This window comes from Hyla sarda, chromosome 7, assembly GCF_029499605.1.
Source record: "Hyla sarda isolate aHylSar1 chromosome 7, aHylSar1.hap1, whole genome shotgun sequence".
NCBI classification, from domain to species: Eukaryota; Metazoa; Chordata; class Amphibia; order Anura; family Hylidae; genus Hyla; species Hyla sarda.
The window spans coordinates 67020668-67241554 of NC_079195.1; the positions used below are offsets into that span (position 1 = coordinate 67020668).

Consider the following 220887-nt stretch of genomic DNA (forward strand, 5'->3'; position numbering starts at 1 on the left):
CTACATTTACCCTGCTTTACTGCCTCTTATGACTTTTACCTAATATATCGTTGTAGAAGAGTAGTCATAATACAGTCAAATCTCCCTTAGGGGACACCTCCCAATAGCGGACAGTTTTTAATTCCCAGGCAGAGTCCCAGACTTAATGTATTTGAACTCTGAATAGGGGACATTTCCAATAGCGGAGGCGGACACACCAAATTGGGGGCAGTAGGGGACAAAACACTCCCAATAGGGGACAATCAGGCTTATGTGCCGGCCCTACCTTGTACACAGGGTCGCCGTCAGGGGGTACAGCCAATACCCCAGTAAGGGACCCAGGAGAAGGGCCCCCTACAGAAGCCCCAGCACAGAAGCAGAAGACACCTGTTTAAACAGTGATCTCCTGCTTCTACACATCCTCCGGCCACATCATTCACCCCCCTCCTTATCTGATCCCCTTGTGCTACTTTATTTCCCAAATCATCTCCCCCTTTTTTACCCCCTGTGCCACATCATTTCCTCTTAATCCCCCGCGCTATTTCATTCCCCCTTTATTGCCCTCTGTGCAAATTCCTCACCCGCTCTTTACCACCCCCTTTGCCATTTCTTACCCCTTTATTCCCCTGTGCCACATCATAAAGAGGGGGTGATGGCACATTTCAAGGGAAAATGATGTAGCACAGGGGGTAAAGGGGGATACTTTGGCACAATGCAAGGAGGGAATAAGATGGCACAGGGTATAACGGGGGATGAAATGATACGGGGGGAGGGATAAGGGAACATTAAACTACACTGGGAGATTCTACTGTAATATTGCTTATTATCATGTTTTATAGGTAATTACACTCTGGAGAGAGTACAGGACAGTATTCCGTCATTCAGGAAGATTTTTGAGCCTTTTTTCCCCAATAAGGGACATTTCTCAATAGTGGACACTTTTTTTATTCCCCGTGTGTGTCCCCTATTGGGATTCTACTGTAATAATAATAATAATAATAATATATATTTTTAGTTGTTTTAAAATATGTCAGAAAAATTGGTGATACAGCTGTAATAAGAAGCGCACACATTTACCCTATCGAATTGCCTTTTATGACTTTTACCTAATATAGTGGTAGAACAGTAGTAATAATAATAGTATAATAATAATAATAATTGTATTATAATAATAATCATAGTTAAAAAAACATATTAGTATGAAAATAATAATATTAACATTATTCAATATAATAATAATTTTCTTGCTGTTTTTAAATATATTCCAAAAGTTGGTAATACAGCTGTAATAAGAAGCGCGTACATACCCGGGTTTTGTCAAAATTCTGCATTACCCTGAAGTTACTGACGCGGCAATCTCTGTGGTGGAATCTGAAGGCTACACAGCTCCCAAAGTAGCACAGGGCTATGAGCCCCAAAATCTTTAGGTCCATCCTTCCGACTCCTTAAGATCAGCTATAGAAACTGTATATAAAAAAAGAAAAAGTTATCAAAAGTAACATTTAAAGGAATACAAGGCAACATGCTGGACTATGCACTGCTTAGATGTAGAGACTGTGATATGTCTGCATTATAGTGGAGCTTGTGATGCTAATAAGAAATGTTCTCATAGGTTTGTATGGATGGATGTGTAAGTGCAGTCAGTGCTGTGCAGTATAGGAGAAGCTTACAGAGAGAGTCCAGCCGCTTCCAGATGTTAGAAATCTTGGAATGCAGGGTCTGGGAGGTTTATATACACCTCCGCAGTCACACGGTTTCGTAACATCAGCACAAGGTAAAAGACCTATGTTTTAAGCTGCCACTACATCCAGTCCTAGCTGGATAGAGGCCCACTTCAACAAGCTTGCATAACATCAAACTGTGCACTTCAACCCCAACCCATCACTTGCAAAAAAAAAAAGAGAGGTAGAAAAAAAACAACAAAAACCCTACAGCAGTGATATAAGAGAAAATATGTCACCCTGTGAGAGAACATAGACAGGGGGGAGAAGGGTTTGCCAAAACACATTGGGGAGCATAGTCTGCGGCCCGGAGGGGTTTGGCAGGGACCCAGCTCTCCGGGAGGGCACACAAACTCCATTCATGTGCAGTCCTGTTACAGAACGGCTCTGGTTTGTTCTGCACTTCACATACAAACACAACTTTCCATCATACTTCATTCGGGCTGCTCTCAGGACAAGTTCAAGCTCTTCACTGCTGGATTTGTTTTGGCATTGAAGTTGACGCATATTAAATCCCAGGTCTCTTTACTGTCTGCAGTGTCAGCCTGAATATTAATGGGACCCCGTCATGGCCCACTGGCGGCTTGAGATGTTTTTGTGGGTTATTTGTTCAGTTATTATATAACGGGACTTGAAAGGTGTCCGACACTTCAAGATGTCTGCTCTACAAATGGGGGCAGGGGTTCAGGCTGGACCACCAGGGAACTAGAGGAGCCTCTGATGGCCCAGGCTCCAACAGTTAGGCCTTGTTCACATGACAAATCCAGTGGAAAAAAATTCCGCTAAGAAATTCCATTGCAGCCCCACTGTTTTCAATGGGATTCTGCTGCATCGTGCACACAGCGGAATTTCCACAGCGTAAAAATCTGCTGCAGAAATCCCAATTCCAACCTCTGCACAAAGAATGTTAATTTTTTCCTTGGAATTTGCTCAGAAATGCTTTTCCGTCTATGAAGACAGCACATGTCCAAGCGGTCCTAGTTGTGTGCACAATTCCACCAGACAAATTTGCTGCAGAAAAATCTGCCACAATCCGTACGGATTTTGTTGTGGATATGAAATTTCCCATTGATTTCTACAGGGAAATCTGTAAGAATCCGCATAATAAATTCACATTCTGCAGATATTAAAACGTGCCCTGCAGGTCAATGTCGGTGGGTAGAGGAGATTTCAGAAATGACATTTACTTTGCTGGTACTGTAAACTACTGAAGATCTGCCATGTGAAACGTCATGTGAAAGACCCACAGAAAATCCATCCGGTGTGTATGGTTTGTATTTGTTTGAACCAACATCACAGATCATTGTGCCAATTGACAATAGTGTACATTACCGTGGTCCATTGGGTGGACATATACAAAGAAGGGACATAAAGGATTAGTGTGTATTTACTCTAATGATCCCCATGGGTCCAGCAGAAGACAACACTATTGGAGCTGATCTTGGAGTTTCTCACTTGCTTCTATAGTTTTATTCTTTTATGTTTATTCACAACATATTGAATATTCTTAATGATATACAGTATAATGCAACTGCTATGGGGTCACTGGAGAGAGAAGACCCAGCCAACGATGGTCCCATCTACTTTTGGTGACTACTGTAGAACCTCCTTTCTTCCCTAAGAGTCCACACCCTTGTTCATACATCTTTACATTCATGACTGTAAGTATACGGCCATAGGGGGTGCAGAGGTAGCAATTGCACTAGCGCTCTGGTGCCTAGGGAGGCCCTACACCATATCTGCCCCATGTATTATAACTGGCTCATGGGGCCCATTTGCAGATTTTGTATCGGGCCCCAGAAGCTACAAGTTACGCCTCCAGCCAGATGCATATTTTATTGCATTTGGAAGAGGGAAATCTGTGGCCAAAAACCACAGCATTTCTGCAAATGAATGGGTATGTGTATGTGAATGAGACCTAAGGAGTCTGAATGAATTTTGGACATTGACACTATGGGGGAGATTTATCAAAACCTGTGCAGAGGAAGAGTGGTGCAGTTGCCCATAGTAACCAATCAGATTGCTTCTTTCATTTTCCACAGGCCTCTAAAGAGGCCTGTGGAAAATGAAAGAAGCAATCTGATTGGTTGCTATGGGCAACTGCACCATTCTTCCTCTGCACAGGTTTTGATAAATCTCCCCCTATGTACAGTATGTGCACCACCAGTATGGCCCACCTTCTTTAGACTATGGAACTTTCTGCCACGTGATGTTGCGGCATCTGACTCAATAAAAAGGTTCAAGGGGGGGTCTGGATTCTTTTTTGGGAAAATATTATATTACAGGTTATGGATACTAGATTTATAGGGAGAGATCGTTGATCCAGGGATTTATTCTGATTGCCATATTGGGGCCGGGAAGGAATTTTTCCTATGTCATGAGGAAATTGACATCAGCCTCATGGAGGGTTTTTTGCCTTCCTCTGGATCAACACGGTATGGTTCTAGGTTGGACTTCATGGACTCTTGTCTTTTTTCTACCTTACAAACAATGGGGGAGATTTATCAAAACCTGTGCAGATGAAAAGTTACCCACTTGCCCATAGCAACCAATCAGATCGCTTCTTTCATTTTGCAGAGGCCTTGTTAAAAATGAAAGAAGCGAGCTGATTGGTTGCTCTGGGCAACTCAGCAACTTTTCCACTGGACAGGTTTTGATAAATCTCCCCCTATGTAACTATGAAACTGTCAATGAGGTCTAGTAAAGCTTGAAACGCATTTGTGCTGGGTACAATTTTTTATAGATTATATTATGCCTTAAAGAGGTTATCCTAAGATTAAAAGTTATGGTGATTGATGGGGCATGGATCACTGAGAACATCACTGATCATGGGCACAGTGGTCAATTATCTCCAAAGTGAATGGTGCAGAAGGGCACATGCTTGACCAACATTTCATTGACTCTCTATGGGACTTTTAAACATAGCTGAGTTCAGTGTTTGGCTATGTTTGGAAGCACCATAGAGAATGAATTGAGTGTCAGTGCAATGCAACATGTGTGTTCACTCTCGAAAATTTATGGGAACATTTACTACCACTTTTGTCTCCTGTTGGGATCCGAGTGGTCAAAACCCCACCTATTGGGGGATCTTGGCATAACCCCTTTAATGAAAATGAATAAAACAGATAATGGATGTTTGACTTTTACTAGAATTCCATCCGAGTGCCCCAGACACATCCTATATATCCCTGGATTTTGTAGATGTTTAAGATCTTTCTTACGAGTTTCCTCTCTCCTTGTCTTCCAGCTTGTGTGCAGTTTTATTTTACTGTGACATATCAATATTGGAGAGGATCTTACAAAGATCTAATGCTTCAGCACTTCTTAAACCAGGTTTAGGAACCTGTGTAAATGATGTTTATCCTGCAGCCCGGGCTCCTCTCCGAGCCTCACAGTCAATATTTGCTTTGTTATTTCATCATGTCATAAACTGTTCTTGTCCTGTTAAACATTTTCCAAAAAAAGTTAAAATGTTCACAATGGATGAAAAAGTCACCAGTTATTTAACCTGCAAGAAATCAACCTCAAAAGTTACTGTATCGAAACCATCTCAGTCAAATATTCTGAAAAATCCCCAGAAGGACAATGTTTGGTTGTCCTATTGGTTTGGAATTGTTGCATGCTGCTGGTGGGCAGGCGAGATGGTGATGATGCTTCTGGTTGGCACTATCAACTATCAATGACCTGACCTGGTACATTGTGCACACTTTGGTCTAGTTGCAATGGACTGACTTTAATTTTACTTTTGCTTATAAAGCATCAACATATTCTATGGAGCTGTTCGGGGTCAGATTCAAGCCCAGGACCCCAGTGCTGAATGGCAACAATGGTAACCACTGAACCACCATGCGGCCCTCCCCGTGTAATAGTAGAGCCTTTTAACTCCTTAAGGACCCTTGGTTATGATACCCTGGTACTTAAGGACCCATGACATACGCAGCCCCCGTCGCAAGCCGGCGGGGATCGGACCGGGATGCCTGCTGAAATCATTCAGCAGGCATCCCGTGCAAACGCCCAGGGGGGTCATCAGACCCCCCCATGTCAGCGATCGCGGCAAATCGCAAGTGAATTCACACTTGCGATTTGCGCTGTTCCGGGTCATTACTGGTCTATGGGGACCCGGTGACCCAGAAAATAAGGGGGATCGTTGTTGTCTAAGACACCCACGATCCCCCTGAAGGGATAGGAGTGAGGTGGTGGGGGGCCACCCCTCCTATCCCTGCTATTGGTCGTCAGAAGCGACGACCAATATCAGACCGGGGGCGGTGGGGGGGGGGTTAACTTTCGTTTTTCCCGTTCTGCCCACCCACAATAGGCGGGGCAGGACGGGGAAATGGCGGGGACCGGGCGCCGAAGATCCACTTACCGATCCGGGCGGGGTCGGAGGTAGCGGGCGACGGAGATTTGCGGGCGGCGATGTCGTGCGGCTGGATCGTATGGAATTCGGTGAGTTGCCTAGCAACATCTGGAGGGTACAGTTTGAGACCAAAGGATAGGGGATAAGATGCCTGATCGTGGGAGTCCTGCCGCTGGGGACCCCCGTGATCTTGCACGCGGCAGGGCAGACGGCGTGTGACGTCACGCCTCCGCCCCCCCGTGTGATGTCACGCTCCACCCCTCAATGCAAGTCTATGGGAGGGGGCGTGACAGCTATCACGCTCCCTACCGTAGGCTTGCATTGAGGGGCGGAGCGTGACGTCACACGGGGGCGGAGGCATGACATCACGCGCCGCCCGCCCTGTAGTCGCCGGTAATCAGAACCGGAGCGAATACGCTCCGGGGACTGATTACAAACGAGGTCCCGCGTGCAAGATCACGGGGTCCCCAGCGGCGGGACTCCCACGATCAGGCATCTTATCCCCTATCCTTTGGATAGGGGATAAGATGTCTAAGCACCGGAGTACCCCTTTAACACATTCAGGTTATTAATAGAAATTATTAGAGATGAGCGAATCGAAGCTGACAAACTCTAATTCGTTACAAATTTCAGGAAATATTTGATTTTATAGCGCAAATTGCTTCATTAAACTTCATTTTACAGCGTTCCAGGCTCCAGGGCATCTAAAATGGCAGATCAACATGTCTGCCATGGGGCAGGGGATGCTGGGAAGGCAAGGCGGGAAGGGAAGTAGGCGGGATGACTCGGAAATCACCTGCAGGATGCAGCCTATCAGCAGCCAGTCACCCCTGTGATGTCACAGCCCTATATAATTGGCAGACATATTGCCGCCAGCCACTTCATTCATTACCCTGCAGAGAGATAGGATGTGTTACAGCAGAGAAAAGCGCATTCCAGCAGCGTTTAACATCCTCCTAGTCACATCAGCGTTCTCGTGGACGGAGAGTATTGTTTTTTTTTCACTGAAAAGGATTTTTACTGCAGCTGCAACCATTAACCTCCCAGTCACTTTCTCCAGCATTGTATTACAGAGAGAGGCAGATAGCTGTGTGTTGCCTTTCAACAAGCTGCATCAACTTCATAAACCTTAGCAGAGGAGGCAGGAATAATTTTTCAGTGCAATTCAGTGTCTTTGTTCCACAAAAAATAATCTACTGGTTATACTATTCTGTAGATGGTATAATACCCAGCAGTCCATTCCCAATAGTCTGTGACAGAGTGCAATTTTGCGTTTAGTTCACAGCTTTTTTTTGGCTGCAGCACTGTTGTGTACTACTGGTGTTTTACAAAAATATATTTTTTTAAGGGTACTGTGGCACATTTTTCTGCCCTCATCAGTGCATACCGCATATGTACATCTAAGTAGTGTACTATTTTGTACCTGTTAATCTGTCAAGGGCCTACATACTGTGAAAGGACAGACAAAAGTAATCTCCTGCTGGTGTTTTACAAAAATACAGAGTTTTTAGGCGTATTGTAGCACATTTGTCTGCTCATCAGTGCATACTGCATACATACATCTAAGTAGTGTATTCTTTTTTACCTGTTAATCTGTCAAGGGCCTAAATACTGTGTCCAGGCAAAAGTACTCACCGGAAAAAGTACTCACTTTTTTAAGTGTACTGTAGAGCATTTTTCTGCCCTCATCAGTGCATACCACATACCTACATCTAAGTAGTGTACTATTTTCTTCCTGTTAATCTGTCAAGGGCCTAGATACAGTGAAAGGCCATCCAAAAGTGCACACCATTTCTTTGCGAAGAAGGCAGTACCAGCCCTGCACAATTTTGTGGAAGAGAAGGTGGTCCAGTCCTTGAGCCTGTCGGTGTGTACCAAAGTGCACGGCAGCGCCAACGTGTGGAGCTGTAACTACGGTCAGGGACAATACATGTCCTTTACGGCTCACATGGTTTGCCTTGGCTAAAAGAGTCACACAGGGGAGGAACTGCTAAAAGTCATTCATAAAGAAATCGGAGCATGGCTTACTCCACGAAAACTGAAAATGGGAACCATGGGAAGAACATCTTGCATGCGCTGCGACTGGGAGAGCTAGGCCATGCGCCCTGCATGGGACACGTGTTCAATCTGGTTGTGAAGCAGTTCCTAAGTGTTCCCCCCATTTGCAAGACATCCTAACAATGGGAAGGAAACTTTGCATGCACTTCAGCCACTTGTACACAGCAAAGCACACCCTCCTTGAGCTGCAGCATCAGAACGGTATCCCACAACATAGTCTAATTTGTGACGTTGCCACACGTTGGAATTCCACCCTCCATATGTTGGACCGACTGTACGAACAGAGAAAAGCCATCACCAATTTCTTGATGATCCAAGCGTATAGGGGTACTCCCCTGTGTAACTTCAATGTGAACCAGTAGCAGCTCATACGTGACACTTGCCGTTTGCTCAGGCCCTTTGAGGAAGCCACATTATTAGTAAGTCGCCAGGATTACGGGATGAACGACGTAATTCCACTGCTTCATTTCTTACAACACGTGTTGGAAACGATGGCTGGTCAGGGCACTGGAGACATGGCGCCTACATCTCATGGTCACATGAGCCCTGTGGGGGCTGAACTGGAGGAGGAGGAGGGGGAGGGGCACAGTGGAGCACAGTTTAGGTTTTGCCAAATGGGCGTTTTTTCTAGTAATCTGACAGGAGAGGAAGAGCAGCCAGAGGAGCTAGAGGGTTATGAGGAAGGCGGGACAGAGGACCAAGACACACCGTGGCAGTATGCAGTGGAGATGGAAGCAGGGAGTCCCTCCGAGTCACTTGAACAAATGGCACGATGCATGCTCAGCTACTTGCGTAGTGACATCCGAATTGTCACCATTCGGCTGCGGAATGATTTCTATGTAGTCAGTTGGCCGATGCCTATCGGCGCCATCATCCATCCTCTCACTGGTCTGAATCGGGGGGCCCCCTGTACTCACCTTCCACTGCCATGGCTGCTGGGGAGGGGTGGGGTGGCAGGAGCAGTTCCAGCTCCATCAGCAGCAGCCCTACAGTTGCTGATGAGTAGCTTTCTTCACCCACATAGTGAAGCAACTCATCAGCATTGTCACCATCCATCTGCGGAATGACTTCTGGATCTCCACCTTATTGGACCCTCGCTACCGCCTCAAAATTAGGGCCTTTTTTACACCCACTGAGGGGAGGACAAAATGACCTACTACAGAGGCATCCTATGTAGTCAGTTGGCCGATGCCTATCGGCGCCATCTTCCATCCTCTCACTGGTCTGAATCGGGGGGCCCCCTGTACTCACCTTCCACTTCCATGGCTGCTGGGGAGGGGTGGGGTGGCAGGAGCAGTACCAGCTCCATCAGCAGCAGTCCTACAGTCACTGATGAGTAGCTTTCTTCACCCACATAGTTAAGCAACTCATCAGCAGCAGGTAGACCTGGAGCAGGACCTGAACCAGCAGGTGGTGGCATACCTTGACATGCCCATTGCAACATACCTTGAAGATTCGCTGGACTTCTGGGCAGCCAAAGTTGATTTGTGGCCTAAACTAGCAGAGTTTACCATTGAAAAGCTGTCCTGCCCGGCCAGTAGTATGCCATCAGAGCAGGTATTTAGTGCGGCAGGGGCCATAGTCACCTCCAAGGAGAACTGGTCTGTCCACAAAAAATGTGGAGAGACTGACCTTTGTGAAGATGAATCAGGCATGGATCAGCCAGGATTTCCAACCACCAATGCCTGATGCATGAGAGTAGATTGACCATGGTGCCACACCAACACTTCACAAATATGGATAGTGCCAAACAGATTTAAGGCGCTGCTCCCCAGTTACAAACATTGCTCCACATCAAACCTTTTTTCACCCACCTTCATCACCGGGTACTGGTATTGCCACCCACCGCACCACTCTAACCACTACCGGGTCACTTTCAGGATACTGATGCTGCTGCTGCCACCTCCAGGCTGTTTCATTCCGCCATTATTTTGTCTCCTTATGCTTCTGCAAACTCCAGGCTGTGTCATTCAGCCACTATATAGTCTCCTCATGCTTTGTATGGCAGTGGTTCTTAACCTGGGTTCGATCGAACCCTAGGGGTTCAGTGAGTCAGTCCCGGGGGTTCGGTGGGGGAGGTCACAACAGGACGGGCAAACCAAGCAATTGCTTGGGGCCCCGAGCTGGCCCCGGGCCCCGAGCAGAGCAGGTGTTTGCCCGTCCTGTAGCGATGGGGCAATTCCCCCATCACTATTAACTCCCTGCGGCGCCGCGTTAAGTTTAAAAACGCAGGGCCGCCTGGACATAGCGCCCGCCGGGACGTCCCGTGCGTGCGCCCATGGAAATGAAGGCGCCGAGGACATGCTGAAGACATGCTGGGAGTTGTAGTTTTGCAACATCTGGAGGTCCGCAGGTTGAAGACCACTTGCCTACATAATGTGGGGGAACACTGCCAACATAATGTGGGATGTAAATGTAGAAAGAAAACCCGGTTCCACGGCGCGATCCACAGAGTCAGTCATATGATGGTGATAAGTAAATTATACATATTTTTATTTAGCCAGGGTGCAACGCGTTTCGGGGCATGGGATCCCCTTCATCAGGCAAATGGGCATAATAACATGTACAACAAACTGGTGCCTTTTAAATAGACCTATTTGGCGCCAAACAGATGTGGCTCCGCCCAGTGGGCGTGACCTCAGTGAGCGGAACTGCAACACAAATCTCAAGTAATAATAAATTCATATATATTAAAACCATTCCGCATAAAACATAAACAATTAATGCACACAGTTGGTATAAACTTAGGAAAGCGCACGCCGCCGAACCTTCGGCGCATGCGCTAACTCACGGGGATAATAATGATGATGGCCGGAGTGAAAGGCAGAGTGCCAGAGCACACGCGCACCCAGACAAGAAAGGGCACGGTCTGCGGACCCAGTTCGCGCGCGCCCCGGACGCCATGTAAACAAACCCACGTGTGGGCGCGGCACGCACGTGCCGGCTCCCCGGCAGAACAACAAACAGTACAAGATGCAGACAGGAGCCGCGCGCATGCGCAGACCTCCCATCATATCTAAAACAATGTGCCGGCTTCATATGGTAAGTATTAAACAACGGAACAGACACTATAGACAAAAAAATACAATGTAATGTGTCTAATCAGACCATATCGTGTTAGATGTCAATAAATATAAATAGGTATTGAATACTGTGAGTCTGCGCAGACAGTGTCAACCTGATGGATGGACCGGACTATCGAACAGCACAGGTGGCTACATGTCAAGGCACAATCACAATACCCCAATACAGAATACAACGATTTGAATTATATAAGATAACGATCATATATCACAATTTGCAATGTGAAAACCAACTAATATGTATAATCTCACTATAGAACCCCCATATAATTCAATATAAAATTACCAACAATAAATAACTATAAATGCATAAAAATTTTTAGCCACAAGTAACTAATCCTAAAAATCTAAAATTATGGCATACATATAATACGCCCTAAATATACATGATAATAAGCTATAAATGCATGTAAAATATATACATAAAAAGTGTATAATTGAATGTATAAATTACCATTAATAATATATATAGGCCTGAAACTACACTTCTGTGGATATGGCATTCGTGGGATACACCCTAGATATGCCATTCGTGTATCATTTTACCGAATTATGTCAATGGCTTCGTTCAAACCTAATGGGTACAGGCTATTGAGCTTGTAAATCCAATAGGATTCCCTTTTTTGCAATCTGTCAAATCTATCATGTATGTTGATAGGGATCTGCTCGATGGCCCTTAAAGAAAAAGCTGAAAAGTCTTTATTATGGTGTGTAATGGCATGTTTGGAAACACTATGATTAAGGAATCCTCGCTGAACATTTAAACGGTGCTTATTCATCCGGCAACGTAGCTGCTGCATAGTTCTTGCTACATATTGTAATTGACAGGAACATTCCAGTAAGTAGATAACGTAAGATAAAGAGCAGTCTACTCTACTCTTTAAACTGAAAGATTCCTTAGTCACATTACTAGTGAACTTGGTAGAGCCTTCAATGATGTTGCTGCAACATTTGCAAGTCTTACTTCTACACTTGTATATCCCTGGAGTGCTCTTACTTACTGCAGGAGGTGGATCACTATTTTTTAGATGGCTAGGTGCCAGGACATTCTTCAAAGTACCTGCACGTCTAAATGTGATAGCCGGTCTTTAAGGTATATGCTTACTCAATATAGGATCCTGTCTAAGGATATTCCAATGATTTTCCAGTATGTGTCTTATATTGCCATGGGACGCAGAGTATGTGGTAATAAAATTATATTTAAATTTCTCCAAGTCTTGGGAGGTTTTCTTAACTTCCGGGTGATTCACAATAGCGGTCAGCTCACGTTTCGGTGGAGCGATAAGGGCACGCTTATATGCTGCTTTTATAATTTTACTTGGATATCCTTTGACTTTCAATCGTTTTGATACTATCTTACTCTGTGAGATGTAGTCACTAGTTCTTGTGCAGTTGCGTCGTGGGCGGTGAAATTGACCATAGGGTAAATTTAATTTCCATTTTTTAAAATGGCAACTGTTGAATGACAATAAACTATTACCATCAACCTTCTTAAAATATGTTTTGGTAACAACCCCATCTCCTTCACTGGACAACACGAGATCGAGGTATTCCATAGTAAGGGGATTACATTTCCCACTCAAGGAGATATTATAAGTGTTGTCATTGAGGTACTCTGCGAACTTGTGGAATTCTTCTTCTGAGTTGTCCCAGACAAATAGAAGATCATCTATGTACCGTTTAAATAGCTTGATCTTATTGCGCCATTTGTTGTTATCTCCATATATGTATAGATCTTCATATTCACCCATATACAGGTTGGCGAAGGCAGGGGCAAAACGGGTCCCCATGGCAGTTCCTTGGGTCTGCAGGAACACTTGTTCCTCAAAAACGAAATAGTTGTGTTCCAATATATATTTGATGGAATCGCAGACGAAAGTTTTTTGAGGCTCCGGCATAGTATGATCATTGCTGAGGACCCATTCGATAAACTGTAATCCTTTTTTATGGGGGATGTTGGAGTAAAGGGACGTAACGTCTAGGGTGGCCCAACTATATCCGGGTCTTCACTTGAAGCCGTCCAAAGCATGAATAAGCGTGGGTGTATCCTTTAGATATGATTCCAGAGTCACCACATATTTCTGAAGGATAATGTCAACGTACTGTGACATATTGCTAGAAATGGAATTTATCCCAGCAATATTTGGTCTCCCAGGAGGGTTAAGAGTGCATTTATGCACCTTAGGGAGGTGATAGAAGGTAGCTGTTTTAGGATTCCTAATCATCATATAATCCTTTTCGTTTTTTGTTGATGATCCCATCACATAAGGCTTGGTTGACCAAAGCATGGCAAGTTTTTTGGTATTCAATTGTTGGATTGTAGGATAGAGTTGTACAGTAGCTCTTATCATCCAAGATCCTGCGTGCCTCTTTAATATATATGTCGCGGTCCTGTAAAAAAATACCCCCCCCCCCCCTTTATCCGCACTTCGCACGATAATGGAAGTATTAGCGGACAGGGACTTTAAGGCACTTTTTTCAGCCTTGGACATGTTAGATTTATTCGGACAGGCCTTTCCGAGTTTTCGGAATTCCGTGGCCACCATATCAGAAAAAGTTTCCACCCAATGTCCCCTACGGTGAAGGGGGTAAAATTTGGACGGAGGTTTTAGTTGGGTAGAAATGGGTGGGGGGGTCAAGCACTTTGACTCCAAGGTCACCGCTTTTGGAAGTTTGAGGGGTTTCTTTATCTTGTGAAGAAAAGTATCTGGTAAGTGTTAGTTTGCGTACAAATCTGTTCAGGTCAACATACAATTCAAATTCGTTGATCCCAGTGGTTGGGCAGAAAGATAACCCCTTATTTAAAAGGCTGCGTTCTGCCTCTTTTAACACGTGTGAAGAAAGATTGAATATTTTCACACTGCCACTGTTGTTGTCTCTCTCTATTCCAGAGTTTTGTTCTTCTTTAACCTTGGTAGTGTCGCGTCTTTTTTTCTTGTGGCTCCCCCCTCTGCACCCCCTCTTGGTCTTTCTCCTTCCAGCTCTTTTCGTTTCTGAGCTTTCGGGCTGTAGTAGTTGGTAATGAACTTGCACATTGGATCTGTTCTGGTGGCATACGTCGGTGTTGCTGTGAGTGCCACAGGAAGATCTAAAAAAAAACATTTGTGTGGTTGGATTGTCTCTCCAAACTCGGTGACAGAGGATCGGGTGGAGTATCCAAAAACGATTAGTGGGTTTCACAAATGGTGATGATGGAATTGTTACTCATATCTTCCAATGTTTTATCCTCTCGTATGTTGTCGCCAGAAAGAGCTCGCAGTTCATCTGGTAAGGTATCCTTAAAAAAGGTAGGTGGTAATGCAAGAGAAGACCGTACAGTTGCAAGTTCAAATAATTTATCCAGCTCCTCTGTGTCCAAGATGTTGCTAGAGGCCGTTTGGACCGATGCTACAGGAGGGGCCAAGGGAGGGGCCTCTTTGATGTGTGGGTCACCCACGGTGGATTGGTCCATCATAAAAGGTGGATTGTTGGAGGTAAGATTATTCTGGACAGTCAGATTCTCCTGTGTCATATTCCGCAATTCTCAAAGGATACAAGCCTGAGAGTCATTTTGAAAGTAAGGGGTAATCAGGAAGACCGGTAATAGGTTCCTTGGGCGGTGTTTTGGATATGTGTATATCCTGTTTATTTGTATTAGTGAGTCCCAATTGTGTTTTTGGGGTATCGAGCTTGGTCGCATTATTGTGTCCCATATGCTTTTTGGGTTGGCTTGTACTAGCAGGGCCCTTTATGTCTCTAACAAACAAAACAACGTAGTCTCAAGGTGATAACAGGTGCTCAACCCCAATTGTGCACACACACAATGGGGTAGGGGACCAGCACCTATGGACAAGAGTGGGGTTTCAATCCTGTGGTAAATATATACAATGATATTAGCTAATCCTCAAAACTGATGTAAAAATGAGACATTAGCCAGTATATCCTTATATGAAGGACATACCTGAGCCCGCACACCACGCCAAGGTTTCTCATGTGATGCGGGACCTAACCACTAACCTTTTTTACCTGGCCAGATACATAGAACCAGGAACCAGATATACAGCAGCCTAAGTTCCAACTTGCAGACTGCTCCCCAGTCGCCTCCAGTGTGAACTAAGCACAAATACAATCGGAGGGGGGGAGACAGGTTACAAGCCCCACCCTTGCTGGTCTATATATAGCAGGCCTCACAGGTGAAACCCCCAACGCTACCCAATAAGATAAAAGGGCGCATTGGTATAAGCCTTAAAAGACGCTTGCCGGCTTATATTTGCATGGACATGGCTATATCAGGAAACTCAACCCCAAGTGCAGTTGTGCACCTTCGCTGGGGTGGAGGTCCTGCACTTGTCAACCGTTGCTAAGGGCGATATCCCCAGCAAAAATTGCATACAATGGAGGATGCCTGCAGACGGTCACAAGTACCACAATCACATTCTAACACCTGATAAACGTGTATGTGGATGCGTACAACATGACTAACTTTAAACAAACAAACAAAACAACGCAGTCTCAAGGTGATAACAGGTGCTCAACCCCAAGTGCAATTGTGCACACATACAATGGGGTAGGGGACCCGCACCTATGGACAAGAGTGGGGTTTCAATCCTGTGGTAAATATATACAATGATATTAGCTAATCCTCAAAACTGATGTAAAAATGAGACATTAGCCAGTATATCCTTATATGAAGGACATACCTGAGCCCGGACACCACGCCAAGGTTTCTCATATGATGCGGGACCTAACCACTAACCTTATTTACCTGGCCAGATACATAGAACCAGGAACCAGATATACAGCAGCCTAAGGTCCAACTTGCAGACTGCTCCCCAGTCGTCTCCAGTGTGAACTAAGCACACATACAATGGGAGGGGGGAGACAGGTTACAAGCCCCACCTTTGCTGGTCTATATATAGCAGGCCTCACAGGCCTGCTATATAAGATAAAAGGGCGCATTGGTATAAGATAAAAGGGCGCATTGGTATAAGCCTTAAAAGACGCTTGCCGGCTTATATTTGCATGGACATGGCTATATCAGGAAACTCAACCCCAAGTGCAATTGTGCACCTTCGCTGGGGTGGAGGTCCTGCACTTGTCAACCGTTGCTAAGAGCGATATCCTTTTTGTCTCTACCAGACCGTGTTTTTTTTTTGGCTGGAGACGTGTCGGGACTTACTGTTAGTAAAATACCTGATATGTTGCTGACCATGTCGAGGTGGTGGTTTGGAGGATGAAGGCTTCCGGGAGATATGAGTATCTATGGGTTGATTGGGACCTATATCAGCGTCCAGGTGTGTTGGGACTTGGTTATTTTGGTTGTTCTGGTCCTTCAACCAATATTTGATATTACCATGCTTGTAATCCAATCGACCTCTCCTAAGTTTGAGGGTCTTTTTTCCTAGAGCTTCTTTTTCAATGTTAAGTATACGTAATGCGAGTATTCTATCTAGGCTGGAAATTTTTTTATAATTTCTATGTAAATTGATAATGTTGGTGATATTAGTAATCTCAGTGTTTAGAGTATCACAGAGTAACTCACGTTTATTACACAATGTCTGCATAATAGTGATAGAAAACCCCTGTAACATATCGGACCAGTTATTCACAAAGTCAACATCATTAGTAAACGCTGGTTCAGGTCTTAACCTGAGCCCTCTTGGCACAATCTTTTCATCAATATATATGCAAAGGAATTTCAGGTTAATATGATGCTGAATTTCTGATTTAAGAACCTTTTCAAGGTCATAAAACATTTTGGGAAGGTCCACCTCATCTCTGCCTATTCCTGGGTTTTGTAGTGAGGGGATGTCACAGTTGTTGTTATAGTTATTATTACTAGTCAGTTGGTCAATCAGGCGGTTCCTCTCAACCAGTCGTGTGGAGCAATAATCCCTATTGGAAACAAATAAACTATAAGGGTATATAGAAAGCATGAGGAGCTTCAATGCCAGACGGACTCCCTGTCCTTCAAGGGGTAACCAGTCACAAGGGGTTAACAGGTGTCAATCAGTCGGAAACCTACTAGAGGTCCGAAATGCGAAACTTCATATATCTATAAAACAAAAAGCAGAGCTCCTCATCGGACAGTATGTTCTAGACAACGTAGATGTAGGTGGATGCAGGATGCACAATTGTTTCAGTGGTCCTCTCACCTGGCACGGTTGTGTAAATGACACAACTACACAAGCGCATAGAGATAGTGGTGCAGCCTCCCGGTATCGGATCCAGCGGTCAGCAGGCCGATTATTAGCAGGATGTAAATGTAGAAAGAAAACCCGGTTCCACGGCGCGATCCACAGAGTCAGTCATATGATGGTGATAATGTGGGGGAACACTGCCAACATAATGTGGGGGAACACTGCCTGCCTAATGTGGGGGAACACTGCCTGCCTAATGTGGGGGAACACTGCCTGCCTAATGTGGAGGAACACTGCCTGCCTAATGTGGGGGAACACTGCCTGCTTAATGTGGGGGGAACTCTGCCTGCCTAATTTGGGGGAATACTGCCTGCCTAATGTGGGGGAACACTGCCTGCCTAATGTGGAGGAACTCTGTCTGCCCAATGTGGGGGAACTCTGTCTGCCTAATGTGGGGGAACACTGCCTGCCTAATGTGGGGGAACTCTGTCTGCCTAAAGTGGGGGAACACTGCCATTGTTGCGAAAGTGACATGAGAGTGGCACTTGCCAGAGTAAAGCCACGCATTTCTGAACTGGTCTCTGAAAGACAACAGCAGAAGTCCCACTGATTTGCAGTAAATATTCATTATGTTTTTGTGTGAAAATCATGTTTTCATGGTTTTGTTCTTTGTTCTTAATGGTTTTGTTCATTTTGTGCACCTATGTATAAATATATACTTAAATATATACCTCCTATATTTTGAAATTGAAAAAAATCATATTTTATTTTTCCAATTAAAAGGGGTTCGGTGAATGCGCATATGAAACTGGTGGGGTTCAGTACGTCCAACAAGGTTAAGAACCACTGCTGTATGGGCTCCTTATGCTTTCCCCACCTCCAGGCTGTGTCATTCAGCCAATATATTGTTTTCTGATGCTGCAGTGACTGTCTTGGATATTACCTACAATTTTTTTATGGTAGCACTAGCAAACATACATGCTCAATAGAAATGTCAACTCTTTTAATGTTAGGGGTTGTGAAGCCCTCTTATGTATGCATCATGCTGCCTGGTCCAGGCTGTGTGTTTCAGGAACTGATGCTGCTGGGCCTGTGCCTAATTTTTTTTTTATGTTAGCACTAGCTAACATACATCTTCTATACAGATTTCAATATTTACCTTTTAATGTTAGGGGTTAGTAAGCCCTCTTGTGTACTTCTGCTACTGCCTGATCCAGGCTGTGTTTTTCAGCAACTATATGGTTTAGTGATGCTGCTGGGCCTGTGCCTAACTATATGGTCTCCTCATGCTTCAGCCAACTACAGGCTGTGTCATTCAGGCAATATATGGTTTACTGATGCTGCTGGGCCTTGGTCTAGGAATAAAAATGTTGTTATGGTAGCCCTTGCTACCCAAAATCTTCAGTTTAAATTTCAGAATTCATCTTTTACTCTTAGGCATTGTGAAGTCCTAGTGTCTACTCATGCTGCTGTCAACTCCTGGCTGTGCCATTCAGACGCTGTATGGTCTACTCATGCCTCAGTCAACTACAGGCTGTGTCACTCAGGCAAAATATGGTTTACTTATGCTGCTGGGCCTTGGTCTGGGCCTAAAAAAATGTTATGGTCACACTAGCTACTATAAATCTTCAGCCACTATATGGTCTCCTTATTCTTCAGCCTCATCCAAGCTGTGTTAATCAGCCACTATATGGTCTCCTCATACTGATGCCTCCTCCAGGCTCTGTCATTGTGCCACTATGCGGCAGTAATTCTAAAAACGATGCCGGTAATCTGCATGTTATTCTTAATAACAGTATTATTTCACTACCCCAGCACACTCCATATGCATGTTAGAACACAGAAAATTGCTCTAAACCCCTATTGAGGCTCTCTGTAGGCCAGAAATATCAGTTTTTAATATAGATTTGACACAAATAAATTCGTATCGAACCAAATTTTTCTGAAAAATTCTGCGAATCAGCTGGATCGAATTTTTCAAAAGTTCGCTCATCTCTAGAAATTATTAAATGCAAAGCCAGGAATGGATCTGAAAACAAAAGTCTCCGTCTTTCTTTTATACGTTTACTCCATTTACGATTCGTTCCTAGGTTTGTATTTAATAATTGCAACTTAAAAGCTGAACATGTGAACACAGTCTATACGAGCATGGATCTACAGGACCAGTGCTGTAAACACGTTTACAGCACGGCTTGGGCCATCTAATGGGACCTATAGATTAATGGTTGGGCAGGACCACAGCCTTACACTGAAGGGCTGATTTACTAACCCTGTCTAAGACTAGGTTAAAATTTTGGCCAGAGATTCCTAGTGTGCCTGGCAATGTCCGCGCGGTCCTAACAAGTATAAAAAAATATGACCGGTGAATATGGGTTACATGGTGTAATGGTGATCCGAGTTCAAGTCTGTGTCCCTGGTCATATTTTTATTATAACAACGTATAGAGAGTGAAGAGAATGCACTCACCTGTGATGCACTTACTAGTCGAACATTATTCAATAAATGCGGACATAGTACAGCGGGAAGAATGAGTGGAGTAACCTTGCAACAATAGACTGTTTCTTGTGCTCACTGTTTCGCGGCAACAGACTGTTTCTTGCGCCCAAGAAACAGTCAGTTGCTGCGAGGTTGCTCCACTTATTCTACCCGGTGTACTATGTCTGCTTTTATTAAATAAAGTTCCACTAGCGAGTGCATTCTCTTAAATTTTTTATACATTGTTGGATTTATGGACTGAGCCTTTTTTGAATAGCACCCTCGTATAAGATCATTATTAGATATAGCCCCAACAATCTACATAGTTGAACGCGTGTTAACAATAGTGGTGCCAGACTTGTTCTACATTGCCTGGACATTTTTTTATTGTTTGATTTTTAAAGAATTTATTTGCAAATTATGGTGGAAAATAAGTATTTGGTCAATAACAAAAGTTCATCTCAATATTTTGTTATATACCCTTTGTTGGCAATGGCAGAGGTCAAACATTTTCTGTAAGTCTGCACAAGATTTTCATACACTATTGCTGGTATTGTGGCCCATTCCTCCATGCAGATCTCCTCTAGAGCAGTGATGTTTTGGGTCTTTCGCTGGACAACATGGACTTTCAACTCCCTCCAAACGTTTTCTATGGAGTTGAGATCTGGAGACTGGCTAGGGCACTCAAGGACCTTGAAATGCTTCTTACGAAGCCACTCCTTCGTTGCCTAGGCGGTGTGTTTGGGATCATTGTCATGCTGAAAGACCCAGCCACGTTTCCTCTTCAATGCCCTTGCTGATGTTTCCACCCCCATGCTCCACAGTAGGTATGGTGTTCTTTGGATGCAACTCAGCATTCTTTCTCCTCTAAACATGAGTTGAGTTTTTACCAAAAAGTTCTACTTTGGTTTAATCTGACCATATGACATTCTCCCAATATTCTTCTGGATCATCCAAATGCTCTCTAGCAAACTTCAGACGGGCCCGGACATGTACTGGCTTAAGCAGGGGGACACATCTGGCACTACATGATTTGTGTCCCTGGCTCGCAGTGTGTTACTGATGTTAGCCTATGTTTCTTTGGTCCCAGCTCTCTGCAGGTCATTCACTAGGTCCCCCCCATGTGGTTCTGGGATTTGTGCTCACCGTTCTTGTGATCATTTTGACACCACAGGGTGAGATCTTGTGTGGAGCCCCAGATCGAGGAAGATTATCAGTGGCCTTGTATGTCTTCCATTTTCTAATCATTGCTCCCACAGTTGGCTTCTTCACACCAAGCTGCTTGCCTGTTGCAGATTCAGTCTTCCCAGCCTTCTGCATGTCTCCAATTTTGTTTTTGGTGTCCTTTGACAGCTCTTTGGTGTTGGCCATAGTGGAGTTTGGAGTGTGACTGTTTGAGGTTGCCAAGTTCAAACAGGTAGACAGAGGAGACTCTTAAAGAAGAAGTTACAGGTCTGTTGGTTGATTCAAGTTACTACTGTATAAGGGAACTATTACTTATTTAAGGATTTATGAACTACTACTGGATAAAATTCAAGATGGTAGAAATAAGTTACACTAAAATCCATTTTCAATCCAAGCCTTAATAACTAATATTTTACAATTTTGCGTTATTTTAGCATATCTACATCTTAGTTTTTCTGAGGGTGTGGCGATGGATCTGTAAGAACAGATATATCTACCAGCACTGAATATACATGATCACTGTTAATTATATCTACAATTACATAGATGGGAAGGAGGCCAGCTGATGAAATACGGAAATGTGTACAGAGCTCATTTATATAACCCCCAATGGGCAAACATGTATCACTGTAAAAAGGATTGAGGCAACAGTCCGTAGGTGACAATTTAAATAATACTTTTGTCATTTTATATTATAAATGCCTTTAGTTAGTAAATACAGTTTAGCATAATTTCCCACAACTGTCTAAGGCTTCTTTCACATTGCCGTTGTGACACAGCAGTGTGACGGCCATCGGGGGAGCTGTGGAGAATAGCAGGAGAAAAAAATTATGCTTGTGCCGTCTATTTCTCCTGCTATTCCCGTCAAAAAAGCAACGGTGCCCAATGGCCCCCATAATAGTAAATGGGAGCCGTCAGGACCCGTTGTTGCCCAGTCACGAGAATGGCTGTTAAAGGCCAAAAAAAAGAGACTTTAAATGCCATTCCTGATGGTGTGAAAGGGGCCTAATAATCTCCCACAATCCTTTAAAATAAGCATATCAATATTTAAATTAAAACTCCTCGATAGATTGAAATAGACCTTAAAGGAATACTGTAGTGAACTAACCTTCAGATAGGGGATAAATTATAGATCGCAGGGGGTCAAACCGCTGGGACCCCCCATGATCTCCTGTACGGGGCTGCAGCAGTCCGCAAGAAGCATTCTGTCCCCGCACGATGCGGCGGCCGACATGCCCCTCCATCTATCCCATAGAGATACATGGAGGGGGCGTGTCTGCCACGGCTTCCTGTTGGGAATGGCATAGCACTTCCTGCGGACTGCTGCAGCCACGTAAAGGAGATCCTTTAAAGGAGTACTGCAGCCACAGACATTTATCCCCTATCCACAGGATAGGATATAAGTGTCTGATCACAGGGGTCCGAACACTGAGACCACCCCGCGATATCCTCCAAGTGTTCCCGGACGACACCCCCCCTCCATGCATCTCTATGAGAGAGGCGGAGATGCAGCTTTTGTGCATCCCCGCCTCTTCCATAGAACTGTATGGAGGGATGTGTCGTCAACCTCAATGAGGTCGATGACACCCGCATTAACCGCACAGAGCTGTGGTAATGTCAGGTCCCCGTACGGCAGATCGTGGGGGGTCCCATTGGTCGGACCCCCCGGGATCAGACACTTATGCCCTATCCTGTGAATAGGCGATAAGAGTCTATATGGGATTTTGCTGCACTGTGCACATGGTAAAATTCCACACTATGCACAGTACAGCAGAATCCCGTTGAAATATTTCTATGCAGAATGTTCATGCAGAATTCCCCTCATAAATTCCGCCATGTAAACCTAGCCTTGCTTCCGAGTAACAGTACATTACCAGAACAGCCAAAGTCAGTGGAAATGACATAAACTGCATAAAACAACTTACATAGCTGTCTTTGACCTCCTGACCACCTCTGGGCCAGGAGGCCCTCGATCTCGAGATGCAGTTCCCACTGGTGAGACCTGGATCTATTAGATGTTTGGGATGTCCCAGTACAGGACATGGTCCTGTACTACCCTTAGGCCCTGTCAGGTTGAGACCCCCTGTTGTTCCATAATGTTGTGTAAATCACTTAGTAACATAGTAACATAGTTCATAAGGTTGAAAAAGGACCAGAGTCCATCAAGTTCAACCTATAACCCAAATAAGTCCCTATTGAGTTTAATGCTCAATGCCTAGACAGGATCCTTATGTATAGGTAGTACAGAGGACCTGTGGGAGGTCTCAAGGACCTGTGTAAGTCTTTCCAGTAAGTCTCAAGTCTATGTCTGCTGTCACTGAAACAAGTCAAGTCCTGTATATAGTCAAGTCAAGTCCAATCTCAAGTCAAGTTAATTACAAGTATATTGGTCCAGCAAGCTGCGAGGTCCTTCTGGGTCCTAGCCAGCTCTCTGGGAAATCTGTCCTTAGCTGTGAAGATAATTCCATCTGTCTTCTACTCAGTAAAGCCTCAGTTTGAACATAACTGGTTGTGTACTCTCATTTCACTACTAGCAATTGGAATAGTGGAGAAACCGGGCATGTCTTGGTCCGGATCCACTCACACCGCTACACCCGTGGGTCACCACATATTTATGGCATATTCATAAATGTCTACCTAGGAATATCTGTTTAAAACCCTCCTGCATCATATACTTTGGTTATTCTCTGTTAACACCATGTTTGCCTATTACATTAAGCATATACCAAAAAGTTTCTTTAGACTTCCATAGAACTGACATGTGAAGAAATGGAGACTAAAATTGGCTGAACCCCCCACCACCAGTAGGTTTGGCTGACTGTCTAAGACAGTGTTTCCCAACCAGTGTGTCTTCAGCATTTGCACAACTACAGCACACAGTATGTACGGACAGCCTTTGGCTTGGAGGCACACTGGTTGGGAAACGCTGGTCTAAGCTTAAGGACCTAAAACCGTAGTATACTACGGTTTTAGGTCCGGTCCAAAACCACATACGAGTCAAAACTGAGCTGACCGAAGTCACCATTTGACTCCGGTCGGCTCATTAAAGTAAATGGAGTCACGGGCTGATCCGGCTGGGGTACGGGAGCACCCGGTTTGCCCCTCCCCCAGCCGGATCCGGCACCCGTATGTACAAAACGAGATGTGAATGCAGCCTTACCTAAATCTCCTTCAAGGAATCTATATCAGTATAGGTATGCTGCTTCATATGTATGCACAATACATTTTTTTTAACTGTGTTTTATCATTAATATAATATATTAACCCCTTAAGGACTCAGCCCATTTTTACCTTAAAGGGGTATTTCAGGAATTTTTCTATTTGACTATGCTACAGGGGCTGTAAAGTTAGTGTAGTTCACAATATAGTGTCTTTCTTTGCCTGTGTGTTTTCTCACAACTCTACTGTGATTTTCACCCCGATATTTAGCTGTCACTCCCCCTCCATAGGCTTGCATTGAGGGGGCGGAGCGTGACGTGACACGGGGGCAGAGCCATGACATCAGTATGCTCCGTCCCCGTGATCGCTAGTAATCAGACCCGGAGCGAGCACGCTCCGGGGGGCTGATTCTAACGGGGTGCGGCATGGAAGATCACGGGGGTCCCCAGCGGCGGGACTCCCGCAATCAGTCAGTATCCCTTTAAGGGCTTGTTTTTCGCATCACCAATTGTACTTCGCAATAACAAAATTATTTGTGGCATGAAATGTCAATCTCCGGCTCTCCCATAGCGCTGTATTGAGGGGGTGTGTAAGCCGCCGCTTCATGCGGTGGTCTACACCCGCTATCTGGCCAGAGAGCCGGGGCCCCATACAGGAGACCGCGGGGGGGCCCAGCGGTCGGACCCCCTGTGATCTGAAACTTATCACCTATCCTTAGAATAGAAGATAAGTTTTTCAGCACTGGACTACCCCTTTAAGGACTTGGGAACAGGGCCGTACCCGTACACCCTGTGTCCTTAAGGAGTTAATAATATAATATATCATATCATTTCATGTCATTACAACATACCATATAGTTACATATAGGCTACAATCCAGGAAACATCAATAAAATATAGTCAACACTGCTCAGTCTCAGTTCACACTATGTACATTGGGCTTAGATCTCTAAAGTGGTCATTAGGTCTTTAAGCATACCTGTCATATGACAAAAATGCTTCTATATGTTACTTACTAGGTCATGCAGATTCTTTACATTTTTTATGTGTCTAGCCCCTGTATTTGGCTCACAAATCCCTCTGTTCTGCTGCTCACTCATTCTGACATCCACTGAGCCCGCCCTTATTCACAGTGCATTCACTTTCTCTCTGAGTCTGCTGTTCTGGGTCTCTTCATCAAGTCACTGCAGACTGCTCTGTAACCCCCTCCTCTCTGTTTTCATGCCACAGTCTGATAGAACAGGAGTAAGCACAAAGGAGTGCTAGTCTCGCCCTTTGCTTCAGCTTGGACAAAGATGATGCTGCAGCCGGACAGAATTATGTTCTGGATGGCATTAGAACCCCTTGTGGTCTTTTTTTATAAGCCACAATTTCTATAAAAAGCATATTCATTTTTTATGAAATATATTAGAAAGGTTAATGTTTTGCCAAGATGTTCAACATATAAAAAGTTTCTGTATCTGACTGTGCCCATTTAACAGATTTTCTCCATATGACTATCATGAATATCACAAGTTTTTTTTTATTTACATTTCCTAATTGCACAAAAAAAAAATAATGAAACATATAGAATATCAAATAGTTTACAAGATATTTTTTAATAAATTGCAGGATAATAATTACTATATCTTTTGAAGACAAACTCTTCTATCTATACATATAGCACCATGACGGAAGGTAGGTTAGTCTTTAAAACTATCAACTTCCATTCCTCGGTGTAAAATGTGATTACATCTTCCATTCACAAATACGTAAGTCGGTCACGGGACTGATTGTTAATCTAAATGTTGATTGTAGACGTACGTTCTACTTCGGTACCTTACGGGAGCAGAGCTGACTTCTTAAAATGGATTGCTCTGTCTAAAATGGCTCCTGTAGGATTTACAAGCTAAAAGCATGCCAGGGGTTTAGTGTCCTGACATCTGTTCAATTAGCCATCTTCACAATCCAAGGCTAAGAAGACACTAAGCTAGTGCCTTCTGTCAAACCTCAAGAAGGTTGGCCAGGATTTTTTAAGCTCTCAAGGATGCATCAGTGTTCATAGAGAGTCCACAGAATGAACCATTGGTCATGTCTTTTATGACTAAAAATCTTTAAATATGCATTGTTAGGAAGAAAAAAACATAAAAAATGGGAGAGCTGAAGAAAGAAGATGTTGAGAAATATCTGGAAAACAACCCTCAATTCGCCAAGGATTATTTTGACAGAAAATTGAGAGGCGAGGCTGTTGTAGCCCTGTTCAACAACAAGCAGCTGAACTTAAAAGATGGGGTGTCATTTCATGACCTAACAAAACTGGAAGAAGCTGACATCTTGTTGGAATTGGTGCGGGAGATTCAAGATGCCAATGACATGGAGAAGACTATTCATAAAGTCCTTCAAAGACTGGCATACTTTCTTCAAGCCAGTTATTGTAGCTTGTTTCTCTATAGATCCCGGAACGGAGTCCCAGAGCTGGCCACCAGGCTCTTCAATGTCACCAAGGACTCAAAATTCGAAGACAACCTTGTTCAGCCTGAAAGTGAAATAGTTTTCCCTTTAGATATTGGTATTGTGGGGTGGGTGGCTCATACAAAGAAGACTTTCAATGTCCCTGACGTAAAAAAGGTAAGTGGCTTACAGCATGGTGTCCATGGATAAGAATAATGATTAAAAAGCTTAGAATTTTGGTAAAGTTACATATAAGAACCATTAATAACAACCATATCAGTAGAAAATGACCATTGTCCTGTAAAAAATGTCTACAATAAAAAGACAACTGTGTACAGAAGATTTTATATTGATAGCACATTGGGTGCCAGTCGGAAAGTCAACAAGACACTTAGCCTTGGCTAGGGTATTTAAAGAGCTAGGGCTGCAAACTAAATCCTTGGCCTTTGACTGGACGATCTGGGCTTTGGCAAGATGATGACTGTTGGTCGATGACTTCAGTTTTATTTGGGGAAAAAGTTTATAATGTATCCAGTGCCTTATTTGCCATTGGGCACCCGTAGACCTATGTCTAAGGTGGCAGTGTTTAAAGGGGAGGTCAAGCACAGTGAGTAAAATGAAATGCTGAAATGTTAATGTAGCTGGTGCCGCCATGCTTTAACCCAGTGTTTCTCAATTCCAGTCCTCAGGGCCCCCTGACAGGTCATGTTTTCAGGATTTCCTTAGTCTTTCACAGGTGATATAATTGTGGTGATTCACTGACCATAATTATGTCACCTGTGAAAGACTTAGGAAATCCTGAAAACACGACCTGTTAGGGGGACCTGAGGACTGGAATTGAGAAACACTGCTTTAACCTGAATCCACATGGGTCAAAACTGATGCAACATTTATCACACAGCATTTTGCTGTTCAGGCATGGTGTATGTTGTACTTTTGTAATGGCTGGAGGCACCCTGGTTGGAAACACTGCTATATAGAATGCTTTTATAGAGCCCCAGTGCAGATCTTTTCTATGCCAGGATACCATTGGGAGATAAATAAAAATGTGGACATATTAGAAGAGGTTAAGAAGTACTAAGGACAAGCATGGGAAACGTAGAAGGGAATTGGTAATGGAAAATCATATATATATATATATATATATATATATATATATATATATATATATATATATCATCTGTAGTTGCAGATTTTGCATTTTGCATCACTGGACTAATATGGCTACTCCTAACTACTCTCTCTCTCTCTCTCTCTCTCTCTCTCTTTATATATATATATATATATATATATATATATATATATATATATATATATATATATATCAGCAAATAATAAGACCAAATGTGTAAACTTTAATCTGTGTTCTGTATACACTGACCCCCCGACCTACGATGGCCCCGACATACGATCATTTCAACATACGATGGCCTCTCAGAGGCCATCGCATGTTGAAGGCAGCATCAACATACAATGCTTTTGTATGTCGGGGCCATCGCATAAACGGCTATCCGGCAGCGCTGACTGCTTCAGCTGCCACCGGATAGCCATTTACGGTGCCCGGTGTGGTCCGCTGACGATCACTTACCTGTCCTCGGGGCTCCGGCGCGCCCTCTTCGGGATCCCCTGCATCGTCCGCGCTCTCCATCATCGTCATCACGTCACTGCTCATGCCTTCCCGTCATCCAATAGGAGCGATGTGCGTAACGACGTGATGGCGGTGACGGAGAGCGAGGATGCCGGGGAAGCAGAGGCCTTGCCGGAGCATCGGGAACACCCCGGGGACGAGGCGACAGCAATGGAGGGGGACATCCAGGGCAGCAGTGACAAGTGGTGACGGTCCGGAGCGGCGGGGACATGTGAGTACAACCTCCAATACCAGTGGTCTATAACCTGCGGACCTCCAGATGTTGCAAAACTACAACTCCCAGCATGCCGTTGGCTGTCCGGGCATGCTAGGTGTTGTAGTTTTGCAATATCTGGAGGTCCGCAGGTTGTAGACCACTGTCCTATACTTTACATTGCACGGATCCCTCAACATACGATGGTTTCAACAAACGATGGTCCACTTGGAACGGATTACCGTCGTATGTTGAGGGATCACTGTTTATTGTATTCATAAGAGACAAATGAAAGTTTCTGCCCAAGCTCAAGAAGGTTGTCCATATCCCATCCCCCACCCTTGGTGTACGTCTGTTCTGATGTAGGAGTTGACACCATTTACGCATTCAGGTATCTGATCCATTTAACCTACTTCCACCACATCGGCTTTGCTGCAGACAGATTACGTAAACCTGGACAGACCAAATATGCTACCTACATATCGGACTCCTTAGAATTGCCAATGTCCGAACAGGGGGAGGGGTTTGCAAAGCTGCCTTGTGAATAAATTAGAATACCAGACTCGTGCTGGTAAATAATTTAGGATACTTATATTATAAAGAGCATATTCTGTGTATTTTAGAAAATGTGTGAATAATTCTACAATAATGTTACTACATTTCACATGCCAGCTTTGCATGGATCATGATAAAGTAGACGGTGACATTGATGCATTGTTGTCACTGCAGTAGATATTGTATTCTTCCAACAGTGGTCAAAGGTAATACTGCACGTTGCAAGCATAATGGAGCCAATTATGATATCAATGATAGATAATAAATATCATACGACCTTATCTCCTAACAGAACGTTGGCTCTTGTGAGTTCTCTCTTCTACTGCACCTGGTTAAACATTGTTGTATGTATGTCTGTTATACACGTATTATGTGCCATGTGTTTACACTGTACATTAGAAAGGATGATGAGCGAATTTACAGTAAATTCGATTCGTCACGAACTTCTCGGCTCGGCAGTTGATTACTTTTCCTGCATAAATTAGTTCAGCTTTCCGGTGCTCCGGTGGGCTGGAAAAGGTGGATACAGTCCTAGGAGACTCTTTCCTAGGAATGTATCCAGCCCACGGGAGCACCTGAAGGCTGAACTAATTTACGCAGGAAAAGTTATCAACTGCCGAGCCGAGAAGTTCGTGACGAATTGAATTTACTGTAAATTCGCTCATCTCTATTGGTGACGAATCGAATTTACTGTATATTCGCTCATCTCTAATGAGTTCACTATATAAATAATAGTAATGATAATATTTATAATAGTGTCATTAATAGTAATGATGATACTACCTTAGTCTGTTTTATCAATTTAACAATGTGCATCAGTTTGTCCGATGATTCTGCGCACAAGTCATATTGCAGTTTATTGAAGTCCTTGTTGTATTCCAACCTTCCAGCACATGTCAAGCTGCGGATAATCCTGCTAAGTGCACAAGGCTGATTATAGGAGTAAAGATCAAGTAGAATCTGTGCGGTGTGTAACGTCACATTGTGAGGCTGGCTTCAGTATCGTTCACTGGGTATCAGTCACTATGGAGGAGATTTATCACTGTGTGCTAAGCTGCACACTTTTTTTAAACTAACTAAAAGGGTGCATGCACACCACGTTTTTGCAATACAGTTCCTGTATCAGGTTTTTGATGAAAAACTGATTCCTCAAAACCTGACTTATCAAAAAGTGTGTACAAATTTTAACCCATATACAGTTGAAAACCATATACTGTTTGAAAAATTATGTCCGCTTGCATCCGTTTTTTTAAGAAAAAAACGTATGCGTTTTAAACTTTTCACTCCATTTTGAATAAAGTTTCACTTGTTTGATTGAAATTCCAAGAGAAAAAACTGTGCAAAGTCAAAAACCTGATGGTGAAAACCTGATGGAACCGTACGCACATACAGTTCTGTACGGTTCCCATTGACTCCCATGTTAAAAAAAAACCTGTATACAGTTTAATACAGTTTTTCAGCCAGACCAAGAAACGTGGTAGACTACAGTTTTGGATACAGGTAAAAAACTGGACAAAACTGTATGAGATGCAAAATGGACTAAACTGGATGATGCGTTTGACATACAGTTTACAATGTTAAGTCAATGCATACGGTTTTCTATACAGTTCCATATGGGTTTTTAACTTGAAACCGTAGACGGGAACTGTATAACAAAAATGTGGTGTGCATGCACCCTTACCAGGCTCATGTGTACATGCGCCAAATTTTTTAAAAAGTTGCACGCGGTGTGATAAATTTGGTGCACGTGCCCTCGTCGTGTGGGAGTTTTGCTTCTGTGAAGTTGGTGTAAGCAAGTTTTGTAAGTATAATGTTTGCTGGTATTGGTTTTTGCGACATCTGGAGCCCTTTTCCACAATATTTGCAACATTTGTAAAAACGTAGTGCACATTATAAATTGTTCAAGTAAGCAAGTGTAACAAAAATCCCCCCGGGACAAAAAAATCTCACAAAAAGTTGCATAACCAATAGATGCGCCACATTTGTGCCTTTATTAAACACCAGAAGACATGTAAAACTGCTTTGTATAATCCCCCCGATATCTGAAATATTTAGTGTTATAGGGTGACACTTACAAAAGATTATTGATATGATTTTTAATACTGCATTTTCTTTTATCTCAAACACCTATCTCAGACCTCCGGGCTGGCAGAGCAACTTCTGTGTTGGTGACGTCATTCCCCGCCCCCTCCATTCATGTCTATGGGAGGGGGCGTGATGGCTATATACATGAATAGACATGAATGGAGGGGGTCTGTAGTCACCAGTCATCCAGCACAGGACGGATTCGGCTTGTGCATGGATGACTAGGGTGCCAGAGATCGTGGGGATCCCTAGTGGTGAGACCCCCCGTGATCAGACATCTTTTCACCTATCCTTTGGATAGGGGATAAAGATGTTTTTCAAGGGAGTACACCTTTAATGGGAATTCCTAGATTACCCCAAGGACAGCACACTGCAGTCTGGGATGAGTGATAGAGTAGGTGACAGCCTAGGGCTGGGTTTGCGAACCTGGGTGCCTCTAGCTGTAGAAAATAATTCAACTTCTGGCACCTTTCTCAGTTGAGGAAGGGGCCAGAAATGCGTTGTACGTATTTAATAACCTTTCTTGACTATATTGATTTAGATAAGCCTTGGCTGCCTGGACATGCTAGGAGTTGTAGTTTTGCAACAGATAGAAGCACCCTGGTTGGAAAACACTAGCTTAAGGTATCATGGAAGAGGGGGCACAATTTATGGTAAAAAAAAAATGTGTAAAAACTTACAACGCGTTTCCAGGCCATTCTGACCCCTTTCTCAGGTGAAAAAATAAGCCAAAACAGGCCAGATATGCGTTGTATGTTTTTAATAAATGTACTTGTCTATATTCATTTTGGATCATGGCAGCACCAATTATTCTAGGAAGAAATAAGTGTGGCTGATTGTTTCTAACAGCCTGAAGACTAGATGTACGTCTATAGACCTCAGGACATGCCATATAATATATTATTGTCTGCCTCCACAGAATAGTAATCAGTAAATGGACCTGATATGATCTGACCCAGAATGTAGATTATTTATGGTCCTGACCGCACTTAATTAATGAAAAAAAGAATTAAAATGATATAATCTAAGATCAGACTCCTCCATCCCGCACGCAATGAGGAATTGTGTAGATTACTGAATATCGGATATAAAATCTGATAACAAGATAATGGTATTGTGATGGACTGACCAGTGGACTGTGGGTAATCCCAGTAATATTCAGATTATCTCCCATTCTGCTCAAGCTCATCAGTTATGTATGGCTGGCTCTTTAGTGTTCAGCTTGTTCTTGCTATAGGAGTATTTTTAGGAAAAAGAAACTTTTTTTCATATATCAACTGGCTCCAGAAACACATTTGTAAATTTCTTCTATTAAAGAAAAACTGTCTGCTTTCTCCCCCCACACTAATCAGCGGTACTGGCTGGTAGTGCGGGGGACACTGATCAGTTTGGTTCTTACCGCGCCCGGATCCGTCGTGCTGTCTGGCCGTAATCTTCTATTTTCGGAATATGCAAATGCAGTGCTAACTGGCATCGGCCGGGCTAACTGGCACTCTGTCGTCAGTGCCGCCTGCCGCAGCGCCGCCCAACTAATCAATATTCCTCCCCTCTCTACGCCTCTCCCTCTTCTCCCCGCACTGTAATGAAGAGAGAGGAGAGGAATATTGATGAGCTGGGCGGTGCTGTGGCCAGCGCCACTGACGTCAGAGTGCCAGTTAGCCCGGCCAGTGGCAGTTAGTACCTCATTTGCATATTCTGAAAATAGAAGATTACGGTTGAACGGCGTGGCGGATCCGGGCACGGTAAGGAACAAACTGATCAGTGTTCCCTGCACTACCAGCCGGTAGTGCGGGGGGGGAGAGAAAGCTGACAGTTTTCCTTTAAGAAAATTCTTAATCCTTCCTGTAGTTATCAGCTGCTGAAGTTGAGTTGTTCTTTTCTTTCTGAAAACAGTGCTCTCTACTGACACCTCTACTTGTCTCAGGAACAGTCCGAAGCATTAGAGGTTTGCTATGGGGATTTGCTCCTACTATGGACAGTTCTTGAGACAAGCAGAGGTGTCAGCGGAGAGCACTGTTGTCAGATAGAAAAGAACAATTCAACTTCAGCATCTGATACTTACTGGAAGGATTAAGATTTTTAAATGGAAGTAATTTACAAATCTGTTTAACTTTCTGGAGCCAGTTTATATATAAAAATGTTATCCATGGAATACCCCTTTGATCTGCGGCCCTGCTGCTACAAGTTATTTAAAGGGGTATTCCATGAAAAAAAACTTTTTTTTTTATATCAACTGGCTCCAGAAAGAAAAATAGATTTGTAAATTACTTCTATTAAAAAATATAAATCCTACCAGTACTTATCAGCTGCTGAAGTTGAGTTGTTCTTTTCTCTCTGACAACAGTGCTCTCTGCTGACACCTCTGTCTGTCTCAAGAACTGTCCAGAGCAGGAGAGGTTTGCTTTGGGGATATGCTGCTACTCTGGACAGCTCCTGAGACAGACAGAGGTGTCAGCAGAGAGCACTGTGGTAAGATAGAAAAAAACAACTCAAAGTCAGCAGCTGATAAGTACTGGTAGGATTAAGATTTTTAATCAAAGACATTTACAAATCTTTTTAACTTTCTGGAGCCAGTTGATATGAAAAAATAAATAATTTTTTTTTCCACGGAATACCCATTTAACTTTTTAAAAACAGTATTAAGCAAATACATGTTATTTTGTAAGAAAATAAACAATTTCCTCAATTTCTCAATATGAGATTTCTCAACATGCTTATTGCTATTAAGCCAAGGATTTTTATTGATTGATATGCTGTAAGTGTCTCAGATGGGAATACCCCACCAACCCCTTCCCTCAATGCACTGCCCACTGCCGACTCATGTGGAGAGGGGGGGGGGGGGGGGTTGGGGCACTTACTGAAACCTTTAAAAAAACAGGAATATAAGTAAAGAAAGTCTTAAAATGTAGCTAGATGAAGGCAAATCTTTTCAAAAATGTTTTTATTTTTTTATGTATGTAACTGAGGCTTTGGCATAATGTTTCTCCTAAAGGAAACTGTCATGAAGATATGTGGAGACTTATTGGCCATTGATGCTCCACAGGGAATTTTAGGAAGAAAGGATATGTAGAGCAGCTCTCACACCACCTTATCAGGTAGCTTTCCCTAAAGTCAGTGTTTCACTTCAACTCAGAGTCATATAAACTGACTGGGAAGTATGATAAGCCAGAAATCTCTCCAAAAAAATAAAATAAAAGAATGTCTGCAGACAGCTGTTTTGGGGTTGTTGTCCCTCGCCAGTACAGGGCTGGATGCTAGCTGGCTAGTAAGAGGCCTGTCATTGTGGGACTAAAGGCTTTGGCGGCACTGCTAAACTGCCCCCTGGGTAGGCCAAGACCGAGAGACTAGAAGTAGCCACTCCTGCAGGAGATTTTCCCCTCAGCACATAAACAAGAACCAGGCATAAACTCTTTTCTATAACATGGCATGTCCCAAAATGGTTATTGTTCTTCCATTGAGTGTGAATCAGTCTTAAGCAATTTTCCAATTTATACAAGGCTGGCACCTTGGCTGTCTATGGTAATCCACACAAGAGGTTCACACTGTGTTTAATGTAACTTTTGCATCTGTGACTTGTTCACCACGTTCATCACTTCAAAGTATCAATTCTTGCGCCACTGTTCCTTTGGCAAGATCATTCACACCATTAGGCCCCTCTCAGACAAAGGCTTCGATGGCGTCCAGTGCTCCAGACAATCCCAGCAGTCCAGATCTGTATCTAGGGCTCCATTACTTGGCGCGGCACATCTCCACACATATATGTGGTAAGGGCCACAACACATGACACACGCCTACATGCAGCACTTCACTCACTGCAAATCCTGATAACAGAGATGGCAGGAAAGTATGGCAACTCTCTCGGCTACTGGGTCCTTTGGCAGCACTCAAAGAGGAGTGGGTGACCCGGTGGTCAAGGCAGGAATCCAACCTTTCCAGAAGTGCCATGTCCAGCTAACAACCTGTTTACATAGTGCACAATAAAACCAGCAAAAGCCATAATCACAGTCCAAAACATTACACACGGCAAACAGAGGGTGCACCAAACCCACCATACAACTGGACCAAAACATAAAAACCATAACACAGTGATACCTTATCCAGTTCTACTCACTGGGGCATAGGAATGCATCCATCAAGTGCTGGTGACCAGTCTGCCTCACACCCACCTGTAGAAACCTGTAGAATTAACAAATTATTTATATTGCACAGAAAGCTTCGTAAAAAAAATCACAAAAATGTTATGTACATCAAAATGCTACAATTGAAAAATATAACACATTCTGTGAAAACAAGCAGCCATGTCACTATGTTGTTTGAGAAATAATAATAAAGTTATGGCTCTTGGAAGATAGGGAAGAAAGAACAAACCAAAAAACAAATCTCCATCCCAAACTAGGCCACATCCTTAAAGGGGTACTCCATGCCGGATGACTGGCGCTGCAGGGCGCGGCCGTGACATCACAAGTTAACGGCGCTGCACCCAATGCTCTGAACGAATGCCGGGTGCAGCCGGGAGATCCCCAGCAGCGTGACTTCTGCAATCATACATCTTATCCCCGAAGGATAGGGGATAAGATGTCTAGGGGTCTGAGTACCACTTTAAGGGGTGAAAGGAGCAGTTACGGTAAGTTAAGTGATGCAACATGTTACGCCTAGTGCAGAGGGCTAGAAGGCGATGAATGATACACAGAGAACCAAAAACCAAATGGTCTGCCCAATACATAACAAAGTAACAATTTTGCCTGGGTTGTTCCTTTAAGTTGTAATAGAAGAGTGCAGCCCCCAGGTGATCCAAAAACTCATGTAACAGTATCATACACACATTATTAAGGAAGATTCATCAAAACATGTGCAGACTAAAAGTCGACCAGTTGCCCATAGCAACCATACAGATCGCTTCTTTCATTTTTGATAAGGCCAGTGAAAAATAAAAGAAGCGATCTGATTGGTTGCTAAGGGCAACTGGTCGACTTTTCCTCAGCACAGGCCTTTATGAATCTCCCTCGTATGGTCCAGATTTATCAATCCTGAAACCTAAACTGTCGCATTTTGCCCATAACAACCAATCACATATTTTATTGAGCTCTGGTAAAATGAAACCTGAGCTATGATTGGTTGTTACCGGCAAAACCAGACAGTTTATGTTTCGGGCAGATTGATAAATCTGGACCAGTGTCTTACATTATAATGCTACATACACAGAAACAGACACAAAGAGAACCTCTGATACTGACCTATCTGGATGAAAACAACAAGCTGTTCCGCCTCATTTCATTCTAATACGTGAGCACTTATGTGTATATCACAAATCCTACATTTATATCTAAGATATGTGCAGAAAAGAAAGCATGGAGCTGATATGTAATGACTAGGGATGTCCTGATACCATCTTTTGCAGACCGAGTACGAGTACTGATACTTTAAGTTTAGTACTCGCCGATACCAAGTACGAGTACTTATATTTTAAAGGGAATGTGAGATCAGGGTGACGCGGTTTCTGGCGCTGTTTACCGTATGATATGTGGGTTCCTTGTTGTGTATAATGGAGGCGGCTGCTGTAGGATGAGCAAAGATTTCTCTTCTCCATTGGACAAAACAGGGAATTTGCATTGGTGGTGAGACTGATGACCACATGGTGAGCAGCGGTAGAAACCGGGTCACCTGACCTATCTACCTATAAATTCAAGTTTGTGCAGGTGACTCTGCTGTAAGATTGTCTTTAATAGTAGGTAGTATCCCCTTGCAGTCATTAGTAGCAGCCCCCTTGAAGACAGCAGCCCACCTGTAGACATAAGTAGCAGCCCCCCCCTGTAGACCAAAGCCCCCTTTTAGACAGTGGGCCCCCATTTAAACAGCAGCAGCCCCCCCTTTAGACAGCAGCAGGGCCCCCCTTTAGACAGCAGGGCCCCCTTTAGAAAGCAGCAGGCACCCCCCCCCTTTAGACAGCAGCAGGGCCCCCCTTTAGAAAGCAGCAGGCCCCCCCTTTTAGACAGCAGCAGGCCCCCCCCCCCCCCCGTTTAGACAGCAGCAGGGCCCCTGACTGTTTAGACAGCAGCAGGGTCCCCCCCCTGTTTAGACAGCAGCAGCCCCCCCCCCCCTTTAGAAATCAGCAGGGCCCCCCCCCATTTAGACAACAGCAGGGCCCCCCCATTTAGACAGCAGCAGGCCCCCCCCCATTTAGACAGCAGCAGGGCCCCCCCTTTAGACAGCAGCAGGGCCCCCCCTTTAGACAGCAGCAGGGCTCCCCCCCCCTTTAGACAGCAGCAGGGCCCCACCCCTTTAGACAGCAGCAGGCCCCCCCCTTTAGACAGCAGCAGGCCCCCTCCCCTTTAGACAGCAGCAGGCCCCCCCCCCCCGTTTAAACAGCAGCATGGCCCCCCCTTTAGACAGCAGCAGGGCCCCCCTGTTTAGACAGCAGCAGTCCCCCCCCCCATTTAGACAGCAGCAGGGCCCCCCCATTTAGACAGCAGCAGGGCCCCCCCTTTAGACAGCAGCAGGCCCCCCCCCTTTAGACAGCAGCAGGGCTCCCCCCCTTTAGACAGCAGCAGCCCCCCCCTTTAGACAGCAGCATCCCCCCCTTTAGACAGCAGCAGCCCCCCCCCCCTTTAGACAGCAGCAGCCCCCCCCCTTTAGACAGCAGCAGGCCCCCCCCCCCGTTTAGACAGCAGCAGGGCCCCCCGTTTAGACAGCATGTGACATATACATCACTCTGCTTCCTGCGTAGCGTTACGCTGGGCGCAGGGGAGGAGGCGGAGTGATGTGTGTATCACATGCTTCTCCATAGGACGACACGATGCGGACTTGAGGACGGGAGAACGGGGCAGCAGAGCTGCACAAGGTATCGAACATGGTATCAGGGACATTAAACGAGTCCCCGATACCATGCAAATGGCTAGTATCGGGACATCCCTAGTAATGACATAGGACATCTTTCTGAACCTGTCTGTGTCCTATTGGTTTGGGTTACACATAGTATGGCCCGGTGCCAATGTATTGTAAGTTTATTTATATTTATATATATATATATATATATATATATTGTGGCAGTGTGGCAAGGAAAGGGTGTATTTCCCTTGCTATCTCTGCAGAATGCTCCACCTGTGGCCTGATTAATGAGGTATCAGGAAGGGAAAGTGTGTGTTTAAAAGGAAAAGGAACAGAATAGTTGGGGCTCTTCCTAGGAGACAGCATGTGGGCTGTAGGGAAGAGACAGCTGAGGAGTACACAGCCCGAGCTGAGTGGCTCAAAGAGAGTGACATTGTGAGTAGAAGGTTGCAGGGGGACATATGTTTAACCGACTGAGGGAAGCTCAGCGGTTGTTAGTCAGGACAAGCTGGTCTGTTTAGTCAGTGACCAGACGGTCTAGGATTTTGTATTGTTCCTGCTTTTTGTTCATTTCTTACCCTGCAACCTGTCTAATAAAACTGGCAAGGTGCCAGATTTGCATTATAAGCGTTTGTTTGCTGGTTTATTGAGGAGAAACACATCCTGTGGCGTGGTCAAGGACGATCCCAGAGCTAATCCCCAAGACGGATCGTCACAATATATATATATATATATATACATATATAAAACTCAACGTGTGTGTGTGCGTATGTATGTGTGTGTGTGTGTGTGTGTATGTATGTATATGTGCATGTTCCAGCATCACGTCCAAACGGCTAAAGATATTAACATGAAACTTGACACACGTTACTTATATGTCAACAACAAACATAGGATGGGTGATTTAACCCTTACTCACCCCCATTTGCCAGGGGCGGGGTTTATGTATAAAGTCCCATACAAGTCAATGGGAAATATATGTTACTGCATAACTTCCAAACGGCTGGAGATATTTCGATAATACTTGGTCACATGTTTCTTATATGTCCACTTAAAATATTGAATAGTTAACTTAACCCTTAACTACCCCCATTTGTGAGTGTCAGGGTTTTTGTTTAAAGTCCCTTGCAAATTAATCGGAAAAGTTATGTTCCCACATAACTTCCGTACGGCTGGAGATATTTCAATAACTGGTACACATATTACGGGTCGGGAAAGGAGTTCGGGATAGGAGGTAGGGATAGGAGGTAGGGATAGGAGGTCGGGATAGGAGGACGGGATAGGAGGTCGGGATAGGAGGACGGGATAGCAGGACGGGATAGGAGGTCGAGAAAGGAGGACATGATAGGAGGACGGGATAGGAGGACGGGATAGGAGGTCGGGATAGGAGGTTGGGATAGGAGAATGGGATAGGAGGACGGGACAGATGGAATGGATGGGAAAGGAGGACGGGAAAGGAGGACGGGAAAGGAGGACGGGATAGGAGGACGGGATAGGAGGACAGGATAGGAGGACAGGATAGGAGGACGGGATAGGAGGACGGGATAGGACGACGGGAAAGGACGACGGGAAAGGAGGACGGGAAAGGAAGTCGAGATAGGAGGACAGGAAAGGAGGTCGAGATATGAGGACGGGAAAGGAGTACGAGATAGGAAGACGGGAAATGAGGACAAGAAGGTCGGGATAGGAGGTCGGGATATGATGACGAGATAGGAGGTCGGGATATGACAACAATATATGAGAATGGGATATGAAGTCAAAAGCTTCCTCCTTTGTTTATTTTACTCCCCAAAAAGGATTGGGAAGGAAAACCCGGGCAACGCCAGGTGCTCAGCTAATATATATATATATATATATATATATATATATATATATATATATATCTCAACGTGTGTGTGTATGTATGTATGTGTGTATGTTCCAGCATCAGGTCCAAACGGCTAAAGATATTAACATGAAACTTGGCACACATGTTACTTATATGTCAACAACAAACATAGGATAGGATAGGTGATTTAACCCTTACTCACCCCCATTTGCCAGGGGCGGGGTTTATGTTTAAAGTCCCATACAAGTCAATGGGAAATATATGTTACTTCATAACTTCCAAACGACTGGAGATATTTTGATAATACTTGGTCACATGTTACTTATATGTCCACTTAAAATATAGAATAGTTAATTTAACCCTTAACTACCCCCATTTGTGAGGGACGGGGTTTTTGTTTAAAGTCATATGCAAATCAATGGGAAATGTATGTTCCCACATAACTTCCGTACGGCTGGAGATATTTCAATAACTGGTACACATATTACGGGTCGGGATAGTAGGAGGATGGGATAGGAGGTCGGGATAGGAGGTCGGGATAGGAGGTCGGGATAGGAGGTCGGGATAGGAGGACCGGGATAGGAGGACCGGGATAGGAGGACCGGGATAGGAGGACCGGGATAGGAGGACCGGGATAGGAGGACTGGGATAGGAGGTCGGGATAGGAGGTCGAGATAGGAGGACGACATAAGAGGTCGAGATAGGAGGACGGGATAGGAGGACGGGATAGGAGGTCGGGATAGGAGGTCGGGATAGGAGGTCGGGATGGGAGGTCGGGATGGGAGGTCGGGATGGGAGGTCGGGATGGGAGGACGGGATGGGAGGAAGGGATGGGAGGACGGGATGGGAGGACGGGATAGGAGGACGGGATAGGAGGACAGGATAGATGGACTGGATAGGAGGACAGGATAGGAGGACAGGAAAGGAGGTCGAGATATGAGGATGGGAAAGGAGGACAGGAGAGGAGGACGGGATAGGAGGACGGGATAGGAGGACGAGAAAGGAGGTCGAGACAGGAGGACGGGAAAGGAGGAAGGGAAAGGAGGTTGAGATATGAGGACGGGATAGGAGGACGGGATAGGAGGACGGGATAGGAGGATGGGATAGGAGGTGTGTGTGTGTGTGTATGTATGTTCCAAAAAATTTCCAAACGGCTAAAGATATTAACATGAAACTTGGCACACATGTTACTTATATGTCAACAACAAACATAGGCTAGGAGATTTAACCCTTACTTACCCCCATTTGCCAGGGGCGGGGTTTATGTTTAAAGTCCTATACAAGTCTATGGGAAATGTATGTTACTGCATAACTTCCAAACGGCTGGAGATATCTCGATAATACTTGGTCACATGTTACTTATATGTCCACTTAAAATATAGGATAGTTAATTTAATCCTTAACTACCCCCATTTGTGAGGGTTGGGGGTTTTGTTTAATGCAAATTCCCATGCAAATCAATGGGAAATGTATGTTCCCACATAACTTCTGTACGGCTGGAGATATTTCAATACCTGGTACACATATTACAGGTCGGAATATGAGGACAGGATGGGAGGTCAAGATAGGAGGTCAAGATAGGAGGACGGGATGGTCGGGATAGGAGGTCGAGTTAGGACGTCGGGATATGAGGACCGGATATGAGGTGGAGATAGGAGGGGGGAAAAGGAGGACGGGATAAGAGGTCGAGATAGGAGGTCGGGCTAGGAGGTCAGGATAGGAGGATGGGAGAGGAGGTTGAGATAGGAGGTCGGGATAAGAGGTGGAGATAGGAGGACGGGATAGGGGGTTGAGATAGGAGGACGGGATAGGAGGTCGGGATAGGATGATGGGATAGGAGGTCGAGATAGGAGGTCAGGATAGGAGGTTGGGATAGGAGGTCGAGATAGGAGGATGGGATAGGAGGTCGAGATAGGAGGTCAAGATAGGAGGACGGGATAGGAGGACATGATAGGAGGTCGAGATAGGAGGATGGGATAGGAGGACAGGATAGAAGGTCAGGATAGGAGGTTGAGATAGGAGATTAAGATAGGAGGTTGAGATAGGAGGTCGGGATAGGAGGATGGGATAGGAGGTCAGGATAGGAGGACAGGATAGGAGGTTGGGATAAGAGTTTGGGATAGGAGGCCTGGATATGAGGACGAGATGTGAGGATGGGATATGAGGTTGGGATATGATGACGGGATAGGAGGTCAGGATATGAGGACAGGATATGGGGTTGGGATATGACAACAATATATGAGGACGGGATATGAAGTCAAACGCTTCCTCCTTTATTTTCCTCCCCAACAAGGATTAGGAAGGAATAACCGGGCAACGCTGGGTATTCAGCAAGTATATATATATATATATATATATATATATATATATTTATATATAAATAACATAAGGACCGGACCCTGTGAGGACCTTAAAAATTAAAGTACTTTAGTTTATTTTATTCACCACCCAATCCCCATCTCATGCAATCTGTACTATACTTGCTTTCTGGAATTTTTTTTTTTATTATTTAACATGTCTGATATTATTTTACATCTGGAATTAGGGCACTTTGTGGCACAATTATGTAGATATTATGTGGCCATACTATTTAGGCACTATGTTTGTGTCACTTTTGGCATAGTATAAACCATACAAGGCACAATTTTTTTTTCAGATATTCTCTTTATTTAACTTTTAGTGTTTTTTTTTTACAAGAACATATAAACTAAACAAAAAGTACAAACATTGTCCAGCCACCAAAAGGAAGAACATTTATATACAGTGTCTCATTGGACGGCTGGATGATTATTGGTTGTTAGACATTTACTGTCTTGTTGTTGCATTTGATGCTATTGCACTGTTCTATGTTATTTGTGCCTGATATACTATTATATACCATTGTTACTGTAAGTGGCAAGGAGGTAGTAGATCTGCTGAGCCTGTGTGGATGATGGCTTTGGCCGTGTCAGGGAGTGGAGTCTAAGTCTAAGTCGCTACCCCTGACATGACTTGTTCACACAGGCGACTGAGGAGGAAACATGGTACAAGAGGGATATGGCAACTCGTAGTCAGGATAGCAGAAGGTCAGGGCAGGCAGCATGGTAGCGAGAACAGGGATGAAGCAAGAGGTCAGTAAGCAGGCGGCACAGGAGCAAGGTCAGGTCATGGAGCAGGTAGGTCAGGAACACAGTAAGGCAAGACACAATAAACGCTTTCACTGGGGCACTGGGCACACAAAGATCCGGCAAGAGGTAGAGGGAAGTGCACATACTTATAGAGAAGGGACAGGTGCAAACACTAATTAAGGGCGCTCTTGCCCTTTAAATCTCAGAGCTCTGGTGTGCATGTGCCCTCGGAGGCGGGGACGTGCACACTGGAGGTGTGAGAACATGGAGGAGACAGAAGAAGGAGGAGGTGAGCGACGGCCCGAGATTCGCATGCGGGCGCGTCCCCCGATGCGAATCCTGGGCCCGCCGGAGGATAGAGGGAGAAAGCATTCACGGCCAGTGTGACCGGCTGGAGTACTCGCTCTAACAGTTACTGGCTGTGAGTGAGGGAGCCCATTCACTTACATAAGTACATTGCATTGCATTTAGGAATATTCAATACAGGATGGGTGGTGCCTACTCTAGCCCCGCCTCTATCCTCTTAGAGAGAGGAAATTCTGTTTAGTCTAGCTTAGAGTGAACAATGCCTGGAGGATAATAAACTACTGCAAAGAAGGAGAGCAGATACAAATACAAAAACCAAGGGGAAACCTTGTACAGGAGCTACATAGTACCTTTAGGTCCCTTCAGAGCTTCAAACTGAACCATGTCAGTGAAGGACCTGTACACCACAATGGGCATTGCAGCTCGGATCAGTAAAAACTGTTATATTGCACGGAGCCAACCAGTGTGAAACCCTCAGTGAAGATGCAAAGGACTAGAATACTATTTTCAAAGGGCTGTAGTGGGATATAGTCTGTTTTGGGGGACCCCAATACATTACTTTGTTTATCTCCAAGGCACTCCCATATTCCAACTGTTGTTACCTCTGTGATATTGCAAGAGATTGTGCTATGAATTCTATAAATTACCTATTATTTATTTTGTAAAGACTTGTGCCTTGTTTCATTTACTGGCATTTCTGGATTGTTTCACCGCATCTTACATCAAGGGAACCCCACTATTCATCCAGCAAACACTGTTTAGGTTGTGCCTTATTTATTCCATCACTACCAACTGTGCAGCCCTCTTATCAATAGAGAAAACCCTCCATCCACTATGACCATTATCATTTCCTCCATTGCCTCTATTAACACATCCGAACTCTTCAGGCTGCTGCATTTATTTTGCCTATGATCTTCCATCAATAATGACCCAGCCCGGACCAGAGAACCAACAAAAGCATAAAATATTATATAATAACTGGGCCAAGCTGCAAAATGCGCATTAAGACTGTGTAAAACCTCTGATGGACAAAATAACCAGATTATTGCCTTCATGTCTGATCTAACCCATTGTTCCAGTACACAGTTATTGTGGCTGAACTATATTCAAACATGTGTCTCTGTCTACAGAACACCCACTTCTCGGACTTTTCAGACAAGCAGACTGGCTACACTACGAACAATCTATTGGCTACACCCATCATGTATGGAAAGGAGGTCCTAGCCGTCATAATGGCCATTAACAAACAGAATGCCCCAGCTTTTACTAAGGAAGATGAAGCGGTAAACAAGAAACAAAATGTTTTTGTATTGAAAAAAAGCATTATATAAAAATGGAATCCACTCACATATAATAATGTATACTATATATATCATATATATTTTTCTCATTATTGCAGGTCTTCACCAAATATCTAGACTTTATATCCATGGCTCTTAAACAGAATCATATAAACTACCTTCATAATGTTGAATCCAGAAAAAGTCAGGTAAGAAGATCAATGCATGCTTTCAATATTCATACACCAGGAGTGGTGCCGTCTCCATAAGGAGAATACTCATACCCTCTTCCTATATATATATCAGGCAACTTTCCATAGGTCCAGCACTGTGCCATGTTTCAGATGATGGAACAACAGGTGGGACACCATTTTCATACTGCCACACTGTTACATCCGTTGTTCTCATCCACACAGGGTGGATTGCCTGACCTATATAAACCTGGAATCTATATATATATGTATATATTACACAAAAGTTACCAAAGTAAACCATGGTGAGAAAACTTAGATAAAATCTAGAAAAACACAGTGCAACAGATTTTGATCAGACATGTGTTTCTTTGTCTTTCACGACACCACTGACCACGTTTCCTCTCCATAGATCCTCCTTTGGTGCGCCAACAAAGTGTTTGAGGAACTTACAGACATTGAACGCCAGTTTCACAAGGCTCTCTACACTGTCAGGATATATCTGAACTGTGAACGGTACTCTGTGGCATTGCTGGACATGACAAAAGAAAAGGTGACTTCTACAGATATAATATGAAGGTGTAAGGCTGAGTTCACACGGCCGTCTAGACCCATCCTGTTCTTTTCCCTTCAAAAATAAAAACTTTTTTTTAAAAACAACAATAACGGATGCAAGCGGATGTTATCCATTTGTATCCGTTATTGTTGAGTTAATAAACCCCAAAATAAAACATTTTTGTTGGGTTCTGAGCATGCTCAGAAGTAAAAATGGATAAAAAAAACTGATTGAAAAAACAGATTGAAAAAACGGATGACATTAAAGGCTCATCCATTTTCCATAGACTTCAATGTTAAATTTACTGTATCCATTTTTTCTTCCGTTTTTTTGATGGGAGAAAAAATACTGCATGCTCCGTCTTTTCTTTTGTACAAAAAAAAAAATGGAAATGAGCGCAGACGGGTGCAAACAAATGTGAAAGGATTGTAAAAAAAATCCCATTGACATCAGTGGGATTATTTTACAACCGTTTGAAATCCGTTTACAAGCAGCAACAATGGAACCTAAACGTGAAAAAAAAATGGGGACAGACGGCCGTGTGAACGCACCCTAAGTATGAGCTTGTGGGGGTCTAACTGCTGTGCCCCCCCCCCCCCAATCTTAAAGATGGCACCTAAGTTCCTTTTTTCTGAATGGAGCAACAGGTCGGCATCTATCTCATATCTATCTTCATTCAAAAATTATTGTGATTAAAGTTCTGTACCTACTTTATAAACTATTTACTTTCTTTTATACATTTTTATTGGTTTTGTACCTGAAACCTTGTCATTTGTATTGGAATGTCCTAAAGTAAGGTCTATTGTCTTAAATCTATATATTCAGAGTAATAGCACAGTGCATATATGATATGTATGCTCATTCACATTTTACTTTTACTTGTGATTCCTATTTTTATTAGGAGTTCTACGAACAATGGCCAATCCTACTGGGAGAAGTACCACCTTATAAAGGACCAAAGACCCCCGATGGAAGGGTTTGTAAGGCCTTTGTTCTATGCTACATTTAAATGGTGTGTGATATAAACCCTCTTCTCCTTATTGCCTTCATGCACGTAGCCACTCATATACATTACAAATATGCCACTCATAGACTTCTCTGGGCCCGTACTATATCTCAGCATGGCTACAGTCTAACACGTGACAAATGCTCTGACAATTTTTACTCTCTCCTCCAAAAGATTCACTTAGAAGATCACAAAGATTTAAAATGGGGGGGGCATGTTCTGTTTGAATTTATTAGAATAATTTCTGTTTGTATGGCGCCTACATATTCCGCAGTGTTTTGTAATTGGCAAGGTAACAAACAAGTAAGATGACAAGTAATCAAGACAAAAGCTCAGGGCCTGGTACATGGGGAGATTATCACCAGACAGATTACTGCCCCTTGTAAAGAACCCAGCGATCTGTAGACGAATGACCAAAGGCCTGTTCATTGGCTGATCGCTGGGATTGTGGGCATCAAAAATCTTTATTGGCTGACCAGATTTGTACAAAAATGTTTTTATTTTTTGTTAGATTTTTTTCAGTTTATGCCATTCAGCTTACTTCAGATCACCGGTACAATACTTTGTCAGTGTAAGGGTATGTTCACACCAATTTCCAGGATGAATTCCACTCAGGAATTGCACTCAAAATATTTCCAGTGCAGCAGCTTCCTGTTGGTTTCAATGGGATTCTTCTGCACTATTCACACTGGAAATAAAAAAAAATTCTGACATGTTTATTCTTTCAGCAGAATACTGCATGGAATACATTGACGTCTAGGGAGGTCCTAATGCCGGCCATCCTCATAATCGTAAATTACAAACATACCTCCTCAATAGTGTTGAGCGGCATAGGCCATATTCCAATTCGCGAATGTATGGACGAATATTCGTCATATATTCGCGAATATTCGCATATTCGTAATATTCAAATTTTTTCGCGTATGCGAAAATTAGCATATACAAAAATTAGCATAAGCGATTATTCGCATATGCGCAAATTAGCGAGGGATGATCACTGTGATGTGTACTGTGAAAAAAAAATCGAATATTCATCATTACGAATATATAGCGCTATATTCGCGAATATTCGCGAATTCACGGATATTCGCGAATAAAATTCGCATTGCGAATATTGGCGAGCAACACTACTCCTCAATAATAATTTGAATTTTAAGATAGATTCACCTCAGCTGCCATGGTTGCATCTGTTGTTATGGCTGTGTTTGGAGATGTGGTCACATCTTGGCTGCTGAAGACACTAGCACTTAGGTTCATTCTGCTGCAAAAAATGTCTATAGGTTTTTTTTTTAAAGGGTTGATATGGCTTCTGTTGTCATTCTGGAGTCTTCACGCCTAGTGATTTGAGCTTCTATATTTCCCCTATATGGGTTTAAGTTGTGAGGTAAGGATGTGATGTATATGAGAGATTTGGGTACAATGCACCAGAATTTAGGATATACCCAAGCTCTAGCTAATGTTAATAAATGTGAAGGGTCTTACACAGAGGGGAACAAAACAACCTAAGAAATGCAAATGCAAAAGGCGGGATAGAAGAAAACATACTAACCTAACTCTGGTCCCCCACAACTTCCAGTTGCCTCCATCTGGTCCCTCCATTTTCTCTCTTCTTCCTGCTTTTAAGATACTCCCTTGGTGCAGGACCTGCCCGCTCAGCCAATCACTGGTAGAGACAGGACGCTGCCACAGCTAGTGATTGGCTAAGTCGGCAGATTTGCTTCAAGCAGCCATCTTGGAAGCAGGAAGAAGAGAGAAGACCGGGGTACTGTCAAGAGGAGAACAGGAGCTATAAGGGATAAGGGCTAGGTAAGCATGTTGTAACATCTGCGCTCTGGCCAGACACGCTGGTCGTGAGCGCTCTCTTGTCATGTCCCTGGTCCTGGCAGGGCTGGGATTCGCATCGCGGGATGCGCCCGCATGCAAATCCCAGCCCGTCACTCACCTCCCTGGTCTTTCTGTTCCCGCAGCCCCGGCGGGTGTGCCTCCACCTCCTAGGGCACGCGTGTGACGGAGCTCTTACATTTAATGGGCCAGTACTCAAGTATTTAATTAAGTGTCTACACCTGCACCTTGTCTTTAAGTATCAGCTTCTCCCTTTGTTCCCTGATGGATCTTTGTTGCCTTGTGCCCTAGTGAAAGCATACTGTGTTCCTGATATCCGTGTTCCTGATCCTTGTTCCGTTACCTGACCCTGCACCTGTGCCACCTGCTCTTACCTACTGCTACCTTGACCTCATCTTGCCAGTTTCCTTTTGTGCCACGCCACAACCCAGCAACCTGTGTGGACGAGTCGTGCCACGGGTAGCGACCTGGGTGCCACCTGCCGCAGCAAGACCATCCCGCCTTGCGGTGGGATATGGTGAAAACCAGCAGTACCTTAGACTCCGTTCCCTGGCACACATCATCACCCACACAGGCCCAGAGGATCCACTATCTGCTGTGACCCATGTTTTTTTTTTTCTATTTTCTTCCCACGTCAGCAGCACATTATTTTTCTTTAGAAAAAGGATGCATAATTGCTTTAAGGACAGGCAGTAGTGGTGTTACCTTTTTTTACTGGCTGTGTCTGGTACTGCAGCTCAATCCCAATTACCAAAGCTGCAATACCAAGTATAACCCCAACAAAATGTATAGAGCTATAACTGTCCCCATTTTTGTCCCTTTAAACAGCTGATCAGTGGGGGTACTGGAAGCTGGACCCCCCTTGGATCTTATAATGTTAGCCTATTCTAAGTTCTGGAAAACTCCTTTAAGATAATTGAGTAGGTTCACCAGCACTATTGTAAATAGCTGATATAGCCTAATAATGCCATACTTGGACACTACTTGGTGATCTAATGACCTCTACATCCATAATATTCATTATGTGATGGGGCAACCAGACATTAAAATAATGTTATTTCTTTGTGTTTATTTTCTTCGGAAAATTCCAAAAGCAAAACTGAACTGCTGTTTCTCTTTCTTGCTCAGGAAGTTAATTTTTACAAGATTATTGATTATCTTTTACATGGAAAAGAAGAAATCAAAGTCATCCCGTAAGACATTAATCCCTTGTACCACAATGACTGTTATTGTTAATCCCCCCCAGCACTCTCGATTTCCTATTATTTTTTTGTTATTAAAGTACTCCCCCCGAGGATCATTGGTCTCTTGTGAGTGGACTGCCCAGCTATGTAGCTGAAAATGGATTTGTAAGTTGCATTTTACATTATATTCTTTATAATTATTTTAATTGTAGGTTCAGTATATATATATATATATATATATATATATATATATATATAAAAATTATTTTATACAAGTCATGATGGTGATCACCTACTTAATTTTTTCCATAATTCAGATTTGCAACATGATGAATGCAGCGGCAGATGATTACTTTAAATTTCAGGTGAGTAAATGATCATGTAGATGTGTTATTTCTTATATTTTGCTTATTGACTACAATTATATTGTACCATGGATCAGATAATAGGTTTGCAATGGTGAGTATCAGTAATCGTGCACTGTGTCTACAAATACATCATTATATTCAGTTCTTTCTGTGGAGTTCTACAGAACATGTTGGTGTCAGAACAATGATCATTTTGCTTTATCTTTTTAGAAAGAGCCGGTGGATGAGACGGGGTGGTGTATTAAAAATGTCTTATCCCTGCCCATCGTGAACAAAAAGGAGGAGATTGTGGGTGTAGCGACATTTTACAACAGGAAGGATGGGAAACCATTCGATGAGTATGACGAGCAAATCACTGAAGTAAGGAAGTAACCCTGCCATTAATCTACAGGGATACACTCTCTATAAATACATGAGATAGATTGTCAGTGTTGGGCTGCCAGGAAAATCAATGCTCTTGGCTGAGTCTGGACTTGACTGTCTAAGAGGAATTTGGTGTGCCCATGTTCTCTACAGTTAAGATCCGTTCCTTTGTCTTGCTATTGTTCCACTATATTGCTGTCACGCACCTGAATGCGGGCTGTCACGGAGCTGGTAGTGGATCCTCTACCTGTGTGGCTGATGACTCGCACCGTATCGGGGAGCGGAGTCTATGGTGCCGCTGGTCTTCACCAGAGCCCGCCACAAAGCAGGATGGATTTGCTGCGGCAGGCGACACCCAGGTCCTTACCCCTGACACGGCTTGACCACACAGGTAACTGGGCTAGAGGGGGTACCAGAGAATGAGGCAGAGACGTAGTGAACGTAGCAGGAAGGTCTGGAAACACGGGTAGGCAAAACAGGCTATGGGAACGCTTTCTCTTAGGCAATGAGCACTGAAGATCCGGCAGGGAAGTGTGGGAGGTGCAGGGACATATAGAGTAGTGTCAGGTGTTAAACATAATTATGGGAGTACTGGCCCTTTAAATTTCAGGGCTCCAGCGTGCGCGCACACCCTAGTAGACAGGGGCACGCTCGCTGGAGCCTAGACACAGTGGAGGAGGTGGCAGAGGAGCGAGGTAAGTGACGGGCCGGGGTTCGCATGCAGGCATGTCCCGCGTTGCGAATCCTGGCCCCGCCGGGAGCAGGGACAATGCAATCGCAGCCGCGATGTGCGACCGGAGCGCAGGCTGTAACATTTGCTTTTCTGTTCTTGACTCCTGATTCTGACTTGACATTGGCATTGTTTCTGGATTACTCTGCTGCCCCACCCTTTGGATTGTTCACCTGGTACCTGTTGTTTTACTCCTTGTTTCGACCCTTGCCTAAGTTTCTGACTACGCTCATCCTTTGGTCTGTTGCATTCTGACCTCTCTCCTGGTGAGGATCCTTGGCTTTGTTCCTGATTTTGCTACTGCTTCATCGCTGCTGCTGCTGCTGCTGCTTTGGAAATTAAGGCTGAAGAACAGACTTTGCACCCCAGTCTAGCTAGTGTTAAATGTGGCTTAGGTGGTCCACATATCCAGTGAGTAACATAACTATAGATGGATAGAAGAAAGTAGGTAGGATAGTAGATAGATAGATATGAGATAGATAGATAGATGGATAGGTAGATAGATAAATGATAGATAGATAGATGGATAGATGGATAGGTAGATAATAAGGGGCAGGTTGGAATTTCTTTTGACCTTGTGAGCGATATCTTTGGGTGAGCTCTACAAGCTAGCTTATAAAGCTTGCTATATACAATAGTCAGCTAACAGATTTCCCAACATGTCTATGGCCATTCAAAGTATCAGAATTAAAAGTTTATATGTTTGGTTAAAAGAGTTGTAATACAAAAGACTTTTGCCCATATAGACCTAGATATTTTTGATGACAGAAACCTACCGGTTTAAGTTTTTATAACCTGATTGTCCAAATTTAGGCCTTTAATATGAGTCAGTCCTTTTGAAGACAAAGTCAAACCACAGAACAACATCTTATGCAATGTGGTTATGGCGTGAAGTGGCCAAGCAGGGGAACTCCATAGCAGATGCACAACCATCTGGAGATGTTGTTATCCTTGTTATTCAATCATGATATGACTCCTTGTTTGACTTCATATTAGACTCTACAAGTCCATCAGAAAGAAGATTTGTAAATTCTTGACGGACCAATATTAAGGTTATAAAAGATGCATAGTCATATCTACAGTCAGGTGTCTGTCTGGAATTATATGATATGTAGTAATCAATATATGTTACATTGTGTTGTTTCATAGCATTGATATAACTGTATTTATTCCAGACCCTGACCCAGTTTCTGGGATGGTCAGTTCTGAATACTGATACCTATGACAGAATTAATAAACTAGAAAACAGAAAAGACATTGCCCAGGAGATGCTAATGTACCAAATGAAGTGCACGCCTCTAGAACTTCAGAGTATTCTGGTAAATGTCTTAATGTTATTTTATTTTAGTTTGGAAGAAGCAGAAATGTGGCATCTAACCAAGACATTATTTTCATTTTAGAAAACTAAAGAAAAGTTACAGAAGGACGTGGATGACTGTGAGCCGAAAGAGCTTGTGAAGATATTGGTAAGATGCTTGCATGAACAGAATAGTAGGTGTTTTGTGCCTGCTTATGTTTGCACTGAAATTTGTGGTTTTGTGGCTTTCTAATAAATCAATCTAAAAGGTTAGAAGCACAAACACTTTCCTCTGTACTTTCTGGCAATTGTCATATGTTTACTCAAATATGGCATTTCCAACTTTATAAAAGTACAGTATGCACCAAAACTCAGCATAAACTAATTAATAAATGTAGGCTAAGATGTTGTTTCAGTGACATAGGTGAAAAACACTATGAAAAACTGTTTATGAAATATCAGCACAATATCAAGATCAAAAACTGAAGGTCTCTAAAAAAAAAAAGAAGACACTGTTCTCTGTTAGAGCCAAAAAACATGACACAGTTCTAGATTGGATGACATGGTCTGTCATTTTGAAGAAAAAAAAGTACTGCTCAGTGCTATTTTCCCCCCAAAAAAAGCATGGATTCAGTTATAGAGACTCCTAACAGGACCTTCAGCAAGATAAAAACTGCTAATGATAATTTTCTTAAAGAAAAACGGTCATCCCGTTCACCCACACTAAACCCAATACACTGGGTTATAGTGCGGGTGAACAGGAGGCCAATGAGGGGTCTCTGACTAAAATGCACTCCTGCAGCCCGGAGCAATGTCCCACCGGATGAATTTGAATAATCATGGGTGCTGGTCACGTGAGTGATTGCACCTACTGAGCGCTCACGTAACCAGCGCCAATGAATATTCAAATTCGCCCATTGAACCCGCCTCCTGTGCACAATTCACCGAAGAAAGAAGCGAACCTTCAGAGGGACACCGCTCCGGGCTGCAGGTACGTATTTTAGTCAGAGACCCCTCATCGGTCTCCTGTTCCCCCGCACTATATCCCAGTGTATTGGGTTTAGTGTGGGTGAACAGGATGACAGTTTTCCTTGAACACACCCATTCATCCCCATGTGGTGCTCTTTCCTACTGTTCCACCACTTGACCACAAACTATGTCCACTTTCACATGGTTGTAATATAACAGCATTTTTGTGTCCATAAGGCTAGATTTTCATACTGGCAATGCAGTTTTTATGCCAAATCCAGAAGTGTATTCAAAAGGAATGGGAAATATAAGGGAAAGGCTTATACTTCTTCTCCTACTCAATCCATTTCTGACTTTGGCTAAAAACTGTAGTGGCAGTAACAAAAAAAAAAATGCTACAAAAAAACCTGCGTGGAAACCTAATCGAACACTGCTGCAAGTCCCAACCCAACAACGTTTCTTGTGACAACAACTTCCAGCTGTCAGTTTGGGTCATCACACCCCAGTCCAGGAATTGCAGATGCAATACCACCATATTACGCATGTGTGAAACTGGACTAAAGCCCAAACTATGCTAAACACTAATATGATTTAGGAAACCTATGCTAAATACTTATTATAAAACCTGTATTATGTTTTAACCTGATTTAAAACAGATTTGTAAATTCCTTCTATTTAATAATCTTTATCCTTGCAGTACTTAGCAGCTGCTGTATACTACAGAGAAAGTTGTATTGTTCTTTAATGTCTGACCACAGTGCTCTCTGCTGACACCTCTGTCCTTGTCAGGAACTGTCCAGAGGAGGAGAAGTTTGCTATGGTGATTTGTTCCTGCTCTGGATAGTTCCTGACACGGACAGAGGTGTCAGCAGAGAGCAGTGTGGTCAGAGAGAAAATAACTATACCACTTCCTCTGTAGTATACAGCAGCAGAAAAGTACTGAAAGGATTAAGATTTTTAAATAGAAGTAATTTACAAATCTGTTTAACTTTTTGGCACCAGTTGATTTATAAAAAATAGTTTTCCACCGGGGTACCCCTTTAAGGAGCAATAGGAACCTGATGGAAAAGAATAGAAGAGAAAAATAAGTGAAATCTTAATAAAATACAATCTGTAAATGTCACTTTTTTGGAAATACATTAAAAGCAATTTTAACAGAAACATAATCTTCGTAGTCATCGCCCTATTGCCCATGTGTTTTTTTGTCTTTGTGCTGTTCTATCAAATAGCTTATAAAAGCAGTGGCACACCTTTGTAAAACAAATTCACAAGTTACGGAAAGTCTTAGACCTGAATAATAAGATCCATCTACTCACCAGTGTTTATCTTCTTTTGAACAGAAAGAAGAGCTGCCAGACCCAGCGGCGCTGGAACTATATGAATTCCACTTTAGTGACCTGCCGGTGTCCGAGCACGAGCTCATCAAGAGCGGCATAAGACTGTTTGTAGAATTGAACGCAGTGGATAAATTTAAGGTGCCTGCTGAGGTAAAGAGCCTGACCTGGATAATGTTTCCTCATTGTAATGATAGTTTACTATTATCATTTCTTTATTATATTAAATGCACTATTGTCGAGTTTATATGTCCTCCAAGATTTCTCTCCCCTCTCTCCACAACAAAAGCTGCTGCTGCTATCTCTAAGGAAATTTAAAGGGGTATCCTGGCCAAATACATCTTATCCCCTATCCAAAGGATAGGGGATAAGATGTCTTATCGCTGGGGCCTGCCACTGGGACCCCCCACAATCTCCGTGCAGCACCCACATTCTATGCGGGGATGCGTCTCCAGTCTCGGAAACCTCGTAGTTTCCGGGACTGGAGACATGATGTCACGCCACGCCCCCCTCCATTCATGTCTATGGGAGGGGGCGTTATGGCTGCCACGCCCCTCCCATAGACATGAATGGAGGGGTGTGGTGTGACGTCACGTCTCCAGTCCCAGAAAAAACCCGGAGGTTTCCAAAACTGGAGACGCAGCCATGCATAGAATGCAGGTGCTGCACGGAGATCGCCGGGGGTCCCAGCAGCGGGACTGCTGGCGATCAGACATCTTATCCCCTATCCTTTGGATACATCTTGTACATCCAGAACATTTCGAGTCTCTTCAACTGTTCAAATCTGTTGTTAGTTGCGATCGGTACGTAGTCAATAGGTGTAATAATAATAGACTTTAGACTGTTCAGATGAGCTAGAAAAACATGTTTGGAAACTCCATGTAATAAAACTTCTTTTTGATGTTTTTATGGTGCTGATTTAGTCTGAGATGCAGTGGACGAATGGTGCGTCCTATATACTCCTAAGGGCAATTGGGACACTGTATTATATATATATGACATGGTCGGACAAACAAGTGAGATGAAATTTAATAGGACAACTCTCACCTGTTGATGAAGAAGTAAAGTTTTCCAACCCATTCTAAATTTGTCGACATCACAAAGATCCGGGTCCAGAAAATTGAAACAGTATCAATTTTCTGGACATTTGTATCCCTCACAATGAACTATTATTTATCACATCCACCTTTTTCAAAAAGGTGGATGCCAATAGCTATTTGGATTTTCATAGTTCACATTTCAAAAAATGGTTACTGAACATACTGTCCAGTCAATATAAAAGAATACGGAAAAATTGTTCCAATCAAGAAACTTTCAAAAAACAGTCCTCAATTGTGCAAGAACACTTCAAAGAAAAACATTACCCTACCAAAGTATTAAACAATGCTTATAATCGTACTAAAATACTCACACAGAAAGATTGTCTGACAACCAAAACAAGCAGAAAGAGGATCACAAAGAAAATAATACTTTCTCATCTAATTTCATTACAACCTACAATAAAGAGGCCCACATACTACAATAAAGTATAGTCACACGGCACTGGCATATACTAAAAACAGACCCTCACCTTTCCAAAGTCCTCCCACCACAACCCTGGTTCACGTACAGAAGATCAGCTTCACTTAAGACCATTCTGGCTCCCAGACAGATTAGGTGACAGTTGAACAAAGACGTTGTTTATAAGGACCTTCTAGGGAGACCACTTAAAAACATTAGCTACAAATGTAAGAGGACCCAATATTTATGCTGTCTACAAATTTTGAATGGGTTGAAAAACTTTACTTCATCATCAACAGGCGACAGTTTTCCTATTAAATTTCATCTCACTTGTCGATTGCCCTATATAGGACGCACCACTCGTCCACTGCATCTCAGACTAAATCAGCACCGTCAAAACATCAAAAATACGTTTTTATTACATGGAGTTTCCAAACATGTTTTTCTAGCTCATCCGAACAGTCTAAAGTCTATTATTATTACACCTATTGACTACGTACCGACCGCAACTAACAACAGATTTGAACAGTTGAAGAGACTCGAAATGTTCTGGATGTACAAGATGTGTACATTATCGCCCCATGGTCTTAATGAGATGTGGGAAATCTCTCATGAATATCAGCACGGATTTAATATAATATGGTATTTTACCTGACATACCTGTATATGTGATTATTCTTTTCCTCTCTTTCCAGCATACCATTTTACGCACGCCTTTTCCAATTGTAACTGTGTCAGATTGGATCGTCCTTTGCATCCATTTACCGCATTACATCATCTCTTGCGCAGTCCTTCTAATACATATACGCATCATTGTCTCCTCCTTTATGCATCATCTATCTGAAAGTCCTTAACATTTGCCCCATCCCCAATCTATTACGTCATCTTAGTATCAGACAGCTATACATACATTTTTAGAAATACCAATGTTCTTTCATCACATACTTCTATATATTTTTTTCCAGTGAAAAAAAAATGTTTAATCACCTGGTGCCAGAAAGTTAAACAAATTTGTAAATTACTTCTATTTAAAAATCTTAACCCTTCCAGTACTTATCAGCTACTGTATACTCCAGAGGAAGTTCTTTTCTTTTTGAATTTCTTTTCTGTCTGACAACAGTGCTCTCTGCTAACACCTCTGTCCATGTCAGGAACTGTCCAGAGTAGGAGCAAATCCCCATAGCAAACCTCTCCTGCTCTGGACAATTCCTGACATGGACTGAGGTGTCAGCAGAGAGCACTGTGGTCAGACAGAAAAGAAATTCAAACAGAAAAGAACTTCCTGTGACGCATACAGCAGCTGATAAGCACTAGAAGGATTAAGATTTTTAAATAGAAGTCATTTACAAATCTGTTTAACTTTCTGGCACCGGTTGAAAAAAAAAATTATTTATTTTTTTACCAGAGTACTCCTTTAACCTCTTGGGGACGAAGGGCATACGCCCTGTGTACGCTCCCTTTCTATAACGCAGGGTTACGCCGGCATGACCCGTGGTGAAAAGCGCACATCCCTGATCGCGGTGACATGTGTTATTAACCCTTTAGACGCGGCAATCAAAGTTGATCACATATGTGGTATCGCCACGTGTGTAAAGGTCCGAACTATAAAAATATATCATTTTTAAACTGTACGGTCAATGGCGTACGTGCAAAAAAATTCCTAAGACCAAAATAGCGTATTTTTGATCACTTTTTATACCATAAAGAAATTTATAAAAAGCGATGAAAAGGTCAGATCAAAATAAAAATGATACCAATAAAAATTTCAGATCACGGTGCAAGAAATGAGTCCTCATACCGCTGAAAAATAAAAAAGTTATAGGGGTCAGAAGATGACAATTTTAAACGTATACATTTTCCTGCATGCAGTTATGATTTTTTCCAGAAGTGCGACAAAATCAAACCTATATAAGTAGGGTATCATTTTCATCGCATGGACCTACAAAATAAAGATAAGGTGTCATTTTTGCTGAAAAATGTACTGTGTAGAAACGGAAGCCCCCAAAAGTTACAAAATGCTGTTTTTTCTTAAATTTTGTGGCACAATGATTTTTTTTTTGTTTCACCATACATTTTTGGGTAAAATGACTGATGTCATTACAAAGAAGAATTGGTGGCGCAAAAAAAAAAAGCCATCATATGGGTCTGTAGGTGCAAAATTGAAAGAGTTATGATTTTTAAAAGGTGAGGAGGAAAAAACTAAAGTGCAAAAACGGAAAAAAAAAAAACATCCCTAAGGGGTTAACTTGAATGGGACCAAGATGCTTTTAGCTGCAATACCAAGCACAACCACATCCACATGCATGGTGCTCTTGCACTTGTTGAGGTGTCATGACCCCCTCATGCATTTAATCAATGCCAAATGGCAGAACCCCATCAACTAAATATTAATGGCTTTTTCTAAAAACGGGCCATCAATATTACAGTCCCAGAAAAATCCAATATAACTATGTGCTGCTTCTTGTCTTGATTTACATTGACTGAAGATGCAGATGAAGGTTTGCCAAGTCTATTCTCAAATGAAATAAATGGCTTGAGGACAGGGATCGGCAGCTCTGTGATCCAAATAATAATAAGCTTTGTGCTGGGATGTGGCTTTATCCCTGCTTGTGGGCTTCGTGCCTAATGTCTATGTACAAAGCCAAAAGCGAGAGATTGCACAGATTCATAGCCTACAGAAAAGGGTACCTGAAAAAACACACAGACCTATTTCTGAATAACTAAATGGGAGGTCCACCTTTGCTACCAATTTTTTTATGAAGCAATTTTTTTTTAAATGAAAAAATATGCTATTATGTTGTTTCTCCAGGTCTATGAAGGAAAAACAAACTCTGTGTAGTCTGAACTTGTGGTCATACTGATTTTCTTCTGACGACTTAGGCCCCTTTCACACGACAGGTATCATCCTGTTTTTTTACTGCTGTTATTCTACAATAACGGATGAAAAAAAAAAACGGATGCAATAACTGGCAATAACTATCATCCGTAATTTTTTTGAAAAAACCTGATGTTGTTCATCCGTTATCATCCCTTATTACCAGTTACATCCGTTTGTTTTTTTTATCGGGTTTTTAATAGGGATCGACTGATTATCGGTTTGGTCGATATTATCAGCAGTTATCACGATTTTGGGCATTACCCAGGAACAGGTAATTATAAAACCGCGGATGGGGCAGCGGCAGTGGTTAAACTCAGGACCGGCAGGGGGAGAGAAGCGGGTGGCGGCGGTCTCTAGGCGGGGGGGGGGGGGTCAGCGGCGGTGGTAGTGCGGACCCCAGGAACAGGTAATTATAAAACCGGGGATGGGGAGGCAATGGGGCAGCGGCGGTGGTTAAACTCAGGACAGGCAGGGGGAGAGAAGCGGGTGGCAGCGGCAGAGGCGGTCTCTGGCCCCGAAAAAGGCCGCTGCAGTTCATTGATTTAAAGCGCCCGCTATAAATAATTGATCTGCAGCGGCTTCTGTAGGGCTGGGGGGGGGGGAGTGGTGAAATAGCCGATAACTTATACCGGAATATCGGTATAAGTTATCGGCTATCAGCCGGAAAGTCCACAGATTATCGGTATCGGTCCTAAAAAATCAATATCGGTCGATCCCTAGTTTTTAACCCTTTATTTGTAAAGCTTTACTGAGCATGCTCAGTACAAAAAATGGATGTTAAAAACCTGACAATAACTGATGATAACGGATGTTTTTTTTGAACATCCGGTTCCCATAGACCATTTTTTTTGCCGGACCAAAAATTAGTGCATGCACCGTCTTTTGTGCCGGCAAAAATAACTAGCATTCGTGGCTTGTGCATTTTGCAGTAGTACTATCATACGGAATATGGAAATGTAATTGTGTAGAGTGTTTTCATTGTTATTGCCCCAGGGATGGGAAGATATGTAGGCGTGCCACTTGGCCGGTATTTTTATATTAAAAATATCTACCATGCAATGGCCGGTATTTGTTCAACCAATCCTCCAACTCCCAGAATGTTGCACCATATACTATACCAGTGTTTCCCAACAAGAGCGCCTCCAGCTGTTGCAAAACCAACGGCTGTCCGGGCATGCTGGGAGTTGTAGTTTTGCAACAGCTGGAGGCGCTCTTGTTAGGAAACACTGACCTATACTATATACTACTATATAGTCCAACATGCTGGGAGTTTTCGTTTTCATTTGGGGAAGCTGCTGAGCCACAGGCTGTATCAGGGCATGCTGGGAGTTGTAGTTAGTAACTAACTGCAGCTCCCAAATTTAATAAAAATAGAGATCAAAAAGTCACATCAAAACAAAAATGGTACTGTAAAAAGATCTGGGCGCAAAATATGAGCCCTCATACAGGCCCGTATAAGAAGAAATAAAAAAGTTCTAGAGGTCAGAATAGGACAAAATTTCCCCCGCATATGTGTATCCTGTGATGTCACGCATATATAATTAATTATGCAAATTAGCATGCCCGGTATTTTTTTCCAAGAAAGGTGGCAATCTTAACCCCTTAAGGACCAAGGACGTACCGGTATGTCCTTGGTCCTGCTCTCCTGATATAACGCGGGGTTACACAGTAACCCCGCGTCATATCACGGCGGGCCCGGCATCATAGTGAAGCCGGGACCCGCCTCTAATAGCACGCAGCGCCACGCGCTATTAACCCTTTAGCCGCGCGCTCAGAGCTGAGCCGTGCGGCTAAAAGTGAAAGTGAAAGTTGCCGGCTAGCTCAGTCGGGCTGTTCGGGATGCCGCGGCTAATCGCGGCATCCCGAACAGCTTACAGGACAGCGGGAGGGCCCCTACCTGCCTCCTCGCTGTCCGATCGCCGAATGACTGCTCAGTGCCTGAGATCCAGGCATGAGCAGTCATGCGGCAGAATCATCGATCACTGGTTTCTTATGAGAAACCAGTGATCAATGATGAAGATCAGTGTGTGCAGTGTTCTAGGTCCCTATGGGAGCTATAACACTGCAAAAAAAAAAGTGAAAAAAAAAAGTGAATAAAGATCATTTAACTCCTCCCCTATTAAAAGTTTGAATCACCCCCCTTTTCCCATAAAAAAAAAAAAAAAACACAGTGTAAATAAAAATAAACATATATGGTATCATCGCGTGCGGAAATGTCCGAATTATAAAAATATATCATAATTAAACCGCTCGGTCAATGGCGTACGCGCAAAAAAATTCCAAAGTCCAAAATAGTGCATTTTTGGTCACTTTTTATATCATTTAAAAATCAATAAGTCCTATCAAAGCAAAAATAGTACCGTTAAAAACTTCAGATCGCGGCGCAAAAACTGAGCCCTCATACCGCCCCATACACGGAAAAATAAAAAAGTTATAGGGGTCAGAAGATGACAATTTTAAACGTATTAATTTTCCTGCATGTAGTTATGATTTTTTCCAGAAGTCCGACAAAATCAAACCTATATAAGTAGGGTATCATTTTAATCGTATGGACCTACAGAATAAAGATAAGGTGTCATTTTTACCGAAAAATGTACGTAGAAATGGAAGCCCCCAAAAATTACAAAACAGCGTTTTTTTTTTTCAATTTTGTCGCACAATGATTTTTTTTTTCGTTTCATCGTAGATTTTTGGGCAAAATGACTGACGTAATTACAAAGTAGAATTGGTGGCGCAAAAAATAAGCCATCGTATGGATTTTTAGGTGCAAAATTGAAAGAGTTACGATTTTTTAAAGGCAAGGAGCAAAAAACGAAAATGCAAAAACGGGAAAAACCCCGGTCCTTAAGGGGTTAAAGATATGTGAAAGAATAATGTGAACAGATGTGTATATGAATTTCTTCCTGATATTTAAAGTACATATAATGTCTGGCGAGTGCCAGCTCCCGTTATCCAGCATCGGAGATAACCCAGAAGCTAAAGCTGTTTAACCCCATAGATGCTGTGGAAAATACAGCAGCATGTAAGTAGTTTGATGCAGGGTGCCTTTGGTCGTGTGACATGAAGATCAGTGTCACATTGTGGCATATGACATAATGCAAACGTGACATAACTTTTACCAAAAGCCTGATCACAAGTCACAGTTACACATGACCTAGATTGTGGTAACTGATGGAAAAATCATGTGTGACTTGCAAACTGCGACTTCTCTTTCACACACTGTAATGTAAGTTATATGCATGATTACGACTTTTTTCAATTTATATTTTTTATATTTTATTTAATTTTATGTTGATAACATAGAAACAACAAATAAACTGCTCATATTATAGAATGCATTTGTCCAGTTACAGGCAATGGCAGGTAGCAAATATTCACTTGAAGGGCATAAAATCAACCCGTAGCTACATTACAATTGGATACTGCTAGACTGGCAATATAGCTGTATCTAGCGAATAGTGATGTCGCAAACATAAAATTTTCGGTTCACGAACGGCGAACGCGAACTTCCGCAAAAGTTTGTGAAACGGCGATCCGGGCGAACCGCCATTGACTTCAATGGGCAGGCGAATTTTAAAACCCACAGGGACTCTTTCTGGCCACAATAGTGATTTAGAAGTTGTTTCAAGGGGACTAATACCTGGACTGTGGCGTGCTGGAGGGGGATCCATGGCAAAACTCCCATGGAAAATTACATAGTTGATGCAGAGTCTGGTTTTAATCCATAAAGGGCATAAATCACCTATTATTCCTAAATTCTTTGGAATAACGTGCTTTAGCCCCCTTTAGGCAGCACATAGAGCCCCCCTTTAGGCATCACATAGTTAGATCCCCCCTTTAGGCAGCACATAGATTCCCCCATATTAGGCAGCACATAGTTAGAGCCCCCCTTTAGGCAGCACATAGGTAGAGCCTCCCTTTAGGCAGCACATAGAGCCCCCTTTAGGCAGCACATAGTTAGATCCCCCTTTAGCCATCACATAGTTAGATCCCCCCTTTAGGCAGCACATAGATTCCCCCATGTTAGGCAGCACATAGTTAGAGCCCCCCTTTAGGCAGCACATAGTTAGAGCCTCCCTTTAGGCAGCACATAGAGCCCCCCTTTAGGCATCACATAGTTAGATTCCCCCATATTAGGCAGCACATAGTTAGAGCCCCCTTTAGGCAGCACATAGTTAGAGTCTCCCTTTAGGCAGCACATAGAGCCCCCTTTAGGCAGCACATAGATTCCCCCATGTTAGGCAGCACATAGTTAGAGCCCCCCTTTACGCAGCACATAGTTAGAGCCTCCCTTTAGGCAACAGGTTGCCTCCAGCTGTTGCAAAACACACAGACTGATGTTTGAGCCGTTTTAATACTGTAGTTGCTGCACTGAAAAAAAGTTTGCCAGCGGAGTACCCCTTAACCAGAGGTTACCCAACCAGGGTGCCTCCAGCTGTTGCAAAACACACGGACTGATCTTTGAGTCCTTCTAATACTGTAGCTGCTTGAAAGAAATCAAGTTTTCAACCGGAGTACCCCTTTTAACCTGTGGTTCCCTCCCAACCTGGGTGCCTCCAGCTGTTGCAAGACACACGGACTGATATTTGAGCCCTAAAAAGGGCTTTTGTGGGTGCTGTCCTTAAAGCAGATGTTATATTAGTGGTTTAGGAGTGTAGTGGACCCTGAATGAACCACCTAGCTATCGCTTTCCCTATTAAAGCAAGAGCAGCTTCACTTTCCCTCCTCTCTCTAAGCCTACAGCATGCCGAATGAAAGTAAAATGGCGTCCGTGCAGGAGATAGGAGGGTCTGGAAGGGAGTGTCTGCTAGTGATTGGCTGTAATGTGTCTGCTGACTGTGACACACAGGGTCAAAGTTTACCGCAATGTTAATGAATAGGGGGCGGATCCAACTTCACATATGTTTGCCTGGCGAGGCGAACGCGAACAAGCGAAGTTCGCCCGGAACCATTCGCCAGCTAACAATTCGCGACATCTCTACTAGCGAACCAGTGGGAAGGGGAGGAAAGAACATCAAGAACAAATAACAAAGACATTAAGTAATAACAAAAACATTAAGCAAGGGTGGTTCTTATATGGTATAGAGATGGTTTGTTGGCTCTATCATACGAGGTAGAAATCTTGTACATATAGAGAGGGGGAAAAAGATCGAAAAGAGAAGAGTGTGAGTAAAGGAACAGGGGGCCGTTTAAGTGAAATTCCTGAACCTTCTCCACGGCTGCCAGATCCTCAAGATGGACGATCTGGTACATGTCTCTCAATGGGAGATTTCCTCCAGACGGTATATCTGGTCCACTTTAACGATCCAATGCTGCTTCTCAGGGAGCTGCAGGGAAAGCCAATGTTTGGGTAGCAATAATCTAGCAGCCGCTTAAAGGTGAAGAAAGAGGGGATTCTGAAGTTTGGAGAGGATGTAGAGACGGATAGAAGGGCAATGTCTGGTTTACAGGGGATAGATGTCTGGCAACCTGAGTTACTTAACTGGAAGATTTTGCTCCACCAACTTTGAACCAAGGGGCAGGTCCACCAAATATGGAAGAATGTGCCCCTGGCTTTCAGGCATCTCCAGCATGAGTCCAAGTTCGCTAATGAGTAGTGGGAGGTTATATCTGGGGTCTTATACCATCTGCTGAGAACCTTATACCCATTCTCCTGGATGCGCACACATCTGGACACCTTATGAGGGATTAAGCATATCTTTCGCACCACTTCTGAGGTACACTTCACCTTGAGGTCTGTCTACCATTTTGAAAGAAAAGGGGGGGGGGGAGATGAAGATGAAAGGCTTTTGTATAATGTAGATATAAGTTTAGGGGGACCTTGTGTAGCCGTTGCCAGCTTGCCCAACCAAGACAACGGAGCTTCAGGGTCTCCGCTTTTAACAATTCGCGTGAAGGACTTCCTCAACCGGCCCAACAGCAAAAAGTTGGAGGATTGCAAATCAAGATTGGAGGCTAAGGTAGCTTCATCTACAATGCATCCGTCCTCATCTAAGAGTTGTGTAACAGAGTAATGAGAGGAGCGTAGATCAAGGGGCAGGCTGATCTCCCGCGAGCCGGCCGAGGGCGTCCCACACCTTAATTAGCAGGGTAAAATCATGGCTTACTGAGCCGCTATCTCGGAGCATGGACCACACCGCTAGAGTAGTTCTAGTGATTGGGCAAAGGTCTTTCTTATTACGACTTATTTTTAAGTAGAGCTGCCACCTGGTCGGTATTTTGGCGACCCTGCCGGTATATTTATATTAAAAATTATGATAAAGCAATGGCCGGAATTTATCCAACCAATCCTCCAACTCCTGGAATGTTGCACCATTTACTATACCAGTGTTTCCCAACCAGAGTGCCTCTAGCTGTTAAAAAAAAAAACTACAACTCCCAGCATGCCCGGACAGCCGTTGGCTATCCGGGAATGCTGGGAGTTGTAGTCTTGCAACAGCTTGAGGCACCCCTGGTTGGGAAACACTGACCTATACTATATACTACTATAGAGTCCAACATGCTGGGAGTTGTAGTTTTGCATCAGCTGGAGGCACCCCTGGTTGGGAAACACTGACTTATACTATACAGTGGGGATCAAAAGTTTGGGCACCCCAGGTAAAAATTTGTATTCATGTGCATAAAGAAGCCAAGGAAAGATGGAAAAATCTCCAAAAGGCATCAAATTACAGATTAGACATTCTTATAATATGTCAACAAAAAGTTAGATTTTATTCCCATCATTTACACTTTCAAAATAACAGAAAACAAAAAAATGGCATCTGCAAAAGTTTGGGCACCCTGCAGAGTTAATATCTTGTACTGCCCCCTTTGGCAAGTATCGCAGCTTGTAAACGCTTTTTGTAGCCAGCCAAGAGTCTTTCAATTCTTGTTTGAGGTATCTTTGCCCATTCTTCCTTACAAAAGTCTTCCAGTTCTTTGAGATTTCTGGCCTGTCTGTCACGCACTGCTCTTTTAAGGTCTATCCATAGATTTTCAATTATGTTGAGGTCAGGAGATTGTGAAGGCCATGGCAAAACCTTCAGTTTACGCCTCTTCATGTAATCCCCCGTGGATTTTGAGGTGTGTTTAGGATCATTATATTTATAGTAGAATAGTGTACCACAACTCCAGTGTCTTCCAGATCTTTCTGGAGGGATTGTGCAGTCAAACGTGGGTTTTGAATAGTTTTTCTCACAATCCTGCAAGCTGTTCTGTCTGATATTTTCTTGGTCTTCCAGATCTTGCTTTAACTTCCACTGTTCCAGATTGAGAGCACCTGGTCTTCCCAAATAATGATTGAGAACAATCCATGACACTGGCAGGTCTCAGCTTTGCAAAGGGGGCAGTGCATGCTATAAATTCTGCAGGGGGCCCAAACTTTTGCAGATGCCATTTTTTTGTTTTCTGTTATTTTGAAAGTGTAAATGATGGAAATAAAATCTAACTTTTTGTTGACATATTATAAGAATGTCTAATCTGTAATTTAATGCCTTTTGGAGATTTTTCCATCTTTCCTTGGCTTCTTTATGCACATGAATACACATTATTCCCTGGGGTGCCCAAACTTTTGATCCCCACTGTATACTAATATATAGTCCAATATGCTGGGAGTTGTAGTTCTCGTTTGGGGCAGCTGCTGAGCCACTAGCTGTATCAGGGCATGCTAGGAGTTGTAGTTAGTAATTAACTGAAGCTCCCAAATGTTATAAAAATAGCGATATAAATATATCACTTCAAAACAAAAATGGTACTGTTAAAAACTACAGATCGGGGCGCAAAAAATGAGCCCCCATACAGGCCCGTATAAGGAGAAATAAAAAAGTTATAGGGGTCAGAATAGGACAAAATTTTCCCTGCATATGTGTATCCTGTGATGTCACACATATATAATTAATTATGCAAATTAGCATGGCCGGTATTTTTTTGCAAGAAAGGTGGCAACCCTATTTTTAATTCATCACATATTTAAAATAGTCACACAACAGAAAGCTACAGAAAAAGTGCCCAATGTTTTTGGTTGTGCAACTTATCTGAGACCTGAAGGGGCAGAACCAAATATACTGTGTGGCTCTAGCCATAGACTCGTGAGAAGTAATTTTTTTGTTTTAAACAAGTCTAAGCATGCTATGGAGAGCTATATGGTATGTCTGCCTCATGGCTGCTTTCTTCTGTCCAGAGGAAAAGTTGCTGAGTTGCCCATAGCAACCAATCAGATCGATTCTTTCCTTTTTGAAAAGGCCTCCAGTGAATGTAGCTGAGCAACCATACAAAACTACACTCATGGTCAGGTGTGGTGCTGTTTTTGGAAGAAAGTAGCCGTGTTATTGTAATCTTGGACAACCCCTTAGGTACATTGTGGCACCTTACAGCTCTAGATGAAAGTTATATGATCCTTTAATGCAGATGAGATTGCAATTTGTCTGGAATTTCATGTTTTTACACATATTTTCTCGAGTAAATTCTGTCTAAAAGGGAACCAATCATCAGATTTTACCCTATATAACGCTTGGCAAAGCATTATATAGGGTACAATCTTTATTTTCACCATTCCCGGAGGACGCTCCTGCCCCCAGGGATGGTGAAGATATGAAGTTATAAACTAGTCACCGCCGCCGCCGTAAGTAGTCACCTGGGCGGGGAGCTCTTCTCATCTACTCCCGTTCTTTGGCCGGGAGCGACGCCCCCTCCGCTTGATTGATGGGCCGCGTCATCGCTCTGCTCCGTCTGTTCAGTGAGCGGAACAATGACGCGGCCAATCAATCAAGCGGAGGGGGCGTCGCTCCCGGCCGAAGAACGGGAGTAGATAAGAAGAGCTCCCCGCCCAGGTGACTACTTACGGCGCCGGCGGTGACTAATTTATAACTTCATATCTTCACCATCCCTGGGGGCAGGAGCATCCCCCGGGGATGGTGAGGACAACAATTTTACCCTATATAACGCTTTGCCAAGCATTATATTGGGTAAAATCTGATGATCGGTTCCCTTTAAAGTGGTAATTCAGTGGAAAACTATTTTTTAAGTCAACTGGTGGCAGAAAGTTAAACAGACTTCTAAATTACTTCTATTAAAAGATTGTAATCCTTCCAGTACTTATCAGCTGCTGTATGCTGCAGAGGAAGTTGTATAGTTCTTTTCAGTCTGAACACAGTGCTCTCTGCTGACACCTCTGTCCATGTATGGAACTGGCTGTAAGAGCATCATGGGAGATGTAGTCCAAAACATCTGCAGTGCCGAAGGTTGCCTATGCCTGCCCCATAGCAAACCTCTCCTGCTCTGGATAGTTCCTGATATGAACAGAGGTGTGGTCAGACTGAAAAGAACAACTCAACTTCCTCTGGAGCATACAGCAACTGATAAGTGCTGGAAGAATTAAGATTTTTAAATAGAAGTAATCTACAAATCTTTTTAACTTTCTCGAACCAGTTGATAAAAAAATAATAATAGTTTTCCACCAGAGTACCCCTTTAATTTAGCTGGCTCCGGAATATTTTCATATTAGATTGTAAGCCTTTTTGACAGTCAGACCAAAATTGGATAATGAAGAGAACACCTGTATATCCATCCACTTATCAACTCAACTAAAAATACATTGAAAAACATATTTTCCCTCCCTATTTCTTCCTAGGTCATGACAAAATGGATGTATACTGTGCGAAAAGGCTACCGGGACATAACGTATCACAACTGGCGGCATGGATTTAATGTGGGACAGACAATGTTCACCTTGCTTATGGTATGTAATGTTTCATTTGTTGTGGCCATATCTGTATAGGAATTTGGATAAATGATCAGTTGTTGTGGTCTTCTCTGTATAAGTGTTTGGATCAATGATCAGTTGTTGTGGTCATGTATGTATAAGTGTTTAGATCAATGATCAGTTGTGGTCATCTCTGTATAAGTGTTTGGATCAATGATCAGTTGTTGTGGTCATCTCTGTATAAGTGTTTGGATCAATGATCAGTTGTGATCATCTCTGTATAAGTGTTTGGATCAATGATCAGTTGTTGTGGTCATCTCTGTATAAGTGTTTGGATCAATGATCAGTTGTAGTGGTCATCTCTGTATAAGTGTTTGGATCAATAATCAGTTGTGGTCATCTCTGTATAAGTGTTTGGATCAATGATCAGTTGTTGTGGTCATCTCTGTATAAGTGTTTGGATCAATGATCAGTTGTTGTGGTCATCTCTGTATAAGTGTTTGGATCAATGAACAGTTGTTGTGGTCATCTCTGTATAAGTGTTTGGATCAATGATCAGTTGTAGTGGTCATCTCTGTATAAGTGTTTGGATCAATGATCAGTTGTTGTGGTCATCTCTGTATAAGTGTTTGGATCAATGATCAGTTGTAGTGGTCATCTCTGTATAAGTGTTTGGATCAATGATCATTTGTGGTCATCTCTGTATAAGTGTTTGGATCAATGATCAGTTGTAGTGGTCATCTCTGTATAAGTGTTTGGATCAATGATCAGTTGTGGTCATCTCTGTATAAGTGTTTGGATCAATGATCAGTTGTTGTGGTCATCTCTGTATAAGTGTTTGGATCAATGATCAGTTGTTGTGGTCATCTCTGTATAAGTGTTTGGATCAATGATCAGTTGTTGTGGTCATCTCTGTATAAGTGTTTGGATCAATGATCAGTTGTAGTGGTCATCTCTGTATAAGTGTTTGGATCAATGATCAGTTGTGGTCATCTCTGTATAAGTGTTTGGATCAATGATCAGTTGTGGTCATCTCTGTATAAGTGTTTGGATCAATGATCAGTTGTTGTGGTCATCTCTGTATAAGTGTTTGGATCAATGATCAGTTGTTGTGGTCATCTCTGTATAAGTGTTTGGATCAATGATCAGTTGTTGTGGTCATCTCTGTATAAGTGTTTGGATCAATGATCAGTTGTAGTGGTCATCTCTGTATAAGTGTTTGGATCAATGATCAGTTGTGGTCATCTCTGTATAAGTGTTTGGATCAATGATCAGTTGTGGTCATCTCTGTATAAGTGTTTGGATCAATGATCAGTTGTTGTGGTCATCTCTGTATAAGTGTTTGGATCAATGATCAGTTGTTGTGGTCATCTCTGTATAAGTGTTTGGATCAATGATCAGTTGTTGTGGTCATCTCTGTATAAGTGTTTGGATCAATGATCTGTTGTGGCCATCTCTGTATAAGTGTTTGGATCAATGATCAGTTGTTGTGGTCATCTCTGTATAAGTGTTTGGATCAATGATCAGTTGTAGTGGTCATCTCTGTATAAGTGTTTGGATCAATGATCAGTTGTGGTCATCTCTGTATAAGTGTTTGGATCAATGATCAGTTGTTGTGGTCATCTCTGTATAAGTGTTTGGATCAATGATAAGTTGTAGTGGTCATCTCTGTATAAGTGTTTGGATCAATGATCAGTTGTGATCATCTCTGTATAAGTGTTTGGATCAATGATCAGTTGTTGTGGTCATCTCTGTATAAGTGTTTGGATCAATGATCAGTTGTGGTCATCTCTGTATAAGTGGTTGGATAAATGATCAGTTGTGGTCATCTCTGTATAAGTGTTTGGATTAATTATCAGTTGTTGTGATCATCTCTGTATAAGTGTTTGGATCAATGATCAGTTGTAGTGGTCATCTCTGTATAAGTATTTGGATCAATGATCAGTTGTTGTGGTCATCTCTGTATAAGTGTTTGGATCAATGATCAGTTGTTGTGGTCATCTCTGTATAAGTGTTTGGATCAATGATCAGTTGTAGTGGTCATCTCTGTATAAGTATTTGGATCAATGATCAGTTGTTGTGGTCATCTCTGTATAAGTGTTTGGATCAATGATCAGTTGTTGTGGTCATCTCTGTATAAGTGTTTGGATCAATGATCAGTTGTGGTCATCTCTGTATAAGTGTTTGGATCAATGATCAGTTGTAGTGGTCATCTCTGTATAAGTGTTTGGATCAATGATTAGTTGTAGTGGTCATCTCTGTATAAGTGTTTGGATCAATGATCAGTTGTTGTAGTCATCTCTGTATAAGTGTTTGGATCAATGATCAGTTGTTGTGGTCATCTCTGTATAAGTGTTTGGATCAATGATCAGTTGTGGTGGTAATCTCTGTATAAGTGTTTGGATCAATGATCAGTTGTAGTGGTCATCTCTGTATAAGTGTTTGGATCAATGATCAGTTGTGGTCATCTCTGTATAAGTGTTTGGATCAATGATCAGTTGTGGTCATCTCTGTATCAGTGTTTGGATCAATGATCAGTTGTTGTGGTCATCTCTGTATAAGTGTTTGGATCAATGAACAGTTGTTGTGGTCATCTCTGTATAAGTGTTTGGATCAATGATCAGTTGTTGTGGTCATCTCTGTATAAGTGTTTGGATCAATGATCAGTTGTTGTGGTCATCTCTGTATAAGTGTTTGGATCAATGATCAGTTGTAGTGGTCATCTCTGTATAAGTGTTTGGATCAATGATCAGTTGTGGTCATCTCTGTATAAGTGTTTGGATCAATGATCAGTTGTTGTGGTCATCTCTGTATAAGTGTTTGGATCAATGATAAGTTGTAGTGGTCATCTCTGTATAAGTGTTTGGATCAATGATCAGTTGTGATCATCTCTGTATAAGTGTTTGGATCAATGATCAGTTGTTGTGGTCATCTCTGTATAAGTGTTTGGATCAATGATCAGTTGTTGTGGTCGTTGTGGTCATCTCTGTATAAGTGTTTGGATAAATGATCAGTTGTTGTGGTCATCTCTGTATAAATGTTTGGATCAATGATCAGTTGTGGTCATCTCTGTATAAGTGTTTGGATCAATGATCAGTTGTAGTGGTCATCTCTGTATAAGTGTTTGGATCAATGATCAGTTGTAGTGGTCATCTCTGTATAAGTATTTGGATCAATGATCAGTTGTGGTCATCTCTGTATAAGTGTTTGGATCAATGATCATTTGTTGTGGTCATCTCTGTATAAGTGTTTGGATCAATGATCAGTTGTGGTCATCTCTGTATAAGTGTTTGGATAAATGATCAGTTGTTGTGGTCATCTCTGTATAAGTGTTTGGATCAATGATCAGTTGTGGTCATCTCTGTATAAGTGTTTGGATCAATGATCAGTTGTTGTGATCATCTCTGTATAAGTGTTTGGATCAATGATCAGTTGTAGTGGTCATCTCTGTATAAGTGTTTGGATCAATGATCAGTTGTGGTCATCTCTGTATAAGTGTTTGGATCAATGATCAGTTGTTGTGGTCATCTCTGTATAAGTGTTTGGATCAATGATCAGTAGTAGTGGTCATCTCTGTATAAGTGTTTGGATCAATGATCAGTTGTGGTCATCTCTGTATAAGTGTTTGGATCAATGATCAGTTGTTGTGGTCATCTCTGTATAAGTGTTTGGATCAATGATCAGTTGTTGTGGTCATCTCTGTATAAGTGTTTGGATCAATGATCAGTTGTTGTGGTCATCTCTGTATAAGTGTTTGGATCAATGATCAGTTGTAGTGGTCATCTCTGTATAAGTGTTTGGATCAATGATCAGTTGTGGTCATCTCTGTATAAGTGTTTGGATCAATGATCAGTTGTGGTCATCTCTGTATAAGTGTTTGGATCAATGATCAGTTGTAGTGGTCATCTCTGTATAAGTGTTTGGATCAATGATCAGTTGTGGTCATCTCTGTATAAGTGTTTGGATCAATGATCAGTTGTAGTGGTCATCTCTGTATAAGTGTTTGGATCAATGATCAGTTGTGGTCATCTCTGTATAAGTGTTTGGATCAATGATCAGTTGTAGTGGTCATCTCTGTATAAGTGTTTGGATCAATGATCAGTTGTAGTGGTCATCTCTGTATAAGTGTTTGGATCAATGATTAGTTGTTGTGGTCATCTCTGTATAAGTGTTTGGATCAATGATCAGTTGTTGTGGTCATCTCTGTATAAGTGTTTAGATCAATGATCAGTTGTTGTGGTCATCTCTGTATAAGTGTTTAGATCAATGATCAGTTGTTGTGGTCATCTCTGTATAAGTGTTTGGATCAATGATCAGTTGTTGTGGTCATCTCTGTATAAGTGTTTGGATCAATGATCAGTTGTTGTGGTCATCTCTGTATAAGTGTTTAGATCAATGATCAGTTGTTGTGGTCATCTCTGTATAAGTGTTTAGATCAATGATCAGTTGTTGTGGTCATCTCTGTATAAGTGTTTAGATCAATGATCAGTTGTTGTGGTCATCTCTGTATAAGTGTTTAGATCAATGATCAGTTGTTGTGGTCATCTCTGTATAAGTGTTTGGATCAATGATCAGTTGTTGTGGTCATCTCTGTATAAGTGTTTGGATCAATGATCAGTTGTTGTGGTCATCTCTGTATAAGTGTTTGGATCAATGATCAGTTGTGGTCATCTCTGTATAAGTGTTTGGATCAATGATCAGTTGTGGCCATCTCTGTATAAGTGTTTGGATCAATGATCAGTTGTTGTGGTCATCTCTGTATAAGTGATTAGATCAATGATCAGTTGTGGCCATCTCTGTATAAGTGTTTGGATCAATGATCAGTTGTGGTCATCTCTGTATAAGTGTTTAGATCAATGATCAGTTGTGGTCATCTCTGTATAAGTGTTTGGATCAATGATCAGTTGTGGTCATCTCTGTATAAGTGTTTAGATCAATGATCAGTTGTGGCCATCTCTGTATACTTGTTTGGATACTAAGGTAGTGATCAGTCAAAGCCTGTAAAGTCCAAAATACACACCATAGTGCCCCCATAGTAATAGTAACCCCCTCTATGTCCCACATAGTAACAGGGCACGGTTTCACCTTAGTAGATAATGGCATCCTTGTGTGCCCCCCCCCCCCCACATTAATAATGCCCCCTTTAGTTCCCCCTAAATTAATAAAGCCCCCTACACAGCAGAAAAATCCCTCCCCTTTAGTGTTCCCTCCCAGTAATGGTGCCCCTTAGTAATCCCATTCAGTAATGTTACCCACCAATGTCCTTAGTTCTGTAACATTGATTCCCCCACAGGAATAGCGGCCAATTAAATAATAAATATAATACTGGCCGAGCCCTATTCCTAGAAAGCACAGAGCTGCTCACTGTATTAAGGCCTGCAGCATATGAGATGTTAGGGGGCGATCTCTGTACAGGCCAATGCAATGCTGCCATGTTATCCTGCCGGCCCATGCAGGAGTCCTGCTTTCATAGGATGCAGGCCTAAAGTGGCCTATAGGCAAGGAAAGTGAATAGCAGAGCATTCTGCTCCCTGCCCATCTATAGTATTTAACTGTATCTTTGCCACCAGGAAAACATGCAGATTTCAGCAGTATGTCAGGGTAGGGGGCTAAAAAAATGTAAACATCTATTTACAGTTGATACTGCCATATTTAAAGGGGTACTCCGCCCCTAGACACCTTATCCCCTATCCAATATTTGTATTGTATTGAATATTTGTATTATATGTGCTATAGTCTTCTATAATGACAGAAATACTTTATAAAAAGCAGCATTCTTAATGAAAAATCCATTCATTTTCAAAAGACAGGTAAACTCAAGAAATATTATTCTGATTTGGAGGCCTTTGCCATGGTGGCTGCGGCATTCTGCCATGATATTGACCATAGGGGAACCAATAATTTGTACCAAATGAAGTAAGTGCTGGGGTTATAATGACCTTTACTTAGAGTTTAATTCCTAGCATGCTGTAACTTGCAATACATCACAGACTTTTCCTTTTTTTACAGATCTCAGGCTCCCCTTGCACGGCTTCACGGGTCCTCTATCTTGGAAAGACATCACTTAGAATTTAGTAAAACCCTGCTGGAAGATGAGGTAAGGGTGCCATGCTATGGTGTCTGTGTTTACAACAAATGTTAATCCTCACAATTTTACCTCCATTAAAGGGGTATTCCAGGAAAAAACTTTTTTATATATATCAACTGGCTCCAGAAAGTTAAACAGATTTGTAAATTACTTCTATTAAAAAAAATCTTCATCCTTTCAGTACTTATGAGCTTCTGAAGTTAAGGTTGTTCTTTTCTGTCTAAGTAATCTCTGATGACACGTGTCTCGGGAACCACCCAGTTTAGAAGCAAATTCCCATAGCAAACCTCTTCTAAACTGGGCGGTTCCCGAGACACGTGTCATCAGAGATTACTTAGACAGAAAAGAACAACCTAAACTTCAGAAGCTCATAAGTACTGAAAGGATTAAGATTTTTTAGTAGAAGTAATTTACAAATCTGTTTAACTTTCTGGAGCCAGTTGATATATATATAAAAAGTTTTTCCCTGGATAACCCCTTTAAGTTTTTGAATTGAAAGGGGTACTCCGCCCCTAGACATCTTATCTCCTATCCAAAGGATATGGGATAAGATGTCTGATCCCAGGGGTCTCGCCGCTGGGGATCCCCACAATCTCAGCTGCGACACCACAGATATCCAGTGCAAAATGACTGGCGATGTAGGGCAGAGGCTCGTCATATCACGGCCATGCCCCCTCAATGCAAGTCTATAGGAGTGCTGGGTGCAGAAGGGAGATCATGGGGGTCCCCAGCGGTGGGCCCCTCCCCTACCCCCCCCGCGAGCAGACATCTTATCCTCTATCCTTTGGATAGGGGATAAGATGTCTAGGGGTGGAGTACCCATTTAAGTTTACATTTTCCCACATAAGTTGTAAAGAAGTAGGTAGATTGGTCAGATTTAGATATGAAGTTATTGTCCATTTCCTAAGCAGACATGCCCCCACTTGATGTATTTAGTAGAATCCCAACTTTATGTATATCTCTAATGTACCCCATTGTATAGGCATGAATTGGTATATATCATCCATAGTGTCCCATTGTAGAGAAAAATGTATCCCATGCAGTAATCAGATGGGCTGCAACATGTAGGTACCAGGCAGGTGTGATCTAGTCAAGTGAGTGGTGATGTATTCATGCTCACCACGAGCAGCAATGCTCACAGTATACAGTGGGGCAAAAAAGTATTTAGTCAGCCACCAATTGTGCAAGTTCTCCCACTTAAAAAGATGAGAGGCCTGTAATTTTCATCATAGGTATACCTCAACTATGAGAGACATAATGAGAAAAAAAATCCATAAAATTACATTGTCTGATTGCTAAAGAATTTATTTGCAAATGATGGTGGAAAATAAGTATTTGGTCAATAACCAGAAGTTCATCTCAATATTTTGTTATATACACTTTGTTGGCAATGACAGAGGTGAAACGTTTTCTGTATATTAACACATAAAGAGGTTTAGGGCCCTATCTCCGTAACAGACCATAGGCCATTTAACCATAAACACCAAAAATAGAGGCCAAGAAATTGGTCTTAAGAATATAAATCTTTATTATAGAAATACTTAAAACAATGAAACAGATTAAAACAACATAAATGAGAAGATGGTTACACATACAGAAAAAAGAGAGATGAGGATACTGCATAAGGCGCCTGGTAAAGATTACCAACCTACATGATTATAGGTGGAAATATACAGCAAAATCACAAATGGAGATAATGTCCAAAAAGATGTAAACGGCGCAATAAGAACTGATACAATATAAATTATACATACAAAGGTAAAGGCTGGAAGGGAAAAAAAGGTCACATGTAGAAGTAAACAGACCGGCCAGACCATATACCCTGCATACAATACCTCACCCCGAACGCGTTTTCGCTAAGGCTTTATCAAGGGGTCTTTTCTGTATATTGTAACAAGTATGGATCCAGAGATACTGTAGCAAGTAATGATTGTTGGTGCTACTGCACCACTCACCGCTCTGTTTGGGTTGGGATGGTGGCCCCTGGTGTGCTGGGCTCCTCGTCGCAGGCTGGCTCGGCTGGGCAGCCGGCACAATAGATGTGTCTGCGCGGTGTGTCCCGAACCTCCTCCGGTGGGGCACAGATGATTGCTCGGTCTTACAGATGGAATCACGGCAAACAGGCAGGTTGGTGAGTGGACAGTAAAGGTCTGAGTGTTCAGACTCTGACCGATCACTAGAACTAGTGGAATAAAGTGTGCGTCTGAGCGCTGCTTCTCCATGCTGTTTGTGCATGTGCCCCGAAACAATCCCATAGAGTTACATTAAGGAGTATTCTTGGTCATATGGCACAGAGCAGGGAAAGAACACAGTAAGCATTCTAGTGTCTGAATACTCAGACCCTGACCGATCAAACCTTGCGACATTTCCTTAGGAAAAGTTTTTTTGAAAACTCAGTGACCCTTTAAAGCAGTGGTCTCAAACTGTGGCCCTCCAGATGTTGCAAAACTTTGACTCCTACCATGCCCGGACTGCCATTGGCATGCTGGTAGTTGAAATTTTGCAACATCTGGAGGGCCACAATTTGAGACCATTGCTTTAAAGCAGCGGTCTTCAAACTGTGGCCAACAGCCAACAGCTGTCCTGGCATGCTGGGAATTGTAGTTTTGTAACATCTGGAGGGCCCCAGTTTGAAGACCACTGCTTTAAAGGATCTAAAGCTGCTAATGTCTTGGTGTCAGATACCATAGGACAACTTCAGATGTCTTATAGAGTTAATTCCTCCATGGGTCAGAGCTGTTCTGGCAACACAGAGAGAACCAACACAATACTGTACAATAGAATCTCCCAATAGCATACACTCTTGGGGGGGAGTGTCCACTATTGAGAGATGTCCTCTAATGGGAAAAAAGGCCCAAAATTCTTTCTAAATTACCAAATACTGTTCTGTACTCACTCCAGAGTGTAAATACCTATAAAATATGATAATAAGCAATATTACAGTAGAATCTCATAGTGACGTTTAATTCCCCCTCTTGATTTCTCCAATGCCACTTCATTCTTCCCCCTTTAAACCCTTCTGTGCCATTTCATTCCCCCCCTTATACCCTGTGCCACTTTATTCCCATTGGGCCCTGTGCCAAATTATCCCCCCTTACCTCCTGTGCCATATCATTTTTCCTTAATCCCCCCTGTGCCATTTCATTGCCCCTTTATTACCCTCTGTACAAAATCATCACCCCCCCTCTTTACCACCCTGTGCCATTTCTTCTCCCTGTGCCACTTTATTCCCCCTGTTCCCTTTGCAAAAATCATCCCCTCTTATCCCTTTTGCATTTCACTTTTCCCCATACCTCCTCCCCCTGTTGTTCTTCTTACCTGGCCAGCAGGCTCAGATGCAGGAGCTCTTTGCGGGTTTGACATCCTCTTGAAGTCCTTTACACTGTCAGGAGAACATAAAACCTGGTAAGAGGCCCTAAGCCTACTGGCCAGGTAAAAAGAACAACAGGGGAAGAAGAGAAGGGGAAAAGCGATGTGGTACAAGGGGTGATGGAGAAAGATTTGGCACAGGGCACAGGGGGATTAAAGTGTCACAGGTGGGATAAAGGGGGATGAAATGGCACAGGCGGGATAAAGGAGGGAAAGAAATGGCACAGGGGTAGTAAAGAGTGGGTGATGAATTTGCACAGAGGGTAATAAAGGGGGAATGAAATATCATGGTGGGATCAAGGGGCACAGGGGGTTATAATAGAGGAGATGATTTGGCACAGGGGGATTGGGGAGGAGGGGGGGGGGCAAATGATGTGGCCGGCGGACGTACAGAAGCAGGGGACCACTGTATAAACTGTGCTGGGGAGCCTGGGCCCCTTACTGGGGTATTGTCTAAAACCCACAGATGGCAGCCCTGTGTACAAGGTAGGGCCGGCACATAAGCCTGATTGTCCCCTATTGGGAGCGTTTTGTCCCCTGTTGGGTGTGTTTTGTCCTCTATATGGAGTGTTTTGTCCCTTATTGGGTGTGTCCGCGTCCACTACTGGGAATGTCCCCTATTAGGAGGGTGCAAATACATCAAGTCTTATGGGACTCAAGGGAATAAAAAACTGTCCGCTATTGGGAGGTGTCCACTAAGGGAGACTGTATTAGTTTTAATGTTTAGACTGATTGGTGTAAATTATCACAGATTTTTTTTTAAAATAATTAATTAATTAATAACAACAGGATATTGCAGGATAATATGTCCAATATCACCTATTTTCAATTACCCTCAAGTTTTCTAGAAATATAAATTTTACATAAATTTGTTTACAAAAAAAATCTTTGCTTGAGCAAGGGCATAAGTTGTATGCCCTCGGAGCAGCGATAACACAACATTTTTTATCTTGCAGAGTTTAAACATTTTCCAGAATCTAAACAAGAGACAGTTCGAGAATGTGATTCATTTGTTTGAAGTCGCAATCATAGCAACCGACCTGGCTTTGTATTTCAAGTGAGTGCATGTTACCATGAAAGTGTGCCATGGAATAATGCCAGTTACCACGTGCAGGGTGGCTGATCACTGGCAAGTGAAGTTGCTTAGATAACACCTTAGGCAACAAGTGGTTTCAATGCATGATCTTTAGAATACAGAGGATTTGTAAAGCTTTGCTACCGAATAACATCGCATATAAGCAGGGTTAAAGACTATGGGTACCTTTAAATCCTTTTTAGATGTCCCATGAAATTCCTGAAGTCTGATGGCTACTGTAGGCAAACTTCAATTTTTTTTAAATACCGGTATATCAGCTCAGAAGATTGTTCAGGAGAATACAAAGAAGGACAGGAGACTGGGTTGCCAGGCAGCCCCTTTGAGAGAAGCCACTTTGAAAGATAAGAGTAAAATTTTTAATAAAGACATTTGGGATTTTTTCCCCACCAAAATAAGTAAAATGCAATATTAGCAAATGCAATAAAAGGCACCCATAGCCTTTAAACCTTAGCTGAATGGACTAGGTCTATGCAGAGGAGACTTACAGACATCTTAATGTGGGTACAAGATAATTGTTCACCCCCTACATCTATATGTATACAAAAATGATTCACAATCCAAAGTATTTAGGTCCCATATGGTGTAAAGGCCAGAGCCTCTACTTTTCAGCCTTAGCATACATTCTTCCATAGTTTTATAATCTGTGCTGGGAAATGAAGTGGAAAAATGATATAACAGTAAACTTGGTAGTGGTTTCCTGAGAAGGAAGCAGTTTGAGGCATATTATAGATAACAGCCTGGGTCCCATGAAGTGACTGATTAGTGAGGACCCTGTACTCCAGAACCATCTTTACGGACCTGATGGTGGTCCTGCATAGAAAGAGTAAATAGAGAGAGAGAGAGAGAGAGAGAGAGTCAGATAACTATGTTAATCTGTGTTAATCCAGGTCTGTATAATCGCTTTGCTAATCCTGACCAGTTTGTGCCAGTCATTAGACCTAATAAGAGTTGAGAATAGACTGGTTTTGCTGAAGTTGCACTACCCTATAATCCACCTAAGACTGTATGTAGTAGGTTCTGTACAGAACCCCCCCCCCCCCGCCCCCACCACTTTCTCATGTAACATGTCTATGGTCCTTTGTCCAAAAACACATTTGAAAAATGGTGGGTTAATGTCCACATTTCAGGTATATACTCAAAGTATTTTCCTGCCATTTAACAAGCACTGCTACATCTGTAATAGCAGAAAATACAGAGAGGAAGCCCTATATCGACATTACTCCCCCCCCCCCCCCCCTGTCTAATGCTGGTGCATGCCCTCATAGCTCTCTTACTGGAAAAGCATAGCTCCACAATTGTTGGTCTGCCACAACCATTTTTATCAAAGAGATTATGCCCCCTTACCCTTCTGTAGCAGTTTCCTGATACTTTGTTATCTATGTGGCAGTGTCTGTGGAGATTGCTAAGTGGTCATTGTAACTGTTTGCTCTGGCACTCCTTACCGCCATGTTTCTGTTGCTGCTCCGCCCGCTCTCCTTTACCAAGTCTCTTCCCTTCTGCTTTTTCCATTGTGGCTGCAGTTTCTGGTATGGTTTGTAGGACCAGCGCATGCCCTCCTCATGTGTCCTCCACTAATAATTGCCTGACACAACCTATATAAGGCTGCGACACCTGCACCTGGGCAAAAGTGTGGTTTTACCATAGCAAAGGTGTGTTTTCCTTATCTGTTTTCTTGTGCCTTTCTCCTGATCCTGATGTATATGCCTGCACTAGTCTCTCCTCTACCTGCACCGGGACCCTCTGGCCTGCCAACCAGCCACTGCCCACATTAATACCATTCGTAAGGAAATTACCTGGTACAGTCTAACAGGAGAAGTCTAGCCTTCACATCCTGGAGCAGGATAAAGCGTGAAAATCTGGCCCAAATCTGTTAAGGTGTCACACATATCCTGACTTGGACCCACTCTCTACAGGCCCAGAAGCACCAGCTATCCACTACACAACATTCACCCTTTATGTACACTAAAGTTTATGCTGTGTTCACCATTTAAAAACTGAAGTTGGAAACAACATGAAACATATGCATGTGAAATTTTGACACGTGCATACTGAGATGGTGCTTGTGGTATGTAAACTTGTTGTTTTTTAATTAAGGTGTTAGCTGAATAAAATGACACCTTCTCAATTTGGCTTAACACAGGAAAAGGACTATGTTTCAGAAGATAGTAGACGCGACGGAACAAATGCAGTCAGAGGATGAAAGGATTAAATATATTATCTCCGACCCAACAAAAAAGGAGATAATCATGTGAGTGCTCGTGATTATTATGTGTCACTTTAGTTCTTAACCTGGGGTCCATGGATAGATATTTAGAGGGTCTACTTGGATTGTCAAAAAAAAAAAATAGACATTTATTTTTGATTACCTCTAACTCATAATCCTCTGTAAGTAGTAAAACTAAAGTTTTTAATAAACCCGTAACATCAACTTAAATAACAGATACTGCAGATAATGTGAGAAATGTGGTGCTCACACACATCTCTCCTAGATTGTTGGAAGGGATGCCATCCTAGGAATATATGTGATAAAAGCGCAAATGCAAAACACACAACTAAAAAAAAATGAATAGTGGCGGCCCTCAGAGTGGAATTTAAAATTCCTTATATTTGACCCACTAGAAGGACCCATGCAAGACCAGACGGGCTTACAAATTAAAGTGTGTGTAATAAGACACCATTTATGGGACCATCTGGGTCAAGCGCTCCCTTTAAATATACCCCTTGTGTTCACTAAACTTTTAGGAACCACACTACTTTGAGTAGATACATTCAATATCAATGGCTTTTTGATGACTGATATTACCAGATGCTACACTTGATCAAATAAAAAATACACAGTAAAGATGGCTGTAGCCATGTAAAAATCTGGATATCTGGTGGTTCCAAGACCCTCAATGATGACACCATTATGGCATATCCAGTAGATAACATCCAGGCCTGGCCCTACAATGGGTCCTGCTGGGTCCATTGGACCAAGCTGGCACCTTCAAAGGGGTGGCAAATTGCCGCCCGAGAAGATTTTTGACCCCTTCGCGACCCATGACGGACCTAGTCCGTCATGGTGCCGCTCAGGATGTATGGAGCGGGCTTCTGACTCAAGCCCCCTCCATACCCAGTGAACCCTAGCTGTTTTCAGCAGCTGGCGGCCGCCACTAATAACCAGCATGCAGCGATCGCCGCAGCTGTCTATTAACCCTTAGCATTTCACTCCTGGACCTAGGCAGCACAATGCCCCTGATTTACTATTGTAAACCTGACATGTTTTGTCAGTTTGTGCGCCAGAAATTCTGTCTGCGCCAGGATGTGCACCAGAATTTGCGCTATAATTGAAAAAAACCTGACTAACTCTCCATTTTACTGAGAGAACCCGAAAAAGGGTCGTGACGGCTGAGGAAAGTGGGCACGGTTTCTGAAAAGGGGCATGTCCCCAACATTTTCACAAAAACCCAACATATTTACTAAGGTTTCCACAGAAAATGTGGTGGATTTGAGCTGAGGGAAACCCTACAGATCAGAGCAGGTGTAAAAAAAGCAAAGTGTAGGGAAAGTGGAAAATGTAGGGAAACATTAGTAAATACTGTGGAAAAAAAATTGTAGGGAATTAAAACCCACAAGAAAACTATACAACACTCTTAGTAAATCAGGGCCAATGTCTTGGCTGCCCCCGATAACATCCAGTTTCTATGACTTATTTGTGTGATTAATATTTTCAGCTATTTTTTATAATGATCATACTTTAGGTTTAATGCCCAGCAAATGTGTTTCCGTCACTACAGGGCCATGATGATGACAGGATGTGACTTGTCTGCCATTACCAAGCCTTGGGAAGTACAAAGTAAAGTAGGTATTTTGCTTATAGACAAAAATATCACTGTTCTTATTTGCCCGATCTGAAAATAGAAAGGGGAGAAGGGGCTCTCATGTGCTGGATTCCCAGTAATCCCACAAGGAGGAGGGGAGGAGGAAGATGGCCTCTTACCAAAGTTGGTTGTGTAACATACACAACAATGTGAAGCACATATGTCGTAAGCACCGACTGCAGCCCTCCTGTCCCAGGGTATCATGGACTATAAAAAGACTTCATAAACTAACAGGATACCCGGCATTGTTCAGATGTAAAAAAGCATGGATCCATGTATATATCAGAAGAGTAACTTTATTGTAACTCATCAAGCCCACACATGCAATATACATTGATTCCCAAAGGCATGTGTAAAAAGAGTAGCTTTATGGTAACATTTGTGTGCAGCGAAACGCGTTGCATGAATGTTACAATAAAGCTACTCTTCTGATATATCCACGGATCCATGCGTTTTTTAATCTGAACAGTGCCGGGTATCCTGTTCGTTTTATAGTCCTTTTATAGTCCTTATTTGCCTGATAACATGCCAAGTCCTCTGACTTGTAGTTATTATTTTAACACAGTCATCTGCTTCCAAGCCTTTTGACCTCAATTACTGTAACTAATAGTGTAATATTTACTTTTTTTTCCACAAGAAGCACATACACTCCACAAGCCCACACATGCAATATACATAGATTCCCAATTCAGTTTAGTTTCCCTGAGCCTGGTCTAGATCTAAGATTGGTTTTGATCTTAGGCAGTTTCCTTCATAAGTGGGTCCTTTTTAGAAACTGCTGTGGTAAAGGGGCTCCCATATTTCTCCTGGGGAAACTTACATAGCAGTCGATGAGACGAACTTAAAGGGGTACTCGGCTGCTCAGCCTTTGGAACAAACTGTTCCGAACGCTGGAGCCCGCGCCGGGAGCTCATGACATCATAGCCCCACCCCCTCATGATGTCACACCATCAATGCAAGTCTATGGTAGGTGGCGTGACGGCTGTCACACCCCCTCCCATAGACTTGCATTGAGGGGGTGGAGCGTAATGTCATGAGGGGGCGGTGCTATGACGTTACAAGCTCCCGGCGCCGGTTCCAGCCTTCAGAACAGTTTGTTCCAAACGCTGAGCTCCACCGCAGCCACACTGGTTACAAAAACTCATTTCATATTTTGTGTGATAGAATTGTTCTACTATTTCTAACCATGCAGTAAATTACAGTGGGATTATTTGCATCTAGGTCGCCCTTATGGTTGCTAATGAGTTCTGGGAACAAGGAGACCTGGAGAGAACAGTTCTTCAGCAGCAGCCTATCGTAAGGTTACAGTGTTATTGTATGCATAAGATGAAAACATTATTAGATTACAATAGTATATTACTGTATGGTGTTTTTATATGACTGCTTACTCATTTCTGTAATGCATTTCTGTAATGCATAGATTTTATTTTCCTTTCCTATGTTTTCTTTCGATTTACCATTAATATAATGTGTATGAGGGCTAAGTTTAGCCCATTCTATAAATATACACACATAGAGGGGCATTTATCAAATCTGCACTTTCTTCTGTACTGGCTTTCTTGCTGAAAAGTTGCGGAATTAGTGGCAGTCATGCAACAAATTTACCAAATGGCGCATGGACTTTGCCGAATGACCACAGAACTGTTCTACTCCAAATGTCACAGAGAATGGTGGCCATGAGACAATTGTATTAAATGTCGCACGGACCTTAAAGGGCTTCTCCGCTGCCCAGCCTTTCGGAGCTCCGCTCGCAGCGCCCGAGGGGACAGGCTTCCATGTTCGAGGCCGCCCCCTCGTGACGTCACGCCCGCCCACTCAACAAAAGTCTATGGGAAGACTTTCCTTGAGGGGACGGCGTGACGTCATGAGGGGGCGGTCTCGAACACGGAAGCCTGCACACAGCGTTCGGAGTAATGAACTTCCGGACGCTGCGAGCGGAGCTCTGGAAGGCCGGGCAGCGGACAACCCCTTTAATACAATTGTCACATAGAGTTATATAGGGCCGGATTGAATTGCCCAGTGATAACTTCTAAATTTGGACGGTGAGACTTTTCACAAAAAGTTGTAGTTAAATTAGCGACCATTGTACAAAGTAGCCTAAATAAGAACACGGTCATGGTCAGGAAATTTAAACAGTCTAAATGAAATGCTGCAGAAAAAGTCGCACAGGGCCAGCCTACGACTTTTCCACAAGTTTAGACGAAAAAAGCTGTCTAAACAGATTGATAAATTCCCCTCATAGGCCCACATTTACTCAATTCTTACAAATTATTAAACTGAAAACAGACTGTCTACAAAGGCGCAAGGTGGCTCCGGCTGTTTCAGAAATCTGTTGCGATCTTAGACTACATAGTCCTGGTTTGGCTCAGACTTCTGGCACATTTTTTACACATAGTATAGTATTGTATCATACTGCTTAGACATTTGCATTAGTAAATCTGCCCCATATTGTCATAGTACCTAAATCCTTTTATACTGTTTACATGTATGTTGTATATGTTTATTATGCTACAGCATTGTTTTTTTTGTTGATTTAGCCAATGATGGACAGGAACAAAGCCGAGGAGTTGCCCAAGCTTCAAGTTGGTTTCATTGACTTTGTATGTACATTTGTGTATAAGGTAAGTGATGCATACAATTTTTATGTACTGGAAATCACTCCTAAAAAAAATTAAGGATGTAAAAGGACAGTCATAAACCAGCAGGTACACACTGTTAACATGCCCAGTTTTTGCCCCTACCCACAATGACTTCTGTTGGACTAGAGAATACCGGACCCACCAGAGAACCTGAAATGTAACTCCAGCTTTACCACTGCAGACACAAGGCATATCATCAGTCAGAGCAAGGAAAAGGCTTCTAAGGGCCCCCGGAGTATGTCAGCTGAATCCATCCATTTCAACGGGACCAGCCAACCATCTGATGGGTATAGGAGCCTCCCAATGATTTTGGGGGGAAAAAAAGATCAATTATGTTGGATTTTTGTTCCTAGTCCTTTTTTTGTGTCTTGAAGAGAGAGAGAGAGGCTTCAGCCAGAGGAGTCTGGCAGTGACTTAACCCCCCTGTCCCTTAAGAATACATGAATTCTCAGCCAAGTGTTTATGTGTACAAGCAGATCAGAAGAGATAGTTGGCCAACAGCTAATGAGGGTGTAAGTCCACCTTAACAGCTTTACTGTTGCTTGTTCCTTTAGGTGTGGTTATCCAACATTGAACTTAAAGATGCCTGTACATTTAAGACAAAAATCAGCTGACCCCCCTTCAACTTTGGCATGTTTGTCTGACTCCTTCTTGACAGACAGTGCCAGTGAACAGAATTGATGAAGATTTTGGATTTGATTTCAACTACCAATCCTATTGTTTTAATGGGAAGCTGCTTCAAAACTGTCTGTTTGCGGCTTACCCCTCCACCTCTTCATAGAGTACACACAAACATTTTGATATAATGTAGACAATACCATTATATGTATATTTGTAGTATACATTGATTTTAAAAATTTGTATATTTTTGGGTGAAAAAATGCTGTCCCTGCAGCTATTGCCTGTGTGTGTCTATGAGGAGTCCAAATACAGGAAGTGAGGGCAGGAGAAGTAGGGCTCTGTGCAGGCTCCTGGCTTGTCAATCATCCTCATGTGTGAGCCAGGGGCATGTCATAGAGCCTCAGTGTGCAGAGCCCTGCTAGTCCTAAGTGTACAGTGCCCTGCTTTTCCACGCACACTTCCTGTATTTGGACTCCTCATAGAGACACACAGACAATAGCTGTAGGGCCAAAAATGTAAATATTTTTTAACCAATGTATATTACAAATATACATATATTGGTATTATCTACATTCTATAAAAGTTTATACACTTTAATCTTAGTTATGTATTTTGAAATTTATTTTTACAAAATGAGCCTGCTGGTTTCCTGGGACAGTGCTATAATAACTTGAGTTACCAAAACTGATATCCCCATAAAGTCCTGTGGGAAGGGAGTGAAATCATACTTTCAGATCTCAGAAGTGTCAGAGAGTTTGGCTATTCTTCTTTTGTAGATGGAGCTCTCTGCATTGGGAGCTTTCCTGGTTCCTCCTCTCATGTATTAACGCCAGCTCTAGCATCCAATCAGAAGACCATTAGAACCATCAATAATATATCAGAGGTGGGGCCAGGAAAACTCTTACTGCAGAGAGCTCCATGCCCGGAAGAAGAGTTCACCTCTGTGACAATGGTCATGGTCATTTGGGTTGTATCATTCCACTCCCCTTCCTCTACAACGTTATGGGTTTTTGTAGCTGATATAGAAATGAACAAACCCTTTAGGGTTGATCGTATTAATTTAACATAAATGTTGTTTAAACTTGGTAAGGAACAACATTTTGACACATTGCAAGGTTCACAAAACTGTTGTTCTCATACATTTTGTTCTACAAATGTTTGCATGCGAAATATTTTAGATAACTTACATTAACTTCTAAAAAACAAGTAGATGAACTTGTTTTCACATTTTAGATTGTGTAACTTTTTGTGTTGTACATGTTGAAGCACACCTGTTGCTACCTAAAATGTCCCCGGATTTCATTGATCAGGCTTGATATTGACATTATTTGTTTTCATGGATCAGTGTAGGATAGATCCCATCAATACCTGATGGACATCATTAAAGGGATGGACTGGGATTTTAAGAGAATTGTCTGACAGATGAATATGTTATAATATGAAAAAAATCACTCATAAGGGTGTATTCACACATATAAGGGAAGATTCATCAAAATCTGTGCTGAGGAAAAGTTGACCAGTTGACCATAGCAACCACTCAGATTGCTTCTTTTATCCTTCAGAGGCCTTTTCAAAAATGAAAGAAGCGATCTGGTTGCTATGGACAACTAGTCAACTTTTCCTTAGCACAAGTTTTGAGGAATTTCCCTCATAGTATCCTGCACATATTTGATGCGCAGGATTTGAAGCTGTGTTCAGTCATTTGGTTAACATTGAAATCTGCAGCTTGCATACACCCTAGATCACTCACGATTCCAGATTTTCCAGATGATCATTCACATAATGCTTCAGCCAATTATGGCCATAGCAGTGTCACACTATACATGTAAGCATCACCATCGAGTCCAGTGTTTGGCTGCATCATCACGTGAATGATGTATGTGATATAATCGCAGAAGGATCAGTAGCGCAATCCAGAAAGGTGTACGAGTGTCAGTTTTTTCCCCCCCATTTTATGTTGTTTACAGCTTTTTGACAATTATGTTAAAGGGTACCTTTCATAAAAAAAACTTTTGATATATTATAAATTAATGTATGCAGACTAACTCTCCAATTGCATGTTATTAAAAAATATGCTTCTTTCTATTAAATTTTTCACTTTGAAAAAATGACCACTAGGGGTCTCCCTACCAGTCCTGGCTGCAAGCCTTTTTTTTTTTTTTTTTATAGATTTCTGACTCATGCTGGAGTCCTAAATCTCAGACTGCAGCCAGGACACAGACAAAGCTCAGCACTGCTCCCTGGCAGGGTGCAGTGCTGAGCTTGTCTGTGTCCTGGCTGCAGTCTGAGATTTAGGACTCCAATATGAGCCTGAAACCTTAAAAAAAAAAAGGCTTGCGGACAGGACTGGTAGGGAGTGGAAAATTTAATAGAAAGAAGCATTTTTTTTAATAACATGCTATTGGAAAGTTATTCTGCATACATTAATCTATAATATATCAAAAGTTTTTTTGATGAAAGGTACCCTTTAAAATATGGTATGTAGAAGAAGTAATATTTAGCACTTACCAGTTAACGTTTCAATAGTGTACTTTATTGCAGCTCCATGTGAACAGGACAGTATACAAAAACTGTGGCCAGTATGCAGGGAGGAGTGGTGATGACCCATTTCACGACCCTGCTCTCCTCCTAGCTAACTGGCCAAAGATTTGTAAGCTGTCCTGTTCACATGGAGCTGTAATAAAGAACACTATCGATGTGCTGATTGGTGAGTGTCACATCTTTCTCCTTCTGATTGATGACAATGTTAGTAATTTATGTTTAAACACCCCACAGTAGCGTAATTTTTGGCCAGTGATCTGTCTCCTGTACGGCTGAAGATAGCACACACCTTTTGTGTTGTAGTGACTTCTCTTTTCTTGTTGTATCTTTAAACATGGACAGCCCCTATAACTCATCATGAGGCCCGTTGAAGCTTCACTGTGGTTGCCAGTATTTTGATGGCAAGAAAAATTATGCTGTTTCATTCTTGCAAGGAAATTTGATGGCTGCCGACAGTGCCTCTAATGGCAATGTGAACACAGCCATAAGCTGGCCAGGTATACAATGAGCAATACATTTATGTATCAGCTGAATCTACTTTACACCAGCGGTAATGCAGTGGTCTGGTCCTTCTCTATAAAAAGGAGAAATGGCTCACCTCCTAATCTTAATATCTTACAAGTTCTAAGATACTGAGAATTCCTGACAGACAGAACTTCTAATATGTTCCTACAAGCCTAGTCAGATGTTATGGTAACATATGGGCGGATAGCTCTCCCTTGTGTCTAGATCCAATCTGTCATTTGATTGACAATGGATCTCCTGAATGTGATATGAAAGGGGCATTACAATATTGGGTTTGTGTGACTAGAGCTGATAATTCTGATTATATCATTACCACTTCCAGGAATTTTCACGGTTTCATAAAGAAATCACACCCATGTATGATGGACTTCAAAATAACAGAGTTCAGTGGAAAACACAAGCCGATGCTTACGATGAAAAGATGAAGGCTTTAGAAGAACAGAAGAAACCAGAAAATGATGTGGGGGGAAAGAAAGGTATCTAGTGTTTAATTTGGGTTATAACGTGTAAGCTATAATGCTTAAAAGGTTCCGCCACTGGCCAGCATTGGGAATATTTAGTTCTGAATGCTGTGTGTGTGCTGCTGGGGTTGACCACACCCCCTCAATGATGCATGACCCACACATCGCGCACACAGCGTTTGGAACCAAATGTTCCCAACACTGGCCAGTGGCGTACCCTTTAACAACATTCTCTGGACAGGGTTTAGTTTCATGAGTTACAAGCAATTTTATACCTAAGTATCTTTAACCAATTGCTGGCACACGGTAGCTTTTCATAAGTGTTAATTGGAGTCTCAGAGAAAATCCTCTGAAAAACTTTTGCTTAAAGGGAGTCTGTCCAAACCATGGGCAGCATAAAATCCCGACAGGGTTAAATACCTTCAATAAACCTTAGAATATGAAAAAAATAAAAAAAATAAAAAAAAAAAATCCGACAGGCTCCATTGGTCCAGTGGTCTCCCAACCTAGCTCGCCTTGACTGACAAGTCTCTCTGTACGTGTACATAGTGAGTGACCTGTCAACCCAACCTAGCCGTTACACAGTTTTTGTGATTGTGTATTGAACATGGACCTTAAATATTGCAAAGTGAATGACCATTTATGCTAGGGCTACACTGCAACTTTTTGTAGCGCTACTTGATTTTTAAACTATTTGGTGACAGCTGCAGTCCACAATGCAGTGTATTGCTTTTCCATGCAGATGTAGCTCAGGAGTTAATAATATCAATAATGTAGTGCTACAAAAAGTCACAGTGTAGGCAAAGTCTTAAAGAAAATCTGCCAGGTTGGGAAAAACAGACATTGTGGGGACAATAAAACCAGTGAAACCTTCGTTGGAGCCGAGTATGCTACAAAAAGTTTTGAACTTGTGTTTTATGAATTTTATCCAAAATCGGTAAAAAGACTGTTAAAGAACAAGCTAGATAACTTAATGGCCGTTGCAATTATGGCCATTATTTTACCTTGTGTTTTCCCTAATGGGCGATTTTCCATTGGCTATTCTTTACAGTTTATTTTTAACTGTAAAAATGCAGTTTCTCAATTATAAAAAAAAACTACCAATTTTATGGTGTGTGAACATGGCCTAAGTCTGTCACATTACCACATTATCTGCCCAACTTACAGTATTTCTTTAATCGCTCATAGCCAAGGACTGCATTAAGATATTTCCCACGAGGACAATCACTTTACATTTGCTTGCTTAGGGTGTAAGGCCTTGTATAGAGAGTGTTCTCAGCTCAGCACTCCATCCACCTGCCACAGTGCAAATCCTTTGGAAAGGACGGTGGTCATGGTCAGGGCCGGCTCTACCTATAGGCAAAATAGACAGCCGCCTAGAGCGCACTCTTGATGGGGGCGCCACTCTGTCTGCAGCAATAAAGTTAGCCAGCATTCGAAGCACCCGCCATTCTAGCAAAACTCTACCATGCCGCCCCAACCTCCCACCCCAATATCCTCTCGCCCCCAGTACCATAATAATCTGCATCTGAGGCAGACAGGCGTGGGGTTGGTTACAGTGTATCCCTCCAGTAATATGGTAATTACATGAAGAGGAGGTTTGTTACACTGTGTCCCCCCTGTAGTAAGGAGATTACATGAAGAGGAGGTTTGTTACACTGTGTCACCCCTGTAGTAAGGTGATTACATAAGGAGGGGGTTTGTCACATTATGTCACTCCAGCAGTAAGGTAATTACATGAGGTGGGGTTTCTTTATGGTGTCACCCCAGTAATAAGGTGATAACATAAGGAGATTTGTTACAGTGTGTCACCCCACTAGTAAAGTGGGGTGTGTCAAAGGGCGGAGCCAATGGGCGGCAAAATTAGCTTTCGCCTAGGGTGGCAAAAATCCTTGCACCAGACCTGGTCATGGTGCGACCACTATAGTGGAATTGTGTGCCTTCCTATAGCTTCCATTACCAAACTGTGGAGTGACAGCTGACTGCTGTGGAGTGTGAGATGATGGACCTGTGGAGATCTGCAGATCTGTATTCAGGAAAGTGGTGTCCCTAATAAGATAACCATAAAACATTTTTGGCAAACAGACATGACCAACTTCTTCATACACTGACTAGACAGTTCACTACAACAGATGATAATTTTTTTGATCATAGTAATAGTTTACTGCCCAGATGTTCTGTCATTAGACTACTGTATGGGGTTGGTTTTCCTTGGTTAAGTAACAGAGGGCACAAATTCGGGTCACGGTCAAAATAACAAGTGATCTCATCAAAGGGATTCAGCGTCCAAAGTGCAGGGGATACATAGTGTTTGTGTAATGTGATGAGGTGACTGATAAAAGACTGAAAACATTGACACAACACACACATCCTAAGAACTATTCACACAGTAACATTCCACCATATGGACAACATGGGTTCCACGTTATGCTTCCAGAAAAATCCATTGGTCTGCCCATTCCTCTATTACAGGGGTACCCCGGTGGAATTTTTTTTAATCAAATCAACTGGTGCCAGAAAGTATACAGATTTGTAAATTACTTCTATTTAAAAATCTTAACACTTCCAGTACTTATCAGCTGCTGTATACTACAGAGGAAATTGTGTAGTTAATTCCAGTCTGACCACAGTGCTCTCTGCTGACACCTCTGTCCATGTCAGAAATGGACAAACCTCTCCTGCTCAGTGTCTCTTCACACGTACAGTGGGGGAGATTTATCAAAACCTGTCTTGAGTTCAAAACGGGGAAAATTTATCAAAACTTCTTTCATTTTTCACAGGTCTCTTCAAAAATAAAAGAAGCAATCTGATTGGTAGCCATGGGCAACTGCACCAATGTTCCTCTGCACAGGTTTTGATAAATCTCCCCCAACCTGCCTTGAGGAAAAGTTGCTGAGTTACACACCCAATCTGCACAGGTTTTGATAAATCTCCCCCAACCTGCCTTGAGGAAAAGTTGCTGAGTTACACACCCATAGCAACCAATCAGATTGCTTCTTTCATTTTTCAGAGGCCTTTTCAAAAATGAAAGAAGCGATCTGATTGGTTCCTGTTGGCAACAACATCTTTTTCTCTGGACAGGTTTTGATAAATCTCCCCCAGTTTCCTGTGCATATTTGATGTGCAGGATTTTAAGCTGCAGTTTTAAATGTAAACTAATTGATTTAACACAGCTTCAAATTTGCAGCTTCAAATCCTGCACAGGACACTGTACATGTGAATAGATACCTTTAGGGTGTATTCACCTGTACATAATCCTGTGCACGTTTGATGCCACAGATTTCAATGTAAACAAAACAATTGAACACAGCTTCAAATTTGCAGCATCAAATATGCGCAGGATACTGGAAGTGTGAATAGACCCCTAGGCTAGGTTCACACTACGGAATTTCTGCCTGCAATTCCGCTTTGAATTTGCAGACAGCAATTCTGCTTACTAAAATGTACATGCAAGTCAATGGGTTTTCTGTCCACCAAATCACACTTCGTAATTTTTTGAAGCAGAATTTGTGAGCAGAAAATTTGCTTTCAAATTTCCGCCTAAAGAACGGTGGTGCTTATTCTTCAGGCAGATCTAGTCACGGAAGACATAGCCATCTATTGGGGACGGCAATGTCCGCACGGTCGCTGGCCACATTTAGAATCTCTAGACGGAATTTTTCTGTCTGGAGATTCCGTAGTGTGAAGCTAGCCTTAGGGTAATTTCACACCTTTTTTTTGCTGCAGCAGATTTTGATACCTATAAAATAATGGAGAATGAATAGGGAGCTGGCCATACATATGTGATGTACTATGTTTATTCCGGGGGACATTTTACCTTCGTCCAATCCCCACTGATCAGCTTATTCTCCCTTTTCTGTATATAAGGGATATCTTCTTGAGATATCTTCTTTTAGTCATTGGCCCTTAAAAAGGATAACTCTGGGATGTACAACTTATCCTCTATCCTAAGGATAGGGGATAAGTGTTAGATCGCGCAGGGTCTGACCGCTGGGGCCCCCCGCTAATGCCCGAATGGCGCCCCAGTTCACAGCATAAATGGGGTGTGTAGACCACCGCACGAAGCTGCGGCTGACACGCCCCCTCCATGCAGCTTTATGGGAGAGCCGGAGCGATTCTTTTGGCAATTTCTGGCGCTACCATAGAACTGCATGGACGGGGCGTGTCAGCGGCAGCTTCGTGCTGTTGTCGAAAACGCTCATGCAGGAAGCCGGGGCGCCGTTTGGGAGATCGCGGGGGGCCCCAGCAATCGGACCCCCCGCGATCTAATACTTATCCCTTATCTTTAGGATAGGTGATAAGTTGTACATCTTGGAGTTATCTTTTAAAGCAAGTCAGTACCCCCTTCTTCTGAACTCAGTTTAACCGGTATCCTGCCTGGGGCAAGAACCCCTAAATTCCCAGTCTACAGATTTGCAGACAGGCAGACTCTTCCTTTTGGAGAAGACCTTGCTTTGACTAGTGTCTAACACAGAGTCTTGAATTATCTATTTTGGGCACGTGTGCCAATCCACAGTAGGGCATTTATGAGGTGTGCCCAATTTTAGCGCAGCTGCTGAATAACCTGTGTAACATGCACGCTTCATTTTTCATACTAATACCAGGAACTTTACCCCACATTCCGAGGACAGGTTTAGTTCTGTTTCTTCTCAGTAGCTGTACCACAAGTTAAATATACAGATACAGAGATAAGTTAAATAACTGGAATGTTTTATACTCAATGCTCGTCCAGCACAAATTTATGTTGATATCAAGAAAGCAGTGTGGGGTATGCTTTACTGAATTCATATCAGTTTTGTATTTTATTATAATTGTTTTTAATTTTCAGTAATTAAGTAAATATATGTATACTTTAAATGTAGATATATATGTACTTCTCGGAAGGACCTGTGATAAGGACTCTGGGTCCACGTGGGTGCTCAGCTCCTGGGGGCACGACTCAATATCCCAAGACTTGTAGATCCATGGAAGAAGAAGCGGCACTCCAAATAATGTGATAATGTGGTTTTTATTCACCCATCAAGTCAAGACGTGCAACGTTTCGGTCTACACAATGAGACCTTTCTCAAGCCCAATGATGCTTGAGAAAGGTCTCATTGTGTAGACCGAAACGTAGCACCTCTTGACTTGATGGGTGAATAAAAACCACATTATCACGTTATTTGGAGTGCCGCTTCTTTTTCCATGGATCTATATATAAATATCTATATTTTTTAATGGAGTAGATATATTATGGGACTACTGCCGTGTTTCCCAACAGGGTGCCTCCAGCTGTTGCAAAACTACAATTACCAGCTGGAGGCACCCTGGTTGGGAAACACTGGTCTAATCCAGACATTTGGCCTAACCTCTGTCAGGCAAATTCATCAAAAGCTGGAAGACTATATATAGGGACAGTACACAGTGATGGGTACTATTGATGGTTGGCTGGATTAGACCAGTGTTTCCCAACTAGTGTGCCTCCAGCTGTTGCAAAACTACAATTCCCACCATGCCCGGACAGCCTTTGGCTGTCCGGGCATGCTGGGAATTGTAGTTTTGCAACAGCTGGAGGCACACTAGTTGGGAAAAACTGGACTACTACCATGTTTCCCCGAAAATACACCCTACCCCGAAAATAAGCCCTGCCTGGGTTATCTGGGTGGGCTGCAATATAAGCCTTACCCCGAAAATAAGACCTAGGCAATGCCCGGGCTGCAAATATTAGAAAACAAACTTTACCTTAACTTCGTCCTCCGTTCCCCCGTTGCTAAGCAACCAGCCTCATGGTCCCTCCGCTGTTCTTGCTGCTTCCTGGTGTTGGGATGTCACTGAGCCTTCAGCCTATCACCGGCCGCAGCGATGTCCCGCCTCGGCCGATGATAGGCTGAGCGCATTGTCATGTAAGGAGCCGGCCGGCTTAGCAACGGGGGAATGGAGGACGAAGGTGAGTTAAAGTTTGTTTTTTAATATTTGCAGCCCGGGCACAGGAATACAAAGTACAGCGCAGCGGCAGGGGGAGATAAGCAGCGCTGGGCTGATAAACAGGGGGGGGCAATGTATGTTGTTCAATGTACATACCGTAAATAAATAAGCCCTACCCTGAAAATAAGCCCTAGTGTGTTTTTTGTGACTAAAATTTATATAAGACCCGGTCTTATTTTCGGAGAAACACGGTATGTTGGACTTGCTGCATAGGTCACATAAATTAGCAGTATAAGTACATAAATCATCATTTTGTGTACCTCATGCCAGTCAGCTCCTTCCTTCCAACTTTGGAGATTTTTTTTCTCTGCCAGAATACATTGTAAAACAATGGCCAATCAACTGTTATGAAAAACTAATGAAAGTAATTGATGAAGCCATAAAATGGATATCATTTCCACACCCCTACAGGCCCTGCACTAGGCATTACATATTGTATTTCTGGTCATTATAGTGCATCTAAGAGGTTATTAAGTGTCCTGTCTTGGCTGGGAGGTCAGGCCCTTCTCTTACTTCTCATCTAAGACAGAAGAGACAAGCATCATCTTTTCTTCACAGCCCCAGCATTATATGATTATTTTAGGGATGGCAAAGAATTATGGCTTCACATTCTTGGCATATACCGTAAAGTCCAAAATGAATGTTCTTACTTTTTTATGTTCTGTTCAGACCAAATTCTTTTTGCTTTCATTTGGCGCATATGCAATATTGCTGCATATGCCAGATTTTTCCCAGGATCCACCTGTAGTGAAACGCACAGTCAAATACATTTTAGAAAACACAAATAAGAATGCTGACAACCATTTGGGGCATATGCTGGAAGCACTTTCTGACGTACACACTGAATGTTGGGAACATAACCTTGCGGATGATATTTATTCCTCTTCTTTTACCAGGCTAATAGTTTAACTGATAAACCTTAAGTCTTTAGTTTACATTGGGGGCTACTGGGTGGGCCCCCCTTCTCTGCTATCGGCTATGTTCACAAGGCAAAATTTCTCTGTAGAATTCCACCGGAAAATTCTGCTTTAAAATTTGGCTAAATTTACTGCACATTAAACGGGTACTCCACCCCTAGACATCTGCAGAGGATAGGGGATAAGATGTCTGATCAAGGGGACATGGTGTGATGAGACAAGGGGACGTGGCGTGATGTCACAACCATGGCCTCCTGAACCCAGTGCTTTGAAAACAATTGCTCATGAAGCCGGGGTGCCGGCCTGGAGATGGTGGGGGTCCCAGCGGCCGGACCTGCATGATCAGATATCTTATCCCATATCTTTTGGATAGGGGATAAGATGTCAAGGAGTGGAGTACCCTTTTAACTTCAATGGGGATTCTGCTGTCACATTCACACGTGGAAATTCCACATTCTGGATTCTGTAAAATTATAAGACTTATGAATTTTGCAGAATTCCATTCAGAGCCCCATTGAAGTTAAAGGGGTATTCTGGGCAAAAATATTTTATCCCCTATCCAAAGTATAGGGGATAAGGTGTCTGATCGCGGGGGGCCTGCTGCTGAGATCCCCCGCAATCTCCCTGTAGCACCCACATTCTATGCAGGTGCTGAATCTCCAGTTTTGGAAACCTCCAGGTTTCCGGGACTGGGGACGTGACGTCACACCATGCCCCCTCCATTCATGTCTATGGGAGGGGGCGTGACGGCCATCACGCCCCCTCCCATAGACATGAATGGAGGGGGTGTCGCGTGACATCACATCCCCAGTCCCGGAAACCCGGAGGTTTCCGAAACTAGCAACGCAGTCCCCGCATTGAATGCGGATGCTGCAGGGAGATCGTGGGGGGTCTCAGCAGCGGGGCCCCCACGATCAGACATCTTATCCCCTATCCTCTGGATAGGGGATAAAATGTTTTTGCCCGGAATACCCCTTTAATGGGACTCTGAATTCGAGCATAATCTGTGTTTTAAAAGCACAGAAATTCTGCCCAAATTTTGATAGAATTTCGTAAAATCCACAGTCTGCTTTTCTGTGCGGCATTTGTGCGGAATAGCAGAAACTCTGACGTGTGAAAATAGGCTTACACGTTTAAAAAAAAATTAATTAGGGGGGGGGGGGGTTACCAAAAGTTACAAAATCTAGGGGTACAGGAGGACTTTGGTTGCGTGACATGTCATAGCCCAGAAGTTTTGTGTTGCTCTACTGAAAGTGAATGTAGTTGGGTTTCCTGTAAGTTGCCAAAAATCCATCACTACAAATCACGACATGCAGATCACTACATAACCACAGTCACTAACCGAGATGCAACATAATGCCACAGTGGCTTAATATTGGACTGCGACCCACATCATGTAGCCAAAGACACCATATGACCCTAGCCTAACCAAAAGTTTCTTGGTTGCATTTTAGCACCAGTCTGCACCACCTTGCCATGTTGGTAGCACAGGCGAATTATATCAATCTTTAGGACATTCTGGGAGTGACAGCAGAACATCCAGAATATGTAATAATCTGGTATCAAACCATTTTTATACCAACTGAAGGAAATTTTACCGCAACATTTGCACTTACAGTGTATGCAATGTCTGTATACAGATAATAAATTATGACATGTGTGTACTTTGTATTCTGTCAAGACAAAAATGCAGAAGGTGCCTGGAGGTAAGGAGTGTTAAAACTGATTTATAGGAAAACATTCTTATTCAAGGATCAGAGTCGTAAAGTCGTAACCACAGGGGGGACTTCTAGAATCTGAACCCTACATCTGCTCTTAACATTCCTCTCCTATCTTCTTTTTATCTACACAGATCAAGTTAATGGCGAAGACAATGGACCGCAAAACAAATCAAAAACATGTACAGTTTTGTAGAAAAAGAACCACGAGTGACTGAGTGAATCACAAATTTGTCCCCAGGTGGGAAGGGGATCGGGAACTAGAATTTAGTATAGTTGAGAGAAATCTATTTTTTATGTATTGGGTGTCAACAGCTGATAAAATACTGACCTGAGAAGAGTTCACTGAAGTTCTGATCTTGGGAGGTTAAATAATAACAATTTCATAATATATAGACAAGAAAAATGCCATTGCAGTCATTGCCTATAAGCATAAAGGATGTTATATATACATACAGGTTACTTACTGGCTAAATGGTCATGTTTATTTCGACTGAGAAGTGGCTGTGTATGTTATTAGGCTGGCAGGAATGCTGTACAAGAACAAGGGGTGAGCTGCAGCACCTGATGCGTATGCTACTGTACAACAGGCACAGGTACAAGGGGTGAGCTGCAGCTCCTGATACATATGCTACTGTACAACAGGCACAGGTACAAGGGGTGAGCTGCAACTCCTGATGCGTATGCTACTGTACAACAGGCACAGGTACAAGGGGTGAGCTGCAGCTCCTGATGCGTATGCTACTGTACAACAGGCACAGGTACAAGGGGTGAGCTGCAGCTCCTGATACGTATGCTACTGTACAACAGGCACAGGTACAAGGGGTGAGCTGCAGCTCCTGATGCGTATGCTACTGTACAACAGGCACAGGTACAAGGGGTGTGCTGTAGCTCCCAATGAGTAAGATCTGAAAAGATTAAAGGTGTTGCCAAGATAGGAAAAAATACCATGTTTTTAAGACCCAAGAACAAGTGTGGCACTGTTTGTGGGACAAAAAGATTGTTCTATCTGCTAATGCAGAACCCCCTTAAAAGCTATGTACACCTTTGCACTGTTTTATTTTCTATTTATTTCTCAAATGCAAACTTTCTAAATAGTCTTTATTAAAAATATTCTACCATTAAAGAGCTTATCAAAGATTATAAACAAAGCTTATTAACACACAAAAAAAAAGAAAAAACAGCACCACTCCTCTGTGTGGTATCACAGATGAGTTTTTACTGAAGTGAATGGAGCAAAGTTGAAATATCACACACAACCTGAAGACAGGAATATAGCTTTTTTTGGGGAAGAAACTAGTATTCTATTCCTGGATAACCCCTTTCAAGGGATTCTCCGGTGCTTACACATCTTATCCCCTAAGATGCCTGATTGCGGGAGTCCCGCCGCTGGGGACCCCCGTGATCTTGCACGTGGCACCCCGTTTATAATCAGTCCCCGGAGCATGGTCGCTCCGGGTCTGATTACAGGCGACCACCAGGCCGGCGGCGTGTGACGTCACGCCTCCGCCCCCGTGTGACTTCACGCTCCACCCATCAATGCATTGAGGGGCGGAGCGTAATGTCACACTGGGGCGGAGGCGTGATGTCACACGCCACCGACCCGGTGGTCGCCTGTAATCAGACCCGGAGCGACCACGCTCCGGGGACTGATTATAAACGGGGTGCCACGTGCAAGATCACGGGGTCCCCAGCCGGAAACATCTGGTGCGGAAATTTTGCTGTGTGCACAGTGCAGCAGAATCCTGTTGAATTTAATGGGACTCTGCTGCAGCAGAATTTCCATGCGGACATTCCAAGCGGAATTCCACACGGAAATTCCGACGTGTGAACCTAGCCTTAAAGGGGTACTCCGCCCCTAGCATCGTATCCCCTATCCAAATGATAGGTAATAAGATGTCATATTGAAGGGGTTCCGCCGCTGGGGACCCCCGGGATTTCTGCTGCAGTGCCCTGCTATCATTACTGCACAGAGCAAACTTGCTCTGTGCGTAATGACGGCAATACAGGGGCCGGAGCATCGTGATGACACGGCTCCGCCCCTCGTGACGTCACTGCCTGCCCCCTCAATACAAGTCTATGGGAGGGGGCGTGATGGCCACCAGGCCCCCTCCCATAGACTTGTATTGTGGGGACAGGCCGTGACGTTACGAGGGGGCGGAGCCGTGATGTCACGATGCTCCGGCCCCTGTATCGCCGGTCATTATGCACAGAGCGAGTTTGCTCTGTGCAGTAATGATAGCAGAGCGCTGCAGCTGAGATCCCGGGGGTCCCCAGACATCTTATCCTCTATCCTTTGGATAGGGGATAAGATGCTAGGGGCGGAGTACCCATTTAAACTGCTCTACAGAGAAGGTTAAAGTGAATTCATCAGATGGTCCCACAGTAGCTTAGATTTTGGGCAGTAGGGAGAAAAACCATGGAGGACAGCTCACACAGCCTGGAGATAGGGAGGAGAAGAAAAAACAAGAAAGTCTGCAGGGGGGAATCATATGGGCTTTGTAGTAAAGAGAGAGACAACAGAGCTCACACAGCAAACTGTAGAGGCTGTAGAATAAAAACTAAGATTTTTTTTTTTTTTTCATAAAGACATATGGAGAAAATGTGTTTTGCACAGCAAGAATGGAAAAAATAATTTCAAAGTTGTCCATAGCCTCAAACTAGCAATGTGACCATTTTTTCTAAGAATTGGTTGATATACTAAAAATGAAACCCTTATTCACATGGGGCATTAGGGTGAGAAACCCCCTTAAAATGTTGTCCTGATTTGTATAAGGACAACACATTTATAATGGTCCAAAAAAACCTTTATATAAGTGACGGCATATTATTATAAATGGCTTTACCTCAATTTTCATGTCTTTATCTTAACTTTGTTATTGCAAAAAAAAAAAAAAATGACTGAATGATAAAGTACTGAAAAGATTGATAAAAATGCACTGAAAGTCTGGGTTAGGCTGGGTTCACACTACGTTTTGTCCCATACGGGAGCGCATACGGCAGGGGGGAGCTAAAAGCTCGCGCTCCCGTATGTCACCGTATGCGCTCCCGTATGTCATTCATTTCAATGAGCCGACCGGAGTGAAACGTTCGGTCCGGTCGGCTCATTTTTGCGCCGTATGCGCTTTTACAACCGGACCTAAAACTGTGGTCAACCACGGTTTTAGGTCCGGTTGTAAAAGCGCATACGGCGCAAAAATGAGCCGACCGGACCGAACGTTTCACTCCGGTCGGCTCATTGAAATGAATGACATACGGGAGCGCATACGGTGACATACGGGAGCGCGAGCTTTTAGCTCCCCCCTGCCGTATGCGCTCCCGTATGGGACAAAACGTAGTGTGAACCCAGCCTTAGTCTGATTCTTTTTCTTTTGCTGTTCACACCATTGAGTATTTACAGAAAGCCATGAACCTGTACTTATAGAGGTGAGGACTCTTATGTTCCGAATGGGAGGTTTGTAAATTCCACAATTAAATTAAAGAGTGACAGTAAGTAATCTGTAGATAGCTTGTGGGGCTGATCACAGATCTGTTTACAGCATGATGACCCCCTTCCCTATTGCTAAGTTATAGGGCTTTGTAGCCCCCCCCTGACTGTTAAGGAAATATTTCACAAGGGTTGAAACCTTGATTAAAATGTGTGCTGTGTTCTGTGGAGTGACTGCAGCGGGTGGGAGTCTGCATATTTAAAGTGGGGGGGCATGTGTTTAACACTGGTCATTGGATAACATTTTTTTTTTCTTTTTTAGGCTAGTTTCAGCCTGTAGTTAGTGTTTTAGAAATCCTAGAAATCACCTTTAATTCAGCAACAGGAAGGAAAGATAGTAGTGTTATGATATATATAGGGGGAGATTCATCAAGATCTGTGCTGAAGAAAAGTTGCTGAGTTGCCCATAGCTACCAATCAGATCTCTTCTTGCATTTTGCAGAGGCCTTTTCAAAAATTCAAGGAGTAGTCCAGTGGTGAACAACTTATCCCCTATCCTAAGGATAGGGGATAAGTTTGAGATCGCGGGGGGTCCGACCGCTGGGGCCCCCTGCGATCTCCTGTACGGAGCCCCGACAGCCCGCGGGAAGGGGGCGTGTCGACCTCCGCACGAAGCGGCGGCCGACACGCCCCCTCAATACAACTCTATGGCAGAGCCGAAGCGCTGCCTTCGGCAATCTCCGGCTCTGCCATAGCGATGTATTGAGGGGGCGTGTCGGCCGCCGCTTCGTGCGCAGGTCGACACCCGCTATCTGGTCGGAGAGCCTGGCCCCCGTACAGAGAGATCGCAGGGGGCCCCAGCTGTCGGACCCCCCGCGATCTCAAACTTATCCCCTATCCTTTAGGGGATAAGTTTTTCACCACTGGACTACCCCTTTAAACAAGAGATCTGATTGGTTGCTATGGGCAACTGGTCAATTTTCCTCTGCACAAGTTTTGCTGCATCTCCCTCATTATATATAAGAGAGAGCTAGGCAGTAAAAAGCCACCACTGTGTTTTTCTTTTCATACAAAATCAACAACAATCCTTAAGCCCCTAGGCCCCAATGCAGCTAATATGGTTCTAGTGATGCTCACGCATTGTAACACTTATAACTCCCATAGCACTACAGTAATAACCAATCCCAGGATTTTCACATCAACCTCAGATTTTTGGCAAAATAAGTATCTTTCCCTTGATCTAATCATGCATGTGCTTGTTGGTACAAGGAAAGATAAATAGACTTCAAAAGAAAAATGAATGTCGGCACTTACAAATTCTTCAGTTTTTTCTTCTTTATTTTATATACTCACATATATAGTCAGGCCCATAAATATTGGGACATCGACACAATTCTAAAATTTTTGGCTCTATACACCACCACAATGGATTTGAAATGAAACGAACAAGATGTGCTTTAACTGCAGACTATCAACTTTAATTTGAGGGTATTTAAATATCTGTCCAAATCAGGTGAATGGTGTAGGAATTACAACAGTTTGTACATGTGCCTTCCGCTTGTTAACCCCTTAAGGACCCAGCCCAAATATACCTTAAGGCCCCGGCCATTTTTTGAACATCTGACCACTATCACTTCAAGCATTAATAACTGTGGGATGCTTTTGCTTTTCATTCTGATTCCGAGATAGTTTTTTCAAGACATATTGTACTTTATGTTAGTGGAAAAATTTTGTCGATACTTTCTTGGTGAAAAATTGAAAAATTTGACGAAAAAATTGAAAAATTAGCATTTTTTCTTACTTTGAAACTCTCTGCTTATAAGGAAAATGGATATTCCAAATAAATTATACATTAATTCACGTACACAATATGTCTACTTTATATTTGCATCATAAAGTTGACATGTTTTTACATGTCATCAGAGGGCTTCAAAGTACAGCAGCAATTTTCAAATTTTTCACAAAATTTTCAAAATTAGAATTTTTCAGGGATCACTTCAGTTTTGAAGTGGATTTGAAGGGCTTTCTTATTAGAAATACCCCATACATGACCCCATTATAAAAACTGCACCCCTCAAAGAATTCAAAATTACATTCAGTAAGTGTGTTAACCCTTTAGGTGTTTCACAGGAATAGCAGCAAAGTGAAGGAGAAAATTCAAAATCTTCATTTTTTACACTCACATGTTCTTGTAGACCCAGTTTTTGAATTTTTACAAGTGGTAATAGGAGAAAAAGCCCCCCAAAATTTGTAACCCAATTTATCTCGAGTAAGGAAATACCTCATATGTGTATATCAAGTGTTCGGCGGGCGCAGTAGAGGGCTTAGAAGGGAAGGAGCGACAGTGGAATTTTGGAGAGTGAATTTTGCTGAAATGGTTTTTGGGGGGCATGTCACATTTAGAAAGCCCCTATGGTGCCAGAACAGCAGAAAACCCCACATGGCATACCATTTTGGAAACTACACCCCTCAAGGCATGTAAGAAGGGGTCCAGTTATCCTTAACACCCCACAGGTGTTTGACAACTTTTCGTTAAAATCGGATGTGTAAATGGAAAAAATTTTTTTTCCCTAAAGTGCAGTTTTTTCCCCAAATTTACCATTTTTACACAGGGTAATGGGAGAAAATGCCCCCCAAAATTTATAACCCCATCTCTTCTGAGTATGGAAATACCCCATGTTAGGACGTAAAATGCTCTGCGGGTGAACTACAATGCTCAGAAGAGAAGGAGTCAAATTTGGCTTTTTGAAAGCAAATTTTGCTTAAATGGTTTTCGGGGGGCATGTCGAATTTAGGAAGCCCCTGTAGTGCCAGAACAGCAAAAAATACCCACATGGCATACCATTTTGGAAACTACACCCCTTAAGGAACGTAACAAGGGGTACAATGAGCCTTATCTAACCACAGGTGTTTGACGACTCTTTGATAAAGTTGGATGTGTAAATGAAAAACATATTTTTTTTTTTTTACTAAAATGCTGTTTTCCCCCTACATTTTACATGGGGTAATAGGAGAAAATTACCCCCAACATTTGTAACCCAATTTCTTCTGAGTATGGAAATACCCCATGTGTGGACATCTATTGCTCTGCTGGCGAACTACAATGCTCAGAAGAGGAGGAGCGCCATTAAGCTTTTGGGAAGAGAACTTGTTTGGAATGGTAGTCAGGGGCCATGTGCGTTTACATAGACCCCCGTGGTGCCAGAACAGTGAACCCCCACATGTGACCCCATTTTGGAAACTACACCCCTCACAGAATTTAATAAGGGGTGCAGTAAGTATTTACACCCCACTGGCGTTTGACAGATCTTTGGAACAGTGGGCTGTGCAAATTAAAAATTTAATTTTTCATTCTCACGGAACACTGTTCCAAAAATCTGTCAGACAACTGTGGGGCGTAAATGCTCACTGTACCCCTTATTACACTACATGGGGGTGTAGTTTCCAAAATGGGGTCACACGTGGCCTTCAATTTCCGGACAAATTTTCTCTTCAAAATCCCAATGGCGCTCCTTATGTTCTGAGCATTGTAGTACACCAGCAGATCACTTTACATTCACACATGGGGTATATTCTTACTCAGAAGAAATGGGGTAACAAATTTTGGGGGGATTTTTTCCTATTTTCCCATCCAAATCTTTTTTTTTCATTTTCCCATCCAACTTTAATGAAAATTTGTCAAACACCTGTGGGGTGTTCAGGCTCACTATACCCCTTGTCACGTTCCATGAGGGGTGTAGTTTCCAAAATGGGGTCACATGTGGGTATTTCTTTTTTTGCGTTTATGTCAGAACTGCTGTAAAATCAGCCACCCCTGTGCAAATCACCAATTAGGCTTCAAATGTACTCAGGAGAAATTGTGTTACAAATTTTGGGGGTCTTTTTATTCCTTTTACGGCTTGTGAAAATAAAAAGTATGGGGCAACACCAGCATGTTAGTGTAAATGTTTTTCTTTTTTTACACTAACATGCTGGTGTAGCCCCCAACTTTTCCTTTTCATAAGGGGTAAAAGGAGAAAAAGCCCCACAAAATTTGTAGTGTAATTTCTTCCGAGTACGGAGATACCCCATATGTGGCCCTAAACTGTTTCCTTGAAATGCGCATTTGAGGACTAAATTAGGGATTGCATAGGAGTGGACATAGGAGTATTCTACGCCAAACAGGGTGCCTCCTGCTGTTGCTAAACTCCCAGCATGCCTGGACAGTCAGTGGCTGTCCAGAAATGCTGGGAGTCTTTGTTTTGCAACAGCTGGAGGCTCCGTTTTGGAATCACTGCCGTACAAGACGTTTTTCATTTTTATTGGGGGGGGGGGGGGGGGGACAGTGTAAGGGGGTGTATATGTTGTGTTTTACCCTTTATTATGTGTTTGTAGTGTAGTGTTTTTAGGGTACATTCGCACTGGCTGGTTACGGTGATTTTACCGCTAGGAGTTTGCGCTGAGGCAAAAAATTTGCCGCAGCCCAAAGTTGTATTTTTGCAACAGCTGTTACCGAACTCAGTATTTTCCAACCAGTGTGCCTCCAGCTGTTGCAAAACTACAACTCCCAGCATGTACTGATCACCGAAGGGCATGCTGGGAGATGTAGTTATGCAACAGCTGGAGGTACACAACTACAACTCCCAGCATGCAGAGACAGCTGTTTGCTGTCTGGGCATGCTGGGATTTGCAGTTTTGCAACATCTGGAGGGCTACAGTTTATAGACCACTGTACAGTGATCTCCAAACTATGAAATCCCAGGATGCCCAGACAGCAAACAGCTGGAGGGATATAGTTTCGAGACCACTGTATAGTGATATCAAACTGTAGCCCTCCAGCTGTTGCAAAACTACATATTCCAGCATGCCCAAACAGCTGTCTGGGCATGCTGGGAGTTGTAGTTTTGCAACATCTGGAGGGCTAGAGTTTAGAGACCACTGTACAGTGTTCTCAGACTGTAGCCCTCCAGATCAACTTACCGGCTTCCGTAGGATCCAGGGAGCCATCCTCTTCTGCCGCACGACATGCCGCCTGCCGATCACCATCGCCCGCTGCCTCCGGACGGGTAAGAGGACTTCGGCGTTCGGTCCCCTTTGTTTCCTCGTTCTGCCCCGCCTAATGTTGCCCCCCCGGCCCCCGATCTGCTAGCAGGAATAGGAGGGGTGGCACCCCTGTCACCTCACTCCTATCCCTTCAGGGGGATCGTAGGTGTCTTAGACAACCGCGATCCCCCTTATATTCCGGGACACCGGGTCACCATAGACCCGTATGACCCGGAATAGGCGCAAATCGCAAGTGTGAATTCACTTGCGATCTGCGCCGATCGCCGACACGGGGGGGGGGCATTTCCGCAGGGTGCCTGCTGATAGATATCAGCAGTCACCCTGGTCCGCGGGGACTGAATTTCCCACCAGGACGTCAAAGCGTAGCCATACGCCCTAGGTCCTTAAGTGGTTAAGGGACCAAAATTAATGGAACAATTGGCTTCTCATTATCCCAATTGCAATGAGCAAATAAAAGGTCTAGAGTTCATTACAAGTGTGCTATTTGCATTCGGAATCTGTTGCTGTCAACTCTCAAGATGAGATGCAAAGAGCTGTCACTATCAGTGATACAAGCCATCATTAGGCTAAAAAAACAACATAAACCCATCAGTGAGATAGCCAAAACATTAGGCGTAGCCAAAACAACATTTTAGAACATTCTTAAAAAGAAGAAATGCACCGGTGAGCTCAGCAACACCAAAAGACCCTGAAGACCAAGGAAAACAACTGGGGTGGATGAGCGAAGAGTTCTTTCCCTGGTGAAGAAAACCCCCTTCACAACAGTTGGCCACATGAAGAACACTCTCCAGGAGGTAGGTGTATGCGTGTCAAAGTCAACAATCAAGAGAAGACTTCACCAGAGTGAATACAGAGGGTTCACCACAAGATGGAAACCATTGGTGAGCCTCAAAAACAGCCTTCAAAGTTCTGGAACAACATCCTATGGACAGATGAGACCAAGATCAACTTGTACCAGAGTGATGGGAAGAGAAGAGTATGGAGAAGGAAGGGAACATGATCCTAAACATACACCTCATCAGTGAAGCATGGTGACGGTAGTGTCATGGCATAGTGGGCATGTATGGCTGCCAGTGGAACTGGTACTCTTGTATTTATTGATGATGTGACTGCTGACAAAAACAGCAGGATGAATTCTGAAGTGTTTCGGGCAATATTATCTGCTTATATTCAGCAAAATGCTTCAGAACTCATTGGACGGTGCTTCACAGTGCAGATGGACAATGACCCAATGCATACTGCAAAAGAAACCAAACTGTTTTTTTAAGGGAAAGAAGTGGAATGTTATGCAATGGCCAAGTCAATCACCTGACCTGAATCCGATTGAGCTTTTCACTTGCTGAAGACAAAACTGGAGGGAAAATGCCCCAAGAACAAGCAGGCACTGAAGACATTTGCAGTAGAGGCCTGGCAGAGCATCACCAGGGATGAAACCCAGCAATGTCTGGTGATGTCTATGCGTTATAGACTTCAGGCTGTAATTGACTGCAAAGGATTTGCAACCAAGTATTAAAAATTTTATGTTTGATTTATGATTATTCTGCCCCATTACTTTTGGTCTCTTAACAAGTGGGAGGCACATATGCAAACTGTTGTAATTCCTACACTGTTCACCTGATTTGAATGTAAATACCCTCAAATTAAAGCTGCAGTTAAAGCACATCTTGTTCGTTTCATTTCAAATCCATTGTGGTGGTGTATAGAGCCAAAAATGTTAGAATTGTGTAGATGTCCCAATAGTTATGGACCTGACTGTACATAGGACAGGATGAAATGCATGGGGGGGGGTGGGCCCTGCCACCTATGCATGTCGTCCTGTCCTTTGTATATGTGAGTACCGTATATACTCTAGTAAAAGCCTGTATAAGAGTTTTTCAGCACGATTTTTTGTGCTGAAAACGCCCCCCTCGGCTTATACTCGAGTGAACTCTCCGCCTGTCAATCCCTTCATCAGTGGTCTTCAACCTGCGGACCTCCAGATGTTGCAAAACTACAACTCCCAGCATGCACGGACAGCCATCGGCTGTCCGGGCATGCTGGGTGTTGTAGTATTGAAACCTCTGGAGGTCCGCAGGTTGAAGACCACTGCGGTCTTGTTCATCATCCAGCCCCCCCCCCCCCCCTTTGTTTTGCACTCACCTCCCCTCGGCGGGAAGTTAGGGTGAGCTGGTCGGGGCCATCTATGCTGCAGGGACCGTCCGGTGGGGATGGTTAGTCGTTGCGGGCTGTCCATTTTCACCAGGGGGCCTCTTCTCCGCGCTTCGGGCCCGGCCCCGGAGTAGTGACGTTGCCTTGACGACGATGCACAGGGATGTTCATGAACAACGTCCCTGTGTGTCATCGTCAAGGCATCGTCACTAGACCGGGCCCGAAGCGCGGAGAAGAGGCCCCCCTGGTGAAAATGGACAGCCCGCAATGACTAACCATCCCCACCGGACGGTCCCTGCAGCACAGATGGCCCGGACCAGCTCACCCTAACTTCCCGCCGAGGGGTGGTGAGTACAAAATAAAGGGGGGGGGGGGGGGGGCTGGATGATGACGAAGGCCGCAGTGGTCTTCAACCTGCGGACCTCCAGAGGTTTCAAAACTACAACTCCCAGCATGCCTGGACAGCCGATAGCTGTCCGGGCATGCTGGGAGTTGTAGTTTTGCAACATCTGGAGGTCCGCAGGTTGAAGACCACTGATGAAGGGATTGACAGGCGGTGATGATGAAGGGGGGGGGGATGATGACGGGGGTGTTAATGATGGGGGTGTGGATGATTACATGGGGGGATGATGTATTTCCCACCCTAGGCTTATAGTCGAGTCAATAACTTTTCCTGGTTTTTTGGGGTAAAATTAGGGGCCTCGGCTTATATTCGGGTCGGCTTATACTCGAGTATATATATAAAATAAAGAAGAAAAAACGGTGCCGACATTCGTTTTTCTTTGGAAGTCTATTTATCAAGTTGAACTTCTTGTCAGAGCACCACGTCACATTCCATTCCATTCCATTCCATTGAAGGCTGCTAGTCACATATTGGCGAAATACGGGTCCAGATGGGACGCAGTGCTGGACTATTATCTGTTTCTGCTGTACAAGAAAAGAGACAACATAACATTCTTGTTCGCAACATTTACAACATGCAGTATACCAAGTCTCTTTACACTTCCTATAAATATTTACAGTGTACTGAAGCATGATTTGAGGGAATGCAATAAAAGTCATTGTCCAGATCTCCGCTTTGCACCAGGAGGAGCCCGGCTGTGCAGGAGCTGAAGAAGTCAAGTTGCATAAACATAAGCTGCTTGTTGTATATTGGATTTGGCTTTTAACTGAGATTTCGAGATGTAAAAGAATTAACCTCAAATTCTCCTTAGAGACATTCCTTTACTGAGAATCGCTCTATTCTGAATTTATCCCCACCTGGCGGAAAGTGCAGCTAAAAAGGAAACTTCATTCTGTGAAGGACAGAAGTATCAGGTACAATTCACACAGAACAGATAATAAATCTGCTGAAAATACACAAGCAAGCCACAGAAAACGTGCGTGTGCATATGTATCTGTGAATTCACAGCAGATTTCAACCCTGGTACACTGGGAGGGTAGAAATCCACTATGAAAATTTACAAAAGAAATTGACATCCTACAGATTTTAAAATACACATCTCTGACAGCTTCAGTGTGGAGAAAGCCAGCCGCACCCTTTATACTGTACTGTAATCTGCTAAGGATTTTACCAGCACTAATCTACAGCAATCCAATCCTGTGGGAATTTATCCTCACATTACGACGGGAAACACTTAGCTAAATATTATTTTTATGTTTTTGTCATATATTATGAGGGCTCATTTCTCACACAGTCATGTGTATTTGGTATTGGCAGCATTTTTGTATTGATTTTTTTTCTGGTATACGAAGTGACAATCAGCAATTCTGTATTTTTTTACATCACGCCATTCACCGTGTGGTTTCAACTTTCAATTATGTTATATTTTAATAGTTCGGACATTATCGCACACGGCAATACCAAATATGTTAACTTTTATTTACATTATTTAAATAAATAAATAGGACAATGGGGGTTGATTTAAAGAGTACCTCTCATGATCTGGTTACATTTAATAATCCTCCCAGTTCACTGCCCCCATCATGATAAACCACCCCCTGCCTTTATTTTTATTATTTTTTAGTTTTCTACCTTGATATTGCTCGGTATTTTTTGCTCAGCCTCAGTCAGATTCACAGGATGGGAAGGGGCGTTCCCCAGCAGGCGTGACATCATCTGAAGCCATCCAGGGGAGAACTTCCTCCCTCAGTCTGCTACACAGCCCAGAGCAGTTCAGTGTGAGATGAGCTATGATTGGCTAAGGCTGCACACACCCCTCTCAGCACTCCAGACTGCATTTCCTGATTGTGGACTTCTGCCAGGCCAGCAGGAGTTCAAAGTCTGTGCAAGAGATGGGGAGAAATGTGCTCTGGACAAGTAGGGAGACATCTAGTGGAAGTTTTTTTTAAACACAAATAAAACCTAGAAAACATTTTTCTTTTTTAACAAAGTACATTAGAAAGATTTTTTATTTACCATAATCAGTGCAATGGCAAAAATTTGTTTTAATGAGAGTGCCCATTTAAACTTTTATTAAGGAGACACTTATTTACACTTTAAAAAAAAAAATTTAAAAAAATCACAATTGTTTACATGATTGCAAACACTGTCATAGCATAGCACTGATCAGTATTATTGGTCCTCTGCTTCTCCAGCAGAGCAGACAGAACAGATAACCATCTCTTAGCTAATGGCTGTTTGCAAAGTTAAAAAATCATGTTTTCCTTCCAAGCTCAAAACCAAAACCCTGTACAACATTCTGGCATGGAAAAAAAAGGGGGGGGGGGAGGGAGGAGGCATGCATGCTGCACTTTAGCTTGGCCTCTATAGCATTTCAGCTTGGAAGGAAAACACTTTTTTTATAACTGTGGAAGCAGCCATTAGCTAAGACATATGTATAACTCATTTTATATCAGCTATCCGCCCATGTCTGCAATGTAGGGTCCCATATTTCCCTGCATATTTTCTGCAGCTGATTTTGCTACCCACTGACTTCAATGGGTAGAAAAATATGCAGCAGAATACACAACAAAATTAAGCATGTGTGACCCTACCCTTAGGCAGTAAATTTATATTACCAATTTTGAATGGACCACCGGACTCCAACGGTGGAAAACAGATAAGAGTAATAAAAACAAAAAAATAATAGTTATTTTTTTTATACCAATGTTAATTATCTACAAGAACATATCTTGGAAGTATTCATCAAACTCTTCTTCCCTGTAATAAAGGAAGTAAGAAATAAATCTTGATGGCTGTTCACAATATTATGAATACTTAAACATTACGAAAAAATAAAAGAACAGTAACTTGCCTTGTTTTCTCATCTGTCACTTGCTGGGGGCCTTTCCAGATGTCATTGGAAGCACCACCATCATCGTCCACATCATCTTCCTTATTGTCATCTGTGTCTGCAGAACACAAATATGTGTATAAATATACAGGCAAAAGTAAGAGGATTCACTGCAGCCTTGGTTACATTGTAAGCTCCATTTCAGGCATTGGATGGAATCCTATAATGTTTTTGACAATGACCTACAAGTCAACTGTTAATTCAGATTTATATTTTTTCCAAATGTGTTGAACTGAAATGGATGTTCAGAGAGTGATCAATAAAGTTCCCTGCAAACTGAGCAAGTCTGTCTACTAAAGATGATTCACAATGTGTCTGAAAGGAAAATCATGGCTTCTCTCTCATCTCTGACCACCCATAAAGCTCAGGGCAGCTGTCCTAAATGTAAACACCAGTATACCTAGTGCTGTATGTCCACAATGCTGCAGCGTAATCTCCTCTTTCCTCCCTTTTACTTCTCAGCAGCTGCTCAGTTCTAAGTGTAACCTCTTCATTACTGCTGATGTTTCTTTCATTTCTGCTCACATAACACCCACTGCATCAGTAACCCCTTCTCCCTTCACATCTATAGTAGCGTATTGTGTAAATCCTCTCCCAGCAGAATGCCAGCCGGTTCAGAGCACTTTCACCAGCACTGTCATGGAATAGAAGAGAGGAGAAGTCCTGTTATTGTACTATTGGAAAATAATCCAGCTCTGATCCCTCCCCCAGAAATGGAGAGAATGAGAAATAACTGTGCACCATGGAGGAGACTCCTATGGGCTCTAAAGGGTTAAACTTAAAAATAAAAAATAAAAACAGGTATACTTTATGAATGATGTGTACAACGTTTGTCTTATACATTTCTCAACACTTTGAAAGTCAAAGCAGAAGATTATAGGGGGTCCCAGCAGAAGATTATAGGGGGTCCCGGCAGTCGGACCCCCCCCCCTGATCAGACAAGATGTTCTGCACCAGAGTAACTCTTTAACACAGCAGGACCTATGTCAAAGGCCTCACACCCAGCTGGTATGCTTCCCTGTTTTAATGAGGGGAAAGAACACGAAACAGCTGTCTACAGATCGGTGCCAGTTACAAGTCAGTTTTCTTTCTTCTAGAAGAGAGCCAACACATTTAGAACCCCCTTAGATCCAGGTAAGGGGAGAACCATCCAATAGTTTGCTACACCAAACGGTTGTGATTTACATAACTTTGTACCACAAATATTTATCTTAAACTCAGCAAATGTTTTTACCTGATTCACTGGAATCTTTATTTCTAGATGAAGACGTAGCTGGAAAAAAAAAATGTAGAATTAAGGCAAAAATCATAAAAACATTTTAGCAAACCTGTTAGTAAGCAGATGGGTTACCTCTGGTGTACATTAATGTGAGTCACAGCTCAAAGTAAGAAATAAAATGACTCCACACTGTATTGCATAAAAGTTAATTTCCACAACTAATGTTTTATTATAGAAACAGAAAAAAATAATGAAAAAAAAATAAATAAAATAAACATAACTGGTAATTTAATTTATATTTTAATAAAGGTCATAAAAAAAATTAAAAATAAAACAATGACAGAAAAAGCTCATCCTGTCAACACAAAAGCACCTCAATAGTCATACCTGCCTCAAAATGATACAGTAAAAACTATAAGTCATCCACGAAAAAGAAAAAGCCCTCACACAGCTCCATTAATGGAAAACTATGGAGTATACAGAAGATCCCGGCACTCACCAAGATTTATGTGAAGTAGTGTTTATTCACATCTGGTCACAGAATGGGTAGACAGGACACGTTTTGGCTGCTGAGGAAGGCCTGCTATGCCGAAATGCGTCTGTACCAATTGTGACCAGATGTGAATAAACACCACTTCCTTATATCTTTCTTGGCGAGTGCCGGGATTTTCTGTATACTGCATTTTTGGCTTTGATGCGACCATCATGTGTCACGGTCGCAGAGGTGCTGACACTTCTTCCATATTGATGAAAAACTATAGGTCTTGGAATGCAAAAACTATTATTTTGTTATTTAAAAAAAAAAAAAAAAAAAAAAAAAAGGTTGAATGAAGGGTGGAGATGTGTGACCTGCCATGGATGATGCCCCCACTGCCATACAATGAGATGAAAACAGTAGCCTCCAGGATATGAATGTGGATGTATCATCTGACAGTGGGATAAGGGTTAGTCCTAAACGGCATGTGTAAAGGTTAACACGGCGCTCGCCATAGATCTAGAGCAAATGTTAAAGGGTCAAAGGACAATAGATCTATATGCAGTTTCATGTGGACCTGGAAGCACAGTACTGACTGCAAGTAAGTTACAGGCTTATGGGTGTTGGATTTTAAAGCATTCTAACCACCGAAAAGATATCTATCTATGGATGTAAATACCCTTAGGCCCCTTTCACACTACAGGTATCATCCTGCTTTTTTACTGCTGTTATTTTACAATAACGGATGAAAAAACAAAACAAATGGATGCACTAACTGGTAATAACGGATGATAACTGATGACCATCATCTGTTATTTTTAATGGGTTTTTTCTTTAAAAAAAAAACCTGATGATGTTCATCCGTTATCATCTGTTGTTACCAGTTACATCCGTTTTTTTAAGTCAGGTTTTTAACCCCTTTTTTTGTAAAGCTGTACTGAGTATGCTCAGTACAGAAAAACGGATGTTAAAAAAACCTGACAATAACTGATGATAACGAATGTTTTTTTGAAAATCCAGCTCCCATAGACTTCAATGTTAAATTTTAATGTCCGGTTTTTCACAATTTTTTCAAAAATAACTGACATTAGTAAAAACGGACATGCCTGATGCAAAAAGATGTTCAAATTGACATGAAAGTCGTTTTCAGGACTTTTTGCCGGGAGTAATAATGGAGTTTTTTTTTTAAAGGATTATACCTGTAGAGCGAAAGGGGCCTTATACCAGTCACTGTCTTATCCAGTATTTCCCAACCAGGGAACCTCCAGCTGTTGCAAAACTACAAATCCCAGCATGCCCGGACAGCCTTTGGCAACAGCTAGAAGCACCCTGGTTGGGAAACAGTGGTCTAATCTATCTGACAGACAACATTTGGCATTTTCTTTGTCAAAGGCAGATCAGTAAGAGGGCAGATTCATAGAAAGCTAGAAGACTATTTAAAGGAACAGCACACATTAATGGCTACTAATTATTTACCTTGATAATATATTAATATACCTTCAAAGACTAAGCGGCCAATCTCATTCATACACAGAGAATATTACATACACAAATAGAGACACTTTGCATTGAAACATCCTGCAGAGCGCAAATAAGGGGATGAATTACGGGACTTTACAGGATGAAAACTCGGCAGTAACCCAGCAAAAAAATGTAAGTGACCCCTGTATGGACTTCTGTTCACCCACATTATTACTAGTGTATTGGGTTTAGTGTGGGTGAACTTGCTGACAGTTTTCCTTTAATCACTGGGGCACTAAGGGTGCATCATCACAGACTACGCATGTAGTATCATCACAAACATCAGGCATGCATCATCACTGGGGCAGTATGGGGGCTTACTGGCATTACATTACTACTGGCATTTCATCACTAAGGTTTTTACAGTCATATTATTACTGAGGAACTACGGTTATATCATCACTGGGGCACTACAGGCGCATCATAATTGGGGAACTATATGGCCATCATCACTGGGGCACTACAGGCATATCATCACTGGGGCACTACAGGCATATCATCACTGGGGCACTACAGGCATATCATCACTGGGGCACTACAGGAATATCATCACTGGGGCACTACAGGAATATCATCACTGGGGCACTACAGGAATATCATCACTGGGGCACTGCAGGCACATCATCACTGGGGCACTGCAGGCACATCATCACTGGGGCACTACAGGCACATCATCACTGGGGCACTACAGGCACATCATCACTGGGGCACTACAGGCACATCATCACTGGGGCACTACAGGCACATCATCACTGGGGCACTACAGGCACATCATCACTGGGGCACTACAGGCACATCATCACTGGGGCACTACGGGAATATCATCACTGGGGCACTACAGGCACATCATCACTGGGGCACTACAGGCACATCATCACTGGGGCACTACAGGCACATCATCACTGGGGCACTACAGGAATATCATCACTGGGGCACTACAGGAATATCATCACTGGGGCACTACAGGAATATCATCACTGGGGCACTACAGACACATCATCACTGGGGCACTACAGACACATCATCACTGGGGCACTACAGACACATCATCACTGGGGCACTACAGGCACATCATCACTGGGGCACTACAGGCACATCATCACTGGGGCACTACAGGCACATCATCACTGGGGCACTACAGGCACATCATCACTGGGGCACTACAGGCACATCATCACTGGGGCACTACAGGCACATCATCACTGGGGCACTACAGGCACATCATCACTGGGGCACTACAGGCACATCATCACTGGGGCACTACAGGCACATCATCACTGGGGCACTACAGGCACATCATCACTGGGGCACTACAGGCACATCATCACTGGGGCACTACAGGCACATCATCACTGGGGCACTACAGGAATATCATCACTGGGGCACTACAGGCACATCATCACTGGGGCACTACAGGAACATCATCACTGGGGCACTACAGGAATATCATCACTGGGGCACTACAGGAATATCATCACTGGGGCACTACAGGAATATCATCACTGGGGCACTACAGGCACATCATCACTGGAGCACTACAGGCACATCATCACTGGAGCACTACAGGCACATCATCACTGGGGCACTACAGGCACATCATCCCTGGGGCACTACAGGAATATCATCACTGGGGCACTACAGGAATATCATCACTGGGGCACTACAGGAATATCATCACTGGGGCACTACAGGCACATCATCACTGGGGCACTACAAGTGCATCAACATTTTTCTGCCCTTTCAGAGAACAATACATACTCCTAATCCACAGCCTTATACTTTAGGGAATAAGGTTTCATAACATCACTATATCTATTCTTTGTAGCTGCACCTATTATACGTAAATTACTGCTAAGAAGAGTCATGAAAGTTGTGCATTCTCCTGAAAATCATGCTGGCTACTCCCTAAACATGCCCTTTTTGACTTGAGTGACATCCCATAGGCCAGAATATGTGATTACAACCCAGCTACAGCACATTTATACTGCAAAGGTGAAGTTGGTACTCCCCGCTTCACTGCACATGTTTAGAAGCCTATCCTACTTCAGTATAAGGCAGCGGTGGTGGAATCGTGATGTATAATGTCCTTGGGGATCACCTAAAATACAAGACTATATCAGAAAATACCACACATGATTGTTCTAACATCATCTAAACAATAAGGTTGTACAATGGATGTTTGGAAATATGCATACATTTTATTATAAATAACTTTTACACATAAAATTTCTCACAGGGCCCGTGTAATAACATGAAATAACAAAAATATATACTTGATAATAAATGGACAATCTAAAAAAAGGGAAACCTGTAAGATACAAGAAAAATATCCAGTGTGTATGGAAGGACACTTCTGAATATATAACTGCAATAGTGATTGACCGCAATTCACATTCAATAGCAGTTCTTATTCAATAATGTGGTATCTGAATAACTGATGGTACTATGTACCGCTCACCGCTCCTTGAATAATCTCCGTCCACCACTCTGTAAAGGCTCCGCTGATGTATGTAAAAATTGCCAATGTACAGTAAATAATATTCCGACTCTGCCGGAACAGTATACAGCCAAGGTGCTCCAGACCGGGCGCGTGTAGATAATAAGCTGTTTGTGCTGCGGCCGGCAGCTGCAGAGCTCCGGTGATTTTGAAGCAATGGAGACACACGGTGGTATGCAGAGTAGTACCTGGCAGGGTACACAGATGGAAGCACATACAGTGGTATGCGGTGGTATATGAAATAGTGCCTAGCAGGGTACACAGATGGAGGCAGCTGGAATAGTACCTGGCAGGGTACACAGATGGAAGCACACACAGTGGTATGTGGTGGTATATGAAATAGTACCTAGCAGGGTACACAGATGGAGGCAGCTGGAGTAGTACCTGGCAGGGTATACAGATGGAGGCAGCTGGAATAGTACCTGGCAGGGTACACAGATGGAGGCAGCTGGAATAGTATCTGGCAGGGTACACAGATGGAGGCAGCTGGAATAGTACCTGGCAGGGTACACAGATGGAGGCAGCTGGAATAGTACCTGGCAGGGTACACAGATGGAGGCAGCTGGAGTAGTACCTGGCGGAGTACACAGATGGAGGCAGCTGGAATAGTACCTGGCGGAGGACACAGATGGAGGCAGCTGGAATAGTACCTGGCAGGGTACACAGATGGAGGCAGCTGGAATAGTATCTGGCAGGGTACACAGATGGAGGCAGCTGGAATAGTACCTGGCGGAGTACACAGATGGAGGCAGCTAGAGTAGTACCTGGCAGGGTACACAGATGGAGGCAGCTGGAATAGTACCTGGCAGGGTACACAGATGGAGGCAGCTGGAGTAGTACCTGGCGGAGTACACAGATGGAGGCAGCTAGAATAGTACCTGGCAGGGTACACAGATGGAGGCAGCTGGAATAGTATCTGGCAGGGTACACAGATGAAGGCAGCTGGAATAGTACCTGGCAGGGTACACAGATGGAGGCAGCTGGAATAGTACCTGACAGGGTACAAAGATGGAGGCAACTGGAATAGTAACTGGCAGGGTACAAAGATGAAGGCAGCTGGAATAGTACCTGGCAGGGTACACAAATGGAGGCAGCTGGAATAGTAACTGGCAGGGTACAAAGATGAAGGCAGCTGGAATAGTACCTGGCAGGGTACACAGATGGAGGCAGCTGGAATAGTACCTGGCAGGGTACACAGATGGAGGCAGCTGGAATAGTATCTGGCAGGGTACACAGATGGAAGCACACACAGTGGTATGTGGTGGTATATGAAATAGTACCTAGCAGGGTACACAGATGGAGGCAGCTGGAGTAGTACCTGGCAGGGTATACAGATGGAGGCAGCTGGAATAGTACCTGGCAGGGTACACAGATGGAGGCAGCTAGAATAGTATCTGGCAGGGTACACAGATGGAGGCAGCTGGAATAGTACCTGGCAGGGTACACAGATGGAGGCAGCTGGAATAGTACCTGGCGGAGTACACAGATGGAGGCAGCTGGAATAGTACCTGGCAGGGTACACAGATGGAGGCAGCTGGAGTAGTACCTGGCGTAGTACACAGATGGAGGCAGCTGGAATAGTACCTGGCAGAGTACACAGATGGAGGCAGCTGGAATAGTACCTGGCAGGGTACACAGATGGAGGCAGCTGGAATAGTATCTGGCAGGGTACACAGATGAAGGCAGCTGGAGTAGTACCTGGCAGGGTACACAGATGGAGGCAGCTAGAATAGTATCTGGCAGGGTACACAGATGGAGGCAGCTGGAATAGTACCTGGCGGAGTACACAGATGGAGGCAGCTGGAATAGTACCTGGCAGGGTACACAGATGGAGGCAGCTGGAGTAGTACCTGGCGGAGTACACAGATGGAGGCAGCTGGAATAGTACCTGGCGGAGTACACAGATGGAGGCAGCTGGAATAGTACCTGGCAGGGTACACAGATGGAGGCAGCTGGAATAGTATCTGGCAGGGTACACAGATGAAGGCAGCTGGAGTAGTACCTGGCAGGGTACACAGATGGAGGCAGCTAGAATAGTATCTGGCAGGGTACACAGATGGAGGCAGCTGGAATAGTACCTGGCGGAGTACACAGATGGAGGCAGCTGGAATAGTACCTGGCAGGGTACATACATGGAGGCAGCTGGAGTAGTACCTGGCGGAGTACACAGATGGAGGCAGCTGGAATAGTACCTGGCAGGGTACACAGATGGAGGCAGCTAGAATAGTATCTGGCAGGGTACACAGATGGAGGCAGCTGGAATAGTACCTGGCGGAGTACACAGATGGAGGCAGCTGGAATAGTACCTGGCAGGGTACACAGATGGAGGCAGCTGGAATAGTATCTGGCAGGGTACACAGATGAAGGCAGCTGGAGTAGTACCTGGCAGGGTACACAGATGGAGGCAGCTAGAATAGTATCTGGCAGGGTACACAGATGGAGGCAGCTGGAATAGTACCTGGCGGAGTACACAGATGAAGGCAGCTGGAATAGTACCTGGCGGAGTACACAGATGGAGACAGCTGGAATAGTACCTGGCAGGGTACACAGATGGAGGCAGCTGGAGTAGTACCTGGCGGAGTACACAGATGGAGGCAGCTGGAATAGTACCTGGCGGAGTACACAGATGGAGGCAGCTGGAATAGTACCTGGCAGGGTACACAGATGGAGGCAGCTGGAATAGTACCTGGCAGGGTACACAGATGGAGGCAGCTGGAGTAGTACCTGGCGGAGTACACAGATGGAGGCAGCTGGAATAGTACCTGGCGGAGTACACAGATGGAGGCAGCTGGAATAGTACCTGGCAGGGTACACAGATGGAGGCAGCTGGAATAGTATCTGGCAGGGTACACAGATGAAGGCAGCTGGAATAGTACCTGGCAGGGTACAAAGATGAAGGCAGCTGGAATAGTACCTGGCAGGGTACACAGATGGAGGCAGCTGGAATAGTACCTGGCAGGGTACACAAATGGAGGCAGCTGGAATAGTAACTGGCAGGGTACACAAATGGAGGCAGCTGGAATAGTACCTGACAGGGTACACAAATGGAGGCAGCTGGAATAGTAACTGGCAGGGTACACAAATGGAGGCAGCTGGAATAGTACCTGACAGGGTACACAAATGGAGGCAGCTGGAATAGTATCTGGCAGGGTACACAGATGGAGGCAGCTGGAATAGTACCTGGCAGGGTACACAGATGGAGGCAGCTGGAATAGTACCTGGCAGGGTACACAGATGGAGGCAGCTGGAGTAGTACCTGGCAGGGTACACAGATGGAGGTTGTTTGAACAGTGTGGCGACAGGAGCGGCAACATTTTCAATCTAATAGCGGTCAGATAGTAATCCAGGTAAAGTTCCTAAATAAAAAGTCCTTCCTTAGCACCTTGTTCAGACAGGGTAGGTTGTCCAAACGCGTTTCAGGGCATGGACAAGTGTGTACTAGCCCCTTCTTCAGTGGCTTTAGAATGGTATACTCAGACAACAGGTCATTTATATAGGCAGCTCTGATTAATCAGCTGGGAGTTAGGAGATGTGGTTACTCATTCAAAATATGGAATGGATCATCCAGAGATGAAAAACATGGATAGAATCATAGAATGGACAAATAATGTACATAACATACTTATTTTAATGTACAGACTTATTTTAATCAGAGTTGCCTACATAAACCTAATGTCTGAAACCACACCAAAATCTCACCTAGTGTGTGAATGATGAATTATTCTAAACAACTTTATATTTTGTGTATAATTATTTATTTTCCCCATCTAAAGTATGTTCTGTACATTATTTGTCCATTCTATGATTCTATCCATGTTTTTCATCTCTGGATGATCCATTCCATATTTTGAATGAGTAACCACATCTCCTAACTCCCAGCTGATTAATCAGAGCTGCCTATATAAATGACCTGTTGTCTGAGTATACCATTCTAAAGCCACTGAGGAAGGGGCTAGTACACACTTGTTCACGCCCAAAAACGCGTTTGGCCTACTTACCCTGTCTCAACAAGGTGCTAAGGAAGGACTTTTTATTTAGGAACTTTACCTGGATTACTATGTGACCGCTATTAGATTGAAAACGCTCCTGCCGCTACACTGTTCAAACAAACTCCATCTGTGTACCCTGCCAGGTACTATTCCAGCTGCCTCCATCTGTGTACCCTGCCAGGTACTACTCCAGCTGCCTCCATCTGTGTACTCCGCCAGGTACTACTCCAGCTGCCTCCATCTGTGTACCCTGCCAGGTACTATTCCAGCTGCCTCCATCTGTGTACCCTGCCAGGTACTATTCCAGCTGCCTTCATCTTTGTACCCTGCCAGGTACTATTCCAGCTGCCTTCATCTGTGTACCCTGCCAGATACTATTCCAGCTGCCTCCATCTGTGTACCCTGCCAGGTACTACTCCAGCTGCCTCCATCTGTGTACTCCGCCAGGTACTATTCCAGCTGCCTCCATCTGTGTACCCTGCCAGGTACTACTCCAGCTGCCTCCATCTGTGTACCCTGACAGGTACTATTCCAGCTGCCTCCATCTGTGTACTCTGCCAGGTACTATTCCAGCTGCCTCCATCTGTGTACCCTGCCAGGTACTACTCCAGCTGCCTCCATCTGTGTACCCTGCCAGGTACTATTTCATATACCACCACATACCACTGTGTGTGCTTCCATCTGTGTACCCTGCCAGGCACTACTCTGCATACCACCGTGTGTCTCCAGCGCTTCAAAATCACCGGAGCTCTGCAGCTGCCGGCCGCAGCACAAACAGCTTATTATCTACACGCCCCCGGTCTGGAGCACCTTGGCTGTATACTGTTCCGGCAGAGTCGGAATATTATTTACTGTACACTGGCAATTTTTACATACATCAGCGGAGCCTTTACAGAGTGGTGGACGGCGATTATTCAAGGAGCGGTGAGCGGTACATAGTACCATCAGTTATTCAGATACCACATTATTGAATAAGAACTGCTATTGAATGTGAATTGCGGTCAATCACTATTGCAGTTATATATTCAGAAGTGTCCTTCCATACACACTGGATATTTTTCTTGTATCTTTCAGGTTTCCCTTTTTATAGATTGTCCATTTATTATCAAGTATATATTTTTATGTTATTTTATGTTACATCACATGGGCCCTGTGAAAAATTTTATGTGTAAGAGTCATTTATAATAAAATGTATGCATATTTCCAAACATCCATCGTACAACCTTTTTGGCTGAGGTATTTGAGGACTGGGAACTCTATTATTTTACATTCCATTGTCATTTCACCTGAGGGTACAGGTTAACCTTGTACACTTTTTGTTGTGAGCTGTCCATCTATTTTGATATTTTTATCATCCAAACAATAACCTATTACCAAATGATATTTAAAAACAAAAAGTGGGACTGAAAAGAAGAACAAAATATTCTGGACCATAGTTATATAAAGTAATGGGGCAAAGTTCTAGCTAAGGACACAAACAGTGACAGGTCAACAAGGCTGATATACCTGACCTAAAATAAAGGTAGCACACAAAATTACAAAAGCAGAACAACCATGCATGTGTAATCTCTGGCAGGCAAACTACTGATCAAATATATAAATGACAGAGGTCTTCTGAGGAAACCACAGAAAAAGAGTCCTCTATGAATATACCAGGACAAAATCTGAGCCTACGGTATTTCTCCTGTCTAATATGCCTATAGAGACCCAATGTGTATTCATATAGAATTCACATGTGCGTTCATCAAACACTACATTTTAGGGGTATGTTCTCACAGGTAAAAAACAAGCATCCTAAACCCCTCCAAAAAACGGGCAGTGTCCAACTTGTATTGACTTTAATGTGGAAAGCTCAAAGTAGCATAAAAACAGCACTGATATAAGGGACGCTACTTTATGTACAGCAGTTCCATTTGGAAGCTTACATTGAAATCAAAGAGTAAATGAAAAAAAAAAAAAAAAAATGAAAAGAAAAATAATTTTTCCAAGCCGTCAAAGCTTTTTTGAGGGTACGTTCACACGAGCGGATTTACAGTGTATTTTACGCTGCGGATCCGCTGGTGAAGGCCTGCTCTATGCTGTCTTTACATGTGCCTGCTCGTAGCGGTAATGAGCTAGGCAGAAAGCTCCCGCGATGTGAGAGTATATTGCGACTCGCGTATTGCCGCTACGAGCAGGCACATGTAAAGATAGCATAGAGCGGGCGTTCACCAGCGGATCCGCAGCGAAATACGTAACTATGTAACTAGGTATGTACCTATGTTCACATAAAGCAATCTAATTGGTTGCTATGGGCAATTCAGGTTTCGATAAATCTCCCCCGTGGTTCTTATAACCGTGTGAACATACCTTTATATGATGGTGGAGTCATTTTCTCAAGACTGATCTTGAAGAATACCTGACACATTCATATAGTGTAACAATATAGGGGGAGATTTATCAGAACCTGTGCAAAGGAAAAGTTGTCCAGTTGCCCATAGCAACCAATCAGATCGCTTCTTTCATTTTGCAGAGGCCTTGTTAAAAATAAAAGAAGCGAGCTGATTGGTTGCTATGGGCAACTGGCAACTTTTCCTCTGGACAGGTTTTGATAAATCTCCCCCATAGAGATTCACATTACCTTTGACTTTTCTTTTCTTCCGGGAATCTTTAGACTTTTTACTGGGATTTTCTTCTGCCGCTTTAGATGATTTTCTTTTCTGAGATTTTGGCTGGACCTCTTTTCTTCTGTTAATGTAATGTAAATGACATTGAGAATCTGCTGCTATAAATGAGCTATTATAGCAGATATTTTGGGCCTGAACAATGAAGTGCTTTTTATGTTTTTTTTTATCATTGCTAGTTCGAGAGGCATCTTTTTACATTTTGTTGATGTATGAGGGCTTGTTTCACAATGGACTTGCATTAGATCATTGCAGTTACAGCATAACCAATATGTACTTTTTAAAAACATTTATAAATGGTTTCATAAAGGGGAAAATTATTTGGGCATTATTTTGGATTTTTTTCTTATTTTTATACACTGTTTCTTTGCTAAGATCAGGGATTAACAAATTTGTAAAGAATCTAGGTGCCACAAAAAAAAAAAATAAATTAGGAGCCAGGATTTCACACGCCACCCAACAGGACGATATATGATGTTATATGGTCAGTCATTACTGTTCCCTTATCTCTTCATATCAGTCATTCGTGTCCCCTCATCTTCCCCCTATGTATCACAATGATTACTGCACCTTCATCTCACCCTGTGTGTCAGTTATTACTGTCCCCCAGTCTATCCTCTCCATGTCATAGTCATAAGTTGTCCCCTCATCTTCCCGTGTGTCAGTTATTAATGATCCCTTATTTTCCCCTTGGTTGTTTATTTTTATTATTTTTATTTTATAGATGGAAAAAGGGACTGAAAAACGTGGCGCACAGGATTTTTAAAGCCCTGGCTTGATCGTTGATTTCCAACCTGTGGCTCTTCAGCTGCTGTGAATCTACATCTCCCATCAGGTTCTGACAGTTCCTAGCTGTCCCGGGCTGTGGAGAAAGAAGCCCATGAATCCCTACCATGCCCGAGCCATGCACTTATGCCATATTGACTGTGCCATAGTGCCAAAGAGTCACCCACTTTTGTCTTTCTTAAAGGGGCTTCCTAACTGAATACTTTTATGGCACAAAGATAAAATATATACATGTATGTACAAATACCAGAGAGAGGGAATACTGGGGTAATGGACCTAAAAAGAGATTTTTTATTTTTCTAACCAAAAGTGGAAATACAAAATCTAGAATCTGTCTGGACACTGGATTTAGCTTGCTACTTTTTAATAAATACAGCAAGGTGATAACTAAAAAAGGATCTTTAAAGGGGTACTCCGCTGCTCAGCGTTCGGAACAAACTGTTCCGAACAATGGAGCCGGCGCCGGGAGCTCGTGACGTCATAGCCCTGCCCCCTCAATGCAAGTCTATAAACTTGCATTGGGGGGGGGGGGGGCAGGGCGTGACTTCATGGGGGGGGCTATGATGTCACAAGCTCCCGGCGCCGGCTCCATTGTTCGGAACAGTTTGTTCCGAACGCTGAGCAGCGGAGTACCCCTTTAAAAGAGAATGTTTCCTCACTCCTTTCCTATAAAAAAAAAAATACTAAAACCAAACAAAACATCAGAACCCCTTTTTATGATCCTTTCATGCCAACCATCTCCCATTCATTGCAGGTACCATAAAGCCCACAACCCCTGCCAAAGGCATGTATTTCCAGTATGGCCGCCTGAAGGAAAGTTTTTAACACATAAACATAAAAAACTGCAACATTTACAAAGATTACAAACACATAGGACCTCATTTACTATTGCAAACCCGACATGCTTTGTCGGATTGTGCGACAGAGTCTGTCGCATTGTGCCAGAAATTCTGTCTGCGACAGATTTTGCGCCAGAATTGAAAAAAACCCAGACTAACTCTCCATTTTGTTAAGAAAACCCAAAAGGGGTGTGGTCGCCAGGAAAAGGGGCGTGGTCTCCGAAAAGGGGTATTTTCACTAAAAAACTACATATTTACTAAGGTTTTCACATAAAATGTGGTGGATTTGAGCTGAGGAAAACCAGACAGATCAGAGAATGTGTAAAAACAGAAAAGTGTAGGGAAAGTGGAAAATGTAGGGAAAACTTAGTAAATACCGTGGAAAATAAATTGTAGGGAATTAAAACCCACAAAGAAACCTACACAACACTCTTAGTAAATAAGGGCCATTGTTTTTCTTCTCCAGACTTCAATATTAATACTGAAACTAAAATGACATACATTGGATATCCCCTTTAGGTATAATGCTAACCTGTTATATTTTGTTCACTTACCTGTGGTGGAAATTCAATTTGTATGAACATTCTGGACACAGCCCTGTAAGAAGGTGACAAGGTCAGTCCATAGACATGGAGACACTGCATAATATACATGTAACCTAGGTACAAATAGGCTGCTTAAACGTCAACACATTCGTATGGTTACCTATTAGCTTTCCACATACTAAAGAGAATGATCAAGCTTGTTGCATACTTAAAGAGGTACTCCGCCACGCCCCCTCCCATAGACTTGCATTGAGGAGACGAGGTGTGACGTCATGAGGGGGCGGGACTATGACGCCACGAGCTTCCGGTGCCGGCTCCAGAGTTCGGAACAGTTTGTTCCAAACGCTGAGCAGCGGAGTACCCCTTTAAGGGATTTTAAACTAATATTTAGAAATCTAAAGATCCTTCGTTATATAACCATTGACACAATCCTTGTGATTTCTTTAAATTTAACCTAAAACCCACCAGACCACAGAGCCATTTTAGCTATAGTGAGTGACGCAAGGCTCCGTCATCACGTAACATAGTCAAGTTGTCTTATGGGCAACACTCATGGTCACATGACCATGAAATTATCACTTCTGGTGCAGCAAGAATGTCCATATATGAATTCTGAACCAAAACTTATAGACACTTCTCTAGAGCGAAAACGTGACAGCGAGGGGGTGGGAGGATAGATGTCCTGTGGTCAGTCTTGTTGTCACAGCTGAAGGTCCTCATATAGTATTATAGGCACAATTCCAACAGCCATAGTTTACATAGCATGTTCTGTATGTAAGTGTTTATTTTATATAAGAAACCAGATGCTGCCAAAAAGCCTTTGAGATAAAACATATATTCTATATACCACTGCACTCAATAGTAAAGAAAATAAGCCCTTTGAAGTGCAATGAATAATATTTTTGCATCCCCTTTCTGCGCGTCCTCACCAGGGTTTTTTTTTTTTTTTAAAACAAGCAATATGAAACAAAAATATTCTGCAATCCACAATAGTGATCCAGAGTAGAACACATTTGCCCTCATTTACTATTGCAAACTCAACATGTCTTGTCAGGATGTGCGTTAGATTCATTGCGCCAGAATTGATAAAACCCGACTAACTCTCCATTTTACTAAGAAAACCCGAAAAAGGGGCATGGCTGTCGTGAAAAGGGGGCGTGGTCACTGAAAAGAGGAGTGTTCCCAATATTTTCACAAAAAAGCATTTACTAAGGTTTCCACAGAAAATGTAGCGGATTTCAGCTGAGTAACACCTGACAGATCAGAGCATGTGTAAAAAAAAAAAATCAATGTGGTCGACACCAAATATTAGATTTTTAATGAACACTTGTGATCTAAAGCATAAAGGTAACTGTAAACACATGTCAGAGTGTAGATGATTAAAGGCTCTATTAGGCTTCATCATTTAAGGACATTTTCACAAATTCTGTTTACTTTGTGCATTTTTCACAACAGATTTGCATGCAGAAAATCCAGTGGTTTACAGTAGAAGCAATGTAGATAAGATTTAGGAAATTGCAATCACATTCCATGAAAAATAATTCACACAATATCCTAGAAATGGAGCCACATTGCGGATTATAGACTAAATTATAAGACACGCTGCAGACTTGCTGTGGATTTTCCCCATTGACTGCTGTAAAATCTAAATCCACAATAAATCTGCAGCAGAATGACATCGTTGTGGATCCTGGGTGGCCTTGCACTAAAGCAGAAATCTTTTCGAATTTAAAGGGGTACTCCGCCCCTGGCATCTTATCCCCTATCCTTTGGAGTTAGATGTTAGATTGCCGAGGTCCCGCTGCTGGGGACCCCGGGGATCGCCGTTGCGGCACCCCGCCATCATTACTGCACAGAGCGAGTTCGCTCTCTGCATAATGACGGGCGATACAGGGGCCGGTGCAGCGTGATGTCATGGCTCCGCCCCTCATGACATCACGGCCCGTCCCCTTCCCATAGACTTGTATTGACAGGGGCGGGCCGTGACGTCACGAGGGGCGGAGCTGTGACGTAACGATGCTCCGGCCCCTGTATTGCCCGTCATTACGTGCAGAGCGATCTCGCGCTGCACAGTAATGATAGCGGGGTGCTGCAGCAGCGATCCCCGGGGTCCCCAGCAGTGGGACCCCGGCGATCTGACATCTTATCCCCTATCCTTTGGATAGGGGATAAGATGTCTAGGGGCAGAGTACCCCTTTAACATTGTATTGGCATTGTTCGTTCAGATCAACATAAAAAGTTTCCCTAGTATTCTGTATTAGATTTTTAATAAGAAAGATCTCTAAGCTGAACCAGTGGCAAAATGTGATCCCAGTCCATTAGTGACCATGGATATGCTAATTTATCTTACTGCCTCTCCAGACCACACATTACTAGTATATTTAAAGGACTACTCCGCTGCTCAGCATTTGGAAAAAACTGTTCCGAACGCTGGAGCCGTCGCCTGGAGTCATAGCCCCGCCCCCTCAATGTAAGTCTATGGGAGGGGGCGTGACGGCCGTCACGCCCCCTCCCATAGACTTGCATTGAGGGGGCAGGGTGTGACGTCATGAAGGGCGGGGTTATGACGTCAAGAGCTCCTGACACCGGTTCCAAATGCTGGGCAGCGGAGTACCCCTTTAAGAATAAATACTTCAGATCATATCTGAATAGAAGACATACTCAGTTTAACAAGGGCATTCCTCTTCTCCCCATGCTCCACATAGCCAAAGTTTACTTCCCAACTCTTCAGGCCTTCCTTTTCATCACAGCGCTTGTTGCCGCAGAAAAACTGACCTTAAGAGGAAGAAAAAAATAAATAAAGAGATATATTACAATGAGAAGTAGAAAGGATAAAGTGCTGCATCCAATACTGCTCATCTGTATTGTACTAATGCTAGGGATTTATTTACTTAAAGTAAACCTGTCATCACTTTCATACTACCTGAACCACAAGTCACTGGGATGGTCCCAAGTGCCACAACAGCCTTTATTGATAGACCTGCCCCTATACCTAAACAGTAGAGATCTATCAATCAAAGCTGACAAAGCAAGGAAATGCAAAAAAGGACCACATGACTTGTGGAATGGGCAGCATTAAGGTAATAACAGGTTTCCTTTAGCCCCCTAACACATTCAGCCGTACATATACAGCATTCTGCTAAATTGTACCGGTGTCATCCATGGCGGGAACTGGCTGCCATGTAATGCCAGGCTCCTGCTGCAAGGCTGCACTCCGATCCTGACAGTTAAAGGGGTTAGGCTGCATTCACATCGCGTTTTTGCAATACGGTTCCTGTATCAGGTTTTATGTAAAAAAAACATATGTCTGAAAACCGGACCAAACTCTATACAACTGAGCACAACCGTTTATACCTCTGTACAGTTTTAAACTGTATACGGTTTGAAAACCGATCTCTGGTTGCATACGGTTTAATACGTTTTTTTTGAAGAAAAAAAAAACGGATACGGTTTTATGTTTGTCCTTAATTAAATCTTGTTCTATTTGTGGGAAGAACTTTCGGCATCTACTGCGCATGTGCAAACTGCACAACTGTATGGTGCAAGGCGTATGGAACTGTACGCACATACGGTTCTGTACGGTTCCCATTCGCCACCATTTAAAAATAAATAAATAAATAAATAAAAAACCTATACGGGTTGTATTCGGTTTTTCACCTGAACATAAAACCGTAGTAGACTACGGTTTTGTGTACGGGAAAAAAACTGATAAAACCGTAAATTATGCAAAATGTACACAACCGGATGCAACGTTTGGCATACGGATTTCAATGACATGTCTATATATACGGTCTGCAATACAGTTCCATAAGGTTGTTACACTGAAACCGGATACAGGAACCGTATTGCAAAAACGAGATGTGAATGCAGCCTTATACAGGGAGCTTAAAAAATAAATACCCTACATGGTCTGGAATGCACTGACATAGTCCTCGTGGCCACTGCTCCCCGATGCACCGTACTCTGCTGCCCACTGCTCCATTATCTCTCTGATCCTTCCTCCTGTGCACACTATTAAAACTACATTTCCCAGCAATCTTCACTGCGGGGACCGTTAGAAAAAGAGCGTGGCTTGCCAGTATGGTGTCAGAAGGAGGCATGACATTACAAGCTAGGGTAGAGAGTGGAGTGGCTTGGTTGGATGTTAGTAAGGGGAGGTGGCTTGTAAGACATGGCCGTTTCTGACGTCACTCTGACAAGGCAAGGACACAAAGCCAGGACAAAGTGTCACATGATCTCCGTGTGTTGGGGAAAGAGGGGAGACAAAGTGAATGGCAGGATTTTTATTTTTTTACTTCCTGCCATATTTTTTTTACTTCCTGACAGATTGTCTGTAGTACACATTAATAATTACACCAGCTAAAATAATAGAGACTTTTAACCTGCAGTCCCACATAAAGCCACAAATAATGAGGACAGCAATGATGCAGAAAATACACAGCACTTAACTGATACTTGACACATCTGCAGTACTTGTTTTTTCCCCATTAAGTATGAATGGCTGCACTTACAGAGCTCTTACTAGATCTTCTGGTAAGAACAGTATCTCCCTGGATCTAGATGACTTGTTTTATTTGATGTTCTGTGCTGCTTACAGGACTTCACTGATCATTACAGGAGCTAACAGGAACTGTTAATACAAAAAGCTGCCGCTAGATCCATGTCCTGCTTTAAGAGGAGAAAACCCAGCAGTTCTGGCAGATTAGCCTGAGAGCGCTCTGGATTAAGCAGCTAACAGGTAGGTCTGGTAGATATCCCCCTGGAAGCTTTACGTCTGCAGCATATGCCAGATCCTAACACCGACCTGTCACTGGAGACACAGGACCAGATCAAGACGTCAGCTTCTCTAGAAAGGCTCTCACTACCAAAAGGGGTGGCGGACTTACAGATGGCTGACAAACACAGTGATGTGTAGGTTACTTATTGGCAACATAAAATAAATATAACACAAAGAGTTGTTGGAATTGAATAAAACTTTGTGTGTGAATGTTATCATGATATCTATAAGTATACAAGTATGTGTAAGAAATGATTTTTAAGTTTATTGAGGAAAACTGTACAACTGAAAGGAGGCTCTAGTGCCCCATAGATCCTGCACATTTGTACAGGGTGGGCCATTTATATGGATACACCTTAATAAAATAGGAATGGTTGGTGATATTAACTTCATGTTTGTGGCACATTAGTATATGTGAGGGGGGAAACTTTTCAAGATGGGTGGTTACCATGGCGGCCATTTTGAAGTCGGCCATTTTGAATCCAACTTTAGCGTTTTCAATAGGAAGAGGGTCATGTGACACATCAAACTTATTGGGAATTTCACAAGAAAAACAACGATGTGCTTGGTTTTAACATAACTTTATTCTTTCATGAGTTATTTACAAGTTTCTGACCACTTATAAAATGTGTTCAATGTGCTGCCTATTGTGTTGGATTGTCAATGCATCCCTCTTCTCCCACTCTCCACACACTGATAGCAACACCGCAGGAGAAATGCTAGCACAGGCTTCCAGTATCTGTATACACTGCTATATACTACTATATACACCGCAGGAGAAATGCTAGCACAGGCTTCCAGTATCCGTATACACTGCTATATACCACTATATACACCGCAGGAGAAATGCTAGCACAGGCTTCCAGTATCCGTAGTTTCAGGTGCTGCACATCTCGTATCTTCACAGCATAGACAATTGCCTTCAGATGACCCAAAAGATAAAAGTCTAAGGGGGTCAGATCGGGAGACCTTAGGGGCCATTAATCTGGCCCACGACGACCAATCCACTTTCCAGGAAACTGTTCATCTAGGAATGCTCGGACCTGACACCCATAATGTGGTGGTCACCATCTTGCTGGAAAAACTCAGGGAACGTGCCAGCTTCAGTGCATAAAGAGGGAAACACATCATCATGTAGCAATTTCACATATCCAGTGGCCTTGAGGTTTCCATTGATGAAGAATGGCCCCACTATCTTTGTACCTCATATACCACACCATACCATACATATTTGTGTTTCAACAGTCTTGGAGGGATCTATCCAATGTGGGTTAGTGTCAGACCAATAGCGGTGGTTTTGTTTGTTAACTTCACCATTCACATAAAAGTTTGCCTCATCACTGAACAAAATCTTCTGCGTAAACTGAGGGTCCTGTTCCAATTTTTGTTTTGCCCATTCTGCAGCACCTGAAACTTCGGATACTGGAAGCCTGTGCTAGCATTTCTCCTGCGGTGTATATAGTAGTATATAGCAGTGTATACGGATACTGGATGCCTGTGCTAGCATTTCTCCTGCGGTGTTGCTATCAGTGTGTGAAGAGTGGGAGAAGAGGGTTGCATTGACAATCCAACACAATGGGCAGCACATTGAACACATTTTATAAGTGGTCAGAAACTTGTAAATAACTCATGAAAGAATAAAGTTACGTTAGAACCAAGCACATCATTGTTTTTCTTGTTTGATGTGTCACATGACCCTCTTCCTATTGAAAAAACTAATGTTGGACTCAAAATGTCCGACTTCAAAATGGTCGCCATGGTCACCACCCATCTTGAAAAGTTTCCCCCCTCACATATACTAATGTGCCAATAGATGAAGGGCTTTTTTTTATATAAAAAAATATATTTTATTTAAACTTTTTGAAAAGGGAGGCAATTCAAACTTTTATTAGGGAAGGGGTTCATTCACATTTATTATTGTAATTATTATTTTTACACACTTTTTTCACTATTTTTTAGTCCCCATAGGGAACTATTACCGTATATACTCGAGTATAAGCCGAGTTATTCAGCACGATTTTTTGTGCTGAAAACACCCCCCTCGGCTTATACTCGAGTGAACTCTCCGCCCTCAGTGGTCTTCAACCTGGGGACCTCCAGATGTTTCAAAACTACAACTCCCAGCAAGCCCGGGCATGCTGGGAGTTGTAGTTTTGAAACATCTGGAGGTCCGCAGGTTGAAGACCACTGCGACCTTAAACATCATCCAGCCCCCCCCCCCTTTAGTTCTGTACTCACCTCCGTTCGGCGGGACGTTAGCGTGAGCTGGTCCAGGCCATCTGTGCTGCAGGGACAGTCCGGTGGGGAGGGATAGTCGTTTCGGGCTGTCCATTTTCACCGGGGGGGCCCTTTTCCGCGCTTCAGGCCCGGCCCCGGAATAGTGACGTTGCCTTGATGACGATGCACAGGGACGTTCATGAGCAACGTCCCTGTGCGTCGTCATCAAGGCATCGTCTCTATTCCGGGCCCAAAGCACGGAGAAGAGGCCACCCAGGTGAAGATGGACAGCCCGGAACGACTATCCCTCCTCACCGGACGGTCCCTGCAGCACAGATGGCCCAGTCCAGCTCACCCAAACGTCCCGCCGAGGTGAGTACAAAACTAAGGGGGGGGGGGGGTCTGGATGATGGTCTTCAACCTGCGGACCTCCAGATGTTTCAAAACTACAACTCCCAGCATGCCCGGACAGCCGATGGCTGTCAGACATTGACAAGCGGTGATGATGAAGGGGGGGGGGGGGGGGCTGATGACAGGTGGTGATGATAAAGGAGGGGTGTGGGATGATGACAGGCGGTGATGATGAAGGGAGGGGTGTGGGATGATGACAGGCGGTGATGATGAAGTGGGGATGATGACGGAGGGGATGATGACAGGCATTGATGATGAAGGGGGGATGATGACAGGGGGATGATGTCAGGTGGTGATGAAGGGGGGTGTGTGGGATGATGACAGGGTAATGATGACAGGCGGTGATGATGAAGGGGGGGTGTGGGATGATGACAGGGTAATGATGAAGGGGGGGGGGTGTGGGATGATGACAGGGTAATGATGAAGGGGGGGGTGTGGGATGATGACAGGGTAATGATGAAGGGGGTGTGTGGGATGATGACAGGGTAATGATGAAGGGGGGATGATGACAGGCGGTGATGATGAAGGGGGGATGATGACAGGGTGATGATGATGAGGGTGTTAATGACTGGGGTCTGGATGATGACAGGGGGGATGATGTATTTCCCACCCTAGGCTTATAGTTGAGTCAATAACTTTTCCTGGGTTTTTGGGGTGAAATTAGGGGCCTCGGCTTATATTCGGGTCGGCTTATCCTCGAGTATATACGGTACATGCAATCTGTCGATTACATACACTGATCAATGCTATGCTATAGTATAGGAGAGACAATCGGAAGGCGCGGAGCACGATAAGGGACCTTCAGCTGTCCTCTCAGCTGATCGGGACACTGTGATTTCACTGTGGTGTTCCTGATCAGCATCCCTGAGCTAACTGGCAGTTACTTTCATGACTAGTAGATGCCGCAATCAACTTTGATTGTTGCATCTAAAGGGTTAATACTGGACATCACTGTGATCGGTGATGTTTGGCATTAGTCACAGGACCCAGCTATGACGAGCGCTGCATAGTTTGGTTGCACCTCCGTGATACCTACCGGTGGGAGTCCCGCTAGCAGGTATCGGATTAGGTATTGGGGACATTTAAACAAGTTCAAACACTTGTGCAAATGTCCATTATCGTTCCCGATACCAGTATCAGGACATCCCTAAATAGGATTAAAATCACATGATTTGTTATGAGAAAAATACTAGTCCTAAAACATACTATACTATTTAGAAAAAAGAAATAAAAGAAAAAAATCCGAAAAAAATATCAACCATCTGGTAAAATACAAAATACTGGTGTTTTTATGGCATTTTTTTTTTTGTGAAATAAAAGGTCACTATAGGGAATAAAGCCTCTACTGCGTAATTACACGTGACCCGTATGCTTAGATCTACTGCTCAACACATGAGAACTCCAGTCTGAGGCACCACTGATCTGTGTAGGAAGACGACCACAGACTTTATACAATGACATAAGAGAGATCCCTAAGACCATCTTACAAAGCTGAGCTCTGCATCTTCCATTTTCGACAACCCCCCGGTTGTCTCCTTTGACATAGAAGATCCGTCACATCATTGATCTCATTAGGGTTTGAACCTAATGTGCGCACGTGTCTAATCAGCAAAGTGTGTCAGCAAGGAACGTCGGGGCAGCTCCAGATTCTATCCAGTATTAGTGTAAGTTCACACACTGCAGATTGCTTGCAGATCAGTTCGGCTCCTCTGGACTGAGTAGTTCCTGCATCAAGTTAATCATTTTCCGCAATCTCAGTTTAGATGCGCGGAACAGTCACAAACATTTCAGCAACAAATCGGTGCTAAGAATTAAGAGTTACTAGTCTACATGGTGGTTTCATTGTTGTATCTGATTTTAGGAAAGCAGTGTGACAACTGTATGGATCTGTCTCTGTAACTACATCTCCCTGGACTGGTGTATGTGAAGGGCGTCTAATCTGCTTATAGAAGATAGACACTTATCCTGTTTAACATCTGACTTGTAACTACCTGATGATAATGTCAGCAGCGATTACCAGGGGTCATAGGGAAAAACTAAAGGGTAATGACTTATACACAGAAGGAGACATTCCCCTTTAACTTGTTAAACAATAATGCCATATTCTGACAAAATACGGGAGTGGAAATTCAGGATAAATAAATGATAATAAACTAATGGTGAAAATAATTTCCCTGCAGCATTTTTTTTCAGATATGTTCGGGAATAAAGCATTGGTGTCAACCCAGACTGTGGCTACACAAAGAATCATTAAACACTGAGCTCCTTCTTCCACCTCTTATTCAGAAAAGCTTCTGGGGGTTTTATACACAATACAGTGGGGCAAAAAAGTATTTAGTCAGCCACCAATTATACAAGTCCTGCCACTTAAAAAGATGAGAGAGACCTGTAATATTCATCATAGGTATACCTCAACTATGAGAGACATAATGGGGGAAAGAATACAGGAATTGTAGGATTTCTAATGAATTCATTGGTAAATTCCTCGGTTAAATAACTACCGTATTTTTCGCCGTATAAGACGCACTTTTTCTTCCCCAAAACTGGGGGGGAAAAGTCGGTGCGTCTTATACGGCGAATACACCCCCTATCGCGGCGGTCCCTGCGGTCTTCAATGGCCGGGACCCGCGGCTAATACAGGACATCACCGATCGCGGTGATGCCCTGTATTAACCCTTCAGACGCGGCGATCAAAGCTGACCGCCGCGTCTGAAGGGAAAGTGACACTAACCCGGCTGTTCAGTCGGGCTGTTCGGGACCGCCCAGAGATCATCTGAGGAAGGGGAATTTACCCCGAAACGCGTCATGATCCTTTTGTTGTTTTGTGTTCAATAAAATTGCTTGAATAAGAACACTTACCTGCATCCTGTGTATACCTGGATAGAGCAGCGCCTGGATCCATTGGTCTTTTTTCTCACAAGTATTCCAGATTTCACCGTGGCGGTCCCGAACAGCCCGACTGAATAGCCGGGTTAGTGCTTACAGGACACCGGGAGGGACCTTACCTGCATGCGTAACGACGTTATGGCGGCGATGGAGAGCGAGGATACCCGGCCGGCAGCAGAGACGTTCCGGAGCGACGGGGACAAGGCGACAGCAATGGAGCGACATCCAGGGCACCGGAGCAGCGGGGACACGTGAGTATTACCTCCTATGCAGTGGTCTTCAATCTGCGGACCTCCAGATGTTGCAAAACTACAACTCCCAGCATGCCCGGACAGCCAACGGCTGTCCGGGCATGCTGGGAGTTGTAGTTTTGCAACATCTGGAGGTCCGCAGGTTGAAGACCACTATTGGGTTCAAAATCTTTATTTTCTTAGATTTTGCTCCTATAAATTGGGTGCGTCTTATACGCCGGTGCGTCCTATAGGGCGAAAAATACGGTATTTGGTCACCTACAAGCAAGCAAGATTTCTGGCTCTCATAGACCTGTAACTTCTTCTTTAACCCCTTAAGGATGCAGGGTTTTTCTGTTTTTGCATTTAAATTTTTTCCTCATCACCTTCTAAAAATCATAATGCTTTAAATTTTGCACCTAAAATTCCATATTATGGCTTATTTTTTGTGCAACCAATTCTACTTTGCAGTGACATCAGTCATTTTACCAAAATATCCACGGCAAAGCGGGAAAAAATTCATCGTGCGACAAAATTGAAGAAAAAAATGCCATTTTGTAACTTCTGTTTCTACGCAGTACATTTTTCAGTAAAAATGAAATCTTACCTTTATTCTGTAGGTCTATATGGTTAAAATGATACCCTACTTATATAGGTTTGATTTTGTATTACTTCTAAAAAAAATAAATAAATCATAACTACATGCAGGAAAATTTATACCTTTAAAATTATCATCTTCTGACCCCTACAACTTTTTCATTCTTCCGTGTACAGGCCAGTATGAGGGCTCATTTTTTGCGCCGTGATCCGAAATTTTTATCAGTAAAATTTTTATATTGATCAGACTTTTTTTTTATTAATTTTTTCATGATATAAAAAGTCACCGAAAATACGCTATTTTGGATTTTTGAATTTTATGGCACATACGCCATTGACCGTGCGGTTTCATTAACGATATTTTTATAGTTCGGACATTTCCACACACGGCGATACCACATATGTTTATTTTTATTTACAAAGTTTTTTGATTTTTTTTAATGGGAAAAGGGGGGGATTCTTACTTTTATTAGGGAAGTGGTTAAATGATCTTATTAACTTTATTTTCACACTTTTTTTTTTTGCAGTGTTATAGCCCTCCCTAGTGGCTATTTCACTACACATTGATCTGCTACATGGCAAAGATCAATGTTATCGGGGGTCAATTGCTCAAGCCTGGATTTCAGGCTTGGAGCAATCAATCGCCAATCGGACGCAATGGAGGCAAGTAAGGGGACCTCCGCTCGCATTCTAGCTGATCGGGACATTGTAATTCCACCGCTCAGCCCGACTGAGCTGCCAGGAAGCTTTTACTTTCATTTTAGACGCGGCGATCAAATTTGAACGCCGCGTCTAAAGTGTTAATAGAGCGCGGCACTAGAGCTGGGCAGTATGACCAAATATGCGTATCACTGTATTTTTGTAACTTATGGCGGTTCCACGGTATATAACGGTATTTCTTTCACCCCCACCCCCCCACTCCAAATCATGTGACCCGCGAGCGCTCTTCTGCTCCCCCAAAATCATGTTACCCGCCAGCGCTGTTCTGCTCCCCCCACCAAATCATGTTACCCACCAGCGCTGTTCTGCTCCCCCAAAATTAATTATCAGCCCAGCGGTGTACTACTCACATACGTCACCCGCAAGCACTGCCCTCATCCTCTTTGTTAGGGACCGCAGGCGCTGGAACTCACTGCACGCCAGTGGTCTCCAACTTGCGGACCTCCAGATGTTGCAAAACTACAACTCCCAGCATGCTGGGAGTTGTAGTTTTGCAACAGTTGGAGGGCCGCAGGTTGGAGACCACTGCTGTACGCTGTATGCCTATGCCCGGGCTGCAAAAGATAAAGAAAATAAACTTTAACTTACCTACGTCGGCCTTACGCTGGGGACGGGAACGTCGGACAGCCGTCAGCCTATCACCGGCCGGAGTGATGTCCCACCCCGGCCAGTGATAGGCTGAGCCCACTGTCATGTAAGAAGCCGGCCCCTAACAAAGAGGAGGAGGGCAGTGCTTGCGGGTGACATATGTAAGTAGTACCCCGCTGGGCTGATAATGAATTGGGGGCGGGGAGCAGAACAGCGCTGGCGGGTATCATGATTTGGTGGGGGGAGCAGAACAGCGCTGGTGGGTAACATGATTTGGGGGGAGCAGAACAGCGCTGGCGGGTCACATATGATTAGTTCCCCGATGTGGGGACAGCGCAGCACTGGGCTATAATTCAAGGGGGAGAGGCCAAACTGGTATTGCGGTATGGGAAAAATTAATATCGTGCAGCCCAAAAATTTCGGTATTCGGTATGAACCAGTATACAGCCCAGCCCTACGTGGCACAATGATCGGTGCCGCACGCTATTAGCCCAGGGTCCCGGCTATCATTAGCCGCAGGGACCGACCCGGTATGACGTGACCCCGCGTTATATACCGGGGGCAGGGCGTACAGGTACGCCCTGCGTCCTTAAGAGGTTAAGAGTATCCTCTGTCCTCCACTCATTACCTGTATTAATGGCGGCTGTTTGAACTTGTTATCAGTATAAAAGACACCTGTCCACACCCTCAAACAGTCACACTCCAAACTCCACTATGGCCAAGACCAAAGAGCTGTCGAAGGACACCATAAACAAATTTGTAGACCTGTACCAGGCTGGGAAAACTGAATCTGCAATAGGCAAGCAGCTTGGTGTGAAGAAATCAATTGTGGGAGCAATTATTAGAAAATGAAAGACATACAAGATCACTGATAATCTCCCTCGATCTGGGGCTCCACCCAAGATCTCACCCTGTGGTGTCAAAGAGCTGGGACCAAAGTAACAATGGCAACCATCAGTAACACACTACGCCGCCAGGGACTCAAATCATGCAGTGCCAGACGTGTCCCCCTGCTTAAGCCAGTACATGTACGGGCCCATCTGAAGTTTGCTAGAGAGCATTTGGATGATCCAGAAAAGGATTGGGAGAATGTCATATGGTTAACTGAAATCAAAGTAGAACTTTTTGGTAAAAACTCAACTCATTGTGTTTGGAGGAGAATGAATGCTGAGTTCCATCCAAAGAACACAATACCTACTGTGAAGCATGGGGGTTAAAACATCATGCTTTGGGGCTGTTTTTCTGCTAAGGGACCAGGACGACTGATCCATGTAAAGGAAAAAATGAATGGGGCCATGTATCGTGAGATTTTGAGTAAAAACCTCCTTCCATCAGCAAGGGCATTGAAGATGAAACATGGCTGGGTTTTTCAGCATGAAAATCCTCCCAAACACACCACCCGGGCAACAAAGGAGTGGCTTCGTAAGAGTGGCCTAGCCACTTGCCAGATCTCAACCCCATAGAAAACCTTTGGAGGGAGTTGAAAGTCTGTGTTGCCCAGCGATAGCCCCAAAACATCACTGCTCTAGAGGAGATCTGCATGGAGGAATGGGCCAAAATACCAACAACAGTGCGTGAAAACCTTGTGAAGACTTACAAAAAAACGTTTGACCTCTGTCATTGCCAACAAAGTATTGAGATGAACTTTTGTTATTGACCAAATACTTATTTTCCACCATAATTTGCTAATAAATGCTTTAAAAATCTGACAATGTCATTTTATGGATCTTTTTTCTCATTCTGTCTCTCACAGTTGAGGTATACCTATAATGAAAATTACAGGCCCCTCTCATCTTTTTAAGTGGGAGAACTTGCATAATTGGTGGCTGACTAAATACTTTTTTTTTTTTTTGCCCCACTGTATATGACCAATACAGAAGTTATCAAGATCAATGTAACATCTGGACAGATTCTGCTTGAACCAAAAACTTGCAGCTGCAATCCTAAAATAGGAATACAACTTAAGTGTCAAAATATTAGAATTTCTTCAAGTGTAATACTAGAAATACAGCTAAACTATAGTGCCTCCCAGTGTTCTTCTATGGGAAGTACATACTTTTTATGACACATTAAGCCAGTGTTTTCAAAACAGTGTGTCTCCAGCTGCTGCAAAACTACAACTCCCAGCATGGCCGGACAGCCGAAGGTTTGGAAACCACTGCATTAGGCTAATAAACCTCTTCCTGCTCCATGTCCCAAGTGCAATACATTTTTGCCATTGACATAAAGGTATACAGGCTAACTGACAAAACTATAGTGCCCTCTAGTGTACTTCTATGGGAAGTAAATTTTATGACACATTAGGCCAGTGTTTTCCAAACAGTGTATCTCCAGCTGTTACAAAACTACAACTTCCAGCATGCCTGGACTGCCATGCTAGGGGTTGTTTTGCAACAGCTGGAGACACGCTGTTTGTAAAAAAAAAAAAACACTGCATAAGACTAATAAACCTTTCTCCATTGCAGCGATTTTTGCTTTTTCGTCCATACAGTCCATACAGTTTGCTGAAGGAGAAGAGAATTCTCCATGAAGGACATTTATCATCATTGCTTTGGTAAGCAAGTTCTGTAGGCATTTTGTTCTTGCTTTGGTTTGGCTTATGTGTGACATATTTATTATACTATCACAGGGGTTGATAAATTTGGCTTAGATAAGCAAATAACAATAAATCACTTCTGAATACCATTTTTTAGCACACATAAGCAAAAGACAATAAATTATTCCAGAACACCAATTTGTAACCACATCTCAAGTTGCAGCTGTGAAAAGAAAAATGATATATATTTTTATATATATATATATATATATATATATATATATATATATATGTGTGTGTATGTGTGTGTATTACATTTTTTTACCACTTTTTTCACCCTAAATGTACAAACTCATTTATTTATTTTTTCTTCTTCTTCTTAAGATCCGTGTATCTTGTGGACTACTTCAGATTCGGTGGACTACAGTGACCAGCATTTTTTTTTGTTTAATATTAATGAAATGCTTAACAAGGGCTTGTGGGGGAGTGTTTTTTTTTTTTATGGTCACCCGCCCGCGCCGCACGACTACAACTTCCAGCATGTGCTCACTGTAATGACAAGCTGCGAGTTGTAGTCATGCGACAGCGGGCTGGTGGGAGATGTGCAGGCGGGTGACAAGTCAGGGAAGCTTGTCACCCGCTCGCACATTTCCTGCCGCCCGCGCCGCACGACCAACTCCCAGCATGCACTTGCAGTAGGGACATGCTGGGAGTTGTAGTCGTGCTGCGTGGGCGGGAGATGTGTGGAAGGGTGACAAGCTTGTCACCTACCCCACCGCATAACTACAACTCCCAGCATGCCTTTACAGTAAGGACATGCTGGGAGTTGTAGTCTTGTGACAGACAGGCAGGCAAGAGATGTGCTTGTCACCCGCCCGCCACATGACAACTCCCAGAATGCCCTTACAGTAAGGGCATACTGGGAGTTATAGTCAAGCAGCGGGGGCAGGTGATAAGCTTGTCACCCACCCCGCCGCACAACTACAACTCTCAGCATGTCCTTACTTTAAGGGCATGCTGGGAGTTGTAGTAATGTTGCATGGGCGGGTTGCAAGCTTGTCACCCGCCCGCACATCTTCCGCCCACCCGCCGCACTACAACTTCCAGCATGCCGTTACAGTAAGGACATGCTGGGAGTTGTAGTGGTGCAATGGGGCAGCCAGAAGATGTGCTGGCCGAACATCTCCCGCCCACGCTGCAGGACTACAACTCCCAGCATGCCCTGACAAGCTTGACACCCGCCCGCACATCTTTTCCCCGCCTGCGCTGCACCACTACAAATCCCAGCATGTCCTTACAGTAAGGGCATGCTGAGAGTTGTAGTAGTGCAGCGTGGGTGACAAGGAAGCCAGAAAAGCGGGCGGCTTGTGCTCCGCTCCCTGGCTTCCCAGCGGGGAAATGAAGTTACGGCACTATAACGTCATGTTTCCTTCTGGCAGCTGTGACTGGCCAGGAGGTCTGGACCAATCACAGGTCTGCCCAGGAAATATGCTGTAATTTCATATTCCTGTCGGCCGGCTCTGCTCCCCAGCCACCTGCCCACAAGCTGTTGGGACTACAACTACCAGCCTGTCCTCACTGTAAGGGCATGCTGGGAGTTGTAGTCCTGCAGTAGATAGCGGGTGGGTGGTAGATGCCGGCTGGTGGCCGGGCAATGGAGCTTTACAAAAAGTTGCATGAAAAGGCGCAAGTGCGACTTTTTGTAAAGCTCCGCTCCCCGGCCACCCGCCCGCATCTACCACCAACCCCCTAGCTACTGCAGGACTACAACTCCCAGCATGCCCTTACAGTGACGACATGTTGGGAATTGTAGTCCCAACAGCTTGTGGACAGGGCGTAGATGTGAGCAGGTGCCGGGGAGCTGAGCTGCGCACCTGCGACTCTTTGCAGGACTTTTTAAAAATGCTGTCAAAAATAAGTTTGTAGGCCATGTCTGACCTTGCTTACACTTGCGACTTTTTGAACTTTCGCACTTGATAAATTCCCGACCACTGCAAAGTGAAAACTGAAAATTGCTTAGATAGGGCTGACTGGTATTTTTTGCTTACCCACAAAAGTCGCACAAAAAGTTGCTTTCGCGCACGGGCGACTTTTGTAAGCAAAAAAAAAAAAAACCTCTAAATCCCTTGATAAATCTCCTTCCATATGCATTTCTATTTACTCTTCTGGCTTTCCAATAATTTCATACATTAATTAATTGATATATAGGTTGAAAACTGCTATGGAATAAACAACAGCTGAATGATTTGTTTGTACATTGTTATAACTTTATACATGAAGCTAAAAGTATCACACTCTACTTTTTCTTAACACATGGTTAAAAAGTCTGTATGAGAACGTTAGACCGGTAAAATACAGTACGAGAGTAAATACCTTTCCCAGAGACGACTTCTTTTTCCACTCTCCATCGAAACCCAAACTGCAGCAACAAAGAAAGGAGCAGAAAAACACAAACATAAATACAATAGGAAGCTTATGTATTATGCACTAGATTTCTTTATATCTATAGCATGGGGAGCAAGAATAAAAGCAGTAAAGTAAAAAAAATACCTAACACTATGAAAGACCTCTGATGTTTTATAGTAACAGGTCAGAAGATTTGATCGGTAGGGATCCAGGTGATAGGACTCCCTCCATTCGCTATAATAAGAGCTGTGTATGTTAGTTTCTGCTTAGATTTACTCAGAAAACAGCGCCAACCATGCACATACCGTATTTATCGGCATATAACACGCACTTTTAAAACTACAATAATAGGCAAAAACCCTGCCTGCGTGTTATATGCCGATAAATCTGCCAATCACTGATTGAAAGTGGCCGCAGCCCTGGCTGTTTGTTCAAAGATCAGCAGCTCGGCCGCGGCTACTTTAAAACAGTGACGGCTGCTGCAGCGCGGATTACACCTATCATTGTCCTCCCCCTTTTCCCCCCTGCTTATTTGTAAATTTAAACTCACCTGGCCGCGCTCCGGCAGGCTCAGATTCAGGCTGCGGGTCTTTCGGGGCTGCGTGGCCATTAAAGCATTGAAAGTGTGCCGAGTGACGATCCCTGGCGGCTCTTCTGTGTGGCATCAGGGACGTCACTCGTCATTCCCTGCAGCTGCAGCGGGTGAAAGTGATGTCCCTGAAGCAGCGCAGAAAAGGAGCAGGCAGGGATCATCACTCGGCATACTTTCAATCCTTTACTGGCCATGCAGCCCCGGAAGCCCCACAGTCTGAACCTGAGCCTGCCGGAGCGTGGCCAGTCGAGGTCAAATAAAATTTTAAAAGCAGGGGAGAAAAATCAGGGTGAAGGAGGGAGGACAATCATAAGACACAGATAATCTGGGGGAGGGGGGAATGATGAGGCACAGGAGGGGGATCACAGAGGCACAGGGGGATAACTAAAGGGAAATGAGGCACAGGGGGATCACAAATCACAGGGGCAAATGAAGCACAGGGTAAATTATGAGCCACAGGGGGATGGGGGCATGTTGTAGCACAGGGGTTGATAAAGGGGAAGGAATGATGTGGCACAAGGGAGGGGGGGCAGACTGAGGAGCAGGAAAATTATGTGGCAAATGGGGGGGAATTATGAGACATTAAGTTCAGAGCTTCAAAGTAATTTATTTTACATTTATTTATTTTTTTACTCAAATTTCCCTGTTAAAATGAGGGTGCGTGTTATACACCAGTGCGTGTTGTACATCGATAAATACGGTATTTATAGAAAGATGACAGACTTTTTATAAATCCTTACACTCAGAGCAGAACCAAGCAGAAGCATATAAGCACATCTCTTCTACCTGCTCATTATAGTGAATGGAGGAGGTCTTAGCCGCTGGATCGAATCAAATCTTCTAACATTTTACTATGACACGTTAGTAGTTGGTTGATGGGGGCTCCTATATACTTGGTTCCGACACTGAAACTGGTTAGACCTATGGACAGAAAGTAATGGGAAACCTATAAATCTAAAAATCCAGTAGTCTACCTGCATGTATAATATGCTCTACGAATAAATAAGAATGGATGAGCTAGTCCTGGATCATCCATTCTTCTTTATTCATTGATTGGACACTGAGGGTCTGAGTACAGGTCCGTGCACGAAGTGAAGGAGGTGAGCCAGGCTTTCTTTATATAGCTTTGCATAACATGTTCTACTCAGATTCTCACTGACAGCTTTGCCCTTGCCTGTTGATGGCTGCTGTATAATATCATATATATATTTATATATACCGTATTTATCGGCGTATAACACGCACTTTTTAGGCTAAAATTTTTAGCCTAAAGTCTGTGTGCGTGTTATACGCCGATACACCCCCAGGAAAGGCAGGGGGAGAGAGGCCGTCGCTGCCCGCTTCTCTCCCCCTGCCTTCCCTGGGGTCTAGAGCGCTGCTGTCGGCCCTTTTCACCCCCTGGTTATCGGCGGCGCTGCCCGTTCTGTCCCCCTGACTATCGGTGCCGGCGCCGATAGCCAGGGAGAGAGAAGCGGCGCCGACAGCCAGGGGGAGAGAAGGGGCAGCGGCACCCATTGCCGGCGCCGCTGCCCCGTTGCCTCCCCCCATCCCCGGTGGCATAATTACCTGAGTCGGGTCCGCGCTGCTCCAGGCCTCCATCGTGCGTCCCCGACTCTCGTTGCTATGCGCTGAACGGCGCGGCGCATGACGTCAGAGCGCCGCGCCGTGCATAGCAATGACGCTGGGGACGCACGACGGAGGCCTGGAGCAGCGCGGACCCGACTCAGGTAATTATGCCACCGGGGATGGGGGGAGGCAACGGGGCAGCGGCGCCGGCAATGGGTGCCGCTGCCCCTTCTCTCCCCCTGGCTGTCGGCGCCGCTTCTCTCTCCCTGGGTATCGGCGCCGACACCGATAGTCAGGGGGACAGAACGGGCAGCGGCACCGATAACCAGGGGGTGAAAAGGGCCGACAGCAGCGCTCTAAACCCCAGGAAAGGCAGGGGGAGAGAAGCGGGCAGCGACGGCCTCTCTCCCCCTGCCTTTCCTGGGGGTATATCGGGGTATACACGCGCACACACGCACCCTCATTTTACCATGGATATTTGGGTAAAAAACTTTTTTTACCCAAATATCCTTGGTAAAATGAGGGTGCGTGTTATAGGCCGGTGCGTGGTATACCCCGATAAATACGGTATATATATATATATATATATATATATATATATATATATTTATAGTTGGTCAGCATAAAGCACTATAATCAGAAGAGGCAGAGTACACTTACCATTCCCTCTTCAATACATATATGAACAGTGAATACAGCAAAAATGGAAGAGAGCGGCACTCCAACTTTCAATGAAACCCAGTGCGGGTGTATTTATTCACACATCTGCAATACACGCAAGGTTTCGGCCCGTCAATAGAGCCTTTCTCAAGCTCAAATGACGGGCCGAAACGTCGCGTGTATTGCAGATGTGTGAATAAATACACCCGCACTGGGTTTCACTGAAAGTTGGAGTGCCGCTCTCTTCCATTTTTGCTGTATTTACTTGGGGCCTGGGTCTGGCCCTGGGGCTGAGCACCCACGTGGATCTTGAATCCTTGGCAATTAGCCATGCACGGCGCTTCTTCTTTTTCACTTTTTTTTATATGAATAGTGAAGATTTTCAGCTAGCCTGTAGCTGAGGGCAGGAGAAAGAATTACAGTTATTTTGCATTGCATCCTAAAAAAGTAGATAAAAGGTACTCCATATCTCATGGCCTGCTAAGACATATGGGCATCATAGGGGGAGAGTTGCTGTCTCAGGACACCTCTATAAGCCAAAACACAGATTGGCTGTCATGTAATATTCTATTTCCCATCCAGTTACTGCCAGGAAATGTGGCCTTATATTCCCAAAACAGCTGGCAGCCTAAGTGGGCCAATAAAAAGATTCCCAGAGTACATAGTGACATGCTAAAGTTTTGATTAGTTGGGGCCCAGGTGCTGAGACTGCCACCAATAGCTAAAACCATGTGGAAGCAGTAACCACCGTATTCATTCATTTATCAGCTCTGCTTTCCTTGAAGAACAGACTGAGCAGTATACAGATTCAAAGAAAATCTATTAGACTTTCTAGGAATCTGTAAACTGTACACTCAGCTTTTCTTAGTAGAGCCAAGCAGAAACGGACAGGCAAACCCCTCAGCAGAGCGCTGATCCCCATTTCTATTAGCAAACGGTGGGGGTTTCAGCCGATCAAAATTTCTGACTTGTCACAAGTTTGCATAAAAAGTATCCTTTATGCAACTGGAGTTCCATGTGTAGGGCTTTCTAATGTTAAAAGGGCAATGTGTCAGGTTCCATTAAAGGGGTACTCCGCTACTCAGCATTTGGTTCCGAACGCTGGAGTTGGCGCCGGAAGCTCGTGATGTCATAGTCCCGCCCTCTCATGATGTCCCGCCCCACCCCCTCAATGCAAGTCTATCCTGCATAAATAATAATTCTTACTTTATCCACAAACCTTGTTTTCCTTGTATCGGCTAAGATCCGCTATGCAATATTCTTTAAATAATTTATCATAGTATTTCTTTGCAATTTTCTTCTCCCTGTCAGCACATTAAAAAAAAAAAAAGAAGAAAGGAAGATTTCAACACCGTAGTGACAACATAGAACATTTATTAAGCAATAATGTAGGGAAAGAAAAATGTTCAGCAAAACGAATTATGGATATTTTATGGAAAGGATTTAATTTCTGCCTATGAGCGTCATTTATAAGTTGCACAGTAGGGGGAACTAAATTGAAACATAATGGTAAACTGGGTCCCAACACACAAAGGATCTAAGGACAGATAGTGATGATAAACTTTGTCCAATATAACTGTTCCATCAGTATATGGGACTGCAAGTTGTAGGATCATTTTGAACAAGTTGTTTAAAAGGGATATCCGTCCAAAGAGCAGCACCCGCATTCTATGCGAGGCTGCGTCTCCATTCTTGGAAAGCTCTCTGTTTCCAGGACTGGGGACGTGATGCCACGCCCCCTCCCATAGACATGAATGGAAGGGGCTCGGCGTCATGTGACGTCATATCCCCAGTCCCGGAAACAAAGAGCTTTTTGAGACTGGAGACGCAGCCTCGCATAGAATGCAGGTGCTTCACGGAGATGGGGGGGGGGGGTCCCAGCGGCGGGCCCTCATGATCCAACATCTTATCCCCAAAGATGTCTTTGGCCAGATAACCCCTTTAAGTTAGGATTCAACCCCCCCCCCCCCCCCCCCCCGCATTCTCCTAGATCTGTCACAGATACCAGTGACAGCCAAAAGACTTACAAAAGGTGCCCACTGTTTTGACGTGAAGGATAATGATGCACAAATTGCTATCCCTCCCATCAAATGTAATGGAATCTGCAATGGGAAACTCTGATGTAAATGTGAGCAGGGCATTGCTTGACTTACCAAGTCATCTCTTCTTCATCTTCTTCTTCCCAAAGGAACCTGTGGTTCTCTCGAATTACATCTATGTCTGTCTTACGATTCCCTCTGCAATGAAAATAGATTAGAAGTAAACACAGTAGAAGATGAATTTTCAAAATAAATCAAAAAGGTACAATGCTTGTAAACAGTCATCTTGCCTACTCTGCTGCCAACTACCAACTCCCACGTCAATAGTCAACACTGGGGACCAAGAGCCATTGACTCCAAGAAAAAAAATGGGGTTAAAAGTAATTGTGGTAAATCAGCAATGAGGGCCACTAGTACTCCAGTATAACAATAATAATAAAAACTCCACCAAAGCAGGGCGATCCTGTGGGAAAACTTTGGTAGACAACTATCCAAGCTTATCTGTAATAATGATTATACACCAGAAAGCTGTTGGATGAATGACCGGCAACATAAAACAGGCCCCATGTTCCCTCATTACAATGCGCTATGTTTTAGGGTGCATTCACACCACGTTTTTGCAATACAGTTACCTTATCAGGTTTTTGATGAAAAAATGGATTCCTCAAAACCGGACTAAACTGTATCAAAACGTGTGTACACATTTTAACCCATATTCGGTTTGAAAAATGATGTCCGGTTGAATCAGTTTTTTTAAAGAAAAAACGTATACTTTTTTAACTTTTCACTTCATAATGAATAAAGTTTCACTAGTTTGATTGAAATTCCACAAAAAAAACTGTACAAAGTAAAAACCCGTATTGTGAAAACCGGATGGAACCATACGCACATATGGTTCTCTACAGTTCCCATAGTCTACAGACTTCCATGCTAAAAAAAAAATAAAATGTGTGCGTTTTAGTGGTAGGCTACGGTTTTGGGTATGGGAAAAAATGGACAAAACCGTACAAGGCGCAAAACGCATGCAACAGGATGCATCTTTTGACATACGGTTTACAATGGAGAGTCAATGCATACGGTTTTCAATACAGTTCCGTATGGTTTTCAAATTGAAAATGTATATGGGAATTGTATTGCAAAAACGTGGTGTGAATGCAGCCTAACTGAGAAATGTTGCAGCATTTCAGAGAAATCATAGTTTTAAAGAGGATCCGGGAACATGGTATACAGTCAAAGAGGCGCCTCTCCACTGCTGCCCCCCCCCCCCCCCTGCCTTACTATGATCAATAAGCAAACATATCTGTATTAAGAGATTAATACAGATTCCAAAGAAGATCAATCAATAACATTGCCGGACTAATGTGATGCACTTACTTGGAAAGTTGGAAGTCTTGTAGTTTTCCTCCATAATACAGAATGTAGTCATTTACAAATTTCTGATGCCTGGCAAACTGTATGGCTTGAGGTTAAGAAACGTGCTAGTATAGGACATTATTATTTATACTTACAGGGGTATTCCTATCTTAAAGATATAGGATGTTACATGAATGTTAAATTCTGCAGTGTTCTGGGGATCTGGAAAAATATATATATATATTTTTTTATTAACTGGTGCCAGAAAGTTAAACAGATTTGTAAATTACTTCTATTTAAAAATCTTTATCCTTCCAGTACTTATTAGCTGTTTTCTACTACAGACTAAGTTCTTTTCTCTTTCGATTTCTTTTTTTTTTTCTGTCCACAGTGCTCTCTGCTGACACCTCTGTCCGTATCAGGAACTGTCCAGAGTAGGATAGGTTTGCTATGGGGCTTTGCTCCTGCTTTGGGCAGTTCCTGAAATGGACATAGGTGTCAGCAGAGAGCAGCGTGGACAGAAAAAAAATAAAATAAAAAGAAAATCGAAAAAGATAAGAACTTTCTCTGTAGTATATAGCAGCTAATAAATACTGGAAGGATAAAGAATTTTTATAGAAGTCATTTACAAATCTGTTTAACTTTCTGGCACCAGCTGATTAAAAAAAATATCAATGATTTCCACCAGAGTAGCCCTTTAAAGCTACTCAATACAGGTGAATAGGATAACTCCAGGTCAAGCACAGCATAACATCTACACCAGTGTTTCCCAACCAGGGTGCCTCCTGCTGTTGCAAAACTACAACTCCCAGCATGCCCGGACAGCCGAAGGCTGTCCGGGCATGCTGGGAGTTGTAGTTTTGCAATAGCTGGAGGCACCCTGGTTGGGAAACACTGGTCTATACAGTGGCAAGCATTGCACAAATACATCAGAAAATCCTCCAATGTATAACTGCAGCAGATTTTGCTGCTCACTGAAGACAATGGGCAGCATCAAATCTGCAGCAAGAATACGCATGTGTGAACGCACCCTTAAAGTTTCTGCTGCAGATTTTCAACAATATACAAGCAGATTTGCTGCACTGAAGTTCAATAGGCAAAATCTGCAGTTTTCAGTGTGGAATCCGCTTCAAAAATTTGTATTTATTATAAAATCTGTGTAGTTCATCCACTTGTTCATTTTACTCCATGTGTAATTTTTCCGCAGTGTGTAAACTGATGATTGAAAAAAAAAAAAAAAATGTCCATGAATGGGAGATGGAACCGGGCATAGATTGTCTAAGCACGATCAAGAAGTTCCTGGTGTTGTGATCAGCTGATTGGCACAGGTCCAGCTTTTCTTAGCTCTGGCTAGTGCTGGGCGGTATACCGGTTCATACCGCATACGGTGTTTTTTCTTTACGATATGAATTTTTCACATACCGCAATACCGTTCCCATAGCAACCAACTCCAATGCGTGATGGCGTAGAGAAACGTCCGGCCACACAGTGTCTCTGGGAAGTGCAGTCCAAGCCGCACTGAACTGACTTTGGAGGAGCTGGGAGGGGACTACAACTCACGGCGAGCACATGACTTCTGGACAGGCGGCCTGACCGAGACCCAGGGTACTATGGTGAGGACCCCCCGAAATACCGTTAAATACCGTGAAACCGCCATAATTTGGAAAAATACCATGATATACATTTTTGGGTCATACCGCCCAGCACTAGCCCTGGCTATCTGTTATTATACCTGTAAGAGCCTCATTTTGGCATAAAGTGGTCCCTCAAGTTACAATATTAATTGGTTCCAGGACGACCATTGTATGTTGAAACCATAACTCTATGGAAACCTGGTAATTGGTTCTGAAGCCACCAAAATGTCATCCAAAAATAGGAAAAAGTGAGGATTAAACAAAAATAAGTAGATAACTAATATAGATAAAGCAAATCCTTACATATAAAAGTAAGAAAGATCTGCTGGGAGCTGTAATCACTGTCTATGTAGAGGACAGGAGCTTCTTCAGGGTCCTGCACAGTACACGCAAAGTTCTAAAAAAAGTAACATGGAGCCGTCCTCACCTGGTATCCAAAGGAGCAGGTAACCCTGGTACAGGTAAAGAGTAGTACAGAACATGTAATACCTCCCTGTACTGTAGGGGGCGCTACCAGAAAGGAATTCAGTGCATACACTTCAGTAATACAGGTGTTTTACCAGTGAATTCCCATTCTGATTGTTCAGTTCTTCCAGCCATTGACATGTTTTGCAGATCTGGACTGTCCTTAGCATGGTTTGTTGTGTCTGGTTTCAAGTTACAATGGTCCAGAAAAGACCATTGTATGTTGAAACTATTGTATGTTAAGGCCATTGTAAGGGATCACTGTTTATGAATGATTATTTATGTAATTTATAGATATGCGGCTCTTACTGCCCATGGTGTCCATAATTCCTGAGCAGCTGTCACCAAAAACATGCTTGTGAAGCTGCACGCACAGTGTACAGGTATGTCGAGCATATTCTTGGCATACCTGTATAAATAAATTTGTATGTTTTATATTACAAAAAAAAAAAGAAAAAAAAGCTTTATATTCCCTCCAGGAGTCAGGTCAACAGTCGGAGAGGCAAAGTCCGGAGTCCACACGGCCTCTCTTCAGCTACATCACACAACTGATAGACACACAGAGCTTGCCTGCTTGCGGCCGTCCTGTGTATTTCTGCTGCGCGCAGCCAGCTGTCGATCAACTGCGCGAGGTTAGCAGAGAGAGGCGGTGCAGCCCAGGGCTCTGCCTCTCCAACTTTTGACTCGGTTCATGGAGGAATTATAAAGCAGTTTTTTGGCAAGTGTAAAACAGCCTAATTTATTTATACAAATATGCCTAGAATATGCTTGTGAAGTGTGTGCAGCTGCACAAGAATATTCTTGGTGACAGTTGCACCGTAAAGGGGTACTCCACTACATATGACATTAAAGGGGTTGGGTACTCCACTGCCTCAGCGTTCTGAACATTTTGTTCCAAACACTTAGTGCGGGCACCGGGGCTCATGACGTCATGACCATACCCCCTCATGCTGTCACACCACGCCCCCTCAATGCAAGTCTATGGGAGGGGCATGAGCCCCTTCGCCCGCACTCAGTGTTCGGAACAAACTGTTCAGAACGCAGAGGCAGTGGAGTACCCAAACCCTTTAATGTCATATGTAGCAAGTGTAATAATAATGTAAACCATAGTAGTAGTTTGTTGAAAGCCATTTATTAGCACATTTCTTTCCAGTAACAAGCTTTTTCCTTCTCTTCACAGTGACTGTTTCTAAACATCCAAACTAACTTCTGTGGAGCTTATAAAACTTGTAGTCTATTTTTGTCCTTGTGGAAGCAATTACTGTACGATAGTAAAAAAATATATATAATCATCTGGAAAACATTTCAATCAGTAACATTACTATTCAGTTTGTAAGAGTCAGGAAACATGATGAAGAACGGTAGATTGTACAGACCAATGCAGCAGCACATGAGGTGCTATACCTCTAGGGGAGAATTCTTGCATAATACAAAATACTTAAAAGGGGTATTCCGGCTTTATACATCTTATCCCCTATCCAAAGGATAGGGGATAAGATGTATGATTGCAGGGGTCCAGCCACATAGGACCCCAGCGATTTCAGTGCAGCCCCCGGCATTCTCCCATCAACATGAATAGAGGGGCATCACTAGGGGGGCATGGCCGTGACGTCACATCCCTGTCTCGGATGCAGTGCCAGGCTCAGAGTGCCGGGGGCTGCCCCGAGATCTCCAGATGGTGGGGGTCAAAACATTTGACATATTTATCTAATAAACAAACAAAAAAAACAAAAAAACACAGCACAACCTCCCCGTGGCCACATACACACACGCATTAATATTGAAGTAGGGGTGTCCTTATATTATGGCCCAGCCCAAAAAACGGGTCTAATGACTGAACTGACAGCATCATAGATCCCTATAATGCTCTAAGTTCGGATCGCCAGACCTGCAGTTGAGCCATTTGAAATATGGATGTAAAAAAATTTGACTGTATAACTTTTATGAAAAGTTATGGCTTTAGAACTGTGAACCTGTGCGTCCGTCACATAACCAGGGCAGAATTATATCTAATCGAAATGATTAATGAAGGTTCCAAATAAATGACAGCAAGCGGAGATCTTGAATACCCTGTATAACCTTTTATACAAACAAAAGGCTTTTGCTAAAACTAAAACGCCCCTTTACTGTTCCATATATAAAGGGAAAAAAATCCTCCGTTTGTGGTTATGAGAAACTGACAGTGGGTTCATCTGCATTTAAAGGGGTACTCCCCTGGAAAACATTTTTTTTTTTTAAATCAACTGGTACCAGAAAGTTAAACAGATTTGTAAATTACTTCTATTTAAAAATCTTAATCCTTCCTGTACTTATCAGCTGCTTTATGCTCTATAGGAAGTTCTTTTCTTTTTGAATTTCTGTCTGACCACAGTGCTCTCTGCTGACACCTCTGCCCATTTTACGAACTGTATGGAGCAGGATAGGTTTGCTATGGGGATTTGCTCCCACTCTGGACAGTTCCTGACATGGACAGAGGTGTCAGGACAGAGAGCACTGTGGTCAGACAGAAAGGAAAGTCAAAAAGAAAATAACTTTCTCTGGAACATACAGCAGCAGGATTAAGATTTTTAAATGGGCACTGTCAGATGTAAAAACTTTTGATATGTTGTAAAGCATGTATAACCAATAGGTTTTGCAATCGCTTTCATAAAAAAAAAAAAAATCAGTATTTCATACTGAAAAAGCCAGTCAAAAAGCTGCCCTCCCTGCCTCCTGGGATACATACTAGTCCTACTGTGTCCACTTGTCATCACCTACATCATGGACCCACTTCATGATTGACAGGTCTGCAGGTCAAAAGCTGCTGCTTGCATGCTCCTGTGGAGAGAAGGGGGAGAGGCAGAAGCACAGGCTCCCTCACTGTCTGCTGTGTGAAGAGAAGGGGGGGGGGGCAGAAGCACACTACTCTCGGCTCCCTCACTGTCTGCTGTGTGAAGAGAAGGGGGGGGCAGGAAACAGAATCTGAATGGAGGATTTCCTTGTTTAAAAAGTGTCACTGCATTTTTATATATATATATATATATATATAAATATATATATATATAAATATATATATATATATATATATATATATATATATATATATATATGTGTGTGTGTGTGTGTGTGGATATCTATGTATATGTGTGTGTGTGTGTGTGTGTGTGTGTGTGGATATCTATGTGTGAATATATGAAGTGAATGTGTGTGTGTTACAGGGGGACTACAATCATATGCTTCCAGCTGTTGCAAAACTACAACTCCCAGCATGGCTGCACAGCCAAATGATGTGTGGGCATGATGGGAGTTGTGGTTTTGCAACACGTGGAGGAACACAGCCTGCAGCAACACTGCTGAAAATCAGTTTCACTAATCATATGCCTCCAGCTGTTGCAAAACTACAACTCATAGAATGTGTGGGCATGCTGGGAGCTGTAGTTTTGCAAAAGCTTTAGGCACACAGACAAAACCAGAAAGGAAAGGGTTACCGCTCCCAGAGCAGTGAGGGTGGGGGAGTGGTGGTCACAGTGAGGACCCGCCCCCCTGTTGTAAATGAAAAGTACTTTCACTTTGCAATCACTCCAAGTAAATAAAGTGAATTCTAAGAGAAATATAGGCCATAGACACAAAGATTACATGTACATGATCAGGATGAGATACTGAGCAACATATAACCGTTTGGGTGACCTGACAGGTACACTATAAATAGAAGCAATTTACAAATCTGTTTAACTTTTTGGTACCAGTTGATTTAAAAATAAATAAATAAATGAGTACCCCCTTTAACCCAATACACGGGGTTATAGTGCAGATGACAATGAAGAATCTCTTACCCGTATCCGCGGACCAGTTCTGGAGATACCCGTTGTATTACTCTACATTGTTAATATCTAACTAGCTGGGTTTGGGCAATGGAGGTGAGACTCCATACTGGAATTGTCGGGTCTCGACTCCATTGCGCTAAACCAGATTAGTTATAGAGCCCAATACAACAGGTATCTCTAAAACCGAACCGCGGATCCGAGTGATACCTCATTGTAATCTGGTTCATCCGCACTGTCAGTTTCCCTTTAAGGTCACATTGCAGGTTTTGCTAGGGTTGCTAAATTACAATCTGGATAAACTACTTGCTTTTTTTTTTATTTTTATCTTTAGAACCACAACAACATTTCTTTTTGAAGATTTCGCTTGCTTGACATGAATTACAGATTAATCCCAGGACTCCGATGAGATCATCATGTTCTGGAGAACATTATTTAATAACAGGATATGATGTCATCTTTATGTAACAAACCAAAAGCAGATTTCTTATGGATTTTATTTCAATGTCATTTTACTCAAAGCAGAAAACTGAACGCTGCACTATGCAGACCCTGGGAAATGTTAGATGCAGCATGGTGCCATCATGTGTAGTCAATGATCCATGGAGGATACTGGCATGATGGTAGATGTACCAGTCACCACACATTATAGTGCCACTATATTGGCATTCTCCTATCTAGCAATCAGCATGGAGAGACACGGGTAGCCTGCTTGGTGGTACAATATCCCAGTTATTATTGATCTGCATCTCTGCACGTCCAAAGTAAGAGGATTTAAATTGCATTATAATTCTTGTATGTGTGCTCAACATGATAACTACTATGGGGGAGATTTATCAAAACCTGTGCAAAGGAAAAGTTGCCCAGTTGCCCATAGCAACCAATCGGATCGCTTCTTTCATTTTGCAGAGGCCTTGTTAAAAATAAAAGAAGCGAGCTGATTGGTTGCTATGGGCAACTGGGCAACTTTTCCTCTGGACAGGTTTTGATTAATCTCCCCCTATATTGTTATATCCCAACCAGTGTCACCTTTTCCCTCCTCCTTGGTCCAGGACAATGACAACAGCACTGCACATTCATCCTTCTTATTGCGGTGACTTTTTGTATATAACTATACTAGTGCCAATCACTTTATTTTACTATATACCAGTTATTTCCCAACCAGGGTGCCTCCAGCTGTTTCAAAACTACAACTCCCAGCATGCCCGGACAGCCAAAGGCTGTCCGGGCATGCTGGGAGTTGTAGTTTTGAAACAGCTGGAGGCACCCTGGTTGGGAAACAATGCTATATACCCATGTTCGGACATTTTTTACCTGTACATGCAATGTCATGAAATGTGGGTGGAGCTTTAGAGATGCACCTATTTAAAGGGTAGCTCCCACCATCCTATTTTTTTTTTTCTGTCCCTGCCTATTGCCAATCTATCCCTAACCCCCTCCCTGCTTTTAATTTTTATTTTTACTATATTAAAAATGCTTTTTGTCTGCCTGGCAGTGTGCGCACTACCAGGCAGACTTCCCCAGCAGGCACCATGTAACTGATGCCTGCTGGGGGGGACTTCCGCCCTTGGTTCATCTACACAGGGTGCCTCCAGCTGTTTCATCACAACAACTCCCAGCTTGCCCTGACATCTATTGGCTGTCAGGGCATGCTGGGAGTTGTAGTATTGAAACAGCTGGAGGCACCCTGTGTCGATAAACTATTAGTTACATGCGGCGCTAGCCCGTCCCCCCCAGTGGCCGGTTTTCAAATGTAAATTAAACTATTTTAATAAAAAAAAAAAAAAAAAAAAAAAGTATATTAGAGATATGTTGTAGTACATAAGTACTACAACATATCAAAAAATAAAGTTGGTGACAGTGCCCATTTAAAGGAAACCAAGTACAGTGATCCTACGATGTCCCCGACATAAGACAATTTCAACATACGATGGCCTCTCAGAGTCCATCGCAACGCATGTTAAAGGCAGAATCAACATACGATGCTTTTGTTTGTCGGGGCCATCGCATAAACAGCTATACGGCAGCGCAGACTGCTTTAGCTACCGCCGGATAGCCGTTTAATGTGCCCCGTGTGCGCCGGTGAGTGTCACTCACCTGTCCCCGACGTTCCGGACTGTCCTCGTCGGGCTCCACTGCATGGCCATCGTCATCACGTTGCCACACACGCCGTGCCGTCATCCAATAGGAGCGGCGTGCGCAGCCACGTGATGGAGAGTGACGATCCAGGGCAGTGGTGAAACCCTGGGGACGTGATGATGGCGATGGAGAGCGACGATCCAGGGCAGCGGTGTTGGTCCTTAACAGCGGGGACAAGTGAGTATAACCTTCTATATTATTATTGCACAGATCCCTCAACATACGATGGATTCAAGTAACGATGGTTCATTTGGAACAAATTACCATCGTATGTTGAGGGACCACTGTATTAGGGAGTTGTAGTTTTAAAACAGCTGTAGGCATCCTGGTTTGGAATACTGCCTTACACAGTCAGACACGTCCAGTATTGATTGATCACGTGAGGAGATCTTACTTTGACAAAGGAGAATGGTGAATCCTCAATTGTCAATTTATTCTTATATTTCCAGGAGGAATAATAGAGGAATGACACAATGCACAGTTCTAGGAAAAGATGCTCCAGAATTGTCATTTTGCGGGAAATTTATCAAAACCTGTCCAAAGGAAAAGTTGCAGAGTTGCCCATAGGATGAAGAAAGAGGGCAGGGTCCAGCTCCCAGGAAAACGGATAAAATGCAAAATTTTAATTCAAGCCATTAAAATTGAGTGAACAAAAATAGAGGGGGGAGATAAAATCATAGCAGAAACGCCGACGCGTTTCGGACCATATAGTCCTTAATCATGGCATTGCCATGATTAAGGACTATATGGTCCGAAACGCGTCGGCGTTTCTGCTATGATTTTATCTCCCCCTCTATTTTTGTTCACTCAATTTTAATGGCTTGAATTAAAATTTTGCATTTTATCCGTTTTCCTGGGAGCTGGACCCTGCCCTCTTTCTTCATCCCAAGTCTTCACTCCAAACGTGCGGTTGGATGTTGTCCGTGCTTCCTACCTACATTTGAAATCCTTCTCTTTTCAAGAACTCATATGGTGGTGAGCTGGTTTTCCATTTCCATTGACTTTCTGCAGAGTTGCCCATAGCGACCAATCAGATCGCTTCTTTCATTTTTGAAAAGGCCTCTGCAAAATGAAAGAAGCAATCTGATTGGTTGCTACAGGCAACTTTTCCTCTGGACAGGTTTTGATAAATCTCCCCCTTTATGCAGAATGTAAAATATGTTCTTGATATATAAGTAACAAAGTAATAAATATAAAAATTATTTCCTTTTGCTTTTGAAGAAGCAGCAAAAAAGATCCATAACTGCAAACGCAAATCCGTAATTTACAAAGGCAAAAGCCAAGAAAACAAATTATACCACATTTCCACGGGGAGTTCTCCCTATAATAAACAAATGATTACAATTTCTTACTGAGGCTCCAGAACCCGGACAATATAATCCGATCCTGCAATTACACTGTGGCTTAGAATATTTTAATTATTTACGCCATCATTTGCCTTTTTCTTTTTTGTTGCCTAATCCCGAGCTGCACGTCTTATAATTAACATCTGTTTATCTTGCAGACATGACACTGTGGATGAAAGGTCTAATAAAAAAAGCATAAAAATAATAACATCAGCTCCCAGAACAGCTGCAAAAAGGATACGGCATCCATAGAGATAAGGTGGAACCGCTGGTTTCGTGCTTCCTCCCTGTTTGTATAGAGGATAAGACATTATTTAGTACATATATTGCAGGGTATTGCTGATACACAAGAAGGGGTTCCCATCATACCTGTCCCATTCCTGCTCCGCCACCTGTCTGTGCGCCACCTTCCCATGTTTCTCCTTCTGGAAGGGCTTTCTAAGCAACTCCTCATCATCTTTTTTCCTAAAACACATTTAGCATAGAACCATGTAATGAATTTGCATTTGGCCGGATTCACTTTTGGACACTTTTTTGATGGCATTTTTATAGCATTTTTTCTTGCCTATTTGTTCCATACCACTTCAAAAATGTCAGAAAAAAATATGCCTTAAAAAATAAACACTTGTATAAAGTGTTATGTGTGAAGAAGCCTTAGGCCCTATTCACATGATGACATTTCCAAGTGGAATCCAGTGGAAAAATTTTATTTGGAAATTCTTGTGCAGCAGAGTCCCATTGTTTTCAATGGGATTTTGCTGCACCGTGCACATAGCAGAAAATCCACGACACATGTCAATTCTGCGGAATCCACTTGGAAATGCATTGCCAGCTATGGAGACCGCGCATTTCTGAGCGGTCTAACGTCGACTCATGAGTCAGTGTCTGCCGTGGACAGAATATCAAGCCGGACATTCCACAGAAATTCCGCCATCTGAACATTTGTGTTTGCTGGTCTACACAACTCCCCCAGTCATCACCCCCCTCCATCATCATCCCCTCCATCACCCCCCTCCATCATCTACATGTATGTAATCACTGAGCCCCCTCTTCACCTCCATGTATGTAATCACTGAGCCCCCGCCATCACCTCCATGTATATAATCACTGAGCCCCCCCTTCACCTCCATGTATGTAATCACTGAGCCTCCACCATCACCTCCATGTATGAAATCACTGAGCCCCCTCCATCACCTCCATGCATGTAATCACTGAGCCCCCTCCATCACCTCCATGCATGTAATCACTGAGCCCCCTTCATCCCTCTTATGTATGTAATCACTGAGCCCCCTTCATCACCCCTATGTATGTAATCCCTGAGCCCCCTCCATCACCTCCATGCATGTAATCACTAAACTCTTTCCATCACTTCGATGTAAGTAATCACTGAGCCCCTCATCACCTTCATGTATGTAATCACTGAGCCCCTCATCACCTCCATGCATGCAATCACCGAACCCCCTACATCATCTCATTGTATGTAATTACTGAGTCCCCTCCATCACCTCCATGCATGTAAACACTGAGCCCCCTCTATCACCTCCATGCATGTATTCACTGAGCCCCCTCATCACCTTCATGTATGTAATCACTGAGCCCCCTGCATCACCTCCATGCATGTAATCACTGAGCCCCCCTCATCACCACCATGCATGTAATCACTGAGCCCCCTCCATCGCCTCCATGTATGTAATCACTGAGCCCCCCTCCATCATCTCCATGCATGTAATCACTGAGCCCCCCTCCATCATCTCCATGCATGTAATCACTGAGCCCCCTCCATACCTCCCTGCATCCCCTCTATTTGGGCAGTCACTGAGCCCCCTCCATCACCTCCATGCATGTAATCACTGAGCCCCCTCCATCTCCATGCATGTAATCACTGAGCCCCCTCTCCATCAACTCCATGTATGTAATCACTGAGCCCCCTCCTCACCTCCATGCATGTAATAACTGAGCCCCTCCTCACCTCCATGCATGTAATGAATGAGCCCCTCATCACCTCCATGCATGTAATCAATGAGCCCCTCATCACCTCCATGCATGTAATCACTGAGCCCCCTCCATCACCTCAATGCATGTAATCACTGAGCCCCCTCCATCACCTCCATGCATGTAATCATTGAGCCCCCTCCATCACCTGCATGCATGTAATCATTGAGCCCCCTCCATCACCTGCATGCATGTAATCACTGAGCCCCTCATCACCTCCATGCATGTAATCACTGAGCCCCTCATCACCTCCATGCATGTAATCACTGAGCCCCCTCCATCACCTCAATGTATGTAATCACTGAGCCACCTCCATCACCACCATGTATGTAATCACTGAGACCCCTCCATCTCCATGCATTTAATCACTGAGACCCCTCCATCTCCATGCATGTAATCACTGAGCCCCCTCTCCATCACCTCCATGTATGTAATCACTGAGCCCCTCCATCTCCATGCATGTAATCACTGAGCCCCCTCTCCATCACCTCCATGTACGTAATCACTGAGCCCCTCATCACCTCCATGTATGTAATCACTGAGCCCCCTACATCACCTCCATGTATGTAATCACTGAGCCCCCTCCATCACCTCCATACATGTAGTCACTAAGCCCCCTCCTCACCTCCATGCATGCATGTAATCACTGAGCCCCCTGCATCATCTCCATGCATGCAATTACTGAGCCCCCTCATCACCTTCATGCATGTAATCACTGAGCCCTTTCCATCACCTCCATGCATGTAATCACTGAGCCCCCTCCATCACCTCCATGTATGTAATCACTGAACCCCCTCCATCACCTCCATGCATGTATTCACTGAGCCCCTCATCACCTCCATGTATGTAATCACTGAGCTCCCTCCATCACCTCCATGCATGTAATCACTGAGCCCCTCCTCACCTCCATGTATGTAATCACTGAGCCCCTCCTCACCTCCATGCATTTAATCACTGAGCCCCCTCCTCACCTCCATGCATGTTATCAATGAGCCCCTCATCACCTCCATGCATGTAATCACTGAGCCCCCTCCTCACCTCCATGCATGTAATCACTGAACCCCCTCCTCACCTCCAAGCATGTAATCAATGAGCCCCACATCACCTCCATGCATGTAATCACTGAGCCCCCTCCTCACCTCCATGCATGTAATCAATGAGTCCCTCATCACCTTCATGCATGTAATCAATGAGCCCCTCATCACCTCCATGCATGTAATCAATGAGCCCCTCATCACCTCCATGTATGTAATCACTAAGCCCCCTCCATCATCTCCATGCATGTAATCACTGAGCCCCCTCCATCTCCATGCATGTAATCACTGAGCCTCCCCTCCTCACCTCCATGCATGTAATCACTGAGCCCCCTGCATCACCTCTATTTGGGCAATCACTGAGCCCCCTCTCCATCACCTCCATGCATGTAATCACTGAGCCCCCTCCTCACCTCAATGCATGTAATCACTGAGCCTCCTCCTCACCTCCATGTATGTAATCATTGAGCCCCCTCCATCATCTCCATGCATGTAATCACTGAGCCCCCTCCATCTCCATGCATGTAATCACTGAGTCCCCTCTCAATCACCTCCATGTATGTAATCACTGAGCCCCCTCCTCACCTCCATGCATGTAATCACTGAGCCCCTCATCTCCTCCATGTATGTAATCACTGAGCCCCCTCCATCACCTCCATGCATGTAATCACTGAGCCCCTCATCACCTCCATGCATGTAATCAATGAGCCCCTCATCACCTCCATGCATGTACTCAATGAGCCCCTCATCACCTCCATGCATGTAATCACTGAGCCCCCTCCTCACCTCCATGCATGTAATCAATGAGCCCCTCATCACCTCCATGCATGTAATCAATGAGCCCCTCATCACCTCCATGCATGTAATCACTGAGCTCCCTCATCACCTCCATGCATGTAATCACTGAACCCCCTCTATCATTTTGATGCATGTAATCACTGAGCCCATCACCTTCATGTATGCAATCACTGAGCCCCTCATCACCTCCATGTATGTAATCGCTGAGCCCCCTCATCACCCCCATGTATGCAATCACTGAGCCCCTCATCACCTCCATGCATGCAATCGCTGAACCCCTACACCATCTCAATGTATGTAATCACTGAGCCCCCTCCATCACCTCCATGCATGTAATCACTGAGCCCCCTGCATCACCTCTATTTGGGCAATCACTGAGCCCCCTCTCCATCACCTCCATGCATGTAATCACTGAGCCCCCTCCTCACCTCAATGCATGTAATCACTGAGCCTCCTCCTCACCTCCATGCATGTAATCACTGAGCCCCCTCCATCACCTCCATGTATGTAATCATTGAGCCCCCTCCATCATCTCCATGCATGTAATCACTGAGCCCCCTCCATCTCCATGCATGTAATCACTGAGTCCCCTCTCAATCACCTCCATGTATGTAATCACTGAGCCCCCTCCTCACCTCCATGCATGTAATCACTGAGCCCCTCATCTCCTCCATGCATGTAATCACTGAGCCCCCTCCATCACCTCCATGCATGTAATCACTAAGCCCCCTCCTCACCTCCATGCATGTAATCACTGAGCCCCCTCCATCACCTCCATGTATGTAATCATTGAGCCCCCTCCATCATCTCCATGCATGTAATCACTGAGCCCCCTCCATCTCCATGCATGTAATCACTGAGTCCCCTCTCAATCACCTCCATGTATGTAATCACTGAGCCCCCTCCTCACCTCCATGCATGTAATCACTGAGCCCCTCATCTCCTCCATGCATGTAATCACTGAGCCCCCTCCATCACCTCCATGCATGTAATCACTAAGCCCCCTCCTCACCTCCATGCATGTAATCACTGAGCCACCTCCATGTATGTAATCACTGAGCCCCCTCCATCACCTCCATGCATGTAATCACTGAGCCCCTCATCACCTCCATGCTTGTAATCACTGAGCCCCTCCTCACCTCCATGTATGTAATCACTGAGCCCCTCATCACCTCCATGCATGTAATCACTGAGCCCCCTCATCACCTCCATGCATGTAATCACTGAGCCCCTCATCACCTCCATGTATGTAATCACTGAGCCCCCTCATCACCCATGTATGTAATCACTGAGCCCCCTCATCACCTCCATGTATGTAATCACTCAGCCCCTCATCACCTCCATGTATGTAATCACTGAGCCGCCTCCATAACCTCTATGTAATCATTAAGCCCCCTTCATCACCTCGTCTAATTTATAATTAAACACGCTCATTTCATTTTTCCAGTAAGTTTTTAAGGGTAATTGACAAAAGCCAAAGAAATTAAAAGCTATTTATGTGGCTTCAATCCTGGCAGGAGAACAGTTCCCCAAGGTGCATTAGTAACCACAAACCTCATTGTGCAGCCAAAACATATGCAGCACCACAGAAGACTTAAAAGTGTTACTATCATTACAAAAAACTTTTCACACCTCTCAGAGAAATATCAAAAGTTTTGATTTGGGAGTCTCAGTGTTCAGATTCTCATGATGACAAGAACTAGCCCTTATACAGATACATAAATTGAAAAAACAAAAAAAGATAGTGGCCCTAGGAATGCAAAATTGACAAAAGGATAAAGAAAAAATTATGGGTTTTATAAAAATAAAATAAATAAAAAGTAAAAAAAGGTTAAATGCAAAAAATGAAATGTATCCAGCGAGTGTTCATGCAGTCCCCCTCACAGGATTACAGAGCCATGGATAGGCTGCGTAAAGACCACCAATCAAAAAGTTGGCACTCATTTAGAGGATGGCTCGAGCCGTCTAATATCCCTGGAGATATGCAGTTTCTGAAATACTCAGTACTAACAGCCATCACATCACAGTCTAACAACCATCACAGTCACACTTCTTCCCTATTCTGGTGTTTGGCCTGACATGCATATATGTTATATGCATTGATGCGGCTCTGATTAAGCTCCCTATGTAACATAAGCCCAAGTTCGCTCTCCTGCCAAAATGGCAAAAAAACAGCCCAGTGTATTCATAAGGGTAGCACTCTGCCATTACACAGGGGTTGCAGTGTATTCTTAAATCATTCCTATTAGCTGAACTGCATAATATATGTCTGTACAATTTGGAATAATAGGAGTGCTGCCCTGTCCTAATGCAATGCCGCCCTTATACGCTGCGTATTTCATGCTGCCAGAAATCCGGAGCATATTTTGTTATGAGCAGACAAACAGGGCTTTACAGCCACAGCCCTGTGTGTACAGTGAGGTTTGGAGGCTTAACTGCACATACAGGGCTGCAACTGGGAAGCCCTGTGTGTTTGCTCATAGCAAAACACACTTGCGATTTCCCGCTGCCTGGCAGATTTCCTGCAGCGTGAAACACAGCACATACGCTACATGTGACCCTACCCTAAAGGAGTACTCCAGGATACAACTCTTTTGTTTAGCATACTGCCCAGAATGCTGGTGTGATGTCCCAGTACGGGATATGCATCTCACAGTCCTATCAGCATGAGTCCCTGCACATCCCCAGGGCTCACCTGCACTGTACCCCTATAATCTGTATAATTGTATATTATGTGTAAGGACCTTTGATATGGTCACATGGTTATGGATCACATGATAATAGTTGTCACATGTTAAAGTCACATGTTTTGTTACCCAGAGAGCACCAGATTACCCGCAGCTAGCCTATGGGCTCCTTGCACAGCCCCCCTTTATAAGAAAGGGAGGAGCTGCAATCTGCCTCTTTTGCTCTTGTGATTCATTCTCTGCTGAGGTCAAGTCCAGTCCAGACATCTCAGAGCCAGTGTCCAGCACATCTGGAGGCCTCAAGCCTAAATTACAGCCACAAGTCCGTAAGTCAAGTTATCTCTGTCTGCTGTCACTATCTTCAGTCAAGTCAAGTCTGTTAGCGTGGCTGTCCTAAAGTCTGTCAAAGTCACTGCAAGTCCCAGCAAGCTGCGAGGTCCCTGGTGTTACTGGTCACCTCTCTGGGTTCCTGGCCTAGCTGTAAAGACTGTACCATATGCCTACCTCAGTAAAGCTACCATTAACTCTGACTCTTATTTGCCCTGCCTAACTAGGACTAGCGGTGCTACCGTTCGGGTGGTTCTTGGTAAAACCATGCCCAGGCATCACGAACATATAGGGGTTAAAATCATCTGCCCCTGGACTATAACATCTGCCTCATACACCTCATTGCACCGCAGTGGCTCACCACACTGGCATGTAAAATAAAAAAAACAAAAGAATTAGGATAACCTGCAACTGCTTCCCCGATGACTCCGTTATCCTGCTCCCGGCCTCCGCTGCACTTGTCTTTCTGCTTCCTGTGGTCGACTCGTCACACTGCAGCTCAGCTTATCAGCAGCGATGTCCCCTGCACCCACAAGGTGAGCGGCAGTCTGATGTATTGGGGCCCCTGCACCAGGGATAGACCGGGACTCAATATATCACACTGCTGCTCAGCCTATCACCTTCCAAGGTGGGACATGACTCTGGCAGCCAATTATCTTAGGGTAGGTTCACACTACGTTCCTTCCCCCATTAATCGTATTTGTCGGCATCCCATGGAAAAAGGCATGCTGATGAACACTGTTAATGGGAGCAGCTATTCACTTCTATGGCTGAACAGAGTAATCTAGTGACTCCTTTCGAGATGTATGCGCTATTTCAAAAGTGCAACAGCCTCCGTTTTTGAGTCCACCAGGTGTCTCCGTTAATACCATAGAAGTGAATGTGGTCTACTGCTCATGTTAACACTATATGTCAGCAGACGATTAATGGGAATTGTCATCAGATTTTACCATATATAATGCGGGTCAACACATTATATATGGTGAAATCCTCTTCCTTGCCATGTCAGAGAGACGTTCCTGCCCACAGGGATAGAGAGGATATATAGTTTTAAAAAGTCCCGCGCCGGCCCCGCAGGTAGTCCCCTGGGCAGGAAGCTATACTCACTTAGTCTCGTATTCTCTGGCTGTAATCACGCCCCCTCAGCATGATTGACAGCCCTTGTCACTGTTCTGCTCCCTAAGCAGACAGAGCAGAGCGATGACGCAGGCCATGCCCGGGATATCAATCACATTGAGGGGGCATGATTACAGCACAGAAGATGAGACTAGTCGAGTATAGCTACCCACCCAGGGGACTATTTACGGGACTGGCAGGGGACACTATTAAACTATATATCCTCACTATTCCTGCGGACAGGAATGTCTTCGAGGATGGTGAGGAAGATGATTTTACTATATTATGTGTTGACAACACAGACCAAGACAAATGTGCACGTATACCTGTATGGGGGAATTGGAAGAAAGCCTTCAGACGAAAAAACATTCGGCCTATAACTATCTTAGGCATATGGCCAGCCTTTTAAAGTGGAGCATAGTCTACTTAAAGGGGTACTCCGGTGGAAAAAAATTGTTTTAAATCAACTGGTCCCAGAAAGTTAAACAGATTTGTAAATTACTTCTATTAAAAAATCTTACTCCTTCCAGTACTTATTAGCTGCTGAATACTACAGAGGAAATTCTTTTCTTTTTGGAACTTGGAACACAGTACTCTCTGCTGACATCATGACCACAGTGCTCTCTGCTGACATCTCTGTCCATTTTAAGAACTGTCCAGAGCAGCGTATGTTATCTATGGGGATTTTCTCCTACTCTGGACAGTTCTTAAAATGGACAGAGGTGTCAGCAGAGAGCACTGTGGTCCTGATGTCAGCAGAAAGCTCTGTGTTTCAAAAAGAAAACCATTTCCCTGTAGTATTCAGCAGCTAAGAAGTACTGGAAGGATTAAGATTTTTCAATAGAAGTAATTTACAAATCTGTTTAACTTTCCGGCACCAGTTGATAAAAAAAAAAAAACGTTTTCCACCAGAGTACCCCTTTAAAGGTGTACTCCTCCCTTAGATATCTTATCTAATTGTGGGGGTCCCGCAGCTGGGGCCCTTGCGATCTCTGTGCAGCACCCGGCTGGGTGCGGGCATCATGATGCCATGCCACGCCTCTCAATGCAAGTCTATAGGAGGGGACTGCCATGCCCCCTCCCATAGACTTGCATTGAGGGGACTTGATGTGACGTCACGACCCCCAACGCTTTCTCCAAGCACTCGGAACAAAATGTTCCGAACGCTGGGGCAGCTGAGAAACAGGGTGAGTTTGTGTGCAGCCCCATGCTTAAAGGGGTTGTCCACCGAGGATATCTACATTCTAAAGGCTGCTCTAGACATTCCACTACAAGGGCATAGCTCCAAGTCAATGGGAAACCCATTTATACACGGTCACAGCGAAGTGTCCAGAGCTGTAGCGTCACCTTCCAACTAGTGACCACTCTGGTTAATCGATAGATACCTAGTGCCCCGCATTATGTCCTTATGTCTTACTCAGAGACACCCAAAGAATTTCATATGTAAACTTACCTTTTTTTCTTGACATTTTTTTCAGAGTCTCCGTCTTCATCACTAAAATCAGAATCATATCCCTCATAGCCAGCTGCCTGCAAGTAACAGAGAAAACAGAATCAGCATGAAATCTTATTGTAATACTGCACAAATACATTGTGAAATGATTTAGATATGTAAGGCAGCCACTCCTGTATGTACTGCACTGCATACCATCTACCTATACTCTAAGTCAGTGTTTCTCAACCAGGGTGCCTCCAGCTGTTGCAAAACTACAACACCCAGCATGCCCGGACAGCCGAAGGCTGTCCGGCATGCTGGGAGTTGTAGTTTTGCAACAGCTGGAGGCACCCTGGTTGGGAAACACTGCTCTAAGTATACCTACACTAAAGGAACGCAATGTGGAAAACAGTTCTCATTCATGTACAAGGTCATATTGCGTGCGCAGAACAACATGGCAGTGCATAAAGTACAGTGGCACTCACAGTATGTACCCATATTGCACCCCCCATGTATATTTGTGAGACACTGTATTCTACCCTAGAAGTAATACTTCTGTATACTACAGAGAAAGTTATTTTCTTTTTGAATTTCTTTTCAGTCTGACCACAGTGCTCTCTGCTGACACCTCTGTCCATGGCAGGAACTGTCTGAGTAGGAGCAAATCCCCATAGAAAACCTCTCCTGACAACAGTTCCTGACACGGACAGAGGTGTCAGCAGAGAGCACTGTGGTCAGACAGAAAATACATTCAAAAATAACTTTCTCTGTAGTATACAGCAGCTGATAAGTACTGGAAGGATTCATATTTTTTAATAGAAGTAATTTAAAAATCTGTTTAACTTTCTGGCACCAGTTGATTTAAAATAAATTGTTTTCCACCGGAGTACCCCCTTTTAATGCATTGTGCAAACGTGCAACTTTTTGACCCATTGTGCGAAAATTCTTGATTTTTTTTGCCACCAAAAAAAAAAAAAAAATGTGTAAAACCAATGATAAATGATAATTGTACTTACTGCAACTTATTCATACAGCATGTGCACTGACAACTGCTTTTCCATAAACTTCTATAGAATATATTATTAGATTTAAATGGGCACTCTCATTAAAACTAATTTTTGCTATTGCACTCCTTATGATAAATAAAATATATTTCTAATATACTTTAAGAAAAAATGAAGTTTTCTATGTTTTATTTGTGCTTAAAAAAATCTCAAGAGCACATTTTCCCCCATCTCATACACAGACTTTGGACCAAAGTCCAAACACAGGAAGTGCAGTCTGGAGTGCTGAGGGGGGTGTGTCCAGCCTCAACCAATCATAGCTCCTCTCACACTTAACTGCCAAATGCTGTTGGTTGGACACACCCCCCCCCCCCCTCAGCACTCCAGGCTGCACTTCCTGTGTTTGGACTTCGGTATAAGATGGGGAAAAATGTGCTCTTGAGCTTTTTTAAGCACAAATAAAACATAGAAAACTTTATTTACCATAAGGAGTGCAATAGCAAAAATTTGTTTTAATGAGAGTTACCCTTTAAAAATCTTATGTAACATGTTCGTTCTTTTGGCAGAATGCGGATTGCAGACTTCCTGCTGCTGAAAATCTGTTGTGTGAACGGGGCCTCTATGTTAACATAATATAGCAGAATTTCCAAGTGGAATACATTTTAAACATTCTGAAATTCTGCCGTGTGAATGAACCCTATGGACGCGCTCACACTGCAAGACGTTTCTCCAGTGGAACTTTTGCTAGGGAATGTAGCTTGCTGCAGAGTCCCATTGTTTTAAATGGAATTCTGCTGCTTTTTGCCCACTATGAAGTCACCTATGCAAAATTTCTCGAGTGGGAACTATGCTGCTCAAAGAACTAATGGGGAAAACTATTTTTTTTTCAACTCAACTGGTTTGGAAAATCAGATTTGTAAATTACTTCTATAAAAAAAAAATCTTAATACTTCTAGTACTTATCAACTGCTGTATGCTCCAGAGGAAGTTGTATTTCTTTCTGGAATTCTTTTCTATCTGACCACAGTGCTCTCTGCTGACACCTCTGTCCATGTCAGGAACTGTCCAGAGCAGGAGAGGTTTGCTATGGGGATATGATTCTACTCTGGACAATTCCTGACATGGACAGAGATGTCAGCAGAGAGCACTGTGGTCAGACAGAAAAAACAACTCCACTTCCTCTGTAGTATACAGCAGCTGATAAGTCTTGGAAGGATTGATATTTTTAATAGAAATAATTAAAAAATCTGTTTAACTTTCTAAAGCCAGTTGATATGAAAAAAAATTTTTTCACCGGAGTACCCCTTTAACTTGTTCATTCTTTGGGCAGAATTCCACAGGACTGCATTTGAGTCTATGAGATCCATGTCCGTGTCCGTGTGGTCCTCCCACTGATGATTTGGCAGTGTCCGCAGTGTGAACAAGCCCTTAAAAAGAATAAACTTCTATAGGTGAAGAATGTCTGACTGCTGGTGATTCTACTGCTGTAACCCCACTGCTAAGGCTGCTTTCACACTATGAGAATTCATCCGTTATTAAACATCCGTATTTTTGTGTAAAAATGCATGTATAATAACGGATGAAATAACGGGTGCTAAAGGATGAATAAATCTTCTTCCGTTAAGACCCGTTATAACATCCGTCATGTACGGCCATTTTAACACCTCTGCCTACAGACTTCCACAGCCAGGACTACTACTACTCCCATCATGGAACAGACTTGTTTCTATGATGGGAGTAGTAATGCGGGACTCTGCAGACAGCTGGGGAGGCTACATTAGTGTTTGTACTACAACCCCCATCATGGAACAGAGCCTGTTCCATGATGGGGGTTGTAGTACAGGGGCTGAGGGATTGATCGCACTGGGTCTCACTTCTGAGACCCAATGCGATCAGAAGTTATTAAGCAGGGGAGCGGGCAGCATGGTCCGTAACCCTGCGATGTATCAGTGTGTTTTAACTTTCATTTTGAAATCCCCCGCGGGGAGCCCTGAATGACCGGTATTGAGGAGCCATTTAGAGGGGTTTTTAAAATGAACATTGTGAGTGGCAGCAGGGGCCATATGTACAGTAACCCCCCGACCTACGATGGCCCCGACCTATGATAAAATCGACATACGATGGCCTCTCACAGGCCATCGCATGTCGATGTCAGCATCGACATACGATGCTTTTATATGTCGGGGCCATCGCATTAACTGCTATCCGACAGCGCAAAATGCTTAAGCTGCTGTCGGATAGCAGTGTAATGTGCCCCAGCAGGTTCACTTACTTATTCCCGATGCTCCGGGTCCACTTCGCGATCCTCCGGTGTCTTGCGCATCTTCTCCAGGGTCCGGGCCTTGCTTTCTGGCGTCGTTATTACGTCACTATGCACGCTGCGCCGGCGCAGCAGCGGAATAACGTCACCAGAAAGCGGGGCTCGGACCCTGCAGAAGATGCGCAAGACACCGGAGGATCGCGAAGAAGACACCGGAGCAGCGGGACAGCATCGGGAGCCCCTGGAACAGCATCAGGAGAGGTGAGGACCTGGTGCGGAGCGGCGGGGACAGGTGAGTACAGCTTCCTATACTTTACATTGCACGGATCCCTCAACATACGATGGATTCGACAAACGATGGGTCGTTTGGAACGAATTACCATCGTATGTTGAGGGACCACTGTATGTTAAAAGCGCTGTGGGGGGTAAGATATATAGCCTATATATCTAGCCCCTCCCCCCACCGCATTGATAAAGATATGACCCTCGCCAGTGCACTTATATATAACCCCCACAGCCCATTAATAATCATATGACCCCTGCCAGCGCAATATATATATATATATATATATATATAATAAACCCCCTGCAGCGCATTAATAAACACTTGACCACGCCAGCGCGCATATATATATATATATATATATATATATATATATATATTCAACATTAAGAAATGAGATTGGAGACACTTAAATAAATATATAATTTTATTGATATACATAAAAATATTTATTATAAAAAGTATATATGTACATAGAGGGAAAACAAACACTTCCACTGAATGGAGAGTGAATCGGCGTCACTCCAACACAGACCCACATAAAGTTAATATGAACAGATAGAGGTAAGTATCCATATAAACATGCTCAGTATATAGTAGGGACCATGGATCCTTCCCACCACATAACTACAATAGAACTGGCACCTGAATACATATACATACCAAGTAGAGATGAGAGAATTTACAGTAAATTCGATTTGTCACGAACTTCTCGGCTCGGCAGTTGATGACTTTTCCTGCATAAATTAGTTCAGCCTTCAGGTGCTCCGGTGGGCTGGAAAAGGTGGATACATTCCTAGGAGACTCTTTCCTAGGAATGTATCCACCTTTTCCAGCCCACCGGAGCACCGGAAAGCTGAACTAATTTATGCAGGAAAAGTCATCAACTGCCGAGCCGAAAAGTTTGTGACGAATCGAATTTACTGTAAGTCCGCTCATCTCTAATACTAAGTATAAGACAATCAGTAAAATGAGGGTCTGCTCCATCTCATTTCTTTAATGTACACACTAGGTCATTATGCCAGTTTACACGTTAATATAGTCATTTATTATTAATACTGAGCTTCATCTCTTCATATCTGACGCGTTTTGCACGCTCAGTGCGCGTGCGAAACGCGTCAGTTTTGTCCTGCCTACAGAGTTTGAATAAAGCCATCTACAAGTTTTATCTGCAACTCCCTGAGTGCCGGACATTTTCTTTTGTGGTTTCTACTAAGCCAGGAGCGGTACCGGTGTCCGTAGCACAAGGACGTGCAGTAGACGTAGGAGTGGTGAGCAGCTCTACCTTGTATGTATATGTATATATATATATATATATATATATATATATATAAACTCCCCCCAGAGCATTTGTCATAATATGCCACTGCAGCGCTATGAATACTTTTCATACATAGCGCTGCAGCTGCATATGTATATAGAAGTGCTGTGGGGGGCAGATAACGCTATATGTCTGCCCCCCGTGCATCTATATACATATGCCACCGCAGCGCTATGAATGAAAAGTATATCAGCATCATCAGCCGGCTGCTGGCACTATGCGCTGCTGATAGAAATCATTTTCATTCATAGCGCTGCAGTGGCATATTATGACAAATGCGCTGCGGGGGGGGGTATATATATATCTGCACTGGCGGGGGTCATATGTTTATTAATGCGCTGTGGGAGGTATATATATATAATTACGCTGGCGGGGGGCCTATTATAAATGCGCTGGGGGGCTAGATATATAGGCTATATGTCTGCCCCCCCTGCAGTGCTATATATCTTGCCCCCCACAGCGCTTTTAATATACATATGGCCCCCGCTGCCACTCACAATGTTCATTTTAAAAACCGCGCTTGGAGCCCTGAATGGCTCCTCAGCACCGGCCATTCAGGGCTCCCTGCGGGGGATTTAAAAATGAAAGTTAAAACACACGATACATCGCAGGGGAGCGCAGCATGCCGCCCGCCCCCCTGTTTAATATCTTCTGATCGCATTGGGTCTCAGAAGTGAAACCCAGTGCGATCAATCCCTCTTCCCCTGTACTACAACTCCCATCATGGAAGACTCTGTTCCATGATGAGGGTAATAGTACAAACACTAATGTAGCCTCCCCAGCTGTCTGCAGACTCCCGCAGCCGGGGAATTACTACTCCGAACATGGAAACAAGTCTGTTCCATGATGGGAGTAGTAGTCATCCCTCAGCACTGCAGGAGTCTGCTGATGTCACCTATTCTGAGCATGCTCAGAAGTAATAGCGGATATTATAAACCAGGTGCAAAAGGAGGACATAAAGGCTCATCCGTTTGCCATAGACTTCAATGTTAAAAATAACAGCCGTTAATTTACCCGCTTCTAGTGACGGAAGAAAAATTAGTGCCTGTGCCTTTTTTCTTCTGTCACAAATAACGTCCGTTATTCATGACGGGCTATAACGATTCATAACAGATAATCAAAAAATCCCATAGACTTGAATGGGATTTTGTAACAGACATTTAACATCCTTTTTTAAGGCTTTTCTAACGGAAGTTTATAAAGGGTCCTTTAACGGAACAAATTTATAGCGTGAAACCAGCCTTACAAGGACAGGGAACAATGCATTCTTAAAGGACAACTGCAGCATTATTACACTTATCCCCTATCCACAGGATCGGGAATAAGTGTTTGATTGCAGGGGGCCCATAGTATGGGGCATTAGCACTCAGTGAGAGCACTAATGTGTTATGCCCCCTCCCCATACAGTTCTATGGGATAAGTGGGGAGGCACAAACGCTGCCTCCCCGCCTCTCCCATAGAACTACACGGAGGAGGTGCGTCGGCCGCGGCATCATGCTGCGGCCGGCATGCCTCCTGCATGGGAGAGCAACGCCAGAGCCGTGGCCCGATGCAGAAAAAAGCAGGGTGTCCCAGCGCTCGAACCCCCCTCGCTGATGCAACTTCTAAAAGAAAGTTGCAGATTTTGTGCGGACGTGCGACTTTTACGTGAAAAGTCGCATATACTCTGACTCAAGTCGCACAGAAAATGTAGGGCAGGGCTGAATTGACCTGAGGAATCGTCTATTTCTGGGATTATGCGACATTCCACAAAAAGTCGCACTTAGTAAATCAGTGACCACTGCACAAAGTGCTCTAAATGGGTAAAAATAATGGAAACGTTTCTAAAGCAATTGTCCCACAAAAAAGTCACACGGACCCATTGTGCGTCATAAAGCTGTTTAAAAAGCTTTCTAAATGTCTTGATAAATTCCCCCCATATCCCCTACTTTACGCTGTCCCCCTCTATCTCCAGTAGTCCCATAGGTAGTGCAGCCATCTTCATGCTTTGCTGCTGCTCCACTCACATGTAGGACACAGAACCCTTATGACCTGGGTGGTCTCAGCTATAAGACCCCCTGAGAATAGGTCATGTCTAGATGCACAACCTGTATACAATTAATGGGAGCCCCTCCTTAGAACACTTCATCTGGGGGTCTCCAGGGCTGCATTATAAGAAGCTGCACATATCGCTCTTACACTGCACAGGTACATTGCAGTACTGGGGTGGAACCAGAGGTCTCAGCATGCCATGACAGCAGGAGGAGCCTCACAGCTTTCCCCTAATAATCTATCCCCCACCAAAATGACCATAAACCTCCAGTGCCAGCTCCTGGTTACTCACATAATTCGATATCATCCTGATACAATTCTCACCCTCCTTCCTGCACAGCGTGTGCCTCACCATAAACAATCCCCACGAAACAAAGCAGCTCAGCTCTCAGTTCCGCGGCCTGCAGTACCAATTGCAGACACTAGAGGTCATTCTCACGGCCAGTATAGAAGCTAATGCTTATTGAAAATCGTCAGGATAAAATAATTTTGTGAAGGGACATTTGACCCAACAATAGAGACTGGCGACCTTCTGGTATCACATACACAGAACTTCTGCTCCCCGACCTATGGTAAAACTGCAAATCTCAATATGCTCTGACATCCTTCCACTGTCGGGACATGCTGGGAGTCAGGGACCTGCACACATTAAGGGGAGATTTATCAAAACCGGTCCAGAGAAAAAAGTTGCTGAGTTGCCCATAGCAACCAATCAGCTCACTACTTTCATTTTTCAAAAGGCCTATGAAAAATGAAAGGAGTGCTGTGATTGGTTGCTATGGGCAACTCAGCAACTTTTTTTTCTGGACAGGTTTTGATAAATCTCCCCAATAGGGTTCAAAGGGGGCTTGAGCCCCTGCCCTTTACCGCCCCTGCCCTTTACCGCCCCTGCCTCCTTAAAGCCTTTTTTTTTTCAAATCTGCAGCAGTGTAGACAGAGTGAGTCTCCTCACTCTACAGCATGGACGTAGGAACCGGGCGGGATGAGAGGGACGGATCTCCCCCACTCCCGTACCCCAGCCGGATCAGCCCGTGACTCCATTTACTTTAATGAGCCGACCGGAGTCAAACGGTGACTCCGGTCAGCTCAGTTTTGACCCATATGCGGTTTCCTGACCGGAAATAAAACCGTAGTATACTACAATTTTATGTCCGGTCCAAAACCTCATATGGGTAAAAACTGAGCTGACCGGAGTCACCGTTTGACTCCGGTCGGCTCCTTAAAGTAAATAGAGTCGCAGGCTGATCCGGCTGGGGTACGGGAGCATCCGGTTTGCCCCTCCCCCAGCCGGATCCAGCGTCCGTATGTACAAAACGAGATGTGAATGCAGCCTAAGAGGTGACGCTGTCAGGGACAGTCACAGGTGACTTTAGAATGTGGCCAGTATTAAGCTTATGGTAGGTGTTTGGGGGGGATTAACCTGGGCAATCTAAAGGGGGCCTCCTGGACAGCTTTAGATACACAATTACACTTCCAAATTTTACAAAAATCGCTGTAAAATAGCGACAAAAACTGCGGTTTTACTGCGATTTTTACACAAATCACTGCAAAATAGACAGAGGACAGGAACCTAGTCCCGCGCCTACAGCTTCCTCACTCTCTCAGCTCCGGCGCGCACGTCCCCATTCCTTAATGCGCACGCACGCGCACCGAAGCTTTGAGATTTAAAGGGCTAGTATGCCCATAATTAGTAAATGCACCTGACAGCACATTATAAGTTGTTACACCTCCCACACACCCCTGCCGGATCTTCAGTGCCCGTTGCCTGAGAGAAAGCGTTCCCATTGCCTGATTTGACATTCCCGTGCATCCAGACCTTCCTGCTAAGTTTTTTGAGTACGAACCTTTGCCGCCTGCCTTGACCTTCTGCTACGTTTGACTATGCTACAGTCTTCTCCTTCTGTACCTTGCCTTGCCCAGTTACCTGTGTGATCGAGCCATGTCGGGGGTAGCGACCTGGGTGTCGCCTGCCGCAGCAAGACCATCCTGCCTTGCGGCGGGCTCTGATGAAAACCAGCGGCACCTTAGACTCCGCTCCCCGATACAGTCCGAGTCATCTGCCACACAGGTGGAGGATCCACTTCCAGCTTTGTGACAGCCTACATCCAGGTGCGTGACAGTAAGATCCGGCCATGGATCCAACTGGGGTTCCTCTGCCTGACAACTCGGATCTTGCTTCTATTGTGGCACTTCAGTCTCAACAGTTGGCCCAGCAGGCACAGAAGCTTAACCAGCTATCCGCCATGATGCAGCAGTTGCTATCTGCCCAACAGCACCTGCCACAGCCTCCTCCAGCTCCAGTACAGCCTCCTGCTGCTGCAGTCTCCTCCAGAACCAAACTCTGTTTGTCACTTCCAGAGAAGTTTGAGGGGGATACCAAGTCATGTCGTGCTTTCGTGACGCAGTGCCCCATGCACATTGAACTCATGGCGGACCAGTTCTCCACGGAACGAGCAAAGGTGGCCTTCATCATCAGTCTCCTGTCTGGTAGGGCCTTGGCCTGGGCAACTCCACTGTGGGATCGCTGTGATGCTATCACTACCAACTTCCAGGCATTCCTGATGGAATTTCACACAGTCTTTAAAGAACCTGCCCTAGCTTCCTCCGCTGAGACAGCTTTGTTGAGTCTTTCCCAGGGCAACTCCACTGTGGGCGAGTATGCCATCCGGTTCCAGACCCTGGCATCGGAGTTGTCTTGGAATAATGATGCTCTCTGCGCTACTTTCAAGAGAGGACTATCAAGTCAAATTAAGGATGTCTCTGCTGCCCGGGAATTGCCATCTAACCTGAATGAACTTATTAAATTGGCCTCCCGGATTGATATCCATTTCTCTGAGCGACAAGAGGAACTGCGACAAGAAAGGGAATCTGCATGACCTCGGCACTTTCCTCGTCTGGCACCAGTCTTCCATCAACCACTGCAGCCTTCTATGTTGCCTCCCGCAGTGGAGGCTATGCAAGTGGATCGGTCTCGCCTGACCCCGCAGGAAAGAACTCGCTGACAAACTGAAAATCTATGCCTATACTGCACCAGTGCAGACCACTTTCTCAAGGACTGTCCTCTGCGTCCTCAGCCACAGGGAAACGCTCGCATCTAGGGTTTGTGGGAGAGGCCTCCTAAGGTGGGAATTCCACCTCTCCACGCTTAAATCTGACGGTCCAGCTTCTTCTTCCTTCTAAAGTGGTCATCTACATCTGGCTTTCCTTGACTCTGGCTCAGCGGGAAACTTTATTGATGCCTCCCTAGTACATAGGTATCATCTGCCGGTGTCCCGCCTCTTGAAACCACTGTATATATCTACGGTCAATGGAGAAAGACTGGACTGTACCGTGCTATATCGCACAGAACCTTTATCTATGCAAGTCGGAGTCTCCCACAGGGAGAACTTGTCTTTCTATGTTCTCCCACACTGCACTTCTCCTCTATTGCTTGGCCTACTGTGACTGCAACTCCATGCTCCGCAGCTTGATTGGAAATCTGGAGAAGTTCTTTGCTGGGGTCCGTACTGCAACAACCGTTTTTTACATAAACGTGTGACCAAGTTGAAATCTTTGTCTAGTCCACTGTCCAGTTTACCTTCGTTCCTCCAGGACTTTGCTGATGTCTTCAGTGAAAAGCAAGCTGAAATCTTGCCTCCACAGGCACCACACCTCCCAGGCGCCGAATCTACCCCTTGTCAGTTCCTGAAACCCAGGACAGGTCAACTTACATCCAGGAGAATCTTCAGAGAGGATTCATCAGTAGTGTTGAGCGGCATAGGCCATATTCGAATTCGCGAATATTCGCGAATATATGGACGAATATTCGTCATATATTCGTGAATATTCGCGTTTTATTTTCCCATATGCAAATATTCGCGTGTGCAAAAATTAACATATGCGAAAATTTGCATATACAAAAACCCGTACAAGCAAAAATTCGCATATGCGAAAATTAGCATATGCAAATTTTCGTATATGCGAAAATTCGCACACCAGTCTCGCACAGTAGTATTAGAGCCTTCTTTACACTACACAAGCTGGAAGCAGAGAGGGATGATCACTGTTATGTGTACTGTGAAATTTTTTAAAAAAAAATAAACGAATATTCGTAATTACGAATATATAGTGCTATATTCGCAAATATTCGCGAATATGCGATATTCGCGAATAAAATTCGTATTGCGAATATTCGCGAGCAACACTATTTATCAGGAAATCCGCTTCTCCTGCCGGAGCCGGGTTCTTCTTTGTGAAAAAAAAAGGATGGGTCATTGCATCCTTGCATCGACTACCGAGGACTGAATAAAATTACAGTAAAAAATCGTTATCCCCTTCCTTTAATCTCGGAGTTGTTTCATCGGCTGAGAGGTGCCAGGATTTTCTCCAAACTGGATCTCCATGGTGCCTATAATTTGATCCATATAAGAGAAGGGGACGAGTGGAAGACTGCGTTTAATACTAGAGACGGACATTTTGAGTATCTTGTCATGCCATTCGGACTCTGTAATGCTCCAGCAGTCTTCCAGGAGTTTGTCAATGACATTTTTTGGGACCTTCTCTACTCCTGTGTTGTTGTCTGTTTGGATGACATTCTCATCTATTCGCCCAATCTTCACACTCATCGTCTCCATCTCCGTCAAGTTTTACAGCGCCTCCGAGACAACCAGCTCTATGCAAAACTTGAAAAGTGTACTTTTGAAAAGACCAGTCTACCATTTTTGGGGTACATTGTTACCAGTCAAGGACTTCAAATGGATCCTAACAAATTATCTGCTGTACTGGAGTGGCCTCAACCTTCTGGTCTGACAGCGATTCAACGCTTCCTTGGCTTTGCCAATTATTACCGGCAGTTTATTCCCCACTATTCCACCTTGGTTGCCCCCATCGTGTCTCTTAAGAAGAAAACTGCCAATCCCAAGGCCTGGACCCCAGAGGCCGAGGAAGCCTTCAAACACTTAAAGGGGTTCTCCGGTGCTTACACATCTTATCCCCTATCCAAAGGATGGGGGGCTGTAGCAGTGGGGAGGATGGGGGGCTGTGGGAGGATGGGGGGCTGTAGCAGTGTGGAGGATGGGGGGGCTGTGGGAGGATGGGGGGGCTGTAGCAGTGTGGAAGATGGGGGGGGGGGTACGGGCATCCTCCACACTGCTACAGCCCCATCCTCCACACTGCTTACAGCCCCCCATCCTCCCACACTGCTACAGCCCCCATCCTCCACACTGCTACAGCCCCCCCATCCTCCCCACAGCCCCCTCATCCTCCACACTCCTGCAGCCCCCCCCCCCCCCCCCCCATAAATAAATAAGCCCTACCCTGAAAATAAGCCCTAGTGTGTTTTTTGGGGACTAAAATTAATATAAGACCCGGGCTTATTTTCAGAGAAACAAGGTATGTATCTCCCTCGTGTGAGACCCTAAGTCTTGAAATAGGGTAATTCCTCTCTGTTGGCTGGTCATGCCGGTATCCGTATATCCCTGCAACTAATATCCCGACAGTATTGGTGGCCCACTCTGAAATGGGATGTCACAGACTTTGTTCATTCCTGCCCAGTCTGTGGCCCGGGGACAAAAACACCACGTGCCAAGCCAGCCAGTCTTCTGCATCCTTTACCAGTTCCTGACCTGCCCTGGACTAACATTGCTAAGGACTTTATTACGGACCTTCCTTCACTAACAGCAATGCGGTCCATTTGGGTAGTTGTGGACTGATTTTCTAAAATGGATCACTTTGTGCCCTTGCCTGGTCTACCATCTGCACCTCAACTCGCAAAACAGTTCCTTTCCCATATCTTCCATCTCCATGGATTACCGACACATATTGTTTCTAACCGGGGAGTCCAGGTTTGTTTCCAAATTCTGGAGGGCACTCTGCTCACATCTTCAAGTTAAACTGGATTTCTCCTCTGCCTATCATCCCCAATCTAATGGTTAAGTTTAGAGGGGAATCAGGTCTTGGAGATTACCTTCACCACTTTGTTTCTGCCCTTCAAGACGACTGGGCCCAATCTTCTACCGGTGGGCAGAGTTTTTCATACAATCATAAGGATACCGAATCCACAGAATCTTCACCTTTCTTTGTAGTTCTATGGACTCCATAGTCCGTCCACCTTTGCCCTTGTCTTCTTCCTCCGGTGTCCCCATGGCGGATGAACTTGTACGGAACTTCTCCTCCATCTGGAAGAAGACTCTTCTCTCTCTTCTTCGTGCCCATGACCCGTATGAAATTTCAAGCGGACAAGAAAAGGCTTCTTCCACCTGAATACTCACCCGGGGACAAAGTGTGGTTGTCATCTAAATGCATCCGCTTCAAATTACCCTTTTACAAAACTGGGTCCCATGCTATTTGGGGTCCTTACAAAGTCAAGAAACGCCTAAATCCAGTGGCTTATTCTCTTCATCTCCCTTCCTCTCTTCGGATCCCAAATTCTTTTCACGTCTCCCTCTTGAAACCACTTATCTGTAACTGCTTCTCAAAAAAGGACATTTCACCTACTCCCATCTCAGGTACCCTCGGATGTATATTCAGTCAAAGAAATTCTAGACTCCAAAACTCATCAGAGGAAAAACGTTTCTTTCTAGTAGATTGGGAGGGGTTCGGACCAGAGGAGAGGTCTTGGAAAACCACAGGATAACATCCTAGATCAGGATCTTCTCAAAAGGTTCTTGTGCCGTAAAAAGAGGGGGGAGACCAAAGGGGGGGGGGGGGTTACTGTTATACACTGGGCCCCCGGCCGTAAGCACCGGCCGGGAGTGCGGTGTCCCCCATGTCTCCGACCCACCGGTGGGGCCGGGATTCGCATCACGGGACGCGCCAGCATGCGAACCCCGGTCCCGTCACTCACCTAGTCCTGCTCCTGCAGCTTCCTCACTCCTCTCAGCTCTGGCGCGCACGTCCCCATTCCTTAGTGCGTGCGCGCCGGAGCTTTGAGATTTAAAGGGCCAGTATGCTCATAATTAGTAAATGCACCTGACAGCACCTTATAAGTTGTTGCACCTCCCACACCCCCTGCCGGATCTTCAGTGCCCTTTGCCTGAGAGAAAGCATTCCCATTGCCTGATTTGCCATTCCTGTGTATCCAGTACGTTTTTTGACTACGAACCTTTGCCACCTGCCTTGACCTTCTGCTACATTTGACTATGCTACAGCCTTCTCCTTCTGTACCTTGCCTTGCCCAGTTACCTGTGTGGTCGAGCCATGTCAGGGGTAGCGACCTGGGTATCGCCTGGCGCAGCAAGCCCATCCTGCCTTGCGGCGGGCTCTGGTGAAAACCAGCGGCACCTTAGACTCCCCTCCTCGATACGGTCCGAGTCATCTGCCACACAGGTGGAGGATCCACTTCCAGCTTCATGACAGCCTACATCCAGGTGCGTGACAGTGGACAGAGGGGTCTGGGGAGGAAAGGGGGGTCTGGGACACAGGGGGTCTGGAGAGGACAGAGGGGTCTGGAGGACAGAGGGGTCTGGAGGACAGAGGGTCTGGAGAAGACAGAGAGGTCTGGAGAGGATAGAAGGGTCTGGGGTATAGAGCAGTCTGAAGTGCAGAAGAGTCTGGGGTACAGAGCAGTCAGAAGTACAGAGGGGGTCTGGAGGAGGACAGAGGGGTCTGGGGTACAGAGAGATCTTGGGGACTCTGATCAGGCGGCGAGACAGGAGCCATATCTATTTGCATTCCTGGCACGTTGTGATAACCTCACCCTATATAGACAGTAATGAGAGAAGATTTTAGAAGCCCAGCAACTGACAGATGTGGAGCAGGAGCCACATCCAAACTTCTGCCTCACAGTCACAATGCTGGAGCCGCAGTCATGGTCGCAGGATCCCCGGCAGTTAGTGTGCACCGCAACAGTGTGCCCACCCCGCTCAAGACCTGCGTACTCTGGGTGAGTCTACATGGTGTAGTACTGATAGGAGATGCTAATTGTACCAGATACAGTACTATCAATAAGTATTAAATCTGTTAAGGCTGTATTTGTGTGAGGGGCATAAGTATTAAACACCCCTCCACCTCTGGGCGGTGTTTACAAATCCGTTGGTGCTCCGGCAGCGGCTGGAGCCTTGCTGGTTAGGAGCCTATCAGGTAGTACAGGTGCAGCAACATTGGTAGCCTGCTGTATAGGGGGCATGTAGCTGCGGCGGGCTGACTCTGCCCGTATCGGTGTCAGGATCTGGGAGCAGCAGCAAGTTGGTAAGTAAGCTTGTTGCTGGGGTGGCCTGGCCTCTGCATCCCGCTGTTACCCACAGAGCTACAGTCATCCCTTCCACTGGTACCGAGGTCGCTCCTGTTTTCAGAGGTTTGGGAGTGTTTCGGCAGGGCTGTATATTCGGGGTGGCGATTGTTTGCCAGCAGCGTATTCTGGCTGGTTGACCTGCCGAGGAGGTCAGGGGTGAGTGCCAGTACAAGCACTTATGTTCCAATGGCGGTAGCGCTATCCCCAGGGTCCAAACAGTTTCCTTAAACCCTAGACACGGACTATGGTTTACAGTGCGACAGTTTGACTCAGCGCTCCATTCATACAAGTGTCCGTGTTATCAGTAACTTTCTACACTCCACAGGTATACATGGCAGTGGTTACCCACGTATACTTTATTTATTATTTTTACTATTTACTTCCTATTTTTCCCTACTTGGTCCCATAACAGTATTGGGGGCAGTAGTCCTAGGTTTATCATATAGAAATGTACAGACAATGATACACCATCCCCACATATAAGCAGTCTCCTCAGCAGCACATCACGTGTATATTCCTGCACATATAGCGGTGAGCGGCATGTTATCAGCAGGCAGCCGCGCTCTAGGGGCGCACCGCCACTTCTCCTTCTTCCCTGACTGCGCGGTCAGCTCTCTCCTGGAATGGCAACTCTTTCCTCCTCCCTAGCTTCTATTACTCTTATGTTTTCTCTACCTGACTCAAAGACTGGCACTAGATGCCTCCACGTTTACTCCCCTCCCCGGTGCTCCAGTCCACAGCCCAGTGGCAGCTGCACACATGCGTACTTGCACTCCCCGCTCAGCACTAGTACCTGTCAGGTACTGCCCGTTTGTGACGTGTATGACAGCAGGAAGTGTCTGCCCTCTCAGCGCCCCCATGGTTACTATAAGCAAACATACTTATTCTGTGTCAGGTAATGATTTTTCGTAGTGACGAGCACAATGGGTTAAAACTTCATTGGCAACTTTTCTAAAGGGAAATGGTGAAGATTTTGTATCCAAATCATGATTTATCCATAAAATTCTTGTGGTCTTCCTTGCAAAAAAAGAAATAATAATTTTTTTTTTGCTGTGTTATACGGTATAAACGCTAGTTGCACGCTCATGGGTTTTACTGTAAATAGGTTTGTAACTTTATACGCTCGTGGCTTTCAAACTGTACATATGCTAGTAGTTTTTATACATACGCTTGTGCCAGTTATACAGTACATATATACGTTTTTACCATTTACACTGTACATGCGCTTGAACCATTATACTGTGCATACACTCACAGCATTTATATTGGACATATGCTTGTAGCTGTCATACTGTACATAAGCTAGTTGTTGTTATATGTTCCATTTATATTGTACATATGCTATTGTTATACTGTTCATATACCTGTACCATTTTATTCTGTACATACACTCGTACCAAATTATACTGCACACACGTGTATGTTATTAATACGGAACATACTCTCGTAGCTTTCACTGTACATATGCTCGTAGTTTTCATACTATATATATGCTTGTAGCTTTATTATGTACATACACTTGCGTCATGTATACTGAACATACGCTCGTAGCATTTTACTGTACAACTGTACATACCCTGGTCATAGGCGTGCGCAGCCTATTGCATTAGGGTGTGCACCCTAAAGCACAAACTCACGCTGTACGCATGCGTATATATATATATATATATATATATATATAAAAATATATATATATATACATATATACATACATAAACTTGCTTGCATGCATACATACATAAACAGATAAGACAGCACTAGATAAATCCATTGTCCCAGTAGTCATCCAGATAGCCAATCCGGATACCAAACATGCAAGAAAGTCCAAGACCACATCACCAAAATTGGAAAAAAAAAGCTATTATTTATTGGTTCCTCAAAAAAAACTTTTGGGGAACCAATAAACTACAGCTCTTTTGCACGTATCAGTTTATAATTGTTGGTGCTGTGCTTTTGGACTTTGTTGCAGGACCTGTATACTATATAAGTAATTGTATCCAGGATCATATAAAGGTAGATACCAACTGTACAAAGGATCTGTTTACCATATAGGGGATTATAGTTACATCTAGGGACTCACAGGTAACATCATTTCTGATCAGCGATGTCCTCTTTCCTTTTCTTGTGCATCTGGATCAGACTGACATGTCAACTTCTTCCAGGTAAAAACCGTCTCTTTAGCATCTGCAGGAAAAACATGTTTGACTCTGCATTTTTCCAGTGCAATGCCCTCTCATAATAAGAAATAGTAGGTACCCCATTAAGTAGGCCTATCCCCCACCATAGACCCCCTCATTAGATAAATACGACTGAAAGTAGGTAGGTTGTTAGCTAGCTAGATAGGTAGGCAGGTAAGTAGGTAGCTAGCTACATGGGTAGGTTGCAACTATGTCAGTAGCTAGGTATGTTCATAGCTAGGTTGGTTGTTAGCTAGATAGCTTGTTAAGTGTCTAGGTAGATTGTTAGCTAGCTAAGTAGATACAGGTAGGTAGTTAGGTTGCTAGGTAGATAGCTAGGTAGGTAGCAAGGTTGGTTATTAGCAACATAGGTGGGTAGCTAGGTAGGTTGTTAGCTAGCTAGGTAGCCATGTTGTTAGGTTGCTAGGTAGATAGATAGCTAGGTAGGTAGCCAGGTAGTTAGGTAGATGAATAGTTAGGTAGGTAGATATTCAGGTTGCTAGATAGCCAGGTAGGTAGGCAGGTAGCCAGCTTGCTATGTAGGTAGCCAGGTAGTTAGATAGCCAGGGAAGTAGGAAACCAGGTAGGTAGGTTGTTAGCTAGATTGGCAGGTAGGAATTAACACTTTTCAGGTTAAAATGATGGATCTCCCAGTACATTAATAATATAGACACTGATTTGAATAGGGACCTTCCATACAATAAAATATACCTTTTATTACGTTCCAATAAAATATCGACTTACACTACAAAATATACAGGCTGCCACCTATGGATTAGCACACATTTATCTTTTTGCACTTGAGTATAAGTAGTCTCTCAGGATAAACTCCATATAAACTGCAAAAACAGTGTATAAAAACACACAAAATATACACACAAAAAATTCCAACAGGAGGTATGGTCCAGGTTTATCTTCTGTCCTGTACATGACATAAATTCCTTTATCCCCAGAATAAATGTAGTCAGATACAGTAAATAAACAGAGTTACATGTGAACAGTGGCATAAATGAGAACATTGATACATAAAAAGAATTTATGTCATGTAACAAAAAAAACCTCAGCTCTGACCGATAGTGAAACAGAATAGAAGATAAACCTGGACCATACCTTCCGTTGGAATTCTTTGTGTACATAACTTGTGTGTTTTTATACTTTTTCACTTTATATGGAGTTTATCCTGAGAGACTACGTATACTCAAGTGCAATATGATAAATGTGTGCTAAACCATATGTGACAGCCTGTTTATTTTGTAGTGTAAGTCAATATTTAAATGGAACTTAATAAAAGGTATATCTTATCATATGGAAGGTCCCTATTCAAATCAGTGTCTATAAGGTATGTAGGTTGGTTTTTAGCTAGCTAGGTCAGTTGATAGCTAGGTGCATTGGTAGTTGATAGCTAGGTAGATAGCATGTAGGCAAAGTCAGATCACAATACACAGTGTCACTTCACACTTACTCTACTGGACCCTTTTTACATATATGTGAGTTAATGTCCTTTGTATGTTTAGTTCACAAATAGAGCAAATGATAGAGTCATTTCATACAATCATAGATGCAGAGCCTCTAGTGTTATTCAAAGTGCATATATAATTAGGTGTTACTGTTTCACATTTTGTGTAAACTGCGCATTCATGAACATAAAATGCATAACTTTGCCTTGATGTCAGGACCCTTGTATAATTGCACAAAGTCCTGTGTATTACATTGAGTCCCTATATTAGCACCAGGTAATGTATTCACTGTTCACTTTATTGCAAATGTCCCAACACTGCGCTATTACATTAGTGCCCGTCACTGGTGGCCCGTGAAGTGATATTAGAACAATACACGCTACAACATGATCCCTGATTAATAGAAGCAGATGAAACACGTAGGATCGCTTATGGCAATATGAACTGAGCCCAAATACTTGAAACCAGCTACCACTACCTAGGAAACAGCGAAGTGCAATGGCATAGTGTTATACAATCTGCAGCCAATGCATAACAAAGGAAGCTGTGTACATATGTGGATTAGGAAATGGAGTGGCGGGCAATAGTGCAATAGCGCAGTGTTGGGACATTTGCAATAAAGTGAACAGTGAATACATAACCTGGTGCAAATATAGGGACCCGATGTACATTACAGCATTAAATACGGGGCAGGTGTTCATAGCATCTGTCCGTAGTTTTTCTTACCATGCTTTAGGCATCATAGAGCGCACACTAAATGACTGCTATACCTGCAGGGAAGGTGCTATTTAGTTATTGTTGCTGACATGTCAGGTCACCCTAAGGTCACATGGTCACTGATACCTCACTGGGTTACCCTCACATGACAATCTTAACAATTCTTAAAGCTATAACACCATTTATAAATATTATACAATATAATACAGGCATTAGATATATACAAGGGGACAGGTGTAGAGGGGGCCCAGGGGTCACTGTAAGGAGGCTGCCGGATAGGGCAGCAGGGTACGGCGGTACAACTCCCATACCGGGCCACCACACATCCCTCAGGAAACCATTCAACTCCTCATCAGGAGCATGCCCAGTTGTTGTAGGGAGGTCATACAGGCACGTGGAGGCCACACATGATATCAAATTTTATCAGTGCTCTTGTAATTATCTTACTCCCGGTCAAATCCGTATACAGAATTTATATACCGAAGTATACCAAAGTAAATCAAACAGAGCCATTGTCAGTTTCAAATTGTTCAAAGTTCTGTGTGCTCTTCTTTTGAGCTTTATTTCAAACCGTTCAACCTTATATAACCTTTGTAATTAACATACAAAGTATTTTAATATCAGTTCCCACCCTCACTTAGTCTTAGTTCTTAGTCTTAGCATATCATATGAGGTATAGTCCTTTGTTAAACTTCAGGGGCCTTCAAGTCCTCCTGCGCGCTAGCCAGAAATTTCCTCTGTTCGATTGTGGGGGCGAGACGGGAGAGAGCAGATGGGGGAGGGGTGAGCAAGTAACAGAGAAGCATGGAGTCCCCATCCCAAATGGGCATTTTAGATATATATAAGTATACCCATATACATCCATTACACACACACTACTGAGGCTCATTGTGACTCGTTTTAAGGACATTACATCAAAGTTGGCTCAGCCTGTAGTGTGGTTTTCCACTTTGATTTTGAGTGTGGAAATCAAATGGAAATCATTGTATATTTATCTATTGCCTGTATTATATTGTATAATGTTTATAAAAGGTGTTATAGCTTTAAGAATTGTTGACATTGTCATGTGAGAGTAACCCAGTGAGGTATGAGTGACCATGTGACCTTAGGGTGACCTATGAGACCCCTCCAGAGTCTCCACCATATAAGCCCTGGTTGGAGCTTCTGCTCTCTTCCTGCTTATGCTGAGTTGCAGTGCAGTCAAGTCCTAGAGTGTGTCTGGAGTCCATAGGAGGCCTCAAGTTATTCCAGCAGCCACAAGACTTCAAGTGAGCTACAATTGGGGTATAGTCAGTCCCATTCAAGTCAAAGTCATCTGTCTTCATATCCAGACCTCCATGGGTTGATAAATGTGATTTCCATTGATAATTTTTGTGTGATTTTGTTTTCAGCACATTCAACTATGTAAAGACGAAAGTATTTCATACGATTAGTTCATTCATTCAGATCTAGGATATGTTATCTTAGTGTTCCCTTTATTTTTTTGAGCAGTTTATAATGTTAATTAATCTGCACGGTCAATGGCGTAAATGTAAGAAATGTAGGATTTTTGGTCATTTGGTAATAAAAAAAAATAAGTGATTTAGTCCAATCTAAACAAAAAATGGTACCGCTAAAAACTACAGATAGCACAAAAATGAGCCTTGTACGGATAACAATAGCGCTATAGAGGTATAAGGAGAACAATTTTAAGTATATTCATTTTATAGAGGGACATTTATCATTGGAGGTGGGGCTTTTTGTTTCAGAGCATTAATTGCATAGATTCTTGCGACAATTTATGAGGTCCAGAGGTTAAGTAAGTTTGTGAAAATGCCCTACGTGGAGTGATTTAGCAATTTCAGTTGTAACAGATTTGTGAAATGTGACTTTCACATAAAAAGTCGCAAACCACTCAAAAACACAGCAAATCTGCACTAGCCCTGACCTGGCTTTTAAAAACTGCTTTTGGAGAGCATTTTTAAAAAGTTGAGGAATCATACAGTAGTGTTCTGAAGTAATTTTTTCTTTTATTATGTGCGCCAAATTTATCAACCCCCCTCCCCGCGATGTTATAATGAATATGTTGCACATAAGTAAAATAGAAGCAATAATAAATGACTTTAAAACACACTTTCTAAAGACAACAATGATAAATGTCCCTCATAATTTGATAATTGTAGTAAAATAAAACAAAACAGATATAAATTTGCTATCTTTGTAATTGTATGGACCTGCAGAGTAAAGGCAACATGTCATTTTAACCGGACAATGCATTGCTTAGAAACAAAAGCCCCCAAAAGTGGCAAGATTGCATATTTTTATTTTACCCCACAAATAATTTTGTTTTTGTTTGTGAGATAAAATGAGTGATGTCATTACAAAGTACAATTGGTGGTGCAAAAACAAGCCTCATATGCGTCTGTAGGTTGAAAATTTCAAGACTCATAGCTATTAAAATGGTACATTTTTTTTTCTTTTTTAAATCAGGCCCAGGCATTAAAGGGACACTCTGTTGAAAACTTTTTTTTTTAAATGAACTGGTGCCAGAAAGTTAAACAGATTTGTAAATTACTTCTATTAAAAAATCTTAATCCTTTTAATAGTTTTAAGCAGCTGTATGCTACAGAGGAATATATTTTTTGAATATCTTTTTTGTGTTGTCCACAGTGCTCTCTGCTGACACCTGATGCCCGTATCAGGAACTGTACAGAGCAAGAGAAAATCCACATAGCAAACCTATGCTGCTCTGGAAGTGAACATGTCAGACTGAAGCTCAGCTAATCATCAGCTTGTCAGTTATTTACTGAGCAGCAGTGTGAGACGTATTGAGCCCCACAAATTACTGGTGCCAGTGGGTTCTGGGGGCCTATTGGGACTTTCGTGGGGTGATGCTAACATGATGGCCGGAAGTCCTTTACATCGGGGATTGTGGTGTGTTAAAGGGGTACTCTGCCCCTAGACACCTTATCCCTTATCCAAAGGATAGGGGATAAGATGTCTGATCGCAGGGGTCCCGGCGCTGCGGACCCCCACGATCTCGGCTGCATCACCCCAGACATCCAGTGCTCGGAGCGAACTTCGCTTCATGCCGGATGACTGGTGATGTGGGGCAGAGGCTCGAAACGTCACGGTCACGCCCTGCCCCGCTCGTCATGTCACGGCAATGACCCCCATTGCATGTCTATAGAAGGGGGTGTGACTGTGATGTCACGATCCTCCAGAGCTGCACCTGATGCTCTAAACGAATGCAGGGTGTAGCAGGGAGATCGCGGACGTGCCCTTTTTTTTTTTTTTACTTGAGCCCCAAAATGTCTGTGCATGTCCCTGCTGGGAGTTGTAGTTATGCCACACCTGGAAAGCTAAAGGTTGTGTAACACTGGTGTTGAGGTATATTTCTGGATTTTTGCCTCTACAGCAGTTGTCTCCAAACTGTGGACCTGCAAATGTTGCAAAACTACAACTCCCAGCTTGCCCGGACAGCCGTTGGCTGTCCGGCATGCTGGGAGTTGTAGTTTTGCAATAGCTCTAGAGCCACAGTTTGTAGAACACAGCGCTACAGCCTAACATAGCTGCTAACAGGAAACAATAATTCCTGAGGCCACCACATATCAATTGGTTCACCCTCCGCACACACATTTTTCCTCAAAAATTTTGTGCTTTTAGTTCTTTCGTAACATCTATTGTTATTATACGTTCCTAAGGGTGCGTTCACACTACATTTTTGATCTCTGTTCCGCTTCTTCCGACACAGTCCGTTTAGTTTTGCTGTATGCAAAAAAAATTATCAACTATTGGGTATGCCAAAAAAGTATACGTTACGGTGCATTTTCATTTTTTTTCTTTCTTCTTTTTTATTAATGTAGGTCAATATGAAACAGATGTCATACAGCAGCATTCTTTTTTAGCATCTGTAAAACATGTACAGCATTTTTCTGGCTTGACAAAAAGCCACAAAAAAGGGGGCTGTGTTTGTTTGTGTGTGTGTGTGTGCGCGTAGGATGTCATTTTCTTGGCTTTTTGGCTTTTTTGTTGCGTCTTTTTTGTTTTCTATGGCATTTTTCTTATTATAAGTCGTGATTCATTAAAGGAGCACTGCAGTCTTTGACACTTATGTCCCATATGAGGACCTGGCATTGCCGTGGCTCTGCGCAGCAGATGTGCGTGTCGTCAACCTCACTGAGGTCAATGACACGCCCTCTCTATACAGCTCTATGGAAGAGGCGGGGATGCACGATCACTGCAGGGGGCGTGTCTGCTGTTGCGTCATGCTGCGGCTGACACGCCTCCTGCACGGGAGAGCCGGGGCCCCATATAGGAGATCGCGGGTGGTCCCAGCGTTCGGACCCCCTGCGATCAGAAACTTATCCCCTATCCAGTGTCAAGAGTTGCAGATCTTTAAAGGGGTACTCCGGGTCTGATTATGGTCGACCGCAGGGCGGGCGGCGTGTGACGTCACGCCTCCGCCCCCGTGTGACGTCACGATCCACTCCTCAATGCAAGCCTACGGTAGGGTGGCGTGATAGCTATCAAGCCCCCTCCCGTCGGCTTGCATTGAGGGGTGGAGTGTGACGTAACATCACACGCCGCCAGCCCTGCGGTCGCCGGTAATCAGTCCCGGAGCGAACACGCTCCGGGCACTGATTACAAACGGGGTTCCGCGTACATGATCCCGGGGGTCCCCAGCTGCGGGACTCCCGCAATCAGGCATCTTATCCCCTATCCTTTGGATAGGGGATAAGATGTTTAAGCACTGGAGTACCCCTTTAAGCATGTGATGCAAGGATTTTTTTTATGAAGAATATGAACAAAAAACACCAAAGAAAATGCAAGATACATCAAACAAATGCAAGACACATTTACACATATATTTTTTAATATATATAATAAATATAATATAAATTATATTTTTTAACTGTTCAGAGATGTTCACACTGAGTAATTTGAGGTGGAGTCGGAGCTGAAACTGATGCATATTCTGCAAAAATTCCACCTAGAATAAGACTCCCAATGATTTTACATGTAAAAATGTACATGTAACTTCCTCTGGGGGAATCTGTGAGTAACGTTCTGTGAAAATTATGAGGTACATTTATCATTGTTTGCTTTGGTAAGCAAGTTCTGAAGGCATTTTTTTGCTTTGGTTTTCCCTATGTGTTACATATTTATCGTACTATCACAGGGGACTGATAAATTTGGAGCACATAAGCACTTTTTAAGACTTTTTAATTTTGCTTACGTACGGAAGTTTTGTACTCCAGGTCAGACCTGGAACAGACTTGCAACTTTTTGTAAGAGGTTTTGGACTCTGTTTTGTCTACATGCGACTTTCGCACTTCATAAATTCGTGAACACTGCTAAGTGAAAACTGAAATTTGCTTAGGTAAGGCTGTTTGTCACTTTTGTCTACCCACAAAAGTGGCACAAAAAAGTGCTTAGGCGCACGTGTGACTTTTTGCCAAAAAAAACAAGGCTCTAAGGGGGAGATTTATCAAAACCTGTCCAGAGGAAAAGTTGCCCAGTTGCCCATAGCAACCAATCAGATCGCTTCTTTCATTTTGCAGAGGTCTTGTTAAAAAAAAAAAAAAAAAAAAAAAAGCAAGAAGTGATCTGATTGGTTGCTAAGGGCAACTGGGCAACTTTTACTTTGCACAGGTTTTGATAAATCTCCCCCTAAATGCCTTGATAAATGTACTATTGAACACAGGAAGAAGAAAGGAAGGTGCAAAAAGTCATGGAAATCGAAGACAACATCTGAAATCTATCAGTAATTAAAAAGCAATCCAGTCCCTTGTCAGCACAAATTAATATCAGCCAGTTCAGTCCCAAAGGATGGCCTTAAAAAAAGGTCTGGGGAAAACTTCAACTTCCAGCATGCCTGGACAGCCTTTGTCATGTTTATTGCAGTGGTACCAGGTTATGGATAGCAAAACCCTTGCTAATACACCTGTGGCATGTATTTGGAGTTAGAATTGAGATTACAGTGTACTGGACTATTGTCACTTTAAAGTGTATCTGTCGTTAGAAAAAACTATTTTTATAATGTAGATGATGCCATTATATGTATATTTGTAATATACATTGGTTAAAAATGTGTATATTTTTGGTTAAAAAAATTCTGTCCCTGCAGCTATTGCGTGTGTGTCTCTGTGAGGAGACCAAATATAGGAAGTAAGGGTGGACATGCAGGGCTCTGTGCAGGCTCCTGGCTTGTCAATCATCCTGCTGTGTAAGCTGGGGGTATATCACAGAGCCTCAGTGCGCAGAGCCCTGCTTGTTCTTAGTGCGCAGACCCCTGCTTGCCCTCAGTGCACAGAACCCTGCTTGTCCTCAGTGCGCAGAGCCCTGCTTGTCCTCAGTGCGCAGAGCCCTGTTTGTCCTCAGTTTACAGAGGCCTGCTTGTCCTCAGTGCGCAGAGCCCTGCTTGTCCTCAGTGCGCAGAGCCCTGCTTGTCCTCAGTGCCCAGAGCCCTGCTTGTCCTCAGTGTACAGAGCCCTGCTTGTCATCAGTGCGCAGAGCCCTGCTTGTCCACAGTATTCACAACCTTGCTTGTCCTCAGTGTGCAGAGCCCTGCTTCTCCTGAGTGTTCAGAGCCCTGCTTGTCCTCAGCGGGCAGAGCCCTGCTTCTCCTCAGCGGGCAGAGCCCTGCTTGTCCTCAGTGTACAGAGCCCTGCTTGTTCTCATTGTACAGAGCCCTGCTTGTCTTCAGCAGGCAGAGCCCTGCTTGTCCTCAGTGTACAGAACCCTGCTTGTCCTCAGTGCACAGAGCCCTGCTTGTCCTCAGTGTGCAGAGCCCTGCTTGTTCTCAGTGCGCAGAGCCATGCTTGTCCTCAGTGCGCAGAGCCCTGCTTGTCCTCAGTGTACAGAGCCCTGCTTGTCCTCAGTGCACAGAGCCCTGCTTGTCCTTCAGTGTACAGAACCCTGCTTGTCCTCAGTGTACAGAGCCCTGCTTGTCCTCAGTGCTCAGAGCACTGCTTGTCCTCAGTGCGCAGAGCCCTGCTTGTCCTCAGTGTACAGAACCTTGCTTGTCCTCAGTGTGCAGAGCCCTGCTTGTCCTCAGTTTTCAGAGCCCTGTTTGTCCTCAGTGTGCAGAGCCCTGCTTGTCCTCAGTGTGCAGAGCCCTGCTTGTCCTCAGTGTGCAGAGCCCTGCTTGTCCTCAGCGGGCAGAGCCCTGCTTGTCCTCAGCGGGCAGAGCCCTGCTTGTCCTCAGTGTACAGAACCCTGCTTGTCCTCAGTGCGCAGAGTCCTGCTTGTCCTCAGTGAGCAGAGCCATGCTTGTCCTCAGTGTACAGAGCCCTGCTTGTCCTCAGTGCGCAGAGCCCTGCTTGTCCTTCAGTGTACAGAGCCCTGCTTGTCCTTCAGTGTACAGAGCCCTGCTTGTCCTCAGTGCACAGAGCCCTGCTTGTTCTTCAGTGTACAAAGCCCTGCTTGTCCTCAGTGTACAGAGCCCTGCTTGTCCTCAGTGTACAGAGCCCTGCTTGTCCTCAGTGTATAGAGCCCTGCTTGTCCTCAGTGCGCAGACCCCTGCTTGTCCACCCTCACTTCCTGTATTTCAGAGACACCCAGGCAATAGTTACAGGTACAAGAATATACACATTTTTTAACCAATGTATATTACAAATATAGATATAAAGTTATTTTCTACAATATATAAAATATTTTTGCTAATGACAGGTACACTTTAAGATGTAAAAATCAATACATAGCTCATTATGTGATGTATAGATTTTACTGGAACTTTCTAGAAGTCCCTGCACAGATGAAGGCCTTTTGACTGCGGAATTCTGCCTCAAATCAAAGCCCAGTAGACTTCTATGGGATTTCACACTTCTGAATTTCCCGTGTGAATAGACCCTTACTGGCATCCTTTTCTGGTCAGCAACTGGGTACTGGTGTGCACTAGAATAATTTTTACAGAAAAATCCATATAGTCTGTATGCAACCATATGTGCTACCATATGGTGACTTCCTTTGGTGCTATATTCTGCCCTAAAAGCAATACCCCATCAAATGTGGACAGATGCGGAGTAAGCTTTCAGTGCTAACTGTGAAATATGGAGTAATGGGAAGTGTACTTTAGTGTCTGTGCTGACAACAGAGCTGGAACATTATAAGAAACTAGATTACTCTGCCAAGTCCCTGCTCTGTTTTCAAAATGTGTTCGGCTATGTTCACACTGCAGAATGTCCGTGCGGAATTCCACATGAATATACCGCACAGACATTCTGCAGCAGCAATTGATTTCAAAAGTATTCTGCTGCATTGTTTACACGGCAGAATTTCTGCACCAGATGTTTGTGACACAGAAATTCAGATTCTGGTGTCCGTAGAAAAAAAAGAATTGTCTATTCTTTCTGCGGAGACGGCTCGGAAATGCGCCGTCTCATAAGGGTGGTTTTACATGCAGCATTTTTCCTTTGTTTTTTTTTAAGCCAAAACCAAGATTCATTTAAAAAAAGGAATAGGAAATATAAGTGAATATGAAATATAAAACTTCTCCTTCATACCAGATTCAACTCTGGCTTTGGCTTAAGCCAAACATAGACATAACTCTTGGCAGTTTATGCCTTTCTAGGCAAACCCACACATCAAGAGTTAAGGAAACCTTGTAGGAGACATTAAAATGATACCGCCTGTCATCTGCTACTACACATTAGCTTGGCTGCAATGATTAACACTGCTTGTTGTCGGGTTATAATAAATGATTTGGAGGTGGTAAATGCCGTGTTATTACAACCTGGGCCAAGTTAAATCATTAAAATAATAAGGCCATTAGCTTGTGAGCTGCGTATTGTAGTCACTCATGCTGAAATATCCTATAATGATTAATGGATGTGTACAAGATGTCAGATCTCCAATAAATGTCTTAAATGAAATTTCTGATTTTATGTAAATTAAGTTTAGTTAAATGGAAATATAAAAAGTTCTACAACATTCTAATATATGTTATTCTTCATTTCATCACCATTTCCAATATATTCATTTACAGTCAATGAGAACACTCTTGTATATTATGCTCTCGGGTGAGAACTGGATACAGTTGTATCCAATTGCATACATATGATCAACTAGATAAATCTCTCTGTAGCTTGTTATAATGTATCACTCTGGAGTCCAGACTGTTTATCCCACAGATCATTGACTAAATGGAAAATGATTGTATCCAATCTAATTTGTAACCTGTAGGGGTAACCTTGGTAGGGTGAGTGGTGGAGGCCTAGTTAGGTTGTATGCCTGGTTGGCACAGCCCTCGGAAGCAGTGGATTGGACTCCCTAAATAGAAAGAATGATTGAAGGTCCCTGAGTGTGCGGTCTGTAGGAACACGACTAATCCCAATGGCAATGCTAAGGGTAAATCTGGAATGCAGGCCTTAGTGAGGTCTAGTAGCACTGGCACAGGGATAGCTTTGTGGTAGCCTCGGGGGGGGGGGGTGTAGTGTAGTTGGGGTGTTGCTTCAGTAGATGAGGGGTTAATTTAACCCCAGTCACTTGTGACGCCAGGGTGAGGGTTAATACGCTGAGGTAAATCTTCGGCCTATCGCCACCCTTCCCAAAAACGATAGGTGCGTGCTTAAATGAATGAAGGTCCACAATAGAGATGAACTTGAACTTGTATGAACTTTACTGAAGTACTTGCAGTACATCCAATTAACAGCAACAGTCTTAGCAATACAGTCTCTATGTAGTACGGCAGTGATTGACAGATGCCGCGGACCATTAGTTTATCCAAGAGGTTATTAGAATTAGGGATGATGCAGAGATCCGTCCGGATTTAGGGGTCTGTTTAGGTCCGTTGATCTGGCAGACTTAAGCGGGATTGAAATAACTCACAGTTCTGTAAGATGGCCGTTGCCGCAAGGCTTGGGCCTAGTCACTGCTGACGACAGCTGCGCAGATCCTCCTCTATCAGCAGCCCATGAGGAAAGAGAGCCCTTAATGGCCGCCGCTCCCTTACATGGCATGGGGCAGGGCCGTTTTGGATTGGTCCGAGTCAGCTGTCACTCACCGTTACAATGCATGGTGGGCGATCACCTAACTTCCTCCAAAGGTCCTTGAACCATAAACCATAGAGTTTTGGAACGCATCACGTGACCCGCAGGTCCTGTGATGCTACAACAAGGTAAGTATACTTTATTTACATATTTACACTTAGAATTTGAATAGTTTTAACTATTTAAGTGGTGACAAGGGGCTAACTATAGATGAGGACCCCACCTGTAACTAGGGACTCTGACTTTGGGGACCTCACCACAAGGTAACTGATGCAATACGGAACCGGGATACCGCAAACCCCCTTACTTAAAATAAGTCGACCCCGACGCCTGTCCCCAGGCAGAGGAACTAGGGCAGGTAGAACAGGATTGCTAACTAGAAATAATCTATATCCTGACAAAAACTTTTATACACATTAGGTACTTTTAAACCTACTAGATATTTTTCTAGGCATTTGAAACATTTGTTAGACTAGTAATCCTACTAAACAATTATACAGGCTTCCTGGACATTTATGAAGCTATCTGGACAATTATGAAGCTATCTAGACCTTTAGTTTCTAGCTTCTAAGACATTTTAATTAAGCTTACTATACATCCTAAGCTTACTATACAATTAGGCAGCTGACTGACATTTAGTTGCTAGCTCCTAAGACATTTTGTTTTAGCTCTCTACACATTTTATGAGGCTAACTAGACATTAGTACAGCTCTCTATACATGAGACTAACTAGACATTAGTACAGCTCTCTATACATTTAGCTTCAAGCTGACTAAACATTTTTATTATCTCACACATTTTTTCTTTTTGCCAACAATAAGTTACCTGTTAGTACACAAAAGTTATACTGGCTAGCCGGAAGCTGGGTCACAGTAAGATTGGCTGCTAGGGTCTATTGGCTACACGCTACTTACCCCTAGAGCACTTCAAAATAACCTACCTAGGTTACTTTTAGAACTACGTGTTTAATTCTATACTCGCAAGAGCACCTAATGGCCAGGTAGAGCATATCACACACGCAATGCAGAGAAGAGAAATATGAGTGTACCTAACAGTGGCAGGAATTGGGATATCAATAGGCTACAATTCCTAAGTGTTTGTTTGAATGTGAGATACATTTTGTTTTTGTGTATGTACTGAAGTAGATTGAAGTAGTACAATTAAGTGAGTAGTCTAGAGTACTGTGTGTGCAAGTACTATATTAAGGGTAATTGTCCCTATTATTTCTGTTGAGACAGGTGCTAGCGATTTGGCTACAGCAATAATACTACCCTCGGAGGAGCCGAGGTGTCACCTATTGAGTAACTACTAAAACACCTTTGAGCATTTTTATACCTTTGTATGTACATGTGTACAAGTATTATTTACATTTTTGTGTTTGGTGTACACGTGCATATAGCGGGCAATTTTCTGTGTACAACCTTTACTTACTTTAATGTACACAGACATGAAGCTATTTTTCTTCTGTACAAGAACCATATACATTTTTATTATACATTTACTAACACTCCAACAAGATTCAGGCGCATACACCTGATAAGTGCAACATCTAGCAGAGAGTCCCAAAAATATAGGATTATATCCATAGAACGGACGGGTAAGGATCTGCAGTCCACCTACACTAAGAGTTCATGGGAAGGGAAAGGAAAACACGGCTGTTACGCCGAGCGCTCCGGGTCCCCGCTCCTCCCCGGAGCGCTCGCTTCACTCTCGCTACCGCAGCGCTCCGGGCAGCTCTACTGACCCGGTGCGCTGCGATACCGTCTCCAGCCGGGATGCGATTCGCGATGCGGGTGGCGCCCGCTCGCGATGCGCGTCCCGGCTCCCGTACCTGACTCGCTCTCCGTCTGTCCTGTCCCGGCGCGCGCGGCCCCGCTCCCTAGGGTGCGCGCGCGCCGGGTCTCTGCGATTTAAAGGGCCACTGCGCCGCTGATTGGCGCAGTGGTTCCAATTAGTGTGTTCACCTGTGCACTCCTTATTTATACCTCACTTCCCCTTCACTCTCTCGCCGGATCTTGTTGCCATTGTGCCAGTGAAAGCGTTTCCTTGTGTGTTCCTAGCCTGTGTTCCAGACCTCCTGCCGTTGCCCCTGACTACGATCCTTGCTGCCTGCCCCGACCTTCTGCTACGTCCGACCTTGCTTCTGTCTACTCCCTTGTACCGCGCCTATCTTCAGCAGCCAGAGAGGTTGAGCCGTTGCTAGTGGATACGACCTGGTCACTACCGCCGCAGCAAGACCATCCCGCTTTGCGGCGGGCTCTGGTGAAAACCAGTAGCGACTTAGAACCGGTCCACTAGCACGGTCCACGCCAATCCCTCTCTGGCACAGAGGATCCACCTCCTGCCAGCCGGCATCGTGACAGTAGATCCGGCCATGGATCCCGCTGAAGTACCTCTGCCAGATGTCGCTGACCTCACTACGGTGGTCGCCCAGCACTCACAACAGATAGCGCAACAAGGCCACGAGCTGTCTCAACTGACCGTGATGCTACAGCAGCCGCTACCACAGCTTCAGCAATCATCTCCTCCGCCAGCTCCTGCACCTCCTCCGCAGCGAGTGGCCGCCTCAGGCCTACGACTATCCTTGCCGGATAAATTTGATGGGGACTCTAAGTTTTGCCGTGGCTTTCTTTCACAATGTTCCCTGCACTTGGAGATGATGTTGGACCAGTTTCCTACTGAAAGGTCTAAGGTGGCTTTCGTAGTCAGCCTTCTGTCTGGAAAAGCTCTGTCATGGGCCACACCGCTCTGGGACCGCAATGACCCTGTCACTGCCTCTGTACACTCCTTCTTCTCGGAATTTCGTAGTGTCTTTGAGGAACCTGCCCGAGCCTCTTCTGCTGAGACTGCCCTGTTGAACCTGGTCCAGGGTAATTCTTCCGTTGGCGAGTACGCCGTACAATTCCGTACTCTTGCTTCAGAACTATCCTGGAATAATGAGGCCCTCTGCGCGACTTTTAAAAAAGGCCTATCCAGCAACATTAAAGATGTTCTGGCCGCACGAGAAATCCCTGCTAATCTACATGAACTCATTCATCTTGCCACTCGCATTGACATGCGTTTTTCCGAAAGGCGTCAGGAGCTCCGCCAGGATATGGACTTTGTTCGCACGAGGCGTTTTTTCTCCCCGGCTCCTCTCTCCTCTGGTCCTCTGCAATCCGTTCCTGGGCCTCCCGCCGTGGAGGCTATGCAAGTTGACCGGTCTCGCCTGACACCTCAAGAGAGGACACGACGCCGCATGGAGAATCTCTGCCTGTACTGTGCCAGTACCGAACACTTCCTGAAGGATTGTCCTATCCGTCCTCCCCGCCTGGAAAGACGTACGCTGACTCCGCACAAAGGTGAAACAGTCCTTGAAGTCAACTCCGCTTCTCCACGTCTTACTGTGCCTGTGCGGATATCTACCTCTACCTTCTCCTTCTCCACTAAGGCCTTCTTGGACTCCGGATCTGCAGGAAACTTTATTTTGGCCTCTCTCATCAACAGGTTCAACATCCCAGTGACCAGTCTCGCCAGACCTCTCTACATCAATTGCGTTAACAATGAAAGATTGGACTGTGCCGTGCGTTACCGCACGGAACCCCTCCTAATGTGCATTGGACCTCACCACGAAAAAATTGAGTTTTTGGTCCTTTCCAATTGCACTTCCGAAATTCTCCTTGGACTACCCTGGCTTCAACACCACTCCCCTACCCTGGATTGGTCCACTGGGGAGATCAAGAGTTGGGGCCCCTCTTGTTCCAAGGACTGTCTTAAACCGGTTCCCAGTACTCCCTGCCGTGACCCTGTGGTGCCTCCTGTAACCGGTCTCCCTAAGGCCTATATGGACTTTGCGGATGTTTTTTGCAAAAAACAAGCTGAGACTTTACCTCCTCACAGGCCTTATGACTGTCCCATTGACCTCCTCCCGGGTACTACTCCACCCCGGGGCAGAATTTATCCTCTCTCTGTCCCAGAGACTCTTGCTATGTCTGAGTATATCCAGGAAAATTTAAAGAAGGGCTTTATCCGCAAATCTTCCTCTCCTGCCGGAGCCGGATTTTTCTTTGTGTCCAAAAAAGATGGCTCTCTACGTCCTTGCATTGACTACCGCGGTCTTAATAAAATCACTGTAAAAAACCGCTACCCCCTACCTCTCATCTCTGAACTCTTTGATCGCCTCCAAGGTGCCCACATCTTTACCAAACTGGACTTAAGAGGTGCCTATAATCTCATTCGCATCAGAGAGGGGGATGAATGGAAAACAGCATTTAACACTAGAGATGGACACTTTGAGTATCTGGTCATGCCCTTTGGCCTGTGCAACGCCCCTGCCGTCTTCCAAGACTTTGTTAATGAAATCTTTCGTGATCTCTTATATTCCTGTGTTGTTGTATATCTGGACGATATCCTGATTTTTTCTGCCAACCTAGAAGAACACCGCAAGCATGTCCGCATGGTTCTTCAGAGACTTCGTGACAATCAACTGTATGCCAAAATGGAGAAATGTCTGTTTGAATGTCAATCTCTTCCTTTCCTAGGATACTTGGTCTCTGGCCAGGGACTACAAATGGATCCAGACAAACTCTCTGCCGTCTTAGATTGGCCACGCCCCTCCGGACTTCGTGCTATCCAACGTTTTTTGGGGTTCGCCAATTATTACAGACAATTCATTCCACATTTTTCCACCATTGTGGCTCCTATCGTGGCTTTAACCAAAAAGAATGCCAATCCTAAGTCATGGCCTCCTCAAGCGGAAGACGCCTTTAAACAGCTCAAGTCTGCCTTTTCTTCGGCTCCCGTGCTCTCCAGACCTGACCCATCTAAACCCTTCCTATTGGAGGTTGATGCCTCCTCTGTAGGAGCTGGAGCGGTCCTTCTACAGAAAAATTCTTCCGGGCATGCTGTTACTTGTGGTTTTTTTTCTAGGACCTTCTCTCCGGCTGAGAGGAACTACTCCATCGGGGACCGAGAGCTTCTAGCCATTAAATTAGCACTTGAGGAATGGAGGCATCTGTTGGAGGGATCAAGATTTCCAGTTAATATTTACACCGATCACAAGAACCTCTCCTATCTCCAGTCTGCCCAACGGCTGAATCCTCGCCAGGCCAGGTGGTCTCTGTTCTTTGCCCGATTTAATTTTGAAATTCACTTTCGGCCTGCCGATAAGAACATTAGGGCCGATGCTCTCTCTCGTTCCTCGGATGCCTCGGAAGTAGAGCTCTCTCCGCAACACATCATCCCCCCTGACTGCCTGATCTCCACTTCTCCAGCCTCCATCAGGCAAACTCCCCCAGGGAAGACCTTCGTTTCTCCACGCCAACGCCTCGGAATCCTCAAATGGGGTCACTCCTCCCATCTCGCAGGTCATGCGGGTATCAAGAAATCCGTGCAACTCATCTCTCGTTTCTATTGGTGGCCGACTCTGGAGACGGATGTTGTGGATTTTGTACGAGCCTGCACTGTTTGTGCCCGGGATAAGACTCCTCGCCAGAAGCCCGCTGGTCTTCTTCATCCTCTGCCTGTCCCCGAACAGCCTTGGTCTCTGATTGGTATGGACTTTATTACAGACTTACCCCCATCCCGTGGCAACACTGTTGTTTGGGTGGTCGTTGATCGATTCTCCAAGATGGCACATTTCATCCCTCTTCCTGGTCTTCCTTCAGCGCCTCAGTTGGCAAAACAATTTTTTGTACACATTTTTCGTCTTCACGGGTTGCCCACGCAGATCGTCTCGGATAGAGGCGTCCAATTCGTGTCAAAATTCTGGAGGGCTCTCTGTAAACAACTCAAGATTAAATTAAACTTTTCCTCTGCATATCATCCTCAATCCAATGGGCAAGTAGAAAGAATTAACCAGGTCCTGGGTGATTATTTACGCCATTTTGTTTCCTCCCGCCAGGATGACTGGGCAGATCTTCTACCATGGGCCGAATTTTCGTATAACTTCAGAGTCTCTGAATCCTCCTCCAAATCCCCATTTTTTGTGGTGTACGGCCGTCACCCTCTTCCCCCCCTCCCTACTCCCTTGCCCTCTGATTTGCCCGCTGTGGATGAAATATCTCGTGATCTTTCCACCATATGGAAAGAGACCCAAAATTCTCTTTTACAGGCCTCATCACGCATGAAGAAGTTTGCTGATAGAAAAAGAAGAGCTCCCCCCATTTTTTCTCCTGGAGACAAGGTATGGCTCTCCGCTAAATATGTCCGCTTCCGTGTCCCTAGCTACAAATTGGGACCACGCTATCTTGGTCCTTTCAAAATCTTGTGCCAGATTAATCCTGTCTCTTACAAACTTCTTCTTCCTCCTTCTCTTCGAATTCCTAATGCCTTTCACGTTTCTCTTCTTAAACCACTTATCATCAACCGTTTCTCTCCTAAATTTGTTTCTCCCACTCCTGTTTCCGGCTCCTCGGACATCTTCTCCGTTAAAGAGATACTGGCCTCCAAGAAGGTCAGAGGGAAAACCTTTTTCCTGGTCGATTGGGAGGGTTGTGGTCCTGAAGAGAGATCCTGGGAACCTGAGGACAATATCCTAGACAAAAGTCTGCTCCTCAGGTTCTCAGGCTCTAAGAAGAGGGGGAGACCCAGGGGGGGGGGGGTACTGTTACGCCGAGCGCTCCGGGTCCCCGCTCCTCCCCGGAGCGCTCGCTTCACTCTCGCTACCGCAGCGCTCCGGGCAGCTCTACTGACCCGGTGCGCTGCGATACCGTCTCCAGCCGGGATGCGATTCGCGATGCGGGTGGCGCCCGCTCGCGATGCGCGTCCCGGCTCCCGTACCTGACTCGCTCTCCGTCTGTCCTGTCCCGGCGCGCGCGGCCCCGCTCCCTAGGGCGCGCGCGCGCCGGGTCTCTGCGATTTAAAGGGCCACTGCGCCGCTGATTGGCGCAGTGGTTCCAATTAGTGTGTTCACCTGTGCACTCCTTATTTATACCTCACTTCCCCTTCACTCCCTCGCCGGATCTTGTTGCCATTGTGCCAGTGAAAGCGTTTCCTTGTGTGTTCCTAGCCTGTGTTCCAGACCTCCTGCCGTTGCCCCTGACTACGATCCTTGCTGCCTGCCCCGACCTTCTGCTACGTCCGACCTTGCTTCTGTCTACTCCCTTGTACCGCGCCTATCTTCAGCAGCCAGAGAGGTTGAGCCGTTGCTAGTGGATACGACCTGGTCACTACCGCCGCAGCAAGACCATCCCGCTTTGCGGCGGGCTCTGGTGAAAACCAGTAGCGACTTAGAACCGGTCCACTAGCACGGTCCACGCCAATCCCTCTCTGGCACAGAGGATCCACCTCCTGCCAGCCGGCATCGTGACAACGGCACAAATCAGCCGGGTACAGTCCTTATGAATCTCCTACTGGCTAGGTGTCTCTTGACTTAATAGTCAGGCACAAAGCTTAGTGGTTACGTTGCTGAACTTTGAACTGGAACAATCTTAGCACAGTCCTGCTAGGCACATTTCTTGAACTTGGTTGCTGTAAAACAAAAGTGGTTAATAAAACAACAAGACATTACTTTGAAGTCCTTTAGAGGATATTCTTCCTCACTCTTATTGTGCCTCTCCTGGTTCCTCTGTACCTCCCAACATCAGGGGCAGGAATGGAATTAACATAGCTCTGTCACACCACACTGGTGAGGGTGGAGCGGTTGATGGTAGGGTTCAAAGAGGCCATAGGCTTACTAGCCGGAATCACAGTGGGGCAATAGGGCTTGAGCCCCATCTCCAAACTAGGATGGACCCATGACCCTTTCGTCGGTACCTCAGGAACAGGCGAACTCTCATGGCTCCGAGATGGCCTAGGTACTGATTGTGGTGGCCGCAACTTTGGCCTACTTTCTTGATCCTGTGCAGGACTTGGCTCTTGGCTGGACACAGAAAGTGATGAACTTGGCTCTTTGCTGTACAAAGAAGATGATCTTTGCTGTTGAGGCTCCTCCTTGGGTATGTTGATGGAGGCTTTAGGAGTGGGCCATTTCGGCCTCAAGTTAAAGGGATCGGACTTCCAATCAGTTGAAGGGAAATACTTGAAAGGAAGCTGTGTTGGGGCACTTGGTCTTGTGACCGCAGCAGCCCATTCCCCTCGAAGGCTCTGGACGGGGGTGTACTCCACAATTTCACCCACCTCCAAGGAGTAGAACTTTTTGTGTAGATATGGCCTTTGCACTGCTCGACGGTTTACGAGGATGGTCTGCCCAGTGTGGCAGTCAAGAAGTGTCCCATAACCTCTGACCTTGTCGAACTTGGCCACAGTTGCTCTTTTTCTTTCCAATGGCTCCTCCCTTTCTCGGGGGTGACCACATCTGCGTATGTACAATGCCTCCATTTCTTTGGTATTTTCATGATCCCGCACTTTTTCTTCCTGAGGCAAATGCACGTGCTTAGGAGTATATAATTCTTTGTGTCGGGCCTTTAACTTTTCCATCAATTCAGCCAGCTCGGCTTCTTAACGGGCCCTTTCTCTCTGTGCAGTTGGGATTTGTGGGAGTGGCTTCCCAGGTATTGGCTGAAGAACCTTGTGCATATATTCGATCAGCTCCGGCTCATCTCCAAACACCCATTGTGGCAATTTCGGTGAGCACGGTCGCGCACTTGGCAAATCAGATAGAGGAATTTTAGCTTCAGGGCTGGAGGAGGAAGAATAGGCCGCCTCTGGCGGGGTACTCACTGCAGACTCCTCCGATGGGATCTCGGCCCACGAGCCCCAAGTTCTGTGGTGAGGGGACAGTCTCACCGGCGATGCACCTCCAGGTGTCCCTGCGCTCTCCGCTGGAGGTGTCTCTGGCCAATCGTCATCATCATCAGGCAGTGGGGGAAGATTGCAGTCCCCCTCTTCGTCTAATGACAACCGCTGCAGATGGTCAGCAAGTTCTTGGAAAAGTCGGGCTGCGACTGCCACAACTTTCCGCTGTTCCGGCGCTATTTTGCCATCTTCACCACGTGGAACGCTGCTCTCTCCGCCATGTCTGTACTCTCCGGCTCCGTGTGCTGACTGAAGAGGTCGCTGTGCGTGGTGTCTTTTATAGTGGGCTTCCCCAAAATGGCGGCCGTCAGGAAGGACGTCATCGGTGCAGCCCCGACTTCCGGTCCCTCCAGAGACGACTCCTGTATCTCCAAGTTCCCTTTCGGCTGTGATACAGCAACTTGGCAGCCACGCCCAGGGGTGGGACGTGGAGCAGCGCGGGCCTTCTTCGCGTGCTTTTCCGGCAGCAGTTTAGCTCCGCCTGTGCTGACCGGACCAAAGGATCGCAGCATGAACTCATTGCGCAGTTTACACATCTTAATTGCGGATACATTTTCGCCTCCCCCTTACTTTTCTCGTTGCCCCCTTGCATGGCGCACCATGGACACTGCTCCCGTACACAACAACACATTTCACAGCACATGAATAAAGTTTGTTACTTGGGGGGGAGTACACTTTCACTGGTGGCAACTGTAGTAGGCACACACCCGAATCCTGTTCGTGACGCCAAAAAGGCTTTGTGGTAGCCTTGGGGGGGTGTAGTGTAGTTGGGGTGTTGCTTCAGTAGATGAGGGGTTAATTTAACCCCAGTTACTCGTGACGCCAGGGTGAGGGTTAATACGCTGAGGTAAATCTTCAGCCTATCGCCACCCTTCCCAAAAACGATAGGTGCGTGCTTAAATGAATGAAGGTCCACAATAGAGATGAACTTGAACTTGTATGAACTTTACTGAAGTACTTGCAGTACATCCAATTAACAGCAACAGTCTTAGCAATACAGTCTCTATGTAGTACGGCAGTGATTGACAGATACCGCGGACCATTAGTTTATCCAAGAGGTTATTAGAATTAGGGATGCTGCAGAGATCCGTCCGGATTTAGGTCCGGTGATCTTGCAGACTTAAGCGGGATTGAAACAACTCACAGTTCTGTAAGATGGCCGTTGCCGCAAGGCTTGGGCCTAGTCACTGCTGACGACAGCTGCGCAGATCCTCCTCTATCAGCAGCCCACGAGGAAAGAGAGCGCTTAATGGCCGCCACTCCCTTATATGGGCAGGGGCAGGGCCGTTTTGGATTGACCCGAGTCAGCTGTCACTCACCGTTGCAATGCATGGTGGGCGATCACCTGACTTCCTCCAAAGGTCCTTGACCCATAAACCATAGAGTTTTGGAACGCATCACATGACCCACAGGTCCTGCGACGCTGCAACAAGGTAAGTATACTTTATTTACATATTTACACTTATAATTTGAATAGTTTTAACTATTTAACCCCTTAAGGATTTAACCCCTTAAGGCCCATTTGGACCTTAAGGACTCATAACTCTTTTATATTTTCATACACAGACTAGCATGAGGGCTTGTTTTTTGCGCGACCAGTTGTACGTTGTAATGCCATCACTCACTTTACCATAAAATGTATGGTGCAACCAAAAAAAATACTATTTGTGTGGGGAAATTAAAAACAAAACTGCAATTTTGTTTTGTTTTCACGCCGTACAATTTATGGTAAAATGACATGTGTTTTTTATTCTCTTGGTCAATACGATTAAAATGATACCCATGATTATACACTTTTCTATTACTGTTGCGCTTCAAAAACAATCGCAAACTTTTTAACCAAATTAGTACGTTTAAAATCCCCTATTTTGAAGACCTATAACTTTTTCATTTTTCCATATAAGCGGTGGTATGAGGGCTAATTTTTTGCTCCGTGATCTGTATTTTTTTTATTAATACCATATTTGCTTATACAAAACTTTAATAACATTTTTGATTAATTTTTTTGGGAATAAAATGTTATAAAAAAAAGCAGCTATTTTGGACTTTTTTTTTTTACGTTCACGGCGTTCACCGTACGGGATTATTTACATTTTATTTTAATAGTACGGATATTTACGCACGCGGCGATACCAAATATGTATATAAAATAATTTTTTTACACTTTTTGGGGGTAAAATAGGGAAAATGGGACAATTTACGTTTTTATTGGGGGAGGGTTTTTTTCAAATTTTTTTTACTTTATTTTTTTTACTTTTATTTTTACACTCTTATAGTCCCCATAGGGGACTATTTATAGCAACCATTCGATTGCTAATCCTGTTCAGTGCTATGTATAGGACACAGCACTGATCAGGGTTATCGGTCATCTTCTGCTCTGGTCTGCGGGAAGGCAGATCAGAGCAGAAGACTCCCGGAAGACAGAAAAGGCAGGTGAGGGTACCTCCGTCTGCCATGCAGGATGATCGGATCGCCGCGGCAGAGCTGCGGGAGATCCGATCATCCTGTTAAGTGATCGTGATGCTGCAGATGCCGTGATCTGTATTGATCACGGAATCTGAGGGGTTAATGGCGGACATCCGCGGGATCGCAGGTGTCCGCCATTACCGGCGGGTCCCTGGCTGCGATCTACAGCCGGGTCCTGCCGTACAATTTATGGTAAAAATGACATGTGTTTTTTATTCTCTTGGTCAATACGATTAAAATGATACCCATGATTATACACTTTTCTATTACTGTTGCGCTTCAAAAACAATCGCAAACTTTTTAACCAAATTAGTACGTTTAAAATCCCCTATTTTGAAGACCTATAACTTTTTCATTTTTCCATATAAGCGGTGGTATGAGGGCTAATTTTTTGCTCCGTGATCTGTATTTTTTTTATTAATACCATATTTGCTTATACAAAACTTTAATAACATTTTTGATTAATTTTTTTGGGAATAAAATGTTATAAAAAAAGCAGCTATTTTGGACTTTTTTTTTTTACGTTCACGGCGTTCACCGTACGGGATTATTTACATTTTATTTTAATAGTACGGATATTTACGCACGCGGCGATACCAAATATGTATATAAAATAATTTTTTTACACTTTTTGGGGGTAAAATAGGGAAAATGGGACAATTTACGTTTTTATTGGGGGAGGGTTTTTTTCAAATTTTTTTTACTTTATTTTTTTTACTTTTATTTTTACACTCTTATAGTCCCCATAGGGGACTATTTATAGCAACCATTCGATTGCTAATCCTGTTCAGTGCTATGTATAGGACACAGCACTGATCAGGGTTATCGGTCATCTTCTGCTCTGGTCTGCGGGAAGGCAGATCAGAGCAGAAGACTCCCGGAAGACAGAAAAGGCAGGTGAGGGTACCTCCGTCTGCCATGCAGGATGATCGGATCGCCGCGGCAGAGCTGCGGGAGATCCGATCATCCTGTTAAGTGATCGTGATGCTGCAGATGCCGTGATCTGTATTGATCACGGAATCTGAGGGGTTAATGGCGGACATCCGCGGGATCGCAGGTGTCCGCCATTACCGGCGGGTCCCTGGCTGCGATCTACAGCCGGGTCCTGCCGTACAATTTATGGTAAAAATGACATGTGTTTTTTATTCTCTTGGTCAATACGATTAAAATGATACCCATGATTATACACTTTTCTATTACTGTTGCGCTTCAAAAACAATCGCAAACTTTTTAACCAAATTAGTACGTTTAAAATCCCCTATTTTGAAGACCTATAACTTTTTCATTTTTCCATATAAGCGGTGGTATGAGGGCTAATTTTTTGCTCCGTGATCTGTATTTTTTTTATTAATACCATATTTGCTTATACAAAACTTTAATAACATTTTTGATTAATTTTTTTGGGAATAAAATGTTATAAAAAAAGCAGCTATTTTGGACTTTTTTTTTTTACGTTCACGGCGTTCACCGTACGGGATTATTTACATTTTATTTTAATAGTACGGATATTTACGCACGCGGCGATACCAAATATGTATATAAAATAATTTTTTTACACTTTTTGGGGGTAAAATAGGGAAAATGGGACAATTTACGTTTTTATTGGGGGAGGGTTTTTTTCAAATTTTTTTTACTTTATTTTTTTTACTTTTATTTTTACACTCTTATAGTCCCCATAGGGGACTATTTATAGCAACCATTCGATTGCTAATCCTGTTCAGTGCTATGTATAGGACACAGCACTGATCAGGGTTATCGGTCATCTTCTGCTCTGGTCTGCGGGAAGGCAGATCAGAGCAGAAGACTCCCGGAAGACAGAAAAGGCAGGTGAGGGTACCTCCGTCTGCCATGCAGGATGATCGGATCGCCGCGGCAGAGCTGCGGGAGATCCGATCATCCTGTTAAGTGATCGTGATGCTGCAGATGCCGTGATCTGTATTGATCACGGAATCTGAGGGGTTAATGGCGGACATCCGCGGGATCGCAGGTGTCCGCCATTACCGGCGGGTCCCTGGCTGCGATCTACAGCCGGGTCCTGCCGCGCATGATGCCGGCATCGCTCCGATGCCCGCGGGTTATGCTCAGGACGTAAATGTACGTCCTGATGCGTTAAGTACCACGTCACCAGGACGTACATTTACGTCCTGCGTCGTTAAGGGGTTAAGGGATGACAAGGGGCTAACTATAGATGAGGACCCCACCTGTAACTAGGGACTCTGGCTTTGGGGACCTCACCACAAGGTAACGGATGCAATCCGGTACCGGGATACCACATATTCATTTTTCATTAGTTTTTTTTTATCAACTGGTGCCAGAAAGCTAAGTAGATTTGTAAATGAACAAGGAACCGTGGTTGGAAGTCTGGGTTCCAAGTAAACCCAAATTAGAAGTATGTATATCCAGCAAAAATTATATATAAAGAAAACACTTAGGAAAGGTATGTGTTAGGTATGTGCACTAAAACCTAACTTTTATTTACCTGTGTTGAAGTGTGAATACAAACTTACACCACAAAAACTCGTCCAAAAGTATCACTTCTTTTAGTCAAGTATCTTGGCACACTCTGGGTTTTGCAGGGCCCTGCCAGCCCAGAGGAGCCTCAATCCAGGGGCCCGATAGCAACTAAACCACTCTGGTTGAAAAATAATTAAATACACCACCAATGGGTTTCTGTCAACAGGCAAGTGTTGGTTTCATCAGGGGATAGATTAATGAAAAACAGAATAAAGACCAACCTACAAAATGATACAATGCAGCAGGTATAATATGCAATCATGCACCCCTGCATTCATCATATACAGCAAGGACATGTGGGTCAGCAGAGCAATTATACTGAGACATTCATATGTAGTATGGAAATGTTACCAGGACCTGCACAATAAAGGAACTAGACTTATATAGTTTGTATTTATAATAGGGTGTCCACCTAGATAAGGAAAAGAACAACTGCACTGTCCCTAAGTGTCACATAAGTAATGCTCTCCACAGTTCAGCAATGCACCAAGTCCACCTGTGAATAAAGAAAGAAACTTGGTTCAGAACTTGGACCTTTATAAGGGAGAAAACACAGCTGGGCTCTCAAGGTTTACTCACGGTTAGCTGGAATGTACGGGCTAATGACGCGTGCCTGCTAGTATGCAGGGAGCCGGAGATGTCCGGCCTCACTCGCTCAGTACAGCGAGGAATCGGTGTCTGACATCACATCTGCTCAGCTTAGCGCGGGCGGCCGCCTCCCCTGTGACGCCAGAGGGGGGCGTGTCCACTAAAGTATGTCATAGCTGACAGCATAGCGAGCGAAGTGAAGATTTAGAAATATAGAATTAGACTGTAGCTTAGGTAGGATAGTCTGGATACACATAACATGGCTAATATATATAATGGCAAAAGAGTAGGTGCCCTGGGTCTAATTGTGGAATATAGAAACCCTGGTTATAGGCACATAGCTAAATAATATTTATACATAAGTAAATGAATTGAGATTATTAATGGAATAGATATTCCAGTGCTGCACAACCATGAACGATTTTAGCATGGGTGCAATAGAGAAGCATATATCGGGGAATCTATATATAACAGAGGGCATAACCGAGGGAGGCTGTATCACCAACCATTGGCTTGACACGGAATAACCATCCACATAAGAAAGAGAGTGCATTAGAAGATTACATAAAGATTAATAATTCACAGCACGCCAGTCGCGACTGACCAATGGGGGCATGGGGAGGGCAGTAACCTATTAAAATGGTGATAGGGGATAACAGGGTCCTAGGGAGCCTAGTCTAGCCTTGGTTGGCCCTTCTCATGAGTATCTAGGCCTAGGCAGGGTGGCCGCCCTAAAAAGGGCAGTCCTGCACAGGAACCTCCTATATAGGTCCTATTATACCCTATACAAAAATGGGGGGTGACTCAGAGAACTCCTGTTCGGCTGACTACAGCAGTCCCTGACTGCCTAATAGAGTCACCAATTGGCCATTGTCGCTATAGGAAACAGGGAAATTGAAGTTGCTCATTCAGGCCATGAGGCGAAATGGTATTGAGAGGGTATATCCAACGACACTCCTTTTGAAGGAGTAGTTTATTAATATTTCCCCCTCTTTTCGATAGAGCTATCCTCCCAATACCTATGAAATTGATGTTAGATATGCCTCATGTACTGAATTAACATGTTGAGCCAAGGGTGTTTCACGAGAGTATCTAATGTCCCCTAAGTGTTCCAAGATTCTTTTCTTAAGTTGGCAGATGGTCTTCCCTAAATAAAGTAGTGGACATGTACAGACTACCACATATATGACTGTTGTGGTAGAGCAGTTAATGAATTGTTTAATGGAACGTGAAGTGGTGGGGATCATGGAAGTCTAGGTGACATATGGGCACACTTGGAAATGGCCGCATCTATAACATCCAGTTGGTAGTGTAGATTTACCTAACCAAGTTTGAGTAGCTGGGTTAGAACTAGAGAGATGACTTTGGACCACGGCTATATGTAATCTTGCCACGCTGATATGTAATCTGTTGTCTGTTGCCTTGTCTAATGTCCTGTTAATCAGGGTAAATTATGAGTATGTCCCAGTTTTGCAAAATGATGTTCCGAATAGGGCCTGCAAGTTTATCAAAAGTAGCTATAATTCTAGCAGGCTGTGAATTATCCATCACACTCTCTCAGGGTTTTGGAATAAGAAGTTCACTCCATGTTTTAACAGCTGCCTCCCTGTATGCCCTTTTGATTAAATAATTCGGGTATCCCCTCTTCTGAAACCTTTGTGTCAGGGTCTGAGCTTCCTTCTTAAAGTCCTCATGTTTTGAACAATTTCTCCTGAGGTGGAAGAACTGCCTCTTTGGGATCCCCCTTTTTAGGGGAGCCGGGTGGCAGCTCTCCTACCTCAGGAGGCTATTTGTGGATGCCTTCTTACAAAAGATAGTGCTCTGTAATGTTTATCAGAATCAATAAAAACTTTATTATCCAAGGAAGCAAGTTCTTTTTCTTGGACCTCGTAAGTAAAGAATAGACCCAAATTGTTCTCATTAATGGCCCCCACTTATTGGCCAAATTAATCTGACGTGCTGTTCCATAGGACAAAGACGTCATCGATAAAGTGCAGCCAAATCAGGGCTGACTCGCTGAAGCTTTCCCTCTCATCATTAAAGTGGGTGGTCGCCTCTAACCAGCCCAGGGTGAGATTCGCATAACTGGGGGCACAAGGGCTCCCCATAGCGGTCCCCCTGAGCTGGTGGTAAAAACGGCTTTGGAAAAGAAAATAATTCCTAGTGAGAACAAACCTGAGTAATTGAAGTATGAATTGATTGTGTTCATGATAATGTGAGCCTCTAGTACTCAAAAAGTATTCCTCTGCCCTTAATCCTACCGAATGCCGAATTGAGGAATAAAGGCCCTCTACATCTATGCTTGCCAGCATAGTGTTGTCGCTCACGGTTATTCCTTCAATGCGTTTGAGTATGTCCATTGTGTCCCTCAAATATGAGTCTATATCTTGTCTATATAGATTCCCACATTCTGTGCCATGCCACCCACCCCAGATACTATGGGGCGGCCTTTGAGAGGTATAAGGCCTTTATGTATTTTTGGCAGGGCATAGAATGTGGAGATCGTTGGTGTGCTTGGAGCCATGAACTCAAATTCCTTTAAGTATAATACAGACGGCACTAGAGAAAAAACTAATTGACAAAAAGGAATTTTGGGCATGTGTGAAACTTTGGTGGACACGCCCCCCCCCCTCTGGCGTCACAGGAGAGGCGGCTGCCCGCGCTGTATAAGACTATCAGCTGAGCGGATGGGACGTCAGACGCCGATTCCTCGCTGTACTCAGCGAGTGAGGCCGGACATCTCCTGCATACTAGCAGGCACGCGTCATTAGCCCGTACAATGCAGATAACCGAGAGTAAACCTTGAGAGCCCAGCGGTGTTTTCTCCCTTATACAGGTCCAAGTTCTGAACCACGTTCCTTTCTTTATTTACAGGTGGACTTGGTGCATTGCTGAACTGTGGAGAGCATTACTTATGTGATCCTTAGGGACAGTGCAGTTGTTATTTTCCTTATCTAGATGGACACCCAATTATAAATACAAACTATATAGGGCTAGTTCCTTTATTTTGCAGGTCCAGGTCACATTTCCATAATACATATGAATGTCTCTCAGTATAATTGCTCTGCTGAACCACAGGTCCTTGCTGTATATGATGAATGCAGGGATGCATGATTGCATATTATACCTGCTGCATTGTATTATTTTGTAGGTTGGTCTTTATTCTGTTTTTCATTAATCTACCCCCTGATGAAACCAACACTTACCTGTTGGAGAAACCCGTTGGTGGTGTATTTAATTATTTTTCAACCAGAGTGGCTTAGTTGCTATCGGGCCCCTGGATTGAGGCTCCTCTGGGCTGGCAGGGCCCTGCAAAACCCAGAGTGTGCCAAGATACTTGACTAAAAGAAGTGATACTTTTGGACAGAGTTTTTGTGGTGTAAATTTGTATTCACACTTGGACACAGGTTTTTGCTATTATACATTTTTTATTCTTTGACAAGTGAATAAAAGTTAGGTTTTAGTGCACATCCCTAACACTTACCTTTCCTAAGTATTTTCTTTATACAGATTTGTAAATGACTTCTATTAAAAAAATCTTAATCCTTCCAGTACTTTTTAGGGGCTGTGTAATACAGAGGAAACAGCTGTAGTACGTGGGATGGTCATCTGCTGACCGACTGGTGTTTATTTAGGGAAGGCATTGTCTAGAGCAGTGGTCTTCAACCTGTGGACCTCCAGATGTTGCAAAACTACAACTCTCAGCATGCCCGGACAGCCAACGGCTCTCCGGGTATGCTGGAAGTTGTAGTTTTGCAACATCTGGAGGTCCGCAGGTTGAAGACCACTGGTCTAGAGGGTTTACAACCCTAAGCAATGGATGAGATTTTAGGAAACAGATACTCTCTAATCTCTGGAGACAGCTCCAAAAGCAGTACTCGGATATTGATTTTTAATGGATAAATAAATTTACTAAAGAAGCCATTAATCACCCAATTCTGACTCTCACTGACTAGGGCATTTGGTTCTTTAGCAATTTGACAATTCCAACAGGAGTGCAAAACCCCAAATTAACCGAATTGTAGAACAGAGCAGAAACCTCTAAGGCTAAGTTTCTACTTGTTTTTTTTGTTCCACGTTTTTTGTCCTGCGTTTTTTGGTTTGAAAAAAACGCAAGAAAAAATGGCAGTGCAATTTCCTGTGTCAGGTGTTTTTTCTGGCATTTTTTCCTTTGTGTGGAAATTGCACCTTGGCAGTTTTTTTTGCTACCCAATTTTTGTTGGGTACCGAAAAAAAAAAGGATGCAGTAGTGATGGAAAAATTTTTATTTAACGAAATTTATATATTTTATAACAAAATTTTTATAAATGTTTAATAAAGTGTGTGTTTCACTTTTTTTCTCTATTTTTTAAATTTTTTAGGTAATACTACTACTCCCAGAATGGAACAGACTGTTCCATGATGGGAGTAGTAGTACCTGTACCAATAGACATATCGCCCCGGGTGTCAGTCCTGACACCCGATGTGATCATCCATAATATAGCAGAGATGTGGAGCGGCTCTATACAGCGCTCACATCTCTGCTCTGTACTCCGGCCAGTGATGTGAATAGAGTGGTGATTGGCCAGATGGTTGCAGTATAGTGGTATAGGAGTATAGTGCAGAGATGTGAGCGCAGGAGAAAGCCGCTCCATCTCTGCTATAGACAGGACGATCGCAGCGGGTGTCAGTAGTCATACCCACTGTGATCTGTTCTTACCTGCAGGTACTACTACTCCCAACATGGAGCACACTCTACTCCATGCTGGGAGCTGTAGTACCTGAATTAATAGACAGATCGCAGTGAGTGTAACTTCTGACACCTGTTGCGATTTGTCTATTAATGCAGGTACTTCTGCAGTTAAGGAAAGATTACAGTGGATGTCACTCCTGACACCCGCTGTGATCCTCCTGTATAATGTATAGATGCGTCTTCTATGGTCCCCTGCACTGACGTATATATACACCTATTCATATTTCCCACAGAGAGTTGTGATTGGCTGGAACCATCTGGCCAATCACAGCTCTCTGTGGGAAATATGAATAGGTGTGTATATATATGGCAGTGCAGGGGACCATAGAAGAGCGGCTGGCAGCATCTATACATTATACAGGAGGATTGCAATGGGCGATCTGTCAATTAGTACAGGTACTACTACTCCCATCATGGAACAGTGTGTCCCATGCTGGGAGTAGTAGTACTACCTAAAAAAAATGTAAAAAATAAAGACAAAAAGTAAAAAACACACTACATTTTTATTATTTTCGGCCCCTCCCTGCCCGCCCACATAAATTGATCCCTGTTTTAAAAATTAATAAAAATGTTGTTATAAAAAAAGATACATTTCGTTAGATACAATATTTTCCTCCACAAAATGTTATTAAAAAAGGTATCTCCATCACTTTTTTGGATCGCTAAAGTCCAAAAAAGAATACAAACCGCCTGCAAAAACGCCAAAGTTAAAACCCACATATCGTTTTACTTGGCGTTTTTTCATTCCCATAGACTTCTATGGGAGAAAAACGCCACGATTTTGACTAAAGAATCGCCAGTGGCTCAATATGCTGCAATTTTGGAAAATTGCCAAGGAGCTGAAAAACGCCAAAAGGATTAAAAAAAAACCACCAAAGTGAAAAAACATCAAGTGGAATAAGAATTTTGCGATTTCTCATTGATTTACAGCTAACATCTGGCCGCAGTGTTTTTTGCCCGAAAAAACACCATGAAGCAGAATTGGCGTTTTTCTTGGCGTCCCCCCCCCCCCCCCCCCCAAAAAAAAAAAAAAAAAACAAGTAGAAACTTAGCCTAAGCGGTGCCAAGGGAATATGGGGGAGATTTATCAAAACCTGTCCAGAGGAAAAGTTGCTGAGTTGCCCATAGCAACCAATCAGATCGTTTCTTTCAGATCCCTTCTTTCTTTTCAAAAATGAAAGAAGCAATCTGGTTGCTATGGGCAACTCAGCAATGTTTTCTCTGGGCAGGTTTCCATAAATCTCGTCCTATATGTACTCTAAAGAGACCTCTCAGTCTGAAAATCAGTAGCAGATCTAGAACACAGGTCTTGGTGAGAACTAGTAGCACAGGTACAGGGGTTTATTTATTTTGGGGGAAATGCACACTAGCTCCATTGTATGGTAGCTGTTGTAGTAAATCTGGCAGACAGTTAAGCCGGGAACTGTGGTGCTGAGAACAACATAAGAAATTGTAAATTGCCTGTAGTTTGTGCACAAGAAAGAAGACCCTAAAAAACAAAACATTTCTCTATGGTACTGAAAATTGCCTATGTAGCATATAGCGTTCATCTGTAACTAAAGGGACTCTTTGGGCACCATGTGACGTTCTGCTATGTAGCAAAAATGGAGATAAACAAAAATGGCCTCTGCACTTAATGAAGTGTGTCTTATGACAACTGTTGTTATTATTAAGTCACCGGCATCCTGGTGAAAAAAATAGATTGAGCTTGACTCCGGCAATTGATTCGTAACACAATGGTGTTGGAGTTTCCATGGAGACCATAGAGAGACTGCTGAGAAATGGAGCTCAGTTCTCAGTATGGGATAACTGATGTTCTAGAGCTGGCAGTGTGCTGAAGCATGCTGTATAGAGATACAACAATGGAGAATGGAGACAAGACTTTAGGATTTGGGTGAAAACTGAATAAAAAAGAGTTTTATTAACTCTAACGTCGGTGATGATGTAAGAGGGAGAAGAAAGGACTTGGCAGTGTGAGCACAAAGGTCATGGGAGAAGAGAAGTGACCAGCAATGGGGATGAGGAACAAGTCAAGGAGATTGGAGTATTCTCTTTACAATTGTATAGTCTCTGCACTAGGTGCACATTTTTAGGCCATGTTAAATGTACTTCTTTTTGACACAATTGCCCAGTATAACTTGGCACACCTTTTAAGTACAAAAAAAATGCATAGCATAGCATATCTTTTTGTGGTGAGAATCAATGACAAATGTATCCAACTCTCTAGGGATTTAGTTACATGGGTCTAGAGCAGTGTTTCCCAACCTTTATCAGCTCGGGTAACCCCTTGTAAAAAAATTTTTTGCAGGGAACCCCTACCGAAGTTGATGAGCAAAAAAAAAAAAAAAGGAAAACGGCCGCAAATGCACAATATTTATCTGTAGATTACACTGCTGCTTTGTACAGCAACTCACAAATTACATCTTCTAAAATCTGTGTCGTTCCCTTCTCTTTTCCATCTGGTCCGAGCCATCATGTCGATTTCTTCCAGACACAATACTTCTCTGTTTAACCTGCAAAACAAATCTATCAGGCTCCGCACTTTTCAAGCATCAGCCTCCAGATTCCTCTTTTAAAAGTGAGGAGGAATAAAGGGGCATATAGGTGTAAAGGGGTAACAGAGGGGTGAAGAAAGGTGTACATGGGTGACAGGTGTGTAGAGGGGTGTACATGGGTAACAGAAGGGTGTGGAGGGGTGTACATGGGTGACAGAGGGGTGTACATGGGTGATAGAGGGGTGTACATGGGTGAAAGGGGTGTGGAGGGGTGTACATGGGTGACCGAGGGGTGTACATGGGTGACCAGATGTGTAGATGGTTGACCAGGGGGTGTACATGGGTAACAGAAGGGTGTTGGGGTTGAAGAGGAGTGTACATTGTTGACAAAGGGGTGTACATGGGCGACAAGGGATGTTGGGGGTGGACATGGGTGTCGAGGGGTGTTGGGGGTGTACATGGGTGACGAGGGGTGTTGGGGGTCTACATGGGTGACAGAGGGGTGTACATGGGTGACAGAAGGGTGTAGAAGAGTGTACACGGGTGTCGGGGGTGAAAGAGGGGTGGACAGGAGTGACAAGGTGATAACAGAGGGTTGGACAGGGGTGACAAAGGGACAGAGTGGTAAATAGTAAGGGTTGGACATTGGTGATAGGGGGGTAGATTGGGGGGGGGGGCAGAAGGGTGGTGAACATGAGTGACCGGCGGGAACATAGTCCGGGGGGCTGGCGCACCATCCCCTGCATTTATCCCCTTCCCTGCCTGCACGCCTGTGACTCACGGCACCGCAGGGGGGGAGGAGATGCTGTGTGTGCACGTATATGCAATGCGCACGCATGCTTCCCCTCCCCTCTGCCCCGCTGTGATTCACAGGCACGCAGGCCAGGGCAGGAGATTTAAAAAAAAAAAAAAAATTTACCTGCTGGAGCCCACGGAACCCCTGGCAGTTCTCAATGGAATGCCTGGGTTCCGGGGAACCCTGGTTGGGAATCACTGGTCTAGAGCATATGCTCTGTATGTACCATGTGTATGTCCCTTCTCACAATTTACTTCTACAGTA

General features: G+C 43.9%; 3 protein-coding genes and 1 long non-coding RNA gene across 9 annotated transcripts in view; 1 reads left to right on the forward strand and 3 right to left on the reverse strand.

Moving 5' to 3' along the window:
- The window catches only part of RBP4 (retinol binding protein 4), a 12279-nt gene extending 10533 nt beyond the window's left edge, over window positions 1–1746 (reverse strand). Inside the window, exons 1-2 of the mRNA XM_056529482.1 lie at window positions 1650–1746; window positions 1287–1443 (exon numbers count right to left, since the gene is read on the reverse strand). Of these exons, the coding sequence (XP_056385457.1) occupies window positions 1287–1412 (126 nt within the window). The 5' untranslated portion in view covers window positions 1413–1443; window positions 1650–1746. The remainder of the gene's footprint in view (window positions 1–1286; window positions 1444–1649) is intronic.
- A 24038-nt stretch (window positions 1747–25784) lies between these two features.
- On the forward strand, window positions 25785–99442 carry PDE6C (phosphodiesterase 6C). 4 transcript variants are annotated; one of them, XM_056529481.1, is made up of 22 exons: window positions 25785–26742; window positions 44243–44395; window positions 44512–44601; window positions 44996–45136; window positions 46041–46115; window positions 49116–49180; window positions 49270–49336; window positions 49489–49536; window positions 49750–49899; window positions 51808–51951; window positions 52033–52098; window positions 54239–54385; window positions 68218–68325; window positions 74096–74205; window positions 74299–74386; window positions 78703–78803; window positions 80983–81090; window positions 82619–82682; window positions 83924–83998; window positions 85240–85323; window positions 89351–89504; window positions 98223–99442. In XM_056529481.1, the coding sequence occupies exons 1-22, from the start codon at window positions 26266–26268 to the stop codon at window positions 98282–98284; spliced, it is 2577 nt and encodes an 858-aa protein (XP_056385456.1). In that variant the 5' UTR covers window positions 25785–26265; the 3' UTR covers window positions 98285–99442. The 4 variants fall into 4 exon arrangements, with proteins under 4 accessions (XP_056385456.1, XP_056385454.1, XP_056385455.1 ...); XM_056529479.1 differs by lacking the exon at window positions 25785–26742 and adding an exon at window positions 35537–35670; XM_056529477.1 differs by lacking the exon at window positions 25785–26742 and adding an exon at window positions 36100–36329.
- LOC130281821 (uncharacterized) lies at window positions 26512–96884 on the reverse strand. The gene is made up of 3 exons (XR_008846115.1): window positions 96104–96884; window positions 35158–35222; window positions 26512–26650 (listed from the first exon to the last, which is right to left on the reverse strand). It is a non-coding gene; the product is annotated as an uncharacterized LOC130281821 (long non-coding RNA).
- A 12356-nt stretch (window positions 99443–111798) lies between the features above and the next one.
- LOC130282090 (protein FRA10AC1) lies at window positions 111799–177852 on the reverse strand. Of its 3 annotated transcripts, none has more exons than XM_056529967.1 (14): window positions 177631–177852; window positions 168906–168982; window positions 159868–159963; window positions 159740–159785; window positions 150136–150212; window positions 148876–148959; window positions 147942–148026; window positions 143872–143917; window positions 129198–129311; window positions 126546–126588; window positions 124324–124430; window positions 113237–113275; window positions 111964–112060; window positions 111799–111869 (listed from the first exon to the last, which is right to left on the reverse strand). In XM_056529967.1, the coding sequence occupies exons 1-14, from the start codon at window positions 177769–177771 to the stop codon at window positions 111827–111829; spliced, it is 1095 nt and encodes a 364-aa protein (XP_056385942.1). In that variant the 5' UTR covers window positions 177772–177852; the 3' UTR covers window positions 111799–111826. The 3 variants fall into 3 exon arrangements, with proteins under 3 accessions (XP_056385942.1, XP_056385944.1, XP_056385943.1); XM_056529969.1 differs by lacking the exon at window positions 177631–177852 and adding an exon at window positions 176139–176156; XM_056529968.1 differs by lacking the exon at window positions 177631–177852 and adding an exon at window positions 176079–176132.
- Window positions 177853–220887: the final 43035 nt, after the last annotated feature.

Excerpts from the sequence above, each read along its gene's own strand:
- PDE6C (XM_056529481.1), top strand. The coding sequence starts at position 26,266 with ATGGGAGAGCTGAAGAAAGAAGATGTTGAGAAATATCTGGAAAACAAC. Across the intron at positions 49,181-49,269 it reads GAAGAAATCAAAGTCATCCC|TACTCCCCCCGAGGATCATT; the intron begins GTAAGACATTAA and ends TTGTTATTAAAG. Across the intron at positions 89,505-98,222 it reads TGATGTGGGGGGAAAGAAAG|ATCAAGTTAATGGCGAAGAC; the intron begins GTATCTAGTGTT and ends TTATCTACACAG.
- LOC130282090 (XM_056529967.1), bottom strand. The coding sequence starts at position 177,771 with ATGGTCTTGCTGCGGCAGGCGACACCCAGGTCGCTACCCCCGACATGG. Across the intron at positions 159,964-168,905 it reads AAAAATGTCAAGAAAAAAAG|GAAAAAAGATGATGAGGAGT; the intron begins GTAAGTTTACAT and ends AATGTGTTTTAG. Across the intron at positions 124,431-126,545 it reads AAATTGAATTTCCACCACAG|AAGAAAAGAGGTCCAGCCAA; the intron begins GTAAGTGAACAA and ends TTACATTAACAG.